The sequence below is a fragment of the Pseudorca crassidens genome, chromosome 3 (assembly GCF_039906515.1).
Source record: "Pseudorca crassidens isolate mPseCra1 chromosome 3, mPseCra1.hap1, whole genome shotgun sequence".
Lineage (NCBI taxonomy): Eukaryota > Metazoa > Chordata > Mammalia > Artiodactyla > Delphinidae > Pseudorca > Pseudorca crassidens.
In genome coordinates, this window is record NC_090298.1 from 100,825,295 (window position 1) to 101,113,652 (window position 288,358).

General features: G+C 40.5%; 1 protein-coding gene, 1 long non-coding RNA gene and 1 pseudogene across 8 annotated transcripts; 2 read left to right on the forward strand and 1 right to left on the reverse strand.

Annotated features, from left to right (window-relative positions):
- The first annotated feature begins 324 nt into the window (after window positions 1-324).
- On the forward strand, window positions 325-151,312 carry SNCAIP (synuclein alpha interacting protein). 7 transcript variants are annotated; one of them, XM_067731562.1, is made up of 12 exons: window positions 325-578; window positions 76,780-76,882; window positions 91,078-91,150; window positions 110,611-111,479; window positions 113,141-113,320; window positions 118,961-119,074; window positions 126,577-126,702; window positions 131,673-131,842; window positions 136,849-136,941; window positions 137,577-138,645; window positions 139,902-139,972; window positions 150,698-151,312. In XM_067731562.1, the coding sequence occupies exons 2-12, from the start codon at window positions 76,823-76,825 to the stop codon at window positions 150,780-150,782; spliced, it is 2,910 nt and encodes a 969-aa protein (XP_067587663.1). In that variant the 5' UTR covers window positions 325-578; window positions 76,780-76,822; the 3' UTR covers window positions 150,783-151,312. The 7 variants fall into 7 exon arrangements, with proteins under 7 accessions (XP_067587663.1, XP_067587659.1, XP_067587657.1 ...); XM_067731558.1 differs by lacking the exon at window positions 325-578 and adding an exon at window positions 1,059-1,113; XM_067731556.1 differs by lacking the exon at window positions 325-578 and adding an exon at window positions 1,132-1,282.
- LOC137220782 (uncharacterized) lies at window positions 64,938-66,625 on the forward strand (annotated as a pseudogene).
- LOC137221604 (uncharacterized) lies at window positions 131,737-136,310 on the reverse strand. Its single transcript, XR_010942076.1, has 3 exons — window positions 136,238-136,310; window positions 133,462-133,556; window positions 131,737-132,018 (listed from the first exon to the last, which is right to left on the reverse strand). It is a non-coding gene; the product is annotated as an uncharacterized lncRNA (long non-coding RNA).
- Window positions 151,313-288,358: the final 137,046 nt, after the last annotated feature.

Below are 288,358 nucleotides of genomic sequence, written 5' to 3' on the forward strand. Positions count from 1 at the left end.
GAATTAAAAGCATGTGAAATGTCTTCTGCGGGCCTTCAAGGTAGTCCTTATTTCAGTGACTATTGTACTCCTCCAAATAGGTCCAGGGCAGGGATTGCTGGGCCATGTCCTCCAAATAGTACAATGGCCTCTTTCCTGAAATGCCAACAAAGCAGCCCCTGGACTACATAGGCACTGTTTGCAATATTTCGCTAGTCATCCAGGGAACCACAGTTTTTAAACAACCAGGCCCTTCCTTTTTTATTGGTAATATGTTTTCAGTGACGGTCTTACACATGCTATACATCCCCATTGCCACTAACCCAGATAGGGCCGAATTTCCCAGGATCGTGGCGCCACCCTTGTCTTCTGGAACTGGCAGGGGAAGGAGGAGGCCCTTAAGCGGACAGACGAGAACTTGCTTCCTCGCAATTTTCTCTGGAGCAGCATCAGGCGAGCAGCCACACCCAGGAGCAAGAGTGTGGCCCTCAATGGCTTTGCTGAGTGAGCTTCTCTGAGACGTCTCTCCCGGGAAAGAGATTTCTTAAAAACCATTGAAAGCTTTCCAGAGGGCGAAAGCGAGATGATCGGGAGCCAAGGTTAGCATAAATGCTTCCACTCCTCCTGAGTTCATTTCGGAAACAAGGAAGGAAAGAGGCAGTCACCACTGCTGACTTGTGGATGCCTAATCCAGCAGCTCCCCACCCCGACCCCCCCCCCCCCACCAATTAAGAAAGAGACGCTAAGAGTAAAGTTAATATTACTGCAGGGCCGTTGGTGTATTAAATGTTGTTGAATTAAAAAGCCATTCGCTTAGACCAAAGTCTCCTCCATCCACCACCCACACTTGAGCACAGAACATTCCGGGCAAAGCCCCCTTGCCCTTCCCTCCTTGGCGAAGTCCTCTAGGGTGGGCAAGCCTGGCGTGGGGCGGGGGAGGATTGGGGGCTGAGAACTGTGCCAGCTCCTGAGGACTCTGCCAGGGGCTCCCGAAGCACAGCAATTTCCCAGGACAGTGCCCATGTTCCGTTGCCCCCCCTCCCGCCCTCCCCGAGTCTCTTTTCCCGGCTGAGGCTGGAACCCTGGAATGGTTTGGGGACCAATGAGGTGGCAGCAGTTGACGCAGGGATCACGGTGAGGGGCGATTTCATCTCCGGGGGGAGAGGCCGCCAAGCGGGGGAGGGAGGCGGAGGAGAAAGGGAGAAGCGGGGCAAAAAGTAGGAGGGGAGGAGCGGAGAAAGCCAGTTGAGGGGCGGCAAGGGCAGCAGAGGTACCAGAGCGAAAGGTACAGAAGAAAGAGCAGGTTCGCTGACCGCTTCGGGCAGGAGGGCGGGCGGGGGTACGGGGTGACGAGGCGGTGCGGTCGGGGCGCGGGCCGCCCGGGGGGCGCCGCGGGGAGGGTCGCCGTCAGTCAGGCTGAGGGGGCTCGCGGGCCGGGGGGGCGGGCACCCGGCGCACTGCAACGCGAGGGCACGGCGGCCCCTGAAGCCCGGGAAGCGGTGACCGCGCCCCCATCCCAGAGGTGCGCCCGCGCCGCGCCCCGCTTCCCTCCGCGCCGGCTCCGTGCCCGCCGCCCCGGGGCCGCCCCCGCCCGCTCGCGTCTGTTGCGGGGCCCGGGGAGCAGCGCCGGAGGCCCGGCCGCATTGTGACGTAGCGGGGCCGCGGCAGCGCCTCCGCCGCCCGCCCGCTCCGGCTGCGGCGGTTCCTGCTCCCGCCGCCGCTGTCCATCCGTCCGTCCGTCCGTAGTCCGCGCTCCCGAGCCGCCGCAGCGCCGGGCGCCCCCGGTGAGTCCAGGTCCTGGGCGGGCGCCGCGGGGAGGTGGGGGGCGGCGCCGCGGGCGGCTGAGCCTTTACAAGTTTGCACCGGGCGACCGGGGCGGGTGTCGCCCTGGCTCCCACCGAGCCCCGGGCCCCCTTTGTGCCGCGAGTCCCGGCTGCTCGAGTAGCGGCGGTGCCTCTGCAGAAAGGGTTTGGGGGGAGGTCTCTACAGCGACGGCGGCGGCAGCTGCCAAGCGGCTACTCTCCTTGGGGGAGGGGGGAACAGCCCCCGCCTCAATTTCCAAAGGATTGTTCTTTTCATTTGCCGGTTTCGTGTGGGTATTATTCTTGCTGCTACCTGGGATCGTATCGGAGGCAGGGATGGGCAGTGCCGCGGCTCCTAAGAGCTGAGATAATGAGGGGCGAAGTAATAGTAATAGCAACAGCACCACCAACAATAATAGTAATCGCAGAAGAGGGACGCCTGGGGTTGCCACGGCCCAAGGGGAGCCCCTCACTCAGCCGCACCGCGCCCACTGGCTGCTCCGTCTTGCCCGGGCTTCGACCGCCACCCTCGGGCGCCGTCCTGCGTCCCGGGCTCGTCCGCGTCAGTTTTAGCCAGGAGTGTTTGTCTCCTGGCCTTCTTCCGTGGTGATGACTTTCATCTGCAGGTGGTAAGTGAGGTGAACTGGTATTTTGGCTATTGTCAAATGCCACGTTTTGTTTATTTCATTTTTACGAAAAGAAAAGAGGAAAAATTATGAGCCATTACTGGCAGCCATACAGTTTCCACAGGAAATACTAGCATTCTTTGAGGAACACGCTACTGCTTGCGGGGAAGAAAGTCTTTGGGAAACAAAAAGGCAACAGCATTGTTGCTCATTTTCAATGGACGGCTAGGAGGGGGGGAAACGGTGTTTTTTCCTGTGGGAACAGGCTTTCCTTGGGAAAGTTAATTAAGCTTACTATCAGTGGCCGTTTTTCACTTGCTGGTGGCTGGGCCCCACTCCTCTTGGCTATTACTGACAAGTGTCCATCAAAGAGCCCAGAGGAAGGGAGAACCACTGCAGGGCAGTCTCACCACACACCACGTGCTGTGGAGCCCAGCCAGGATGCAGTTTGCAAAATGAAATAAGGGCTGTCTGGGGAGGTTTATGAGGATTACATGTGTGCAGAGTATGTCAGTCCTCCAAGGTGTCACTCTAAACACATCATTTTCAAGCAGGGCTTTCCTTGCTGAATCTGCAGGAAGGCAAAAACCTATTTCTCTTATTATGGAGCAGATGTCCCAGTTGGGAATGGGTTGAAATCTGTATTTCATTTGTACATACTGAAATTTTAAAAGGCAAAGAGGACAAGGTGTGGGAAAGCAGTATGTTAATGTGTTTACATCTGGGAGAGAATGTCTGTTGGATATTTCTGATGCATCTCAATATTAAATTACATTCAGCTTGGTTAGAGTCTAGGAAGACACCCTTAAGGTGTCCTTAAAACTATTTGAAAAGGTGTGACATTTTCATCAGCATAGCAGAAGTCTCTCTGGAAGGCAGTATTAACTGAAGATTACCCATAACCAAATATGTAGGAGTTCCAGGTCTAGAAACAGGAAGAAAACGATGGTCGTTCTCTTAAGGATCTTTGGACATCTCAGTTAGAAATTAAATATCAAAAATAAGCTATACAATTTTGAACATAAACTTCATTTTATTTATAGGAAGCATTTCATGAGGAAAGGTTACAATATGGTGGATTTGAAATGATGCTGCATTTATTGATTTGACATTTATTGTGTATTGATATCCAAAAGGAAGGGACTAAAGCAAATGAATTTCTCTGTCTACTATGTCACAGCTTTGCTACTTCCAAGTAGTTGTTCCTGTGCAGGTATATAGTAGAAATGCAGAACAGAGGCCAAGAAACTTTGTGTGCGCTGTTGTCTGGGAAGGAATTGTAACGGTACTTTACTGCTCTTAAGAGGAGGGAAACCCACATAACCATCTAATACAAACAAATGATCTTTGATATTATCAGAGAAAGCCTGGAGCTGTTTTTCTTGCCATACTGAAGGCATTTCTTGTCAAGAGAGGAAATCTCCCAAGGAGCAGGTACATCATTATAAGAAACACAAGGGAATTTCTCTTCTAAATGCAAAATCTAATTGAACAGCAGCAAGAGAATCAGTGACACTCTTAGAAGGCTTGTTTTTGGCAGTCTGTCAGATTAGGGTTGCAAACCACATAGGAGAAATAAGTGTCTTGGGAGAAAAATAATTTCCTGGTGAAAATCAGACATTTGCTTCTGTGAAGCTTTTACCTTTATATACTTGTTTCCTTGTGCCCCTTAGACTGGTGTGCAGATTCCACTTACAAGAATTAATTTTCTGAAAATGAATCAATGAAATGGTTACTAATATGATTTATACTATGCATGATATTTTTTAAATGTATGGTTATTATCAAGATTTATGCCGTAACTTGCAAACCTCAAGGCACTTTTTTTTTTTATTATTTCAAATTTATTATTTTTGGCTGTGTTGGGTCTTCGCTACTGCGCGCGGGCCCTCTCCAGTGCGGCGAGCGGGGCCACTCTTCACTGCGGTGCACAGGCTTCTCACTGCGGTGGCCTCTCCCACTGCGGAGCACAGGCTCCAGGCGCGCGGGCTTCAGTAGTTGTGGCTCGCGGGCTCTAGAGCGCAGGCTCAGTAGTTGTGGCGCACAGGCCCAGCCGCCCCGCGGCATGTGGGATTTTCCCGGACCAGGGCTTGAACCCGTGTCCCCTGCATTGGTGGACTCCCAACCACTGTGCCACCAGGAAAGCCCCCTATGCATGATTTTTTGCTTTACATAGGTTAGATAACTAGATTTTATATTTTATGGTTTGTACCTTATCAGCTCTTTTTTTAAGCTTTTAAAAGTAATGATCAAAATATGTGTTGAAATGATTAATATTAATTGATATGATTGATGGCTGGGCCCTGGAAAAGTACTGATCGATTCCTAAATAGTCATTGTGTATACACTTTGTACATACATGGGATATAAAAATATGCAGAGTCTCTTCACAAGGAACTTACAAGGGGGAAATAGGACACATGGAAAATAATGGTACAAAAGATGAAAGAAGATACTTTATGATTGAGTGCCCAAGACACTGAGTAGTAATTGAAAAGGAATTCCCAGGAGAAATTAACCAAATCAGCTTAGATGTTTTATCAGTTATCCATTGCTGTGTAGCAAATCACCCCCAAATGTAGTTGCTTAAAATGATGCTATAGCTTGCAATTCTGTGGTCGGCAGTTCAGGTTGAGTTCAGCTAGGTGGTTCTTCTGCTGGTCTTGGATGAGTTCCTCAGTTATCTTCAGTCAGCTGGTAGCTTGGATGATCTAGGATGACCCCATTTATGTCTGGCAGTTATTAGGTCACATTAACAGGTAACTGGGGCATGTGCCTCCCATTCTCCAGCTGACTAGCATGGGCTTCTTTATGTGGCAGACAAGCAGTGCTCCAAAAGCAGTGAAAGAGAAAATCCCAATTCGAGGTGATCTTTAAGCCTCTGCTTGTACTGTATTATAGTTGCTACCTTCGCATTGGCCAAATCAAATCACAAGGTCACCCCAGATTCAAGGGGTATTGAAAGACTCCACTTACGATCAGAGCGAGCTGCAAAAAATTGTAGCAATTTCTTTTCAATCTAGTACGTATATGAAAACACTTGTTCTAGCAAATGTTTTGTGCTGAGGGATAGTGTACTATAAGATAGTATACTTGGAGACAGCCCAGAATTGAGGCTAGGGAATTGCCCTATAAATCATTGTGCTATAATCTTTGTTCTGAAAACCACAGGTAGAGGAGGAGGAGTGACAACGATAAAATTTTAGCCATATCCTCTCCCAGCGGCGTTAGGATGGTCTGGAGGCAGTAGGTTGGTAGCAGAGTCAGCAGTCCTTGGTGGGAGGTGAGGAAAGCTCTGCAAAGGTGGAGGCAGAGAGAATGGAAAGGGAGGGATCGACCTGGAAGAGCCCAGATTTATCGTTAGGTGACTGATTACAGTCAGAATCATTATGAGAATTAAAAAAGCTTGAGTGATTGAAAGAATGATCGTGCTGTTGTGAGAAATAGAGAAATCAATAAGTGATTTATTTGGGGGGAGGAGAAAAATTCAGTTCCAGGAAGGTTGATTAAAAGAGATAAATGGAATGTGAAAGTACTTTACAAGCTGCAGAGTATGCTATGAATGTCACTATTGCTTAGTGTTTAAATGGCAGTGGATTATATATGGCTAAAGTTTCTCTAGTTGTAAAGCAACAGAAAACAAAATGCAACCTGGAGGATATCCTAAGGGTCGAAGGGAAGTCAGAACCACTCTCAGGATAGAAACAAAACCTCTCTGGGGGGCTGGGGAGTAGGAACTGAAGTTCTTTTTCCTGAGGCACACAGCTGGAGGTCTGCCCATGGAAGGCTCTGCCCTTGGACTTAGGGAAGCAGGAAAGAGAACTCCTTGGGCCTAGTTTGAGTGGCAGGCACACTGCTGAGCCAGAAGCCTTGACTGACAGCCCTGCTAAGACAGCACACAGTAGGGAATAGGTGGGTGCTTCCTCAAAGGACATGGGAGCAGTGCCATCAGAATTGGGAATGGACACAGGGTGGCAAAACCAGCCAGTATCCGCCAGAGATGAACACTTGAAGATTTATTTGGGCCTAGCCACTGGGAGGCAGGGTGGGTAGGAGGTGACAATTTAGGCACATTTACATAGAGATGTCGGCGCATTAATGACAGTTAAAGCCATGCTAGTGGCAGGGTTTTCTCATGGAGGGAGAGTAGAGAAAGGAGAGAGCCGGCACGATGCATCATCCAGGCTCCTCCATAAACGTCAGTGGATATTTTATTAGAGGGGAGAGGAACGCAGAACATGTTCTGTGCCGTCTTTCACCTGAGGGCTCAGTCGAGGTGCTGCTTCGCCGGCCTTGTTTTATTGGTGGCTAGACTGAAATTCGGGTGGTGTCCTCACTATCGGGTGCAGCTGTCAGGCCAGCCCAAAACACCTGGCCTTGCTCACATCACACGATCAGTCGCAACAGCACACAGAGCTGCTCTTTATGGAAGGGCCTCGTACGGACCGGCTCAAACCTGAGCATACGCTTTTCCAGTTTCTGTTGCACAAGTCTAAGAACCCTGAAGGTACTCAATAAATGTTAACTTAATGAGTGAAGGTGCCAGTATCTGCCGCAGTAACATTTTCTAAAGCAGTCCGGTCTGGCTTTTCATTATTCACAAAATAATTTGCCATAAAGTCCCTAAATGTCTTTTGCAGATTTAAATGTTCTAAGGTGCTAGTGTCACAGTAATATAGGTTTTTATAATCCACCACTTACAAAAATAGACTCTGAGTTTTGTTTTTTTTTTGAAACACAATTGTCTTTACTTTTTGGTATTTGTCAGCAAATCACAGAAACCCAGTGTTCAAGTAGGAAGGGACATATCCTGGCTCCTGTATTGGAAAAGTTCAGAAAGGATCCAGTTCTGCTTTTGTCTTCTTCATGGTGGTAAAATATTCATCAGCAGCTTTAGACTTACTCCCTGTGGGAAAAGAGAATAATTCAGGATTTACTCTAATTAGACTGCTTTGATCCTATGCTCATGCCTGAACCTGTTCTTATGGCCAGAGATTGGGAACATGCTTCTTGGCTCGGCCTTGATGGTGGATCCAGTCCTGGAGCCTTCAGGAATGGGAGGGAGTCTGTGTGAGGAGTGGGTGGGAGGTGGGAGAGGTACATGGTAGGGTGGTCAGCAAAGCCCTCCTAAACCGAGTGACCTGAGAGCAGGGAGCGGGTGGTTTTTAAAGAGAAAATATTGAAAAGAAGAGAAAGTGGAGGCTGTGCAAACAGCCACAGCAGATATCTACTGTTCCATCTGTTTTCCCCAGAGAACATAGCATATCTCACTAAGCCACCGAGCCATAAACCTGGGAATGGTCCTGGTCTGACTGTCTCCCTTTCTGCCTCCACCTAATCAATCACCAGGACCTCCTGTTCCATCCCTCAATCTTACTCTTTTTCTCTGTGTTAGTTTAGACCCTCCCTGTTTCAGTCCTCACAGCTCGCCTCGAAAATGCTGCCTCCCATCTCTCCCTACCAGGACATTCTCCTCACCACTGCCTGAGAGCTCTTTCTAAAGAACAAATAGTTAAAATCGACTCATGCATCCGTGGTCAAAAGGTACAAATTTCCAGCTGTAAAATAAATAAGTCATGGGGGTGTGATACACAGCATGGTGACTGTAGTTAAAAATAATATATTGCATATTTGAAAGTTGCTAAGAAAGTGGATCTTAAAAGTTCTCATCAGGGCTTCCCTGGTGGTGCAGTTGTTGAGAGTCCGCCTGCCGATGCAGGGGACACGGGTTCGTGCCCCGGTCCGGGAAGATCCCACATGCCGCGGAGTGGCTGGGCCTGTGAGCCATGGCCGCTGAGCCTGCGCCTCCGGGGCCTGTGCTCTGCAACGGGAGAGGCCACAACAGTAAGAGGCCCGTGTACCGCAAAAAAAAAAAAAAAAAAAAAAGTTCTCATCGTAAGGAAAAAAGTTGTAACTACGTGTAGTGATAGATGTTAACTAGACTTATCGTGGTGATCATTTCATAATAGATACAAATATCAAATCATTATGTTTTGCACCTGAAACTAATACAATGTTATATGCCAGCTTTATCTCCATAAAAGAAGAACCATTCAAAACTTCATGGCCCTGGGGAAGAAGTCCAAACTCTTAACCATGAATTCCAGGATTCCCCATGATGTGTGCCCTGTTGGACACAGCAGATGGATGGGAGTGAGGGTGTGCAGCACACTTCTTTTAGCTGTCCACATAATCCTCATGCTGTGCTGATCTCTCTAACATTAAGGTCACCAAATGTCCATTTCCTCTCTCATCTTCATACTTTCGCATGTGCTGTTGTCTCTGTGGAATATTGTTTCTCCTTTCTTGACCGAGTGAACATTTACTCCTCCTCCTAGACACAACCCAAGTATTATTCTTTCAAGAAGCCTTTGCTGAACACCCCCTCCCACCCAGCCCCTGCCTCGGACTTGACCCTGTGGTCGGCGTTGGGTATACTAGTCTGTCTCTGTTCCTGCTCTAAATGTCTTTAGCGAGGCACTGTGCTTCCTCGTCTTTGTATAGTCCTGTGCTTAGTACCTCTCACGTCAGGGATGCACAATAATTTTTAAATGAATGAATGTAATATGTGTACTGAAATGTTAATCTTCAGGTTTTTAAGGTGATTTTTTAGGTTTTTTTCTATTTGCTTTAAGTTGATTCTCATATTTGCATCGTGGAACATTGGACATGAAGACAGGTTCTCTTTGAACTTGCTGCTCAGACACTTTTGCAGCAGTTCTCCCAACTGCTCGTTTCCTACTTGGTCACTAAGAGCTGCCTTAAGAGGTGGGAAAATAGCAGTGGCCCAAAGTTACTTTCAAGGCTAGAATCTGTGGCTCAGGGATCAGATGAGGAGTACTTTTTCTTCCTACCATAGACGTAGAGAGGGCACCTAACAGTTAATATCCGAGGTGCTTACTCTGTGTTGCAGTTATTCTTAGGGAATCCTCACAGCAGCCCCAGGAAAGAGATGTTACATTCTCAGCCTTCCTCTCCGTGTGAGAAAACTAACATTCAGAGAGTTGAAGCTGCTAAGCTCCCTCTTCCTGGAGCCTGCAGAGCTGCCAGCCACTCATCTGGGTTGTTGAGGAGGAGACCCCATCCCTGACTGGGCTCCCAAGTCATCCATTATGATGTTTTTGTTGTTGTTCTAGAACGAAGTGACCGCTTCCTAAGAATAAAACATTCCAGCTGCCTTCCTTGGCCATCAATTATGTCAGAAACACTATGGAAGAAGTTGTTTAAAGACGTAAGGACACCAGTACTCTATGTAGCTGAAATTAAGATGAATGTCTACCTTAGAAATTCCAATTATGTTCTCGTGAATCTACCGTTGCCGGATAATAAAGGCCTCTTACAGAGGTTGTACTGTCATGTGTAAAACGTAGGCCTCTTGGACAGGCATGGAAGAGGCTTAGTTCTGAGAATCACGCATAAAGTTATACCAAAGATACACAAAATGAGCTAAACACTTTGGAAGCCGCAGAAGCTTAAGAATGTTTCTTAACCTGTTGTCAGTCTGAGAGCATTTTGAGGCTCTGATGAAAGCTATGGTTTCTTCCCTTAGAGAAAAAAGATGTGCACACTCACACACACACCACTTTGTATCTGATTTCAAGAGTTTCCATCTGTGGATTTCCTGGGGCTCCATGGCCTCCAGGTTAAAAACCTTGCTTAAAAGCTGTAATCTGGAAGAAGGGTAACAGCCATTGTTGAGTGTTTACCGTGTATCACATGTAACCATTTATCATGATCACCACGTGCCAGTCCTTTCTGAAAAGCACATCATGGCCAACCAGCCCCTAAGACGTGCAGGATGAGCCCTGTTTTAAGCTGTGGAGAGTGAAGTTCGGAGAAGGCACTTACTTGTCCCCCAGCTGCCAAGCGGTGAGCATGGAATTAAACAGAGCCCAGATCTGCATCACTGCTCCTTCACTCCATTCTTCTTACCAGGAGAGGCATGAGACCCGGCCAGGGAGACTCCCAGCCTCTGTTAGTCCTGACTGCCCTCAGCCTTGAGCTTCCCCGTTGAAAGTCAGTCAAGTGGCTGCTTCTGCCTCAGGAGCCTCCTGGAATGTTTCCAGTGCCAGAGTGGGCCAGGGCTGGGAAGGTCTCAGCTCACTGTCGCCCGCCACGCAGAGCAGATAACATCCCTAGAGAGATGCGGCCCGACTGCCGGACCATCCCTGGGTGAGCGCTGCACTTGGTCTGGAGTGCCGTTTACACACCTGGAAACTTTTTTTTTTTTTTACGGTACAAGGGCCTCTCACTGTTGTGGCCTCTCCCGTTGCGGAGCACAGGCTCCGGACGCGCAGGCTCAACGGCCATGGCTCATGGGCCCAGCTGCTCCGCGGCATGTGGGATCTTCCCGGACCGGGGCACGAACCCATGTCCCCTGCATCGGCAGGCGGACTCTCAACCACTGCGCCACCAGGGAAGCCCCACACCTGGAAACTTTAACTCAGCACATCCTCAACAACACAAACGACTGCACTTTCTCCATTTGAGCCCGTCCACAGATGTTTATTGTGGGCGCCTGTTTGCCTGGCTCCACACTCGGAGCTGTGGTCACGGCAGCACACAGATGTGGGTCCTGAGCTCTTGGCGCTTACACTCGGCTCACATCTAGCAGAGAAGGGGGCTGACAAAGAATTTAAATAAAGTGCGATAAGTTGGATGAAAAAGGAAGTGTAAAGGATTCATTCCATTCTTTGTAGTTTCAAAACTCTAGTCCCAAACATGTCTATTTCTCTAGCCCTTTCCGTCCTCCCTCTCAGGGTGTTGAGGGAGCTTCAGGTATCCAGAGACTTGGTTGACAGAGGAAAGGGGACCCACGAGCAGAGCAGTTCCTCTCAGGTCCCCCTTTGCAGGTGAGAAGGCAGAGTGACCAGACAACAGGCCACAGATGGAGTGAAGACAAGGCTGACTGGTCGGGCTGGTCCCGGCAGAGCATGGCTCCCTGTAAACCACAGGCTGCTTCTCAGTTATTGGTGATGTGACTCTTGTCCTTGTTTTGGTCTTCATGTTGTAGTCTCTCTGCTGCAAATGAATCCGGCGGGTAAGTACTCTTCAGGGAACAAACACACCGTCACTCTGCTCCCTCTTTGTAGCCCCTCTCTGGGCTCCCCGTGTCTCACCTCTTCTCTCATTCCACGGCTACTTCTCCCCTCTCGCCCACCTGCCCCTGAGACAGCCTCCTGGGTTTTCTCCCCAAATGTCTGCTTGTGACCAGAACAGCCTGCTAGAAATAAACAGTGTCCATGGATGCGAGCCCCATAGGTCGTTTCAGATCTTCCAGTAGGCACAGTAAGAAAAGCAGAAGGAAACAGGTGGAATTAATGTTAATAATGTTTTACTTAACCTGGTCTATCCAGAGTATTAGCATTGCCCTATGTGACCAATATTTTAAAAAATCATTAACCGATTCTTTGCATTCTTTTTTCCCCAAACTCTTTGAAATGTGAGTGTATTTAATTGTTTTAATTTAAAAAATTTTTTATTGAAATATAGTTGATTTACAATGCTGTGTTAGCTTCAGGTATATAGCGAAGTGATTCAGTTATACATATATATATAAATATATATATTCTTTTTTTACATTATCTTCCATTATACGTTATTACAAGATATTGAGTACAGTTGGGTGTATTTTATTCTTAACACAGACCAGCCATGCTTGCCATCCTTAGTCACCACATGTGGCTGGTGGCTTCTGTGGTGGCCTGCAGGCTCGGGATCTGAGGAGGCCCTGGGAGTCCCAAGGGCAGACTCAGCCACCACCACCTCTATGCCCCCCAGCACTTAGCTTGCACCTCTGCCGTCGCCCCACCAGGAGGTGTTGTACTCGGCTGTCTGCTCTCTTGAACATGGGCCTGTGGGGGCAGGCAACGTGTCAGTCGTCTCTCTGTCTCTCGTGTAGAGTGCAGTGTTTAGGAGGCCCACAGTTGGCATTTGGGACACTGAACGCGTTAAAGGATGGGGGAGGGTTATTTGTAACCTCAGGAGCGGAAGGGATTGGTATGGGGGAGGGGGCCCACCCCTGGCTCCTGCCTTGCGATCCCTGGTTCTATCCAGTGCCGCAGAACTGCGTTTGAGTCAGACTGAGTGGACAGGGGGCCTCGACAGTTCAAAGGGACATTCTAGCCTAGAATCGTGCCGAGCTTCTATGCATCTCATTCAGCGTGGAGCTTCACCTCCTCCCATACTGAATACTAGGGGAACTTATCTGCAGTTAAGCATGTTAAACTGTAACGTCTTATTTAACGGCGGTAGGGGAGGGGGCGTAAGCAGGACAGACCAAACACCAAAACAAAACGTGTCCACTGGACAAGCCTCCCAGCGAGATTACAAAGAAGGCCAGCTGACATCTAGAACATTAAATACACAAAGAAGGAATAGCCTGCATCAGGGAGCTGTTAGAGTCATAATGATGGGCTTTCTCTATGTTTCCAGTGGTTTTAGAGTCATCACTACGCCCCCTGAGAGAATGGGAGATTTATAGGCTGAGTCAATTTGCCTTTGCACGTACAGTGTTTAAATTTTGCAAGTTCTCCTGACCAACTAATGTGCACGTGCTTGCTGGTCTACTTTACCCCTAATGATAAATGCCACTTAAAATAATTGATTCAACCAAATCTCAAAGATTGGTACTGTGACAAAACCATACTAATCACATATTCAAATAAATTCAAAGTTTGTAAAGGGGAGAAAACATTAGCGTTTGATCTGTTAAGTCATATAAGCATTTTAAGAAGGACTTCTTGTATCAGAAAAGAGTATGGTTACCTCAGGCCCAGTCAAAGGGTACGTTGAAATAGAAAGTGGAATTAGGCCTAACCTCTGTTTTCTGCAGTTGATTCCCATTTTCAACCTGGAAAGCTCCTTGACCTCCTTGAGGTTTTTGTTTCTCAGAGTGCATACAGGGAAAAGTAAATCCTGCTGTCACACACTATGTAGGAGGAGGATGAATGAAGTCTAGAGAATGTTTTGAACAATTCCTCAAAAAAACTATTTGGAACAGTTGGAGGGCAAAGTAGCTGCCAGTATTTTTGCAGACTAACTTCTAAAAAGCCAGAAAAATCATAGCATACATCCAATTGTAAATAACCGAACACTAACCATGTTTAAGTAATTCGAAGATCTCTTTTTACTAAGTCAAGGATGGTTCAAGACAGACAGTGCTTTTTATCTGTTGGCTCCAGTTTGGAGAAGGCTGCTTTCATGTGAGTCTCTTAAAAAGAACTCGTGCCTGTCTGTATCTGCAGTGTCCTTTGTCCAACATGATGGCTCTGGTGTGCTGTGTTGGTGTAATTGAAAACCTCTAAAAAGGCTGAGAGTTACTTTTGAACTGGCTCGGTGAGCTTGGACTGGATTTGTCAAAGTGGTGAAAGGTTTAAAGGAATTTTCACAAATGAGGTCTCCAACCTGTGTTTTAGCCATACAGTTCCAGTGAACTCTGAGGCCCCGTGAACTCAGAGAAAAGCAGTCATATCAAGATGGAAAATAATGATTCATTTTCATTCCCCGAGTTCTGCAGACATAAGCATACTTAGCCGCTGATCATCATAATTTAGCAGTACTGTTGTGCACTAAAAATGCAATTTAAAAGTCTAATGTTTAATTAAGTTGAGTACTCCAGATTAACAAGTTTATATATCTTCGGCACAGGGTATAGCGCAGTGTTTACTCCTGTTGCTAGGAAATAACAGAGTTCTTCACAAGTTACAGGTTGATTTGGTAAGAAGAGGGATGTAAGTTTCTCCCGCTAACAGACTTGATGGATTCTGCTTTGTTTGTGTTTCATAATGTATGTAAATGCATTTCATGCCCCAGAAGTCCTGCACACTCAGAACTTTTGTTGGTAACAGAAAGCCCAGGTACGTGCACCTATGGAAACGTTCGGAGGATATTTGAAAGAGTGATTTTACCAACAGCTCGTGGATGAAATCAGCTTCGTCAAGTATTTGAGTTTTTAATGAAATGAATTTGTCCATTTGTTAGAATTGTCAAGAAAATAGATTGTTCTTTAATGTATAATTATCAAGAGGCTAATTAATGGTTTTGCATTCTTGCCATTAGTGGGAAACTGTCAAATTAGTATCAGAATTTAATCCAGGTTGATGGTTTTCCAAAATCATTAAAACTTGCATGTAGGAAATCAACTCTGCTATTCTTTTTTCCCTTTCCCTCCCTTTGGCAAGCCTCACTGCGTGACACATTGTACAATAGTTTTTAAAAATGCAAAGCTAATGCTTGCACAGCATGAAAGGGAGTAGCTATGCCAGCTCAGTTGCCTTGTCCCTGGAAAAGACGAAAGATTTCTATGTGCTGTTTCAGTCAGAACCAGGCGTGAAAGAGTGGCCTCCCCAAGCTCAAAAGCAGAACTAAGAAAAAACCCACGGGAACAAATTTCTGTTTGATCTATTTGAGGCAGGCCCTTGTTCACAGGGCTGAGATTTCAAAGCAGAGGCCCTTCCTAAAAGATGGAAAATAGCAGAATACTTGATTGTGTTGAGGAACAATATCAGCTTTTGGATGGCTTGTGCTTATTACAGGATTTTATCCTACATCCAAACTCGGAACAACTTGGGGAGAAGAAGGGGAGGGTGCTGCTGAGGGGCAGGATTCTGACTGCACTCCAGGATATGTGCCCATGACCTCTCTTGGTGATTAACACACTTTAAACTTCCTTCTGGGTAATTATTGACTCATTTCTGTAGAAGGCCACTTGTTGATTTTGGTAAGAATGTTTTGTCAGTCTGTGCAAGTAGCTAGCGCAGTTTCAGGTACATGCTATGTGATCAATACATGTTGGCTGAGTAAATGAATCCTTCAACATGTCTTGCAAGTAAATGTATCGATAATATAAGACCTAAGGCTTACTCCACTGCAGTAAATAGAGGTTAAAGGCTTGTCTTCTTAAAAGATATCATCGTGTAACCTGTGTTATTTATTTATTTATTTTTTTGCGGTACGCGGGCCTCTCACCGCTGTGGCCCCTCCCGTCGCGGAGCACAGGCTCCGGACGCGCAGGCTAAGTGGCCCTGGCCCACGGGCCCAGCTGCTCCGCGGCATGTGGGATCCTCCCGGACCGGGGCATGAACCCGTGTCTCCTGCATCGGCAGGCGGACCCTCAACCACTGCGCCACCAGGGAAGCCCTAACCTGTGTTATTTATACTCAGAGCATCCCTCTGAAGCAGCATACTGTCAAACAAGTGGGCAAAATGCCATGTGATGGAAGGTTGCACTGCTCAGCCGCTAGTTGGAATAGGTGAGGGAATTGTAAGAGGCCTAAGACCTGCTGTTATAGAACTTTTGATGCTAGAAGGGAATTTGGAGATTTGACAGTAATGAGATGGAAAGGTGAGATAACCAAACTGGCACGCAAATTACAAGCTTTTAGGGTGTGGTGATTATTTCCTGTCATTCTTACTGTCACCTGAGATACCCAACAGCGCTCTTATAAATGGTGTGGGATAAAGATGGTGGATGGAGGAGACTGCGACATTGGTTACGGGCATGGGTGTGAGTCTCAGTGCACAGCCTGGCTCAGCCTCTTACTGTGTGTGTGATTTGGGACAGCTTACTGAACCTCTTGATATTATTTGTTCTTTCTCTAACAAGTATCTATTGATTACTTCATTTATTCAAGGTAAGTTTTGAATGATTAGGATAAAATGGGAATCATGGATATCTGATCCACTCTCTTCCTTTTTCCACCTGCTCTGTGTGCTGAGATATTTGGACTGAATCAGTAGGCTTCTTTGTTCTCTGGCTTCTGGTTGGGTTTGGACAATGGGAGGCATCGGAAAGAGATGAGCAAGCAGGTGGGGAGAGAGAGTTTGCACTGTTTATTCCTGGCCTCCCTCCTTATCAGCTCGCCTCCCTAGACTATAGGCCACTGTTCTTGGCACACGAGCACCTCCCTAAGGCCACTTTCTGAATTCTGGTAACTGTGTCCTCCTCCAGACACTTCATACTGATAAATGCTCCCCTTTGGTCTTACTAGCTCAGGGTACTGCACCATCTCTTGTAGTTTTTCCAAACCCTGCCCACACCTTTGCAAATGATCTCTTTATTAAAATACCCTCAAATTGCATTTGATTGTGCCACCTGTTTCCTCGGGGAACCTAACACAAGTGGTTACTTGTTTCAGAGGTCATTGTAAGAATGACATGATTTAGCTAGAATTTAAAGCAATGATTGGCTCACAGTAAGTATTCAACGAGGTTAAACATGATTATCGTCATCAGTTGTTTTTTATTACAAAATATTGAGCTTGTCATATTCATTGTTATTACAGGGTTTTAAATTTTTAAAAAGATGAGAAGAAAACAACTATCATGTTGCAGATGTTAAAAGTGGAAAAAGTGAAACAGAGAAATCAAGGGCTAAAGTCACACAGTGCTTCAGTTCTAGAACTAAAAAATGAATTAAAGATTTTTGACCTTGTTTCTTTGCACAGGGTACACAGTCACAACATGTCTGGAAAAGAAAGCTACAACTTCAAAGTATTTAGTAAATTAAAACATAACCTACTTGGAGTAAATGGGTATGCCAAATGTAATACATCCTATTTGTGACCACTAAATAATAATTGAGTTGAATCATGGACACCTCAGCATCTTCACCTTAATTAATGTAAGAGCTGAGGCTGAGCATTTTCACATTTATACCATCTCGGTAGTATCAAGACAGATGATCCCTAGGACTGAATTTCTCACAGACTCTTGAGAGTAGATACGTTTATTTCTACTCAGAGCTGAATAGGAGACCAGCGTTATGATGCGTGTATAGTAGATTTTCTGCACACACACACAGTTTTCTAACTTTCATCTAAGAGTTCTCGTTCTTAAGTCACATAAAATAGGTCACTCTGTGATATTTGGAGGCATCTCATCTTTAACTTATAGTACACTCACTAAACTGTTTGTCAAGAATGAAAACTAATGAATTCCCTGAAGAAGTAGTGGTCAGTCTGAAAAATGAAACATCCTACAACGTCTTTCCATTCGATAATACATTTGTCATAATTGTTGAAAGTTCAGACCATATGGATGTATCTTTCAGTGTCTTGGAAAAATTTTATAAGTGTTCGCTAAGAAACTAGAAAGAAAGTGAATTTCAGAAATGTCTCTTTTTTACAATTAAGTAGAGTCAAGGGAGGTATAGCAATCTGAAAGGCCTTTTGATGTCAGTACAAATAAGGTTTTATAGATTGTCCCTTCTATTCAAGGAGCTAAGTGGCAAAAATAAATATCTTGTTTCTAGAAGAGCTAATGCTTCTAGAAGGAATGATTGTCATTTGAACATTTGGATCTCTTTTTATTTAGCATTTTCTTTAAAGTCAAATCCAGGTAAGGTTTCTGTTGTCTTTCTTCATAAAGAATATGCCTTTCATATCTTGGGCACTTAACAAATGTAAACTTTCTCAGCTGTTTGTTTGTTTATTGTCTTCGAATTGTCCTTGCTGGAGGAGATATTACATCAGAGTGCCATAGTGATCTCCCAGTTGATCCTAGTGAAGCTTCCCATTGCTTCCTTCCACCTGTCTACTTCTGTTTAGATTTTCTCTCTTCCCAGTTTTTGCCCTGAGTGAAATACAGTGGCATATTCACTGAGAGGAGCTAGTATATTCATAGTAATTATTATTCTAAATGATGGCACTGTTTTCAGCACATCAGTTGTGTCGACATGCATATGAGCAATGTGGGAATAAAATAAAGTTCTTAGTAGATCATACCCAAAATATCACACTATACCCAAGAACCTTCTGTGGCTGCTTGCCAAACAGGGGTAGTCATAGGTTTTTTTAGAGTAATGGATGGTGTTTGCAGATGGAGGACACATTGCTTTATGCAGTCAGTTTGTAAACATGCTTTGATACCTTTTCCTGTGTAGTTGCAGTCTTTTCCTTCTCTGAACTTTATATCTAGTGGAGGATAAAATTGTCTATCAATAGTAGAGGCATGGACCAAGTGCTGTAGTAGGAAGGAGGAGGGCACAACGAACTCCACCTGAAGTCGGGAGGAAGGTGGCCAGGTTATCAAGGGCTTCCCAGGAAAAGTGATATTTGCTTTAGAGTTTAAGGCCAAGTGGGGGTTCACCAGGCAGAAAACTTAGGGGAGGGTATTCGAGTCTGACAGACTTGGGAAATTATAAGTATCCTGATGTGACTTTACAGTAAGATACGTGGTATGGAGTGGCAGGAGATAATGTTAAACTGGAGCCAAACCTTAATCTGCTTCCCAGTGTGGAAAAGGGAGCCTATGTGTCTTTTTCAATGAGTGATATTAATAAATAACCCTACACAGATTCTTGTGTCATCCATGCTCAAGGTTTATACTATCACCTGTGTTGTGACTTCCAAATTTTCATCTCTAGCCCTGGGCTAGAGATTCTCTTTGTCTTCTGCTCATCTGCATTTTGCTGTTTCATCAGCTCTCACATAGCCTACACCCCCAAAGTAAACTCATCATCTTTCCCTCAAAATCTTGGCTCTGTCCCCATATCTTAGTTTAGTCAATGGCCCCAATTACCAAGGTAGTTATCCATGACACTCCCTTCTCTTGAACCCCACCCAGCATCTCCCGACATCTGAACGCTCAACAAGTTGCCTTATTTATTCAGTTACTTTCAACATTATTGTGTCCTTTCCATGTGCATTTCTAGTATCTTTATTCAGGTTGTCGTCATCTTTCTCTTTGATTACCACAGCAGCCTCTTAACCCGAGTCCATCCCTTTCTGCTCAGTTATCTCACAGTTACCAAGTTGATCTTTCAATTGATTGAATCAGTGACTGTGCTAGTAAATTTTTAGTAGGTTCTCATCGCCTATGGATAAAATCCAAAATCCTTAGCATGACATATTGATAGAAACCCTTAGGATTTTGGCCCTTCCCACTTGTCCCGCCTCCTGGGTCCCGTGACTGATCCCCTCCCTGCCCTTCTCCAGACTTACTAAATGTTGTGGAACTCCTGTAATTTCCAGTCTGTTAGTCTCCTGGGAATTTTCCTGTTCCTGTTCCCAGCCTTGTTACCCTGTCAGCTCATTCCTCCCCGCCTCTGCCTCCACCCACGTTGGGGTGAGGTGTTTCTACCACTGGGTGGTGATAGGTGGTTTACTTTTCTCCACTAGATTTCAGGCCCCTCAGTGTCGCGTAGCATGTCTCATTCATGTCTGCCATATTCCCAGTGCTTAGCTTCATGTCTGGCTCATAGTTGTAGCAAAAATAATAGTGTTGACAAAGCATGTACTATAGACCAGGCGAGGTGCTCATTTATTTACATCTATTATCTCTTTTAAAGGGGAAAACCAAAATCAAGCTATGATTTAGAAAGGGAATGTGGCAGAAAAGTGAAGATTGGGCGAGAGATTTGTAACAGGGAGTACAGTAAGGGCAATATTTTATCAAAACAAGTGAGAATTGAAAAGAGATCCATACTAGGGTAGAGGCGGTAGAAATCAAGTGGAGAGAATTGATTATGGTGATTCCTATAGATATTGAACAGATGGGTGGATGGATGGATGGATGGATGGAAGGATAGAGAACCCAGCACGTGTCCCTTAGAACTTGCTGTGCAACTTACTTTGTTTAACTTACAAGAGTCTTAATAACTTTGGTGCAGCACGTTTATTAGGACGAGAGGAGCAACTGTCTACGTGCAGAAGCAACCTGTGTGGCAACAACCTGAGAGGAGACTAACTTAAAAGCAGAGATATCGTAAGAGTAATATGTGACAGCTTTTAAAAATAGATATTTAGAATTACATGTACATATAATAGTATTAAGTCCAAAATTAATTGTTCGAAATTGGAAGTATGTTATATAATTCAGAATTCTTTCAATCAAACATGAAGCTTCCAGTGGTGTGACTGTAAGCCTAGGGATTGTCAGTAGGAAGTAATGGTTAAAAGCAAGGACCCTGGAATCAGAGTGCCTGGTTTGAATTCTTGCTCAGTCATTTACTAGCTATAGGACCTGGAGGGTATTACTTAACCTCTAAAATGGAGGTGCTTTCTTTGTTGGGGTGTTTTAATGATTAAATGAAAAAAGAAAAGCATGTGCTACTATAGCATAGTGGGATATAGCAAACACTCAGTGAAGTATGGGCTCACCTCTGTGTATAACCAAACGCATTCCTTAGCAAAAGTGGGAAAGGGAGCAGTTACTGCATTTGCACTTCAACTCTTGTTTTTGACTGGCTTTCATCATGTTTTGTAGATGTGTTATAGTGGGTAAAATATTGCCTTGTTTTATATTTAAAATGACAATTTTCTTTACTAAAATCCACTTCAAGGAACTCTGTGTTCGCTAGGGTACAGCCTAAATGCATTTCGTTTTCCCACACAATTACTTAAAAGAATTAGTGAGATGAAAAACATGTTAGTGGTGAACAATCATTTAATGCACACAGTGTATTAAAATATGATAAGGATAAATTATGTCCTTTTGGTGGGAATTCTCGAGTTCATTGGTGTTGAATGTTCATTAAGTAGTCCCTTTTACTATTCATGATTAAGATTATTAAGATTAATTAGTAAACATTAAGATGTTTACTAATTAAACATCTTCACAGGAAGAATCTTTAAAATCTGCTTTCCAAATGCTCATATTAGTCACTATATATTTCAAGGTAAAAATATCCTAAGGAGAATTGCCCAGAAATTAAAAATATATATATTTATTGATTTAATGACTACCTAACTGATAATGAATGAATGAACCTGTAGTATTAACTTAGTGAGTCTCTTCTGAGTGTCTGCTTTTTTAGCTTCTTTGCCTTCCTTGGTTTCTTTGATCCATACAGATTCAAAACGTTTGGTGCTTCCTCCCAATCTACTGTCATTCTCTGTACTTTTACCTTGTGTTATTTTTTTCTGCAGTAGCACTTACCCCAACTTAACACATCCTAGGTTTATTTGCTTATTTATCATCTGTCTCCCCTACCTGAATATAAGCCGCTATGTGCCAGACTTTCCTTTGTTTACTGCTATATCCCTCAGTCCTAGCATAGTGCCTGGCCCATAGCAGAAACTCAGTAGATATTTGTTGAATGAAGAAGTGTACACATATAAGCTTGTGCTTAGCCAAGAGTCCTAACCAAGACTGTGCTGCTACATGAATGTGTTTTTGTAAACATTGTTTGCTGAATATAATATAATACTTATTCACTGAAAACACAAAACAGAACTTGGAAAATACAAAGAAATATCAATAGAAAAATTTTAAATCATTCTCCAACTCTGAGACAATGATTAACATTTTGATGTGTTATCCCCTTCATGTATTTGATATCATGATTATGCACCATCCTGGATATATTATTTTGTACCCTGCACTTGTTTTCACTTAGCATTGTGTCATCAGCATCTTCCTATATTTTTTTTTACAAAACTTTTATAAAGACTTCTATTTTAAATGGTGGAGTAAAAGTCCATTTCTCCCCACCTCCAAACAACAACAGAAATAATGAAAAAACAGAGAAGAAAATCCATCTGTACTGAAACAAGTCATTAGCAGCAACCCCAGAGCACAAACGTTGAAGTACACTGGCCAAGTCTATAATGTGTGGATACAGGTGAAGGAAGGCATAAGAACCTACACTTATCATCTTGGACCTTGAGCAAGATGCAGATTTCCTTCAAATTAAGTGCACTGCTGTAAAAGACATCTCCAGTGTTCCCTGAATTATGGGACAAGACCTAGAGCCATAGATAGACTGTGGGAGAAGTTGGGAGTGACTCTGTAAACACCCAAGTGCCAGCACTGAAAGGCAGACAAGATGGAACTGGAGGAGAAGCCATTCTGAGGCGCCATTTTAATTTTCTTGTCCCCAGCCCACTGGCTGGAAGTGAAGTGTGGAAAGGAGGGAGGGAAGGCAGCCATTGCCTGCAGGGCTTTGCTGCAAGGTCCACTGGAGCAAGCAGTGGGAGGGGCAGGGGTAGCAGAAAAGAAAGGCTTTCTGGGAGAGCTAGCCAAGGCTTCCCGGGAAACGCATTACTTATTTCAGACTGAGAACAGACTGAGACACTGAATAATAGCTGGTGAACTAAAAAAGTGAATACTTTCACCTTATCTCTCTATTTGGTAGAGAGACTTGGCCACTAGGGAGAAACTAACCCATTAAGATTAGAAATAAGAATGAAATAGCTGAGCTTGTGCAAACTTCATGTAGTTTACAGAAAGAGGTTAGCACAAAGATAAGGGCCATAAATCAAAGATTAAGTAACATGGCACTAAAGGGCATGTTTCTGTAATTGTAAAATGAGCTTTGCAGCAAAAGGTGAAGCTGAGCTTTTCAAAACGCGGGAATGTCACTGTTTATTTATGAGCCGAGATAAAACTCATTTTTAGATAAATGACTAAATTGAAATGCCATAATGCATACCATTCAAGAGCTGTTGTGGTTAAAAAATGTGACTATAAAAATGTCACAGTATCACAGAACCAATTTGTTGGTTAGGTGTTTTCCGAGTCCCATCGACTCAGTTTATTGACTCCCACTAGGTTTTACTGCTGCCTGCCTTGTGTAGCCAATACACAGTAGCTATTGTAAAAGCGAGATAGAGTTCTTTCTACCTCACAGAGCCCTGAAGAGTTTCGGGAACTCAGTATGAACCAGAGCTCACATTGTTGGTGATGGTATTAGATGAAGTAAAAATAAAGGCACTTTGTTGACAGAGACCATACCTCATTTACAGAAAAGCAGTGGGCTCTTCAAAATTCCAGTTCATATTTAATTTGAAACTTGACATCTTACATTCTAGTTGTTTACCATTTCCCTTGAGCACCCAAACTATTATGGTATCTCTCTGCCTGATTTAGCCAAGGCTGTATAACTTGTTAAAAAAACAGTGCAAGACTGCATGAGAGCAGCAGTCCTGCATTTTGTGTGCCTTGCAGGTTAGTCATGTTCATAAATTACATTTTCATGTTATCATAGGCCGCAGATGAAATTTTTGGTGACAGATGGCAATAAGAAGTCAGAAGTAATGGGGAAATGGAATATGTGTTATGGTGGATAGAAAGAGCAAGCTGGTATGGAAAACTGAGCTTTGTGAAGAGCAGAGAAGTGGATGAAGTGGATGAGTCAGGTAACAGTATGAGAGATGGCATAGCAGGCTTGCATCCTCCCAAGAGGTTATAAGGAGAGGAACTCAAGGAAATGAAAATACAGAGGCCAACTAATAACAGCAAACACATTTATACCATGTGCAGCCACTGTCCTAAATGCTTTACAAATGTTAACTCATCTTCACAGTAGCCCAGTGAGCTAGGAATGATTAACATCTCCACTATACAGATGAAAAAAAAAAAAAAAATGAAGCATAGGAAGCTTTAAAGTGCTTTGCTCAAGTCACACAGCTAACAAGATGCCCAGCTGGGATTTGAACCTGGGAACCTCAGATCCAAGTCCACGCTCTTGGTCATTATAATGCATTGTCTCTCAGACATGGGTGACAAATTAAGATGATTTGTAAAAGTTTAACTGTTTATTGTACAAAAGAACGAGTTGGCAGTCAGGTCTTTGTTCAAGGTCAACACCTGACTAATTCATACTCGACGGAGTTCCAATAGGGAGGCGATGATTAAAAGAGGGCACACGGGTTCATGTCAGTGGACATAAGGTAGTAAAATTGAGAGGGGAAAACATAGGGTGGATTAGAGAAATTATTGTGATAGCAGAGCCTCCTCTGGGAATTGTGGGTTCATATTAGACAAACTTTCTTTTGAAAGTTCTATTCTGTAATTGAAAAATATCCTTATTAGAAAGCGTGCTGGGGCTTCTGGTGGCGCAATGGTTACGAATCCGCCTGCCAATGCAGGGGACACGGATTCGAGCCCTGGCCAGGGAGGATCCCACATGCTGTGGAGCAACTAAGCCCATGCACCACAACTACTGAGCCTGCGCTCTAGAGCCCGTGAGTCACAACTACTGAAGCCCGTGCGCCTAGAGCCTGTGCTCTCTGCAACAAGAGAAGCCACCGCAATGAGAAGCCCGTGCACTGCAATGAAGAGTAGCCCCCACTCGCTGCAGCTAGAGAAAACCCGCGCAAAGCAATGAAGACCCAATGCAGCAAAAAAAAAAAAAAAAAGAAAGAAAGAAAATTAAAAAAAAAAAAGAAAAAAAAAGAAAGCGTGCTAATATTGTTCAACTTTACAGTAGTCCTAGATTAAACAGCATGTGAACCATTTAATTGTCCCTACTATGCAAATGAATTAACCACAGAATTTGGGTAAGTGTCCAGTAATTAGTGTATTGTTCTTTCAATTTCAGACCCTTAGGCAAAAATGATATTGACCCTATAAATGTGGATTTTAGTGACTTCAGTTTTTAGGAAATATTGTTAAATTGCCAGAGGTATTATTAAATCAGTGTAGATTTGGCCAGAATATACTTTTAAATGCCTTTGGCAAAGTGCCTTCAGTTTTAACAACTCACACAGTTAAAAGGGTAGGAGGAAGACTTTTAGGCAACTGAAATACATATTTTCAAGCATTTTTCCCCTTGACAACCAAGGTACTATATAATCTTTTCTAAAATAAAAATAAAACGTAATGTTTTGGATTCGTCTTTAGTGGAATACATTTGTTGGGGGGAAGCAGTTTTACAGACAAGTTTCAGTTGAACAATTGCCAAGGACCCAAAAGATAGGCTTTTTTATATGCCACATGTAGGGCTTTGTCTTTACCATGCCAAAACAACTGCTCAGTTCAATTAACTGTTTGATTCTGGGATCAGATAAGCAAAACTAATTATTTGGCTAAATTAATCTGTTTTCATTTTTTTTCCTCTCATATTCCTCAATCAAAAGTCCCCATTTGTAGTTGTAGAGAAAGCAGATGCGCCAGTTCTTATGAAAAGTAAAAGGTGCTTCATTTATGATGTTGCAAGAAGCCTGACCTCAGTAACCTTTAATGCACACTAGTTTGGGCAGCCCAGTTACTCTGGACTGTAACTGTTGCACATTGGGACCTCTGGGAAATAGACTCTATGCAGGAAGTTTATTAGAGAGTGCTCTTGGGATCAACACCTGTGGAAGGAGGGGAAGGAAGCAGGAGTGAGCAGAAGAAGTTGGGCTCTGATGCAGTCTTACCAAAGGCCTCCGCCGATACGTGGAGAGTGGAGAGGCTTTCTAGCCAGGGGAAATTCCCAGGGAAGAGGACAGCGGAGAGCTGTTGGGCAGCATCATTCCCTGCAACTGGGAATGATGTCCTTCAGTCTTGAACTGGACACAACAGGGCCCTCTATAATAAATGACTAAAACATTTTGAAATTTTAAGAAGGAAATGGAAATAATAAAAAATAATATCTACATCTTATTGTTTACATTTAAGTTATATATAGTGTTATCACAGAAGCCTCATTTTACAAGGAAATGAAGCTAAGAGAAATTATATTTGAATGTCTTTTTTTGCACAGGAAAGGGAAGAGGTCGTGTACTTAGTTATATACTGGTTATCAAGAGAATGCACAGGTGTGTGCAAGCGTGTGTAATAGATAAATAGAATGAGCTACTTTTAGTCTTGTGCACTGTATTAGGAGCTGAACCTATCATTTATTTATTTATTTATTTTTAATTTTATTTTTTATTTTTTGCGGTACGCGGACCTCTCACTGTTGTGGCCTCTCCCGTTGCGGAGCACAGGCTCCAGACGCGCAGGCTCAGCGGCCATGGCTCACGGGCCCAGCCGCTCCGCGGCATGTGGGATCTTCCCAGACCAGGGCACGAACCCGCGTCCCCTGCATCTGCAGGCAGACTCTCAACCACTGCGCCACCAGGGAAGCCCCGAACCTGTCATTTCATCGGTGTATCTCCCCTGAGAGGGAGGTACTGTTCTGATTCTGCTGATAAATAAACAGACTCTGGATAGGTTAAGTGACTTGTCTGAGATCACATAGATAGTTAACGGTACAGTCATGACTCTAAGCTAAGTCCATCCAAATCAAAGCCCTTTTTAGGATCCCATGCTGTATTGTTGGTTCAAGTCCTCGAACCTTAGCCAAAGATTTTCTGCTTCAGTGGATAACTTTCTACCCTAGTTTTAACCATGTTTCCTTACCCAGGTTTTGTCCTCACAAACCTCAGAAATCTGGTATTTAAACTGAGTGTTTATTGCTTTTGACCCTTGAGACAATTTCTGTAAGTAAAAGGCAAATATTTTTATCCCCACTTATCAGGACTGTGGTGCCGATGACAGTGGACCAGCATCCTGTGAAAACGGTTCCCTTCTGGGATGATTTCTGCCCCGTACTTCTGCCCCCATTTACTAGATGTGTTAATGGGTAAAGGAAATTCATGATGCTAAGATATGGTCAGGAGTCAGAGGTAAAGCTGGGTGTACTGATTCCAAATCCCATGCTTGATTCTCCTTTCAGTGAGATCAATATGGGGAAAGAGATGTGTGTTTGTGTGTGTGTATAGTAAGTACAGAAACAAACCAAACTTTGAATGACCCTACATTATAATCATTTCATTTATGATGAGGAGGGTCTGGAACCAGTAGAAAGAAATCATTTAGGGGGCTACTAGGAGAACTATAAATATATACACTTGAAGTATGTGACTTTTGAAATGAGTTTAAACCTCATTTAAATTAGAATAACTTCCTGTGGACTTCTCATTTGATTAGAGTGCCTGCACTATGTTCTTTTACACTGTGTTCAGTATTTTGAGAAAGTATGGTTGACTGATCCCCACACTTGAATCAGGTTACAAATGACACATTTCCATTGCCCTATGACAGTTGGCTTCCTCTGATTTGTTTTCGACAGCACAATTGAAGTAGGCAAGGTTCTCTTGTTACTTTGCTTATTTTAATAGGGTACTGCTTGTGTCAGATAATCCAGAAGGACTTTAAGACATTTGTAAGATTTTCATATCACATTTCATCTTCTATAGTAAAAAAAGGAATAAGGCAAGTCATTGTAATATTTTCAGTCATATATATTCTTTAATAAAATGAAGTAAATGACAGTTTCCATCTGAAGTAGTTTATGTCTTTTCTCAAGCAACTATTACTTTATTCATATGTCTTTGGTTTCAGCTCAAATCTTAATTTAATGGAGGGTTTCAGGAACAGTTGGATGGAACAGATATTTCTGCATGATTGATGCAGTGTCCCATATATATTGTGTAACTCTGCATTACAAATTATTTGGAACTTTAATATTGAAAACAGATGACAGTATGTTTGCTTTTTGAAATGCAGAAAGTCAAGTCACTTATATACGTTGGTATATAAACGTGTGGAGATTTGAATACATCATGAATGCATGCGTGCTCATTAACAACCACAAGTCAGCTTAAAAATACACATCCACAATTTATCAGTATTAATCTAAATGTCTGTAAACTGAATTATCTAGTGCTGCAGTCAAGACCAACTAAGAATTTACTATTATTTTTTATTGCTCTGAGTATTAAAATGGTCACAGAACTACAGTAATACTGTTTCATATCTATACATACATATATTAAGTTATGCTGACACTTATAATTGATAAAGGTTTATGAATGAGAACCAAATTAAAGATGGCTTTGAGTTCCCCTTTTTTTCCCCCACAGTGAAGTCAGAAATCAAGTAGTAATATAATATCTTGAGAATTCATATATAATGTACAATGATTTAATGAAGACTTTCAGGTTTCACTGTTATTTTAGATCCCCATAGTATTTGGATGGGGTTTCGTATGTCATTTGAGTCTCTTGGCCTAAGTCTTCAAGGGAATGTTCATTTCCTAAAACCTCTTTATGGGCTAAACATAAGAGTTTATAGAAGGATTCACACGCACCTCTGCTTCTAGGGTAGGGATGATAAGTCATATGCGTACAGAGTCAGGGAGGTACTTGGACACCAGCAGGGGGACTGGGGTGTTATACAGAGGGGAGTGGTGGCAGCTCGCATATTGAGCGGTGTCCTGGCCTGAAGGAGGCAGCTGGGTTTGTGATCATTCAGGAGGTAGTGCCAGTTTCTCCATGTCTGACGTTCAAGACAAGACAAAAATATGGATGTTTTTGTAAAATTCCTTAATTTTAGAACACTGAGTAGGCCAAATCAGTCCCTGCTGTGGGCTACATGTGGCCCAAAGGCCTCCAATGTTCACATTCCCATCTAAGTCATGGGAAACTGGAGTCCTGGGTTGTCTTGCATTGTACATACATGGAATGCCAATACAGTTTGAGTAGGGAACTAATTATCTTAATAGAATCTTCAAAATGGAATCAGAACCAACTTTGGATAAAGTTTTCTTCTACAAGTGTGAAAAATCCTCCAGCTTTTTGGTTTAAGCCATGTATATGTACTTTTAAGCCCCAAAAGAGGGGGGTGGGTGGGAAGTTGGAATCCTGTTTCATTTGGGGTATTGTCTTTTATTGATTGGTCCGGATTTGATCACCCAATTACCTGTTTCCCATTTATATCTCAGCATGAGATTTCCTTTCCTGATTTAAGCCTTTGTGGCGCGTTTTTTATCTGATCATTTGTCTGTCTGATATCCTTGGTATGCTTTTGTAACATTTTTAACAGTTAATGTAAGTGCTATTTGTGGAAAGCAAGCTGGTCGCCTGTGAAGGGTCTCTTGTGATTTCTCAAGTTGTTTTCACATTCGACTGATACTGGCTTCTAGAACAGAAGTCTGGGAACTAACAATGAGTGTTAGACCACTGAACACAGGTTACGTTCCTCTCCAAGTCTGTCTGCAGGGGCAGAGAGAAAAGATGAATGAAAATGGAAAATAAACGCATGTAGCTGAGCAGGAGGTTAATTATATTAATTTCAGACTCAACCCAGCTTGACGACAATATAATCATCTTATAAAAAATGGAATGCCAACAAGGAGCCAAACTCCTATTACCTTTTTCCTTTTAAGAGCACAATATGTTATAGTAATCAGGAGCTCGTAAATTGCCCGTACAAGCAGTTCAGAAAAAGTTGCTGTACGAAGCCTACTTAAGAGTTGGAAACAGTGGGGAGATTCTTTTCCCTGTTGCACCTGAGGTGTTTTTTTTCCATGTGTTGAGTGTCATTTCGGTTGTTCAGTAGAGAACACAGGAATTCTGCCGTGCTTCTCGAACATGTGATGGGTGTCGAGGAGTCAAGCTGCAGTTGAGTTACTTTAAATACAGAGAAGCCATATGTAAATAGTACTCTGTAGTGTGGTTCCTTGACTGTGTATGTGAATACAGAGAAGCATCCAGTTTTCCCCTCATTTGGACTAGAATACCTGGTAAGAATTAAGTCGGGGGTGAGAATGGGAATTAGTGGAGGGAGTGATGAAATATTCCAGCGCCTCCCAACACAAACCTCTCCCTTCCCTCACCAGGGAATCTTCTGTTCCTCTCCTTCATCAATAAATTCTAAGAATCACCAAGTGAAAGACCAGTGATTCGAAGTGTTGACACCTTGAAGCAAGGGAATGTTTCTCAAAATATTTACAGCAGCTATGAAAGTAATTTAGAAAGTTGATCTGCCCTTAACGTATTCAACTTTGTCAATTGTGCATAATGTCCTCAATATTTACTATTACTGAGTGCTACAAACATAAACAATCATTTCAATGACCCTTTGTATTAAAATATGTGAGCCCTTATATTTCATTATTCGAGAGAACCACACGATCCCACAAGTCCATGGGAATTTTAGAGTAAATTTTACTGCCTCGTCACCTGTGTCTAGACAAATTTATTAGGCACTTGCTGATGGTGAGTAATACCTGTTTATTAAGCTGATTTTCAGGCTTCTGACGAGAGCTTTCATAAATTAGCTTTAGTACTTTAGGATTTAAGCTTAAATAGAGATTAGGCATTCATAAATTGAATCAAGCGATCATGGACTGAGAGGGAAGAAAACTATTTTTAATGCACTTTTGGTCTGAAACCCCTCCCTTCCTTTCAACCCCAAGAGCCTGCTCTGCCATAAGGAAGGACATAGTTAAAGTTAGATTCTCTGGTGCCAGAAATTTCTACTTTATGTCTTGGCTAACCAGTGAGGATAATCAGCACCTTGTCTCCCTTAAAACTGACAGGGGGGCTTCCCTGGTGGCTCAGTGGTTGAGAGTCCGCCTGCCGATGCAGGGGACACGGGTTCGTGCCCCGGTCTGTGAAGATCCCATGTGCCGCGGAGCAGCTGGGTCTGTGAGCCATGGCCGCTGAGCCTGCGCGTCCGGAGCCTGTGCTCCGCAATGGGAGAGGCCACAACAGTGAGAGGCCCGCGTACTGCAAAAAAAAAAAAAAAAAAACAAACCTGACAGGGTACCTTTTTTAAAGTGTTGAAAGAGAAGTGTACAGACCTTACAGGTTGAGCAGCCTCAATTCCCTGGCCTCGATGAAGATTTTGAAACTTATTTTCAGTCGTCAGGGTAACGCTCCATGGTCAGTAAATGAATTGGCTACCTGAGTCATTGGCATTTTCTACGTAATGCATAAAAGGTGGTAGTGCATACTCTGAAATGTAAAATCGACATTATTCATAGGAATGCTCATTTTGTATAGTTTTATGGTACCTTAAACATAGAAGCTATCTATTACCCAGTTTGGTAAGGTTGTCGACTGTTTAGTATTTTAAGAAGGCAAACCATTTAAAGATTCAGGTTTATTAATCTTTTGGAAATGAACCCAGTCCCAAGTTTTAAATGAAATCTGCCTAAATTCAGACAAGTGCAATGAGCCTGCAGGTTTTTTAACACTTTTGTTTGGAAAACTGTAGGATTGTCTATGCCTCTCGTCACTGTTTAAAACTTTGGTCTGTCTGATGCCTCCTCAGAAGAGCAGTAAGAGCCTTTGTCTCTTGGAGTTCTGTAGGAAACTGCATTATTTTGAGGCGGGCTCCGCCATGTGAAATCCACCCCAGTATCTTGGAAATACTGCATAGGAGGTACATGGGGTGTCGTGGGAGTAGCTAGCACATAAAATAAACAGTACCCCATGATGAATTTACCTGTTTCTAAAATCCTTCGTCTCTCGTAAATTTACTTCTTGATTATGTCGTAGAAACAAAAATTAAGGGAGTATAAAATAAACTTTAGGAAAGTTTCTCTAGCAAATTTAAGTAAAATATGCGTTTTGTCATCTAGCCACCTCTTTCTCTAGGAGAGTAGAACTTCCATGGATGGTGAGGCATGGGATGTTTTGCATTTTAGCTGTGTTCTCACAGCTCCTCCATTAGCTGCATGTTCTCACAGTAATCAGGATATTGATTGCTAGCCATCAAGATTAATACACTCCAAGTTATAATTTTTTGGTTTCTCCTTTTCTCCTACTCCTCTCCTCAGTGGCTGATCCACTGTTGTCTTATTTTCCAAGTACTCAGTCTGAGGGTAGAGAAGACTCAGCTGGGTGGTTTGGAGAATGGAAGAATGGAATCAACACGACTCTGTGTCCCCTGCAATGGGAGTCACTGCCCCCCAGTGCTCAGGTCCTCAGGTAATGTCTATGGGAATGGCAACTGCAAGCATCCAGTGACCTCTGGCAAGCAAAGAGCTGGCATTTCTCACATGATCCAGATCACTGGATATGGATTTGGGTGCTAAGGAAAGGCAGGATCATTTCAGTCCAGATGCAGCTAGTTGTATCAATAATGCTGTCAGTCATTATGGAATCCTTATGGAGTGCCCCAGTGAAGTGCAAGTACCCCAGTCATTGTCTCACTTAATTCTCATGGCAGTTCCAGGGGGCACTTTGATGACCATTATCCCCAATTTACAGATGAAGAAAATGGAGCTTATAGAGAGGCTAAGGAACTTGCCGTGGTTATTCTTCAGGTCATTGGTGGTGAAAGGACTCAACCCTGGCCCCAAACCCATGCCCTTAATACAGCCTGTGTCCTCCCAACTGTCTTCTTCACTCAGCAGTGTGTATAATGCATTCCACAATGTTAGCTTCTTTGTTTGTCACTTGTTTTCATGGTGACAGCGTGATAAGCAGGCAATGCTCTTTTTCCAGTGGCAGAATGTTTAAGATATATTGTTCCTATCTTAGAGATGTATAGGGGATTTTTGCAATTGTTATGTGAAACTCTATCTCTATATTTGCCTTAAGGACAAAATAGAATGTCGTTTTCTTCCTTTCCTCCTAAACTTGTGATTACACTTGCATTGGAAAAGATCCCGTGGCAGATGGCATCTTAGAGTGGTTTTAACGAATATGTTCACGTCCTTCATACCAACCAGTTTTCTGATGACACAATAAAAACTGAACATTTTAATGTTGAAACCTACTTAGGTACTTAGCTGTCAAACTAAATCAACCAAGTATTATTTTCTGCTCGCCTCTTAGATGTGGATAGCTAAATATTCACTTATGGAGTTTAACTCTTGCCAGTCAAGTCGTCTTCTCATGTTCCCTCTTCATCTCACTGTCCTCCTAACAATCAGTACTGTCTGAAACCTTTCACTCAAGCAGCGACATATCATTACATTTTTTTTCTAATTCAGTGATTTTCACTGGAGACTTGAAATTAGTGCAAGTTTTAATTACAGGATATTTGAAGGAACAGATGCCTTTTATATGTAAGCAGTTACTTAAACTGAAATAAAATATTAGTAATCATATCTTCCTTTAATGAGTCACTGAAAGTGTTTTGTAAGTAAGCTCTGCCTAGATATTCTTTAAAAATGATACGCCGTATTTTTGTTTTCTCTTTGGTAGGTATTGACTGTTTGGGAGAGGCCAAGCGTGCTTCATCCTCTACGGCAGGGCTTCTCATCCTTGGTTCTACTGACATCTGGGGCCAGATCATTTATTGCTATGTGGGCTGTGCCTGTGCATTGAAAGATACTTGGCAGTATCTCTGGCCTCTACCAACTGCATGTGGGTAGCAACCTCCTCCCGCATGTGACAGTTAGAAATGTCCAGACATTGCCCAGTGTCCTCTAGGGGTAAGATCACCCCAGACTGAGAGCCATTGCTCTGTGGTTCTTCAGATGAGACACCATAGTTAGAGAGGGATGAAAATATCAGCTCTGGTGATGACCAAGCTACAGTGGATAATGTGGCCAACGTCTAAGGCCAGGATGGGTTTCTTTCTCGTTTTTTCAGACACCTTTACCCAAGTGTCATCTTACCAGAAAAATAGGACAACCCTGTGACTGTCAGCCTCACCTGCTCTATTTATCTTCCTAAGACCAGTCTCAACTGAAGTTATGTATTGTTGGTTGTCCTTCTCCCGTATCAAAATGTAAGCTACATTACCCTTAAGGCAGGAAATTTTAAATTGCTTTTTAAAAATCAAAAAAAAAAAAAAAAAAGAAAAAATAAGCTACATGAGTGCAGAAAATTTGGGTTTTATTCAGTACCATAACTGCAGAGCATAGATCAGTGCCTGGCATATAGTTTGCAATCCATGAGTAATTGTCGACTACATGAGTCAATTATTTAGAGACACTTGCTGTATAAAGGTAGAGTGAGGATATCACAGATCACAAATATAGCTTAAAATAAATTGAGAGAATTTTTAATGAAGAAGTACAGCTTCAAGTATAATAATTCTACCTAATGATTTTATAATTAATTGTTTCATAATTGAGACTTAGGTTTTTCCCTCATTTGATGGAATTAGTTGTACTAGAGTCCATTTTTCATGTCCAGCAACAATGGCTTCAGATAAGAGAAAGCTTTGGGCTGTAGGGAAATGAGGAAAGAAAGTCCAGATGATGCATGAAGTCAGAAAACAATTGGAAAATACCAACGTTTCTTGTATAAGCAACCACTGAAAATGTGTTTCACTGGAAGGTGCGGAAGTACAAGTACAGCATTTCTTGGAATGCTTGTTTTGTAGTTTGAGAAGTAACAACTGAAGTTTGGAATTTAAAGCAAATAATTGATCTTTTGAGTTAAAAATTTTTATTCTATATTTTCAAAACTTTTCTTTATACTTTCTCAGCTCCCTAAATTTAACCAATTGCAAATGTTTTTAAGTACCATTACCCTCAATCTTTTGAATTGAAGTAGTTGCTATTAATAGGAAATTTGCATTTCATCATAAAGATGGGACACAAAATCCTTGGCTTAGTTATAAGGCCCAGACAGGAATGGGATAAAATGCTGTCAGCTTAGCAAATAGTAAAGATACACATTCCACCAAATGCGTCTTTGTCTTGAAGAATTATGGACATGTGTACCAGGCAAGGTGAAGAATGCAGCCCCTTCAGGCTGTATACTGAACACCACTTGAAATTTTATATGACAAGAATAACCAACCTGGCCATGGGCAGATACCAGAATTCACTAGTATTGTCACCAAAAGGACCGTGACAATTTATCTTTCAAAAAATGATAATATCAAATTTGTTGTAGGTTGATTAGAGTGCCCTCGTGTTTCTTAATTATAATGCCATTTAGTTCTTTCAAAGAACCTAATGTTTCTTACTTTTAAACATAAGTTTAACATATAAACATATAAACATAATAAAACTTATAAACATAATAAGATTACTGTTTTGTTTTTTTCTTTTTTTCATACCTGCTTCATGAGATATATGTAAAGTCCTGAAGAGTCCAAGGCAGCCCTAGGTCTGTGGATTGGGCACTGTTTATCATAGATTAGTTACAGAAGTAGAAGAACCAAAGTGAACTATCCTATTTCTTTTTTTTTTTTTTTTTTCTTCTGTGGCTTGGAGAGGAGTTGACTCACCCAGTCTTACACAGGATGTTGGTGATATAAGTGATACATCCTTGCCTGAGACCCTTCTCTGATGGTCTCTGTCCGGTGTTATTCCCATCCTCCATTTGTGGTATAACATGACCATATCTTATCCCTCGTGGATTATAATATTGCTCAATGTCTGGATCCAGGGGTTTTGGTATAGTTTTATAACGGTAATAGGATGAATGGAGGTGACAGGGAACAAAGGAAGAGGGAATAGAGTAGAGGGCTGCCATTCTCTGAAATTCTGTCTGATAGCAGAACATTTTAGGAATATATTCAATCAGTGGACATATTAAGTTTCCATTACATGCAAAACATCATGATAGGTGATATGGGGGATACAAAGATGAATATGATCTAGACCTGCCCTCCAGGAAAGCATGCCTTCTAATGATTTCCTTCCTTGAGATGGTCCACTGCAGCCCATAGCTACAGCTCTTTCTGGAAGTGTTAGAGATTTAAGAAAATCATGTTCCTGTGACTTTTGGACATCCAATAGAATGGCTTACACTGTATGGTTTGGTAGCATTTTTGTAGCTCTTTAGAATTCATCCTCTCAAAGACTTTTTTAAAACTTAAAAATATGTTTCATTTATCCCATGATTTGCTCTATGTGGCTTTATATTTTCTAAGCTCCTTAACATCACTAGAAGAGGCTAAAAGTAGGATTCCAGTGTTAAAGATGAGGGTATAGAGTTTGTCTCAAATAGCTGATGATTTTTCCAGAGTCAAAATAAAACTTCCTCTTTTCTCTTCATTCAAGTAGGAGGCAGTTTGACCAATGAACTCAACTTCTGTCTTCTGTAAAGCATAGATCCATGGACTAACAGAGTTTTAGAACTCTAAAATTATTAGAGATAATCTCAGAGACATCTGAATTAGTAGACACTTAAATACACATCTTCCTGCTAGCCACTGAATAATAGGACTTTCACATTCTTATCTGCTTATCTGATAGCTTCCTGGGATTTGGGTAAATGAGGTAGAGTTGAAATGATCTATTTGATCTGTTTTTGACATGTCCAAGTCCATAGTAGCATAAAGCTGAGAAGTCAATTCTAAAACCTTTTAGTAGCCACAAAGAAAGTAATAATATTGATTACTGAGATACATACGAACTGTGGGATTGTTGAGAGGCACTAATTATATGGATATAATTATGGATACAGTGAAAGCAGTTGTCAATGGATCGTGTAGGTTTTTTTTTTTTAAATCACATTAACAATATTACCAAATAATTAGAACACAGTTTGAGGTAAGCTTTGCAGGAATGATTCCCAGATGTGAGTGAGCTAATTTTTATCATTAGATTAGAGATAACTCAATGTTTTAATGCAGCTGGAGCAAAAGACATACACTTCAGTAGGACCTACAGGAAGCCAAAGTTGTTGAACTTTCTTCATTTTACTCACAGATTATTTGAAAAGATAGACTATGAATTCTTTGTCATCCGTAATATATTACAGCTTTCTGGAAGGTCTGTGTGAGAAATGCTTTTCAAAGCTTGCTGGGATAAAGTGGTCATCATAGCATCTTTACCGCAAAGAACATCTGCTTACCAGCTCTGCTTTCTTTGGTTGTAGGAGTGCTTTAGGGAATGATTTTTTTTTTTTTTTTTTTGGTCTCTTGACAGGCTTCTGTGCTTGAGGACAGACTGCAAAGATAACAATAGTGTGTGTTTGTGTGTGTGTGTGCACATGTGCGCACATGTGTAGAGCATGCTAAAATCATAAGCCTAGCCATGTAAGGATATGTTGTTTCTCCAGGTAGCTTGAAAGTCCTTGGTACTTTCACATATGTGTAGATATCCTCAATTTGAAAAAAAATAAATATTGATTTTCCTTTGTCTCCCTTCTGATTATCAATTTCTAGTTATCAATTAAGTTATCAATTTCTAGAAATGCTTTATATTTTTAAGTAAAATAACACATTCAGTGTGACACCATGGAATGATGAGCTCTATATTCAGACATTTCTGTTTGTATCATATTTGTAGAATATTGTGAAAAGAAATACCTAATGCTTTTTCATCTAAAATAGAACTGTGAGGTTCTTTGTGGGAGGAAGAGTTTGAATTTGGAAAACATTCATCCTGCTTTTTCCTCTGGTGCCATTTTGATTAAAAAACTAAAAATAAAAATGTTTCCCTTCCTATTTCCCCTTTTTCTCATCCTTTGAGTATTCAACATAACCAAGCATATTATGAGCAAAGCAAATTATATGTATTTTGTCTTTACTTCTTAAATTAAAAGTGATTTTTCAAATGTAAAAAAATACTACAAATATTGACTCTATTTATATTTTTCTCAAATTTCTGAGATTCCCCCATTATTTCAGATTCTGAGGGACATATATCTTTCATTCAAAATATATTAACAATTGGTATACAAATAGAAAAATTTTAATTTTCCAAGTATTTAATATGTTCCTTGAAGAAATGTGGGACATAGAAATAACTGTTTATAAAGTTTATGCCTTTTTATTTGTTAAGATATCTTTGTTCATTAAAGGGAAAAAAGATTTATAAACCTGGCTTTCACTTTCTGGAACATTATGGTCTAGAGAACTACTGTTGTTCATTACCTGATGTTCTTAAATAAGTGTTGTGATAACAAGAGTCTTCATTGTCTAAGTCCTCACAGTTTGGTTACAAGGTAAGCTGTCATAAGAGGAAAATAAGTTACTGATGAAATTACTGGTTTTAAAAGTAGCCTTCTAAACCCTCATCAAGCTAATGTTTTTATTAATCAGTTTTGGACTGATTGTAAGATGCTTACAACAATTTAATGCCAAAAAATGGAATGCGAAAAATATGGTGCACATCCAATCCATATAACAAAACAAATTGATTGCAAGAATTCATTAATTCAAAAAAGACTGATGTTGGAAAACTGCCTGAATCACATATAAATCCGTCGATAGAAGAGGATCCGGCAGAGTGAGACCAACGAACAATTTAAAATGAGAGAACAAAAATGGATGAGGACATAAGTAGATGTTTCATATAAGAATTACTTTAGAATCAAAGGGTAAGAGAAACACTTGGGAAAATTGATGACTTTTTTGAGTATTCTTTGAAATAATAGCTCTAGCTTAGGCTGAACTGCTGTATAATTTTGTCAGAAAAGAAAAATGATGTCCACTTGATTCAGTCTTTACTCCAGTTCATAGCCACAATTATAGCTAAAACTTTTCCCTTATGATATAAATTTAATGGATTTATTTAAGATAATAACCCAGCATGATGTTTTTCACTCTTTCAATGAAAAAGTGGCTTAGCTATTTCCTGTCACCAGTTTTTCTCTGATAATGAAAATGTCATATGAAGCCACCACTCTGAATTATCCATCACCAGTAATTATGAGTAGAGTGTACCTCAGTTGCTCCCTCCATTAAAAACCCAAATTATTTGTCTCATCTCAAAATATTTATTTAGCACAGTAATTCTCAGCTCTGGTCAGACTTTAACATTACTTGAGGAGTCTTTAAAAATACTGATGCTCCGGCTCCAGTCCCAGAATCAGAATCTCTGAGGGTTGGAGCTTGAGAGCAACTTTTTTAAGGCTTCCCGTGAGATTCTAGTGAGTACCACTGATAGTATATCAAAAAGGTATTAAAACCGCCAACAATTCGCTTTACAACCAAAAAATGAATATAGATATGATTTTCTTCCTACTAACACTGTTCTAATGTATTACAAAGTTCTAAGGTTTTTCCTTAAATAAGTCAAATTTGAAAAAGTAATGGTAGCATGTTAGGTCTTTCTTGACAAGAAAGAGAATTCTCTTAAGCAAAATAACTCATTTCTGTATTTTGAACTATGTATTTCTTTATTTTTTTTTTTCCTGCTGTAATTTCCTCTCTTTAGAGAAAACGTCCTAGTGCTACTTGTGTTTCTGAGGGGTCAAGGACCTGGCAGGCAGGGTCTCTTCAGACTTGTCATACCTCACTTTCTCTAATCTCCTCTGCTCTACCTTCCCATGAGGCATCCTACTGTAGCCACTAAGTGTACCATTTATTCCCTAAACCTATGGTGCTTCATTGAGCTGGAATGCTTCTGATGAAACTCTTCCTTGCCTGTGACTGTCCTGTTTGTCTACCTGTCACGGCCCTTCCTGGCCAGCCTGTAGATCACCTCCAAACTTCCACAGCCCTTTGCTCCCCCATCAGCTGAATGTTCTTTAGAAAGAGCCACTGTCTTATATTTCTCCCCATGTGGATATTACAATTTTCTCATACTGGGTAGACACTCAGTAAGCTCTTAAGTTAGGAAATTATGGAAAGGATCTAATGGCAGGGAAAATCTCAATGTTTCATTCAACTTTAATAAAAGTTTATTCTGTACAGATTTATTTCAAGAATTGCATTTTCTTGGTCATGGCACATTTCTACATTTGGAATAAGTTAAGCAGGCAATATCTGAATTCAGGGGTCCATCCCACCTGAAAAGACTTGCAAATACATAAATAGGTTTGCCGATTTTTATGTTTTAGAGGAAAGAAATATGAGAGGTAATTGTGTAAATCCCCTTCAAATATAGAGATAGTTTCTTCTTTTTTCTTAATTCAGTTTCCCAGAATTAGTTTCAGCTAATATATTTTTTTAATTGGGATGACAAAATTTTTAATATTATTATTTTATTTCAGTATACACTAAATAGATACGACAGTTTAGATTTGTGCATTTCTTTTGTGCACAAAGAATAATGCCTCACAAAGTGTTTACAACGATTAAAGAGTTTTGCCTGAATCATTGTGGATTACTAAGAAAGTCTTATAAGTCATCTTTCTGTGTTTTAGCTCAGACTCTGACTCACAACTCATCATTGACCAACCTTAATTGCAAGGGTTTGGGGGCAAAAACCATGTTATTTTAGTTTTTTTGTGCTTATGTGTGCAACTAAGCCAGAGATCACATAATGTGTATGATGGGGTCATGAGACAGGTCTCCAAACCAGTGTCACACTACTTCCTGGGAAAGCCTGACAAAAAGGTAGGTCCCAGATGAGAAGGTGGGTTGAAAAGAAGGGAGGAGATGAGAGCAGGGTGTTCACAATGAAGTAAGGAGAATAGAGTGGGGTGGTGCTGAGGGATTTCTTGAGGATTAACTAAAGCCAGAACACCAAAGACAATGTAATAACTAACAAATTCAGTATTCTTGCTTATAGTGTTGAGTGCTGTTTACTTTCTTTAATCCTAAAGAGCTTTTTTAGAAACACTAACTGTGTCTATTGCATCAGTTACTGTAACCCAGATCTTATTTTACCTCTGCTATACCCCCAACATTTTTCTATAGATTCAGCATATATACTGTTGTGTTCTCTTGGATATGAAAGTATTATCCTTTTTCATGCTTTTGTTGCCCTAAGGTTTGTTTTGTGGTGTCCTCTCTCCTCATTTTACATCTTTTCCCCCATTAATAGATGTGCTTTTTGATTCCAGAGGAAAATTAAGAATGTGGACTGATTAAAGACATTTTGTCTGTAGTGGTTGTGTACTTGGCATAGCCAGTAAGCAGCTTTTTTGTTTTGTGTTTAATGTCATTAGGACTTAGACAGGCCTGAACCAAGGGTACTAATCAGCAGCATGTAACACCTCTGTCTGTGTTTGGACCCAGCTCTCTAACTGGGATGGTTGTACTGACCTCATCGGGGAAGGCTGGCTGCTTAGCAAATGTGGCTAACCCTATCCCAAACCAAAGGAGTTTGGTTTATATATACATATACAGTATGTGGGCTTTATACCAGAGGGCCAGATGATGCCCTTGCTCAAAAGGAAGGATTTATAGCAGTGATGACCTCTTGTTTCCCAAAAAGCAAGGTACTGTGATCTCACCCACTCATATCCTCTAGGAGGCCAGCATGTCTGATTCATCTAATGGCTGTGTTGGAAGCAACAAGCCTTATGAACGATTGGCAAAGTGCAGTCTTCAAAACCTTGGATGCTCAGTGTTTGTTTATGATGTTTTCCCAAATGTATTAAGTTGGTACATGTGGTAATTTCTATGAAAGTCACGTACTACCTTTTTGTCTCTGCTCCTCTTATCGGATTTTATCTAATCCCTTCCAGAAAAATGAGTTCCTTGTATAACCAGTTCTACACTGTTGTCAAAGAAGATTACACCACTGCTTGCATAAAAATCTCAAAGGGCTTCACAAAGTTTCCAGTGATTTTTTAAAACTATGTTTTCTATTAAGATGTCTTTTTTAAAACATCCATAGATTGAATAGCTTCTTTTAAATTATTGGAATTTCTATTGGGCTCTTATTAATAGGATTAAAATCCAATTTTTTGCTAAGTTATCTTCTCTGATTACTGAGCTTTCTACTCTTACTGAAGGACAAATTGTAAATATGGAATTATAGTGATTTTTTAAAAATTTACAATATTTTGTGGGATCATAAACATTAGAAACCTTTGTTCATGGTTCTATATAAGGATGAGAAAATAGTTCCTCCCTACAGAAAAGGTTCTTGGAGGTTTTTAAAAGTTGTTTAACCTTTTAAAAATTTCAGATAGCTTTTATATTTATTGATTTGATATTAATGAATTGCATATTAGTATAAAGAACATATACCATTATTTTGAGTTAAGATTTGACCTCACAGACCTCCTAAGTCCTCTGTTCTAAAGAACCGAACTTGGAAAGTAAATATTATTTGCCCTGGTTTATAATACCTGTGTCTGAAAACAAGGTATGAGAATTGTTAAAATCTTAAAAAGTTTGCTCAATTTGATGGCCTTCTTTCTTTGGTTTACTAATTAACGCTCTTATATACAAAATCAAAGATTATTATTTACTTTTTCATTATTTTTCTAGATAGCAAAACTTTTTAAGCAAGGGCTTTATTTTGACCTTATTATATCTTTGATTATTAAGAAAAAAAGGCAAAAATTTCTCACTTATGAAAGAACTAAGTTTCTTTTTAGTTTTATTTATCATTTCTGATTATTTTTAAGTGTTTTCTTGTTACCTTGTTATCAAATATTGTCTGAAAGTCATCCATGATCCTAGCTCAGTGAAGTGCCTACATTTTCTCTGAAAACCTTTTGAATTTTGCCTTCCCAAATTCAGAACTTACATGCAGGAAAATAAAATAAAATCAGTTACCAGGATGTCTTTTACACCTAAAACAATTTTTGAGATTTCAGAGACACTGGAACTATCACAAAGATTTATATTTTCATCTTATGAAAAGAGAAGTGCTAGAAACAGTTTTGTTTGAAATGGTATTATTGTAAAAGTTCATGGGAAGAGCTGTCTAATAAACATAGACTCTCAACCTTCCTCATGCTACAACTGTATAAATTATTAATATAAATATTAATATTTCAGAAATTGTATGATTTATGGGAAGATCCTGGAAATTTGTCAATTCTCCCACTTTCCACAATATTTTTAATAGATGTTATTTTTAGAGCAACTTTTTTTTTTTTTTTTTTTTTTTTTTTGCGGTTCGCGGGCCTCCCACTGTTGTGGCCTCTCCCGTTGCGGAGCACAGGCTCCGGACGCGCAGGCTCAGCGGCCATGGCTCACGGGCCCAGCCGCTCCGCAGCATGTGGGATCTTCCCAGACCGGGGCACGAACCCGTGTCCCCTGCATCGGCAGGCAGACTCTCAACCACTGCGCCACCAGGGAAGCCCTAGAGCAATTTTTAATTCACAGCAAAATTGAGAGGAAGATACAGCGATTTCCTGTAGACTTCCTGCCCCCATAGCTGCACAGCCTCCCCCATTATCAGCATCCCTCACCAGAATTGTGCATTTGTTAAAATTGATGACCCTGTATTTGCATATCATTACCACCCAAAGTCCACAGTTTACCTTAGGGTTCGCTCTTGGTGTCCTACAGTTTATGGGTTTGTACAAATGTATAATGGCCTGTATCCACCATTCCAGCATCATACAGAGTAGTTTCACTGCCCTTTAAATCCTCTGTGTCTGCCTATTCCTCCCTCTCTCCAGATAGCTTTTTCTTGCCCACTACGAACCTTGTAAAAAGAATCAGGCTCTCGTCCAAGTACTTACCAGGCCTGACCCTGCTTAGCTTCCGAGATATATGTAATCATATAGCTGATTTACTTTGTTGCACAGCAGAAACAACACAACATTGTAAAGCAATTACACTCCAATAAAGAGGTATATAAAAAATAAATAAAAGTTTCATTTTGGGGGCAAAAAAGAAAAAATTGGGCTTTTTAATCCTCATAGTTATAAGCCAAGAAAAAAATCATTGTGGGCAAATGCCCACAAGGACCATTGAGTTCCTTGAAGAGAGGATATTAGTCCATTTTTCAACAAATATTTCCTTTTGTTATCTTCATGCAGTTGAGTTACAGGCTATTCACTTTATACTTTGCTTTACAGGTAAGTATATGGTTAACCATAGTTGATATGCTGTGGCTGTAACTGAACAATTAATAGAACTGTAGACTCTTGGGAACTTTATCTAGAACAGTTCTAGAATCATCACCAGCTTCCAGTTCCTCATGCCCTGTGGCTACAGAACCCCAACTACATGGGAAATCCTTTAACACACATATAGACAAAGATGATATTGCCTAGGCTCTATCTGCTTATGGTTCTGTTTATTACTGTGATCAGTTATATTGCCCTGGATGTTTGCCAAAGTAGTTTTTTCTTGTGTATTGGGTTAGTAGTTAGTATCAGTAGAATTTTAGAGCTGGAAGGAATTAACAGTTATACACAACAGTATGGATGAACATTCCAAACACCTTGTTGAGCAAAAGAAACCAGACACAAGAGTGCATACTTTGTGATTCCATTTATATAAAGTCAGCAAGGCCAACCAATCTGTTGTGTTAGAATGCAGGACAGTGGTTAGCTAGGGTTGGGGCAGGCAGTGATTGATAAGGGGTAAGAGGGAGATGCACTCAGTTTGTGAAAATCCATTAAGCTGTGCAATTATGATTTGTGTACTTTTCAACCAAAAGCTTAAAATAGTTATAACAGTTATAAGGTAACTGGGTGGGAAAGACAGCTGCTGGTGTTAAAGCAGGAAAAGTACGGAGGGCCCAAGATGGGGTTGAGGTGAGGCTGAACCAGTGGGAAAACCACTGGTATGAGCCAACTACAATATTTTGGAGCGAAGAAAAGAAGGGCTCCCCTAGAGACAGTGATTTGCCCAAATTACACAGCTACTTGGTGACAACGTTTATTAACTTATTTAATGCATATATATTGAGCATGTACTGTGTCTCAGCTATGGGGCAGGATGCTAGGATATAGTTGGAAACCAGATTGACCCAGCCAGACCCTACCCCTGTTGGAGTATAGAAGTCAGACTTTCTAGCTGACTCATATACGTGACCTGCCCTGCCTAATAGACATTTGAGTTTGCACTTCCTTGATTCACGTTAATCTTTCTATTTCAGAAAGCTGGCCATTTCATTTCGTTAAGGCACAGGCTAGAATTTCCTTCCCATTTCTACTTGTTGCATGTTTTGTTATGTTCAAGGAAGAACGTTCTGAGAATTGTGTGTAGTTTAATATTCTTTACAAGAGACACTGGTCTTCCAGAGAGGCTCTGATGAGAGCAGAGAGAATTCTTGCTGCATCCTCCTCTGGGCCTGTAGGCTGGAGTCCCCGTCATTTCTGTGCGGGTAAACTCATTCATAGCACTAGGCTCCCAGGCTTGTCATTTGATCAGGCTCTCATCTGCATGTCAATGAGGCTTAAAGCCCATGGAAAGAATTAACTGGTCTTGGATGTTTATGCAACTTTTCAGCAAGGGCAATTGAAAGGAAAGTTGCCCTGACGGAGCTGATTGTCTTGGAGCAGATATATAGTGAAATAATCATGTTAACATTATATGACTAAGGTTATATGATATTTTCAATGATCAGCCTAGTAGGAGTTTAAACATGAGCAAAAACACAAGCTAATCAAAAACAGTAAATGAAACATCCCTTTTAAAGCAGATCAACTGGGCTTTTATTTATTTTTATACTTGTTTTTCTTTTTTCAGAGTAAAGCATAGGACAAATTCAGATTTCCTTTGGAGTTTATGAACCATGTTTTCTATTGCATTTTAAAACCAACAATATTAATTTCCAGTTGTATTTCTTTTCCTTTAGGGCTAATTAAAGAAAACATGTTTGTTTTTCTAGGCATCACTCCAAAATTTGCAAGTGCCAGGATATAAATTCTGGTTTTATGTTCCAAAGGAATGTTTGGGTTTTGAGATCACGTAAATCTTTAGTAGAATAAAAGTTCGTGTGTGAGGCGGGTACATACATTCTTTGTTCAAGAGTTTAGCCTCATACCATAGACATTTCTAGAGAGGTAAGCAAATTCCATGCAAGGACTTTCCTGTTACTTCTCCACAGGTTATATAAATAAACACACAACAAACTCAACTCATTAAAACAGTGTTTCATAGGCCATAAATTTATTAGGTAAGACCCCTCAAAATTTCTATATTCTCTCTTGTTTGTGTCAATGCCCTTCATATATAGGATGGCCTCCCCTAAAAAAAAATCTTGAGAAAGCTTGATTTTCAAGTTCTTTCAAACCGAGAGAGAGTCATATTAAGATCCTTCATGATTTTCCTTCTGAGTAAAGTTGAAGCAACTCTCTGCCAATAATGGCATAGAGTGAAGCCCCATTCTAAAAGGTGATTTAGGTTATAAACTCACGGCATGAGGCAGAAATTATGTCTAGTCAGAATGACCCTTGAATGCCCATTAAATTGCCCTTAAAATCCACCTTCCCATAGGCCCAGTGCTGTCAGTTTTTCCTCCAACGTTGGAGACACTGCTTTGTCTCTGCACATCAGATGATGTAGGGCCACATTATAGGAAAAAGTAACACTAGAAGGGCACCCGACATGGTAAGATCCCCACAGCATGAAATAAATGGGAACCAAATCAATGGGTGGAACAGCTAATTTCCTGTCTTGAGTCTCATGTTCATTATCAGGGCTAGATTCCTAGAGGGGAATAGGGAGTGGAATTTCTCACGCTATGTCTATTGCTCTCCTTTCTTTTTCCCTCTCACTGTAGAGTTGAATTTTAGTTAAATGCATACATACAGTGACACCATTGTATCTATGAGGCCCCTCTAGGGCTTTTCTGTGCATAACACACCAATGGACATGTCAGGGAACATATGTTGTCAATTCCAGGGTTAAACACTTGAAAACAACACAGTAATGAGAGATTTAAGTGGTTTGTACCCCAACTCTCCTACTAGATAGCATATGATTATGGTTTAGAATAACTGGTTTTGAAGGTGGGTGGCATTTATGCATGTTTAAATATATGTAGATTGTGTTTAATATTATGCCAAAATGTATTTTGGCAACAATAGATGTTGCAAGAGTTGGCTTCCTTTTTAAAATGTGATTACCCAGTTTATATGCCTAAAGTTAAAGAAGTTCTTTATGACTGGACTGAAATAATTGGGCACATTTTACTTAAAATTTTACACACACACATACGCACACACACACACAGGCTTCCTGACATATTGATAAAGGCATTTATGGTTTGACTGCTCCTGGGAGTTTGAGCACCATTTTTTCTCACACTGTTCAAGGGTTCAAATGGCACTCCCTCCCCAGAGTCTGGTGATGCTGGGATTAGCTCTACAACTCTCTTTGGAATCGTCCTCCTTGATCTCTTCCTTTCCTTTCTCTCACACACATGTACTCTCACCACCCATCATCCATCACCAAGGCCTGTTGGCTCCACCCTCCTGCTACACTGGAGTCTGGCGCTGGCGTGGTCCTAGCCAAGCCACTGGAGCATCAGGCCTAACTACATGGTTCCCTCCTGACTGCTGTTTCCACTCTTCCACTTCTGCAGTCCAGTCTCCAACCAGCTGGTCGTCGGCTCTCATTAAATATAAATTAGCTCATGATACTCTCCAGTTGGAACCGTTTGCTGGCTTCCCTCCACATCAGAGTAAACTCCGAACTCCTTTCCATGGGCCACAAGGCCATGCACCCACACCCCTCCACCTGCATCTCAGACTTGGTCTCCTCAAACTCATGCCTGTCCTCCTCCACACCAACCTTTCTGCTCTCTCTGCTGTACTCCCTCTCACCACAGGCCTTTTGCACTTGCAATTTCTTCTACTTGGAATCCTCTTCCCCCACATTGTGTGTGCCTTGATGCCTTTTGTCTTACAGAAAATGGCCTTTCTTTATCCACCATGATTTAAAAAGTCCAACCTTCTCCCCCTAGTCATCCTCAACCTGCTGTTTTTCTTTATTGCACTTATCCAAACCTGAAAATACTTTATATACTTATTTACTTGTTTATTGTCTGATTAATCCATTGGAACTGTGCTGTCCAACATGGTAGCCATTAGCTACATGTGGCTATTTTAAAAAAATGTGTTTTTTTTTTTGGCTGCACCGGGTGTTAGTTGTGGCAGGCGGGCTCCTTAGTTGTGGAGCACTGACTCCTTAGTGGTAGCAGGAGGGCTCCTTAGTTGTGGCTCACCAGCTCCTTAGTTGCAGCACATGGGCTCCCTAGTTGTGGCATGCAAACTCTTAGTTGTGGCATGCATGTAGGATCTAGTTACCTGACCAGGGATCGAACCTGGGCCCCCTGCACTGGGAGTGTGGCGTCTTATCCGCTGTGTCACCAGGGAAGTCTCTAAATTTCAATGTAACAGATTAAAATGAAATAAAATCTAAAACTGAGTTCCTCAGTTGCACTGGCTACCTTACAAGGGCTCAATAGTCACTTGTTGCTCGTGGCTACCATATCAGACAATGCAGGTATAGAACATTCCCATTATCATGGAAAGTTCTATTGTATGATGCTGCATTAAAGATGAGTTTTCTCATTTCTTTTAAGAAGATGTGGTGTATGTATATATATATATATTTATATATATATATACACATAATATGCATGTATATATATACATAAACACAATGGAATATTACCCAGTCATAAAAAAGAATGAAATAATGCCATTTGCAGCAACATGGATGGACCTAGAGGTTATCATACTAAGTGAAGTCAAGTCAGAGAAAGACAAATACCATATGATATCACTTATATGTGGAATCTAAAATATGATACAAATGAACTTATTTACAAACAGAAACAAACTCATAGACATAGAAAACAAACTTATGGCTACCAGATGGGAAAGTGGGGGAGGGATAAATTAGGAGTTTGGGATTAACAGATACATACTGCTATATATAGCATAGATAAACAAGGTCCTACTGTATAGCACAAGGAACTATATTGTAAAAAATGAGTTTTCTTAGGGCAGTGAGCCTGTCTTGCTTGTTCACTGCTGAATGCTCGATGGCTGTGTCTGACACATGATGCTCAATAAATGGGTGGCAGGAAGGAAGAAGAAAGGGAGGAAGGGAGGAAAGAAGAAGGAGGGAAGGAACAGACTTATATCTTTCAGGAAGAGATATATTCATCACTTTAGTATTTGTCTCCAATCCTTCCATACCCCAAAATAGGATTAAATTTCAGGCTTAAAAAATATGTTTTTTAACATATAAGGGGAGACTTGGGGGGAATATTTAATCTTCATAATGGAATCCTTTTTAATTCCCCTCCATTTGCCATCTTTCACCTCATCTGCTTAGAGTCTCACTTTGGGGACTCCAACCTTCAAATAAAGACGTTATCAGACTTCCAGGAGAAAAGCACGTTTTTCCTGGCCTCTGTCTAACACGATAAACCATTTTCCTCCCTTTATCTCTAGGATGTATGCACAATGTTTTTTTTTTTCTCTAAGGCTACACTTTCCAAAAGTTAGAAATATGGAATATGTGTACCTGCAGGTTATTTGTGTAACCTTTCTGCATTTACCCTGTGGAAACCACACTTTTTAGAAGTGTCTTGGCAGTGTAAGAACTCACAGCACTCTACATCACACCGATTGGAGAGATGTTTTAGCATAAGGATTACAGCTGAGTGTTGATTAAAAGCAGCACTTTCCTCTGGCTTGCTTCAGAGCTAAGACCCTTATAAGTTGTCGCTGTGAACTTTTGAACTCAGAGAAACTTCTAGATATATGTAATAAGTAAGGTAATCCCGAGCTAAGAATTTGTGTCTTCCTTGTAACAAATCACATCTATTAAAAATAAGTCTGATTCTTGGCTTTTTAAGGTTTTCTTCTAACTTAATATTTTAAAAATTATCTGAAACCTTTAAATACACTCTCTAAAGCGTTTTTGAAAAACAGTTCTTAATATACAATTGTCTAGATAGGAAATCATTCCATGTACTTGATATGAAAATTATTTTCAAATAAGAATGGTTTTAAAAATAGTGATTTGTGACTTTTGTTTGGTTTTAAGCCAGAGAAATATATCATTTAAGCCCAGAATAATTTACTAAATTATGTTCTGAAGTCTAGATTCTAGGAACTCATTAGATTTGAACTATCAAAATAATGTCAGAACATTTAAATTTTGGAATAGCTTTCATGTTGAATGTTCTGTTGCTGTGAGTAACAACATAGGACGTTTAAATCTTGAACAAAACAAATACACTTTGCAGATTCACTGTGCCTTCCTCCAGAAAGCTTAATGAATTAGTGAATACCTTTATTTAATAAGATCTTAGGAGAGAACTATAATAGCTATTAGCGGAAAGTCATACTAATTTTTATTGGAAAAAAGTAGAGCATAATATGTCCTTAAAAGCCAAGTGCTCAGCGGCCCATGAATCTGTAGTTTTAGAGATAAAGATCTAGGTTTCTAGCATGCGTTGCTATTATTTGTTTTTGTCATTTGTAGCCACAAATAATAATGTCTTCAGCTTCTCAAGAGGAGGATCTATACTGCAAGAATTCCTGTGTATGGAACATGCTACATCTTGGAAAACCTACTGGATTTTAAAGACCTTTTTATGCAGTCAAGGTTGATTATTTGTACTTGTGGCCAGGCTGTTTCATGCAGAAGTGGGAAAACATTGTTCCCGGGAGCACCTGTAACCACTTTCCCACAGTTCTTTTTGGATTTTAACATTTTGATGTCAGAATTGCTTTTGGCTCCTTGAGACTAAATATTTAGTAACATAGCCAGCTTTTCCCCTCAAAAGAGTATCCCACAACAAGCAAATATGTAAGAATGCCTGGAAGCTCTTCAGCTGTCTATAGCAGCACCAGTTGAACAGAATTCCTGGAGCCACTTTGGAACTCTGGATCTTCTGTCTTCCTGACAGGCTGGATGTACACCCATCCCCAGCAACTACATCGCAGTTTCCTTCTTGTGAAGACTGGTAATGAATAGGGTTGCATTAGCGACTGAACTGGAAACTACTGGTTCCCACCAACTCCAGCATCCAGCCCCCTGTATACTGTCTCCTCAGGACATTAGGAATCTTATTCACTGTGGATTGCAATCCTTTCTCCACCAATGACCTGCTCTGGGAACTAATGACTGGTACTTACCCCGTGTCTCAGTTTTCCTGTCTCTAAAATGGGGATGGTTATAACAACTTTGCAGGGTGGTTGTAAGTTTTAGAAGTTAGGCATGTAAAGTGCCTGGCATGTGGTAGCTGCTTAAAGAGCAGTACTGTCTCTTTAGCTTCATGAAATTCATTAGCTGGAACTCTACTTGGAGAAGAGAAATGTTTTTTTGGATAGCTTTCACTTAGCACTTAAGTTTTATTTTGTAATGTCTCCAAGTATTCTCCATGAAAAAAAGTATGATTATGTGTACCAGAGGTCCTCATTATCTGAGAGTAATAAGGAGAGGAATAAAAGCCTGCTTAAAGGGCTTCCCTGTTGGCGCAGTGGTTGAGAGTCCGCCTGCCGATGCAGGGAATACGGGTTCGTGCCCCAGTCCAGGAAGATCCCACATGCCGCGGAGCGGCTGGGCCCGAGAGCCATGGCTGCTGAGCCTGCACGTCTGGAGCCTGTGCTCTGCAACGGGAGAGGCCACAGCAGTGAGAGGCCTGTGTACAGCAAAAAAGAAAAAGAAAAAAAAAAAAAAGCCTGCTTAAAAAGTCAAGTCACTAAACACTAGAACATGTTTTCATAGTAAACAGTAAAACACACAAACCAAAATTCATGTCATTGGAATTTGTCTTGAAAAGTTAAATTGAAATTATGAAAATAAGTGCATCTATGCCTATATATAATGAGATTTAGGTTAGATCTTTAGAATGAATTGGCCGTTAATTCTTTCAACAAAATTATACATTCATACGACATCCTTTATTTTGTGTTCGTCTTTGCAGTACATAATGATGGTCATTTTTGCAAAAAAAACAAATGTCCTTGTGCTTCATCAAGTTTTCTAAAGCCTTGTCTTTTTCTTTTAATAGTCAAGTCATTCTCTTATGAAACATCTGTTACACCATCATCCTTGTTGATATGTTTCTGAAATTACTAACAGCTCCAACTTTTTCCAGTGACCTGATCTGTATTTTAAGCAGTTAATCAGCATCACTATTTCTGACTTCATGGATCCTGCATCTTTTGCAAGCTTTGCAATTTTGCTTCCAATCCACTTGCATTGTATTTGTGTTGCATTGAAGGAAGGTTTGAAACATCCCACAGTCAGTGTGGGACTGATTTCCACAGATGTTGATTTAATGGATACAGAGAGATGCTACTTGTAAGCAGGGTGGGATGTTGGGGGCCGAGGGGCTAAAACAGCCAATTCATGAAAATTTTCATATTATGATGACTTTTCTATCCCTATGCAACCTTGAAACTGTGGGAAGTTGGATAACCGGGCCTCCCTGAGTAGAATTATTTTCATCCCTTGATGAAGAGCTGTATCACTGACCTTAAGGTCCTCAGCATGATGTTTTTCAGCATGTTTGCTCATGCTGTCCCCTGGGTTTTCCACATCAGCTTTTCCATCAGTACCATTTGATCTTCTGCTTCCACATAATCAGTTTCTAATGACAGACTGGACACAGAAAAGGGGGGGAAGATCTTTCATGCTTCCTCAGACCTGTGTCAGCACAATCCACTTTTAACCATCCATAAAACTGGCCAGTAATGATTTTGAAAGAGTGACCCTTGTAATTTTCTACTACTGGAATATGGATGCAGTTTGGGAACAACTAAAAATGGAAGAAAACGTGTGAATGTTTTAAATTCCAGATGCAGAGTCCTGATTTCCTAATCGTCACTGATCTTGGTACATTGAATAATTTTTGATTATCATTGGGGATATTGTAGTAGATATGTAGTGAAAATAATAATAAAAGCAGTAACAACTAACATCTATTGAGCGCTATTCTAAGGACTTTGCCTGCATGAACTCATTTAATCGCCGTAAAACCCTCAGGGTTACCATATGATCCAACAATCCCACTCCTGGGCATGTATCTGGAGAAAATTCTAATCTGAAAAGATACATGCACCCCAGTGTTCATAGCAGCACTGATTACAGTAGCCAAGACATGTAAGCAACCTAAATGTCCATGAATAGATGAATGGATAAAGAAGATGTGGTACATCTTCATGTGGTACATATTCATATATACAATGGAATATTACTGAGCCATGAAAGGAATGAAATAATGCCATTTGCAGCAACATGGATGGACCTAGAGATTACCATACTAAGTGAAGTAAGTCAGGCAGAGAAAGAGAAATATCATATGACATCACTTATATGTGGAATATTAAAAAAAAGATACAAACGAACTTATAAACCAGAAATAGACTCACAGATTTCGAGTTACTAAACAAATTTACGGTTACCAAAGCGGGAAGGGGGAAGGGATAAATTAGGAGTTTGGGATTAAGATGTACACACTACTATATATAAAATAAACAGCAAGGACCTACTATATAGTGCAGGGAACTATATTCAATATTTTGTAATAACCTATAATAGAAAAGAATCTGAAAAGGAATATCTCTATATATTCAGATATAGGTATATAGAACTGAATCACTTTGCTGTACACCTAAATCAACTATACTTCAATAAAAAAAATTTAAAACAACACTCAGAGGTCAAATGTTCCTGTTTTACAGATGAAGATTCTGAGTGTCTATCACTTAAATGCCTGTGATCACTGGATGATAGAGATCTGTCAGGACTGTGAGATGAATACAGATATCATTGCCCACTGAGGTACAAAGATCACCAGTATAAATCACCACCAGGGGTGTGTTGGAAATTCAGGAATCTGGGTGGTTTTTGACCCCAGGAATGGGGCAAATGAAAAGAATAATGGTGGAGAGCCAGGTTTGTCCTCTGTTAAGCTCAAAGATGTGCAGGAAAACTACAATATTGACTTGAAGAGAACTATAGTGGATTAGAACAGAGAAATTTTAAGGCTTATCAGTAGAAATGGAATGTTTGAAGTCAGAGCACTCATAGGAATGTGTACTGGTTAGCAAGCGCAGGATCAGATTAAATGGAGGAGGAGGAAACTGGAGAATGTCTACATTTCACTAGATAACAAGAGTGGAGCAAGCCAAGAACTCAATTGGAGTTTGACAAATGAAGCAGAGGGCCAACTGAGGCTGAACTGAGCATGAACCACACTCAGAGGCCTTGACAATGCCCATCCCGCCCAATAATGATATAATGATAACAAACACATGCAAGTGAATTGAATAATGTAGCAACATGTGCTCCAGCTAGCTTCCCCTTGGAGGATGGAGTTTGAAAAGTTTGATAAGGTTTGAGTCACAGACGAAACATATGGTCAAGAGGGAAAGAATCTATGTTTAAAACATTGAGTTTCCAGGTACCGTGGCTTCTGTTGTCTCACTGACTTTGTTGCACTTAATGCCAAGAGTTCAAGGAGTTGAACTCTTGTTCTACAAGTTGGCATTGCTTCCCAGGAGGGACTTGGTCTGAAGTGACAGAGTTCCTTCTCTGGGAAACCCTGTGTAAGGTGGCTGAGATTGACCAGGGCTCTGATGGTTGAGATTTTGCTCCCTTTGCCATACCTCATCTGAAACAGTAAGGTCCAGGAAAAGGGAAAATGAATGTAGAACTAGAAGTAAACCTGAGTGTTTAAGATGTGGACCCAACATGACTTAAATACAAAGGGAAAAAGGAAGAAAGAAAACATAATCCCCATTTGCCCTAGCACCTAGAACAGTGCTAGAAACTGGTGAGGACTTGTAAAGCATCTCTTGGTTGATTTTAAATGGTTCAAAGCTGAAAAATATCTTAAAACAAGCCACCACACATAATTCCTCTGAAAAAATAAGCATCTGTGTTCAGCTGCTTATGGTTCAGTTATTTGACATAGTTGTGAGACTCATTTTTTTCATTGAAGTGTTGTTGACTTACAATGTTGTGTTAGTTTCTGGTGTACAGACTTTTGGTGCATATTCTTAAAATGTTGTATTTAAGACAGATGTATCGTTTGTACCACCATGACCTTTGCCTGCTTACAGTAAAAGTGTGGCACCCTGTGTTTATGCATGTCTCACTAGTGAAGTCATTTGGACTGGGTGCTTCGGTATGAATGTGTGGGCAGTGGCCCACCCGAGGTCAAGTTGCCTTCATGTCAAAAAAAAAAAGTATTTTTTCACTAATTTCATTTATTTTTAGTACTATTATTTATTTATATTTTTTATTTTTTAACAAATTTGAAAAGTGTCGCAGACAGAACAACTCAGGAGACCTGTGTCCTCTTCCCAGCTCTGCAGTTGGAAAACCATGCAGCCTTAAGCAAGTCACTTGTCCCTCCTCGATTTAATTTCCTTAATTTGCACACAGATAGGATTTTGCTAGATAATCAGTATTTTTTAAGGACTTCATTTTATTAGGAAGTTTTAGGTTCACAGCAAAATTGAGAGGAAAGTACAGAGACTTCCTGTAGACCTCCTGTCCCCACATGTGCACAGCCTCCCCCATGATCAAGATCCCCCAGCAGAGTGGTACATTTGTTACAGCTGATGCGTCTGCATTTGCACATCATTATCACTCAAAGCCCACAGTTTACTTTAGGGTTCACTCTTGGTGTTGTATAGTTTATGGTTTCGGACAAATGTATAATGACACCTATCCAACATTATAGTATTGTACAGAGTATTCTCACTGCCCTATAAATCATCTGTGTTATGCGTCTTCATCCCTCTCCCTCCTCCTCCAAACCCCTGGCAACCACTGATCCCATTTTACTCTTCCTCTAGTTCTGCCTTTCCCAGAATGTCACGTAGTTGGAATCACTACAGTATGTAGCCTTTTCAGATTGACTTCTTTCATTTAGTAACATGACTTTAAGGTTCTCATATCTTTTGACGGTTTCATAGCTCATTTCTTTTTAGCGCTGAATTATACTCCATTATCTGGATGTACTCCAGCCTATTTATCCATTCACCTACTGAAGGTCATCTTCACTGCTTCCAAGGTTGGGCAGTTATGAATAAAGCTGCTGTAAACATGTGTGTGCCGATTTTCATGTGGGTGTAAGTTTTCAGCTCCTTTTGGTAAATACCAAGGAGGACAATTTCTGGATTCCATGCTAAGTGTATGTTTACTTCTGAAAGAAACTACCCAACTGTCTTCCAGTATGGCTGTCCCATTTTACATTCCCAGTGGCAGTGAGTGAAAGTTCCTTCTGCTCCACATTTTGGTCAGCATTTGGTGTTGTCAGTGTTCTGGATTTTGGTCCTTCTAGTAGATGTGTGGTGGTATCTTATTGTTTTAATATCAATTTCTATCAGTTTCTCTGATAACATGATATGGAGCATCTTTTCATATGTTTATTTGCCATTTGTATTTCTTATTTGGTGAGGTGTCTGTTAAGATCTTTGGTTCATTTTTTTAATCGGTTGCTCACTTTTTTATTGTTGAGTTTTAAGAGTTCTTTGTATATTTTGGATGACAGTCTTTGAGCATATGTGCCTTTCATAACTATTTTCTCACAGCCTATGGCTTGTCTTCTCATTCTTTTGACATTGTCTTTCACAGAGTAGAAGTTTTTGATTTTAATGAAGTCCAGTTTATCAATTATTTCTTTCACTATTGTGCCTTTGGTGTTAGCTAAAAAGTCATCACCATACCCAAGGTCATCTAGGTTTCCCCTATGCTATCATCTAGGGGTTTTATAGTTTTGCATTTTACATTTAGATCTATGATCAATTTTGCATTAATTTTTATGAAGGGTGTACGGTCTATATCAAGATTGGTTTTTTTTGCATGTGGATGTTCCGGCACCATCTGTTGAAAAGACTGTCTTTGCTCCATTGTATTGCCTTTGCTCCTTTGTCAAATATCAGGTGAGTATATTTAGATGAGCCTGTTTCTGGGCTCCCTATTCTGTTCCATTGATCTGTTTATTTTTTCACCAGTACTCCTCTGTCTTATTACTATAGCTTTATAGTACATATTAGGTAGTCCTCCAACTTTGCTTTTCTTTTCAATATTGTATTGGCTATTCTAGGTCTTTTGCCTTTCCATATAAATTTTAGAATCAGTTTGTTAGTATCCATGAAATAACTTGTTGGGACTTTGGGACTGCATTGAATCTATAGATCAAGTTGGGAAGAACTGCTATCTTGGCAATATTGAGTTTTCCTAGCCATGAAAATGAAATCGCTCTCCATTTATCTAGTTCTTCCTTAATTTAATTCATCAGAGTTTTGTAATTTTCCTCATATAGATATTGTACATATTTTGTTAGATTTATATCTGAGCATTTCATTTTTTGGAGTATTAATGTAAATCATGGGCTTTTAGTATCAAACTCCACTTGTTAATTGCTGGTATATACGAAAGCAATTGATTTTTGTATATTAACGTTGTATCCTGGCAACCTTGCTGTAATCACTTACTAGTTCCAGGAGATTTTTGTCAATTTTTCAGATTTTCTAAATAGACAATCATGTCCTCTACAAACAAAGAGAGTTTTATTTCTTCTTTCTCAATATGTGTACATTTTGTTTCCATTTGTCTAATTGCATTATCTAAGACTTCCAGTACAATGTTGAAAATGAGCAGTGAGAGGGGACATCCTTTCCTTGTTTTTGATCTTAGTGAGAAGGCTTTGAGTTTCTCACCCTTAATTATGGTACTAGCTATAAGATTTTGTAAATATTCTCTATTTAGTTGAGGAAGTTCCCTTCTATTCAATAATTTTTTAAATAGTAGCCTTCAATGGCTCTCCTTAGTGAAAGGAAACACAGAGGAGAATAGTAGTAAAAAGAGGTACATATAAGACATTTGGGTAAGGCTAGAGTTTGAACATGAAATCAGTTTGAATATAAAATCAATCTCAGAAGAACCTGTCATTTGTATTAGTGGTGGGGGTTTTTCCCCTTGGGTTCCTGCCTGCTTTGTTGCCCTCCCTGACCCTTGGTCAGTCTTGTTTGGAGTGTTCATGTTGTCAGATGTCCATCTTTTTCTAACTTTCCCCAATTCCCTGTCTGAACTTTTTGGAACTATGAACCCTAAATTGTATGGAGTTATGACTTTGATTTTATGATACATGTCATTCCCCCAAATGCAGTATGTCCTATATTTATTTTAAAATATAAAAGTATGATTTGTTTTGTGGTAAGACTTTTCTACAGTACCAGTGTGGAAAATTTTGGATACCTTTTGTGGCTAAGCTGAAGTTAACTTCTTATAAAAAATCTTTGTTTGGTTCTCTTGTTTCATTCAGTGAGCTTTTTCATTCATTCAACAAATTCTTGAGTGCCTTCCATACGCCAAACTCTGCTGAGCACTGTGGATTATGGTGAACAAGACAAAGGATCTTATCATGGGGGAGGCAGATGTGTGAGCAGATAATAATATTAAGTTATGCTGTGTACACTGAATATGATTTGCTCAGAAACTTTGCAGAGAAGGAAGGGGCAGGAAATAATCTAAACTCGAAGTCAGGTGTAGGTTTGAATGCTTCCTTAGGAGTTACTTCCTAAGTAACCCCTCAGTTGAGTCTTTAAAGAATAAGCTTAAAGAGTAAACAGAGTGAACTAGTCAAGGTCAAGTCAGAATAAACAGAAACCACTGTAGGTACTTCAAACAGCGGGAAATTAAAATAGGGCCCTAGTTACTCTGGTGCTGGAAGAGTTGAGACACCAGACTAAGCACGATAAGGCAATCCTGAGATTAGCAAAAGCAGGAGTGCCACTACCACCCCAAGGGCTGAGAGGATAAAGGAAAGAGGTCCATTACCACCCACAAATTAGGGCCTTCTAGCACAATAGAGAGTAATAAGAATGATGCTAGTGGTGCTGCCTCGTGGGAGCTGATGATATGCAGGAGACACCGCCTGTAGCAGGGCAAGGGTGTGTGTGTGAGAGAAAGAGAGAGAGAGAGAGAGAGAGAGAGAGAGAGAGAGTGCTGCCCTCTAATCTGCCCGAATCTTCCCTTAGCAGGACCTACCAGGAAGCCAGTCAGCTGGCAACGGTGCTTAGGAAGTCCAGTTACCTGAGAGAGTGGATCTATAGTAAATAGGCAAGTGATTGCACCACTGATTGGTAAATGAATAGCCAGAGGTAGGGGTTTGGATGGTTACCGGTGGTGGTCATGAGAGGAAAAGGGTGTACACAGAGACATCAGCCTAAGCTGAAACCCGGGACAAGGAACAGCATGGAGTGTGCTCAGGATGCCAGTGTCATGTCAGTTTCTGGTGTGAGTCAGACATCCGGAGGAGCTGAACAGTAGGCAGGCACCCCCCCATGAGGGCCTTCATGTGCCTGGTGGAGGAACTGGCTCTCCGCCCTGTGGACTTCGGAAAGCACCAAAGCATTTTCAGTAGGAAAGTGTCAAGGCCATTTTTGTGTTACAAGTTGTGTAGACTCAGAGAATGACTTTGAAGAAGCCAAAATGTACCAGTTGCCCTGCCTTTAGTTTTGTCCTTCTCAAATTCATTCAAGCAAGAAACAATGGGAAGCTGTAAGTTAAAAAATGGTAAGAAGGATGGAAAGGATAAAATTTTACTTGATGGGATGTTTGAATGTACAGGCGAGGGAGAGGGGATGAGGGAGAGGGAAGGCCCAGGAATAATACCCAAGTCTCTAACCTCAGCCGAGTGGAGGATGATGGTGTTGCCAAGTAAGGTCAAGTTTGAGGTGGGGAGCCTGCGGGCATCCAGGTAGTAATATCAAGGAACAGGTGGATACCTGTACAGGTGACCCCTGTGCAGGGGTCAGTGGTTGAATGGGAAGAGCAGTGGACCAAGACCTTTGACCTATAGGGAGGAAAAAATTAGACTCTTAAAGGAAAAAGAGAAAGAATGTCGGACAGGTTCAGGTGTTATTGGATTTAGTGGTAGGAGCTGATCTTGTTCTAAATAATTTTTAAAGGATACAGAAGTAGAAAATTGTGGTGGGTTAAGAAGTAAAAGGAGACATGAAAATGACAACAGTGAATGTATGTAGATGTCCCCCTTGAGATGTTTGGGTAGAAGGAGAGAAAAGATGGGATGGAATCCAAAGCTGGGATGGGTTTTATTTGTAGGGTTGGTGAGACTTGAGGATGTGTGTGGTCAGGTGCAAAAAGCCAGAGATGGGTTTAATCTTTAGAGGATAGAGTAGAGATGGAGACCAAGGGGCTCAGGGCTGGAGTCAGGCCTGCAGAAGGCTGGGGGAATTTTCCACAACTGCCTGCCAAGGAACTGAGCTTATGCTGCAAAGACAGTGCGTTTAGAATTCCAGCCTTTGGCAAAGAGCCACGTAGCACCTTCCAGTTACAAGCAGAAAACACCTCTATGACTGTCTTACGATTTTAGGAACCAGTCACAGAAAACTAGCAGTTATATAACACTTTGCAGCCTTCCGACTGGGCTCACGATTTCGTTTGACCTGTGATCACCTTGTTACACACACCTTACATACACCTCACTGTGAGTGGATAAACATAAACATATACATGCATACAAACATATATGTGTGTACATATGTGTGTGCTTGTTTATACACACACACACACACACACACACACGTACATACATGGCTATATATATTTCATTGTCTCTGGGAAACCCCTTATTAGGCGTCTGAGGCTCAGAGCAGATATGACCTGACAAACCTTTCACAATCCATACGTGATTTAACCCAGGTCTTCTGGCTTCGGGTTCCTAGGGACAGACTTTGTCATTCTCATAGATTGGCCTAGAGAGTGTCATGTATAGGTACTGCCCTCTACTTTACTTCCTGGTTCCCCGGCCTTTCAGCCTCAGACATCCAGGGGCCACTCCTCTTCTTCCAGTGGCAGGTCTTCCCCTTCTGCCCTCCTGTATTCTAATGGAGAGGCTTCCCCAAGTTCTGCCCACAAATCTACCCCATCCTGGGCCCTTCCTTTCCACATACAGCAAGGAAAGACACCACCAGGGCCCTCATACTTGCAGACTTTTTCTTCATGGCCTCGTTGTCAGATTCTCTCAGCTTTCTCTGCTACCACATTTTTTCCAGTTTTGAATCCAGTATTTCTCCCCATTCTCGCTCAAGGCCCTGCCAACCCACTGCTCTTTGGAGCCACATAACCCTGGTGGGCCTCCTGATTCAGTCACGTACGACTGGAACCAGTGGGCAAGTTACTCAGCTTTATTGAAGCTAATAATTCCTCCTAGCTTACTGTGAGGATTTCAGGAGAGAACGCGTATGTGAAGGGTCCAGCTCAGTGCCAGGCTTAATCAATCTTAGTTCCCTTTCCCCACCAGAGTGGCCTGGAGCCCTTATCCACATTTCCCAGCACTCAGCACACTAATATAATTAGCAACATTAGTATATCTAGAAGGCAATTACCGTTTAATTGCTCTGGCCGCAGCCAGCCTGAAGTTCCTCTCTATTCACTTCTAATTTGGAGCTAGGGGGTTTTCAGTCCTACCCAGGCCAGTCACAAAATCACTGCCTTAAGAGAGAATTGAAAAAAACCTTCAGGCAGCCATTGATTACAAGAGAAAAGATTTGGTAATTCCCTCCATTTTGTTATATATAAAAATGCAAATATCAGTTTGTTCCTGGCCAGTGAACAAATCAGACAATTTCAAGCAGCATCTTTCTGTGACTTAGTGAATTATCCTGCTTGGTTAGAGCAGCGCTGCTCTCCAGAAGGCGTGCCCTCCCCGATACGAGCTATACTGATCATTAAAATAAACTAGTGCCCTCTTGTAGATTCAGACTTAGAATCAAGTTTCAAGCATCTCTTCTTAAAAGATATTTATTTATATTACATACTCAATTTAAAGGAGTAAATGCCCTTCCCTCAGCCTGCAAGATTTGTTTATCTTAGCGCTACTGTGAGAACTTAATGCCCAAAGGAAGGCAGTGTGTTTTATTTCTTCTCCTCCGACCCAACGTTGCATAAAGTAACAGCAGCCTCTAATCAAGAGGAACCCGAAGTACTTTGAGATTTCGAATCCAAATCTTTACTATTAGCACTGCACACGTGCACTTGAGGAAACCTAGATTGCCTTAAGCCACACGGAAAGCATTTACATCTGTACCACTTTACTTGTGATTGCGAGTTAAAGTAAATTCTAAATAACTTTAGCTGTTTGCGACTTGGAAAACAGCCTGGGCCATATAAATTCTCCCTTAGTTCTTTTTCTGTTAAATCTTATGCCAAAGTAAATGGAAGCCATGGAGAACCTTTGAACGCCTCAGTTCTCAAATGACCCCAGTGAAGTTGGATTGGCAGAACCAAAGTTTAGTTTCCAAAGGAAGAATTTTTTTCTTTCCTTCTTGAAGTGTACACGTGACAGTTACCTTCCTTGGGGGAGGATGCAGTCCTTGGAGGAGGAGGACGCGGGAGGGCTTCCTGGGTCCCCCTGCCGTGGGCCGTGTTTGTGCCTCTCAGAAATGAGATTTCTGCCATCGGGAGCTCAGCACTGCCCTTCCTGGGGAGCCTTGGAGTCGACATCCAGGTTTCTTAGCACCTCTGCTTCACAAGTCAGTCAACTTCACTTTTCCCCTTCCCTTTCCCTTTCAAAAAGAGTTGTCGAAAGCAAGAGGTCTGGAGTTCAGTGCCACCTCTTCCTGCTGGTGAGGGCAAGTGGCTTAACTTCTCCAAGCTTCAGTTTCCTTTCCTGTGAACTGGAGATTAAAAATAGTTCTGCCCACATGGGTCCCTCTCTTCTCTGAGTGTTTTATTCTTGTACTCGTGACCACACAGTTTATTACATTACATTGTATTCTTCACAATTTATTGATTATTAGTAAATAATTTATTTAAATATATCTTATAAGAAATATATACATGTATGTATACATACATGTTACATCATATAATATATATAACATGTATTATGCAACACTGTGTTCTTACAACTAGACCACATGCCTCTTGAAAGCAGGGACAGTGGCTTCCACCCCTGTGCATCGTCCTTGGAGTCCAGTGCTGTGCTGAGCGCAAGATAGTTCTTGAGGCAGTCTTACGAAGGTTCCTCTTTAGCCGTACTGCGCCTTAGTTAACAAAAGTAGTGTCCATCAGTCAAGCCCACATTCAGAAAAATTAATTTTACTCCCCTTATATTTTAATGTGTGCTGTTTTTCTAGTACATAAATAACCCTGAAGGAAAAGAGTGACATTTATATTTTACACTTTTGCTCTAATGCAAAGGAACATATTACATGTTTGCTAATCCTCTGAAAAACAAACGTTTACGTAAGCCTTTAGAGAGGGAAGTTTAAAAAACGTTTTTTACCCTTAGCCGTCAGCTCTAAGTCAGTAGTATTTGCCACAAATTGTTCCTATTAGGGCATGTTTAAGAAATAGCATCACATAATTTCTTAATTCATTACCCCGAATTAAATCTCACGTTAAGGTGGGCTGTATGTTGTCTGCTGTTTAGGGTTGTGTTTCGCTCATCTACCCACTCACTCCAGGCAGTCACTGTGCCTCTGCTTAAACATAGTCAGGAATGGGGGTCTCACTACTGCTGGGAACAGCCCTTTCCTGTTTCAAGTAAGGCATCTTGAACTGGTATACAGAGTCCTTAAAGATCTTTCTGAGATGCAGAAGTGTAAATGCCCATAATGTGTATTATTATTATTGAAGGAGAATGGAGGAGGCTAATTGCTATCCAAAAATCTGCATGACTTGTGTATTATAAACCCGAGAAAACTTTTCTCAAGAGAAGTGTATTATAGGCTCTATAGCCTCTACAATTGGGTGTACCAATTGTAAATGATTAGGGAAAGATCGAGAACGGTCAACAGAAAATCCACCATCTCCACAGCGTGGAGAGGCAGTAGTTTCGGAATCACTCATACCTGGCTTTGATTCCTGTCTCCATTACTTAGCGGCTTTGAGCAATTTACTTTTGTCTCTGGTCTTGTTTTCTCAGCAGTGACATAAAAATGATATTAAGGATTAAATGAGGTGACATTTATTAAAGCAAAACACCAACACGATGTCTGGTTCAAACTGGTGTTAAACAGTAACCAGTATGAGCATTATTATTGTGTTATCACTATATTATTATCACTGTTATTAGTATAAACTCAGGGGTGCCTGTTTGACTGACTGCAGCTGACAGTGAGGTAATGGATGTTTCTTAGGGAAGAAAAATGTGGTGTGGGGACTCTGAGTTGGCTACCTGTCTTAAGAGGCAACTGGGGATAAGGGGGTTAATAGGAAGTGTCAGCCCCCAAACTCCACCTCCCCTCAGTGGAATTGCAAGGTCCAGCTATCCTACGTGTTAACACTGCTGTAAACCTCTTACCCATACCCTTATTAAAAGGGCTGGTGGGTACCTAATACTGATCTCATCCTTATGTAGGTAAAACACCAGCTAATTTCTTATCACTCTAATCTGTATTTTTTGGTCAGGCCAGTATTGTCCAATTAAAACAACTCTTCCCCCACCAAAAGCCCTGAGGTGCAGCGTTTGCTAATTTCCATGGTATAAGTACTCTCAGCATACCCAATTTCAAGCTTCCAATGTGCAGTCACTGAGCACAGAGTTGGGGAGAGATGTGCACAGTCGCTCAAGTCAGGGCAAGCTGGCTCCAGAGCACCACTGGGTCAGAGTGAAGCATGTGTTGTGACAGTATCCTACAGGATACGATGATTAACAGAGAAACTTACAAGCAAATAGAGTAGAGGGAAAATTGTTTGTCTTCAGAATGGGTAACAGAATTCATCCAGAAAGTGATTACTTGAGCAGCGTGTTTCAATGACGTTTTTCTGTCCTTACTCTGTACTCTGCAGTCATACTTAGGACAGAAATCTTTTCCTAGCCTCTTGTGCCCAGTTGGTGGTTGGGTGGGGTCTCCTTAATGACTTCCAAATTATCAGACTGTTTCTTTAACCAGTAGTTTAAAGATTTGGTCTTGGGGCTTCCCTGGTGGCGCAGTGGTTGAGAGTCCGCCTGCCGATGCAGGGAATACGGGTTTGTGCCCCGGTCCGGGAAGATCCCACATGCCGCGGAGTGGCTGGGACCATGAGCCATGGCCGCTGAGCCTGCGTGTCCGGAGCCTGTGCTCCGCAACGGGAGAGGCCACAACAGTGAGAGGCCCGTGTACCACAAACAAACAAACAGAAAAAGATTTGGTCTTGGACGTAATGCCCATGTTTATAAAAATGTCTTCCTTCCTCCCTTCCCTTTTCCTTCCCTTGCTTCCTTCCTTCCTTCTTTCCTTCCTCCCTCTCTCCCTCCCTGTCTTCTTTATTCCCTTCCCTGTGGCAGCACAGTATTTTCTATCATCTCTTTTGTAATCCTAACCCCAAGAGATCATCAGAACAGGTCATAGTATATCTGCTTTGCAAAAATGGTAGAGGAATTAGAAAACTGCTGTACTTCATAAATCTCTATCACGTTATTAATGTCAAAATATATAATTTTGACATTAAATAATGTCATATAATAACAAACTATATTATAATAACAAAATATGTAATTTTGTTATTTGGAAATCTTCATTGTTATTCAGACACCCTCACTTCTTTAATATTTTTTATGAGTGGAGAGGGTCATTTCAGCCTCTGTCACAAATTTAATTTTGTTCTCTCCCTCATTACAGTGAGTAAATACATTTCTGAGAACTTTTAGTGAAGTGATGATACCTAGCACTTTCTCGTTATAGTTACATCCCCAGAGATGATAAAACAGAATCCTCTCGAGGAGCTGTTTTGTTTCCAGCAGCTCAGCACTGGAGCAAGCAGAATTCTGTTACAGACCATCTCCGAACTCTTAGGGTGAGGGTTGTGTCAATGTAGTGAATTAGAAAAACCCAGGTCTTCTCACTAAAGACTTCTTAAAAGTGTTTCAAGTGCCTGATGACTCAAACTGAAGAAGAAGACGTCTGAGCTCACTGATTTGCCATTTACCATGAAGCCCTCTGCAGATGTGCTTGAGATCATTGCTTGCCCCCTTCTAATCCTTGTGAGCTTTGTTGGAAACATGTGTTTATTTTATTCTACAAGGAAATGTATGACTGGGCGTTTAGAGACATCCTTTCTTCTGATTTTCAGTCTTATATTTGTCCACCTCGTTAAAAACTTGGTGGCGAATGTCATAAAAATAGTTTATTCTTCTGGTTTCATGTCGGATTCAGCTGGCTGCCAAGTTCTACACTTCATGGCAGCCCTGACGACTTCCTGGCCATCTAGTTCATGTTACACTTTGCATCGCTCTGCCACCAGAAGCTTTACCAGACTGTCCAGCCCTTTAGTGAGCCTCCAAACCCAGACCATCAGAAGCATTCCTTGAAGGTGGTTCCTGCACTTTGGATGGCTGGCATGGCAGTGTACCTCCCAGTTTTACCTTATTCTAGAAAATCAGAATACCTGAATGCAGCAAATGATGCAGACCCCTTGTCTCCTAACAGGATTCACATGGATTGCCTAATTGACTTTGGAAACCAGCAAGCAGAGTTTTACTATGGGAAAGTATTTTGGGTTCTGATCAATAATCTTCCTTTAGCCGTCTTAGTCTTTGTCTGTTTCTGGATGTCTCTTCTGCTTTCGGAAAGAAAGAAGATGACATATGGTGACATCTGGATTGGAGATGGTGATTCAGAAATTGAAATCCTAAGAGGGGCCAAGTTTAGTATTTTATTAATGTGGCAGATCACTCCACTTTGCATTTCTCACTTTGTCTTAGTCTATTTCTTGAAAGACTTTGGCAGCCTGTGCCCTTTTTCCAGCTGTTCTCACAGCCCTCTCTTCAGGCTTCTCTGCTCTCAGTCCTTTCCTGCTTATGCTGGTGAATTACAAAATGAAGTTGATGTCCTTCTGTGATGCCAAAGCGGAAAAACCCACACCACAGCCTGCGAATGTTATTCTCTCTCTAAATGCTTACTGGGAAAAAACTCTGTTTTAGTCTTTGGGAAACAGACCCTATCAATGGAAGGTTCAGCTGACGTCCCCATAGGCCTCATCAATAGATATTATAGTTTCTGAAAGAGGGACTAGATGATTGACACCTCCTCAAAAAAACTTCTGAGGGAAACTGTGCAAGAAGAAGATATATGAACACAAGTTTATTGTAAGTGGAAGAAAAAACAGTCATCTCAACGTTTGTTATTCTAGACAATACCACAGTTTTTAGTGTAGAAATTCTTGATGACTCAACAGTGATCACAGTCTGGAAGTGAACTCAACAAACAATTGATTAAGTATTTACTCTGTGTAAGATACTGTGTTAAAAAATAGCATATTGTGGAAACTGAGGATCACACGTCCCAGCTGAATTCCTAAAGGTACTTAACAGTAATCCTGTGTTTTCATCTTATGTTTTTCTTGAAATGCTTTGACACATATTGGAAATGTATTAGTTAAGTATGCAATGTTCAGTTTTTGCACTGTCAATTGTGGTACCTCATCTAAGCCAGAAATAGATTTTGATCATTTTCCTTCCTCTAAGTATCTTTAGTAAATTCGGGCTAGATAAAAGAATTGGATGAAAGAATTAGTGCTTGCCAAATCATACCTGTGTGTATGTACAGATGTGCAAATATTTGCTTACTACAGACATTTAGCCTACGCTTCTTACTTAATCACCTAAATATCAAGCTATACTCCTCTTCAGAAAAAAAGGGATATTTATTTTACAAAGAGTTTGTTTCCTGTTTTGGTTATTAAATTTGTACATTTTAATTGGAAGAATTGATAAAATATCCATAATAATCTGTTTTCTGAATTTTGTTTTAATAAAAATAAGCACATTATAATTTAAAACACATGACCAGGATTTTATTTTTTAGTTAGCCAGTGTAGCCATTTGAACTGCTTCAAATTCAATGATTAATAATTTTAAATATCTTATGATGCATACATATTGTATAAGCATTGGATTTTTAAGCTAATTCTTATTCAATTCTTGTATTTTTTCATTTTCCTTTTATTAGTAGACATAGGATTTACTATGTTGTAGTTCTAGTGAATGGATATTCCTAAATAGAGATTCTTGCTCTGAAAAGGCTGCATCTAAAATTATAAACCTGGATCTCATTAACAGGAGAAACTTAGAACATCCATGTTGCCATGAAGTGCTACCGAGAAGGGAATTTTTAAAGTAACCAAGGCCCAAATTTTGTAGGGTTTGGTAGGCCAATGTCTGTCCCTTGTATAGCACTGGGAATCAAAATACACACGCACACAGACTTAAGACCTTCTGAGGTTTCTGGGTGGTCTTCATGGGAAATGCTTAGTTGAGTCCACTGAGGAAGTTTAATCAGAAGGGCACTAGGCATGGATCCTGTATAATGAAGTTAACATCTGTGGAGATGGAGGATGTGGGGAAGAGGTCACCATCTTTTAATTAAGTGCAGATGTAGCCAGGGCTGGGATCAGCCATTGATCTTAGGTAGTAGTTCTCAAATGGGGTTCTGGGACCAGCAGAATCAGCATCATCTGGGAACTTGTTAGACATGTAAATTCTCAGGCCCCGACCCAGACCTACTGAACCAGAAACTCTCGGGGTTGGACCCAGCAATTTGTTTTAATAAGCCTTCTGGTTGATTCTTTTGCAGGCTGAACTTTGAGAACCACTGGTCTAGGGTTACTCAGAAGTTTAATGCTCACAAACGATGAGAGGTATGAGAACGGAGCCAAGATAACTGACTCCTGATGTAGTCTTTAATGCTCCCATGCACAGTGCTGTTTTGTCTACTTCTCTCTGAAATGAGAATCAGGATTGTCATCTGTGCTGCATACATTCTCAATAATAATTGCCAAACAAATCCACTGTAGAAATCAAGCAATCTTTGCAAAATCAAGAGTAAAGCATGACCACTTCAGGTGCGCCAAAAATCTGGAAGTTGAATTTGGCGAGTTTCCGGTACATAACTGGGTAAGGGATCCAGTTCCATAGTTCCTTTCCAGAAGCCAGTGCAGGACACAGTTGGCATACGCCCAGGCTCAACTTCCCAGTGCTAAAAATGTTTCCTTTTCCTTCCCAGATATTTTCTTTTTGCTTGGGCCTCATTAGGTCATAGTTTTGTCCTTGTGGAATTGATAAGTTTTCATCTACAACAGAGAGTAAATGGTATTCTCACTGAATGAACAACATTCCAGTTCGCTTTTTAAAATGATTCTCCCTTTGACTCTCTGGCTCTCTCTCTCTCTTTTCCTCTCCCTTAAACTCCATATTTCATTCGCATTCCTGGTGGGATCAGGATGGCAGCTGAAATAGGATAAAGGAAGTTCTACAAAGGTTGTCATGGTAGCACCTTGGAGAGGGGTCAGAGTTGGTCAGGACGGTCCTGAGGTCCTGGATCAGGACCGCACAGAATCTCTGACTTAAAAGGTCATCTGTTCCTCCTTTCCAATGCAGGATTCTCATCTTTCTCCCTCAGAATATCTCTCCAAACCTCTAAAGGAACAGTTTCTTGCTGGGGTGGTTGTGATCTTACCAAGGAGCCCATTCCATTTGTGCCATTATTAAGAAGTATTTGCTGAGACTGGCATCCCTGAAACTTCCTCCAAAAAGTTTCCTACCCTTGAAGGCAAATCCTCCTTTTACCCGATGGCTTTTTAGATTCTTAGAGAGAGAGGAGTGCTTTTCTCCAAGTTAGATATTTCCTTAGCTATGTCACATGAGGCAGAGTTTGCCAGCCACTGGCTGTCTTGACTTCCTTGCTCTGTCTTGGCATGTTCTGGTTTGCCTGTGGCCTTCTTAAGTCGAGGCATCCAGAACTGAACACAATACATATTTCCTTGTATTTACATGTGTTTATATTTTTCTTCCATTCTACATTCTTTTATCTTCTTTTGTTCAGGTACTGTGAGCATGGATTCTTCGCTTCCTCTTCCAAAAAGAATTTTAAATATTAAACTCAGTTTAAATCACTCACACACACACACACACATACAAATTTAAAAGTATCTTTGCCTCAGAGCTTAAAAACTAAGGTCCTTTCAGTCTCTAACGTTCTGGTATAAGTTAGTTCATTCTCAGTGACAGATTTTAGAAATAATGAAATAACCCCAAATCATTTGCAAGAATTTTAAACTACAAGCTAGGGCTCACAACGAAAAAGACCATATTTTAAACCAAATATACTTCAATTTTTTGAAAAAGTACAAAAAGACCAACCTTTATAGGGTTTTGTCAGAACAATCCTCTAGAATGAGGCTCCCTAGTGCAGTGGTATTTTACTTGCCTTTTCAATAAGACATAAGGAAAGATGGTCATAATCAAATTTTCTTTGAAGATGAAGTTGAGGTATTAAATCAATTGACTGTGGAATACAGTGCTTTACTGGCCAGTTGAGGGACACCTGTGGATAAGGTATGTCAGGTTCACAAAGGTCTATACACCTTTCTTTAATGATCCTCATGCCTATACCATTCTCTTTAGACTCTGCTGGAGAGAGGAAAGAGCAATTTGGAGTTATGGTCTGTGAACACCCAAAACAGTACAGTTCAGGACTGAGGATGCCTGTGGAATTCTGGCCTAGATGGTTCGGAGCCACGGCCATGTTTCAGAACAGTCTAGGGGGTAAATCAGAAGAGCTCTGGACTTGCTATCGGGAAGTGGTCTGTCTGAGCTGGCTTTGCCCCTATTTAGGAGTACATAACCTTGGCCGACACATTCCTGAGTTTTGATGTCTTCAGAATAGGAAAGATATGATTGCAAACCGCGATAGACACCCTCTGCCTCCCTCTCACAGAGTTGTACTCAAGAAAGGTAAAAAAAATATTTAAGGTGATTTGAAAACAATAAAATGTTTGATACGGGCGAAGTGTTACCTTACCCCTGCAGTTTTGGCAAGCTGAAATAAGGGAGCAAGATAGACGTATCACCAGGAGCCCCGTGTGTGAGGCGATCACAGAACCTCACTGAGCCTTGGTTTCCTTACCTCCACAAAGGAGATTGTAAAGATATTTGTCTCCCAGTCTTCGTGAGACACACAGGAGAGAGTATACGTAAAGGCGCCCAGACCTAGCCCCTGCTAAGAAGTTTTGCTTCACAAATGTTTGTGAGCATTCAAACAGGAAATGCAGCTCCCCTTGCCCCCAAGCTGGAGCAAGCTCAATATATTACTGTACATTGAAGTCTCCTGTATTTTCTCCAAACATGCCAGAAAATTTGGTATTCCAACACATGCTCTGTTTACACTCTGGCTTTGGAAATACCTTCCTGACTGCTGTGCTTACCCATCCACCCTGGCCATCACCCTTTAAAACCCCTTTTTTGAAGCAAAACCAGCAATAGGTGTTAAATCAATGTTACCCATTCTTCTGGAAATCCTACTTCAGAATTCTCCCCTCCAGGCCTTTGCCTGTGCTGTAGCTCTACCTAGAACACTTCGTCCTGCCCCTTTGACTCCCTCACCATTTGTATCCTCACCCTTCAGCTTTCAGCTTAGACCTCACCTGTACCAGTCACACTTCCCTCCTCTTCAAGGTCTAGGTTAAGTGACTCAGGTTCCTGTGTATTTATTTGTCTCAGCAGGGACCACAGTATACATTTTTTTTTGAATTCCTAGAAAACATACATTGTATCTTTTATTATTTAAATATTGATTTCATTTTTCTCTTCACAGAGGCATTTTTTTTAACATCTTTATTGGTGTATAATTGCTTTACACTGTTGTGTTACTTGCTGCTGTATAGCAAAGTGAGTCAGCTGTCCGTATACATATATCCCCATATCCCCTCCCTCTTGCATCTCCCTCCCACCCTCCCTATCTCACCCCTCTAGGTAGGACCACAGTTTATTGTAACGGCTTGTTTTCTTGTCTATTTCCCCCTTGTACTGAATGCCGCATACTGGCGTGGAGAGTAGTGTTGGTCTTACCCAGCATGTACATGCGGGAATATTCCATAAATGAAGAAGGGGATGAAATCTACACAGCTTGTGCTTTTCCCTTTTCTCCTCGTATGTACTTCTTGGCGCTCCTTCAGTTACCTCTTTCCAGTAGAAATTTCTTGCCTCTATCATTTTTCTGCTTCAAGACTAGGCATTTAGTGACTGCCATGCTTCTGGCCACTGTTGAATCAAAGAGTGAAAGAAACTGAGTCCAACATTTGGAATGAGTTGCTTTCTTGCCAGCCAAGCTACCGAGCCAACTGGGGACAACATTTCATATATTCCACTTTTTTCCACCTAAGCCTTCCAGTACGTAGTTTGTGATTTTTTTTTTTTTTTTGAACTCTTGTTATATGAAAGGAAGTTCAGTATCTATGTGTAGGCTTCCAAACTGAAAATGTATCCCAGTACAAATCTGGCCAAGTGTGTGTGTGTGAGGGTGTAGGCAGCTGCTGTGTTTTCCCAAGTATTGGTGAATTAAAGAGTAAAGAAAGAAGTTGTAATGCAAATCAACCGAGGTTACCTCATCACCGAATGTACCCTGCTCATTTATTTTGACAAGCCCAACTTACTTTTAATTACCAGGCCTCCTAGTACACTGGTAAATGTAGCAATAGTGACTTTGGCAGAAGAGGAGAAATCTGTGTAACGTGAGCCTTCAGAATGAGTCCATGCTGACTCTTTATAAATTGGAGTGAGGCAATTCATTTTAAGAAGAATTTCAGTAGAGCAATTTATGTGATCTGTGACTGTAGTTACAAATCAGTGAGCCTTTTATGAGCCAAGCACACCAGACTGTGTACATTAAACGAGGGCAGTTTCTCAAAGAAATTCTGTCGGCCACTCCAAGCCATTACCCAACAGATTTTTGTAAGTCTTCATTTGGAATTATTTTCAGAGTCAGTTTTCAAGTCACTATAAAAAAAAATTTTAAATGTCGCCTGAAAATCCTAACACTAGAGGGGGGAGGCTATTTTTTAAATCGATGCCTACTTTTTTCTTATTCAGTTGGACTCCTAGTTACTTGGAGCTTTTCCCTAAATTGAATCTTCTCTTGAAGGAAGCAGTTGGGCCATCACTGAGGTCACCCATGAGAAGGTGACATGGTGTTGATAGACCTATTAGGGCCAGGGCCTCTACTGTACATTTTAATAGGCACTAGAGGGACTTCTGTTCTTGGCAATTTATCAAAACTCTGTGAGAGTAGGAAAAATCCTACAGGCGTTATGCACAGTTGACGCTCGTTACTTCTTTGGTCTTTTCCTGCTCTAGCTGACCTCAATTTGGAGTTTGGGTAAAGTTTCTCCCAGTGCCTTGGGCACATCAAGAGAAGGGGTGTGATGTGTCACCAATAGCTTCTACATGGCATTTGGGTCCTAGCCGCCTAGGCCTGTGTCCTCACATTCTAATTTTTGTATTCTTTCCCTCCCTATAAGTTTTCCGACCCAAAGTAGTAGAGCTAAGCCATTGGAAAATGTTGCCTTTCCCTTTCTCTGCTTTCCCACCTCCTGCCCAATCTCTACCGTCACCTCTCCCCGCACTTAAAAACAGCTTAAACGCATGACATACCTACTCCAGTTCATAACACATTAAAACTTGCCAATGTCAATGAAGAGAAATTAAAAGCCCAACTGAGCTTGAAATGGAATGATTTCAACCAGTCAGCAGTTCCTGAGGTGGACAGCTCTGTAAGAGGTGTGCTGAGGGGTGAGGTGTGGCAATACGGGAGAAAGTCCTCGGAGAACCTGGGACCAGTGACTGCAGCTTGCAGGCACAGGGCTGGTGGGATGAGGCTGCAGTACAAATTTATAAATGACTGCGCTCTGAGGTCCCAGAGGGGTCCAGGGCAACTATGATGTGTAGCAGTAAAAATCTCACGTAAAGGCTTTTAAGCTGGACTGCCCTTTCTGGGGAGGCTGAAAACTATTTTCCACTGAGGTGTCAACCCACTCTCACCGGCCTTGAGCAGGGTTGGCCTTCTTACATCCAAGCTTTCGGGCTGGCCACATGGAGGATGGTCTCGGTCTTTTTCTGGGCTTGTCATTGGCACAGCTTCCGCCCTCCCCCCAGTCACAGTAGTGAAGTGGCACCGTGTAACTGCACAACGCCAATGACAACAAGGCAAGGACCTCTTCTTCCTCAGGCTGTAAAGCGAAGGAAATGTAATCCCCGCCTCGTAGCATTTTATTATGTTTGTGAAGGTTTTCTTTTTCTCATACTAAGAGATAAAATGGAGGTTGTAGAAAAGCACAAATTGTAACATGCTGGTGGTTTACTGGTAAGAAATTTCGTTTTACTGCTGTTGTGGTATGAGAATTTAAAACAATCGTAGAATACAAATCCAACGTTAGAATACAAATGAAGGAAATAGCGTTTGGCAGAAGGCACCAATAAGGAAAGGGAGGAGGATGGCATTCATGTTTCATACTGGATTCCTTTGAAGGGTCAAAGACTCAGATGCCCCCAGAGCCAGGCAGGATGTGTGGATGAGGAGAGCCGATGGGGGGTGGGCGTGCGGGGGGAGCTGGGGAGCACACGCCACGTAGACAGGGCAGCTGCAGCTCAGCTATAGCCAATTGTTATCATGGAGAATGCAGACCTGTGCCCCCAGACCTCCAGATATTTTTTAAGTGAAGCCAGAAATCGAGAATCTTATGTGAAAGCACCAAAGGGCTACAAGTTGGCAACAGAGTCAATTTTTTGGAAATACTGCTAGGGCCAAACACGTCACGTCTGTGGACCAGACTTGGCCCCTGGGCCTCTGGTCTGTGCCCTCTGTAGCTGTGCATTCCATCGGTGCCTGTGTGACAGTCAGAAACGGGGGCTCGCTGGGTCCCACTCGCTGGGTCCCACTGGGTGTGTGGGGTGAGGCAGTGCCTGACGAGCACAATGAGAAAAGCACCCACAGCCCAGCTCAGTTTCCTTATCATGTTGGATTGTTTGCAACAGCTGCTCTAAACCTGACCTCATCCCCTCCAGTCACATCCCAATTCCTCAGAAGGGAGTGCTCGAGGGTGCTATGTGCTCAGTGGAAGGGCAGATGGGGAAGGAAGAGGCAATATAATGATCCCTGGGACAACCATGGACTCACCCTCCAGTGAAAAGAAGCAATTGATGTTGGGAATGTGGCCAGGATTGGTGAACCACAGGGATTTCTGTACCTTATAAATGAGGATGTAATACTTTCCAAGTGGCACCTTGAAAGAAAGAAGCATTGAAACTAGACAAACGGAATTGTGTTGTAGATAGAATAAGGCATGTTAAAGGAGATGGCCACATATGGGAGTCCATCGGGAAGTAAAGGAGAATCCTGTATGCCTTGGACCACTTAGTCTGAGGCAGGACCATCCAACCCACTGAGATAAATATGACCTTCCTATAATGGGCTGGCACTGCTGTAACTCTTATATGCTGTTCTGTAGAATAAACAATCTCATTACCAACCTCCAAATCCAAATATAAAGATTGGTGCCTTGGTGTCATGATTTATATTATCCACTGGATATGTTCCATTAGAATGTCTGTGCTCAAAGGGAAATTGCTCTTCATGTTGTTAAACACACCTCAAACAGGGACTCAACAATTACTTGTTAATATGCTTAGTTAAGGTGTGTCCATTTGCATTTTGTATTTAGTTTTGTATTTCCATATATTTAGAGATCCGCTTGGTCCCCAGCTTTGACTCACGTTTTTCTACTTCATCTCGCGTTTCCATGTTTGTGGTGATACTGCGCTTGTCTGTACCCCATCCCGACACCCAGAATCATCTTTGTGTTCACCAAAGCCTTGGGAGCAGTCTGTAAATCAACAGTTCAATGTGGAGTACAGACTTAGTGCAAAGAAATTGGATTGGGAGAAAGTCTGTTAGTTGACAAGTTGGAATCCAGAGTCTGGATTGTCTCAGAATCTACCAGAATGGAAGAGAAAGTTATTCTGAGTAATTTGCAAGTATGAGTGTGCACGTTTTTCTCTGAAAAGCTTTGTGAGGCTTAGAGGAAAAGTGATATATTTTTGCACCAAGAAATTTGTCTAAGAACTAATTTTTATATTTCTATAAATAATAAAATTTAATTTAGGTATCAAAGACAAATTGGTTTTCTTTTTATTTTAAACTTTACTGTGATTTCAGAAGAACATTTAATATTTATTCTAAATGGATAATCACATTTGTACATGGTAGTAGCATCCTAATTGGTTTTCTTTTTATTTTAAACTTTACTGTGATTTCAGAAGAACGTTTAATATTTATTCTAAATGGATAATCACATTTGTACATGGTAGTAGCATCCTAATTCTTTTTTGGATCAACTCCGTATCCACTATAATTAAAAATATGTAAAAATGGTATATGCGTGTGGGAAGGGAAGGAAGGGGGAAGCGCTGAAAATTGAGTCAAGTCATGGGTTTGAGGTATGGAACGGAGAGTGGTTTTCCCCCTTTGCCGCAATTATGCTATTTCTGTAAATTTTTTAAAAACCTCAAAATGAGAAATCAGTGCCTTCAGAGTTAGTTTCCTTTTAAAAACTAGGTATTTTTACATTCTTGATCTTATATCGATAAGCTCATTTTCATCAGCCTAGATTTATTTTCCCTTTCCAATAATGTACTCCTTACTCTTTGGCAAGGTACGCCTTCCCCTTTGGCAAGGTACCCCTTCATTAGAGATCCGAAAGAGAAAAAAATAAATTATTTCGGATACTCAAGTCTGAGTACATAAGACAGTTTTTATAATAAGAAAGACAAGTTACGGGAAATGGAATCTTTTTCGATATCTGAGAGTTTGCTCTGCGGAAGATAACTGCACCCCAAGGCACTGCCAGGAGGTCTATATTTCTGTTCCTGACATCTGTAGGTACCACTGCCACTGCCAATGGTGATGAGGATAAGTGATGGGAAAATGAACTGGGAGGTGATATATCTTCCTTGACAGATTTAAAGAACTGCCACAGGCAGCCCCAAGGCAAGTGCTGACTGAGGACATTCTGGCGCCTGTGTCGGGTCACTCTGGCATCGGCAGGCAAAGCTGTTAGAAGCAGGGGGCGATGCAATAACTCTGTGGTTTAAATCTCTGCTTAGATCCTTTTTCTGAGGGGGTGAACTGGAGCTTGTACTACAAATTCTGAAATATCCATTATTGTTGGTAAGTTAGTATCTGCCTTGTCCTTGTGTTATTACCGTGCAGATCCAGTATTCATTACTTCGTGCCCAGGATCCAAAGATATGCCCACATAAACATTTGAATATGGTTGTCCTAAGATTTCAAGGTTTGCTCCCCATCCTCGAAGCCCCTGCATTCACCCGAGGTGTAGTGGTGGATGTGGGCTGGGTCAATCTTAATATTGATCACAAGGGGAGAATCTGACCTGAGTTACTGCTCTGGCAAAGACAAACCGGGCACAAATGCAATACGGCGAAGGACCATGGCTGCTCCCTAGGGAGCCTCCTGGGGAGCCTGGAGAAGCTGTGCTTACTGCTTCTGGAGAGCCAAGCTGGTGACATTCAAAGGGAGGAAGTGTGCTCAAAGGCAGCCCTTGCACCCAGTGACTTCTCTCACTTTGTTTGTCTAAATATAAATGTGCTTTTTGGTTATAAAACAGCTAACCGTTTTGCTTTTCTTTTGTGCTTCTGTCGGGTCCAGGACTTTATAAGGATTTGACCTTACTCAAAATGTGCAAAGAAGAATGATGGAAGCCCCTGAATACCTTGATTTGGATGAAATTGACTTCAGTGATGACATCTCTGTAAGTATTGCTACTTGCAAGCAATGCTTTCAGGAGATTCTGCCTTCATCTATATGGGCTCCTTTCTCTGTTGTAGTCTGTATATCCTAAACTCTTCCAACCACGTTTAGAAATTGACAGCAAAAATCCTGCCGTGGCAGACAAAGTGTGGCTTGGGGGCCTCCTGGACCAGGAGTGATTCCCACTTAATTTTGTGTGAGCTTGGGTGAGAAAGACATTTAACCTCACTGGGGCTCCCCTTCCTAATCTGTTTCATTGTTGTCAAAATTATTCATTGAGTAAATTTATAAAGTGCCTGCATATGGTAGGCACCTTCGTAAATTTACTTATGTACATAATTAACCTTATCGACGTTAATCTCTTTTATATGACTGGCGGTGCCACAGCCAGCATGCTGTAGCGTTCACAAGGACACAGACTGAAGGATGGCCAAGTTATTAATTTATGAACAATAAGAGCTTCCAGTCACTGGAGCTTTCAAAACACAGGTTGGACACTTGTGGGTGGGAATACTGAGGAAGAGTCATGTGTTGATAAAGGACAGGACGGGCCGACCACTGAGGCCCTGCTTAATACTGTAATGCTGTGGGCTGATGAGCTTCTTAGTTCCCACAACGCTCACAGACTTCCTGCTGCCTCCAGCCTAACTCCTGGCAGCTATGAGTGGATGGTCTGCCTGCCCTTTGCTCAGAGCTGCTTGTGACTTACCCTGGGCCACGTGATCTCTTCCGCCAAAGGCCAACCAGCAAACCTGCTGGCCTCTCAAACCCTAGTCCAATTGCGCTGACTCACAAGACTATGTGATGAGAAGGTTGCTGTTTCTGAACTAGCTTTGTAACTTTTCTTCCCAGGACCTCCAAGGGTACACTTTCTGACCTTAGTTTCCATTGATTTCTCAGTTTTTGGTCACCACTGGCAATTGTCTCAAAAATATAAGCTTTAAGGCGCCTCTGGCAGCAGTGTTATTCTTCTAATTTACTCCTTACCTTGAAGTAAAATATGCATACTCTATGCAAGAATTGGATTCCTGGGATGCGTTTGAAGAATCACCTATTTAATGGATGAATCTTCCTACCTTTCCCTATTTGTGAATTCAGCCTTTCCCTCCTTCAGCTTCCAGACAACCTTTATTAGTCCTCATTAAGGCTAATGTGAAGTGAGTGTCATTAAGACTAATGTGAAATGAGTGGTATCTCTCTCTCTCTCTCTCTCTCTCTCTCTCTCTCTCTCTCTCTCTCTCCCTTTTTAAATCACTGTGCTTGACTTAAATGCGGATCAGAGCATGGTTCTTTTATAACCACTCCCCTCCAGGTATTTTGAGCTGGCTGGGGAAAAGCAAGAAAAGTGAATGATGATGTGAGAGGTGGGGGTAGGGTGGAATGTGTTTCAGAAAGGGGCATATGTTATGATTATCAATTCAGGCTAGCTCTGTGAGCCTTGATAATGAAGTTGCATTTTAAGAGCATAGGCTGTGAAGGCACCAGTCCGGGCTCCAGCCTCGTTCTGACCTTTGCTGGCTGGAACACAGTAACTTCGTCTCTCTAAGATACCCACCTCATTTTTAAGATTGTTTTGAGGATTGAGTGAAATAATAATATATGGAAAGCACTTATCTTGGCACACAGTAAGTTGCTCTTAAAAATGGTAGCTTTTGTTATTATTTCAATGAATACTACAATAATATTTATATGACCAATGGTGAAGGAAGAACTCCAGGGAAAAGACCAGGCATCATGTCAAGACTTTCAAAACACACAATAGAGCAGTTATATTTACAGAAGAGTCATCTGGCAGCAGCCCTTAATTTAGATGAATTAGGAATCTCCACTTGCAAGATAATAAAATATGTTAAGCAATAACCGAAGCTGTTTAGCAAATTGGGATTCAAAATTATGCAATACTTGAGCTTCTATAACCTGACCACTCAAACATAAGTAAAGATCTCCATCTGTAATTGTGTAACTGCACTCAAACGTCCCCCCTTTAAATAGATTCCTATTGTTTGTATCTTTAACCTGCATTTAAACTGAAATCAGAAAGGAAAAAAAAATGAAATTGCATAGAATTGTTAAAATAATGATAATGGTTAACATTGAGCTCTTCCCAGGGGATAGGCGTTATCTTATTTAATCCTCACAACAATCCTGTGAAGTAGGGAATATTATTATCTTCCTTTTACAGATGAGGAAACTGAGGTGTGGAGATGTTACATAACTTGTCCGGGCTCACCCACCTACTTAGAAGCACTGTCTTTGGAATATCAACTTTTAGCCCCAGTACTTGGGTCGGCTTTACCCATGGCTGGGGAACATTTGGCAATACCTGGAGACATTTTTGATCGTCATACCTGGGGAGGTATTCCTGGCATCTGGTGGGTAGAGAGCAGGGATGCGTCTAAACATCCTGCAATGCCCAAGAAAATCCCCTACAGCGAAGAATTATCGGGCCTACAATGTGGGCAGTACTGAGGATGAGCAATCCTGGTCTATTTTAATCCACTTAAAACTAAAGAAACTCTACTTTACCTGGCAACCTCTGTAACATGGTAGATTATTTTATAATAGTTCCACTTCATCCAGATCCAACACCTTAAATGTGCCAGAATCGTATTGCTCTATATAATGTCTTCATGGGAAAAGCAGTAGGGATAACCTCTGAAATATTGAAATGATTGGTCTCAGCCTGTTTAGGTAACCTAGGAACAATAAATTTACAACTGCTTTTGGGGCTAAACGGAGACAATTCAGATGCTAAGACGGGGGAAAAAAAAAAAAACACGCCATTATGTGTTCAGTTTTGCTAATTCACTGGCATAACAAGAAATGTAGTCTCCCATAAACATGCCTGTATTGTTAGGATTCTGTAAACCTCCTTTTCTGACAGCGCTTAAGCTTCTTTCCTGGCTTAGTGGCAGGAAGGGGGAAGGAAGATGCACAATACATTTGAACAAGATGTTTACAAAAAAGATGCCCGAGTTTAAAACTCCTCTTCTTACTCTCCAGCGATAGCCTTTTTACATATTACAGGGTTTCCGTTTCATGATCTTCCCCTCTGGTCGTGAGCCTGGCTCTTGTTTTAATTTAAATACAAGCTGTATATTGGTACAGAAAACAGCTAGAACTGTTTTTTTGCCTTTACCTAATGAAACAAAACACAGAAGGCAATCAAATTATTTTGAAGTTTCCCAGACTCAAAAATAATGCTCATCTTTTGCAAAATGCAGAGTTTAAACTATACATTCTTGTAACCCTGCCATCTAAAAGGGCAGAACATTGTGCAATAACTGAGGATCAGTGAAGGAGAGATGACAACACACATAAACATACGAGTTCAAAGTTGGGCTTTTCTGTCACTGCAAATGTGTTTACAGATTTCCTTCTTTATTCCTATGGAAGCCATCTCTTTCTGTCTTAAAAAAGAGAAATGCTCTGGAATATTATTCTAACATAGGGTTCTTAGTAGACATGATGTATTTTTTTCTAATTTATTTACTTATTTATATTTATTTTTGGCTGCGTTGGGTCTTCATTGCTGCACTAACTAGAGAAAGCCTGCAAGCTTTCTCGCAGCAAGCAGGGGCTACTCTTCGTTGTGGAGCGTGGGCTCTAGGCACGCGGGCTTCAGTAGTTGTGGCTCGCGGGGTCTAGAGCACAGGCTCAGTAGTAGTGGCACATGGGCTTAATTGCTCTGCGGCATGTGATATCTTCCCGGACCAAGGCTCGAACCCGTGTCCCCTGCATTGGCAGGCAGATTCTTAACCACTGTGCCACCAGGGAAGTGTCCCCCGTGATGTATTTATTTTATGAAGAGAGGCCAATTTGCTGTCCTCAAAAATAGGATTATACACAGGACTGCATAAAGCAGAGGCCAAACCACAGATCCACTGCAGAGCTCCACTCGTGAGCCATCAAATGTTGGCCATGCCATGCACCGACTGAACTCTTTAAACACTGGTCCTGTTTAAGCCTCACATCAAGTCTGCGAGGCAAGCCCTATTTTCATCCCCTGTTTGGCCGATGAAAAAATGAGGCTTAGAGAGAGAGTCTGACTTTCATAAGGTTACAGGTAGGTAAGTGGCCGGGCCAGGATTTTGATACAGAACTGTTTGACTGTGTTACTCTTTCTCTTCTGAGCAACCTGGTTGAGTAGAATCATCTCTGGACCAGTCATCTCACCCATCACTATCCCCAGCTGTCATTGAAGCAATTGCAAAGTGCTTTTTGGAAGTAAGGGAGTTGGTATATAGTGTAAATAAATAAAATGAAAACAAACTAGGAGAACTTAAGCAAGTCTCTTAATTTTATTGTTCCTCAACTTTTCCATCTGTAAAACTATAATAATCCATCTCTACCTAGCATCCTGGATTTTATGGAGAAGGTATGAAAATTTGTATATATGTACATATGTAAACACACACACCCATAGTAATATATAGACACAAATACATGTATATGCGCATCTATATACAAATACCTACATGTACATATAAACATGTACAGGTAAATAGACACACACACATATGTGCACACACACATAAATAGAATTAAGTGCAATGCTGTATTCCTCAGCACAGGAAATTTTTTGCCTTTCTGTGTCACCATGACTGCGGCTTTGGTGAAAGTTGACATTTTTGGAAATTGCATAGCCTATGTTTTGTGCAAATCAAATGAGATCAAGATAAATAAGTGTCCTTCCACTTTATTATCCCCTTTGACCCAAGCCCTTGCAACCCAGAGTAATAGCACAGACTTATGTGGATTCATTTTCCTAAGGGGCTTAAATCACTGGTAGAAAAATAACTTCTTACAGCAAATAAATCTCACTCTCAGTGAGTTACATTTTCCCATCCCACAGACTGGGCATCTCTTGCACTAAAATACCTGACCCCCTCTGTTTTGTGTGCACTACCTTTTGCTCAAGTCATTCCACTAACACTTCCCAGATTTCATTACATTCTGAACGAGAGCTGCTTCACAGCAGTGGGAGACCTTGAGAAAGCGTGTGTAGGGCTTATCACAGTGGACTTAGATGCTGAGTTAGGGAGGGTAAAGAATACAGCTTTTGTTCCAGTCTTAGGTGTGAAAAAGACTAGAAGGATATTCAAGGTGCAGAGAACCTGGCTTGCCCCTCCTCTCTAGCAAGGGATCGGTATAAGATCCTATTATCCTTTCCTCTTTGCTTCCTAGAATGTGACCAAGACGTTTAGGTGGCCTCTGACTGCCTCCATCCCTTCTTCGCTTCGTCCCCGTCAATCAGCCCTGCCCTTCCAAGCCATCACCGTGCTTACTTTAAACTTACTTATATTTAAACTTTTCTTAGTGCTTCTCAGTAGGATCTGGTTTCATCAGCTTTTCAAAATGACCCAACATTTTTCAGTATTCTTTTTGCAATATCTTGTATTCAAGTCTCAGTTACCTCTCATTGGTCCCCTCTCCAGCCTCCCCACTATCCAAAACCTCACACTTGTTCTAATATTATATATGTGTTACCATTTTCTTAATAGCTGCCAGGAAAGGAATTAGGAATAATCTAATCCAGGCAAAATGAATTGTAAATTCATGTCCCATAACTACTCTTAGAGTCCAGGTCTAGAACCCAGGTCCTCAGACTCCGAATCTTGGACCTGACTGATATCTCTACCTGAGGTGGTAGAGAGCAACCTTATGGATAGAGTGATTTCCAAGAAGAATGAGCAGCTGCCAGATTTTTTAATTTGCTCTTCTCTCACTTTGCAGATAGCCCTGAACGTTCTCATCTTGCCCGACAGTCATGGCATTTATTAGATTGACTATGCAGGTTATTTATACAAACTATTTACCATTTATGAACAACTAGATTTTATGTCAGTCTACTCAACAGGCATGTATCCAACATTTACAGTGCACCAGGCATGGTTCTAGGCTTGGCGTGAATGACACAGACTTGTTCTGTGCTCTCACAGAGTTTACAATACCCTATGATAACAATTGAGCATATTATGAAATGCCAGATTAGCTTAATGGTAGGTTACATTTAATCACAATATCAAACTCCATTCTTGACAGTCTTTATATTTTGGTAGTGATTAATTATTGGCTCACATTTAAAACCAGGCAATCATTGAGGTCAAACAAGATGTAAAGCCAGCCATCTATCTGCCTTACTGTGAGATAACTTTCTTTTCTAAGTCTTTTGTAATTTTTGCCTCAATAGTTACCATTATTTTGGCTTCATTTCTAAATGCTCATTTTTGATACTTTTTAATTAAATGATAATAGTAACTAACATTTATTGAACACATACTATGCATCAGACACTATTCCTGATGTTTTACATTATTAGCTGAAAAATCTTCACAGCCACATTCTGATGTAGATACCATGAGTACCTGTTTACAGATGAAGAAACTGATGATAGACAGAGATGGAGTAACTAAGTTTAATTAGCTAGAAAATGGTGAAGCCAGGCTATAACGTGCAGTCTAGCTCTGGAATCCATGTATGTAACCACGGTGTTGAAAATGACTTCTGCCCAGTCCCTTGGTCACCTGTGGCCACCCTCATTCACCCCCGTCTTTTCCCATCCATGACCACTTCTCACAGCAGGTGAGGATCATTCAGTACTATGCTCTCGTCACCTTCACCAATGTGGATCTTAATCTTTTGGCTGACTACACATATTACAATATGTGTAGCATTACAGTAGAGTCATTCCTGGCATACTCTTAATATGGTCAGAACGAATTACTGAATTTTCCCAAATACCAACCACAAGAAATGTTTTAGCATAAAAGAATTTGATGATTATTAATTTTTTAAGTACCTCTTGGAACATAGGATAAAAACAAGGAACAAGAGCAAAAATCAAATGCATTTGAAAAGAGGATTATTCACAATAATTTTCTTTAATAGAGCCTGAATGGTGGAAAGAAATATATTTAAATCAGACTGGGATACTTATATGAACATGTAGATCACCAGTATCTGTACTATGTAGAGGTGGCAGTTGAAACTGTGGGAGTCTGTAAGGTCACCTGTGAAACATGGAATGTGGAAAGGGAAGAATGTTCCAAGGAAGGAACTGTGCAGATGTATGTCCTATGAGATGAGAGGAAAAAGAGGCTTCTACAAGAGACTGGAAAGGAGTTTTCACAGATACAGGAAGAAAACTAAGGGAGATTAAAAAGAGGGGGAGGGATGATTTAAAGAATTTAAAAAAGGAAGTGGTCCAGAGTGGGAAATAGGTCATTAGAAAGAGAAGGGTTTGAAAAGTGCCACTGGATTTTCCAGTTAAAACTCTTTAGTGGCCATAAGAAGAGCAGTGCCTGTGGGTGATAGCACAGATGGCGGGTCGTCGTGGCTGGAGGAGTGAATGCAGAGGTGAGGAAGTGGAGACAAGAACCAAGGCAGGGGCTTCCCTGGTGGCGCAGTGGTTGAGAGTCCACCTGCCGATGCAGGAGACGCGGGTTCATGCCCCGGTCCGGGAAGATCCCACATGCCGCTGAGCCTGTGCGTCCGGAGCCTGTGCTCCACAACGGGAGAGGCCACAGCAGTGAGAGGCCCGCGTACCGCAAAAAAAAAAAAAAAAAAGAACCAAGGCAGTTCTTTCAAAACAGATGGCTGTGAACCCAGGAGCAGGAAACTCCACCCACGGCCAACTGAGGAGGCAGCATGTCTTGAGGTGGCAGGGGTGCTTCTTTAATTTTATGGGATCAGAGGAGAGAGCTGAAGTTGAGAGAGTAGCTGAAGGGAAGAAAAGGGCAGAGCCTGAGTCTGAGATGGGAGAGGAGGGGATCTGAGCACAAGCTGCGAGCTAGCGTGATGAAGGCGTGCCCTGTGAGTAACCACATCCTCAGAGAAGGGAAAACAGAGCCTGATCTGTTAGGGAGGGCATGAAGTCAGGACCCCCCTTTCCTGAATTGGGAGGTCAGGCCATTGGAGAGGAGGTCACAATTTTAGGAAAGTATTGTGCTTCTGAAAAACTCACTTAAGCTGCGTGTCTTTGCTTTCACTACCAGCTTTGCGTGGACACATTTCTGTCATTTTATTGTGTGACTGTGGAGAGGCCTGCTTGAATTTTGGAAAGCTACGTGAGAAACAATGAATTTTAGTATAGTTGTTCGGATGACTGGCCTAATTGTTTCTTTTGGAAACTTAATGCGACCTAAGTTGTTTCAAAGTCTCTAGCTTGAAAAGGTGTTGGGATTCTAGTTCTTTCATTTTCTGTGGCTCATGACCATTTGAGTAATGCCTGCTTGTTCACCCGACTGGCTGCACTTCTCAGGAGCAAGGGCCAAAGCTTTTCAGTCCCGAATAGTATGTAGGGTGGTCAGAGATCCCCAAAGCCCAATGTAGAAATCACAGTCTGTTATTATGAATCCCACGCGTGTTCAAACTGTTTTGCATGGCAGAGTGACAACATTGATGTAAGCTGGGACGTGTCGGACTGTCTTACGTCATAGCAGCTCTGTGTAGTTTGTGAAGCTAAGTTTCAATGTCTGCTCTTGGCCGTGGGTTCTCTTGGATGAGGAAAGACCAAAGAAGCCAAATAAGGTGCTGAGACAGGCTGGCTGTCCTTCCTTTCTTCCTTTCCAGTCCGAACCTGGCTCACCTCTTCCTGCCTCATCAGTTCTCACATCTTGATATACTGAGCTGCAAATCATGAGAGGCACGAAGATGAGGAACACACATGAAAAATGAGTTGAGAGAAGAGACCAGAACATTTAACATCGTTTTACAGCTTGCAAATTGACTTCACTTACATTATCTCTTATGATTATCTGTGTTTTCTAGATAAAGAAACTGAGCCCCAAAGATAGGAAATGATTTATGTGTCCAGAACTACAGAGTTAATAAATGTCAGAAGTAGGACTCGAATCCAGAGCTTCTGGCTCCAAATCCATTGTCTTTATACACAAAGCTAAGGCATCAGCCAGCATTCATGCTGTTAATATATGAGAAGTGTTTATTCTTTTAAATATAGCATGATTACATTGCTAGACTGGTAGTTATGGAATTTTCTAAGATTAGTGCTTTATAAATATTAAGTACTACCATTATTAGTATTATTATTGCCACCCAAATTATGGGCTACATAGGAGAATTCATTCAGTTCAACAAGTACCTAGTTTCTCTGGTAAATAAAATATTGTCCACACCCTCAGGAAGCAGAGAAAGAAATTATGTAAATATATAGATGAAATGTCACATGATGGATTCTTTAATGGACATATGCCCAAAATAAGGAAATAAAGAGCAGTGGTTCTTGAACTTAGCTATGCATCAGAATCACCTGAACGGTTTGTGAAAACACAGATTCCTGGGCCCTGCCCTTAAAGTTTCTGGGATGAGACCCAAGAATGTGAATTCCTAACAAAGTTCTTAGATGGTGTTAATGCCACTGGTCTGGACACCACACTTTGGAAGCTGAGATAAGTTCCATCTGGGAGGCTCAGAGAAGATATAGTGGGGGAGCCACAAGAAATTTACTGTTACTAAAGTACCCTGAGGATGGAAAAATGTCATGGAGAAGTAGAGAAGAGGAATTACAAGGAAGCACAAGGAAATTGTTGGAATTGATAGATAGGTTCATTATATTGATTGTGATAATTTTATAGGTGTATACATATGCTGACACATTAAACTGTACACTTTAAATATGTGAAGTTTCTTTAAAGTTTATCAATTATACTTGGATAAAGGTTTTTAAATAGATGAAGAACAGCAGATTCAAAAAAAAGAAGAAGAAAACCGTGGGGAGAGATGTCTGAGCTCATGGAGGGCTGCACGTGCCATGCTAAGGCATATGGCCTTTCTCCTACAGGCAGTGCAGAGCCACTGAAAGATCTGAAATAGAGAAGCCCCCTAGTCAAATTTGCATTTTAGAAAGCTAATTAATTTTAGAGCAAGTATGGAAGCGTGGAAGAAATTGCCACTTACGACCTAAATATGAAAGAACTCCTTTGACTGTCTATAATATTATGCCCAGGGATTAATCAAATGTATGTACAGCTTAGTATTTCAGGCAAATAGTTAATAAGTCATTGTGTGCCATGCATATGTACAAGTCAAGGATATCATCCTTTCCGTTAGGCACTTGTGGGAGCCAGCACAGCCCAAGGGAACAACAGCCCAGCCCAAGGGAACAATACCTTGCCTTGTCTTTCACAAGGCAAGGTGCTTTTTTATCAAGGTCAGAAAAGAGTCTTTCTCTTTCTGACTTACTTCACTTAGCATGATAATCTCTAGTTGCATCCACCTAAAATGTGCCACAAATGAACCTATCTATGAAACAGAAACAGAATCATGGACCTAGGGAACAGACTGGTGGTTGCCAAGGGTATAGGGGGTGGGAGAGGGAGGAGTGGGAGTTTGGGGTTAGCAGATGCAAACTGGTATATAGAGAATGGATAAACAACAAGGTCCTACTGTACAGCACAGGGAACTGTATTTAATATCCTGTGATAAACCATCATGGAAAAGAATATGATAGCACAGGGAACTCTTCTCAATGCTCTGTGGTGACCTAAATGGGAAGGAAATCCGAGGAAGAGGGGATATATGTATGTGTATGGCGATTCACTTTGCTGCACAGCAAAAACTAACACAACATTGTAAGCAACTATACTCCAATTAAAAAAAAAAAAAAGAGGAAAATTTAGACACAGATACCCAGGGAGAATGCCATGTGATGATAGAGGCAGAGATTGGACTGGTGTGTCTACAAGTCAAGGAAAACCAAGGATTGCTGACAACCACCCAAAGCTAGAAGAGGCAAGGAAACCTTCTTCCCTAGTGCCCTCAGAGGGAGAATGGCCCTATAGACACTTTGACTTTGGCGTTCTAGCCTCCAGAATTGTGAGGGAATAAATTTCTTTTCTCTTAAAAAAAAAAAAGGAATATGAAAAAGAATATGTGTGTGTGTGTGTGTGTGTGTGTGTGTAACTGAGTCACTTTGCTGTAAGCAGTAATTAACACAACATTGTAAATCAACTGTACTTCAATTAAAAATTTAATTAATTAATTAAAGAAAAAGGTCCGTAAGGGCTGAAGCAATCAGCCAGGGTTTCACAGAAAATGCAGAACTCAAGCTGGCCTTGCAGAGCAGTGGCATTTGCCCGGCCGGAGGAAGGCATTGCAGGCAAGGAGGCCCCGGGAGTAAAGGAACTGAAGGGGAACTGAACTTTGAATGCACAGGGACATTGAAGAAGCAGAGACAACTGTTCAACCTTTGGCAGGGGTTTTTCTTGAGGCATGATGGAGGAGTGGAAAAGAAGTTTGGATCAAAAAGGGTGTTTCCACTGAAAGATGTTTAGAAAAAGAATAAATTAGAGAGCACCATAGAGGTAGGAAATATAATACTTCTCAGCCATCTGCAAGCCCCTCTCCTCTCTTATCACCCAAGGATAACAGGAATCAAGGGAACAGAATATAAAGGCTTGGGTTGGGATCAAGAGACAGGGAAGGTACATGGGTCTTTGGTTCTGTTAAGGCTAAAATAACAGTAGTTGCTACCCTGGGAGCTGGCCATTGTCCTGAGAATGCAGTGGGCTGGCGACCTAACAGCTCCTTATAAAAGGCCATCTGTCCTGTGAACTGGAATGAAGGCCTGGGAAGTCTTCCCTTTCAGCTCCCAGATGGTATCACAATGCACTTGTGAAAGAGACTTCCTGGGTCATTTGCTTAATATGAAAACTTTTTGCGTGTTTGTTTTGTGAATTGTGTGTTTCCACTGTATCGCTTCATATCACAACTTAACCATCTATACAGCACTCTCTTAAGCTTTATCTTCTATGCAAAGAGCCGTGTACTTGCTGAAAGAAATCTACAAATTGATTTTTTTTTCTTGTGTGTCCTTGTAAAGAATGGTAGATTTGTTCACAGTGTAGACTGGAGTCATTGTTGAATTTGACATTCCATATACCCTTACAGTTATTCAAAACTGATTTTCTGGCCTACACATCATCTTTTTCTTAGATTATTATACTTTTTATTTCCCTGACCAGGAGCAGCACCTGACTTTTTCTTCAATGGCATTATTCCCAAATTACTAACATGAATGCCCGCACAAAAGTGACTTCCTGTGTGACCATGGATCAAGAGGCAGAGCTGCCAGGTGTGATGCAGGTTGAGGCAGCGGATGGGGCTCAGCCAGGCTAGTCTCTGCCTGGAGCTCAGTCCCTACACCAACCAGGCAGCCTGGGTTGTTCAAATTTAAACCTCATCAAATTAAAAGTGATTGCATACTGTGGACCTTTGAGGTCACATTGGAGGAGCTGAAGGTGAAGCTAATAAATTGTAGATTGTGACATGTCTGACTTTGGGGTGGGAGGTGACAGGATGCATGTGGCTGGAAATGCAGATAGCAGCATACCCGGTTTAGTCAAGTACATATCATTAAGCCCACTGAGCAACTTATTGAACTTATCATTAACTATATTTAAGCACAATCAATCTGAAATTTCCTCTTTCTAAAATTTTGCCTTGGAAGAAAAGGAAAAAAAAAAAAAAAAGGAACGAGGGTAAGACTTTGCCAAAGGGTGCTTTCATGGGGCACATGGCAACCAAAACAAAAGACCCAATTTTAATTGAATTACAAACTGTGTAATTATTTAACCTGTACCAGCTGGCTCAAGAAGCTACCAGATTTCCTTAGAGAGTTTGTACTTGGCCAGAAACATAAGGTAACTTATTAGGAACAAGAAAAATGCCTTCTATACCTATGTTACCCGCCCCCCACTCCCAAAGAGCATAATATAAAAGGGGAATAAAATCCTTGGAGTTCCTTTTTGGCTTAAGAGGCAGTTCTCCCGCCCTCGAGTATGTGAATGCGTTTTGCTAAAGCACCTGTAGTCTCTGAGGAATGGCTGACATAAACAGGATGTTATTGCATCAGACAGGTAAGAGTAATTTCTCTAATTAGTCATCTGAGATTTCATTTTTCACTTGGAAGTACTGGAAATTTAATTTGTTTGTGATGTGCAATTGGTGAACTGACAGTAGGTCCAACTGCGCCTCTCTCTGTCTTGCTGTCCTGATGCTGGGTGGAAAGCACGGGGGTGGGGCACGTGGGATGGTCTCAATGTAGACACTTCGCTTCATCTGTCAACATCAAGCTAACTAAAGCACCTTCGTATTGACAAATGTGTCCTAATTACACATTCCTCACTTGTAATGCTAGAATAATCCTAATGAGTTTCCCATGATCATTTTTCTTTTAGAGTAAATGTTTTTTCTCAATCCCCTTTCCACTTTTGTAACAGTGAAGTCATTCGGAATCCATGCTCATTTACATAAGAGCATTGTTCCGTAAAGGTACAGAGCAAACTATTTTTAGAAAGCTGTATTTTATGAATTAAAGTATGATCGAAGACAGGACCTGGCGTGGCCTTTGATTAAAGACAGAGTTCATCCTATTTATTTTGTTTTAAAACACGCTTCTCCAAAGAAAGCTTGATTGGGATCAAACTTCGTCCCTATACATCATAGTTATTGATTTTAAATTTGTTGTTGCTCTGCTGATTTTATGCCCCTTTATGTCATAATTTGTTATCCTGATAGCCGGCCCCTGAGTTGGTGCTGGGACTGAGCCTGCAAGGTGGTTTCTTTCAATTCAGACTAATCTATCCATGAAACAGATGAGCTTTCAAACACAGAACCATGCTCTTCTCACTTTTCGTAGCATTATCCTGGTATTTCCCATGGACATTACAGTAAAATTTGTGGCAAGTAGCAACATTAGGGACATTTCTGTAGTCCAGGAGATACAGCTTCTGGCTGCCCTGGATGCTGCAGGAAGCTGGGGGCTCCTCCTCTTGGCTTTTTTTTTTTTTTTTCCACACATAGATTCACTCTTAGGATTCAGAGTGCAAATATTGTGGCCATCTTCTGGAAAATGTCAAGGACAGAAAATCCTTCCATCTTGTACAAGTAGCAGAAGAGATAGAATGTCTGCTGGATACACCCCACCTTATTTGTTAAAGGACTGTCCAGCTCTCTTTTTAATCTGCATCTCCTTACATGCTTATGGGTAGAGTCTGGGATGCTGCCAGATCACCAAGCAGCCCATTTAGGGTAAAATTAGATAGACTTTCTAGAGATATGTGTTGTACTCAAGTATTCCTTCTTGTGTTTTGATTTTCTGGCCAATTGAGTGAATGTAATGCTTTATTTTAAATTGCTACTTTACACTTTTTCCTCCTCTGGCTTCCCATTCAGTATTCAGTCACGTCACTCAAGACCATCCCGGAACTGTGCCGAAGATGTGATTCGCAAAACGAAGACAGATCAGGTAAGTTTTGCTCCCCGCCTCTTCTCCTTATTCTGCCTTTTAGAGTGTGGGGGGGACTCCTCCTGGCATCCCTTCCCCCTCACATTGGTTGCTCCTGCTTTCTGTTTTCTTTTTCTTTTATGGCTTCTCCACTTACCCCCGACCCTCAACAAACAGATGTTAGGTCATCCTCCAAGGACTAACCGGACAGGGAGGTCCTAATGAGGACTCAGCTGTTTACAAATAAATGTAGGCGATCATCGCGGCAGCTCCAAACCACAGTATACGCAGCAATTTACTGCAAACCCGAGAAACCATTGGTGACAAAACATAATGATGCAGGCGCCAATGAAAAAATGTTGGATGCATTTACTACCCATATGGCAAGGACCAGCTTGGGGCATGGTGCTTTGCCAAAGTCTGAAACCCTATCAGGGATGCGACATGATAGAATCTGCAGTAAGGCATACTGTAACAGTTAAGATTAAAGCAAAGCTTTGGAGTTAAATAGTGTAAACTAAACAGAGAATTATGGTGTATAGATGAAAACCAGCTGGCTGACCTTTTCTCCCTGCACACCCCCGACCCTTGACAAAAAAAGTACATTCAGGGTTGTTTTTCCCTCTGTAAATCAAATCAAGCCTCTCTGCTTTTCTCTCTGTGATGGGCAAAAATGAAAATAAAAAAGGATATTGATGGGAATGATACCATAGCATTAAACTGTGAAATGATGTTTATTATTTTTCCAAGTAATTACTCTAAGGCATCACCATTAACCTTGCCAAAGCTGGACCTCTGATAGTAACTAGAATCCTGAGAACCACGGATGATGGAAGACTTCAGATAACCCTAGAATTGTGTGTATTGTGTTTGAAAATAAATAGATCGTCCTTACCTATGCAGCTGCTAGAACTCTAGGCCTTTCGAACTGCAAGGACTGTGCAAAGCTAATTTACTTTTCTCTTGGGACGTTTGTTTTCTTTCAACATTTTGTTTAGATGAGATGGGGAAAATAATTAGTCTATCTAGGTTTGTTTATCTCTGTTTTTTTGGTTTTTTTTTTTTTTGTATGAGTGAAAGTAATGCTTCAATGTTTGGGTCAGAAACATCACAGAAGATAGTTTGAAGTTCAAATAAAAGTTTTCATTTACCTCCATTTAAACAAAATTTTTCTTATTTCAAATGCACTCAAGTATCTATGGGGTTAACAGAGGCTTTGGCCATAAGGCTTATCAGGATGTGCCTCCTTAAAAGGCATCACCAGGTTCAAAGTTAAACCTCTGTGATCAGTGACAAGGGCAGCAGACGCAGTGGACGGGCCCCCGGCCTCAGAGTCGGAAGACCTCCGTCTGAGTCAGCATTCAGACATCTATCGGTTATACGACCCTGAGCCTGTGACTCATTATCTATAAAATAAAAAAGAAACTTGTTCTGCCAATGTTGCCAGGCTACTGTTAGGATCAAAATTAGGTGATGTATCCGAAGGTACTTTGTAGATACAAGATTTTCTTTCTTCTTTTTTTTTTTTTTTTTAATTGGAGATGGGGCAAGAGAGAAGACATAATAGCAAACACTTCAGTAGTGCTTAACGTGCTAGGTATTGCTGTAAGCCCTTTACTCGTATTAACTCAATTAATCCTAAAATCCTTGTGAGCTAAGTATTGTACTCTTAAGATGTTTATATTATATAGATGGGCAAACTGAGGCACAGAGCAGAGAGGTAAATTATCTCACCCAGTGTCACACAGCAGTTACATTACAGAGCTGGGATCCAAACCCCAGGAAGTTTGCCTCTAGAGTCTGTTGTCTTATCCATTACATATACTGTCATATAGCTAGACTTAGGGATAGTAATTTAATTTTAAGATATTTTCCTTTTAAAACTTTAAAAGCTAGCATTTTCCCTCACCGATGAAGTGGAACATTTCTTTTCTCTCTTAAATAGCTTCTCTTGCTTACCAAGTTAAGTGAATTAACCGAAGCTTTTAAAAAGAATTTTCCTGGGGCCGGTTTATTCCATTTTCTCCAGGTCTTGTGACTTGTAGTCAATTCCACAGTAGGAGATGTTAAACATTTCTTCTGTGGTTGAGAAGGAGGCCAATTTCAAGTTCAGAAGCCTTTAAACTCACCCAGAGCAAATATCCAGTGCTCAAGGTAATCACCAATAATTAGACCTGACAGGAAATGGATATATGAGGGAAAGACTCAGGCCTCTTTAATGGAATCACATGTACACCTCCAATTTGATGGACCATTTGGAGGTTGGTAAACCACTTTCTAATAGAGCAAGAGGGATCCTAGAAAAAGGAACGCATGAAAAATCAATCTCTCCAAAGCACCGCTGTAGAATTATCTGTGAGCCGCTTTGAAAGAAATCTCAACATAGTAAAGTTTTCACCCTCCATTTCTGAAAGAATTGAGGCAATCTCAGTTAGTTTCATGGGCATGCAGATGTGGAAATAACCCTCCACCCCCAACGCATCCCCTTAGTCTTTCCTGTTTCAACAACCTAGGAGGAGTTTGCTCCAGGATCACTTGCACAGTTTCCATCTTTATGGTAGTCTTTTCGAACAGGTGGTGGCACAAGACACATTGGCTTCTGAGAAGGGTCCACGTCTTCTTCTGGATGGGGCACCCTCTGGGGGAACTTTTCCCTAAACCTCCTGTGACTTAGAACATACTCCACCGGGTAAAGATGTGTCTCTTGACCTTTCTAAAGTTTGTTAGGCACTTTCTGTCTTGTGTAGGTTGTCAGATGTTAACACCCATCCTGTACTAACATGTCTTTGACTAGATAGATGTTCTTGGACCCAGTTGTTCTTTTATTTATTCATTCCTCAAATAACTTTTGTGTTTTCTGTCCTATGCACGCACTGAAGACAGGGTAACAAGGAAGGTGTAGACAAGGCCCTGTTCTCAACAGCACTTACATTCTGCGGGGTGACAGACAAAAGGCAGGCAAATGAAGATGCAAACCAGGATTTTCCAGGTAGTGATAAGAGGTGACATGAGGCATGTGATAGAGTAACTTACAGTGGATGGGGAGGGAGGGGGGTTTGGGGGATCAGGGAGCATTCTTAGGGCCCAGCCATGGGAAAGCCAGTGAGGAACAGTGAAGGCAAGCGCAGCGCCCCTGAGTCAGAAATGAGCTTAGCATGGATGAGGAAGAAAAGGAAAACCAATGTGGCTGCATGGGGCAATGAAAATGAGGATGAGGCCAGGGGGCCGGTCAGGGTCAGACGCTACAGGGCCCTGAGGGTCATGGTACGCAGAGTTCTGTGAAGAGCGCTGACGGCAGGATCCCAATTTTTCTAAAATCCCATTACCTGGAAAGAAGCCGAAAATCATAACTCTCAGTAGAAGAAGGGACCCTAAAAATCATCTAGTTTAAGAGGGAGAGAAAGTGAGAAAGTGCAAATAATAAAAGCAGAAGGGTACGGTGTTGACAGGGGATGAATGTGGGTAAAGGGTATACAGGTGTTCTCTGTACTGTTTTCATTCTTTCAACTATTCTATACATTTAAATGAAAATGTTTTAATTATAAGTGAATTTTTAAAGGCCAATAATAATAATAATGTAGTCCAAAGTCCATCAGATCTTGGAGTGACTCTTATTATCCTGATGGGGTCATCAGCCTGTACTTTGTCACGTGAGTGACAGGGAGCTCACAGTCTCACAAAGCTGCCTGTTCATAAAGGTTCATTTTTGTTCAGCCCAAATCAGCATCCCTCAAATGTCCGTCCCTTACACCTGGCTTTTTCCTAGGGAACCTTAGAGAAGGACAGTTCCTCCTGGGCGAGGGTGCCACTGAGTGTTTGGAGGTGGCAGTCACCCTTGGTTTTGTCTTCTCCAAACTAAAGTTTCCCTCCACAGTTTTGAGTGTATCCCGCTCATGCTTCTTGCTTTCTTGCGGCTGTCTCATTTACCAGCATCCCTCTTAAAAGTGGCGCACCCAGAACTCCACCCGAGGTTGCTCCCCGTATGGTCTGATCAGAACCTGTCAACCACACAGATCCACCTCAGGACTCAGCACACACCTTTCCTGCCTTCGCTCTTGGGCTACAAAGACAAGACTGGTGCCTCCCCTTCCTGCCTGTTATTTTTAAAGTGTTCTGAGAGGAACAGGAGTGCAAATGAGCCCAGTTGTTGGCCCTTGGGAGCCTCTCTATGAGACATAGAGCCTAGGGCTCACCCACTTCATCCCTGGGCCCTGGGTCAGCTCCACAGTGGGCTCTGAGAAAGGCAGATGATGGCAGGGTGTTTTGTCAGAGGCCTGGGGCAGCATTCCTGCACCTTCCACTCGCTCACTGACGCCCACGAGTCTGCCCCAGGAGTGCCCTTCCTTTAGCCAAAAGCACGGATTCCTATTAAAATCTGTATTTCCCCTGACAAGGATAATATTTTAAACTCTTTGCCGTCAATTACACTACACTATGCCTAAACTGAATTTTTGTGAGAAAAAGAAGTTTTGAAAACAAGTGTGAAGGACTTGCAGATACCATAGGAAGGCAGGAGAGAGGGGAAGAACTAGGAATTAGAAGCTTGAGAACAAACTTTGCTGGTGCTTAGAGCTGCACAGGTGCTACTGAGATCTCCCAGTTACTTCTTACGTGCTCAGCATACCAGGCATTAGGCCAGGTCTTCTGTGCACAGCTTATTTGTCCTCAAAATAATTCTCTGAGGGAGGACCATTATTATACCCATTTTATGGATGAGGAAACTGAGGCCCACAGAAGACAAATAATTTGTCCAGAGTTCTGCATTTGAAACCAGTTCTGCTGACCACAGAGTCCCTATGAAGTTGAGCAACTGAAGTGCAGTTGTAGTCCGAGGAACCACGCATGGCTAGTGGAGTGGGGCAAGGATTAGCATTAGGGAAGTTACAGGTGAAAAATTTGCACCTCTAAAAGGGTGTTATTTATGAAATGTTGGCATGTTTTCTCTGCTTAATCCCTGCTCCTCATGTAGGAAAGGAGGACAGCATGAGGCAGGACGTGTTAACTCTGCTCTATATTTTCTCCATATGAGGACTAAATACGTATGAGGACTAATACTAAATCGACATATGGTATTCAAATCAAACATATTCAATTTCATTGACTTCGAGCTTCTTTTAATTAATTGGACATTCAGATACACATTTGTTTCAATTCATGGTGCTTTACATGTCTTGTGATTCTTTCAGAATATGTATCTGCTCAGCTCATTGTATAATTTTCTTATGAAAGAAAGCATATAAATGTTAATGCAGCTTTGCATCTAAGAACTTAGATGCGTTGAGGTTGGGAAACTCGGTTATGTAACGGTTATAAATGGCCCTGGAGTGTGTTTGAGAAGAGATCCTGAAGGGTTTTCAGTACCTAAATAGTAGAGAAGATCACTTGTCTGACAGTGAGTAAAGGAAAATCATACTTTTTTTTTTTGAAAATCATACTTTTTAAACTCAGTATCTGGTAAAAGCTGTTTTGGATGTATATTTAGAAACATTGCAGATTTGCTATACTTTTAGCCCTGTGCCTGCAAATTTTGTGATAAACTCTGAAAATGTATGGTTTTCTAAGATTTTCAAGGATTTTGGCCAACACCGAAAATAATACATTGACATGAAATTTATCCTATTGACGCTGCTGTGACATAGCTGATGATGCTAAATATACAAACCTCCTGTTTCCAATTTTATTAAGGTTTCATGCTAAAAGCATGGAAGTTGGTATAGCAGTTTAAATTGAAAAGCCTGCTGATTAATCCATTTCACATGATCTAATATAAGATGGACTCAAAGATTCGGGAAACACATTTGCTAAGATCTCAATCAAGAAAATGAACACTTCACCCTGATGCAGCAAAGAATCTAACATTTATGACAAAAATCTACTTAACTGAAGTAAAAATTTACATACAGTAAAGCATGTAGATGAGAATGTTAGTCAAATAAGTATTTTTGCTTTTTCTTTAACAAAATTATAATTGTAAAGGTGACATAATTCATTTTGTTAAAATAGTAAAAACTACAATTAACCATGCTACCAAAACAAAATTGCTGTATTTCTTTCTAGTATTTTTTTCATGAGGCATAATTTTTGTACTGTTGTCATCATAACATAAGGGCAAATTTTTTTTTAATTTATTTTTTTAACATCTTTATTAGGGTATAATTGCTTTACAATGGTGTGTTAGTTTCTGCTTTATAACAAAGTGAATCAGTTATACATATACATATGTTCCCATATCTCTTCCCTCTTGCCTCTCCCTCCCTCCCACTCTCCCTATCCCACCCCTCCAGGCGGTCACAAAGCACTGGGCTGATATCCCTGTGCTATGTGGCTGCTTCCCACTAGCTATCTACCTTACGTTTGGTAGTGTATATATGTCGTATATATGTCCATGCCTCTCTCTCGCTTTGTCACAGCTCACCCTTCCCCCTCCCCATATCCTCAAGTCCGTTCTCCAGTAGGTCTGTGTCTTTATTCCTGTCTTAGGGCAAATTTTTTTTTTAAACATCTTTATTGGAGTATAATGGTTTTACAATGGTGTGTTAGTTTCTGCTTTATAACAAAGTGAATCAGCTATACATATACATATATCCCCGTATCTCCTCCCTCTTGCATCTCCCTCTCACCCTCCCTGTCCCACCCCTCTAGGTGGTCACAAAGCACAGAGCTGATCTCCCTGTGCTATGCAGTTACTTCCCACTAGCTAGCTATTTTACATTTGGTAGTGTATATATGTCCATGCCACTCTCTCACTTCGTCTGCTTACCCTTCCCCCTCCCCATGTCCTCAAGTCCATTCTCTATATCTGCGTCTTTATTCCTATCCTGCCCCTAGGTTCTTCATAACCACTTTTTTTTCTTCTTCTTAGATTCCATATATATGTGTTAGCATATGGTATTTGTTTTTCTCTTTCTGACTTACTTCACTCTGTATGACAGACTCTAGGTCCAGCCGCCTCACTACAAATAACTCAATTTCGTTTCTTTTTATGGCTGAGTAATATTCCATTGTATATATGTGCCACATCTTCTTTATCCATTCATCTGTCGATGGACACTTAGGTTGCTTCCGTGTCCTGGCTATTGTAAATAGAGCTGCAATGAACATTGTGGTACGTGACTCTTTTTGAATTATGGTTTTCTCAGGGTGTATGCCCAGTAGTGGGATTGCAGGGTCATAGGGTAGTTCTATTTTTCGTTTTCATAAGGGCAGTTTTATCCACTGCTTTTTTCTGCCGTTGCAGAATGTGTATGGCCAACGCTTTGAATGAACCACAGAACTTAGGAAAGCGGATCTGCCCCCTCTGTCTGCTTTTAATCCATTAACATTTTGCTTATGTCTCTGAAAGAAAGGATATGAAGTCAATGCAGGGAAAGATAGGAGCAGGGGGTGATAGAAAAATTAAAAATAAAACTCTAGTAGTGTCAAAAATAATGTAAAGGGCTGGCAGTGGCAGGGCTTAAATACAGTGCATCTTTGTCCCCTCTTCTCTCCTTGAACATTTCTTCTTTTCTTTTTTTAACATCTTTATTGGAGTATAATTGCTTTACAATGGTGTGTTAGTTTCTGCTTTATAACAAAGTGAATCAGTTATAAATATACACATGTCCCCATATCTCTTCCCTCTTGCGTCTCCCTCCCTCCTACCCTCCCTTATCCCACCCCTCTAGGTGGTCACAAAGCACTGAGCTGATCTAAGTCCCCTAGCTCCCTGACTTTCTGGAAGGTTGTAGAGTTAACAAAGTCAGGAATGAGGCAGTACTAGAGGGAGAGAAAACTCTGGGGAAGAGACCCAGTCTCCTTTCCCATGTTTTGGTTTTATTGGACTCTAAGAAAACTGGTGGGGAAATCTCTTGGTAGAAGTGAGTTCAAGGGAATCGGCAGTAAGGAAGGATGAGAACTCAGAAGTAGAGAGAAAAGCATCATGGAGGCAGGAAGGGGAAGAAATGAAGCACAGGGACAAGGAAAAACCGGTACGGAAGCAAAGTGCCTTTCACCTTGTGCGGCCCCGCAGTGACTTCCTTCTCAGAAGTCAATCCTGTCATTAGGGAGAAGTGGTTTTCCCTGCCCCATGTTCCCAATCAAGGCAACAGTAGGATTGGAGAGAGGGAGGGTTGTTACTGGTTTTGGATCTTCATAGAGTCTCTGAGAGCACCCCACTTCCTGCTGAAAGTGTATCCTTTTTCTTTTGTCTCCCAGTGGGCAGTTTCTTCCCATTTAAAATGAGCATGCTTTGTCCACATACCTTCTTTGCCCTGACTCTTCCCCTAAAAAAAAAATCACTAAAAAACTCAAGTAATACAAACAGAATCCTAGAATCTCATAGTTGAAGGATCCTCGGAGAGAGTAAAGAATCATCTCCAAAAGTCCAGACCCTTCTGTGGCATCGATTGCTCAGGCCCTTGCATCTCACAGTGCACTCTGAGACCGCAACCAGCACCACCAGTATCACTGGGAAGCCTGTTAGAAATGCAGACCCTAAGGCCTTACTCCAGACTCCAGAATCAGAATCTGTATCTTGACAAGCTCTCCAGGTGACTCATTTGTGTATATTCGAGTTTGAGAAGTGCTGACTTAGGCCACCTTTGGTGCTAATCCGTCGTCCCTGATGAGGTATCATGTCACTCTGTGCTCAGAATCAAGCAATAGTTCCCCGAGATGGTTCTCAAGATACACAGTGGGAAACTCTCTTAGTGGGAAACTCTCACGTGGTCTTCAAGCACTCTTCTCCTGGGTCAGCAAGCATCCTCGCATGCCGCTCTCCTCCTGCTTTCTGCCTGCCAGTCTCATCAAGGGACCTCCTTCGGTTCCTCAGATGTGCTGTGTTCTTTCACGTGACACGTCCTTCTCTCCTTTCGCCTCCAAGGTCACCTCCTCACAGCCCTTCACCCTACTCCCGCTGTTCAGTAGAAATGTAGTGTAGGCCGTTTCCGTAATTTAAACTTCTTCTAGTAGTCATATGAAAAAATATAAGTAGATGAGATTAATTTAATAATACCTTATATTTATCCCAATAAATCAAAACTATTTGCACTTTGATATGTACCACCAGCCACATTTTAAGTGCCTAATAGCCACAGGTGTCTAGTGGTTCCTATTTGGACAGTGCAAGCCTAGATTATATTAGAACCCCTCTCCCAACTTACTATATTATCTCCCAGCTCCCTGTACTTTTCCACCTCTTTAAATATCTGTGTTTTAAAAATTATTGGTGATGTAGTTTAATATCAGTTTTCTCTAGTAGACTAAATAAAATCTCTTTTGGGTAATTTGGTTCATTATGGTATCTCCAGTGCCTACTGCTGGTGCTACATACACATCTGAGGTAGGATGGATGATTGAATGTGTAAAGAGGTGAAAAGGAAGCCGACTTCTTTGGGTTTTGTATCATAATTGAGCTTTGGGACAGCTGCTTTGCTTCTCTTCATTTGGTTTGACACTTTGATATTCTCTGGATATTTGATTTCTCTTTTATCAGCACCATACAAACACTCTCTAATTATTTCCTGTCTTAAAAAACGAGCAAACAGTACTGCTCTGGTGGCTCCACCCTAACTCTCTGCTCCTTTTTCTTCCCACCCCAGGCCCCACTTATAGCCAACATGCTTTAGAGAGTTAACGGAACCTCAATCTGTAGTCCTCCACCTCCTGTTCACCTTAAATATCTCCAGTATGGCTTCCACCTCTTTTGGGAAGGTCAGAACTTCAGTTGGTCAAATCCGTTGACACTGATGTTCTCATCTTGCTTGGCATTGCTGTGTTATTTGAGGCTATTGGCCGTGCCTTTCTGGAAACGTTCTCCTCCCATGGCTTTGTGATACCACCTCACTCCTTGTTTTTCTTCTAACACTCTGACATCTCCTTAGTCTCTTTTGCAACTCCTCTCCTTTCTCTACTTGACCTTTACGTATCCAAGTGGTATGGAAGTATTCAGTAGGATCCTTTCTCCTCTCAATATCTAAGTCTCTCTGGGTTGATAGCTCATTCGTTCTCACGGCTTCAGATGCCCCTTACTTGCTGCTGCTACTCACCTCATCACTCTAGCCTCCTAATTAATGACCCACTCGATATCTCCATTGGATGCCTTGTGGAATTATGAAGAGGAATTCTTGAATCCCCATCCCCAACCTGTTCCTCCTCACACCCCCCTCAGCTATCAGCACTCAGTTTACTGAAATATCCACTCCGTGGCTGAAGCCAGGATTCTGCCTCTCCCTCATTTCCACCTCCATCTATCAGCAGGTCCTGAGTCGTCTGTGCTCAAAGCCTATCCCCATCTGTCCACTTATCTCCATCTCAACAGCCCCCAGCCAGGTCGGGCCACCTTTACGTTTCATTGGGTTAACAACCATGAACTAATACTTTGACTTCTTTCTTCACCATCAATCCTTGCCACCCCGTATTTCCCCCAGAGGAGGCACAAGGATATATTTTTAAATGTAAAGCAGAGCATTTCATTCTCTGTGAAGCCCCCCTAAGAATACCCCATTTCACTTAAAATATAACCCAAACTCCTTTCTGTGGTCCATAAAACCCTCAAGTGAGTTGGCCCCTGACAGCCTCCCCCAACTTCATCTTTGATCTCCCTCACCCTAGCTCACTCTGCTCTAGATAGAAGAACTATGGAACCTGCCAGATTCTCTCCTGCGTTAGGCATTTGAGAATGGGCTTCCTTCTACCCATATCTTCACAGAATTGTCTTTTCTCTTGTATTTTCCCCCGGATCCTCATAACTGTCTTCTTCTCATCCTCAGGTCTTGGCTTACATGTCATCTCCATGGTAAGGCTTCTCAGCTGTTCTCTATTCCAGGACCCTACTTGTTTCCATCAAAGAACTCTGCATTTTATAATTTCTCATTCATCTGTATACTTGCTTGACTATCTGCTTGCCCCATAAGGACGGTGATTATGTCTATTTCATTCCCCTCTGTACCCCTACAGCCATGTGCACAGAGAACATTCAGCAGATGTTTGTGGAATGAGTGGACCCTGTAAGAGTCTTTTAGCATTCTGCCAATTACTTTAGCACTTCTGAACAAGCTCTGTTGTATTCCTATATGTCTTGCTTATATTGGAAAGGAATTGCCACCTTTAACCAGTTGAAAGAATTGGCACCTGAAATCAGAACAAATTTTCTGTGATAAGATGACTCTAAATTTAGGCTGATGCCGCTAAAGATAAACAAAGTAGGGAAATTCTTCCACTCAACTGTTTCTAAGAAAAGTTGTTATTAAAAACCATTTTCCTAATGTTACTTCATAGTCAGTGGTTACCAAAATCTCGGCAGAGAGTACAGTTTGGGATTTAGCTTAAAATGAATCTGAAATGAGTACAACCAGGTTTTACTACTGGTTTCTGGAATTCCATTGCCTACATGTGACCCAAATAGAGAAAATGTGAATTGCATGTTTAGGGAATAATTTTAATTTTGATAAGGCAGTTCTGCGGTGTTATGGAGAGAAAGTTGGAGTCAGGGAACCTCAGTCCTGGTTGAGCAGTCAGCATAGTATGTAATTTTCCACATAACACTTGAAACTCCCTCAGTTCGCATTTATTTTCAAGTGAGAATACGGAAGCACTGCTCATCCATCCTCCGGAGTTGTAAAAACGTCTAGTGACATCATACACTTGACTTGTGGTCAGAAACATAGAAAGTTTTATGCAAATATATTGTATTCATAATTTTAATGATGGAGGACATTTTAGGAAAATTCTAATTAATAAATAGCATTTGGAGGAACTTTTAAAACACACATAAGTGTTTTGGTTTTTTTCATTGTTTGTAACAGTGCCTGAGAAGCGTGTACCGAACGGCAGTAGGAAAGGAGGCAGCGCGGCTCTGCCAGGCTCTGTCCTGCAGGGGCCTCTATCTGCACTTTGCTGCGTCCCTGCACCTGCCCTGTCCTCTCTGCAGCCTGTAACGGAGAACTCCACCCGGCCACCAGCTTGCTTGGGTGGACCCCACGGGGCTGCCCAGAGGAAGAGGAGGCTGCAGGCTGGGCTAGTTCTTCCTCCCATTTCTCCTCCCCTCCAGACCTTGAGGCGCGTCCCTCTCAAAGTGGGACTAGGTTTCATACACTTACCACTTTGTTTCTGGAAAATAGAATTCATTTAATGTTTCGTAAAAAAAAAAAAACACTCATGCACCCTAAAGATATATACCCCCTTTACTCTTCTTGTGTCTAAAGTTGTATTCCTAACGTGGATACCTGACTTCACATCGAGGAGGAAAAGAAACATTTTACTGACGGCATTCTGGGAGCCATCTGTTGGAGCTGGCTAGTAGAGGGTAGAGGATAGGGATTTTTCAAACCTCCCCCATCTGCCTCTTGTTCCCTTAGCAAGGAGCAGTATCTTGGTGTTTCCTGCCCTTGACAGATCAGCGCTGTAGAACATTGCCACCTTCAGTTAAAACTGGTAAGCGTGATTCTGCACTTTCCAGAAAGCACACTGAGCAAGTTCTCCCCTGGTTCCACACTTCTCTGCTTGATGAGCCTCTGCACCATCCTTGGATGCGTATCTCTCTCTATAATTCAGCACTGAGAGAGGAAAAAACAGAAAGGAAATCTGGTAATGGGCCTGGAGTGGATGTGAGACTTAATCCACTCAAGAGGTTTTGCTGATGTCAGAGTGAAGGTCAGCATGCTTTTTAGGTGATAGAATAACTCTGAAACCATGTGCTCTCTTCAGAATCACTCATTTGTCTTCTATGGGAACCATACTTTCAAGGCCCAAAGGTTTAAAGTTGTCAAAATATTGAGTCTGATTTCATGATAGAACATGCGTCTTTGGTGAAGAAGTATCTTTTCTACCCAAGGTAGTAAGGGCTTTTGAGTATTTCTGTGAGTTTTTACACAATAAAGAAATGGGTGCAGATGGGGTACAAAGTGATGTGAGCAGGTCTTGACAGTTCTGGGTTGGGCTGGGAATTAGGAAACTTGGGAAATTATGAAATTGGGAAACTGGGAAATCTGACTTTCTACAGCTGCTTTATATCAGTAGCCACTTAGGAAGTTTAGAACCACATCAATGAATCTTTTCCAGTAATATTTTAACATCTCAATGTGAATAAATCATTGGTTGATATTTTTATAAGAAAGTCCTCTGTACTTGCCCTTCAGCCTCACAACACCGTCAATAAAGGGTCTGTGACACCAATGAAAGGGATGAGCAAACAACTCCATGGGAACATTTCTCACACCCACTGGCTCTTCCCAACATCATGGCCTGACACAGTACCCCAGATTCAGAGTTAACCCAACCCTTTCTTGGATCAGGTTCCAATCTAGTCTCCAAGGGTGGTACAGAAGAGCACCCAGCAAGTAGTCTTCACTCAGGCTCCATACCCATCTTCTTGTTGTCATGAGATAAGTATACCTGTCACCACGCCTTAGAACCTGAAGTGTTTGTGATGAGTAAGCCCACGATGGATTTCATTTACATCGGATTAAGGAAACTCTTGACTCTAGCATTGACCCTCCTAATCTTTCACAACGTCCCTCTCTTAGGTATAAAAATGGAAGGAAATGGAATCCTGGAGAACTTAGAAGTCATGTCCTTGAAGGTGCCTGGGTTTCTAGCAGCTGTAGATGTGAAGTTCATTGTTGTGTACATTTTAAGGCAATTACAGCTAAAGCTGACCATTTTGTTTCTCAAGGAAAATAGTATTCCTTTCACTTCTAACAATAAATAGTAGGAAAACAGTATTTTATCCTAAAGACACATCCTTTTCTTCCTCTTCTTGATGTCTAAAGCTAATTTTCTAATATGGACACAAAACTCCATATTTAGAAGTAAAATAGGCATTTTGGGAGCCAGCACTGACGTTCGGTCTTGAAAATTGGATCCACCGTTGCAATAGCAAACTGTACATTATCTTCCTAAGAAAATACTAATGTATCAGTCCCAAGAGCCAAAGAGTTGTTCTGTGTCAGCAATCAGCTTAGCCTCATAATTATAAATTTGTGAGGATCTGTTGAAATACATGGATCCAGAAGAATTATAGTGTTTCATAGTGAGTCATTCAGAATAAAGAGCCCTGTTATTTGTAGACATTCCATACAGTCATAGAAATTTAGAGGTGGGTCAGGTCTTAGCAATCATGTGTCTAACCCCTTTATTTTACAGATGAAGAAGTTTTGGCTTAGAACTTAGGAAATACATGAAAATACTTTAATATGCAGCACATCTTCAATAGCTTTACCAAGACTGTCTTTGAAATATTCAACACACTCAGTGTGTCCAAAATGTGGCGAGAGTGACTCATTGTGACAAGACTCATATGTATTTAGTATACATTGCATCTTTGGTCTAGCATATTCCTTTGTTCCTTCTTCCCCCCTCTTGCTCCCTCCCTCCCCCTTCATTCATTTATTCTTTAAAAGGTTTAGCCCTTGAGCCCCAATATCTGTGAGATGCTGTGCTAGACAGAGGGCTGGTTATAAACACAAGGAGGTTCACGAGCCATCTTTGCTCTTGAGGGACTCTCAAGAGAGAAGGTGAGACAGATGCATGAGTGAATTGTTGAAACAGAACTTTATAAATGCGTGACTCTAGGTATGGGCAGATGTATCTCAGGACACTGAGAAGCAAAGGACAACGATTCCCTGGGAAAGTCAGAGGATATGCACCAAGGAGGAACACCTGAGGGGAATCCTGGCAGATGAGCTTCCATCTCAGGCAGAGAAGGCAGCAAAGGTGTCGTAGGAGAGGGCGAACTTGCCCAAAGGCAGGAGAAGAGAAGGAAGGACCTGGGGTACCCAGAAGCGGGTGAGTTTAGCGATGGAAATGCAGAGAAAAATTAGTGACGTGGGAATGGTGGTGCTGAGATGAGAAGATAAATTAGAAAATAAATAAAAGAGCTGATAGCTACCATGATAAAGAGTTTAGCTACTATCCTGAAAGTCAGGGTTTCCCAAAGCTTAGTTGTTTAAGTATTATTTCCACAACCTCTCTTATTTTTGTTTGACCTGTAAACCACTTGTACTATTATTTTTAACTTATTTTTCTAAAACCATTTACTTTTAAGCATATTTGTTTTTGGAAGAAACTTTATGTCAGTGTTGTAAGTAAAAAATCAATGTCACTTGCAGTAAATTCAAGGACATCGTTAAAATGAATGTGATGAAAATAAAGCATTTCTGCTAACTCTTTGCTTATGAAAGTCTCTGAGCTAAAGGCCCACAGTTTCATTATTCTGAAGGGAGTTTGTAAGTTTGGGAGAGTAGTTAAAGTCACTGTAGCACCAAACTGAGAGTCCTTAAATTAATTAAGAGGAAGAAAGAGTTGAAAGGTATATAGCTTGCTTACTCTCTGAGTCAGGGGGATTTATGGTTCCTGTGCACCACCTTAGATACTGCAGGGGTATGTGTCCCACATAGGGGGAAATATTGTTTTAGGCAGTACAAGGCCTCTTCAAGGTTTTTGAACTAAGAAGTGACAAAATCAGACTTATCTGAAGAGGGGATGACTCAGGATCAAAAGGGAAACCAAAGAAGAAAAGAAACCCTGCAGGGACTGTGGAAGGGTCTAGTCAGTATAATAAGATGAATAGAGGGACCAGATTAAAGAAGGATTTAGGATCAGGCTACGTAGGAGTTGGTACCTAAGGGATGAGGGGCAGGGATGCCTTGGAGATGGATTGCTTGGGAGGCTGCATACATGGTCATGTGATTCAGGCCAGGTATATGAGGAATACATTTAAGGAAGACAGAGTAGAGCGTGTGTGTGCATATGCGTGTGTGTGTGTGCGCATATGTGTGTGTGTGTGTGTTTTGGATGAGGAGGGGGAAGGCAAGAAGCAGGTGAGGGTAGGGGTGATAAGACCCCTGGATCAGAGCATGCTACCTGTTACACATAACGTGCACATCCCAGGCTCACATTAAATGCTTGTTGAATAAATGGTGACCTGTGGATGGTCAGCAGGCAACTGGAAATACCCTGCTGGAGATCAGAGACATTCCAAATGCCAGTTAGATTGGAAGAGGGAACTGTGGTCTACAAATCAGCCTCGAATGCATTGCCATTTACCTACTGACCATTTTAGAAACTTTGTGCCATAATCAGGTAGACAGGTTTAAGGTATATTGGGCATGTTTATGTTCATAAGATGTTAAAAATGAATCCACTCACCCAAAAAAGTCACTGAGAACCTACTCATGTAAAGCAATTTGCTGGGTGCTTTGACGGATAGAGAGGTAAATTAGACACAGACCCTTCTCACAGAGCTTGTCAAGATCTCATAAAATAATCGATAAAATTTTCTGGGATTTAAAGTTTAACATGTGAAGTATTTATTCATGATTTCCAGGAAACAACTTGAGCCTCAAAATCTTCCTATAAGCCCTAGTTAGTCTGATCTTTGTTTCCGTGCATTATAAGAAGTGTTTCATGGGGTCGGGGTAGAACAACAGTATAAGTGGAATTTTTGGTAGACTTACAGAATCGGAAGTGAAAATCTTGCCTGTCATTAAGGACCCTTTTACTTGTGTTGTACTTAAAATACCCATTTTCCCAGCTTAGGAGAAATAAACTAATTGCGTTTTATCATATATATATATATATATATATATATATATATATATATATATATATAAAATTGTCCTTCTCCTCAGACAGGTATATTATATAGTAATAAATTAGAGCATTCTCACAAAAAACTGTTATCTAATCCACTTTTCATAACTGGGATTTTTTTCCAGGTAGTCAAGACACAGACTGGAAAGCACAGATTTCCCTCTCAGCCTAAAAAAGAGTGATAAGTTTGAATAAGGAGGACAACCAGCCTAATGTTGATGCCCCTTCTTCAGTTTCTAGGCTCTTCTGTGGAAAGAAGTGTTTTCATAAGACTCAGACAGAATTCATTTCCATAGAGCATTCTTAATGGCTCCTGTCAGAACAAAACAGCTGGGAAACATATGGTATCCATTTCCCTGTATCACTTGGAAAAAATTTCACATGTAAATAAAGCCAACATAAAAGAGTAGCCCTTTGAACCCACGACCTTATACGATACATAAATATATTGATACAATGCTCTCGTTGTATTGGCCCACTAAGTTATGTGGCTTTAAAATTTTTTATTGCATTCTGAGATGCACATTATCAAGAAGTTTCCAAAAAATGAAGGTAATTGGAAAATACCAGCAAATACTATCCCTAATAATATATATGTATCTCAGAAATGTTAAGAAATATATATATTTTTTTCCTACTCTATTTTAAGGTTTTCAGAAAATTGATGGATAAAATTTAAGGCATATTTACATTTATAAACTCTGTGTCCACTATTTTTCTGTTGGTTTAAATAAGTAAGTAACCATATATTCTTGAAAGGAAGAGAGAAAGACTTGGCAGAAATTTCTGGCAGGCCTTAATGTTTTTTAGCTTTACATTTTGAGGGAGAAAGGGACATATAAAGGATAGAAAGACTTTTAAATTTATAATGGAACAACAGGAATTAGTCTTTGCCTTTGCCTATTTACATTTCATAAATAACTAGAAAATCTAGCTCTCATTGGTGATTACCACTCCTCTGAGTTTATTAACAGGACTTTTGTCCCCTGTGAAATTAAGCCGTAAATCCCTGAGAAGGATACTCTTTGGGCATTTAAAAAGAAATGTAATGCGTTGGACAAAGTGAGATTCAAATTCAAATACTAGCACTTGTTAATTGTCTGCTCTGTGCCAAGTACTGTATACAACTGAGAACCAGAGCCAGCAGAAGGCAAGAGAAGCAGCAGCTTAAGAGCATCTAGACACCTTCCTTCCCTTCTGGAACATTCTCTGTTAATACCTGTTTCTTACTGGACAGAATCCAGGCCTCCCTCCACAGCTCAGAGTATTCTCTTAGATTCCCAAAAGTCCTCAGAGAAGGACCGCTTCGTGCAGACCCTCTGAAACCACAAGCAAAATTGTGGGCCATTTGGAGTAAAGAGCTCACCCACCAATAAATAGGTACATAGCATTTAGGCTTAGAACACTCACTCTCACCTCCTTATTTTGGTTCCAGAACTTATATGAATCCTTTTGGAACACATAGCAGTAGGATGAAGAATGACCAAGGGTCTAAATTTGGGGAACTTTTCATAATTTATATCCTGCTTTCACCCCAAGAATCAATGGTAGCCAGGGACTGTTGCAGAAGTTACAGACCTGAGTACACCCTCGTCTTAGCTCCTTTACTTTTTGGTTGTGCTCCATAGCAAAGAACAGACACAAACACATGCTTTGGGGTTAAATACTTCCCACCTGCTGTTGTTGCAGAAGAGGAGAGAGCGATGGGAGATGCCTAGTTAGAGGGCATGTCCTGAAACCTCACCCCTTTGATGGGGGATGGTGTAACCTCAGTGGGAAGGGAGTAGGAATCTGTAAACTGGTGGGCTGCAAGCTACCAAGAGTGCGGGGTCATCTTCGCAGTCAAGGGAGTGTCCCAGAGAGGAGGTGGTGTCATCGAGGCTGAGGGAGGAAGGGGCAGCCGGTCACATGAGGCCGCCGCACTGCAGGAGGAGGTGGTGCTTACCTTTCACCTCCCGTTACACTCCGTCTCAGCCAGGCACTCGGACGCAGACTATACAGTCTTCATCTAAACTTTGCAAGAAATGAGAAGAAAAACAAATAGTCTGCCTACTTCACCCTCCCTTTGCACCTTCCTTCTCCTCTTTCCAAATGACCAAGGGCAGCAGTGACTCTTAAAGAGCACGTTCCCGTGTGAAGCTGGTGCGTTATGTTGCTGTGTCATATGCCAGAAGGTACTGTCAAATGCCCGTGAGTGATGGTTGACTGGAATACTCAGCCTGTGGTGGGATGAACTCAACCATGGCTTATGTCCCATGGTCCAGTCAGTCCTGACCACTTCATTCCTTCCTGTTCTTTCCCTAATCCACCTAACAAATCACCTAGGGAATCACCCAATAGGTGTGAGTTTAAGTTTGCCCAGTATTAAGCCATTCATCCCTTCTTTCTCTGAGACATCGTCATAAGCTTTCAGAGTATACCCGTGCACGTGTGCACATATGCGCGTACATCCCTTCTCTCCCTGGATTAGTTTGGAAGTTCGTTTAACACAAAGGATCCTGTCCTCCAATTCTCTTTTTCAGGGTGATGGCAAGTATCAAAATACTATCAAGGAGGTGCCACCGCCCAGGGAATAAACCTGAGTGTCTGTCTGGGTTTGTTTTCTTTAGCTGTCTGCCTTCACTATTATTACTACTTGAATAATTTTGAGCCAATATGTCATAACTTTCTTTTATCACTGACTGCTTTTCAATGGTAAGTATGAACCGTTTGTTTTATGATATGCGTTCTCTCTTAATTCGTCCCCTTTGAGCTTCGTCCTTAATTTGTCCCGGGCTTCCTTTGAGCATTACTTGAGTGGACCATGTCTGCCTGCATGGCCACGCTATTTTCAGTGTTTCAGATAGTCCCCTATTTTAATTTATTTTAAAAGAGTTTTTAATAGTTCCCTCTTTTCATTTATCTTAAAACAGTTTCTAGCTCTAGCTGGAATTGCAGTGTCTCAACTCTTATTACAAACACACAGAAGCCCACGGGAATCGCCGACGTATACAGTAAGTTCCGCCCAGTGAAGCGAGTGTCCCCACTGAAACATCAGCCAGAGACTCTGGAGAACAATGAAAGTGATGACCAAAAGAACCAGAAGGCAGAGTACCAGAAAGGGGGTGATTCTGACCCAGGCCCCCAACCTGAGGAGCTCAGCCCCAGAGATGGAGAGAGCAGCCCTCCAAGTAAGAGCACGGAGCCCAGCCCCTTGCTGGGCGAACTGGAGCATTATGACCTCGACATGGATGAGATTCTGGATGTGCCTTACATTAAGTCCAGTCAACAGCTTGCCTCTTTTGCCAAGGTGACTTCAGAAAAAAGAATTTTGGGTTTATGCACAAGCATCAATGGCCTTTCTAGCAAAGCCTGTTCTACAGGAAATGCTGAGAACTCACTGTCCAACATGACACCATTTTGTGTTCTCTCTCCTGTGAAAAGCCCTCACTTGAGAAAAACATCCTCTGTCGTCCGTGACCAGCAGAAGCTCTCCACTGAAGAATCCGAGAGTTCTCCTCCTCTGGTTAAATGTGGCTCTGCATATGAGCCTGAAAACCAGAGTAAGGACTTCCCAAATAAGACCTTTAGTGAGCCTCATGGTCGGAAAGTTGACAAGGCCATGCCAGACTGCCAGCTCAGGGCCTTCCATCTGCAGTCCTCAGCACCAGACCCCAAACTAGAGGAGCAGGTCGGTGGCATGAACTGGACCAGCTCCCAAGGCCCAGAAGAAAGGAGTGAGTACCTGAAAAAAGTAAAAAGCATCCTGAACATCGTTAAAGAAGGGCAAATATCTCTCCTGGTAAGTATGGATTAATTCCGTATACACAATAACAATCTAGAGACTCCAGTTTTATCAGCTCCATTCATTAGTTACAGAACGATGATGGTTTTGTTCTAAGTTTTGTTCCATCTCTACTTGTGGCTTTGGTTGGGAGCTGTGACTTTTGAGTTTTAAAATTATAAGTTAGGTGGTTAGCACAAGGAAAAACAATTGGCTATAGAGGGGAGTGTTATTTCACTTGAACTTTGCCTGAATTCAACTGGAATAAGGACACAGAGTCTAAAACAAAAACAAAACGAAAAAAGCCCAGCACTTTCTTTCATATGAATCTTAATGTCTTTCTTTTTTGCTTTTCAAATGGTTCCCAATGCTCTCACTCAGTTATTTGTGGGGATGTCAGTTCCTTGCTGATGGGGGACCTGCCAGATACATGAACAGAGGGTCTTCTGTTTTATCCTGATCATTATTCAGAAGACTTGGACCAGGATGTTTGAAAGCATTTGCAGATAGAAACTTACCCTAGAGCTTGACTGCCCTCTGACCCACATGGAGTTTTTTTTTTAGTTCCAGGTCTGCATGTCTAGGGAGAATGAAGAAGCTTTTCCAAAGACTCTAGACACAGAGTTATATGATGTAAGAAAAGTCTGTTCTGCTTAGGCTCAGAGAAAACTAAACTGCAGTCACATTCCATCTGCCTACGTTGTTCTTTCCTGGCTTCCAGACTTGGATCAAACAGTAGTAAGCCTGAGCTGACACTGTGGTGTTAATTAAAGTCTCATTCAAGAAAATCATCACATCCTGGCAGTGTGATTCTACTTAGGGTAGAGCCGTGAGTAGATAAGTACAATGCGCTTGGTCTGTTATCACACATCTTAGTGTTATAATAGGATGATATGATTGAACAGTTTTACAAAGTAAGGTAATATGTTTTTCATCTCCTGAAGATGTCTTTTCCACTTCTCCTGGCTCTTCCTCTCTATTTCTCCTTGGTTCATTCCTTTCTTTTGTCTTTCCCATGTTTTCATGTTTTCCAAGTGATAAGACCTCTCTGTTTTACCCAGTCTTTATCAACGAGTTTATACTCAGGGGACTGAACTTCACTAGAGGTGAAGGAATCAAAGGCCAGGTAGCCTCCAGATGCCCCAGGAGTTTGTTTAGGGATGAAAGTGTCTAGAGGTACCCGTGGGAGCATTGTCTGCGGCACTCGTCACGTAGCTTGCCGTCAAAGCCAGCTCTCCACAGTTCAAGGCAATGCAGATGGTTAAGACAGGTAGTTCATTCATTTAACGAACCTACAACAGGGAATAAAACACAGCCTGGCCCTCAGAACTTAGCAGGAGTAGAGGAGACAGACAGGGAAGCTGCCAGTTACCGTTCAGTGTCATCGCAGTTGTTAGAAAGCCAGCTTGGAACCGCTACAGACTTGCTGACTCCTGTCTGTCAGATGTCTCCCATGAAGATAAGTCACTTGAGCATTCATGTTCTAAAGTGCAGTATAACAAAAATGTCATTGAAAATCATTAGAATTAATCGCAAGGAGTTCTGACTTATTAGAGCCCCATGGCTGCCACCAGAGCTTCTGGAAGCTCATCTCTTCTTCCCAGTGCCCAGAGCAAAACCTCCATAGCATCTCCTTGTGATTTATTGACTTAAGTTTTCTCCTCTCACTCTGTGTTCAGCCACACCTAGCTGCCGACAATTTAGACAAAATTCACGATGAAAGCGGAAACAATCTCTTACACATTGCCGCAGCGCAGGGACATGCAGAATGTCTGCAGCATCTCACGTCTTTGATGGGAGAAGATTGCCTCAACGAGCGAAATGTGGAGAAGTTGACTCCAGCGGGCCTGGCCATCAAGGTGACTGGTTGGGGGCCGGGCCCTCCACAGCTAAAAGTTGGGTTTCTGTCTTTGAAGATTCCTAGTAAGTTTCAGTGTTAGAATGGTGGGAGAGAAGAGTGATATACCAAGCAAACAGCAAAGGAACCTATTGTACTTAAAAGGTTAATCATTTCAGTCACTAGCTGCTTTGAGATTTCGAGACTATATTCCAATTTAGGGTAAGCTTCAAATCAGCTAATAAAGAGAAAGGAAAATGATCTGTTGCCGTTCTGAGAATTTCTGTTATCCTTAACCACCCCTGGATCTGTGTGAGACTGTTTCATTTTTTCCTAATGTGAGTATAATGAGCAAGACGAATGAGGAAAAGGTGTATTATAAAGGATGCTAGCACTCAGAAGTATTTCAGACAATAAAGTGGACTTCTAATGGATTACTTACGTCTCAAGTTTAAACGTCTGCAGTATCAGGAGTTGTTTAGAATATCAGTGCCAAGTTTGCGTTTGGCTCTTGCAGAGTACAGTATGTTATCTGTCAAAAACTCCACATATTAATGCTGACTGGGATAGAGTTAAAACCTAGAAACTGTGGTACAGGAAAACATGGTCTTTTATAGCACTGCAGCGAGTGCCTCTGTAAAATAAAACACATCACTAGAAGGTTAACTATTAAACTAAAATTACTTTTAAGATCTTTGGTAAATAAATGTGGAATTCAGTCACATTTATTAATAAGCCAGAAGTGAAGTTTGGGGAAATATATATATCTTGTGCTTCTGCATATGTACTTTACTTTACTTAATAGTTACGTCTTCTAAAAGCTGAATAGTCGTAATTTTTATAAATGGAATTATACTGAAATTTACTAGGGGAACTTGCTAGTTAAAGAAGTCTGCTTGTGAATTCCCTGAAGAACGTCTTATATTTGAAAAACAAGCAGTTTCCTTCCCCAGTATACCTCTTATGCAAATCTGAATTTTTGTGTCTTCCATTTATTTATCATTCAGCAAAGATGAAACAGTTGTTTTCTGTTTTATTTAATGTTACTCAGTGATTAGCTTTTTTGATCAAATAAGAAATCCATGACCCCAGCGAATATCATTTTCCTTTAGTTGTAAATGATGCTATGTCAGATTAAGAGGTGAACTGCAGGCAGCTATCAAGAAGAAAGAGAAATGAAATGTGAAGTCAAAGTCAAGCATGGTGGAGTTCAGCAATGTGTACAAGTCCACCAGGTACTGTGTTAAGCTGCTGGCAAAACAAATTTAAATGAGACATAGTCCCTTTTCTTAAGGAACTGATAGCCTGGTGGATAAGGCAGGTAAATTATCAGTAATACAAGTGCAGGATGGCGAATTCAGGATCTAGTCCCATGTCGGAATCCTGTAGGAAGGCAGGAGTTGGGTTTGGTAATCAGTGGGCATGTGTCAGTTATGACTAAAATATTCTTGCAATGCCAGTGATTGTTGACATTCGCCTTGCCGTTTTAGTATTTATAAAATACAGTTCTCATTAGTTTTCCTGATTAATGGTGCATTTTGAATGTATTCTAACTACATAGTTGGATGAAGTGTTTTTGTTAATTTATATGCCCGAGTGCTTGTTCTGATAGGGTAAGGATCTTCAGAGTAGGAAAGTACATAAGAAATTTAGTGGTCATTAAGCCAACCCTGGGTAAACTCCTTCTATGGTATCCATATTAAGTGTTAATTCATTCTTAAACTGCTCCAGTCAACATAGGATCCCCATCATACAATCAGCATGCAAACTTAAACAATAAAATTTTTTTTGCTTCGATGAAGAACATACATCAAGCCCACAGAACTCAAAAGCTCTTAGAGTTTTGCGGTCTCAGGCTTTTCATACTTTACTTCTGGACAATGATCTGAGAACTGGAAGTATTCTTTTACTCCTTTGTTTAGTCTAGAATTTACAAAAGCAGTAAATACAAATATTTTATAATATATGCCACCCTCTTTGGCCGTCTGTCCTGACACATGTCCTGCCTCAGTCCATTAGTGTATTGTGATGGACATTGATGAAATTGAGGGAGTGCTAAGAAGTCATCATTCTTCCATTTTAGGACCCTGTTTTGAACACTAGTAACTAACTGGTGGTATTTCACCTCCTTAAGCACAGTTCTGAGAACCCTGCTGTCATTAAAGAAAACAAACTTGGTACAAATGGGCAGAAGTTGCTCAGATAATATGTGTTGGCTGACAGGAAGCAGAGTCAGAGACAAGGTATCAAATAAAAAGATTACATTAGAAAAGGGGCTCTGAAGTCATACCAAGGCTTAAGAACATCTCCCCACACTGTTAAACTCCTTAAATATGGAACATCATAAGTTCTTGCCAGCTACATGCAGACTTTATTGAGTGCTTTCTGGGGACCCAACACTAGATACTGTGGGAGTTCAACAGGCATTATTAAGTGCCCTTTGGCAACAGTTAAGCAAAATAATTGTAAAGAAAGATTTCTAAAAGGTGAGAACAGTCTGTTTTCTAAAATGGAGCCAGCACAAGAAATTACTTTAGAATCTAAACGGATTTGGAATGAAATAACCTTGATTCTCTTTTTATTTCTGAGTAAGCCCAAAGACAAAATGCTGGTCTGGTGAGAAAACATATAACCTACTGATATTCCTTTTTAACATACAGTGAGTGACCCAAGGCTCAGGGACTTCAGCAGGCAAAAATCTCCCAGTAGAATCTACTAACATTTTTTGTTTTCTTGGTATTTCTAATAATGGCAAGTGATACTGCTTTCAAACTCATAGTAGTGATATAGTATTTCCTTTTCCCTCTCTAGCAACTTTTTATTTGGTTAAACATTTCCTTGAGTAACTAAACCTAACACACATCTAACAGAACATTCTCCCCAACAGCAGCAGAATATGCATTTTTCTCAAGTGCACATGAAATAGTCTCCATGATAGACCATATGTTAGGTCATAAGACAGATCTCAATAAATTTAAAAGGATTAAAATCATACAAAGTATGTCCTTCCACCATAAAGAAATACAGTTAGGTATTAATAACAGAAGGGAATTTAAGATATTCACAAGTATATAGAATTACACCTCAAAATAATAATTGTATCAAAAGAGAAATTACAACAGAAATTGTAAGATATTTAGAGATGAATGAACATGCAACATACCAACATTTAAGCATGCAGCTAAAGCAATGCTTAGAGGGAAATTTATAGTTGTAAATGCATATGTTTAAAAAAGAAGGAGGAGAGGCTTCCCTGGTGGCACAGTGGTTGAGAGTCCGCCTGACGATGCAGGGGACACAGGTTCGTGCCCCAGTCCGGGAGGATCCCGCATGCCGCGGAGCGGCTGGGCCCGTGAGCCATGGCCGCTGAGCCTGCGCATCCGGAGCCTGTGCTCCACAACGGGAGAGGCCACAGCAGTGAGAGGCCCGCGTACTGCAAAAAAAATAAAAATTAAATTAAAAAATAAATTAAAAAAAGAAGGAAGAGGACGAGGAGGAGGAGGAAGATCTCAAATTATTGGCCTAATCTACCTCAAGAAACTAGAAAAATAAAGCAAACTAAATTCAAAGCAAGCAGAAGGAAGAAAATTAAAATTTTTTCAAGCAAAAATAAATGAAGTAGAGAATAGAAAAATAATAGAGAAAATCAGCAAAACTAAATTTGGTCTCATAAAAAGATTTTTAAAAATTAGCAAGCCTTTAGTTAGACTGACCAAAAAAGAGAGAGAGAGAAAGAAAGAGAGAGAAGACTCAAATTACTAAAATCAGAACTATTGCCTCATATTTTTGTGTTCTGTGTAAATATCCATTGATGTAAATTGTCTTGCCTCATAGACGCTCAGTATGGTTCCTACACCTTTCTTTATTCAGAGGGAATGAAGCACGTTGTGTCAGTGGGGTTTTTTAAATTCTCCTAAGAAACACTGCATGCTCAAATTGTGTAATTTAAGGAAAGTCTGTAATGAATTTTTATATACAAAAGGAGGGTGGGTGGATAGGGTGTAGGGAGCCCGTGAAGGAAAGTGCAGTATATTGGGGTCAGTAACAACCAGAGCACAGTTACCAACCCAGAGCCTGAAAGGGCAGGGGAAGGACCTTGAGATAGAGAGGGTTGAGTAGAACTGCTGACTTTTGACCTTTGACTGGTGGCAGGACTCAGCCGACCAGTGGCACCTCCATAAAGGGGGAGTTGAGAACAAGGGGGACCTCAAACTCACTCTCTTTTCCTGGTCTCCTGTTACTGCTTTCCATTAGCCAAACCCAGTCAGAAGCCAGGGGGCAAGGGAGCCAACACATACAGATCAGCCTCCCTGGGCAGAAAGGAGGGCAGAAACAGGAGGAGATAGATCTGAATGGGGCACCTGGAAGCTATTCAGCACACACCTGATCATGCTAGATGCCCCAATCAGAGAGAACTATTCTGCGGGTGAATAGACGGAAGTTGACTACTTGAAATTCCATTATCCAAATAGGAGTAAATGAAGAATGAGCAGATTACCCGCCCTGTCTTGTTTTTAGAATAGGCTTCCCTGACTTCATGCCCACAGTAGTTCTTTTCTCCTGTTCTAAGGTCCCACACCATGCAAACCAGGAATGCAGTTGAATGTCTCATTTGTCTTATGGAGTTATTGTGAGGATCTAAGAGAGCATTCTAATACAGTGTAAGGTGACGTATTATGTGCTTAGTAAGCTGACATGCATCGCCTCATTTGACCTTTACAGTAACTCCATGAGGTAGCTGCTACTAACCCCTGCTATTTCATAGATGAGAAAATTGAGTATCAGAGAGATGAGGTAAGTTGTTCAAAGTCTCGTAACTAAGTGGTGGATTAAGGGTTTAAATCCATTCCAAAGTCTGGGTCTTAATCACTAGGTTACATATGTCACGACTGCCTTCCTGGTTTGCACAGTGTGGGATCCGAGCACAGGAGAACAGGGCTACCGTGGGCAGGAAATCAGAGAAGGCTTCAGTGAAAGTAGCATTTGAGCCAGTGTAACGGGATTATTTTCCTTTTCTTTATTTTGGACTCCTAACATGCTAACCTATCAAGAGAAAAAGCAGAGTTAATGGATAAACAAATTGTGGTATATTTATACAATGGAATACTTCTCAGCAATAAAAAGGAATAAACTATCTCCAAGCACTAGCTTGGGTGAATCTCAGAAGGATTATGTTGGGTGAAAGAAGCCAGATGCAAAAGAGTACATACTCTATTCTGCTGTGATAGGAATCATAGTGGTCGCCTGGGCAAAGGGGAGGGGTATGAGAGCAAAGGAGTACTAGAAACGTGGGCGTGCGGTGGAAATGTTCTACATCTTGACTGGAGTTGTAGTTAACAAGAGAATATATTTGTCAAAATTCATGAAACTGTACTTTAAAAAGAGTATATTTCATAGTTCGCAAATTATACCTCAATAAGTTGATTTTAAAATAACTGATGAAATTATGAAAATGTATTAAGTAAAAATTATGCAGTTGATTTAGAGTCAAAATTACTGTTCAGAAATAGAATAGGTGATATACATTTATTGTAAATGAATTAAGCCAGATATAAAAGCCAAAATTCATGTGATTTTTTTCCCTTGGTAAAATTACCACCTGTGAGGTATTTTTTCAAACCTGAATTACCTTAAATTTCTTTTTTTTTTCTTTTTAATCTAGAATGGTCAATTGGAGTGCGTACGCTGGATGGTGAGTGAAACAGAAGCCATTGCTGAATTGAGTTGTTCTAAGGATTTTCCAAGCCTTATTCATTACGCAGGTTGCTTCGGCCAGGTATGAAGAAATTTTTAATTATCTTCTATTTGCATGCTATGTAATCTGTCTCTCTTTAAATTTTTAGTCCATCAAAATCCAAACATAAAAAATCATCAAAAATGTATTCAAAGATTTATAAGCAGTGATATTCATTGCAGTATTTTTTATATGAAAGAAATGTTTTAAACAACCTAAATATTCCAGATAGGATATTGGATAAATGATGAAGCAACATCCATATGATGGAATTTTACAGAAAAATATTCATTATATAATATTGAATTAAAATGTATGATACAAAACTGTTCCTGTAATTTGGTACCAACTTTGAATTTTGGAGAGAGAGAAAGAGAAATAGATAATAAAACTAGAAAAAACTATGTCACAACTTGTTTTTATAGTTATTATCACTCAGGGTAGAATTATAAGTGGCTTTTATTTTCTTTCTTATATTTGTCACTTTTTTCCAAATTTCCTACAATAAACAAACTTAACTTTTGTCAAAAGGAAAAATGATAGATTTTCTTGAAACCAAAATTAAGAAGAAAATCTTTGGTATGGCATTAATCGAGGAAGTCTCCGTCCATTAAAGATAAGCAATCACACTAACTAAATGAGTCTCAGTTACAACCAGTTTCTGCATTAGGAAATCCCAGTGTGAGTAACTGATGTACACAGATCACAGTCCAGTGTATGCAGTAAAAAATCATCACTAACTCCCTTTGAGAAGGGTGAGTATAAATTATCTTTTTAAAAAAAATTGGAACCACAAAATGCCAATCTCCGTCTTAAAAAAATATAAATAAAGTCAGCACTGTATTAAAATAGATTTAATCACATTTGTTTGTGGCAAAGAAAATTGCTTCTCATGCATATAACCTTATCCCTTTGGCTTCATACACTTTCCCAGTGGCAGTAAATTGTGGTATTGTCAACAAGAGATTATGCTTTTTCAAGCATGACAATCTCAAATTTTAAAAATAGACTCCTAGAATATTACCACAGCCTTTCTTCAGGGGGAGTCATGTTAGGTGATAGTTTATTTTGTGCCATGGTAACTTCAATTAATATATATGTAATGTTTCCTATATGTACCAAGCACCATGCCGTTGGATTTTGTGTACATTATCTGCCTTATGCCTTAAAACAACCTTATTGGATTCTGTTGTTTTTATCCCCATTCTATAGATGAGGAGAATGAAAAAAGAAATCTTAAGTGGCTTGCATGTGGTCTAATGGCTAGTAAGAGCAAAGGCTGGATCTCAACTCAGGTCCTTTGGCTTTGGGACCAGATTCTGGTTTTCCTCCATTTGTGTAGATAATTTGTATAGCTTGTTTACAGTGGCACGGATACAGCTGCAGGAGTCCTTTTTTACAATTTTATCTCACAATACGTTGTGATATTTGGAGTGTCTTAACACAGCTCGTATGAAATTCATGGAATGAAGAAAGGAGCAGGAAGAACATTTAAAATTTGTAAAAGCCAATGTCTTTGAAATAATGACTCCGTTTTCTTCGTGTATTGCATTTATGAGCCCCAGTCATGGTGCTCTACAAACAAACATAAGAATTAATAAGATTTGTTAAGATGCCCTTTTTTTGCTTAGACTGGCAAAGGGGAGAATAGCATTTTCAAATGACCAAAAGAATCATTAAGACAATAGTCTTCATAAATCATTCTCAGTATAAAACAAAATTTTATGTCTTCTCAAATTGTCTGAGTAATTGTTTCATACCCCTGATTTCACTTGCTTATGTAAAGCCTAAAGAGGAATTTCAGATATCAGTGAAAAGGCTGACTGCACTTTTGGAAGAGCTTGCCAAAGAAAAGGAGGAAAGGATTGCACTGCTGTTCTGAGACTTTAAGTCAATAATTGGGCATCCGGCCTTCTTTGTCCTGAGCAGTGTTGCTTATATGTGCCAGTTTCTCTCTTCAGCTCTCACAGCAGGCTTCTCATAATTTTGAAGCTATTGGGACAGAACAAAAGAAAGTGCCATTCCTGGGACTGGCTGGGTGATAGTGTAGTTTGCTTGGCTGGACTAGAGGAAAATATGGAAATTAGTGACCTATGTGAAGAGCCATGTCAAACATTTGCTTCATGTTAGTATCAGTCTTCAGATTGTTATTTCAAGCTGATAAGCATTTTTAATGACCTCAAGTACAGCAAGGCATTCCAGCAGTGCCTTCAGGAGAGCATTCCTAACTACGTAGAAAACGTAGAAGCCCATTAGGACTGCAAATTCTGCCCAGCCATCCTACATCCACCGCGACCACTTATGTAACAGATAACCTGTGGAGATGCTGAACTTGGAACCATTACAAGGCTAATATTTTCACAAGGAAGACTGTTATTGAACAGTTTTCTAATGGATTCAGCACATGCAGGTTTTTCTACATCAAGCAGGCACTTGAGTGTGTTCTGGTTTTGTTTCTTCAGTAAATACCCTTGGAAAGGACAGTACAGAGGAAAATTCCTCTCTGGGTTTATTTTAGTTGCCCTCTGCCCCTCCTATAGATTCTTAAAGAATGAGCTCCATTTGACTCGCAATTTGTGTCCTTTTACTGGTTAAAATTACCTTTAAGTGCTCCAGAACCACAGGGTAGCCAGCAGTTTTTACTGGTCTTCTGGAGTGGTAGATCTTTGGGTGATAGGAATTGATTTTCTTCCTCTTGACACACCAGGTCTCGGAGGGGGCAGCTATTTCATTCCCTGATTGTACCTAGCAGAACCGGCCACGGGGAGCATGAAGGTGAAGGCATGAGGGATGCTCAGGGAATGAGCAGGGGCGTCCTCGGATGGGCCTGCTTTGCTGTCCCTTGAGAGAGATGCTTGCTGGCGAAACAATTGAGACAGAATTGTCTCAAGTCAAAGTCACCGCCTGTGTAACTTGGGCGGTTTTATTCGAACATGAAGGTTCAGATGGTCTCGTCCAGGATCCCAGCAAAGCTCTTGCCCTCAGGTGCTTGGGGGCTCCGGCCTGTTTCGCATTGGTCACTGGTTCAGTGGGCTCTCTGATACTTTCAACATCAGACTTATCATTTTGTTTCTGAATCTTTCATGTGACTTTTGGTCAAGGAGTTTTGCTACGGAAACAACAGGAATCATAGCATTAAGGCATTTACCAAGAAAGAGCACATTTGCCTACGCTATGTTCATTCTCCATTTTAAATGTTTGCCCTGATACAGATCAAAAAAAAAACAAAAAGCACTTTTTCAAAAAAGAAAAAGCTCAGCGGTTCCTACGAATGGTCATGAATAGGCATGCTGGTGAGGGGGCTCCTTCCACAGGCTGTGTTATCGTTTTTCCACGGTTTACTTTAAAAAGGGGAAATATTCTGTTGACTTTATTGTTTCATTGTCATGGGGTAGAAAAAAGTAAACAACACTGAAAGGGTTATGATTGCAGATGAAAGCAAACTGAAAAATCTTTGAATGGCACAAGCATTCATCTGTTCTCCAAGGACCTTTGAAAAAGCTTAACCAACACAGAGCTCCACAACCCACAGACTGACAGTTAATGTGATTTCTGTGACCCAAGGGTTGGAAAGGGAGTGTGTCCTTTATGGAGTCAGGGGTCATGGGGCAATGAGCCATGGTGGATATTCATATTCAGAAGACAGAGAACATTAGCTCCTGAGTCTGAGTTTAAATCCTAGCCCTTGCATATACGTTTACATTTTTTAAAAAAAGAAAAGGTCTCCCTGGACCTCAGTTTCCTCATCTTTAAAATGGAGATAATAGAACCTTCTGTACAGGGTTACTCTGAGGTCCAAATGAGAAAAGCCACATGAAGCACTGCCCACTGCCAGCACATATTAGACACTAGGTAAATGTTGGCTATTATGGTTATTGGATACCTTCCACTTTATTATTTTTATAAATATTATTTAATATATTTATTTCACTATGAGTGAAGTATCAGAGAAATTGGACAAAGAATTATTTAGGCCTTAACCTATTTAATCAATTCTTAGATGTATTTTTTTTCACATTTTACTATCTCTAGATTCTACATTTATCTTACAGTAAATGACAATATGAGATTATTGCTGGCCATCCTTTTACATTTGAACATGTCAAAAACTGGAGTGAATCTTATAATTGATGGCACATTAGAGTTGATAACCTATGATCACAGACAAAGCTGCTTCCTTTTGAACTTATGGCTGTAACAAAACTGTAGACATTTTATTGATACCAGTAATAAACCGGTGGCATAGTTTTCAATTACATTTTTAATTGGACTGTCCAGCAAATCTCATAAATTACATGCATTAATTGCCGCTTTAAATAAATTGCATTGCCTTTAAGAACTTGCAAAATACAACATTAAAACAGGTCACCAAAAGAGCAGAAAATCTCAAGAGGAGGAAACAAGTACATGAAGTAGGTTTCAAGTCGTTAGATGTAAGTTGAATGGGTAGGTGGGTGCGTGGGTGATTGGGTGGAACGTCAGTTGCAGAGGCATTCTGTAAAACAGAAATAATACAGAAGAGCCAGCCCATCCGTGGGACTGCATTGGATGTTCTCTGAAAGCAATGCCTATGGGAAAATGAAGATCTGAAGTTACATTCTTCCTTTAACATCTTCCTGATACACACACACACACACACATACACACACATACACACCACGCACACACTGGTGGGGGGCAGAGGAGAGAACCCGCGGAATGTCTAAAAGATAAAAGAAGAGGTGGGCATCGTTGCATATATATCTATAACATGTATGCATTTACAAGGGCCTTCTTAGTTGGAGAAAATAGCTGTATTTGTTCTGTTCTCCTTACTAGATATTTGTCAAATAAGTCACTGTTTAAATTGTAGGACTGTGGATCTCTGCTGGAATGTTCTCCAGAATCAGAGCAGAAAGCATTTCTCAGAGACTGGATGCTAAACATGCTTTTACCCAAACCAAGGGATTCTAGCCATCTCCATGTCCCTCTCAGAAATCCTAAGTGGACAGCCAGCCCATCCCTTTGAGCAGTGCTTCTGTGCACCGTATCGTAGGGGAGATTGTCATTTCCATCGATTTCTCAGTGAACAGGCCAGTTGCATAGCTTCTTATTAAAGTAAATTGTCCACTGCAGAACACAAAACTGAATTGGAGGGGCTGGGCAAAGACGTGCCTTGTTCTGAACAATAGGATAAACATTCTTCCTTTATGTAAGTCTTGCATGTTGAATTGGGTAAGAGCCTTAATTATAGGAAAGAATTATCCATGACATCGTAAGAAAAGCAGGCAGGTTGTCATAACAGTATGGACTGCACCTGACTGGGAGAGTCAGGGGCCAAGGCAACTCCTGCCTCACACAGACCTTGCCCTGTTCTCCCAGGTCATCAAGCCCCTGCAAAGTCCAGGTCTCTAGATTCTTCCCAGATTTCTACAAAGGGAAAATTCCTAGTCTTAGGAATAGTATACTATTTCCTATAACTCCATTACTGTAAGTTATTCAGTTATATTCAGTTATTCGAAACACTGAATTATAATAAAGGGCATTTTCTATGCATGTGGAATAGACATATCCACTATAATATTTAATTGAGTCTGAAAAACATGAAAGTATGCCTGACAAGAAGGTACATATAAAACGTTTCTGAGTATCTTGAACTCCTCTGAACTTTACTTGCTAAAGAGAGAAGCTGCTAGAGTATCAGAGAATATCCAGTTGTCTTCTTCAGTTTTCTGATTTGTAAAATAATTGAATTGGATCATTCCCTAAAATCTCTGCCACTTCGCATTTTTAACATTTAATATCATGGGGGTCACCACAAACTTGACAATGACATTGAAGATGGCAGCACTGTCCTTTTCACCAGTAGGGGCCCAGCAACCTGCCCGCTTGATGTTTCTGTGTCTTAGGCATTGACTTCTAACCAGTTGGTCATGTCATTGATCTTGAGGTACACCCACTCATCCAGATCTTTTCAGGAGTTAAGATCACATGGTTCGATCATCTGTCTCCAGATAAAAATATTTCGGTTTTTTCCCTACCTAATTAGGAAAAATAAAGGAAGTTGTTGTACCTTATGCATTCGAAACATCACCTGCTCTGGTCCAAATGTCACTCCCAGCTTCCTCCAAGTTTGCCTCTGAAGAAGAGGATTAAGCACATCAGCCTATCTTATCGTACTCCTACCTCCCAACCCTAGCCTCCAGGCTTTGCTCCACCTCATTCTCTAGGGACGTGGAGGGTTTCACTTCCTACAAGGTCTGTCTGCTTTTGCAGCTAACACTCACCATGCTTTCCCGGGGTGCATTCTTGGTCGGTTGTAGGTATTGATTACATTTTCTCTCCTTGCTCTTTAGAGGGGTTACTCCCTGCTTGCTCGTGTAAAAAAAGGTGTGGTACAAATATTCAGTCTCTCCCTGATGTCACTGATGCCTTTATAAACAGTGCCCTGTTCCCCACATGAGGGGAGAAACATGAAAGGAGCTGGCTATTTTTATCCAGCATTCCTTTAGCAGATTAGTTGGCATGTTCAGAAGGTGAAGGCAAATTTAATCCAGGAAAATATAAAAGTTCATGACCAGTCCAAGCAAATAACTGGAAAAGAAAATCCTTTAAAAGGCTAAGGAGAGGTTCAAGGCTATTTCAAACGCATGATCATCTTTTTAAATGTCAAATTCCACCCACTAAACTTCATGCTGTTGTTTTTACCACTCTCATATTTTTTTAACATTATGTTTAATTTTTCTATTTTAAAACAGTGAATTCCCATCCCCGTGCTTTCTCCTGAGGCCAAACGTAACATGTAAATACCACAAAAGACTCAGTGGGTAAAATGCAAACAGATTATGACAACACACACTGACTGTTCTGTGTCTTTGCTTTTGAAAGGCTGTGTTCAAAGCTTTGGGTCCCCTTCCTTTAACATAGAAGAAGAGAAAGATTTATCTGTTAAAACAAACAAACAAAAAAAACACCAACATTTGGTCAGAAAAATCAAGAGGGTCCCAGTTTTATTTCAGTGTGGTTATCTTATACTTAGCAACTTAAGATGTTGCCTCTTTTTTGTAAGCTGATTGATTGTACGGTATGGGATTAGGAAGGCATGGTTGAAGCATGATAAACTTAAAGTAGAAGCTGGGTATCTCAACAGTCCAAGGTTTTACAATAATATTCTTGAAGCCTCCAGATAATATAACAAAGTAACAAAAACATTGCCTTGGACTCAAAAGACTGGGCTGGTTCCAACGTTGACTGTCTCACTGTGTGACTGAGGAGGTACTCAAACTTTCTGTGAATCAGTTTTCCCACCTGTAGAATAAGTAAGCAAAACAAGAGCGTTTCTGAGATAACTTTCTGCTCTTCAAATTCTCAGAGCATTCTTCTTTCATTAACTTTAGTCAGAGATGCAAGAATTTTCAGTTCATACTGAATGGAAATGTCCTCCTCGTAAGGTAAGCTTGGCTATATCTAAGCTTCACATGTTGGAGTTCTGTTTTCCTCTGTCCTTATATTAGACTTCACTACGTGACAGTCTATTAATTCCAGCCTGTCCTTGTGTTTAATAGGAAAAGATTCTGCTGTGGCTTCTTCAGTTCATGCAAGAGCAGGGCATCTCACTGGATGAAGTAGACCAGGAAGGCAACAGCGCCGTTCATGTGGCTTCCCAGCATGGCTACCTCGGGTGCATACAGGTACACAGGCCCTGCTGCTCTGGAGAGAGAAATGAGTGCATCAAGTAATAAAACAAAACATGGGAATTTTGTTCACTGGGAGAATGTCTGGATTAAATCAGCTTTTCCTCTTATAGTGGATCGTGAGGAGTCAAACTGATACGTTTGTATTTCCAGAAATGCACACAAACACTGGCATCAGTAGCTGTCTGGGTTTCTCCTGGAGTGTCACAGGATGTTGAAGGGGACACTTCTTGCCCTTGCAGCATTACCTTAAAACCCCAATGCTGAGGACAATGAAGTACCCCATGTTCTCAAGACAGCAGGAAACCACTACCAGACTGATCGCTGAGTCCGTCACATGGAGGGTGCGCCCTTCCTGCTGTCATTAGCACACTTCGCCTTCCCAAATGTCTGAAACACAGGACCGAATTTTTAAGAAAGAATGAGAAGAATTCCTCAGAGTAGCAAGCAGGAGGCTTAGGAGAGACAGTGGTGTCGTTTTCTTCTCCCATTCTTTGTAGTAGGACTGAGCTTCCCCAAAGCATTCAAAAAGTCCCAGAACTGATTACAGGAGGCCCTTGATATTGGTCCCCTCTGCCCGTGGGCAGGCTCAGCAGGGCCTCAGTTGGCCAGCCGCTCCACCCAAGAGCCTCCGGTGGCCTCATCCTTTTAGCCCAACATACCCTGGGAATATTACCATGTCCTTTGTGTGCAGTGATGTAGAGAGGTTGGGGAGCAGAGCCACAGGAGGTGGGGAGGCCCTTCCCCCTGCCCCAGGCCACTTGGAGGTACATCCAGGAGAGCTGCTTAGAGAGCACAGGGTTCCTACAGGAAGAGGGGTTGGCCTCTCGTCCCACAGCTGAATGCAGAGCTGCACAAAGCTGAGCCACACCCAGTGCCGCCATCCTAACAGCACATAGTGGGAGGCCCTGCGAGAGTCCTCAGAAGCTTGGGGCACACGTGAATGTGAAAACTGGGTATCTATTATATACAATAGTTTACATCTGCTAATCCCAAACTCCCAGTCCTTCCTTCTCCCACCCCCCTGTATAGCATAGGGAAATAGTCAATGTCCTGTGATAAACCATAATGGGAAAGAATATTAAATTAAAAATGTCTCTGTGTATAACTGAGTCACTTTGCCGTACAGCAGAGATTAGTACAGCATTGTAAATCAGCTATACTTCAATTAAAAAAATTTTTTTTTAAACTGGATAGGCTTTTTTTACCTAGAAAATGTAAGGCCCTGACTGACAAAACGAAGAGAGAAGAGAGCTGAAGAGAAGGAGGGAGAGTGACAGTGTGAGGAGAGGAAAAGCTTTGAATTGGAAACAGAGTTTAGAATTGACCTGGAATTTAATTTATGAACATAAATCATAATTACCAGAGTCCAACCAGTTACACCATTCTCATCATTGAAAATGACCCAACATCTATGGATTTGTTCCCACATCTGCCTGAGATGTAGGAAAGGGTGATTGACAACGTACGGCTGAAGGCCATGATTAAAGAAAATACTTTTACCTCACCAGATTTATACAGTTCAAAGTATGCATATGTAAGAACTCTAAGAAAACAACACTCTTTTTCAGCCTTATTAGGTATTGTTTCTTTTATTCCAAACTCAACGGGTACTTACTGAGGTCCTACTGTGAGCAAGGTAGACTGTATCTCAGAGAGAAAACTGGGAAGTGAGAACTTGCTCGGGAAGGTAGAGAGGACTCAGGGAATTCAAACAATGTGGAAAAGCATTAAACGTAAGAGGCAAGAGATTCATAAAACCGGAAAGCAGAGGTCACAGCGAAAAGCCCTCTGCAGAGTCTCCTCACATGCAACCACTCTGTGGAAAGCCACGCTGATAGGAAATATTTCAAGTGTCTGGGAAGTTTCCCCACTGTTGTTGGCGAAGCGTGCATCTTCTAATTTAAGACACCAAGTTGTAAAAGGAGTGATGAGAAAAGAGAGAAATTTAAATTTTTACCAGGATCTGCAGAAAGATGAAAGGAGTAGCATTACTTTTTGTGGAGGAAAAATAATTAAATGAAGACTGAAAACTTCATTTTTCCATGTGACAAAACACTCTATATTTAATAGTATTGAAGTAGACTGTTTTTATCAGCCAGTAAATGACTGCAACCCAAAGAAAACCAGCTGATATCACGAATTCTGTTTGAGATCTTACTTATTTTCCTTCTTAATATGTGAGGAGAGGCAGTCTGTCTTTTCAGAGTGTTCGTCTCTCCACTTAACACAAATGATATTTTTGGCGCTAGACACCATGGATGTGGAAACTTGAATAATCTTGGAAGCGGGTCTATCCACTGGGTGTGAGAATAAAAAAAAAAATAGGTACAAAGAGATTGAAAGTAGAAAAGGGGGTGAGCGAGGACCTTTATGAAGTGAAGAGGGGAACTGAGTATGGAAAACATTGGAAAGATAACTGCAGAGGCCAGAGTCAAGGGGAGCGATAATAGTGCGTTTATGCTGAGTCTCTGAGAGCTCAGGGTGAGATGATCTCTGCGACACCCTGTGACGTGGGTGGCAGTGGCCTTATAGCACCTTTTGTGGTGAGTGATCATAAACCGAGAGGAAAATGAAGCTCCTTAATGACTTCTGAGTCTAAGTAGTCTAGGAATTTAAAAATCCCAAGTATTTCTTGTGGAAAAAACATTTTCTATTACTAAAATAAATCCAGAGGTCTACAGACTGATCTTGATAGCGTCAAAAAATACGGCAGACTCTGACAGTTGATTAATGTGGGTGTAACAGCTTTCTGTGGGGTCTGTTGTCATCACAGCATAAAAACAAGAGAGTTTTGATTTTTTTTTTAAATTAACCATGTCCGGGAATTCCCCGGCGGTCTAATGGTTAGGACTCCGGGCTTCCATTGCCAAGGGCAAGGATTCAGCCCCCGGTCAGGGAACTAAGATCCCACAAGCCGAGGTGCAGACAAAAAAAAAAAAAAAAATTAACGATGTCAACCGTGCTCCATAAAATCTCTCTCCCCTCTACTAATGGTACCCTGGCCAGATTCCTTAACTTTTTGCTTTTGTTTGACTATTAACAAATTTACTTCAAACCAGTTTAAAAATCTCAGTCTTATTTCTGGTTCAAAGCATTCTCCTCCCCAACCCAGATCAGACTCAGGGTGAGAGGGACTTGGTACGGGACGGAGGCATGACTGGTTTTTTACACACCACCTTAGCTCCTATTCCCCTCTCTCTTCTGGGCTCCGGTGTTGGGGACAAAGGGGAGGTATGGAGAGAAAAAGTCAACTGTCTCTTTGCTTTACTGCCAGAGGTCATGGCATCTCCCTGAAAGTTGTCTTGCTTCTTTAGCTCACTATGGTTGGCCACTGATGCCCTCTGGGGAAGCCTTCAGAGGCTGAATCTCTGGTGGGCACGGTGGGTGGGGACTTCAGAGGGTCCTCTAGAGCCTTCCCACTGATACCTGAGACAGGAGATCTGGCCCCGACCTCACACCCTTCTCCGCCATACAGTCCCCTCCACCTGTGTTGCACCCCACCGCCTCCTGTTGCTAAAGAGCCCTCTCCTTTTTTTTCTTTTTAATTTTTTAATTTATTTTATTTATTTATTCTTTTGGTTGCATTGGGTCTTCGTTCCTGTGCACGGGCTTTCTCTAGTTGCATCGAGCGGGGGCTACTCTTCGTTGTGGTGCGCAGGCTTCTCATTGTGGTGGCTTCTTTTGTTGCGGAGCATGGGCTCCAGGTGTGCGGGCTTCAGTAGTTGGGGCACGTGGACTCAGTAGTTGTGGCTTGCGAGTTCTAGAGCACAGACTCCGTAGTTGTGGTGCACGGCCTTAGTTGCTCTGCAGCATGTGGGATCTTCCCGGACCAGGCAATCGAACCCATGCCCCCTGCATTGGCAGGCAGATTCTTAACCACTGCGCCACCAGGGAAGTCACCCGAGAACCCTCTCCTTTTTAATTGGGTGATAACAAGCTCACAGCAAGCTCCCTTCTACAACGTCTGCTCAATATATGGGACATACCCTTGCCATGGCACGTGGTGGGAATGTGGGCCCTGACATGACAATTCTCTCCTGTTCTTTTTATTCCTGATTGGGTAGGTTCAGCAACAGATCATGTGCACTGCCCAAGTAAATAGGAAAAAGTAAACAAAATTCCTTCTTTTTCTTATGGGCATCCCCAACTTCAAGGGCCCACCCACTGAAAGGGACAAAGCCTCTCACCACAGACACTGCCCTGCACACCTCCTAGAGGAAAGGACTCTAAGGAAGAAGGAGCCTCCACCCCTTCCCAGTCTCCTTCCGAGGCTGTTGTGAGATTGATAGTAGTGGGATTGGTTGGCTGCATCGTTGTAGGCTCCAAAACGAGGCATCTGACACTGACCACTGAAAGCTCACCAGAGGCTGTCCTTTGTGTGTGATGGTACTCCTCAACCCAACCGTGTCCCGCTCTGGGCTCTGGTGACTGGTTTTGGAACAACAGGAAAAGTTCCATTCAACCTTCTGTTACAGTCATTAAAAAATACGGATGTTTACGGATGGACCTAGAGAATATCATACTAAGTAAGTCGGACAGAGAAAGACAACTACTATATGGTATCACTCGTATGTGGAATGTGAAAAATAATACAAATGAATCTATATACAAAACAGAAACAGACTCACAGACATAGCAAACAAATTTATGGTTACCAAAGGGGAGAGGGAGGCAGGGGGAGGAATAAATTAGGAGCATGGGGTTAACAGATACTAACTACATCAAATAGATAAACAACGAAGACCTGCTGTATATAGCATGGGGAACTATATTCAGTATCTTGTAATAACCTATGATGAAAAAGATCTGAAAAAAATGTATATAAATATAACTGAATCACTTTGCTGCACACCTGAAACTAGCAATATTGTAAATTAGCTGTACTTCAATTCAAAAAAATAACAAATACATAACGTTTAGAGGGAGGTTCTGATATAATCACATGTCTCCGCATTCTCTGACAGACCCTGGTTGAATATGGAGCAAATGTCACCATGCAGAACCACGCGGGGGAAAAGCCTTCCCAGAGCGCTGAGCGCCACGGACACACCCTGTGCTCCCGGTACCTGGTGGTGGTGGAGACCTGCATGTCGCTGGCCTCCCAGGTGGTGAAGCTAACCAAGCAGCTGAAGGAGTGAGTGACCTGTTCGTTCCACGAGAACCAAGTCTGGCTGCTCGTCGTTGTGCTTAGGTTTCAGCCAGGTCTTTGGAAGGCTCCCTCCTGCTGGTCTTACAGGAGTTCCCTAGTATCCTCCTCGTCTTCTTTTCTTCCTCCGTCCCAAGTCCTCATGGCCAGCATTCATGCCATTTCTGCAGAGGCAAAATGATATTTAAACAAAAAAAATGCAGAGCTAGCTTCCTAAGCGGAGAACTTAAGCCACAGTGGACAAGGGAAAGGAGCCTCTCTCTGTGCTCACATCTCAGGGTCAGATGACGTGGCAGGTGCGGAAAGCACACGTGGGCATCATCCCAAACTTCTGTCCTTAACAGTCTAGCAAATCATCAAAAGCAAGAGAGAGAGAGAAGGGCTAGAGATGGGCCAGTTTCTCAGTTTTCTCAAAAAGAAAAAATGTATATTTGGGAAATTACAGACAGGTCACCTGGTAAATATCACTGGCAAATTTATTATAAAAATTAAGCAGACGATTCATGAATCCTCAGAATTTAAAATCCTCAGAATGTAAACTTAGCGTGATGTTACTTAAAACACTCTTTGTCTAGCTAAAATCAGTTCTTTTTTGATGAGATGATTCAGCTGGTACACACTGCATACCTAGATGCCAGGGAAGCATTTCTGGAAGGCTGCCATGATATGCTTGAAGAAAGGAGGACCAGAGGAGAGGCCATCTGAGGGGTCTCCAGCAGGTTGGAGGATTAAGGAGCTGATGCTCGTCTGAGGGGACCAAGGTCAGCCCTTGGAAAACACATCAGCCAAGAGACAGCTGCCATACTAGGAAGGGAATCATTGAACATCAAAAATAGTCCTCAAAGTAATGGTGACAGATTAGGAGGACAAACCTTAAAAATTAAATTTTAAGGAAAAAAATGAAGTTTTATTTTAAAATTATAAAAAGTTTTTTTTTTTTTCTTTCCTTGTGAAAAAAGACCTGTGGTTGGTAGGAGGCCTTAACTGATTAGAAGTGTAATTCATGCAACAATATGACAAGTCCTGAGATCCTCTGGTTCCTCGCTAAGCTCGGGGAATTGTTTTCTCTCTCTGCTTCTATCCTCTTGCCTTAGAGGTAAGAGTCTCTGTACTCCTCTGCTTCTCCCCCTGCCAGTACCTAGAATACTCTCTTTAATGAATTTAGGCTTTTACTAGGAAAAAAAAATAAAATTTAAACTTAAAAATTAGAACGGTTCCTTTCCCTCCAAGAATCCTCTGCCCAATTACACAAGACTCCCCCGGGGCAGGTGAGCTAAGCGAGCCTGAACGTCTGGGGAAAATGCACACAGATTCGTAACTCAGTAAGTTATCTTGCTACAGCGAACGTACTTGTACACGTCTTTATGTACATGTACTGGTGTTTCTGAAAAGTTCCTAGAAGGGGAATTGTCAGAACAAAGTGCATATGTATTTAAAATGTGGATAGATCTCGCCACTGTCCTCCAGAACTGTTGTACCGGTGGACACTCCCCCCAGTAGTATATGGACATATCCACCAAGAGGAACTTTAAAATGGTCCAATGGAATGTTTTTTCTTAACGTTTGTACTCAGAGAAAAGATCACAAAACCTTCCACTGTCTCTTACCACAGAGTCGGAGAAGCTTTCATGAGTTATAGTATCTGTTTTATTGGTAGAACTCTTCAAGGTCAGGGTCTTGGCTGCTCTCTGTGTTGATGATCCTGGGATAAAACACACATGTATGCTAACAGACAGCAGTTCTTCCGCTGTCTCCAAACTGAATGCTGTAGACAGTTGTAGTTAGGCCAATGACAAGATGAAATATGACAAGTTATGTTGTAGACCCTAGTCGTGTACTTACTCTGCGTCTCAGTGAGGTTGGCAAAACTAGAAATGAACAGAGAAATTCACTTAGTCTATCCTCAGTACACTGTACCCTTCAGGTTCTAGGGCATCAATAACATCAAAAGGTGCAGGACGAAGGACGGAAAACACTAGTTTTTCAGCCCAAAATTGTTGAGTGGGAGACAGTCTTGAGTGCCTTTTCCTACTAGAATATTTTTACCAACCGTTTGGAGTTAATAAACATAGCTATTATTTAGAAATGGCAACCTTCAGCTCTCTTGGAGATCCTGATCTACAGGCGTAGGTATTATGGGTTGAATTGTGGCCGCATAAAATGATGTGTTGGGGTCCTAACCCCTAGTACCTCGGAATGTGAGCTTATTTGGAGATAGGGTCTTTATAAAAGTAATCAAGTTAAAATGAAGTCACACACACACACACACACACACACACACACACACACACAGTGTATTTTACTTTCCTTAAGTAAAAAAAGAAAATTACAAAATACAGTGTGCAGTATAATCTCATTTCTAAGAAATCCCTCTCTCTCCCCCCAACCCCGCTCTCCCTGCCGCCACAAGCTGGTATGATACACTCCAAAATGTTACTCACTCTTTCTAAATCGTTTGAATTTTTAAAGTAATTGTATTAATTTAGCCATCAGAAAAAAACTAAGTTAAACAAAGCTAGCAAACTCTTTCCATGTTGGGTAAAAACAATGAAATAACTTGGTATTTTTTCAATAAAGAGAAAACAATGTATGGTAACACTCGATTTACTCTGGACATAGAAGCGTATTATCAGAATGTGCATTAAAGTTAAGAAAACACGTCAAAAGCCATAGGTTACAGAAAGTGAAATCTGTTTAGAAAACACATTAATTATTACAGAACTTGGAAAAAGGAAAACTGATTCTGATTTTAGAGGAGTAAGCAGTATTTACCGAACTCTGCAGTATTAGTGTGGTACCCGCCCCCCACCCCCCGCCGCAAACTGTCCCCCAAAGATGTCTATCACATCCTAATCCCTGGAAGGTATGAATATGTTACCTTACATGACAAAAAGGGAATTAAGGTTGCAGATGGAGTTAAGGTCACCCTGGATTATTGGGGTTGGTCCAATCTCATCACATGAGTAACAGTAAAGAGAAGGCAGAAAAGGAGATCAGAGAGACTCAAAGTGTGAGAAGGACTCAATCTGCTCTTGCAGACTTTGATGAGGGAGGAAGGGGCTGTGAGCCAAGAAGTGCAGTAACCTCTAGGAGCTGGCAATGACCCTCAACTGACAGCAAGAAAACAGAGACCTCAGTCCTACAACTGCAAGGAACCGAGTCTGCGCCTGATTTGAATAAGCAGGACATAGACTTTCATCCTAGAGCCTCCAGAAAGGAATGCAGACTGTGGATACCTCGATTTTAATCTGGAGAGACCCATTCTGGTCTTCCGACCTACAGAACTGTAAGATACACATGTGTTGTTTTAAATCACTAAGCATGTAATAATTTGTTAACAGAAGTAGAAAATTAATACGGTTAGCATCAAAACTGGTAACAGCTCTCGTGAGCAGGGATGAGGAACTAAACAAATGAGTTACAAGTGTTCTTAAACGGACTGCCGAATCTTAGATACTGGCTTGAGGAAGCCCAGTCTTCTCCTTGCCAAATGTCACTGCACATACTCAACAGCTGTCAGCTGCCTAAATTTAATTCTGTGAGAACAGATTTGGATAATAACCTTCCATCAGCCCCCAATACTCTCCTTTTCTCAGAAGTGGTCAGTCTTAGTCCTAACATTTCATCCCTAAGACCTAAGAAGTCTGTGATCTCATTTTTCTCACTCATTCTGTGACTCACATAATGAAAACTTAATTGTCTAAAGGAGGAGCCAGCAATCTTTTCCCTAAAGAGTCAGATAGTAAATATTTTAGGCTTGTGCACCACATGTTCTGTGTCATAATTACTCAACTCTGCTTTTGTAGCGTGAAATCAGCACTCGATAATATGTAAATGAATGTGTATGGCTCTGTTTCAATAAAACTTTATTTACAAAAACAGGTGATGGGCTGGATTTGGCCCATAGTCTATAGTCTATAGTTTGCTGACCCTAGTCTCAAGAATGCATACAAAATAAAAATACGTAAGAGCACTCTACTTTTCCCACTTTGAAATTTGGAACTGCATGTCAAGTTTTTTAGAAAAACATTTAGTGAGGGGTTAAAACAGATGAAGAAAGATTAAAAGGAGGTTAAACTCCTTTTATAGGGTTCTTAGGTGTCAGAGTGAATTATGACACAGTCAAGAAAACTATTTGGAGGCAGTTAGATGGACTGATGACAGAAATCACAAGTATGAATGGAGAAAGAAAGGACTCTATTCTCTAGATTCTAAAAAAGCCCTCAGAAAGGACTCATCAACTTTTAAGTATAATAGATGAGCATGTGAAATATGAATATATAAAAATGTGTGAGCATATGTCTAGTATACTAGCCTGCTAGGGCTGCTGTAAGAAAATACCACAAACTGCCTGGCTTAAACAACAGAAATTTGTTTTCTCACAGTTCTGGAGGCTAGAAGTCTGGAATCAAGGTGTTGACAGGGTTGGTTCCTTCTGAGGGCTGTGAGGGGGAATCTGTTCTGTGCCTCCCCCCTAGTTTTTGGTGGTGTGCTGCCAATCTTTGGCATTCTTTGGCTTGTAAATGAATGAATCACCCTAATCTTTGCCTTCATGTTCACGTGATGCTCTCGCTGTGTGTGTCTGTCTCTGTGTCCAAATTTTCCCTTTTCTAAAGGACACTTCATACTGTATACTTTCTACCTATATACACATATATTAGGGAAACTTTTTCTATGTCATAGATATTCAAATATATTATCATTCTTAATAGCTGCCTTCACAGAAATAACTATAAATTATTTACTCAGTCTTATTGATGATCATTTAGGTTGTAGTTTTTTTACTCATGTGAATAATGACTATCTTTTGGGATACTTTTGAGTGCATCCTCAGGAAAATTTCTAAATTATAAGGATGAAGATTATGCACATTTGTAAGATTTTTAGATTTATTGCAACTTATCGAAAATCATCATGAAAAAAATGTATACCTGTTCATTTATGATAGTAGCAACGTGTCAGAGAGCTTATATATTTTGGTTTGTTTTTCCCAGACAGACAATGCAACGTGTCACACTGCAGAACCAGCTCCAACAACTTCTGGAAGCCCAGAAATCAGAGGGCAAATCTCTCCTTTCTTCGCCCAGGTAATACCAGGAACGTTGGTGGTTAGAATTCTTAACTGTCTTTAATGTGAGAGCCTTCTTTTGGACTCTCTTTTAATATCTTTTAAGAAGATAACAGAAAACATTTTATTCTTATAAAGAGGAATAAAAATGAGCTACCACATGGAGAAAGGCACTGGACCTAGTGTCAGAAGACTTGAATTTATCTCTGGCTGTGCCATTTCTTCTTTCCAGGACTAGAAACAAGTCACTTACTCTTTCAGAGTCTTTTATTTCTTCATCTATGGAATGGAAATAAAGATATGTAGGTTCATAAGGTTGTTGAAGATGGGATTAATTGAGAAAATTTGTGCAAAATTAATGTATAAACAATAAAACAGTAGTTTATTGTAGTTTTGTAAAACTATTTATTGTAGTTTTGTAAAACTACAAAAGAATAAATTTTGTAGTCAAAGCAAAAGGTATGAGGCATACTATACTGGTTCTGGTTGCCACCATGGAATGCTTGTAGATTGCTTGAAACACATATTCATTATTCTTATTTCAGTCTTAGTGATTTGTAAGTTATTAGTGGCATTTAAGCCATGCGGTGATTTGTGGCTGAGTTATTTTAACCCAGTAGGAAGTCATCTCATATGTCCTTCATCCTCTTTCAGTTCACCCTCCTCCCCAGCTTCCAGAAAGTCCCAGTGGAAATCCCCAGATGCAGATGATGAGCCTATAGGCAAAAGCAAACCAGGAATCCAAGAGGGGATTCAAGTTCTTGGAAGCCTGTCCGTGTCCAGCCGGGCTAGGGCCAAAGCTAAAGACGAAGATTCGGATAAAATCCTACGCCAGTTATTAGGAAAAGATATTTCAGAGAATGTCTGCACCCAGGAAAAGCTGTCCTTGGAATTCCAGGATGCTCAGGCTTCTTCTAGAAATTCAAAAAAGACCCCACTGGAGAAGAGGGAACTGAAGTTAGCCAGGCTGAAGCAGCTGATGCAGCGGCCACTGAGTGAGTCTGACACGGACTCCAACAACTCTGAGGACCCCAAGGGCACGCCTGTGAGAAAGGTTGACAGGCCCAGACCACAGCCTGTCGTGGAAAGCGTGGAGAGTATGGACAGCGCAGAAAGCTTACACCTGATGATAAAGAAACACAGCTTGGCATCAGGACGCAGGTTTCCTTTTAGTATCAAGGCCTCCAAATCTCTGGAGGGCCATAGCCCGTCCCCCACCTCAGAGAGCAGCGAGCCAGACTTGGAATCCCAGAGTCCAGGCTCAGGAACCGTGCCCCCAAACCAGCCCTCTGGAGAACTCCCTCAGCCCAGCCCTGACAGCACAGCTGCCCAGAAAGTGGCCACGAGTCCCAAGAGCGCCCTCAAGTCCCCATCTTCCAAGCGCCGAACGTCGCAGAACTTGAAACTCAGAGTTACCTTTGAGGAGCCTGTGGTGCAGATGGAGCAAACTAGCCTTGAACTAAACGGAGAGAAGGACCGAGATAAGGGCAGAGCCCTCCAGCGGACCTCCGCAAGCAGTGAACCGGGGGATCAACTGAAAAGGCCTTTTGGAACCTTCCGATCCATCATGGAGACGCTAAGTGGCAACCAGAACAATAATAATAACTATCAGGCGTCCAACCAGCTGAAGACCTCCACTCTTCCCTTAACCTCACTTGGGAGGAAGACCGCAGACGGTAAGGGAAATCCAGGGAGCTCTGCTAGCAAAGGAAAGAATAAGGCGGTGAGTGCTATTTGGAGAATATCCTTTTTATTCCTTTAAATTAATTATATTGTTCCGAACACTACAGATTGTTGCCCTTGGCCACCTTGAGGGCATCCCAGGAGAATTCCAAAGGATTCATGAAAAGCCAAATTCATGTGTTTCTAATGAGATATGTCGTCTTAGAGTACATTTTGAAAATACTCTAAGAGAGAAAGGTTAAACAAATCACAGGAGATTGTATTCTGGTCCCTAAATTTCCCTAAGTAGTTTTGATCCTTGAGAATTAGGAGTCATAGACAGGGAGCCATTTCTACAAGATTAGACTACTAATTGATGTGAAATCAGGCCCTTCTTTGGCACTGACTCTGCCGCAGGAAGCCTTCGTTCTCCTCACGGGACTGGATAGTTTATTCTCGAGCCCAATTAAACAGCACATAAATAGAAACTCTGTTTCTAAACTACTCAACTTTGGAAGGACCTTTAGAATGAATACACCACAGGGACCCCCTCGTTGGCGTTTTACGACACAAGCCCCTAAGGAAGCTCTAGTGGTCTGAAGTGCTTGCCAGCGCGCAGGGGACAGCAGAGTATGCCATGAACTACATTGTGTAATTGCATTTGTTGTAAAACGATGCACTATAATCTGGATTTAAAGCCAGTGAATAGGAGATACAATCATCTTTTTAGGCAACATTTCCTGCATGTTCTGTGCATGCCATGCCCTTAAAAAAACATGGTATAGCAGCCAAAATGTGAAACTCTCTGAGGGATAGAAGGGTCCAGAATATCCATCCTGCTAACCAGAGTCACACCTGCATAATTTATTATTTGCCATAAGGTGAAATCCCATTCCAGTGAGGTCTAAGAACTGTGCAAATTCTTCTTTGCAATACCAAAATCAAGTTTTAGTGAATATCACTCGAATTAACTGAACACACATTTTAATTACACTGATTTCCACCGAGTTGTCTTTGTTATTAAAAGACTTTAGCATGTATTTGCTTCAGCTAGAAAAGTCACACTGGTGCCCCAAACACCAGGCCTTTTGGATTAAATATGTCCAAACTTACATTGCTGGAATAAAACTTTTCCAGGTGACTTAAGGGTTCCTCTCGCGCAAGTCAGAGATCTCAGCAGTTCCCCCAGGCTCCTCAAAGTATGTCTGAAGCTTCTACCCTTTAATCTGTCTCCTGCCTGCCTCCTGTTTATTGAGACTTGTGCATGTGCTGAGCTTGTCGCATGTGTTCAGATGACTTTTAATTGCACCTCTCTAGGAGATGTACGACAGCTGCATCAATCTTTCCTCTAACACGCTGATTGAAGAGCATCTGTGTGACTATGCACGGTACGTGGTGCTAGGGTTGTAGTGCTCAGCAGTGCCATGCCTTCACTTTGAATTGCATGATCTTTTAGACGCCAGTCCTGGAGCACCTTTCCCAGGGGCTGACACCAAGGAAGTAGAAAATTACAACTCTTTCCCCAAATAGAAGAAGGCAGACTTGTAACTGGGCCTTAGAAAGGGAGCAAGTACCCTGTTGGAGGGGCTCCAGTCCAGCAGCAGAGGGCAGAGGAATCTACTCAGATCACAAACATGCTGTGCTTCCCAACTGACCTTGGCTTTCAGTCTTTGTTTTAATGGAGTCAAGTACCAAGTAAGTATAGAAATGAAATTTCCTGCCGTGGGTAGAATGAGTCAACCTCCGATCAGAATCAGAACTTTGAAACAGAGCTGAGGTTTTCCTTCATTGCTGCTTATAGACTGAAAGCTCCTTTAGTCAGCAGTCTGCTGCCCTCAGGAGAAGTGAGGTCCTGCCATGCTCTACCTCAGTGTTTGGAACCGCAATTCTGGTCCATGAGCCGGTCTCTGAGCTCCCACCAACAAAACAATGGCCTTTCTCAAACAGAATGTTTGTGATTCAAAATGTATGCATGGCGTATATAAAAGGATCATCTCCAGGGTCCCCAGCGTCTCAGTCTCCTCTTTGAGCAAAGTCCTTCTTCAGCATAGCTTTCCTTCGTCCCCCAGGGATACATACAACTAACTCCCTAACAGAGCAGGAAAGAGGAGAGGGCTAAGAAGAGAGCAGTTGACAGGGAGTTAAGTCAGTGAGTGCCTCTTGACAGATTTATTTCAGAAGAGTTAAACCCCCAACACCCTTTTAAAAGAGACTAATCATTTAAATTAAAAGAAAGCTGTGGCACGCCTTTCAGCACCCTTCCAAAGTCCTCCAAAACATTTGTGTGGATGTGTGTGTGTATGTATATAATAGTTACAGGTACACAAATACAAGTGAATGTGTTGTGAGTGTAAATGTTAGTTCAGAATTCTAAGGTGTAAGAAACGTCGCTTTCCTTTTTTTTCGCCTCTAAATCACGTTTACTCTGCTCCAGGTCTCCATTCAGGCTAGAGGAAAAGTAAATCTCAGTCATTTTAGGGGGTTCCCCTAGGGGTCTCATTCATTCCATGAGTTGAAGGAAGCACCTTGGAGCTTCAGTATTTACTGGTCACCAGCATTCCGCTTGGGTCAGGCTCAACATGCTGCCTAAGTCTGGGCTGTTTCTGGCCACACTGGGGCAGGGCAGCTTGGCCAGTGCTAAAAGCCCAGTGCCTGGGGTGGGAAGGAGATAGAAAAAAATACCCTTTGCCTTCCCAGACACTGGTATTGGTCCACTTCTGTTTCTTCCAACCTATCTTCCCCACCCCTCTGCGTCCCCATCTTAGGTTCTGTCTTCTGGTGCCTGGAAAATTCTGCTTTTGTCCTTAAGCAGAAGTCACCAAAAATACCCTGAGGCAAGGAAGCACAAAGGCTTGGCAAACTCCTTGGGAGCGGGAAGGAGAAAACCTCTCATTTCTTCCAGGTTCCTACAGCACCTGGAAACAAGACAATTAGTATCCCAGTAGATTCTCCTGCCAGATATATTTCATCCTGTCTTCTTACAAGTAAGAGAACAAAGCTGACAGTCTACTATAATAGGATTGCAAAAATCAGAACACAAAAGGAGGTTATGAGGTTACTCAGACATCCCACAACTGGGTTAACACTTTCCTACTCAGTTTAAGGAACAGTCCTTCTGAAGGCTCAGTTTTGAACCTGTCAGATTCACTGGCTTTATGTATTAACAGAGTTTTCCTTCAGTGATAAACAGAAACCCCAAAATTATAATATTCAATGTAGTTAAATAAACATCCAGACCCCTTCCCCTCCCTACCTTATAAATTAACTTATCCCTTATCATGGCTGTCGTTTGGCATGTGTTCTGTGGAAAGTGAAAACCCACTAGTTTGTCCATGGCATATGGGGGAAGGTTTCTCTGATTCATCATCACACAGAGGCAGGGAGAACCAGCCCAGTCTGTTCCTTAGATAAAGCAAGGGTAGATGTATCTAGCTGAGATAAAGATTCCTCAGAGAGATGAACTAGCATGGGAGCGTAGACATGAAAAATACCTAAGTGATTCTGGTGCCTGCTTCATTTTGCCTGTGGGACCCATAGAAAGGGCATCCCCCAGAAAGATGCAAGAAAGAAAGGAACCCAAGTGTCCATCTGTCAGTGGTGCCTTTAAATCTTGGCCCAAGAATTTGCTTGAAGGCCACATGGTTCCTCTTGGGAGCAGGGACTGCCTGGGATCATATAACTTTGGAAAGCAATGGCAGTCATTGGGTTGGAGTTGGCTCTAAGCATTATGCTGCTGGTGGCGCTCTCAGTATAGCCCTGGGAGAAAGAGTCGGGCAGTGGACCCTTGTTCCAGGCCTATACTGGAATCACATTTTAGTTCCTAAGATTTTTTTTTTCCCCTAGTAAAGGAAAAATAGGGACAATAAATACAACACTTTAAAGAATGTCAGCTCTGTGAGGGGGTTCTGTTTGCTATTTATTTTTCAAAATTGGTCACAGCTTGATAGCAAAGAATCTAAATTTCTTTTCATTGCCCTTTAAAATTAGATTCAACTCTATTACTCCGAATAGCTGTTCCAGTGTGTTTCAACTGTGGAGGATGACTTTGTTTATAACAAGCAGATTTATCTTTACTTTTCCTTATAAAGGACAAGTTGGTCTTGAATTTTTACAACTCCAAGGGAATGTTTGCAGTTACTTATTTTAAAATGCCAGTAAGACATTCATTTCCCAGAGCTTAAGTCTATCCAAGATCTGTAACACTTGAAGTGAGCGTCGATTCCAGTTACTGATAGGCAGAGGGCATTAACCCCTGGCCACCACTGGTCACATCCCCTTTGACCACAGAGGCACTGTAGCCTGAGGGGTTAGCATCAGGAAACCCCTAATCCTAGCACCAACATGAGAGTAGACTCCTTAAAAAGACATTAAGCAATAAACACCATTAGTGTGGGTTCTACTGCCAAGGAATTAGCCACACTGGGAATTATACATCCGGACCCAAGAGCTAGTAGCCCATATTTTACATAGATGTCAAGATTGTTCAACAGCCACTTCAAAGAGAGTGGTAGGTTTGGCCTGAGTTGATGTGAGGGTATGTCAGTGGTCATCTGCTGTGCCCAATAGGAGGTCAGAGTTCAGGGTACCCCTACCACCAGCGCGCACACACGCGTGTACGCGTGCGCACGCGCGCGCACACACACACACACATTTCTGTCCTTATTGTCAGTACATATTACTAAACAGAAAAATGAGCAAAGACATGGAAGACATTGGGAAGGTAGAGGTGAGGCCCTGGCTGAAACCTGTCCCAAGTCAAGCATACCCTCAGCCCCACCGAACAGCATTTCCAGAATCATGATGGAAAATGCAGTCAGCACAAAAAGGAATCCCTGGTAAACAAAGGCATCTTTGCCATAATTTCTCTGGATATAATCAAATAACCACATTTCAATCTTAAATTTTTGATCTTAAAGTATTTTCATAGGCTTTTTAAGGATCTTGAAGGGATAATTATATAATTACCTAGTCATAGGTATGTTACCAAGCTAGCTGAGAGTATGTTGATTGCATAGTTCTAGAGTGAATCCCCTGGAGCAGACTGAATCTTACCAATGTAACAGTTCAGAGAAGTTTGTTAGAATGCTAGTACTAAAAGGGCACTGAGTAACGCTATAGACGTTAGAGTTTCTGCCCCAAAACTGTACTTTCAAGTTCTAATCTCTGATCTAAAGTATGTTTTTCTGTGTTTTCGTGTCTAATATACTAGCTCTGGGGTCCAGAGCCAATGAGTCAGGAGGAGTACCATGGTCTACCTGGGGTGACCACCTCTGCTCCAAAAACCCCTAGAGCCTGTCTGGTCTCCTTCCCCCGCACCCCTCCCCATGTTTCCCCGGTGTTCTCTGTTTCTCCTGCCCACTCTTGTCCCGCCCACCCCACTTCTGCCTCCCTAGGGTTCACATTCATTTTAGAGAGAAAACCCTTATTTCAGATGGAAGCGTTGTCCCTATGACGTGGGGGAAGGAGATCCGAATCTTGAACCATTTCTCCAGATTACGTTCATTAAGTGACAGCTTCTCCTTTGAAATGATCCCAATTTTGCATTGTCCTCGGCTGTTGCATAGGAGGATCTTGTGTGTGGAGGAAAATGCCCATGTTATGGGGGATTGTTAAAATACTCAGATATCTCCAGTGTCTGGGCACAGCTTAGCAAACTTTATAAAAGCTGCCAGAGTTTGCAGGATTCATGAGAGCATGACTCACAAATGGAGTTTCTATTCATAAGGTCCTTATACCCTCTGGGAAAAGGAGAAAGGGTGTTCCATCACAGGAAGACAGTAGAACAAGGTTTAGGATCAAAATTTAATGAGTTGAGACATACAAAAAGCTATTGCAACTAAGACCCCATGTTCTATCTTAAAGCACTGCCCTTGGAAGGCAAGAAATAAACATGTAGAACACCCATGAGCTATAGGTAGGAGGGTACGGGGGGAGATCTGCCTTGGAAACCAAAATTATCCCACTAGAAATACATTCTTTCAGCATGCTAATCCTGGTTTAAGTGTAGTCCCAAAAGTTATGAACAAACAACTCCCTTCTTCCACCTCCAGCTTCCTTTCCTCGCCCTCCCCAGTCTGGTTTTGAATTGTGCAATTCCAAAGGGGATGAATATAGAACCCATGTCATATTTGCACCACATGTCTGCCACCACTAGAGTGTCTGCACATTAAAAGAGCTGGGCCTGTCTATAAACTTTCTTAAGGCTGGACTTTTAAAGAAGCAGCAAGTCATTGAGGTTTAAAAGTATCATGTAGAGACTTTACTCAAACGCCTTCCAGTACCTTCACTGAGAATCTCTGCTTCAACCACAGCCAGTTGGGGTTTTCCTTCCCATGCCGAGAACAGTGCAGCTATATGACCCTCCTGGATGTCAGATCCCTGGATTGCCAGTGCCCTTGTCTCAGTGATGTCCTTAGCAATAAGCCATGCATTTTGCTGGGCCAAAATAAGGCATGTCCCTTCATTCAGCAAGATCATGATCAAGAGAAAACTAAGAGAGGATACAGTTAAAACATGGTCAACTCGATGAAAGGTATAACTTCCTGACACCGGTGACCCTGGGTGGTACCATCATATCCAAGTCTGTACCCCAATGTCTTAGCTTGGTGCCTGGCACATGGTAAGGATTTCAGAATATTTGGAGAGAGAGGGAGAGCTAGAGAGAGGAAAAGGAGGAAAAACAAGGAAAAGAAAACTAAAAAGGACCAAGCCTGTCATCCCACAGAAAGGATGGTATGCTCTGTAGAAATCTAGGCCTTTTGATTACAAGTCTACCCTCCTACAGTGAGTTTCATATTGGGTATTTCAAGTATATGTTTTTATTCTTTGAACCAGAATCTCATTTTTTTTAGTAGATGGGATTTATAGATATGCTCTCAGTGAAGCTCTGAAGGAGATCACAAAAGTAGCTAAGTAAGTCTACCTGTTTTGTCTATCATTGGAAAATGTAATGCCTACCCGTGGGCCGTTTTAGGCAGAGTCTCTAAAATAACTTGCCATCTGGTCACCCTGGGCTGTAGAAATATGGCATCCATGCCTAGATGAGTCAGCAAGTTAGATTACTTGAAAAACTGTTATTTAAATTTAAGCCTTCTTTCCAATTTTGGTCACAGAGAATGTGATTCCATATCCAAAAATGAAATCAAGGAGCAGCAAATTATCTGAATAATTCATGCCAGAATTACCCAAACACTTTTGCCTTTTTTCTTTCTTTTTTTTTAAATACTGGTAATTCAGGACTAAGTAATTGAAGGGTTCAGGGAGACTTGAATCATCCTGATATTATTCAGATAAATGCCTCAAATTAACATTTTACTTGGTATTGACTCAACTCTAATCATGCTGGGTTTTGTCCTGCAGAAAGTGTTTTTAGTGTTTTTGAGCACAGCACCCCTTATATTAAAGTAGAAATACTCCATCCATGTCTAAATGATGATGATATTCTTAGACTACAACCTAAGATTTTTTAAGTTTTATTTATTTTTAGTTTAATTTTGGCCGTCCCTGTGCCCAACCTACTCCGTTCTCTATTCCTACTCACCTGAGTCAACCGCTTGCTTGTCTTTAGGTGTTTTCTCTAGTATTCTGTTATTTCTTTTCTTTCTTTTTTTTTTTTTTTTAATTTTTGGCTGTGATGGGTGTTTGTTGCTGCATGTGGGCTTTCTCTAGTTGCAACGAGCGGGGGCTACTCTTCATCACAGTGCACGCGCTTCTCATTGAGGTGGCTTCTCTCGTTGTGGAGCGTGGGCTCTAGGCACGCGGGCTTCAGTAGTTGTGGCACAAGGGCTCAGTAGTTGTGGCTCACAGGCTCTAGAGCACAGGCTCAGTAGTTGTGGCGCGTGAGCTTAGTTGCTCCGCGGCACGTGGGATCTTCCCGGAGCAGGGCTCAAACCCGTGTCCCCTGCGTTGGCAGGCAGATTCTTAACCACTGTGCCACCAGGCAGTTCCCTGTATTTCTAAATAACATGCTCATACAGACTTTAAATTTTAGATATTATCTCTACTGTCTATTGGCATCCTACTATAGAAGATTAAAATTATAGCTACCACTTATAAAGCACTTACCATGTACCAAAGAATATTCCAGGTTCTTCATGCATATTGACTGTTTTAATCTTTACAATGAATGACACAATATGGTAGATACTATTATTATCCAAATTTTGCAGATTGGAAACCAAGGCACAGAGAGATTATATATCTTGCCCAAAGTTACACAGTAACAGTGGTAATAAATTATGTAGCCGGGGTTTCAACTCAGTCAGTCTGGTTCCAAAATCCATGTTCTCAACAATGAACCAAATTTATCCAGCTCGGTTTTGGCAACCAACTCTGCCCCCCACTCCAACACACACACACACACACACACACCTGCTTCGTCTTCCCACCATCAATATAGTTGTATCACTTTTGGGGGTTATAAATTAGTATTTGGTGTTTATTATTATTATGACTATCTAAATATTAATCACAGTGGATCCATGCAGCATACTATTGTTACATTTCCTTATTCATGTAACTTTATGGTTTCCTTGGAAATAATTTGATTTTTAAGTTTACAGTTTATTTCCAAACACTCTGCTGGAGACAGAACCCTTCTTTTGGTGCATTCAGACAAATCAGGTACCTCTCGTGTTTCAGTCTGTTCACAGAGACACCATCTTTCCTCTTACCCAAGTCTGTACTGCGACTGTCTGGCAGCGCCACACAGCTGTCATCTGCAGTTTCCCACATACATCATTCTGGGAATTCCTTTTGCTTCTCTCTTGTGTAGAGCCCTATTTCCTGAATCTATTGTTTCCTCTTTTTTTGGTTTATTCTCTTACTTTGGTAAATATATCTTCCCATCCTATGGAGGTGAAGGGGGTCCTAAAATTTTTGAGGCCTTGCCTGGCTGAAATATCTTTGGTTTGCCCTCCTATGGATTACGAATATTTGGCTGGGTATAGAATTCTGGGTAGGAAACTATTTTCCCTTAGAATCTTGAACACATTATTTCATTTTCCTCAATGTGTCTGTCAGGAAGCTCAATTCCTCTGTAATTGCAAATCCCTTGAAAGCTTTTACGATTTTCTCTTTATCCCCACTGTTTTGATTTCATGATATTTTGCCATGATTCCATTCTCATTCCTGGCGTGTGGGCACTCAGCCCACTTTTTAAATCTGGAAATGTACACACTTCAATTCTGGGAAGTGTTTGGTACAATATCTTTGAAAATTTTATCCCCTCCAATTTCTCTGTTCACTTTTCTGGAAATACTATTGTTCTAATGTTCAACACATTGGACTAATCCTTTTCTAACTATTTTTTTCTACTTTTCTAACTATTTTCTAACCATTCTTCTGTACTTATCCATACTTTGGCTTTCTCTAAAAGTTCTTTCCAGAATATTTACTGAACTTTACCTTCCAACCTTTCTAATTTTTTATTTCGGCTATTATAGTGTTAATTTCTAATAGGACTTTGTTGGTTTTCTCTTTGTTCCTTTTTCATGGCATTATATATGCAGAATTTATTTAAATTTTACAATCAAATCCAAGTGTATATTTTTATCTTTTCTTCCTTTTTACAATAAAGGTGGCATACTGTACACACAGTCTGTCTTCTTGCTTTTTTCCACCTAACACATTGGAGGTCTTTATGTATTAGTATAGAGAGAGCTTCTTTATTCTTTTACATAGCTACATATTATTTCATTGTATGAATGTACTAATTTTTTTTTAATTAATGAATTAATTTATTTATTTTTGGCTGTGTTGGGTCTTCATTTCTGTGCGAGGGCTTTCTCTAGTTGTGGCGAGCAGGGGCCACTCTTCATTGCGGTGCGCGGGCCTCTCACTATCGCAGCCTCTCTTGTTGCAGAGCACAGGCTCTAGACGCGCAGGCTCAGTAGTTGTGGCACATGGGCTCTAGTTGCTCCGCAGCATGTGGGATCTTCCCAGACCAGGGCTCGAACCCGTGTCTCCTGCATTGGCAGGCAGATTCTCAACCACTGCGCCACCAGGGAAGCCCTGAACATACTATTTTTAATCCTTTCTACATTTTTATTGAGAGTCTGGTCTCTTGTTGATATGTAGCAGCTCTTTATATATTGCACATTATAAAAACTGACCTTTGTGTTATGAATTGCAAACATTTTCCCTGGTTTTTCTTTTCTTCTTGTTACAATTTTTTGAAGTTCTCATCACCTCCCTATATTACCTCTATTCTCTTTGAATTCTGTTTCTGTTTATTTTGGTTTTTGTCTGTCATAGTAGCACTTCCCTCAAAAGTCTGGTGATCCCTGACTCATTCATATTTAGAAACAAGACATTAAAGCTCAATTAGAAGCTCTGGCTTTATGGGTGAGGCTTGTTGACTGGTAGATGTTTCTTCACACAGACTGGTTAAGTACTAGGCTCTTTTGTTGGGAAACTGACTAATTGTCAGTATTTGTAGGACTTTTCTTTTGGCAGTTGATTTCTCAAGATAAGGAAACTCCAGTCTCCTTCTAGGGCCTATTAACCTGATTGCCAGGAATCTGTAGGTCAAACTAGCAGGAGATGTGTTAATAATTGTGTTCTATAGGGACTCTCACTTAATCCCATGGTTTCCAGCCCCTTTAGCTGAAATCAGAGTCTCTCTCTGGTCCATGCGTTGCAAACTGTAACCTCCAGTCTTTCTTCTCATTGGGAAAGGGACAGTCACCTGGCTGCACTGGGTCAGGAAGGTAATCTGGGGTATGAACTGCTACTTCCAAAAAGTTTCAAATAATCTTCCCATTTTCAGCACTCACACAGCACCCACTGTCACTTTCAGAAATTCATGGTACTTCTAGTTCCCGAGTCATGCAGTGCACATCAGTTTCCTGGCTTCCCTGACTATAGGCTTAGATTTCTGCTTTTCCTGCCTGCTCTGCTAAGTCAGTTCCACATATCGATCCATCCTTCTGTTTCTGAAATATTATTGGCATTTTGTGTGTTATCATCTCCTCTCTCATTTCCCTCTATTCATTTAGGTTGATGCTTTTTTATTTCTTTACTTTCATTTCAGTGTTGTTTTGTAAGAAAGAGATGATAAATCTATGTTTTTAATCCATCGTGCTTAATTGGAAGTTCCTAAAACATTTTTTAACCAACCAGGTTTTTCTTCCACCCTCTTCCCTTCCTTGCTCATGAACAACTCTCTGAAGTTCTATTCAGATGAATAAATAAAAATAAGAATTAATAGACTACATGGTCTTTGTAAGCAAGTACGATTTTGAGGCCATAAACACCCCAAGCCACTTGGGGTTCTCCATCCAAATGTGTCTTCACGTGAGCGAGTACCATTCCCAGAAATAGTTTGTTTTTGTCTGGTATAGCAACAAGAAGGAATTTAGTAATATGTAGTCTAGCTCAAACTCAGAAGATAACTCCTCCCTGGAAGATTTTATACTCAGAATGGGACTAATATCTCATGAAAATGAATGCTTCTACCCAGAGGGAAATTCACTTAAAAAGCAAAACTAAAACTGTTCCCAAGCTTGAGCTGGTACTTCTTTCCATAGGCTTATGAGGTATCAAGTATTGAGGGGAAAACAGCATTATTTTTCCCTAGATTCTTCTTTTTCCCATAGATTTACCTACTGTGGTCATCCAACATGCTACTACTCAGTAATCACACACCCAGAGAAAAAGCATTTCCTTTAAATGACTAACACTCAAGCTTACTGGAGAATAAAAGGTGTCACCAGTGAATCCAGTGAATAAAATATAAAAATCTCTTGTTTCCACTCAACCAGCAGTACTGTGCTTCCTATTTTGTTTGACTCTGATAAAATTCACTTGACTGTAGAATTTTGCCTGGTTTCCAATCAGCATAATTGAGAAATTACTTCCAGGGCCAAATTTAAAAGTGTCCACAAAGTATGTTATTAAGTAAAAACATACTTATTAATAAGTATGTTATTACTATTTATTGTTTAAAGAGTGGTTTATATGAAAAGAGAGTAACTTGATTACTGGAATGAAGTATTCTTGAGTGTGGTTTGTGTGAGGATAATTTCCATTTTTGGTGAGCTGTTTAGTGGCGTTGTATTGTAACTTGACCATAGTTTTATCTAATTTTGGCCTATGGTTTTTCTTCCGCTTAGGCATAATGACATCAATAGAAAAATGAAGAAATCCTACAGCATAAAGCACGTCGCTGAGCTAGAGTCAAAAGAATTCTTCTTATAAATCACTTTTTTACTATCTCTCATTGCTGCCCTTTGGATACCATTGGAAATGTCTGGACTGTCCTCTGTGGAAATAGAATCACGAGAACAGTGCCTCACCAGCAGAAGAATAGACTATCGGGATGCCTTAAATTTATAGCACTAGAGTATATAAGACACATTTTTGAGTGATATTTGTATATATAACTTGTTTTTAAAGAGATGCTGTTTAAAAGCATGGTTGGGCAAATGTATGTTTTTTAAGATTGATTCAACCTCCCCACAGGACATTCACCAAGCCACTGTCACCGTTTTGTATTTCATCAACTGCATGGGTGTTTGCTGATGTTGGTTGAACTTCCCTTTCCCCATAACATGGGCAGTTTGGGCTCAGCTTCTCAATGAGACCAGGTCAGTGCTATTGTTTTCTGTTAAGAGTGTTTTTTTCTGTCATTTCTACTTTTTGTATAAAGGAAATAAAACAATGTTAACAGCCACCTATAAGCTTGGGGCACTTACCTTCTAATAAATCTGTGATGTTCTAATTTCTAAGGGGCTTTAAGAGTATTTTGACGGCTGATATTTTATTTCAGGAACAAACTGCCCAGTTGAGCTGCTTTCCCATAGGGGTCAAATAAAACATTCTCGTTTCCACTAAGTGCTAGAGGATCAGACAAGTATATAAAGTCAGTCAGTTCCTTCTGTCTTCTCAGATCACAGTGTTGACATGAGAAAATACTAATGACAGCTAAGGATTTAGCCCCTTTCCTGGGTCACTTTTTTCTGCCTCTAACACATGACGAGGCCTGTCTAATTCCTTTAGGAGACAGTGTGGAGCCTGAGTTCATAACAGCTCTGTTGTTGATGCAGCTCTTTGAATCCATGTAAGAGTAAGTTCCAGATGGTTTTGTCCTATCACGTAAACATATATTTCTGTTGCAACTTCAAGAGTTTTATTTTCAAAGGGTTGCCATGGCCTGTAAGAGGCCTGTCAAATTTTAGTTTGAAAGTAGAATGTATTCTTATCAGTAGGAGGGAGCAGTGTATGCTATTAACAGTTACTAGCAATGTTACTGCAGTCAAACGTGGGCCATTCTGTATCCTGGTGGACCAAATAGGCCAAGGTGCTGAATTAGGAGGCGATCTTGCATAGGTGGATCATTTGACAAACTTAGGCTTGATGAGATGCAGTGACGTATAGACGAAGGAGCTAATATTAAAGTGCCTTTTATGTACCAGCCATGCTTATTTGTAGGTATCATTACTTCCATTGTATAGATTAGAAAATTAAACTTCAGAAAGTGTAAATCCTGTGTCCAAGGTACTACCACTAGCAATAGCAGAATTGGCTTCGGTACAAGTTTTCTCGTTATCCTCACGACACTGTCCATCTGTCCTGCACTACACTATCTCCTTAGGGTATTGACGAGCACTCAGGAAGGGAGGGTTGTGGTGTTGGCTCTACTCCTGGGCAACTCTTTGGTCTTAGGCAAGGGACACTGCCTCTTTGATAAATCTGGGAAAGGGGGAGGCTGGCTTACCTACACATCTAGGAGGTAGGTTCCTTCCAACTTATAGAGCAACATGTCTATGAATTTCGGCCACGTTGTTCTGTCCTTGTTCAGGTCCTGTGAGTTCCTGTCGTCAGAGCCTGGTGCCGTGTGTGGTTCTGCGTTTCTCACATTGTCTTTTCCTCAAATGAGATGCCCTATTCTGATTGTGGCCCCTTGGCTTCCTATGCCCTCTTTGATTGCCTCCTCACATTTCACTGCTCTGTCCTAGTGTTTGAGATTCTACTAGGGAGTATATGGCAAGCATATGTGAAATGTGGATTCCTGTGTTTCCTGCTTGGTGCAGAGCAAGTTACATGGGAGTCACATGTGAGCCAGCCTTTGGGACTTAGCCCTACAATGGGGTCTGCAAAGGACGGAGGCCCAGAGAGTGCTCTCTCTGTCCCCCAGAGGCCCCAGTTTTGTTCTTCAACAGGCTGTGTTTTTAAACTTGAAAGTTGAAGGGGACTGGGCATTCTGCAGGGATTTAATGAGCCAGACACAGAGTTCCCAGTTAAACACAGCAAAGAAAATGTGAAGAGTTTGAAAGAAAGAGATGCTGCCTTGACCCAGAAAACTCTGGCAATTTGTTTATTGACACTATCATTTTAGATACCGCAGTCCTAAGCACAGAAGAACAAAGAATTTTTTCAAAAGGTAAAATAGGGAAGTTGAGCGGATTCAGATGAGCCAGACCACATGACAATGCATTCTATGTTTAATGATGTTGCTAGGACACTAAAAATGCTGGTTCTGGGCTTCCCTTGTGGCGCAGTGGTTGAGAGTCCGCCTGCCGATGCAGGGGACACAGGTTCGAGCCCCAGTCCAGGAAGATCCCACATGCTGCGGAGCGGCTGCACCCGTGAGCCATGGCCGCTGAGCCTGCGCGTCCGGAGCCTGTGCTCCGCAACGGGAGAGGCCACAACAGTGAGAGGCCCGCGTACCACAAAAAAAAAAAAAAAAAAAAAATGCTTGTTCTTAAATCACACATGTACAACTTTACCATCCAAGTTCCTTATGACATGGATGAATTATATGTGCTTGAAATTAATAGAAATGATGTTTTCCTTCCCACAAACTTAGTTTGGGGCAGAATTTTAAAAATGAAAACACAAACTCTTACTTCTTTATAGAAATCAAGACTCATTTACATGTTACAGAAAGAGTATGTTTCCTTTTAGTAAGCCCAGCTTTGGGGTCCCGGCCCTCACTCCCTCCCATCGGGCTAGTAAAACGAGTGAAGCTCTATCTGCATGCCTAATTACATGCAGCAGAGCAGGGAACTCAGCTCCACTACAAAATCTATCACAACATCTGTCAGCATCTTTTAAAGTCTGGCTGTTTTTATGTCACTAAAGGGACTTGTATTGCCAAAGTTCAACACATCAAATTAAGAATGTTTCTTAAAAAAGATAACAAGATACCAAACCTTCACCGCTTTGAATGGTTTTAATTCCCATTATTAGTATCAAGACCTCAACCCTGATAAGAAAGTTCTAGATGTACATCGTGGGGTCGGGACTGTGGATGAGAGTCTGAAAGGTATCTTCAAGAAGCAAATTTTTACAAGGTTTTTTTTTTTTTCCCTCAAAGTGTATATTCATAAGCCACATACTGAAAGGTACAGGCTGGAGGAAATGACCATAAAAGAAATATTTCAATAATTCCCTGAAAGACTCCTTGATACAAAATGGGTTAAATGTTATTTCTTCAATAGCCTCCTATGTGCTTAATGTTAAGTTGATAAAGCAAAGTAAGAATTCATTACAAGGAATTCATTACAACAGGGTTGATACCATTTCCCCAGATAAAAATGGACTTCGTGCTATCTATTGCCCATAACTCTGATTTGTTGCTCTATCTATGTGTCCTGTGTTATCTCTGGTAACACATTATTCTTTAACTATTGCATAGTTTTATATAACTTCTCAAGCACTTGATTTGTGTCTCCTAATGAGATCATAAGTTTGTTGATCTCAACAGTCATTGTTGTTGATCTCAGTAGAACCACCTCTCGTAGATGGTGGTTAGTGAATATCTACCAGCAATTTTTTCAATATTCTTATATCCATCTCATTTTCTTCTCATTTCTTCCCCATTCATCTTCTTCCACCCCTTCCTCTTCCTCTTTTTCTCTCCATTTCCTCCCTTGCTCTCTCTCCTTCCTGTTTGCTGTCATCTTCTCTCCCTTTTCTTCTCTCTTCTCTACTCTCAATTCTCAAGATCGCTAAGTCCTTTATATGGATCTGCCTTAGAAGAAACCTGGCAAAGGAACTGCAGTAAGTAGAAATGTGTTGGATCCATGTTTTCAATGAAAAGTAAATCACCTCTCCCTTCTTGCCAAAGCATGTCCATAGAACACTGATTGTTCTATAAGCTGATGTGGTCAATAACCCATGATTGATCCACGCCAAGAATCAAGCCCTGTGCTAGGCACTCTCCTTGAAAACAAGGGACCCAGAAGTCAGTATCAACGGTAGAGGGGCATACAAAGAGAGAGAAGTCTACCAAATTGTGTATTTGGAGGGACTTATGGGAAAAAAAAGTCTTCTAATTGGTTTATAACAGTGGTTCTCAAATTTTGCTGCACATTAGAATCGCCTGGGGGAGCTTTTCCAAATCTGATGCCCAAGCCAAACATCATAACAAATAAATCCAACTTTCTGGATAAAACCAACATAAGCATTTATAAAAACTGCCCCTGGACTCCAATGCGCAGTCAGATTTTAAAACCAGTGCCTCAAAGTGTGTTCGGGCACTGTCAGCCTTGGCCTCAGCTGGGAGTGTATTAGAAATGCAAAATCTTCCTTCTGGCATTTACCGTAGCCTCTATTTTTAGTTTTGTGATGCTGTGATCTATTGAGACAATATTTGAGAAGATAGCATGACAGAAAAACCCCCTTCCTCAAGGATAGGGGAAGAATGATGTACCCCCTAAACCTGGGATAGGGTATGGAGAAAAGACTACTAGGTGTTCTTGGGAAGTGTCGCATAATACTCTTATGTATAATGCGCCTATAAACTGAAAATCAATACTGTAGTTTCATATGTAGGAAATTTATAAATCATATAATTATAGAAAGTGAGGCTTCTTTTCTGGATGGGATAGAAGACAGAACAATAATTTTTCCATAAAGGATGGGGTCACTGCACTTTTATGTTTAATCATAATGGGGCTAGCTTTTCAATTGTTATTGCCCCAAGTTTCCTAAAATCTACAGAAGTCAAGTCATCAGAAATCTACCCATCAGTCGATGGCAATAACCAAGATAAAGCACGCTGAAACAAAGACTAAAACTCACTCCCCAACCACTGCTGCAGGGGCTCCCCATAATATGCCAGCAAGATGCGCGATGTATTTTATGACCTCATTACACAGTACAGTGCTATACTGTATGCCAGATATGTTCCTTTGTTTACACGACATACACACACACACACACACACACACACAGTGAATGCCTGTCATGTGCACAGCTGTCCCTAGTGGTGGAAATACAACTGTAAATCTATGCTAATGAAAGCATAGTGCTTTTGATGGAATGTGGAAAGTGTGAGTTAAAATAAATTTGGAAAGTGTAGCAATCTGTTGTGATGTTGTGGTCTTACTTATATTTGTATTTTATAAATATATTTTATCTCTTCTTTCTGTGGAATGCATTCTTGGAGTTGTTCAGCCGGTTAGGAACAAGGAAGGCAGGAGTTAAATTCTATTATTTGTGATAGGCAGTGCTATTCCCTTCTCAATACCCTTTCTTCCTAATTGAGAGAAGTCAGTTAAGTGTTCTCAGGTAAAACTACTTTCCCAGATGCTCTTGAAATCAGGAATGCCCATGTGACTCAGTTCTGGCCAATGAAAAGTCAGTTGAAATCATGACGTGGTGCTTTAGAGAATTTTGTGGAGGAAGAAGGTTACCTAGCACTTGTCTTTGCCCCTGTACTTTTCCCTCTGGGGTAGAGCAGCGCCTCTTGCAGCCATGAGAACAAAGTCCCATGCTGAAAAAGGAAGAAAAGGAAAGAGAAGGCACCTGGTTCCATGAGCAGCTGCTGTGTAAGCCCTGGACTGTCCTGCATATTATCTAAGTGAGTAAAATAAGTTCTTTTCATTGACCAAGTCACTGATACCCGGCTTCTGGTAGGAGTAGCCAAATATAAAACCTAATTGATGTACTCAGCATACAGAATAAGTAGTATACATCCGATAGTTCATTGGGATAAAGGTACATTTCACAAATTATGTTCCATCCACCAGTAGCTCTAGATGTTTGGCTGTGCTTTACGATTAAAGTAGGTTTTGCTAGTTTGGTAAACAGTGCATACAGAATCCCATAACACATTGTGATGTACCACCTTCAGAAACGAAGGACTCACTCTCCCAGCTGCTGGCAGTGCTACTAGCCCCGGAGGCTTCTCCAAGAATTAGCCTTCCCCAAGAATTGCCCTTGGGTGGAGAGAGGCGCCTTGCCTAAGAGCATGCCCCTTCCCAGGGCAGCCTGTATCCAACGACTGGTCAGTGTAGGGGGTTGACCCGCTCAGTCCCTTACCCAACTGGAGACAACTCCAGAGAGCCATCCTAGCTCCAGAGCTCCCCGTGGGCTTGGCCCAACTTCTCCCTCTGCCTTATCCTGTTTCCCTCCCCTCCCCTCCCCTGTTGATCCCAGGAACCATTTATAATAAACTTCCTGTACACTAATCTCCAGGTCAGAGTCCACTTACCAGGGAACTCAAACTAGGACAGCATATTAGCATGCTCGAGCCTTGAACAATCCCAGAGTATGAAAGAAACCTTTAATTGTGTTAGGTGTTTAAACTGATTTGTAAACCAGAGGACTTTTAGAACACTTTTCACATTCCCCCAGAGTGGTTTCCCTTAATATGAGTTTGGGAGCTACTGGAATCAATTTTAGATCATTGTACAAATATGGAATTTAGACTATTATGACAAAGGTTCAGTGTCAAATCAAAATGCATGTGGCCACGGCAGAACTATTTAGCCAAACTTCAAAGAAATGCAACCAAAGTAATACTCTATTGGAATACAACTTTGTTTGCTAATAATGTCAAATTGATACTTAATGTAGCAGCCTGTGGTCATTATTATTGTAACATACCTTTCTCAGGGTCCTTCCATAGGCTATGGACCCAGATGTAATCCATCAACCTCATTTCACTGCTGATGGCTGAACTACATCCTAAGTCCCCAAAGAAATGTCATCTCTGAACTGTGGAATTTCTCAAAAATCAATATAAGAAATAGCCATAAAGAAAAAAGTTTCTATATATTTTTTTTTATCAAACTCTTATTGAAACCATCATATGTTTAAAAAGCCAATGGCTCTATTAGGAGCCATAAAATAAATTCTTCTTAGAGTTAGTGCTAGGAAAAAATCTGCTTCTATAGAAAAACTGGCATGCTTCTTTTTATTAGCTAATAAGAACCTCATATAACTTGTGTTTTCCTTTTTGTCTTGCCTGCTAGGAAAAGGTCAAAAGTAAAGTTTGCATTCCATCTCAGTAGCAATCCTTAGCTTAGTTCTTTCTAGTACGTTCTTTCGTGGGTATCCATGTAGGATTGGTTACTGGACCCGCCATGGATACCAAAGTCCAAAGATGCTAAAGTCCCATAGTTGGCCCTCTATGTGTCCTTGGGCTTCACATTCGCAGATGCATTCAACCACGATGGTAACAGAATACATGAGCTGCAGTTGATAGGATCCGCGGATACGGAGGGCTGGCTGTATATCAGTCTTTCTCACCTTCACCCCCTTTCTTTATTCTTACTTCTTTATGCTTCTTCAATAGTTGTGGCCCATCTGTATTATAAGCCACCCCTAGACCTTCTGGAAATAAGTAGGCTGAAATAAATATAAAGGATCCTGTTATCTTTTCCCCACTTTACCCCCTGCCTCTCCAATCCTGTCCATTCATTTTATCTAACTGATGTTGAAACCCACAACAACCGTGTGTGCAAGGCAATGCTGATTCAAAGTGTAAGAGAACTGTTACCTTGAGTTGCTCACTGTCTATCCAGGATGGGAGAGATCACATACACACTTATGTGAAGTGCGAGACGAGGAGCAGTGTGTGTGGTACGGGCTCCAGGGCCAATGTTGTTGACAGGAGGGGGAACTCACTCTTGGTCTGGCTGAGGCCAGGCAAGTGCCCTGTGAGTTTCCCATTTAATAGAGGCAAACAAATACCCTCAGACACAGTGATTGGCTACCCAGTCCCCACGGAGTGTAATCCAGTGTCAAAGTGAGGGTCACATCTGAACATGGCACTGCGTGTCCACAGCCAAATGGCCTTACTGGTAGTTTGTCCAACTCACAGACTCTTGGCAAATGTTCAGTCAGCCTTAACTCGGCCAAGCAATGCGTATTTTCTAACACAGAGACAGGTAGGAAGAGATTCAGAAATGGGTTCTCTATTTTATTCACCTGCCAGGGCCTTAGTCCTAGCCTCTCAGAGCCTTCATTGCAAGCCCTCCTGGGCCAGCCCCATGGACTCCCGCTGGTGGTGACCGTGCAGTTAACCCTGCCTGGCTCCACTCAAGATGCCCTGCAGAGGGGAGCGCCTTCAGCTCTGCTGTGGCCCACTTCTCTGAGCTTTCTTAGCTGGTGACTGAGCACAGCAGAGGCATCAGAGTCGGCATATCCTCCTGCCAGGGAACTCCTCTAAGGGCAGGTGGTGGCCCAGGACTCCCCTCACCCGGCCGAATCTTTCTCCAAAAGGTGCTGCAGTCTGAGACTCTTTCCCCCACCTCCCTACATAGGTGTCTGCCCTGTGTGCCAGTCTGAAGCCTCTTCGTGCTACTCCTGTTCCCTCCCCCTTCATCCTTCCCAAGGCCTGTCCCTCAATCACTCTCTTGCACCTCTAGTCCCATTTTGATGGCTGCTTGTCAGATGACCTTAACCGACACACCACTCCTTGACCTTCATCTTTGGACACACCTCCTTTTAGTCTTTCACCCTCTTCAAGGTTCAGCCTCCTCTTGGAGTAAGCATTCAGCATGCGTTATCCTTTTCTCTCTACTTACCTTAGAAAGTAGAGGCTGGGTGGGAGGCTCTACTTCCCACCCAGCCTTCCCCCCAGCTTAGGACCCTGTGGGTGGACGTGGGAAGGGGTATGGGTCTTCTCCTGGCAAAGAGGAACTTGGTGCTAGTATGTATGTCTCCTGTAACTTGTGCCAAAAGAATGTATTTCCTTCCGCGCCTTGAGCTGTATCACAGAAAGCCATATTCTGTTCTCTTAAGCTGGTGGGGGCAGGGAGAGGCAGTATGTGATTGAGGAAAACTCACCCTGTAACACAGGCAAAACATGCCACCTGAGTTCAAAGAAAAACATGCCCAATAAGAGATGGAAAGGAGCTTTCATTCTGCATTAAGCTCCACCCACCCCCTCCCCTTTTTTGCATTTCTTGTCCCTTATGCAAAAATTTTGCTGCTCACAGGTGAATAATTCACACTTCCCTTCTCTCACCCCAGGTCTCTCCTTCACATTTTCCATATTTGACTTAATAAATTAAGAACATGCTAATAAATTACTCAAGTTATCTCTTGTTATTTGTAGCATTTATTTCCCTTATATTCATCTTTTTTAAAAGAGATGTACTTTTAAATATATTTTACATTTTCATAAATTTGTTACAGGCAATGAGTAGCAGGTACAGGGAATAAATAACAAGTTAGATTGAAAGTTACTTGTCATTATGTTATTAATGGTGGTTGCCTTTGTGGAGGCCCACCTTTTTTGTGCAGGATTTATTGTCACAGCCAATTTCTAAAACCTGTAAAGACTTCAAGGAGAAAGGAACCATTCCACTGTAGTCTGTCTGAATGGATTCCTGACATCATGGCTGCAAACCTCCCTGTTTATCTGGATCTGCAGACACATCTGCAAGAAGAATCCCATGATTTCATACTCCGAACAACTGCTGGGTTGTAATGATGTCCCCAGGAGGAAGCAATTCATCCTTAAGCTTCAGAGTGATCAGAAGGGAATGGAAAGTGCTGCTTTCTGCCTGTATGTCCAAAAGCAGCATTCCAAGTGAATCCCTGGCCATTGTTTCTTCCCGGACTTAAACTCTGACAGCGAAGCAAAATCACACCTCTGATTTTAGGATCATTTTACCAGACTATATCTTGGCACTTAAAATTCTTACTTTATTTGCATATCCTTCAGCCTCCTCCTAGACATTTTAAATGGCTGAGCATCCCCTTGTGTGCCCCTTTTGTTTTCCAGACACACCACAAACCATAAGGACCACATGGACTGCAGGATACTAAGTGCTCAGTCACAGGGTTTCTTGATTGGCTACCTAATTAAGTAAATCTCCTTGCCTGGAGGAAACTAAGTTAAAATAACATTGAGGTCCGTCCCTAAGCCCGCAAGAGAGAAGAAAATTTAAAACCAGGGCTGAAAATTTCCTCTGTTGTGCAATGAATATTGCAGAATGGCTGTCAGATGGAGTTTCAAATACGTATTAACAGTTTCCTAAACATGAGTTCAGACCCCACAGTCTCCTAAATGTTGCAGGTTTGGCTGACATTAGTTCCTGGAGGATTACCCTGTTGGAAACCGTCAGCCATGAAGTGACTCTACCCACTCCGCCTGCTGTTAGATCTTCTTATTGTAAGGTAAGAGACCACTTTCTCCTGCTTTTCCGTAATAAACACATCAAAAAGAAAAGCATGGTATGCTGGGCAGAGACCTGAGAGATCTATTGCCTCTCATTGCTTGCAAGAAGTAGCACATGGGTACCATTCCAGATAGAGGAAAGCATGTACTTTCTTTAATAAACCTCCAGAGAATGAGATTCCAAATTTTTTAGGTTGGGACGACCATTAATGCCAGGACTTTCTTCCTCCAGGCCTACTCGTTTCTGTTGGCCCACCTTCTCAGAAATGCTAGTTTTAGGACTAACCCTGTTGACCATGACAAGAATCCAATCCAGTACAAACATAGAAAGAGGGCGGAAAAGTCAGCTCCCGAAGCAGATAATAGTAAGAGAGGGATTAGATAGCACTTCAAGTGCTAAGAGTAAGAATTGGCACTTTATTTTTTAACCATAAAAGTGTAGATCCCCTCATAAAGCCATGTTTTATTGGTATGAATGTGGTTTAATAAGACGAGAACCACTTTAAAGGTAATAAATTGCTCATATTTCCCTTGACCTACGGAATAAAGACTCATGAAGGACAGACTTCCTAGGGTTATATCATCTTGTTGGTGTATTTGTAATAATTCGATGTTTAAGGTATCACACCAACATAGCCAATTCTTAATGACAAATTCATACCTGACAGCCAGCACTGTCAGACCACTGGTGACAGAAAGCCCAGAATGAATTTACTACGGTACATCTAAAATCTAGTTTAGGTACACCTCTCTTCCCCCCACAGCCTCTGCAAAAATCTGTCATTACCTTGGAACTACCTGGTTTATTTCCATGTTAGTGTGTGATACCTAATACGGCTTGTTAACATGGCTTACCGTAGTTTCTGGGCATTAGTGTTTATGAGAAAAACTTCAGATGTATACAAGGTTTTGGACATGTGACTTATATAAACTGGAATAAGAGCATTGTTGCTAAAACCTGGGGCTTGCTTTGAAGCCTCATCGTACTGTTCTTGTGAAACCATTCAGCAGAATGCCCTGAAGGGTAGAAAAATTGCACTGAGCAATAAAATGTCAACAAACTGCAGAAAGCGAACATCAAGCACTTTCATCTAAACATGCCCTTCTCTCCTTTCACTTGGCAGGGGTTTTGTTTTTAAAAAGTAATAAACTCTAGCACTCTAGTTGACCTGGGATGTGTTTTAGAAATTAAACCCTAGAGCCAGAAGCATTATGACCTTTAATGTGGACTCCCTATCTCAGAAAAACCATAGAATGAGAAATATAAACAGAAAAGGAGAACAGAAATTTATCTCTCAATTGTCTTGGTCTTGGATTATTTTTAAAGAGAGTACACAACAAAACTATTGGCCAGAAGGAACAATCTTAAATCTGTTTAAACAGGTGTCCAGTACTTACCATCTCATGAACAGCAAATGAATACAATCATACCACAATTTTAGAAGGATATGAACAAGGAAAACCTATTCATAAGCCTGTATAACCTTTATAAACCTGGAGCAGACCCAGTTTGGTCTCAGAGCAGGGATGCAGTCAAGAAATATATTCCCACAGCCAAAAGTAATTTCAAAAGAACTCAAACCCTTATGTTTCTTAAAAACCGTAAAGAGTATCCAAATTCAAAGACCATGACAATAGTTATTAAAACTCCCTTTTGTCTTCTACCCCTCCCCCTCATCCTTGCTGCCAATCCAGAGAATTTCAATCCACAATTCCCCATAAAGTCTCTCAACACTTCATTCTCCTTTCTCTGGCTTTCCTCACCCTCTCTTTTCTGCATCACTTTATGATGTAGATTGACCTTACCTCTCTCCTAGCAGAAAAGAATCCCTATTTGTAGGAATAAAAGAATAGGGAAATTGATCTGGTAATTAGAGAATTCTCTTTGTCTGGGTAGGGTATGGAAATAGAGAACATCCCACATTAATCATTTGATCCTAATATAATTGTATCATGAGTGAAAAAGTACTGAGAAGTGAGAGCTGTATCTTCAATATACCCTTAAAACTGAGACCTAAAAAATCTGAGCGACATTATATAGATACATTATGTTTGTATAGTTCTAGAGAAACTAGAAGAACCTAGAAAAACTTGTTTATTAAAGCACAGAGAAAATCTCTGTTCTGTATCTCAGAAGAGTGGAGTTTCCTTTTGGAAAAATAAATCTGATAGGTTACCAGATGGAGGTCTAGAATTTCTTGGAGAAGGAAGCAGGAGACAAAATATTAGTCATAGACACTGGGAAATTTCAATGTCTGCATGCAGACACCATGTGACAATGGTTTGGGGTAGTAAAGCAGGGTATGCCTATACATGGCTAGCATTAGTTTTCTAATAGGTTCTATCCTACCAAATCAGGGGTTGTGAATCCAAATACCTATAAGAGTCAAGCTGTGTCCTAATCAAGTGACACTGGCTGAGTGAGAACTATGACAAAATGGAAAGGGGATGTTCTATCTAAAGTAATTACCCCCTTCCCACTAATTCCTATCATGTAGGAATGCTGGCCCAAATTCCCAGTTTTCCAAGAGAGCCTGAAAATCCATATGCTATCTGGGATACCCCCCAGATTTTAGATGTTGGCAGTTTAATATTTTTCATCACTATGAATGCCAAATAGCCATGCATATGGGCTGATGCAGCCCACAGACCACATCAACTCTGAAAAACAAATAAACCAAGAAGCAACAAATATACCAACAAATATAATATTTGGTGTCTTTGCCTGATTCAATATGAATATTTAATAGAATTTTCTGCAAAATATATCCACCAACAGATTAAAAAAACTTAGAGGAAATCGAACAAGTGGCAATTTTGCCAAATAAATTGGTTCAACCATGTAAAAACCTGTAGGCTTAGGCCCAAGAAGAAGTCATTATGAAAACAGGAAGCTGTCTTGAAAGAGGACACCCTTGCCCAACAGTTCCACTTGTAGAAAATTATACAAAGAAAAAAATTCTTAGTTGCACAAAGATTAATATATGAGAATATCACAGCAATTTTTAATGAAAAATGTGAAACAACCAAGTTATCCAATAATAGGAGCTTGGTTTAAATAAATTTTGTATGATATATCCATAATGTGCAAAACTATGCACATTAAAAGTAATTTAAGGGACTTCCCTGGTAGCACAGTGGTTAAGAATCTGCCTGCCAATGCAGGGGACATGGGTTCAAGACCTTGTCCGGGAAGATCCCACATGCCGTGGAGCAACTAAGCCTGTGCACCACAACTACTGAGCCTGCGCTCTAGAGCCCATGAGCCACAACTACTGAAGCCCACGCGCCTAGAGCCCATGCTTCACAACAAGAGAAGCCACCTCAATGAGAAGCCCGTGCACCTCAACAAAGAGTAACCCCCGCTCACCACAACTAGAGAAAGCCCATTCACAGCAGCAAAGATGCAACACAGCCAAAAATAAATAAATTTAATTTAAAAAATAATGCTGCAGAAATTATTTAATAGAAAGATGTTCTTGATATTTTTGTTAAAAAGCAGGTAATGTATGCAAATAAAGTATAATTCCATTCTCTTATGTTATTACTCAGAGAAATAGAAGACCTAAAAAACAGAGAAGTAAACCATTTTTATGGATTGAAAAATTCAATATTGTTAAGATGTCACTTGTCCCAAATTCACCTGTAGCTTCAATACAATCCCAGTCAAATTCCTGACAGGATTTTATTTTTTAAGACAGTAGCATGCTGATTTGAAAATGTATATAGAAGTGCAAAGGATCTAAAAAAGCCAAAATAATTTTTAAAAAGAGGAAAATAATTGGAAGATTTACATCTCTTGAGTTCATGATTTGCTGCAAAACTACAGAAATCAAGACAGTTGTATTGGTTTAAGGATAGATTTATGGATCAATGGAGCAGAATAGAGTCCAAAAATAGACCCCCACACATATATGGCCAATTGATTTTTGACAAATTTCCCAAAGTAATTCAGTGGGAAAAGAATAGTATTTTCAACAAGTGGCCCTAAAACAACTGGATATCTGTGTGGATGTAATGGTTATTTTTATGTGTTAACTTGGCTGGGCCATGGTACCCAGGTATGTGGTCAAACATTATTCTAGATGTTTCTGTGAGGGTGTTTTTTGCATGAGAATAGGATTTAAATCCATGGAATTTTAGTGAAGCACATTGCCCTCCATAATGTAGGTGGGCCTCATCCAATCAGTTGAAGGCCTTAATAGGATGAAGACTGACCTCCCCTGAGCAAGAAGAATTCAGCCAGCAGTCTTTGGACTTGAACTGCAACTCTTCTCTGAGTCTCCAGCCTGCCAGCCTCCCCCATCAGATTTTTAACTCACCAAGCCTCCACGTGAGCCATTTCTTAAAATAAATCTAGATCTAGATATATAGATATAGATTTAGATAGAGATATAGATAAAGGTATAGATATCCTGTTTGTTCGATTTCTCTGGAGAATCCGGACTAAAACTGTGGATAAAAGAAATTTGCTAGATCATAATAAAAGTTAATTCAAGATGGATCATAGACCTATATGTAAAAGTCTAATATATGAAACTTCTAGAATAAAGCTTATGATAAAAATATTTGTGACCTTGGATTGTAAGCAAAAATTTTTGTAGTTAGAACACAAAATTCCCAAACACTAAAAGGAAAAAAAGATAACTTAGATTTAAGCAAAAATCTTTTTCTCTTAAAAAAGATAACATTAAGAAAATAAAAGGCAAGCCACAGACAGCATAAAATATTCACAGCAGGTATTTCTGACAAGGAATTTATATCCTGAATATATAAAGGACTCTACTCAATTATAAGAAGGCAAACAACCCCAAAAATAAATAGGCAAAATGTTTGAACCAGTATTTCACAAGAGAAGATATACACATGGCAGACACTTGAAAATAAATCCTCAACACCATTAGTCATTAGAGAAGTACAAATTACAACAAAATGAGATACTGTATAGTCACTAGAAAGGCTAAAATTAAAAAGGATGACAATACCAAGTGTTGTCAAGAACGTCAAGCATCTGAAACTCTCTTACACTGCTGGTGGGAATGCAAAAAGGTACAGAAAATTTCTTACAATTTCTTACAAAATTTCTTACAATTTCTTACAATGTTAAACATGTACCAATTGCATGATCCAGCAGTTCTACTGTTAGGTATTTACTCAAGAGAAATGAAAACATGTGTCCACAAAAAGCTTGAAAAAGCATATAAAATATTTATAGAAACTTTATTCATAATAGCACAAAACTGGAAAATTCCCACATGTCCATCCACACTCATACAATGGAATACTACTCAGATATAAAAAGGAACAAATTACTCATGGATGCAACATAGTTTAATTTCAAAAACATTATGCTGAGGAAAAAGAGCCTGACACAAAAGAATATATACTGTGAATATATACAGATTTCAAGAGCAGGCAAAACTAATCTAAACTGATGCAAGCAAGAATAGTGGTTGCCTGGAGTGCGGATCCACTTGGTAAGGGGATTGACTGCATAGTAGCATGTAGGAAATTTTACGTGTGTTGGAACTGTTCCAGAGCATCATTAGGGTAGTTGTTATACAGATGAATATAAATATTTTTTTCAAAACTCACCAAACTGTATAGTAAAATTTATGTATTTTATTGCATGTAAATTACACCTCAATAAATTCAATAAGCTGATTTTTAAAAAACATCTTCTAAAGACGGTCCCACTTCTGCCCCACAGCTATGCAAGACCTCTTGTGTACTATAATCCCCTGCTGCAAACTCATGCAGAGCCTTTCCCTATTTTCTAGGGATCATATTCCCTATGATTCTAGGAATCAGTACACATATTCCCCAGCCTTTGTCTGCTCCACTAGAAGAGGTGCTTACAGGAAGTAATCTTAGATCTGACTGTGCATCACAGTCACCTGGGGTGTTCATTAAAAATGTAGATTTCTGGGCCTTTTCCCTAGAAATTCTGATCCTAGGTCTACTTTAAATCCAAGGGAAATGCCATAGTGCTTTGTCCTGTGTTCACTGCTCACACCCCAACTGCACTAGATTTTGAGTCACTGCTACAGGGCTCTGTACTGAAACTCAATTCCCACTCATGTCCAGGGCTGCCACTGGACACTGGCCTCACTTTTTAAATAACTGCCTTTTTCAAATGTAAGCATCTTGAGAGAAAAAGTGATGTCACTTTCATCATTTATACACCAAATTATGAGGACCCTGAGACAAATTAAAAGCCCAGTCTTATTGTAGGCCCTCTCCCCTCGGTCATCTCAAAACTCTCCAGAAAAGGTTACATAGATGCTGAAATATGTCCTACTCATCATCACCACTTGTCCATGGGATCCAGGATTAGGGATAAAATCCTTTAATGGCAAAGAGAGAATGAGGGTCTCTGCTCTGGCTTCATGTCAAAATGACTTCTAAGGGATTGTTACTAAATTATTTTGTTAAATCACAGAGTACATTTTTCTGTAGTCTGTTCAATAAGACCATAAAAATTGCAATGCTTAAGAAATCCCCTTTTCTGAAAACAATTATTTGCTAGTTTGGTCTGATTAGAAAAATGTCAAAGATTATACCTTCAAACCCAGGAATATCAGGATACACATGAGCATGCATATTCTACTCTTAGCATGTAGACAGCCATGACTGCTCACTTAGGCTTTCTACCAAGGCGAGCCTTTGTTTGTTGTCGCCCAGCCTGCAGGGTAACTTTAACAGCGGAATAGGATGTGTGTGTGTGTGTGTGTGTGTGTGTGTGTGTGTGTGTGTGTGTGTGTGTGTGTGTGTGTTTACGCATGTATATCAGATTGCAATCCTAATTCCATGAATTTCAGGTCCTAGAAGACCAGTAAGACATTGGACCATTTTTTCAAACTGCAAATTTTCTTTAGGTCCAATTGACCCTTTAATATAAATGTTTTTAATCAATTGGGCTATCGTGACAATCAGGGGATTGGAACTATAGCTGGGTGAGAAAGAAACAAAATAAATCTCTGTGCAGAGCAGTAGAGCAGTCAGGGAGGGGAAAGATTTAGAAGGCAAATGCAGCACAAGGAAATTCAATAGCTAGAGTACAATAAATGGGGAGAAAAGTGGACTCAGAAAGAAAAAGGTGGGTTGGAATGCAGAACACAAGCCTGACCTTCTCTGCAACTCTGCCTGGGGCCCTGGTGACAGCTGTTAACTCTCAAACTTCTCTACGTGTTTGCCAACACGGGCACTTTGAAGAGTATAGAGCACACCTTCTATGTTTTAGCCCAGTTTCCACTATTAAAACACTCTCTTTTTTATGTCTTCCTGACTCTTTTTTTATGTCTTCCCGGAAAAGAAAATAAGAGACACAAGCTTATTACTTCCCTAAGCATTCTCTCTTGTCAATATGAAATGGATGGAATTCCTCTAGTCTAGGATCTCATAGGAATTCCAAAGACATCCTATTTCACTAAATTGATGACACTTCTAAGATTTTAAAGACACATAAAATTTTAGAATTAGAGAAGACATTAGAAATTATCTAGTTCCAACTCTTAATTTGAAGTATTTAATCATTTATGTGAAAATATTGTTAAGCACCTACTGTAAGCCAGGAATCAGAAAGAGCCAGAAACCCCCCCTGAAATACCACAGTCTCCTTTGTTTACCTACTCGAAGCTGGTGGCCATAAACTTTTCTCATTGTGAGGTTGTAAGTTCTTTAGGTAACTACCTACTATATTCTTTATATTAATTCCTTAAATTGTTCCTAACTTTACCTCTTTTGGCTTCTAGAGATATAATACTAGAGACACAGTAGTAGGTAAAACAGATGAAAAATCCTGCCCCAGGTGAGATTATATTCTAGAAGAGAAAACAGTCAACAAAAATAAATATATACTATAACATCAAATAGTGATAATGAAAGAAGAAAAAGTCAAGATGATATTTCAGGTCCTAGAAGACCAGTAAGACATTGGAATGAGTAAGACATTGGAATGAGTGAATGAGTGTGAGGCTGGTGACTTGCTTAGACAGAGTGGTTAGGAAAGGCTTCTCTGAGGTGATGATAGCTAAATAGACATCTAAATGAAGTAAGAGAATGAACAAGGTAGAAATCTGGGAACAGTGTTCCAGACCAAAAAAGAAAAAAGAAAACTCTGAGTTGAAAATGAGCTTGCCATTTTGAAGGAATGGAAAGAAAACCCCTTTGGTTAACATAGAGTGAATGAGGCAGAGTGATGGGACAAGAGGTCAAAGATAAACAGGGGACAAATCATGTAGAGTTATAAGGCCTTGAATGGAATGTAGGAGCAATTTAAGTGATTTTTCCAAGGGCAGAGATATAATTTGTCCTGCCCCCACCAGACTCCACAGAAGGTTTTAAAGGTCACTTAGAATCACCCTAAGTTTCTGAAGTCAAAGACTGTCTTTATTACATCCTATTGTCCCAGTATCAAATATTATAAAGTAGACCACCAGAGTAAAAGCAGATTGTGGGCAGGATGAGCAATCTCCAAAATGAATAGGATGACTAACACAATTTGAAGGGAAAAGTACACGATGAGAGAAGTAACTTGAATTTTTAAAACCATGGAAGATGTGGTAGGGTCACAATGGAATTATCTATCATTGGGAGGGGCCAGTCACTTGTGAGCAATTCCCAAATAGTGAGCCCTCAAGGAATGGCCAGAGAGGAGCCCAGAGTAACTGACACTGGGACCTCCAGAGTCCGGCCCAGTTGGTCATCCAGAGCTGGGTCCAGTGCCAGGCCAACTGGGCAGAAGACGTTGAAAACGTGGCACTTATTAATTTGGATTGCTGTCTAGATCCCAGATCACGTTGGTAAAATATAAATAGGTCCTGCTTCCCACAAAGTACACAACTTCTCAAGCAGAACTATAAATACCACTCCTCCCAAAGGGCTATATGCCCATCACAACTGCACCAGAGAGCTGTTTACTGAGAATACGTGATTATTTTATTATTTAAAGTTTAGATAACATGCTTCCCAAGAAATTAGTCCAGAAAAGGGAAATTCCAAGGCAATTACAAACAATTAAAAAGAAAATAAGTAATTTTACATACTTCGCATATAATCAGGTCTTAATTTTGAGCACTAAAGAAAGGTATACAACTTTTATTAATTAAAAAAAAATCAATATTTCCTCACCCTTCTAAGTAAAGGTCAAATAAATACACGAAGAATATATCAGTTGAAGGAATTCCAAATTACTGACCTCACACAGGGCCTCATATTGCTGGGTCCAGGCTTACTGTCATCTCATTTTCTCAAATGTGCCAAGGTCTAGGAACATCCTCCTTCCTCTTGCCTTAAATAGAAATGAAGACTTGATCCCAGTTGATTCTAAAAACATATTTGGGCAAGAAGCAACCATTCCAGCCCATAGGGAAATGAAAGACTTGGAGATATTTTTCTTTATATGGGAACTGGAATGTTTAGGGATTCAGATATGAATCTGAGAGTCCAAACGAGGTAAACTTAGGAACAATATAAGGAGCTACTACTTACGCAGCAGGTAGTGACTTAAAGAACTTACAACCCTACACGAGAGAAATTCATGGCCACCAGCTTAGGGTGGGTAAATAAGGGCATGTCTCAGCTCTTTTTGGTTGCCTTTAGGGAAGATGGCTGTGCCCCTTTCCTGCACATGCCTTGGTCTTTCCATCAGACATGGAATACTCACTACGTAGGCAAATCTTATGCCTGTGTTCTAAAAATACACAGTTTAAGACACTAAGAGGCAGTGGTTTTTATTGTCCTTCATTAGCTTGATAGTTCAAGGAGCTCAGAAGAGAATTGTAGCAATTCAAAAGAATTCATGTTTAGTAGAATATTTCCTGATGAGGGTTTATCTCTTAGAAATATTTAAGTTGTTGGCTAAACTGAGACCTCTGTTTCAACTCACTACTTGACATTTCGTATGTCTCTCCATTTTTGCCTCAAGGAGCTTTCTTTGAATAACCCATGACCTGGAGTTTTCTCTAAATTCCTAAAGAATTACCTATGCCCCTCATTTGTCATTTAATGTATACTAATGTATAGGATCCTTGCTTCCTTCCTCCCTCCCTTCCTTCCTTCCCCCTCTGCTTCCTCTTCTCCTTCTCCTAAAATCTATTAACCACTTACTCTGTGTGATCACTGTTCTAATCTCTTTTCAGTCAATTTTCTAATTTAATCTTATCAGTAACTCTATTATTTATTCTCTCCCAATTAGTTTCTCTACTTCTTGGGTACCCAGATTGTCTTATTCCTGTTTGGGTCCTAGGTACCTCACACTCATATTCTTCCAAAGAAATAAAACTTTAACCAAAATCTGTGTGCAACTAAAGTGTACACTTATGGTTGACATGTGGCTCACTCCAATGTAATTGAGTAATTGATTTCGCTATTCTTATTTAGTTCAGTTATTATGTCCTAGGTCTGTACATATCATTATGCATGGCCTGTCATAGAGCAAATAAAAAGGTGTTTATAGAAAGGACAAGGGTGGGTGGGAAGAGAGAGAAGAGGGAGGAGAATTTCTCACATGTTACCTCATACTTTCGATGAACCACAAAATAGGTCTCCTCTTTCTATGCCTCTTCCCCTTTTCCTTTTCTTATAAATCAGCCAAGAGAAGAACATTAATTTCTTGAAGAATGCTTTTCAATGTAATTGTATAAAAATGTTCATAATCTCAGAATGAGAGAGAAGAGAATATGGGACGGAGTGGTGGAGGGAAAGGGGGAACATTCCTTAAACCCTGATCAGCAATGCTAAATGGTCATTTTCCCAAAATTATAACTTATTCCAAGAAATAGTTCCCTCTTCACAAACCCTTTACAAATGCTACTACTAAATCAGTTTGCATCTGTCCTAAGCCCTGAATCCCAAAGGCTGGGGATTCAGACCTTGGCTTCAGGAACCATCAGTGACCTATATGCTCATAATGGGAAGTGAAGGAGGCAGTTCAAATCCTAGAGCCAGCAGTAACAAGGCCAAAGTCTCTTTATACTCACAGGGCTGCTGATAACATTCTACAGGAATGTTGAAAACAGCAGCTTTCCCAGAGAGAGACCCCAAACTATACTTTTAGGTGATGCAATCCAAGCCAGGCTTCTTTACATGGCCAGGGACAGAGCCAAGGAAATTTCTGTCAGTTCCACAGTTCTTCTTGAACACTTTGGTCACCAGAAATCTGGAATTACAACAAAATAAAATTAGGAAAATTCATAGAGTACTGAAATGGTAATAATAGCTGCCTTTGGAAGATATTCCGCATGCCAGGAATTAATCAACCTTAGAGTTTTCCAGTTATTATAGCAACCATAGAAAATATTTTATGGACAAGGATACTGGGATTCAGAGAGGCGAAGAAACTTAACAAGTGGCAGAGCTGGGATTATAACCCGGGTCTGAGTGTTTCTCAACAAGGGGCAATTTTGCCCCCTAGGGACACATTTGATAATAATTTGAAAATCTGGAGTCATTTTTGGTTGCTATAACTAGAGGGAGTGCTACTGTCATCCGGTGGGTAGAGGTCAGGGACGCTGCTAAACCTCCTGTAATGCACAGGACAGCCCTCACGCAGAATTACCCAGCCCCAAATGTCAAGAGTGCCGAGGCTGACTCTAAGGCTGGCTTCATGCTTTGCAAAGCATCCAGCATCTAGATATACAGGGCAACACAGATGAAATTGCAAAGCTGTGGCCGGGGGCAAAAGAGGATGAAGGCAAGTCATAGGCTTGGGATGGAGATTTCCACTCATGCGTAATGGAGAGATGGGGAGTGAGCAGGCAACAGAATCCGAGCCAATAAACTTCCCGTCATTTAAAGTAACTGTCCCCTTTGTCAGCTGATGAACGCTACCCAGCATGGTGGAAGATACCAAAGACCCTGCCAATGGCTCTGGACAAAAACAAGCACTCCAGTCCAGGGAACCTTTAACCCTGGCTGCCTTCTGACCTTTGTCTGCCTGCCTTGAGATTGTTAGAGTAACCAAGGCAGCCCATTAGGCCCTCTTATCTCAGCACCCCATGGCTGGCTGGGAGTGAACCCTGCCAGTGTCTGCTTCATCACGGGCCCAGAGTCTCAGGCTATCAGCACCTGGAGCTGGGCCAGCAGGCGGCTGGGCAGGGTGGCTGGTACCAGACACCCAGGTCTGTTCTCTGTCCTCCCCCTACTAATAAATGGCTTTCCGGACTCTGCCAGGGCATGGATCGTGGGCTCCCTGTCGGCAAGACAGCCATTTTTCTATGCCAAATTGGAGCATGAAAAACAGAAGCTTTCTTGGATTGTAGTTTAGTGGAAATGCTCTCTCACACATTTTCTCACACATATTAACCAGTCATAAATCAATCTACTAAGCAATGTCTATACCTCTCAGTGAAGATTTCCTCAACCCCACCAGAACTGGGCTGTGCTGGACGAATTGCACAAGGAATTCAGTAAGAGACTTTATGCCTTCCCCAGCACACCCTACCCTCTGCTCCCGGCATGAGATGTAGCTCTGTCCAGACCCCAGGCTCTTCCCACAGATCTCCGCCCTTCCCCAGCACGGCACTTGCCTCTCGGTATCTAGTCACTCCCTGGCTGGCGTCTGAGCTTGCTCCGGACTCTCCTGCCCACAGTTACATTCTGGTGGATCAGATTCTATTAGTTAAGTGAATAAATGAGATGCTCTCTGCATAGATATCCTTTACAGCAGTTTATTTTATTTACTGCATTGTCCCTTTTAGATATCTGGCTCATCTAAAAACAGAAAGCCGTGGCCATGTCTGTGCTTCTTTATATTCCCAATGCCTGGTCCATTTGAGGAGCTAACTGATTGTATGAGAGAAAAGAATTAATTGAATCAATTAATGAATCAAGGTTTGAGACTGTCTTTTTTTTTGAAGTATAGTTGTTTTACAATGTTGTGTTAATTTCTGCTGTATAGCAAAGTGATTCGGTCATACAGATGTATACATTCTTTTTTATATTCTTTTTCCTTATGGTTTATCACAGGGTATTGAATATAGTTCCCTCTGCTATACAGTAGGACCTTGTTGTTTATCCATTCTATATGTAATAGTTTGCATCTGCTAACCCCAAACTCCCACTCCAGCCCTCCCCTACCACCCCCAACCTTGGCAGCCACAAGTCTGTTCTCTTTGTCTGTGAATCTGTTTCTGTTTCATAGATAGGTTCATTTGTGTCATATTTTAGATTCCACATATAGGTGATACTATATGGTATTTGTCTTTCTTTTTTTGACTTACTCCACTCAGTATGACAATCTCTAGGCCCATCCATGTTGCTGCAAATGGCAAAATTTCATTCTTTTTTATGGCTGATTTGTATTCCATTGTATATACGTACCACATCATCTTTATTCGTTCATCTGTCGATGGACATTTAGGTGGCTTCCATGTCTTGGCTATCATGAATAGTGCTGATGTGAACATAGGGGTGCATGTATCTTTTTGAATTATAGTTTTGTCTGGGTATATGCCCAAGAGTGGGATTGCTGGATCATATGGCAACTCTATTTTTAGTTTTCTTGAGGAACCTCCATACTATTTTCCATAGGGGCTACACCAGCTTACATTCCCACCAGCAGTGTAGGAGGGTTCCCTTTTCTCCACATCCTCTCCAGCATTTGTTATTTGTAGACATTTTAGTGATGGCCGTTCTGTCTGGTGTGAGGTGGTATCTCGTAGTTTCGATTTGCATTTCTCTAATAATTAATGATGTTGAGCATCTTTTCATGTGCCTGTTGGCCATCTGTATGTGAGACTGTCTTTATATTTGACTTATGACATCAAAATGGCACCAGAGGTTACATAGCTATGTGTGTTTATCAAAACTCATAGAGCTATACAAAAAACAGGGTGAATTTTACTCTGTATAAATTGTTTTTAGTGAAAAATAAAATTTAAAATATACCACAGAAAATGAATCCCTTTGTCTAGTATGTAATTATGACCGTTATAAAAATTTTAAAGCAGATTTGTCCCTTAAAAATATTATACAAAAAGAAAGATGGAGGTTATTATAGAAGCATGACTTCATCGTTGTATAAAAGAACATTTCATAACTACCTTTGGAAAGTCAATGTAATCTTATTTCATATACAAAATCTTGGTAAAAATGAGGCATTTCCAGTTCCTTAAGGCAACAGTCAGCTACAGATACGTCTTCCGAGAGTAAATGTTCTTTTAGCAGTTGTCACTCTAGCAGAGTTTTTAAATGATATGTGCTAAAATTCCTGAGTTTTAAAAATTATGCTTTGCCTCATGGATTTGCTTACCTCTGTCCCAACATATTACAGCATAAAGTAACATGCATGAACTGCCAGGAACAGCTTTCTAGGAACAGAGACTTAATAAGGCACTATATTAATGGAATATTTTCAAAATTAAAAATATTTCATAATTTTCAAAAAATCCCCAACTTAAGAATGGGCAAAGTGAATAATAAACAGAACACCAGGGACTTCCCTGGTGGCACAGTGGTTAAGAATCCACTTGCCAATGCAGGGGCCACGGGTTCGAGCCCTGTTCCAGGAAGATCCCACGTGCCACAGAACAACTAAGCCTATGCACCACAACTACTGAGCCTATGCTCTAGGGCCCGCGAGCCACAACTACTGAGCGCACGTGCCACAACTACTGAAGCCCGTGCACCTAGGGCCCGTGCTTCACAACAAGAGAAGCCAGTGCAATGAGAAGCCCGCTCACCGCAACGAAGAGTAGCCCCCGCTCGCCACAATTAGAGAAAGCCCGAGCACAGCAACAAAGACCCAATGCAGCCAAAAATAAATAAATATATAAAGTAAAAAAACCCAAAAAAACCTATGTTTTCTTTAAAAAAACAAAACAGAACACCAGGGATCATGTACAAAGCAACAAGATTATCATGGTCCTTCTTCTTCCATGATTCTCCCAGCTTACGTCTAAATCACCCATGTCTAAATTCTGTTGGTACTTTCTGTTTGTGTCTGTTGAGACTGGGATCATCAGCCCAAGGCAGATTCCATCTGGGCCACACGGAGAATGAATACAGTACGAGTTTTGTGTGTGTGTTCTTTTGTTTGACTTGCGGTTTTTGAAAGTTTTGAATTTGTTGTGAACATTTCCAAAATTGGCAAATTTCCTGTATAACTCCAGTGTTCCAATTTCTCTTGAGAAATCAGAAAGGTCTGGCAATGCTCAATCCACATTTCCATGTGGTTGGAGCTGAGTGGTGGCTTCTTTCTATAGAAGGAGCCTGTGCCCTGTGGTTTGCCAGTGTCTCCACAATCACTTGTCTCTAGTCCTGGTGGACTTTGAATACGCCTGGCCTAAAGAATGGCCAGGTGTATGTGACACTGTACAAACCCACTCAATGTGAGTAAGCAGGCAGAGGTCATTGGAGCAAAGAATCTGCTTGTGAATGTGGTCAAAGCCATGAAGCTGGAGGAAAGGTCCACAGGCTTAGAGGATCAGGGTGTTGCTACGGAGATTGCAGATGGCTATAGGTTGCTTTGGTTGACAGTGGACGGGGATTCCCCAAGAGGGGGCAATGGCAATTACTGTATTTAACAACATGCTGGTATCATCTGGGACCCACACGTCATGACTGTGACATGTCTATGCCATGGCGATTTCCTTCTATAAAGGGACCAGAACCACATGGAAACAGGGATCCCACAGGTGTTCCACCTTTCTTCAAGGTCTACAAGTTCTCATCAGTGTCACTGCTGTCTTCCAAGGCAGAGGCAGGGGCTCTGGCTTCAGAAACCTCACAGTGGCCTCATTTTGACCAACTACTCCTATCCTATCTTGTATTGGCTTTCAGTATCTGCTTTATTTCTTCAGTAAGATAGTTACTTTCTGTGGACAAGGGAAATACTTTACATCTCCCTTGTTACCTTCTAGGACGAACTACTATGTGTTAGCCAAACAGCTCATACTCTTTATTTGTTCTAAATTGAATCAGCAGACTGTCTTCAGTGCCTAAGTAAGACCATAAAGACAAAATGGCTGAGCAATCATGGCAGGAACTACACTGGGGTCATATGACAGTCAGCTTGGCCCCTGCCTTGGTCTCCACGATAGCCTGGACCTGTTTGGCCCCTGCCAGGCTGGAGGGTCCACAGAGAGAAGAGACCCCTTAAGATGCATATCTAGAAGCATTCCAAAGTACTATTAGATAGTAATGGTTACACCTGAGAACAGGTATTGCATGGCTGCAATATTCTCCATGGGATTTTCAGGCTAAAAGACTTCAGAGGGCAAGTCTCCTCTCTGAAGACTGTATGGTTTCAAACAACGACCAGCCAACTGTCCAAAGGGATTTGTACCTACACTCACATAGGACTCTAGTAGAAATGAGCTCAAGCATCTAGGAGAAGGAAGATTCTTCTGTTCCTGTAAGCACTGTCTTATCAGCCTTGCCGCACTTTAGTATATACCCTGCCTTCTAATTATGCCCTAATTTGGACAGTGCAAACATATAACAGTTCCTCCACCAACAGCTTTTCCAATTAGTAAGAAAATCAGTGGCAGATGTGAAATCCGTGGGATGCTGAATGTAAAATGTTGATTAATTTAAAAAACCTATAAAGCCTCTGGGAAAACCTTTTCTGAGAAAACTTCGTGTGATGTCCTCATTAACACAGACCCTGAAATAGCTTTTTCTTTTATCATGCTACCTTTTGAATCTGATTCTTACCATTGCTGGGCTTTTCTCTGGACTGAAGTTGTTTGAGGAATTTATTAACTCTTAAATCTTGGCCAAGTGGACCAGGAATCGGTTACTCTGGCATCTTTGACCAAATGTCTACTGTCCTGGCTCTGGTGAGCAACAGGGACCTCCCCACCACCACTCCCATCCCCACCCCACCCCCAGAACAATGTAAGGAAAAGCCATAGAGTCTGTGGGTTTGTCACAGTAAATGATGAGGGCCTGGGTCTCTCCTTAGGGGTTTTATCTTATCTATGATCCAAAAGTTCTCAAGATCTCTGGAGTTGCCCTTGAGAATCTGTGCAGCAGAATTGCCCCCAAAGATGGTATAATGGGAGCAATCTCTCTGCCTCCAGGTTTAATGGGTCTCATACTTCAGGGACCATCTGGAGACAAGCTGGTCAGTAAGTCAGGTCCATCTAAGTGGAAAAAGGAGTTACAAGACCTAACAACGGAGACAGTCATTTTTAGTCACCCCTACAACAAAATTGCTAGAAGTTAATTCCTATCCCTGGAACCCAGGGTGGCTGAGGCGTTCACCTTATGGCACAAAAAGTTCTCCTCTGAGGCAGAAAGCTTGCAACTCTGCAGGCATTTTTCCCCCTGCTGTCACTTAGGAGGACACCAGCTGGCTTTGGCCTGACTTGGCATTCTTTTCCTATCTTGATCTCAGCCACTGCATCCTTCCAACATTTCTACTGCTGAAATTAAAGGAAGAGTCCCCACTGCAGGAGTATAAGAACTCTCCCAAACCAAAGATCACTCTCTTCATTTTTTTGTACAACCCCTTTTGATTCTAGCCACTTTTGTTTTAATTAAATTTTACTTTTTTGAGACCTAAAAATGTCTCTTCAGAACTGGATCAGAAATAATGAAAATATTAACACTGAATATGTTCCTCAGTGAGTCTCAAACACTAATTCAAAGCCCTTGACATTGATTACTGTTTTTAAGCCTCTCAACAACTCTGTGAAGTGAGTGCTATCTGTTATTGCCATTTTACAGATGGGAAAACTGAGGCATTGACCATTTGAGTCACAAAGTCACATAGTAAGTGGCAAAGCTGGGATTCAAACTCGGGTCATCTGGCTCCAGAGTCCATGCTCTGGACTAAAACATGAGACAAGTGACACTGCAGGTTATAGTCAAAAGCTTCCCTCCATCTAATTGCTAATTGCTGTCCCTAGACTCGCTAGATACGTTCTCCCTCTCTCCTGTTAGGATGACGTCTCTGTGTGCCTGCACCTCCACAGTTGGCAAGGGAGCCCTTGCTTGCTGTACTCCCCTCACCATCCCCAAACCCCCGCTCCCCGGAGACGCTCATCCCCAAGGTCTAGCCAATGGCCACTGCCTGACCCTTTTATCCCCAGATGGGCTCTGGGCCTTGAACAAACAGAACACAAGTGGCTTCCCACTAAAGTCCTTTGCCACAAATAAAGAGGCAGATTCTTCCCAGTGACCCCCACCCCACCTCTTCCCTATGAGTTGCTTCATATATTTCACAAAGACTCTTCCCTTTTAAAGCTTCCCTTGATGTTGGCTGTTGACTTGGGTTCAAGTGTGTACATGTGTGTACAACTGACCCCAGGTTTTGGATCTCTGAGGGATGGCAGGGAAATTCTGCCCTCTTTGTAAGCGAAGGGGATATCATTGAGAATGGAGGCAGGTTTATGGTCCTGACGAGCATCACCATTGACAAAAACACTTGGTGGGACTTAAAAGTCCTTTCCCATTGTTTTCCTGATCCTTGAAATTCAGTCAAGCTGCTCTGATTTCAGACCTTATTGGTTCTTAAATTGCTTTTTAGCTTGTACACCTTAGAGGTGCAAAAAAAAAGAAAAGAAAAAGAAAAATCCAACATCATGCAGGTGTGTAGAGATGCTCTTAAGGCAGTGGCTCCCAGCCTTGGCTGCACACTGCCATCATCTGGAGAGCTTCTATAAACCTCAGTATCAAGCCACACCCCAGGTCCATTACATCAGGACCTCAAAGGGTGGAGCCCAGGTTTTGACATTTTTTAAAGCTCCCAAGCAATTCCAATATGCAGCTAATTCTGAAAACCACGTTTTTGTAAGGAAAGCGGGCTTCCTTTCTGCTAATCCCCATTGCTTCTGAGATTACTCTACAGTTAGCAAGCTTTCTCCCTCGATGCTGGGCTCAATCTTCCTCTGAGGGTGAAAAGTTCAGCTTGGACTGGAATTGATAATATGTAACATAGACTGAGGGCTTCCTCTGCATAAGCATTTACTAGGGGCTTCCTGCTGATGGTCTCATTTAATAGTCCCAAGAACACAGTTGCGGGGGAGAGTGATCTAACTCCTTTTTTACAGAGGAGGAGACTGAGGCCCAGAAAAGTCAAATAACTTGCCCAAAGTCAAACAAACTGAAAAGTGATGGAATCAGGATTTGACCCAAAGAGTCAGAGTCCAAAATTTCTAAATTCTTCTAGTGACTAAGATCTGGGGAATTTTTTTATATGTTTTTTGTATGCTTTGTGCCACCCAGGATCTGACTTTAAAATACGTGCTGTGAACTCTTACAAGGAAACTGACTCCTAATATACACACCCTCATCCTTTCATAGCTAATGTCTCCTTTGCAGATGCCTTTGGCTTGTCGGGAAAGCCATCTCCCTCATTAGTCCCAGTCCAGTGTCCTCTGACCAGAACTTCAGCAGCATATATGGTCTCTGTGCCAGGCACAGTGCAAGTGCTGATGGGGAGTGTCTCATCCACTCCTCATAAGGACCTCTGGTTCATGCAGCTCTCACCCTCATGGTACAGACAAGGAAACAGGCACAGTTTCAGTGATGCACGGGATGCTTCACGGTAGAGCGTGGAGCTGACATTCAACCCGAGGTGTGTGCCATTCATTAAGGGTGTTCCACGGCTGCCGCAGCTGAAGCTCCCGTCTGAGTCTTCGAAGGGAAAGTGTGAGCATTTTAATCAATGGAGGTTCAGCTTCTCAGAAAAATAGGGATGGCCACAGCCTTTGCAGGAATCTGGAGATTGTTAAAAGTGGTCACCAGGGGGAGACAGAGCTTGAGACATAACGGGCTTTTCTAGTTCAGCACTGAACTCAGCAAAGTGCGGTACGGGGAGGAAAACAGCTTCTGATGGAACTCTTTGTTTGGGCTTTAATTTCTTCTTCTGCAGCCGCTTCCTTTTTTTCCCCTCCTCCCCCCTCTCCATTTCCTCTCCTGTTTCTAAGTGGTAAGAAACAGCTTTACCAGAGTGTACTATCCAAGTAGGTCAATCTCTTCCCTCTGCCCAAAGCCTCAGCACCTGATGTCTGAGAAAACACCCTGCTTTCTGAGTTAAAAGGCACCAGTATACAGAGTTTCCACAGCTCCTGTGCCAGATCCCGGGGGCTCTTGACAGAAAAACAAAAGCAACACTAGATAATTCTTTTTGAGGAAAGAAATTGCATACTTCCAAGGCAAGGGAAAGTTTGATGTGTAATTAATCTGTAGGAATTTTTTTTTTGCCATTAAACTTTAAGTTGGATTTTCAAATATCCGAACATTCTATATAAATAACAGATATGTGAAACTATACCCATAACATCAGAAATCTTCTTTTTTAAAGATATGATTATCTAATTTCTAAATTTTAAACTTTCTTAAGGCTTCTCTCTATTTGCCATACAATAGAAAGGAAAAATTTTTTTCGTTGATAGAATGAAAATAAAATTTACTCTTAATTCACAGATCTGATTAAAGAAGATATTTAGCATTTGACCCCAAACTCCTAGAAAGGAGAGACATGGTTTTATTCCCTAGACATCTGCAGAGCATTTCCAAGTGTGTTAGCATGAGTAAGGTGCTCTCTAAATATTTATGCAATTGATGAATGAAGGAAAGAGTCATGATTACCTGGTTTCTTCAGCACAGACCCCACACCTAAAAAGAAAGGCTGATCCCTGCCTCGCCACCAGGTGGCCCATCTGAGAAGACAGGTTTGCCAGAGCAGGACTCAGTCAGAGGCTGCAATAAAGAACCCAGACAGTAGCCGGCGCAGTAGTTCTTCCTCTCACTATGTTTACCTACCCACTTGTCCTAGTCAAGTGTTACTTGGTTAAATATAGCAAAAAACCCACTCAACCTAGGCTAAGGGGGAGGAAGGAGATTACCCTGGAAGGACTCAAGGATCTTTCACAGACTAAAGGGCAGGAAGTAGGAACAACAAAGCAGTTAGGAACCAAAGCAACCTCAAACTGCCCCCTGCTTCTCACCCTCCTGCCAAATGATCTGTCTTCTCATGATACATCTGCTTCTCTCTTTTCTTCTCTCTTTCCTTTCCCTTTTCTAAAGTGAAGCTTTATGTGCTTCACTGTATTTGTAGAAAAACAACTGCCCTAAACAATCCTACATGTCCCCTGAAATCAAGGTCCTGACTGTCACTGTGTCCCCAAACAGAGAATCTGGCCCAGCTTGGATCATGTGCTCACCTTTGATCTAAACAGCCATGGCCCTATGAGTGAGATTATTTCCCCTTCTACTCATTCAGGGGCACCACCCCCCCTCTTAAGGACAGCTGACCATGTCCATGGGCCTCCCATGAGGAGACACTGCTGGTCCATGGGCCTAAAGGCTACACTTCACTCTGGCCTAGTGAACCTTGATGGAATAGTGTTAAAACACTAAGGAAAGGGGTTCAATGATTCTAAGTGTCTCCGATGGAAGCTCCTGTATTTAAATTACAAGGGTGGCTCAAAACTTCATTCCTGTAAACAGATGGTTTGGTTGATGCTAATTTTGCAGTGTGAAATTCAATTGCATATGAACATATTTGGCAACATCTGGAGGCATGTTTCAAGTTGCCTGTGACTCTATATCTCTTGTGCATATTTCATTTCTGCAGCATCCGGAATGCGTGATCACAAAATTACCATTTCGGAAGGTGTGCATTTCTTCTGGGGGTGGGAAGTCTTGAGTGAGAAAGCAACAGTTGTAAAATACGTGAAGTGCAGCAAAGCCAAACAACACAGATCTTTGATGGCGGTTTGATGAGATCCAGGTTCAAGGTGAAGGCATACGTTTGGTTAACACTGAAAGGGTTCTACACTGTAAACCTCCTCTACGTGGTTATGCACAAATGTCACGATGAACCCCAGAGAACTAGAGCACACAGGAGTCCTAAAGCACTCTCACCCAATTTGGTGAACATACAAGTCCAATGACAATGACCTAGATCACTGAAAATTTGACCCAGGTGAACATTCAGGAATAAAATAAAGGCCAAATTTCTGTAGCCCGTCTTATAGCCTAGACCTTATGCCAGTGGTATGTTGTCTTATGGCCACTTTTCTGTGTGAATGGTGTTTCAAGACAGGATTTTACAAGTCCTTCATCCCCAAACCCAAGGATAGGGTACCGTCACAAGATTCAAATGCCTGTGGCAAAGTAGTTCATAATCACCAAAAATCATGAGCTATAATTTGCATAAAATCTTGTTTCATTGTTGTTTTATTTATCACCCAGTAAGGCATAATATGCGAAACAAGTTTTGAGACATCTCAATAATTTTTATTTTATTTAATAAATATTTACATTTCTCGGCGTTTAAAAAACAATAACAATCTTCACAACAGCCTTATTAGATGGGTAATATTATTAATCCTATTTAGCAGATGAGAAAAACTGAGGTCCAGAAAGTTTAAGTAACATGCCCAAGGTTACAAGCTAGTGGATGGTTTAATAAATAATGGAAGTAGACAATATTTTTGAAGGTTCCCCTCCCCAAACAGTCCTCTTTAATATCATATTACAAATTCTAAAGTCCTTTCCCGTTGTCCTCTTTGATTCTCAACATTCCATCAGGCTGGCCTTAGGTAACCTCATCCTTTTACAGATAAAGAGATGGGATCCCAGATGTTAAATGGCTTCCCAAGGCTCTGAGAGTTAGTAAGAGACATAGTTAGGGCCCCACTTGGCTTTCTGACTCCTCCTGGTTCAGTGTTCTTCCTCCTAATCCAAAATCTAATATGACCTTCTGGTTGTCAGCTTGCTAAAAATGACAAGGCCCTCCTAAGCTGAAGATGTCCTAGTGTCAATAAATGCATGTGTTGCTACATAGAAAACACTTACTTGGTCTCCTGAGCTAATTCCTGTTGGGAAGAAGAGGCTCTGTCTATCAGCAGTTGAATTATTTTTCTGGCAGAGACAACACTCCACATTAAAACAACTCATTTTCTTTGATGATCAGAGATGCTGGCTGAGCTCTGATCCCCTTCCCTTTCATCACCACAGCCCACCAAGTGAACCACCAAATCCCAAAGCAGGCTCATCCCACGAATGAGATGTGTGACTGCCCTAAGCTCTGAAGTACTAAACCATGTTGTGCTCAGGAAGGGAGCAAGATGAAAGTGGTAGGAGCTTCTTGGTTTGCTTTTGTTTTGTGGTGGTTTTTGCTTATTTGTTTGCTTGTTTCTTTTGCTCTTTCTCCAGTTTGGCGTCAGGAATCTTGTCTAGCCTTGCAGAATGAAGTGAGAAGCTTTCCATTTTGTTCTTTTTCTCTAGCATCGTTGTAAAAATCCATGTTTGGTTATAAGATTTCTCCTATAAAACTACTAGGACTTTCACTATGTTTTCATCTGTTTCCCAAATTATTTGTTGATTCACATGTTTACTTCTTAATTTTAGTCTTTTATATTTTTCAGATGTATTCTCTAAGTCAAAAACCTAGAGCTTATTATAAAAGGCTTTGTGATGGAAATACTTTTGCAGATTCATAGTTCAGAAAGTAGAGACAACCACATGCCAACAGTGGGGAATGATATATGTATATAAGACTATGAACTTCAGGCTCTAGATAGCAAGGAGTTTGAACAAAAAGTGATGGCCATCTAACCATAGTTTGGCAGACAGTTGGAGAAGGGGGATTTATAATCAGGAAAGGTATTGAGGTTTTAGCTTTACTTGTCCCCCTCAGATGTGCTCTGTTAGAAAGGTGGAACCCAATATTGAGGTAAAAAGAAAAGCCACCCAATACTGCTGAAGGGTTTCAGGCTAGACATTCCATCTTCAAACTGGGCCCTGCCTTCCCCTTGCTGCATGATCTTCGTCAACTGACAATCTCACTGAGTTTCAGGATGCTCATCTGAACGTTTTTTATGCCCCAGTTACTAAGATATCTACAGAACAATCTCTCCGTGGCCACAACTAGCTTTTGCCCCTGTGTCTGGAGGGATGGCAAGTATGTACCTTCTCATGCCACCAAATGGTGTAGCTATACTTTGCTGTATTGAAGAGTATTCTGGGTCATGCCCAGGCCCAACAGAAGTGAGTTCTGTGATTGACTAACAACTATCTGCCATGAAAGAGTCATTTATTTGCCATCTCTGTCCCAGACTAAGAAAACACTTGTAGCAGTTCAGTTTCCCATTTTGTAAAGTGGTAGCTTTCTCCTTCAGCAGTCACATGAGAATCAGTAGATAATGCTTTAAGACTTTGAAATAGAAATAGACTCACAGACATAGAAAAAAAACTTATGGTTACCAAAGAGGAGAGAGGTGGGGGAGGGATAAATTAGGAGTTCAAGATTAACAGATACACATTACTATATATAAAATAGTTAAACAACAAGAACCTACTGTATAGCCCTGGGAACTATATTTAATATCTTGTCATAACCTATAATGGCAAAGAATCTTAAAAAGAATATATATATATATATATGAGGAATATATATAAAAAGATTATATATGTGTATATATATATATATATATATATATATATACACACACACACATATATATTTGTATATAAAATGGAATGGTAGTAAGATAACTCTAGCCATGGCCGTGACATTGTGCTTTGGGAAAGTGCTCACGTGTCAATAACACCATAGATACTTATAGGCTATCCTTTTAAAATGATCTCACACTCAATCTTTTCCTCCTCAGCCAGGACATCCTGCTCATGACAATATTACAAATGTTCTTCAACAATGAAGACTTCCGAACATACTAGGTTAAACAGGATAAGCTAGATAAATGTTTATATCTTGTTGAGTTTATTGGGCTCTGATTATTTTTCTCAAGTCATGACAAAAGATAAAAATAACGCTGGGTAACAGCTGGATGGATGGGTGGGCAGCCTCTGTCTCTTTGCTCTGTCTGCTCACCCTGTCATGAAAATGCTAGGTTGGAAACCCCACACCAGCAGAGAAGGGTAGATAGAAAAAGTGAATTAAGGAGATGGGGTAGAAACAGAAGTACTAGATTCAAGATGATGGTAGCAGCTTTAGAGTAGAGTTCCTATCCAAGGGGGACTCACTTCAGTTCACATTGTAGATGGTGGTTCTCTGGGATGAAGTGAAGGTCCAGTGAGACCATTTCCTGATGAGGGATTATGGCATTGTCTTCACACAGGTCCTCCTTCAGCTCCTTCACTTTATTATTTATTTGTTCAGCTAAAGATTTTGATCATCTACTATGTGCCAGGAATTGGGCTCTTTGGGGATTAAAAAAAGTGATCTAGACTGCTCTCAGAGGGTTCATAGTTTGGAAAGGAAAAGGATACATTATAAAGCAGTAAATGCTCTAGGGAAGTTATGGAGGTCTGTCTGTTAAGGAACAAATCCTCAATGCTGAGATACGCACAAGGTATGTGTACGTATATCACAGACTAAGAGCTGAAACTAGAGATAAACAAATAGTTACTATGAGCTTTGGTTTTCCATAGTTATTAGATCCTTTTTCCAAAGAATTTTTATGACTCTGAAAACAAGTTTTAAAGACATTCTACCCAACATATCTGATTTAATTCTGGTCTCATTTGCTTTCTGACTCTTCAGATAAGCCTTAGCAATATTGCATTTGCATTTAGCTAACTAAATATCATTTACAGATATCCAGGTCTCTTTATGCCAGCAGTGCTCACGATAATGTCAGAGCTTCTTATTTTGGGTTATTTATATGTTTATCTGAGGCCCTTTTCCCTCCATAAACAGAGCTATTTGCTTTGCTGCCATTTCAGTGTTTCTGGGGATATTTTTTGTTTTATCTCCAGCTCTGTATCGATAGGTAGGCAAGGGCCTGCCCTGGAGTAAACCTTTCTCTATAGTCTCATATAGCTACTTAGCTCTGGAATATTAAAGAACATTTATAACTCCTTTGCACCTGGTGGAATTTTTCAGGTAAATGAAAGGAATGATTTCTGCATCCTTATCTTGCTTCAGAGCCATACTCTAGACCCAATTCATGGTTTATCATTCTGCTTATCTGACTTTTTGTAAGAGCAAAGGCCAATACTGGAACTGATGAAGTTTTAATCCAAACTGGAAAACCTTTCCTAGAGGGAATCAGGAACTTTCTCCAGGCCTGTGAGATGGTGGTGTTAGCTCTATGGAAATAACAGGTAGTGATGACTGTGAACCTGATTGCAAGCTACTGGTGGTAGGGATATATGCTACTGTCTTGCGCCCTCTGCACCTGGGCCCCAAGACTGGCATGTGGTATACATGCCACTGTGTGCTGAACTGGCTATATTCTTCAATTATGTCTTAATTATATTTCAGAGGGGTGAATAATAGTGGAGAGAATTTTAAAGCATTTGTTTTATTATTTCAGTTCAAAAGGCTTTGACTGTTTCCTTGCTTTACAGTTTCTATAGTAAAAAATAACCTAGTCCTTTAGTCTTTGAGCTTACATGTCTAGGGTCATTAAGTAAACCTAGTGCTTTTAGTAAGAATTTTATGCCTAAAGTATTTCTTTGAACCAGTATATAGAGGAAAAGAAAAAAAAGTTTCTTCTATGAGCGACGGATTAGTTCTCTATCACTGAATAACTTAATGACTTAAAACAGCGAATCTTATCTCACAGATTCTGTGGGTCAGGAATCCAGGCACAGCCCACCTGGTTGCTTCTGGCTCATCGTCCCTCACTAGACTGAAATCAAGCTGTGGGCTGAGACATTAGCCACCTCAAGGCTTGAGTAGGGGAGGGTCACCTTCCAAGCTCACTCAAGGCACCTCAGATCCTGGCTGACTGTTGGCTGAAGACATTGGTTCCTTACCACGTGGGCCTCTCCGTAGGGCAGCTCACAACATGGCAGCTGGCTTGCCTCAGAGGAACCCTCAGAGAGAACGAGAAAGAGAATGAGACAGAAGGAGAGAATGACACAGGACAGAAGCCACAGTCTTTTTGGAAACCAATCTCAGAAGCGACATCTCCTTACTTTTCTGCCTGTTAGAATCAAGTCACTAGGTCTAGCTCACCCTGAAGAGGAGAGAATTTACACAAGGGCAAGAATTCTGGGGAAGGGGTTCATTGGGAACCCATCATAAAGGCTGCCTACCACAGGTTAGATGTAGGTGTGTATATATACATATATATACACACATCTATACATATATACACATACACACATATGTGTGTATATATATATGTATACACACATACCTATATATGCCTACACACACACACACACGCAGACACAGGGGTTAGATTTAAATATCCTCCAAAACAAGACTCCACCTCTGATACAAGAAGATGATCCCTGTAGCTTCATCAGTCTGTTAGATGTCATCAAACACATTCTTGATAGACAGGTTTATGTTTTTTTGTTTGTTTTTTGTTTTGTTTTGTTTTGTTTTTTGCAGTACGCGGGCCTCTCACTGTGTGGCCTCTCCCGTTGCGGAGCACAGGCTCCGGACGCGCAGGCTCAGCGGCCATGGCTCTCGCGCCTAGCCGCTCCACGGCATGTGGGATCTTCCCGGACCGGGGCACGAACCCGTGTCCCCTGCATTGGCAGGCGGACTCTCAACCACTGCGTCACCAGGGAAGCCCAGGTTTATGTTTTTAAGAGGACTTTCTGATTTGAGATTTTTCTCAAGTTTGAAAATAAAATATCTACTTCTGTGTACTGAAGGAAACAGGCAATCAATAACTTTAGTTTCTGTTCCTGGGAAAGATGAAATGCGACCTTCATATTTGTTAGATAAGCAAACAATCTGGGTTCATTTTCTCCAAGTCTAAACAGTGAGTTTTTCAAGTGAATAATTATAAAACCTTGCTGGGCAATAAAGAAAACAAGCTGCTCTTAGGAAGTACTTAATATTAATAAAATATTAATAGTACTGAATGGAGAAGGCAGAATGAGTGCTGGGTTGGAATTTATTCAAATGCCTTCTCTCAACCAGATATCCCAAGTTTCAGTTCCTCTGAGTCTTAAGTTTTCCAGAATCAAGGAGAGGGCAATCGATGGTCATGAAATGGAATGATTTTCAAGGTTGCTACTGGATACAGGTGCCAAGCAGGGCTAAGGAGAAGAGCTGAGGAGGAGAAAACTGGTTCTTCCCGCTGCACAGCTTCCCCACTCATTGACTGGTCCTTCCGATGCCTTGCGGTCCCAGCACACACGCGCTGGCTCCCAGACACTTCGGACTCCTGGCCGCACCCACACTCCAGTCTCGCCTGCCACTGCTCCAAAGTCCAAGTGCGCTCAAAGCCTGGTGCTCACTGATCCTCCTGTTTAGAACACTCTTCCTGTGGTATCCCAAGGCTCATCTCCTGTACTTCACTCAGGTCTCCTCCCGAATGCCATTTTCCCGGAGAAGACTTCCCTGTCAAAAAGAAAAAGAGAGGGTGGGAGGGAGGGAGACGCAAGAGGGAAGAGATATGGGAACATGTGTATATGTATAACTGATTCACTTTGTTATAAAGCAGAAACTAACACACCATTGTAAAGCAATTATACCCCAATAAAGATGTTAAAAAAAAAAAAGAAAAAAGAGAAGCTTGCCCTCTGGTAAAAACAGTGCCCCTATCACTGTCTCAAAGTGCTTACTCCGCTTTGTCTTCACAGCACATCCCTCCAGATACATTATACCTTACAAGTGTAGCATCTGTCTTTCCCAACTAGACTGTGGGCTCTCTGAGAGCTGGGAGCTCTTTCATTCGATACTGAATCCCCAGAACGTGGATAAGTGCCTGGCACATAGTAGGTGTGTGATTGCTTTTTGTTAAATAAGTGAGCGCTTTAATTGCTTATTCTGTGCCAGACACAGTGACCAGCAGTTTCCATACAATATCTTCTATAACCCTCACAAGAGTTGGCAGGAGAGATCTGGTTATCATTATCCCTATTTTAGGGTTGAAGAACTCAAAGAAGTTAACAAATTATCTAACGCTGCCTAGCAAGTAAGTGACTCCTGGGGATGTTTCTGTCTCAGTCTGTGCCCTTAACCAATTGACCTCTTTGAATGAAATGATTATACAAATTCAGTCAGCCTTGAGGTAGTTCCAGAAACTCCTGTCCAAATGTATATATCAGTAGGACTTTGCCTGGTCCCCATGGGTGAGAATGCCACCTAAATAAGATAGAAAACCACATCCAGGCCAGTACTGGCAGATCCTGTCAGGCCTGTAATTGAGTTCCTCTCCTCTCTGGAGCCCTATCTTCTCTCCTTTTCAGGAAGAGAGCTCTCAAGGAAAAGTTTTGGTGAATTTTCTCTAATTTGAAAATAAAGGGCAGAAAAGCAAACTCTCTTGGTAATTGCAAGAGGATTGATGGGAAAAATATTTAAAATGACAGGCTTGTTTCTGATGCCAGGAGAAGGCTGATGATTCCAGCATTACCAAGGGCAGGTGATTGGCACAGGGGATGAAATGCTGGGCAATCAGATTCTCACGCCAAAAAGCCTGCCAATGCCTAATCTGTGGAAGCAAGTTAGGAGATTAGAGAGTTTGTAATGGTCCTGAGAACATAATGGCTTAGTTTTGTTTTTTGTTCTAGCAACTCTTTATTACTTGCTGTCTGAGTGGCAGGTACCATGCAGTGCACATTACGTGTGATGTCTCCTTAAACCCTCAGTGAGGGCAGGGATTTGACTATCAATGTGTTCATCATTTAGAAACACCAACATTTGCTCATAATATTAGACACTGAATATGTAGTGGTCACTGAACCCTGTCTATTTGACTTCTGGAGTTAGATGCCAAGAGCTGCTGGGTTTCTCCCCTAGAGAATACATCTGGTTACCATGGTATATGTAGAAACACGAAGCTTAGGTGGGGTCAGATGTGGTGTCAAGAGCTCCAATTGACTCCAGCAGAGCTGAGATGAGGGGAACTCACACTGGAAAGATCTCTGTGTATGTGCTCATACCCCTTTCACCCTCCCATTCACTAGCACCCGCCAAAGTGTATGGCCTGGGCTACAGTACTCACAGAGGCAGTGATTCTCAGTAAGGGGGGGCCTGGGGAAGAACATGCTAGAACCCCCTAAGTCTGGTTCTACCCCTGTCTTACCCTGGGTAGGGTCACAAGGTTTTCAAAGACCAAGGATGACTTTCTAATAAGATGTAAATGAGAGACATAAGGACACAAGGGTGCCCTTTTCTTTCTTTCTTTTAAACAAGGGAGGAGGAGGTGGGTAATCAGACTCTGCTGATACAGAAAGTCTAACGGTAAAGAAACCTTTAGCAACTGCCAGGCGGCCGCTTTCAGTTCTTTTTGAGGCCAGCAGAGAGAGCTGTTGTCATGCACATGTGATGATTCATGTCCAATTTATCTAAGCTTCAAGTTCAGTCTTCCTAGAAAAAATTTAATACAGTGAGGACAGTTTAGGTTAACGGAAAAAGCACTAGACTCAGAATCAGGAGATTTAAGTTTCAACCCCACCCTGCCCCTTGGCAAGTCACTCTCTGTGAATCCATTTGGGGTCTATCAAATGAGGGATGGGCTAGACTAGTACATTTCCATTTCTGAGTACTGCCAGCATGCCAGACCCCTGCTAGACCTTTTCCATCAGCAGGGGTTCAAATCCTGCCTCTACAGCACATTTAGTATCTGGATGATTTGGGACAAGTTACTTAATCTCTTTAAACCTCAGTTTCCTTACCTACAAATTAGGGATAACAAATCGTCATAGGATTATTCTGAGGATTAAGTTAAGTAAATGTGTGTAAAGCACTTAGCATAGCATCTGACACATACCTGTCAATAAATGGCAGCTAGGGGCTTCCCCGGTGGCGCAGTGGTTGAGAGTCCGCCTGCCGATGCAGGGGACCGGGTTCGTGACCCGGTCCGGGAAGATACCACATGCCACGGACCGGCTGGGCCCGTGAGCCATGGCCGCTGAGCCTGCGCGTCCGGAGCCTGTGCTCCGCAACGGGAGAGGCCACAACGGTGAGAGGCCCGCGTATCGTAAATAAATAAATACATAAATGGCAGCTATCATGATTTACTAATTTCATTTCATCTTCACAGCAGTCCTGCCAGGTACTTAGTACATTTTCTTTTAATCTATCAGTAAGGAAACTGAGGCTCAGAGAGGTTCAGAATGTAACTATGTTGACCCAGCTGAAAAGTAGCGTCACCTGGATCTAAATCCAGCTGTGCTCTTTCTACTACCCTATGCCAAGCATTCTCAGATATTACACGCTGTATTTCTGCTGCTCCATCTTTTGGAGTATAAGTCAGTGGTGGAAATAGCCTAGATGGAAGCAGAGACTGACTGGCATTCACAAGATGTCCAAAGCTGAGCAGGCCTTGCCACCCGCCAGGATCAGACAGGCTTATGATGGGAGGATTGGGGTTGGTGCTGAAACTTGCGATTTGCTATCAGCTGCTGTAAACTGAGCTCTTAGCAGCTTTTTCTTGTTTTGGCCCACTTTCTTTCACCCTTACAAGTCTGTGTTGAAACTAACTCTCAAAGAGGATATAAGCCACCTTCTTCCTAAAGATCTCTGAAGGAGCTGTGTTAACTCGAGGACTATTGGATAAAGTCTGACAAAATGCCGTTCAGAAAGTTTCTGCTCCACCGGTGGACTTGCCATTTGCTCTTCACCCACCGAGGTAGATGGAACCTCCCACAAGGGCAGGACCTCCCCACTGTTGGATGGAGTCGTGCCTGACTCCCCACCTCAGGAACAATGAAGGCCACCATTTATGTCTGCTGCCATGTTCCAACCTCTGTGTTCAGCACCCAACACATATTGTTTTGAATTCTCCCAACAACCAACCCTGCAATGTTTATATTTTCACCCCTGTTTGATAGTTGAGGAAACAGAAGTTGGGAAAAGTAGTGAGTCCCGTAAGTAAGCAACTGAATTGCAGATTTGAACTCTAGATGCTGCACTCTATAATTTACTGCCCTTCCAACCCTCAATTTCACTTCCTGACTTGACTTTGGAGGTGAAGTCTATTCTGCACCTCCAGCTGCCCTATTCCTTTGGACAGTCATTGGGTTGTATTTGGTTCAGTTTGATTTGGTTTTTGTAATCAGCGTACATTCTCAACCCCCATCTTTATGCTTTATGCTTAGAAGAAGCCTGGGACACATTTGTTTAGATTCCCTTGCTCCAGAGTCCTGGATAACAATTGCACTCTGGATGCAGTGAGATGCACTCATGGGATTTAGAAAGTGGACGTTATTCTTCTGCCCCCTGTGGTGGCAAAAGAGGCATGGGCTGCACAGAGAAGAATTTTTGCAGCAGCATCCATGCCCCCTTACCAATCACCTTCTCTATGTTGAGGTGGATCAGCGAGGTTGCTAACTGTTTTCTGCAGATCCTTGTTCTCTGGGTTGTGGCAACAGCTCTCTGACTCTGGACCACATCTATGGCAGTAAACCTGGAAGCTAGCAGCAGATGCCTAAACTTTCCAATAATTTCATAAAAACCTAAATCTCTGCTTGAAATATCAATACTTTATATCTCATTTCCAGTCTTTACCCTGACCAGTATTATTCTTAGCTGCTTCTGCATACGTCTTTTCTTCTCCCTAAATATAAGTATACTCTTAGATCACAGATCCACCCTTCTTGTCTTCTTATTTAAGACACTTCCTTATTAAGACACTTAATATCTATGGTTTCAGTTATAATCTATATGCTGCTGATGCCCAGTTCAGCATTTCCAGCCAGACCTGAACTGTGAGCTCCAGCACACACAGCCAGATCTGTACTAGACATGTTCACGAGAATATCTCCCATGCATCTTGTTCCAGGTATTATTGTTTTATAGCAAACCAGCCTAAAACGTAGTGGTTTAAAACAACCGTTTTACTATGCTTATAGATTTTTGTGGGTCAGGATTTCAAAGGGGACACCATAGGGATAGCTGATCTGTAATGAACGATGTCAGGGACCTCAACTGAGAAGATTCAAGGTTGGGACAACTTGACAATTTGGACCTGGAATCATCTGGATACACTTTCACTCACATGTCTAGTGGTTGATGTTCCAGTTGTCTAGGACCTCAGCTGGGCTGCTGTCTAGATGACCTGCACAGCGGCTCTCCATGTAGTGTCTCTAGCTGGTGCCAGTGTGGACTTCCTTACAATATGGCAGCTGGGTTCTGAGAATAAGCATCCCAAGAGAGCAAGGTAAAAATGCATGAAATTTTTATGATTTTTAGCCATAGAAGTCACATGGCATCAATTCCATCATATTCTGTGGGTCATGGCAGTCACAAAGGCCCACCCTATTTAGGGGGAAGGAACAGAGACCCCCATATCTCAGTGATGAATGTATCAAAGTCACATTGTTCTAAGAACATGTGGTAGGTGAGATAAGGTTGGGACCATCTCTGGAAATATGATCTACCACACAACAGAAACACAGTATGTTCAAAATCACCGTCTTTCCTGCTCTCCAAACCCACCTTGTCTTAATTCTTTACCTTACCAGATAACACTACTATCCCTCAGTTGCTGAAGCCAGAAACTTGGGAGTCAATCCAGAATCCTACCTTACCCATCACACAAATCCCTCATCTAAGCCCACTGAATTTCTTACCCAGTTCTCCCAATTTTGCTTTCTCATTATGTCTGGAACCCACTTCCTCCTTTTATCCCCATAGCCTCAGTTCGGGACATCAGATTAGGCCCCGTCTGTCTCCTTGTTCGACTTTCCGCTCTTCACCAACCCCCAACCTCAAACCCATGCCCTGAGCTGCTCTCAGGGTCTTTTTCTAAAATTCCGATCTGAGCAAGATACTCTTCTACTGAAAACCCTTCACTGGCTCCTCAAGTTCCCGCATTTGCTGTGCCAAGCCCTCTACATGGGCTGCTTCTCCACCTCCACTCTTAACATTGATCACCCCGGCAGACACACCTTTACTTTCAAACTACATCAACCCGTTTCCAGTTCCCCAAGCTCCCTGCAGACTCTTCCACACCGCAGGGCCCTTCTGCGCGCTGCTCCTTTCTCTCTCCCTTGTCTGTCCACCTCCTCTCTGTCCTACGTGACTCAGCTAAGCAATTCCCTCCCTCAGGAAGCCTTCCCAGTGTCTCTTCCCCCAGCCTGAGTAGGGGGCCTTCATTTGAGTTTTTGCTCACTTTTTCTTATATTTGGCCAAACCATTAGTTTGCTTTGATTTTAGCTACCTTCCAATTCTGATCGCTCGGAGGAAATTATGTTATACAGAACTTTAAAGCTGGAAGGAACCTCAACAATCATGTAATCTGCTCCTCTTCAAAACGACCATCTCATAGTCTGTATCCTTAGCACCTCAGTGCCTGGTATCTAGTAGGTGTACAGAATGCTGTTTAATTAAATAAATGTCCAGACTTTTCCCGCCAAATCTGGATGTCATGGTTTTAGGAACCATAACAGTTTTCAACCTGGTTGGAATCCAGAAGTAGGCAGGTTGAGAACTTTCTCTTTGGACCCCTGAGAAGACATACCCCTCTCCACCAGTGTTAAAGGAGAGAAGCAGATTTTTCGGCTTTTGAAAGGCCTTCAGTTTTCCCTTACTGATTTCTCCAATGAAATCATAATTCGTGAAAGCCTCAGCCATTTTCTTTCTTCCTTCTTTCCAGTTTTGTCTTATTTTATGTCTTCTGCCTAAAATGAGAAGAAAAAAAAACAAATCCCAGGCTTCACAGTATCAACTGCAAGCATCCAAACTAAATAAGATTTTATTTTCTCTCTTCTCCTCTTGTGCATATTTAATTTCTTCTTATAATGTTGCTGAAAGCAGTATTTTATATGGTCCGAGAAAACCATAGCATTTCTTCAAGGTAAATGTAGATGTTTTCATATTTTATGAACTAGCCATCTATATCTCTGATAAATAAAACTTTCATAAGCTTTAAAATTCCATAAGTAGCTCTTTAATCTAAAAGTGTTCCTGGCAAAATCAAGGTGTTTTAATAGTAAAGTGATGTTTTTGCTCTCCAGAATGAAGAAGAGACTAAATGTAAAAAATAGAAGGGAAAAGGTGGTAGCACGGAAGCTGCCATTTCCTTTCCTCTGCTACAGGGAAAAGAAAAAGAAAGTAAAAATCATCTCTGTTGTGACCACCAGCATTTATCAGATTTGCCTGCTGTCACTACAATGATGTATAGGGTTTTAAAGAGGAGGATCCCCGGAAACTGCTTAGACCACTTTCTCTAGTAGGATGAAGTAAGGGCTGACATCTTTGCCTATGCTGAGTTCCAACTATACTTTAAATACAATATGTAGAAAAATATTTAATTCTTGTGAGAAGGGAAGGAAAAGGCAAGAAGTGTAATAGTGGCTTTTTAAGAATTATAATAACTTAACCTTTTTAATAAAAAATAACACTAACTCATTGTAGAAATTTTAGAAAATATTAATGACAACAAACAAGAAAAATCTCCCATAATCCCACCACTCCGAGATAATTATTGTGAACATTTTAGTGCATATTCTATCAGTTCCTCTCTCTCTTCCCCCTTATCTCTCCTTCTCTCTCTATCCCCCTAATGTGTGTGTGTATGTGCAGATGTGTGTATAAACATGGATACAAATACATGTGTTAACAAAATAAGATCGTACCCTATATACTGTTTTATAACCTGAGTTTTAACCAATTTTTGGTCAGCATTTTTCTATAATTATATTTAATGAAAGCAGAGTATTGTGAAAGGTAGAGAATCTAGCCAATTCTCTCTGTTGTACACCAATGGCATTATAATGATAGAATTTTCAGCATCAGTGACTGGCCTAGAAGGAAGCTACTTTGGGTGGAGTTGGGAGGAAACGAGCAGCTCAGTGGTATAGAAATCTAGTCATTTCTACCCAGCATGGACTCCCCTAGGGGGTAATCCTTTGTCAGAGCTCCCTGTTGTGCTGGCAGAGACTTGGTCAGGTGGCATCACTGTCGGATGGTTACCCATCAAACCCTGCTTTCTCCCTTTTCCTTTCACAGATCTTACTGTGTGATAAGCCTTTGCCCTCCTAACTCTGCCTCAGCATCTGCTTGCTTGAGAACCACTGAGGCATTCCCTCTTTTGAGTTCCAAGAGAGTTCATGTTCTCATTTGGCGTAAGAGTAGGATTGCCAAATGAAATACAGGACACCCAGTTAAATGTGAATTTCAGATAAACAACAAATAATTGTTTAAGTATAAGTATGTCATGCAACATTTGGAACATACTTATACTAACATAAATCATTCCTTGTTTATCTGAAATTCACGTTTAACTGAAAACCCGATCTTTTTAAAAATTTGCTATATCTAGAAAATTCCTTCTGAGGTCATCTTTGTGCCTAACTTGCTTCATCAAGTAGATCATAAGATTCTTGTGAATATGGACCCCAGGTCTTAGAATTCTTTGTTTCCCCAGAGGCTCCTCAGGGAGCAGCGCTTTCTAACTGAGGGGTCCTTAAACATTTCCAGCAGGCCCACAAATCTCCAAGAAAATGAAAGCAACGTTTTGTGTCACATAGACAAAAATTCACACGTACCATCGTTTATGACCATCTCGTTACTCCTTGGTTGCCACAAAACGCTGTGAAGGCTCCTCAGACAAAAGTATTGCTCTTCTCATTTTACAGGTTAAAATTAAGTGGAAGTTATCCATAAGGTCATATAAAAGATCATAAATGGAAGTTATGCATAAGATCATTTAAGCCACATTCTTAGGCATTGTAATCCTGCAGTCCTTTCTACAGGAAGCATGTAACATAATTTTCTCAATTGAAAGATGCCTGTAAGTTAGCTTAGGTGTAGACACAAGCCTGTTGTGAAAAGGAAATGACAGAAAATGACAGTGTTCCTTTGTGTGGTAAACCCCCATGGGCACTTCTAAACTGAGTGAAGAAAAATGGTGAGTGTTATGGACTAATTGTGTCCCTTCCAAATTCATATGTTGAAGCCCTAAGCCCTCACTGTGATGGTATTAGGAGGTGGGCCCTTGGGAGGTAGTCAGTTTTGGACGAGGACATGAGGGTAGGGGCCCCCTGATGGGATTAGTGCTCTCATTAGAAGAGGAAGAGACCCCAAAGTGCACATGCTCTCTCTCCCTCTCTCTCTACCATATGAGGATAGAGTGAGAAGGTGGCAGTCTGCAAGCCAGGAAAAAGGTCCTCACCAAGAACTGAGTCTGCCCGCACCTTGATCTTGGATGACCCAGGTTCTAGGACTATGAAAAAAAAAAGTTTGTTATTCAAGTCACGCAGTCTATTTTGTTGTAGCAGCCGAAGCTGCTAAGACAGTGAGTTTCTGATGATCTCTGGCTCTTGACCATCACAGCATTGTAACATGAGACCTCTGTGGGGAATAAAATAAAAATTAAATAAGCTTAGGGTAAGGTTCTTTTAAGTCTAGCCATGTGCTGATTGCGCTGTTTGCCGGAAGTCCACTTGCAATCCAGCTCTGTCTCAGCATCACTGGGGTTTCTTCCAGTTACACTACATTTTCTAGATGATGATAAGAAGTCGGGGAGAGAAGGCCTGCTGGCCTGTCCCTGCCAGAGTTTCTGTCCTGCACTCTAGGACTTGCCCTGGTCTGGTCCATGCAGACTGTCTCTGTTGTCAGCATTACTGCAGAAAAAGAGAATTTCCTCCTTGCTTATAAACACAAATTGCCCTATTAAAAAAATAACTCCAATAGACAAAAGCATGAACTCATAAAACAGAAAGCGGGAGATGACTATTCACATTACAAAATGATTCATTGTTTACATCACTCCCTTCCGAAAAGTCTTCCAAACTCTCCTTGCTCTTGATACAAAATTCCTTTATCTGGCATTAGGGCCTTTGCAATCAGAGTTTTCTCCAGGACTCCCATCTCCCAGTGCCCAGTATCCTGTATTCAAATTGCCATCCATTACTAGTTTTTTTCTTTAGAAATACCACAAACATTTTTGTCTTTGTTCATGCTGCTTTCTATGTCTTCTCCCCCTTTCTTTACTCCAGTGGCAACAATCCCACTCACCCTTTAAATACAGCTTGGTGTATATGTGTAGTAAAGAATTTAGCCTTGTCCAAAGAGAAAGTCTGAAAGCCTCAGCTTCTCAGAGATAATCTCTGGGCCCTAGTAAGTGTCATGCTTGATAGGAGCATCTTTGTTTGCCTGGGGCTTTTAGATCAGGCCACATAGTCTAAGGTTATGATTTAGGGTGGAGGTTGGCCACACCAGATAGTATTAAGAGTGGGGACTGATCAGAAAGACCAACAATAGAAGGTAGAGTGGAGCTTTTGAGTAAAGTGGTATCAGTTGCCTTGGAAACTGAGATCAACCATGTGAGCAACTGACTAATCAGTCAATCAAGCCTACCTGATGGAGCCTTAATAAAAACTCTGCCAAGGCAGTAGTCCACACCACACATCAATATTGTCGCACACCAACGCCGAGAGAGTGAGGCTGTCTACAACTCAGCAGGGAAGGAAAAATGGAATGTCATGTTTGGTACTTCTCCAAACTCTTCCCTAGTGCTTCTTCCCTTGGCTGATTTTAATCTGTGCCTTTTCTCTGTAATAAACTATAACCATGAGTACAACAGCACTCAGGAGTTCTGTGAGTCCTTCTGGAGAATTATCAAAACTCAGGGTGGTGTGGGGAGCTCCCTGAACTTACAGTTGTGTCAGAAGTGAGGTCTTGTGTGGATGGTGCTTCCTCTAACTTCACTATTGACTAGTTCAGACAGAGTGGGCTCCGCCCGGCCCTGCCTCACAGGTTCCATATATTTTCATACCATATAATAACACTTAATACATTAAATCAGGATTCATGCCTGATTCATGCCTGATCCATGCCTGATCCCATGGCTGCTGTAACAAATTGCCATACATTTAGTTACCTAAAGAAACACATGTAGGACTTCCCTGGTGGCGCAGTGGTTGAGAGTCTGCCTGCCAATGCAAGGGACACAGGTTCGTGCCCCGGTCCGGGAAGATCCCACACGCTGCGGAGTGGCTGGGCCCATGAGCCATGGCTGCTGAGCCTGCGCGTCCGGAGCCTGTGCTCCGCAATGGGAGAGGCCACAACAGTGAGAGGCCCGCGTACTGCAAAAAAAAAAAAAAAAGAAAGAAAGAAAAAAGAAACACATTTATTATCTTATAGTTCTGGAGGTCAGAATTCCAATATAAGTTTCATCAGGCTAAAATCAAGATGTCAGCTAGGCTGTGTTTCTTCCAGAGGCTATTGAAGACAATCTGTTACTTGGCCTTTTCCTGCTTCTCAAGGCTACCTACATTCCTTAGCTTGTGGCTCCTTCCTTCATCTTCAAAGCCAGCAGCATAGCATCTTCCTGTTTCTCTTCTCTTCTCACAGTCCTGCCACCCTCCTATAAGGACTCTTGTGATTTGGGGGGACCTACACAGATAATCCAGGATAGACTTCCTATCTCAAGATTCTTAATTTAATCACATCTGCAATGTCCTTTTGCCATGTAAGGTAACATATTCACAAGTTTGGGGAATTAGAACATGAATGTCTTGGAGGGGGGTATTATTTTGCCTACAATGATGCTTGATTTATTTTATCAAAAATTCCTCTCAAGATTTATTTAACTATCATAAGCCTCCTATTTGTATTGATTTTTGTTATTAATGCAAGAAACGTAATGATTTACTGCAGAATTATAGCTGAGATCCCTTACTGTATTGATAATGGCAGATATATTTATTGGTGATAATAATAATAACTGTAGGGTCACTGTGAAGATCAGCTGAAATTCATGTAAACCACTGAAAACAGTGCCTGGTGCATAGAAGCTATACAAATAATGTTATGTCATTGCTACTATTAGTGCTATTATTGTTATTATTACTATTATGTATATATCTGATATGTGAGGATGAGGCAACTATAGTAAAGGTCAAAATGTCTTTCTGAAAGAGGAGAAATGTCAGCTGTTTATTATCGATTTTCAGAGGATATAAGAAGTAATAAGGGACTATGAGAAGGGAAGAATGACAGTAAGTTGGAAGCATTTTATTCAGTTAAGAATCTCACCTTTGAATATTTATCCATATCTAATGTATATGGATTATTCAGAGCAGTTTGGAACCAACACTGAAGGAAAACAGAAGGTGGAGGGACAGAGAATAAGTTACTCGGGTCCTTAGTGAAAGGAGGAGCATGTCCTGCTGGGTGGTCGGGAACACAAGCAATTCTCGCAGAGCTTCTCAGAAGCTCACCCAGGACCGCCAGTTACTGTGGACCTCACTGCCTGTTCCCAGTCCAGGAACAGAGTAAGTAAGGATAATGATGTGAAAGTAAACACAACACGCTGGTAATTACTTCTAGGTGCTGCCCTTTGATAATATCTAATAAAATCGGACTTTAAATGTCTATCTTCATAATGCAGCTGTGATATGTTTGTTCTGGTATTACTTTTTTGTCTGTCTCAAATTTTTTTAAAGAAAAGGGTATTTCATTGGAAAACAGTACATTTTTTATTTTAAGTGGAATAGAAAAAAATTGATTTTTTTTCTAAGCCCTAATTGCAAACATGTCAAATAACATGTCACATTTAAAGGCTGTCATGGGAGCACAACAGTGTAATTGTATATGGACAGTGGTATCTAATTTAGCTGGGTTAGTATGATTTACTAGGATGTTTTGCTACTGGTTGCATTATTTAGATCTTTGATAATCTCTTTCTCTTCCCTAGTAATCTAATTCTGAAAATGGTTTGCTTTTTTTTTTTTTTCATCAGGAGGTCTTTTTTGTCAATCAAATTATCAGGATGCAACAGGAACTAAGCCTAAAAAAAGGAGGTGAAGAAAGGGAAGCCCAAAAATGTTAAGAGTTTACAAAGCAGGAACTGGTGTTCTGGGTGCAGAATAAATGGGCTAGTCAGAGCTTTAAAGGGTTTGTTTGCATGTGTTTTATAGAATTCTGTGATTGTAGGAAAAAGTCATGGCCAATTATTTTCCCTCACAAAACCCTTTTCTCTCCCAATATTTCTTAATATAATGTAAATTCAGGTCAAACACTAATTTTCCAAACTTAGATTGGGTTGTGACCTTTTCAACACAACTTGTTTTCAATAAGAATTTAGAGTAAACTATTTCCAAGCCACTTCTCTATAGTACACTAGATAAGTTTAAAAATCTTTGAACTTGATTAGCGTGAATGTGCCACTGTGTTTATGGGCCTGCTGCCCTGTTAGGAGTCCTCTGAGCTCATGAAATACAAGTACCTTTGCCATAGTTGAGGTGCTCATAAAATTCAATCATACTTACATCTGTGGCTTGGGACTCTTCACATGAGGCCATCCACATCCCCTTTTCTCAATTCCAGGCTTCAAGCCACATGCAGGATAGGTGTGAACTTCAATATCAACTGTCTGAGGAAAAAACAACAGCTTAGTCAAAGGCAGCTGGTACTTCATGGAAAACTCTGGAAAAACATCTCATAAATCATTGGATTATGATACATGCTATAGCCACTACAACTCCTTCTTCCTTCTTAATTTGTGGTGACCTTTTTATCTAGAAATTGTCATGTTGTCCACAAACGTTTTCTCGTGAGTGTTTCGTAAACTGGAAGCTAGCTCTTACGGTAGCTAGGTTGTTATACCTGCAAAACCTGAAAAGGTGTTGATTTTTTTTTCTGAGAGAGGAAAAGTGATTTCTGAAAGGAAATCCCTGAGAAAATTGGGTAATATGATTCTGGATATCACGTAGCTCTCATCCTCTTTGATGAGACACTCTCTTTGGAAAATAGAGGGGGATTCCAGTTCTATACCACTAGGGAGGCTATCGATAGGTACCACATGATGATAAACAGCTTTTGAAAAGGAGAAAAAGTACAATAGTTTGGAACTACAGTTAATTGAAAAAGTGGATTAAAATACTGACCAAGTTGGAAACACTTATGCATATCTTCCTTAAATAAATTTTTAACTTAAGACATAGAAATATGCATTCATTTGCCAATCTCTTCATTTAATGCCATTCCTTTGAGTGTGCAAGTACTAACTGTAATTCTTTGTTGACTTTATTTCACAAACCAGAATGCATGGTCTGTGATTTCTATTTCCAGTTTCTTTAAAATGCAGTGAGAGCGTTAAGAACTTGTGATATAATCTTAGTGCTAGACCTATCTAGATTTTTAGGAAACATTTGCCAATATTTCATAATTATCTTGTCTGTACTATATTTGAGGGCAGTTTTTCAGAACAACTTTGTGTGCCAGTACTGCAAGATTTTGACTACTCTTTCATTCAGATCCTTACTCAGTGTTGCTATGCAACAACTTTGGGAGATGAGGTAATATCTCCCCCTGGACAAAGAGTAGGCTTGCTTAGTGCTTACTATAATAGAGATAGATTCCCCAACTCCAACGTTCCTCCACTGCAGTGCAAACCTACTGCATGTATAGTATTCACTGGGCCTATCACATTGCCCTCATGAGACTTGGAAACAAGGGGAACTAATGCAAATATGCTGATGCTCCTGTTGCTTGCTATGCCATGAGTAATAGAGTCCTTTGTCTCTGACCCAAGAGTCTTGTGTCCTCTGCCAGCAACCATGAAACAATAACAGGCTAATTTACAGCTTCTAAGTAGAGCAGAAATCAAATCTCAAACCCAGCAACCCTCAGTTAGATTACAGCTCAACTGGCAGTTCTGGAAATGCACAAAGATATTGAAACATAATATGTTAACTCCATGCACTGGAAGTGCAACGGACTTCAATTAGAATGTTTTTGGTGGACAGAAGACATGCTTATTCTGGTTAAGTTGGTTATGTACAAGTCAATTAAGACAGCAACTACCATGTGAATAAAGGACAATATTCATCTAGTTTTAATAAAAGTAAATGAGTTATAGCTGGTTACACAATACAAATAATAAACATCATGAAAAGGAGCAATAACTGAAAAATTGATACATAAAGTAAAAGTTAATGAATATAAAAGAAAATTGGATATGCTCTTCTATCCTTAGTCACCTAATAATAGATGATTCTTTATATTTTCTAGGACAACTAGGCAGCCATACAGTATGATTTTTAGGAGTGTTAAGAATCCAGCCATGCCACTGTCATTTGCTTGGTCAAGTCTCAATTTGATTCCTACTAGATATCTCACACACACACACACACACACACACACACACACACACACACACATTTTGACAAGGTAAATGCAGGAGTTAACCACCAGTAACATTCCCTCCATTTTAAATCCCCAGTTTTCCATTGAATAAAATCAAATTAAACTATGAAGAAAATTAAAGGGATTTTTTTTCTTCTTCCCAACTACTTACAATATTGTGGGTAGATCTTCTCACATTCATGATTATTTCTTTAAGAGAAATTTCCAGAAATAGAGAATAATTTTATTTTTTTCTAAGTATTTTGAACACATGTCTTCTAGATGTCTAGACAAAAGACTTCTAACTTTTCATCACAGCTCTAAGAGATACAAAGTTTGAATATGTTAGTATTCCTATCAGGAACCTTGGTTTACTTGAACTTGTTGGAAAAAATCATGAATTCGTAGACTGTCTGCCCTGTGATCGTTTCCCTAATGATATGACATTCATAAAAAGCTAGACTTATTTAGATAAATGTGTGTGCATACTTATATATGTATATGCCAGAGCATAACTAAATATAATATGCAAATAAATATGATTTAGTTATTTTTAGAGACCTATTTGTGTTTCTACACAACAAAAAAAATTTACAAAATTTTTGATGTTAGAAAATCATTTTCTTAAGCATAAATTTCTTCTGAAAATCATCCAAATTTTAACCTGTCTAGGATAACTTAAAAATTCAAATAATATACTTTTGAATTTTGAAATTTCTTATTCATACAGACCAAAAGTTAGTTCCCATTTTTTTTATTTACTACTTATTTCTCTACCATTCATAATCAACAAAAATAACCAATAAGTAAGGAAAATTCTAATGAGAGTGAATGTAATTCCCTGTAATCTAAAATATAATGATGTTAGCAGTACTTAATACATATTTGCTTGCTTGTTTCCTCTACCATACCATGGAATTAATTCACTCTATATGGAATTTAACACGTCCTAAGGGTGATCTGCATTGATTCCCCTATATTTTCCCAATTGTTCACAAATTTGATTATTGTATTTTCCTTCTTTTTGACAATTTTTCTTCTTGCTTCTCTTTGAATGATTGTGTGTTTACTAAAATTGTTTATAAAATGGGTATTTTTCACACATTTTACCACATGCTTTTCTTATTTATACTCAGTGCTAACTATGGCATTAACTTCCCTTCTGTATTTCCTCTTTAAAGGGATGGTTAACAACATCCCTGTCTCGAAATAGAAAATATGGTTCAGAGACTTGAACCAAATGAAATATCGATTCAGGCTGGAGAATATTTTGATGTTTTAGTTTTGTTACAGTTCAGTTGTTTTAGAAAATATGTAGGTTTGGATTTAGTTCAGACTGGTTCACTGGGTTTTTTTATTTTTAATGGATTTGATTTATAGTTCTGTAAAAAGTTTAATATTGGGTTTAGGTCAGAGAGGGCACATTCAGCAAAATAGTTGTTTGTTTCCAATTTTGGTTCATGGGTCATTACAAGGCCTTGGTGTTGTAACTGTTTCCAGAGCCACAGCATGAAGTTTGCACCTCACTGTGGCGTCTTCCTCCATGAGGACAATAGATGCCATTCACTCCCAGCAGAACTGTGACCATTCATAGGAGACCTGATGATATACACCCTGTGTGAGACATGGGGATAACAAAGAGTTGCATGTTGGGGAGATTATTTGAGTTTTAAACTATGACAGAATTTTCTTTTTATTTTTCTACGTATGAATAAGAGGGTTTCTATAATCTCATATTTTAAATCTTTACAAGCTAAGTTTTAAGTTGATTTCTTCTCTTTGGTTTATTTAGTTATGCTATTTAGTGAGCCTTGCTGTCAGAATTATCGTACATTTTTAGGAGACTCAACTGAAAGGCTGGAGCTCTAAACGATTCCATATTTTCTTTCTTATTTTAGGGGCTAAATGTGGTGAAGGATGATCAAGTTATTGAGTATAGTTGTAATACTTTTCCAGCCTGGGAATGTTTTTTACCAAACTACACTTAAAAATATTGGTGGGGTTGTCATTGGCTATAACAGTACTTAAGGTGAGGAAAGAGGGCAAAATCCTCTCACTAGAAAAACTCTTTAAAGGCTGGATAAATAGTAAGGAGAGTGTTTAATACAACTAATTTATAGATAAATGTGGTGCCAAGCTAAAGTACATTAACAAGGTAAGGCTTCAGGGTCTCTAGGTAAGATAATATATTGCTTTCATTAAAAAGCAATCTGCATGGATGATATCCACCACCACTGGAAAGTCTGCAGCTGTCACCTTTATCAGGGGAACAAGAGCAAGCCACTACATTTTAATCACTGGAGTTTGTCAGGAACAAAAAACAGCCAGCTTCCCACAAATCAACAGACATGTATCCTGATAAGGGAAGTGCCCTGGAAAAGGACAGCTACATACCACACGATACCACCTATTCTAGGGTGATCAAAGCTCAGTATTTGTTGAAGATAAATCTACTGAATTGGGCTTTAGGATGAAACAGTTGTCTTTGAACAAAGCAGATACATACTCATACAAATAACCCACGACTTAGACGTGTTTAGATCCGTGTACATTTTGCAACGTGGGAAAGGATGGACAATAGAATGGCAAAGCAAGAGGCATAGGGATCCTCACAGTATGCTTGTTCAGAGAACTCGTTTCTGGCTATGTTATAAGTTGAGAAGCCATGAGGAAAAAATTGGAATAAGAGTCAGTCGGGAAAAGCTTATCTGAATAGGAACAAAAAGCCTGGGCAAATGAGACAGGAATGGGGAATATCTCCTACATGCTTACACCTCTCATATTTGTATTTAGGGAAGCAGATGGAGACTAGCCCAGGCCCAGCTGCTGCCATTCCCATCCTGTTCTGGTAGAACTGAATGTAGGGTCCTCATAATAGACCTCCTTGCTCAAGATGTCTTTAGAGAGTCTCTGTGGTTTCAATAGAAGAACTTTAAAAAAAAAAGGTTACAAACAAGCAAAAACAAACCAAAAAGTGAATATGTATAACTATTATTACAACTTTTTACAGATTAAGACATCATAATGAAAAACAGATTGTATACAGTAATTTAGAGCTAACCAAACAGGGATTAGAATTTGCAAATAAGAGTGCCTCAAAATCAATGACATCTTAAAGATTACTGAAGTGTAGGAAGATAAGAGGATAAAACACGGTGGCCAAAAGGGGACCATTTACACACAGGGAGAGAAAACTGAGGGGAAATTGAACTCCAGCTTTCTGAGTCATTGAGGGTAAAAACCAAGGGGAGTGTGATCTAATTTCAAAACCCACACAGGATCACAGACATGTCTCTGATTTAAATCACAGCTATTGAATGATGGCTCCCCAAATATCATTCAAACACACTGTTAATCATACAAAAGAGTTTATTTCGTATCAAGGTAGGGGAAAACATCAGCTCCGCAGACTTAAAAATATTTTTTTAATTGAGGTGAAATTCACACAACATAAAATATACCCTTTTAAAGTGTACAGTTCAGTAACATTTAGTAAATTCAAAACGTTGTGCGTTCATCACTTCTACCTAATTCGAAAGCATTTGTATCGCCCCCAAAGGAAATCTCATACCTAGAAAGCAGTCACTCTCCATTCTCCTTCCACCACTCCAAATCCCTGGCGGCTGCTAATGTGCTTTCTGTATCTATGGGTTCACCTGTTCTGGGTATTTCATATAAATGGAACAGTACAATATGTGTGTGACCTTTTGTGTCTGACTTCTTTCACTTAGCATAATGTTTTTAAAATTTATCCACATGGTAGCATGTATCAGTACTTTGATCTTTTTTTAATGACTGAATAGTATTTCAGTGAATGGATATACCACACTTTGTTTATCCACCCTTCTGTTGATGGACATTTTGGTTTTTTGTTGTTATTTTTTTCATCTTTTTGGCTATTGTGAATACCATAGACTTGAGAGAAGGGCAAGTTCTGACTTATTAGAATTTTGAAGTCTGGATTCAAAGATGGTCTCTTAAAGCCTGGACTTCAGTAGGACTGGTTAAGGATCATTATATACTAGATTAGGATTGATAGAAATGGCAAACGTCTTTAGGCAAAGGCTCAAAGAGTCTTGGGATGTGAACTGCCTGTTGATGCTTTCGATTGAAGAGTTGATGGGTCTTTCGCGAAAGTTCTGTAATAAACAATTCAGTTATTTACTTGGGCAAGAGACTCTTGAAATAGTAGAGTTATGCTACTGACAACAATGGAATAGTAAACTCATTTTAATGTAGACAGTAAGCTATGTGATATGGTACTCATACCGCGAAAGATGGAGATCCATAAAAAGGATGCATTTTCTGGCAATATTGGGAACAGAACTGCTCCTGAACAATTTCAATGACAAAATTGTATAAAGCAAGTTAACCAAGATCTACCCATATGGTGCCTCTAATAAGTAGTAAGATCCTTTGGGGCCAGAACCGTATCTGTCAACCCTTCGTGTCACAGAGGCATAGTAAATGATCTAGCACACAGCAGCAGCTTCCTTAAAGTCTCTGAGAGTAATAATAATATGATATTCTTGCAGTGATGATTAAGCAAACCTTCATCTCAAGATATTACATATTTTGCCAATAAAAATGAGGACCACTTTACATATCTTAAATGAGTTGCTTCATATCATCTATGCTCACGGGAAGCTATTCTATTGTTTAATAAATGACAATCCTTTGCAGTTTGGCCATTACCCAATCTCTAAAAGGATATGGGAGAAGCTGAAATGTCCTTGCAAGGTAGGAGCTGTAAAGACTAAAATAAACTTGGCAACCAGGCTAAGTATCCAATAGCTGATGTTGCTTGATAACAAAGAGCATATTTATAATGAGAATTTCCTGTAATTAAAGAAAAACTAACTGTAAAGGAGTAGAAAGAACAAATATTTCATTTCTGCTGCCTTTGGATTGATCAGAAAGAGTATTGTAAAAATAAAGACTTGGCTATTTATTTTCAAATAGGAATAATCAAAGCAAATATTGTATTGCACAAGGGAAAAAACATACTGACTCTATAGAGGGTACACTTCTGAAAGCTGTGATACCTTTTCTAAGGTAGAAAGAGTGCACTAGCTCACGTGCCTTTAAACACTGTCTGTGGGGAAAGAAAGTGGAATTGCCCCCAGGCCCCTTGTCTTTGAAAAACAATTTCTTGTTTTGGAACAAAAAGAATTATCTTTGCTAAAAATAATGAATATTACTTCAGGGAGATTATTTTTTTAGTACATACCGAAGTATAAGGCTCATTTATATTTTTGCCTTTCATAAATTTCTCCCAGTACTGTCTTTTTTTCAATTGTGGTAAAATATACTTAACATAAACTTGACCCTTTTAACCATTTGTAAATGTACAGTTCCATGGCATTAAGTACATTCACATTGTCGTGCAACCATCATCAGAACTTTTTCATTTTTTCCAGCTTGAACTGTATACCCATTAAACAACTACCTGTTCTCTACTCCCCCCCAAGCCCTGGCAACCACTGTTCTACTTTCTGCCTCTATGAATTCAACTACTTTAAGCACCACATATAAATGAAATCACACAGTATTTATCTTTTTGTGACTGGCTTATTTACATAATGTCTTCAAGTTTCATTCATATTATAGCATGTGTCAGAAATTCCTTCCTTTATAAGGCTGAATAACATTCCATTGTATGTATATACTACATTTGTTTTATCCATTCATCCATCAATGCACACTTGAGTTGCCTCCACGTTTTGGCTCTTGTGAACAGCGCTGCTATGAATATAAGTGTACAAATATCTATTGGAGTCCCTGATTTCACTTCTTTGGCTATATACCCAGAAATGGAATTGCTGGATCGTATTGTAATTCTGTTTACTTTTTTGAAAAATTACCATATAGTTGTTCACAGATGCTACACCATTTTATATCCCCACCAACAATGCACAAGGCTTCCAATTTCTCCACATCCTGGCCAACGCTTGTCATTTCCTGTTTGTTTTTGTAATAACCATCCCAATGCGTGTGAAGTGATCCCCTAGTATTGTTCAGTTAAACTTCTCACTCTCTTTTGTCCTCTTTCCCCATTTTACCTCTTTTCGCTTTCCTTAATTTTCCCAACACTTCTTTCCCATTTCTCCTCCTTTCTTTAGTTGAATAAGAAAATAAGCTTTTCATATACAAGGAGTACATTTTGTTTTACAGGGAAAAAAAGGTACATGGCAATTAATAAGACTCTCAGCCTCTGCTAAGAGGAATAACAATGACCAGTATTGACTGTTCAGAATACTAACACATATACTTGGGGGGAGTAATTTTAAGTTTATCTTGATCTTTCTGGGCAAGGTTTAGTTTATGTCTCCTGAAGAGGGGGAGGCCAAAGAATATGCCAGTCTCTAACAGGGCTCACAGAAAGTTTTTAGGGAACACAGTACAATACCCTATTTCTTGTTACTCTGATTTTGATGTTACAAAAAAAAAAATAATCAGGGAGCATCACTGTATTTTATTAGGCATCTGGTCACTAGGGTTCTAACCCTGGCTTTGCTGCAAACTTTCTCAGTGGTCTTGGGCAAGTACTTTCAAAGCTTCTATTTCTAGATTTGTAAAATGAGGATGTTAGAGTTTATTACCTCTGAGGTCACTTCTAGTTCTGGGGTCCCCTTTAATATGCAATAATCCTCAGTAGTTATCTACAGGGATAACATTTTAGAAGTAAAGACTTAGGCAGCAATTGTGTAAGTAAAAGCAATGTAGAAAATAAAACTGGATGAGTCCATTCATTAGAAAAAGAATTATTCCATTTTATTTAACTTTCTGTGAATTCCATTTTATGTAACTTTCTGTGGATCGAAAGAAAGATTACATAAAGCACACATCAGAACATAGCCCATAGATTGCTTTGGTATAAAACCACAGAACTCTTTCATGACAATATTGGTGGTCATGGAAAAATCTGAATTTTATCATCTTTCGTCTAGATCTCTGTCATCCAAAGCTCTATTTGTCAGCAGAGGTTGTGGGATTTGAGTAACTGCTGGGTTATCTGGAATTCTTGGTTAATGAACATACCAGGAACCTTGGATAATTATAGAAAAGTTATAGAAATTTAAAGGTCTGGGTGTGTTTATTCCACAAGTACCTAGGAATTGATTCTTCCTTAACCATGAGCCCAAGACTGCTGGCAGTTAAATAGAGTCCCTTGAACAAGAATTATGATTTTCTTAGATGATTAAAATCTATGGTTGAAATAGTTCAGAAATATCTAAACCACCAATTAATAGGAAAATTTTACTCTATTTTCATTTTAATTTACTAAATCATGAAATCCACTGTCCTTTTGCTTGTATTATTTTCATGACATACTAAAACATATTGTTTACAAATTACAATTTTGAATGACCCCATCTCTATGCTATCTTCTTTGTGCCCTTGGCCAAGCCATTTAGTCTCTCTAAACTTGTCTCAGTATTTAGACTAAACTAGACAATGAACGTTTATGGAATAAATGCATGTTTTGTACCTCCTAGACACTCTAATATTCCCCTCATGGTCATCACCGGTAAATGGTTCTGGGCAGTATTTGGTCTTCATCGGGCCATTTTTACTTCACAGGTTGTCACTGGCACACATGCTACGTAGGCTCTTTCTAGGCTTCTCTGTTTCTCATTCAGAAGAGCCTTCTGAAGAATGCATATCTCGTGAATAGGATCCCTGCGCTTACCAGCACACCACTAGACATACTCACTATCTTAGATTATTTTTTAAACTACTCAACCAAAGTTTGACTGGAGCTTTTATGGTTAAAGGAAAGAGAAGTTCTATCCAAACCCCATGCTAATCAAGGATTCATTTCCCATGATCATGCCCACTAAAAACATATGTGAGTTCTTGTGTGGTCCTATTTGTTCAGTTTAAATCCTTTCACTGATATTACAAGCTTGGAATATTTTCTAGGATATTAAGAAATACTTTTTGCTAAAGTCTAGGGAAGTCAATAAAGGGAAATTGTGTATTACAAACCCATGTTTAAGAGTAGAGTTATACTCTGATATCCTGCATAGAACAAGAATTAAATGGTTTTCTTTGACTATCATTTTCTCTTGGAGTAAAAATCTCTGTAATCCATCATCCAGAAAACTACTTAAATAACATCACTAGTGGTCTGTTGGCCCAGGAAAGAAGGCACATTGTCTTTTCTTTTTTCTTGTACTTTTCAAGAGAGAATCTGAGTATTTCATGTTGATTGCTTGATTGGCTGCAGAGGGACTCTTTAAAAATACTAAAAAAAATCAGGAATCCAGTACAAATCAAACATAAGCTGCTATCAATCATGTGCACAGGGCATTATGTGAGGTTTTTACTCAGAAAGATGTCATTAAAAGTTGCAGAAATTAATTGGTGCCATTGAATGTAATGGCCTTTCCTGCCATAGTTTCTCAAATGTAAAGAAAAATTATGGATAACGTAAATTCCTAGTGGGATTCTTATAGATGTCTGCTTTGTTCTGTTATTGTTTATTGCAAATGTTATTACTGTGATCTATGGCCCTATCATGCTTTGTCTACACTGCGCTGCTCTTCTGAAACCCACAACAACCGAGGGCTTTACTCATAAGCTAAGACTGTGTCTATTTGGAAATTCTTTGCTTTCATATATTCCGAAAGTGTCTCAAGGTGTTCATTTTGTGTGTTTAAATTTTTATACAAAAACAGATTTGTTCTGATTGATTAAATATTGACTTACACCATTTTTAGGATAACTCTGAATCTTATTTAAGTTCAGGGTTTGTGTTCTGCTTTCCCAGAAGGTTTGAATTCAGTGTAATAATGGCTATTACTTTGTGTGAATCAATGGATTGAGATATGCAATCTTTCTCAATAACAACATTGGTTTAATTAGTAGTGGTTTAAAAATTTGACTCTTAATTAAGGAACAATTTTATGTCTCTGAAAAAAAAAGTTTAAAGAAAAGGAACTTCTTTTTGCATATTAAATGCTGTATTATACTATATAATCTGTAACTCCATATCTAAGTCATGTTAAAATTTTGTCTAACACCACTAAAGTTTAACCTTTTGCTTCCAGATATTTTGAAGGCATTTGTGGATGCCTCATTATTCTTTTCTATTCGTTTTTGATTCTATGGTGCAAGATTCTAGAAATTCATGAAAAGGGACAGAATGCCCCTTGGAAAATGTAATGAATTAAGCTTGCAATTCTAGTTTACTCATCTTTTGGTTGTGTTTTGTGAAATTGTAGAGCATTTCTGGGTTACATTGTTTAGGACATATCTTGAGAATTTTAATAGTTGAGATCATGTCAAATATTGAAAAGTCTATAATAGAAAGTTAAATTCAAGGCCTAGATGGCCTTCATTCACATATGGGGAAAAGAATTAATAGTTTACTCTGAAAATTAATCAAAACAAGTATCAGCATATATAAAAGTATTGATAATAAAACTAAAGCTCTAGAAAAAAATAACAATAATTGGTTTGGGATTGTTTGATGGTATTTAAAACCGAATAAGTTCCATGGCATGTTTGGGAAAAGTCTATAAATAATGAATAACTTAATGTTTTGTTACTAAAAATATAAATAAATATAGATATAAAATAATAGTGACCACTGAAAGAAGGTAGATGCATTGCATAGATTTCAAACCAGCAAAACAGTAGGAGACATTTTGAAATTTTTTAACAATCCAGTAAAATGCACTAAAAAGAGGGGAAGGGGAAGTAAATAAAAAATAAATGTGTCAACAGAAAACACAAAATTTGATGGTGTAAATAAGTACAAATAGATCACTAGTCACAAAAATTCAAAAATGTTATTGACTCTATTAAATGACAATTTATTAAAGTTTTTTCTAATTCAGCTCTATCTTGATTAAAAGAAACAACTTGAAACTAGTTTGTTTTTTAAAGGTTTTGTGGGCTAAGACATGTTTATGAAAAATGAGGCCAAATCTACACAGTCCAAGAGGAAGTTAGTCAATAGGTGACTCTGTCAGTCAAAGTTCAACTAGAAGGACTTCCCTGGTGGCGCAGTGGTTAAGAATCCGCCTGCCAATGCAGGGGACACGGGTTCGATCCCTGGTCCAGGAAGATCCCACATGCCGCGGAGCAACTAAGCCCGTGTGCCACAACTACTGAGCCTGCGCTCTAGAGCTCATGAGCCACAACAACTGAAGCCCACGTGCCACAACTACTGAAGCCTGTGTGCCCAGAGCCAGTGCTCCGCAACAAGAGAAGCCACCGTGATGAGAAGCCCCACACTGCAACGAAGAGTAGCCCCCGTTCACTACAGCTAGAGAAAGCCCAGCAATGAAGACCAAACGCAGCCAAAAATAAATATATTAATTAATTTTTTTTAAAAAAAGCTCAACTAGGAAAGCAGAACCAGTGGAAGGTATATATTAAGAGATTTATTGCAAGGAGTTGGTTTATGCAACTGCCAGAGATGGCTAGGCAAGTCCAAAATCCATATGGCAGGCCATCAGGAAGGGCAACTCCTGGGCGTACACTGTCCACAGGGGGAATTTCTTCTACTTCAGGAAATCCTCAGCTCTGCTTTTGAGACCTTTCAATTTATTGAATCAGGCCACTCAGATTAACTAGGATAATCTCTTTTAGAGTCAACTGATTATGGACTTTAATCACATCTTCAAAATACCTTCTGAGCAACACCTAGATTAGTGTTTGATTGAATAACTGGGGTCTGTAGCTTAGCCAACTTAATACATCGAAAAGACCATCAGAGTAACTAAGATCTGACACTATTAGAGGACAAAGCAGGTGTCTCTTTGTCTATAATGCTGGAAGCCACTCCTCTCAACCTAGCCACTGAACTGGATATTATCCTTGTGCTCAGATACCAGCACCATAATCAGATTCTACTAAAGCCTCCTTGGGTGACAAGTCAATTGCAAATTCTAAAAGAACAAAGATTTCATTTACCAGTATCTCCCTATCTTGTACATCATTGTTTTTAGTGGCTGGCTACTGGGCAACCCTATGCCACTCTTTGTGAACATTTTATGTTTGCCATCTCTCTTGATACCACCCTGCCAGTGCAGGGTAACCATATTCTGCAGGCCAGGGTGAGGAAAGGACATTTAATACCCCTGTTGTAATAAAAAAAAAATGGACAAATATTTGAACAGTCAGTTCACCAAAGATGATATAGTGTCCTTCTCTTAGGCATGGCCCTCACAATGGACACCTGTGAGTGTCCTTTAGAGTAGAGTCCCAGTGCATATAAAATAATGCCATATTTCCTTACATAAAGAGAAGCCTTTTAGAACACACTAAACACACTATGACTCTTCAGGCTGGAACTAAAGCAAAGGGATTACAGGTTAGTCAACTGTGAAATCAGCCTTTTTTAAGCATTGAATTTCTGCAAGAACTGAATGCAAACCTCATATGATCTCTAAGGGTCTCCTCTAACATTGCCCATTAGATACTGGGCTTGGGAGAATAAATGTCTCCTGGGTGTGTCTGAGTCAGGTGTGATATGCTGAGTCTCTAGGCTTGGTAAGTAACCAAGGGCAAACTAGAAACTCAACCCTCATGTTTAGTAGAGGCACCTCTACTGCCAAAATGAGCACCCCATGCTTTCCTATTCACTAGGTATCAAGCCCTCTATCCCTCGCTGCTGCTGCTCAGGCTTGTGATTCCCAGCTCTTCCCCTCTCAGGAGGGAAGGAAAAGGCCTGCAGCATGGGCTCTATACAGTTTGTTTCCTTTTTGTCCCTTCTTTACTGCCTCATTGCTGTGTCATTTCTCTAGCCATATACAGTAAAACTTCCCTCTAAAATAATATCAGCTACTCTTCAGAATTAGTAACATCACAGGTTATATCTGTCCACTGCAGACAACATGGATCAAGTTCACATCTACCCCAAGCACCTGAAGGCTTGCTCTTCCTGGGCTTCTTCCTAGTGACATTCTCTATCATGCGGACAATATCATCGACTACATCTTTAGAGAGAAATGGCTTCCACCCGCCTACCTGTTCTCACATATTTTCATTTTAAGTTAAAGTATTTTTAGAGTTTTATAAATTTTAAAGATAAATTTGAGAAGTCTTTTAAAAGCATTTAATCCACATTACCCCAAACTAAGATTTATAGCTCAGTCATGCATCAAGTAAAGATTCATACATCTTTATAACGCTTTTTCTGGGTAGCTTTAATATAACAGAAATTTTGTTAAAAATCCACGTCTCTAGATCTCCTTGGAAATCTGGAAGATCAGGCAACACTGGACAAGCATCCCATCATAGTAACCTCTGGAGCTGAGTCTTGGCTGCCCCTGACATGTGCTGCCCAGTTCCTCATGGTCTCCCAAGACGAAAGGTGAGTTTTCACTGCTTTTTATTACCTTATGGCTTGACCTTCTGCAGGCTGCACCTGAGTTTGCAAGCTTTGGCTATAATTATTGCATATACAGATGGAATCAAACTTCATTAGGTCACTTCAGTAAGGCGGCTGCTTCTCTGGCTTTGTCCACACCGAGAATCAAACTGTTGTTGCCCGTAACAAGGCAGTTCCCCTATTTCATATAACAATGCGGAAAAACTTAGAAGAGTCTTTGAATTCAAGACTATGGAAACTAAGACAGGAAAAGATGTGTTGAGAATGATTACTACGTTATGGCTAACCTACCCTGCGTAAGAACAATGTACTTACCTATATATACAATAAGTATTAAAGCAGCAGTCAACCTATTTTGGGTTCTAGTCACATTTGAAAACTGTTTCCTCAGAAGGAAAGGCACATTTATACAACAACATCACAGGTTCTTCAAAGAACTTTAAAGGTTCCTGGTCCCCCTGACGCCATCTGAGGAACCTCAGGTTCACATGTCTCAGGTGTAGACCCCATGCTCTAAAAAAAGATACAGAGGCGCTGAGGTCAGATTCCTTCTTCTCTCCACTAAAGAACCTGCAAATGAACCTTTACCTAGTGTGACTAAGTGGATAGTTCTGGGTTAGTCTGATTAAACCAGGATCTTCCTTTGTGTTCTCTGAGGTTTAGTCTCCCTGCTTTCTGTTTCACACTATTCACCTTTTTTGTGCACTTAGTCAAGACATACTCTCAGCTCCTCTGGGTGTTATCCACAGAAGGCTACGCTTCTTTCCAGTGGGTACTGCAAATGTAGCTGTGCTGTGCTGCTGCCTAACTCCAGCCCTCGCACCTGCAAGGCTGTGCCCACCATTTTCTCACTATAGGAAGAGCGTTCCTCCACAGGCCAGCACAGAGAGAAGATTTCATCCTCTCTGCTAGGGATAGATCTGTGGACACCAGTGGACTTCCTGGCTAGTGTTGTAGAACATTCCTCTGGTAGCAAGAGCTCAAATATGGTTGCTCAGTTGCTCTCTACTCAGCATCCATCAGGATAATACACAGATGGTGGTTACACTTCAGATAGGTGCTCCCTGCAGTAAAAACTGGGCATCCCAGCTACTTAGCCCATCAGTTTCTGTAAAATGCATGGACATTAGGACTGGTTTTAGGCTTTGAAATCTTTTTTTTTTTTTTTTTTTTTTTTTTTTTTTGCGGTACGCGGGCCTCTCACTGCTGTGGCCTCTCCCATTGCGGAGCACAGGCTCTGGACGCGCAGGCTCAGCGACCATGGCCCACGGGCCCAGCCGCTCCGCGGCACGCAGGATCCTCGTGGACCGGGGCACGAACCCGCGTCTTCTGCATCGGCAGGCGGACTCTCAACCACTGCGCCACCAGGGAAGCCCGCTTTGAAATCTTATAATGATGTATCCAATGATGCCACGTGGAATCCTATTCCACACATTTTCTACCAAGTCTTCAGTTCTTTCTCGTTCTGGTGTCTTTGAATTTTAGCGTTGCAGGGAGGAAGATAGGCTTTGAGATCCTGGATAAAATAACATAAATAAATAGTTCTTTAGATGTTTGACAACATATTTTTTCCTTAAGCTTTTTCCTTCAGAAAACTGCTGCCAAGAAATTCTGTGTGAAGTAAGTTGCAGAGAACAATCATGAAAAGAGCTCAGAAAAAAGAGGAATTTATCTTTTTTTCAAATGTAGCTTCTCCTGTTTTCCCTGTAGCATCAAGTCTTTAATCTTTAGCATTATAACCTCTGGCCATGTGAGGGAGTTGACATAGCTTCTGTTTGATGATAATGCCTTTTGAAGGGTCATGCCCAATACCAGGGTTTTTCAAGGGATCAAGATTGCTCATGCTTTTTGATGTTTTCCTCTCACAGGCCTGATAAGTAGATAGATGACCATGATAAATGGGTATCCTGGAAAAGTGATAAGAATTCAGAGGTTTGGCATGAGTTATGTCCTCACTCATACAGAAGTGAAGATTCTTTTATCTTTCCTCTTTAATTTCTTAATTACAAGAAAAGATTTCCTATCTAAACACAGAAAGTTCTCAAAACATTTTGTGACTGTTGTCTGATACTAACATACTTTGCTTTAAGATCCTTTCCTTGTTCAAGTTTTTGTTGTGGTTGTTTGTTTCGTTGTTGTTGATAGGGTCTTTAATAAAAGATAACATCCCCTATTAAATATTGAAGTTGTTTTCCTTTAATAGAAACACTTTGTTGCTGAAATAGCGAACAAGCAAAATTTACCATCCAACCTGAGCATAAGGATATAATGTTGCATATGTAAAGATTCCAAGCTGGTCCCTTCCTTTCTTCCTCTAACCTAGCCTGGTTGCATAGTATGTTCATTGCCTCTGGCCTCACTGCCAAAGTCCTCAGCTTGTACACAAATGTGGGTTCTAACTCAAACCTACCCCCTCAGGCTTCCCCTCTTCTGCTTGAGCATGCAGAAGGAAAAGGTACAAATCCACATGTACTCATCATTATTCTCAGGTAGTAAATGCTGCTCTGGCCCAGGGATCTTAGCAGAATAAGACAGAAGACAGGTGCGTGGTCATTCATAGTGTCCGTGGCTCAGAGTGCCACACACTCTTTCCTCATTCCTGCTTCCTGCTGACTGCTGACTGTCAAAATCATACTCCCTCCTGTTCTCTCTTCTGTGAAAGATCTTTCCTTCTTTGTTGGTTTAGAAGATTGATTTCCTTCTCTATTCTCCAAAGCATCATGCTTTAACAATGGGATGAGGGAGAAGAACATGGATACGGGGGTCTTCAGATCTGTTTAAAATTCCTCCTCTGGTATTTATTAGCTATGTGATCTTGGGCACATTACTTACCCTCTCTAAAATCCAATTTTCTCATCTGTAAAATGGAGATAGTAACAATTATTTATAGGACTGCTGTGATGAGTACATGAGATAAAATACATCAAAGTGCCCATGACAATGCCTGGCACATAGCAGTATTTGATCAATGGTAGCTCCCCCATAAACATTGCATTGGCAGGGCCATGCATCTCTCTGCAACAAAGGCCTGCAAAGGAGAAATATGATAACACTATTACATGTATATTAAATTGACCATTTAAATTGTAAAATATAAGAAAGCAATGGGTCTGTTCGTTTCTTTTCTGTACAAATTGCACATTCTTTTATCTTTTGAGCTAGAAAAATAGGGACAGGCAAGCACTAGTGTAACTTCACTGATAGTCATGTGAATTACATCACCTCACCCTGGGTGTGTTATTCACCAATATATAAGCCATTAACTTTTCTTCCTGCACAGTGAAGATCCACTAATAAAGAGAAAGTTTATGTCGAATAATCCATTCTCTCACAATAGTTCTACAAATAACTTGCAGTTATCCCCTTGATTTCTTTGACTTAGCACCGTGGCTGGTTAATTACATGTCCAGTTCACCTTGTCCGCTAGACTGTGAGCTTCCTGAGGTCATGCCATGGCCTTCTCTGTTTTCCCCAAAGCTCCTACCAGAGTAATTTGTACCCAGTGGTTAATTAATCACTCTATCAGTCCTCTGAAAGAGAAAACTCAAAGCAAACGTGTTAGTCATCCAAGTCCAAGTATGTTGGCATGAAAGTGACTCTGGTAGTCAGGAAAGAGTAAAGTTTGCTTTAATATTTCAAGCCTTCTCTTTCTTTAAATGTGCTTCTCTGGTTTGCTTCGTTCTTGTTCCATCCTAAGGGTGGGTCTAGAGAGTCTGGGGTCAGTCCTCCTGGTTTGGTAGGATCCCAGTTTCTGTCCTAGCTCTCTACCTTATTTCCCATATGACCTTAAGAAATTCCCTAATCTTTTCTCGACTAGCGTCTCCTTTATATCCAATGTTCTCATTTTAAAGATGACATCGAAGATCCCTTAGTTCTAACAGTTTATGACAAGCATGAAAACCCCTCTTGCTGATTTGGGGTATGCTGCCGAGCTTGGCCTGATCAGCGACCCTCATCTGAAGACCCTAGGGAGCCACACCCGGAACTTCTGTGGGGGGCAGCAAACAAATGCTGTGACTTCCACACACCACCCTGGGCTTTAGAGACTTTCTCCTTCTTATGTGAGTGGAGGCTGCTGCATTCTAGTAATTTCTACCCCAGTGTTGTTGACAAGGCCACCCACCTTTTTTCAGCAGCACTTGACAGCTCAGATTCAGTCTTCTCTCTGATAGATCCAGAGAAAACTCAGAGAAGTCAGCTTGTTCTGTGTGAAGAGAAAAAAAAATAATTAAAATACTTTAATCATAATCACCCTCATTTGATATGTTTTCTAACATGGAGATGATATTCTGTGACTCTTCAATAAAAAACAGAAAGAGACAAAGCCAATTTCCCTGGATTCCGTAGTCCCCCCAAATGAAAAGTGATGTAGCCCACTTTTTGGCACCTAATAAGCCCATTATAAAGATTTGCTGTTGCAACAAAGAACACACACTCATAACCCCGTTCTCATCACCTAAGAGCTTCCATGCTTCAAAGTTATCTTCCTGTAGCTAGAGGCTTTATCTCCACTTTAAACTGGAATCTCCTTATTATCCCTATAAAAGTCACTTCTCAACCTAGACTTTTTCAGTGTAGAACACAGTTGGATTTTTTTAAAGTGTATATCTTTTACTTTTATATTGAGCAGGTCCTGAGCTGTGTGAGTAAAGATACTGCATGCAATTCTTGGTTCTAATTTGGAAATAGGACATGCTTTCAAAAACAACAGGAGAGAAGTATAGAGGGAGGAGTGGAGAGACAGCAACATGTATATAAATGGTGTCTTTCGAAATTCAAAAAGAGAGCATTTTGCACCATAATTATTCAGATTTCTCCAGTCTCCTTTCAAACCAAGATTTGTTTGCTAGAGGCATTACAATTCAGTGAGACAAATTAGACTAAACTTTTTTTTATCTCTGGTGGTTTGCACATGCACTGATTGAACTAGTATTTCTTCCCAAGATTGCCTGGGAAGATAAATGAACAGGTGAAGCAATTAGGGTGAGGAAAAACTAAAGATTGGCTGACATGATTTAAGTTTACCACTAAGGCAGTTTGTCATTTTGTCTCTGTAATCTCTATCAGAATTGACTAAAACAGTAAACATAAATCATTATACTAATTTATTTCACTACACTGTGATCTGGGAAAAGAAGATTTCATTTTTTTTCTAAGAGACTTTGGGGATTCAGGCAGCCACTTTGAACTTGTTTTCATGTATATATTGGGGGTGGGGGAATGAGAGAATCAAAAATGAGCACCTCAGTATCCTTAAAACAGTATTTTTTGGTGGCAGGCTAAGTTATTTTTACTACCTTTTGCTAAAATAACTATGGGTTGCGCATTAAAAGCAGCTCAACATTGATTGTATTTTTTAAAAAGCAAAACAATTCTTAAGCTAAACGTGTAATCAAATATACTGCTAAAAGTGATTTTTCAAATATGTAGTTGTTAATAAGCCTTTAAGCCTTTTCTCTGAAGAAGGCTCTGTCACCCCAGAGTCAGAATACCATCGACTGGGAGTTCTTATGAAACATCAACACTCTTGATAATTAGGGCTGCAACTAAGCCCTCTGAATATAGGATCAAGTATTGCTGACTCACCAAAACAAAAGTACCATCAAGAGGCCCTTGGACATATGATCCAATTGGCTACTTGAACAAAAATGGGGCCATTCACTGATTAACCTGTGAAGGTAAGGTATCATTTGTGGGTTTTTCCCTTTATTTAGATTAAAATTTTTCTTTTAAAGATAATTCTAATGGTGAACCTATTATAGATAAATAATTACTTCTGAAATTTTTATAGTTTCTGATATTTTTCAGATATTTTCATGTATCTGTGTATATATACTTATGTAGTTGACCCTTGAGCAATGCAGGAGCTAGGGGCACCCATACTCTATGTGGTTGAAAATCTGCATATAGCTTTACAGTCAGCACTCTGTATCCATGGATTCAACCATCCGAGGATTATGTAGTTCTGTGGTATTTGACCTTGGGAAAAAAAAAATCTCTGTATAAGTGGACCCATGCAGTTCAAAACTGTGTTGTTCAAGGGTCATTTTTCATTTCAAGCCCTGTTGCCAGATTCATCTTTCTAAAGCATAGTTTGAATCTACTTGCATTAGCCTTCAGAAGTGGCTATAAAGTTCTAAGCTAAGATAGTGATTTCAGACAGTAAAATAGTGGATGGATGCAAGATACACTCTGCGTATAGAATCAAGACCAAATTACACAATGGGGCCAAGACAGATCACACAACAGAAGTTTGCCATGGTTACTAGAAACGTAACTTCAGGTAAAGACAAAGAGTGGGGAAGATATTAAATTCACTTTGGGACACTGAAATTGAGGCTTCCCTGTTTTGGTGCCTAGTTAGAGATGTCTCAACAGAGAGTAAGAAGTACTAGATAGATAGATAGAGATAAGGGTATATGATATATGGGACTGGACATTTTTGTGCTTATTGAATTTATTTAAGATCTGCCTCTTTCTATAAGGAAGAAGAGAAAAAGGAACTGATATTGTGAGCTCCAATTCAGTGCCTTTACTCTTTACATGTTATCTCACTTAATTGTGACAAAAATCCACCAAGATGTATTAAATATTAACCACATTTTCAGTGAGAACATTGCTCAGTGGCAGAGTTAGACTCTGTCTGGCTCCAAAACTCTTTCTAAGACTACTGCTAGTCACTACTCACTACTTCTGAAAAGATGCAAAACATTGCTTACAAAGAAAGTTTTTAGGTCATGTGTTAAAAAGGTAAAAATGCCAGCAACTGGAGATGCCAAGGGGAAAAGTATAGATAGAGAATGACTAAGGGCGAGCAAAGAGCCTCAGGGGAAGACATATAGAAGTAGGGATGACTTATAAGCAGAAAGGGGTGAACAGCTCCTTTGTGTCCTACAGAGGGGTTAAGAAAGATGAAAACCAAGAAATGGCCATTGTGTTTGGTCTATAAGGATTTAGTAATGACTTTTGAGAGGGAAGTTTGCTTATAATAGAAGCCAGATTGCAAACAGCATAATGAGATGGGAGTAAAAGAATTAGACTTAGCTACTATGCAATATTCCTCTAAAATGTTTAACACTAAAGAGAAAGAAAGAGCCATATCTTTCAAGGGAGTAGCAGGGTTAAGGAAAGAAATATTTGTTGTTTGTTCTTGGTTTTTGTTTGTTTTCTCTTATCAAAAGGAGGCTTTAGCACATTTTCATTCAGAAAGGGAAGCAGCAGAGAAAGAGAGCTCAAAGACCAGAGGGTAATTCAAAGAGCAAGATCTGGGAACACCTTAAAGAACTAGGTTTAGATATAATGATAGTGAGTCAGCCTTTCTGCCTCTCTGAGTAGGAGCTGCTCTTCTTCTGAAAACCAGAAACAACCAACCCTGAAGGTACAGAGTGATGGTGACACAGTGAGCAGTGAAGCCAACAGGGCACACAGGAGGAGCAGTCTCTGACCAAGAGAAACAGAGGGGAAGGCCATAATTTAATGGAATCTCTCTGCTCCAGTGACAGATAAAACATAAACAGAAAACATAAGCAAAACCAGCTAAATTCAAAAATAATATTAACAACTTCACAAACCAGAAACACAGTATCGAGCAGGGCTGATGGTGCATGTTTGCTGGTGTTAAAATCCAAAATCAGATATAGGTGGTAGAAGTTCAGCTCCTATGAGGTACTTGGAACTGAAAGTTTTCCATGTAATCAAAATAAGGCTTATTCCTTAAAATCAGTGGCTATGATGGGGCTCATCTAAAGAGGCAAAGGAAGCTAAAAATGCTACAGATGTACCCTATTTAGAGTTGCAGCTAAGGAAGCGGGAGGACAACGACCTAGGCCAAGACACAGGAATTGCTGGTTGGGTGACAGCATCTTTGATAGTTTCAATGTCGCCACAGAAAAGGAGTCCTAAAACACCACCTGTTTCTAGAATAAGAACCCCAGGGGGCCTGGAAGGAGTAATTATAAATCTAAGGGAAATAGGGAGGAATATTTAACAGGGAGAGGGAGAGATCCCATTCAAAATAGAATGCAACAAAAGCAAATATAGACAAGTGGGACTATAGCAAACTAAAAACCTTCTGCTCTGCAGAGGAAACAATCAACAGAGTGAAAATACAACCAATAGAGTGGGAGATAATATTTGCAAACCATGTATTTGATAAGGGGTTAATATTCAAAATATATAAGGAATTCCTACATCACAAAGGCAAGATAAATAAATTAATTAAAATTGATTAATTTTTTTAAAAGACAAACAAATCAAATAACCTAATTTAAAAATGGGCAAAGCGGGCTTCCCTGGTGGCACAGTGATTGAGAGCCCGCCTGCCAATTCAGGGGACGTGGGTTCGAGCCCTGGTCCAGGAAGATCCCACATGCCGCGGAGCAGCTAAGCCCGTGTGCCACAGCTGCTGAGCCTGTGCTCTGGAGCCTGCGAGCCACAACTACTGAGCCCCTGTACCACAACTACGGAAGCCTGTGTGCCTAGAACCCGTACTCCACAACAAGAGAAGCCACCGCAATGAGAGGCCTGTGCACCACAATGAACAGTAGCCCCCTCTTGCTGCAACTAGAGAAAGCCCGCGAGCAGCAATGAAGACCCAGTGCAGCCAAAAATAAATAAATTAAATAAATAAATTTTTTAAAAATGGGCAAAGAATTTTAACAGACATTTCTTGAAAGAAGATGTGTAGATAGCCAACACGTATATGAAAAAATGCTCAACATCAGTAATCATTAGTGAAATGCAAATCAAAACCACAATGAGATATCATCTCATGTCTGTTAGGATGTCCATTACCAAAAAAAAAAAAGGAGGTGTTGACAAGAATGTGGAGAAATTGGAATCCTTGTACTCTGTTAATTGGAATGTAAAATGGTGCAGCTGCTATGGAAAACAATGTGGAGGCTCTTCAAAAAATTAAAAATAGAAGTACCATATGATCCAGTAATCCCACTTTGGGGTATTTATCCAAAAAATTGAAACCAGAGTCTCAAAAATATGTATGCACTCTCATGTTCATTGCATTATTATTCACAATAGTCAAGATGTGGAAACAACCTCAATGTCCATTGACCAATTAATGGATAAAGAAAATGTGAAATATACATACAATGGAATATCATTCAACCATAAAAAAGGAAGAAACCCTGCCTTATATGACAACATGGATGAACCTTGAGAATATTATGCTAAGGGAAATAAACTAGTTACAGAAGGAAAAATACTGCATGATTCTATTTATATGAGGTAGATAAACTAGTCAAATTCACAGAAGCAGAAAGTGGAATGGTGGTTTCCAGGGGCTGAGGGAAGGGGAAATTGGGGAGTCACTGTTCAATGGATATAAAGTTTTGGTTATACAAGATGAAAAAGTTCTAGAGATTTGCCATACAACATTGTGCTTACAGTTAACATTACTGCACTGTACACTTTTTAAATTGTTGAGGGTAGATCTCATGGTATCTGCTCTTATCACAATAAAAACAAAGTGGACTGCAATATTGAGAACTGAACAACAATCAAATACTACATATCAAAACTTGTTAGATGCAGCTAATATGGAACCGAGGAGTGAATTTACAGTCTTAAATGCACTGATGAAAGAATATAGTTCTGGTAAAGGGTGGTTCATGGTAAAATTCTCATCATTTTCAGATAAATTAATTGCCTCTATAAAACAACTCAGAAAATAAATTTTATTTTATTTTTTTAACATATTTATTGGAGTATAATTGATTTACAATGGTGTGTTAGTTTCTGCTAACAAAGTAAATATATGTATAACAAAGTAAATCTGCTGTATAACAAAGTATAACAAAGTAAATCAGCTATATTTGCTGTATAACAAAGTAAATCAGCTATACGTAAATATATATCCCCATATCTCCTCCCTCTTGCATCTCCCTCCCACCCTCCCAATCCCACCCCTCTATGTGGACACAAAGCATCGAGCTGATCTCCCTGTGCTATGCGGCTGCTTCCCACTAGCTATCTATTTTACATTTGGTAGTGTATATGTCCATGCCACTCTCTCACTTCGTCCCAGCTTAACATTCCCCCTTCCTGTGTCCTCAAGTCCACTCTCTACATCTGCATCTTTATTCCTCTCCTGCTCCTAGGTTCTTCAGAACCATTTTCTATTTTTTTAGATTCCATATATGTGTGTTAGCATGCGGTATTTGTTTTTCTCTTTCTGACTTATTTCACTCTGTATGACAGTCTCTAGGTCCATCCACCTCACTACAAATAACTCAATTTTGTTTCTTTTTATCGCTGAGTAATATTCCATTGTATGTATGTGCCACATCTTCTTTATCTATTCATCTATCAATGGACACTTAGGTTTCTTCCATGTCCTGGCAATTGTAAATAGAGATGCAGTGAATATTATGGTACATGACTCTTTTTGAATTATGGTTTTCTCAGGGTATATGCCCAATAATGGGATTGCTGGGTCATATAGTAGTTTTATTTTTAGTTTTTTAAGGAACCTCCATACTGTTCTCCATAGTGGCTGTATCAATTTACATTCCCACCAACAGTGCAAGAGGGTTCCCTTTTCTCCACACCCTCTCCAGCATTTATTGTTTGCAGATTTTTTGATAATGGCCATTCTAATCAGTGTGAGGTCATACCTCATTGTAGTTTTGAGTTGCATTTCTCTAATGATTAGTGATGTTGAGCATCCTTTCATATGTTTGTTGGCAATCTGTATACCTTCTTTGAAGAAATGTCTATTTAGGTCTTCTGCCCATTTTTGGATTGGGTTGTTTGATTTTTTGATATTGAACTGCATGAGCAGCCTGTATATTTTGGAGATTAACCCTTTGTCAGTTGCTTCATTAGCAAATATTTTCTCCCATTCTGAGGGTTGTCTTTTCATCTGGTTTATGGTTTCCTTTGCTGTGCAAAAGCTTTCACGTTTCATTAGGCCCCATTTGTTTATTTTTGCTTTTATTTCCATTGCTCTAGGAGGTGGGTCGAAAAGGATCTTGCTGTGATTTATGTCATAGAGTGTTATGCCTATGTTTTACTCTAAGAGTTTGATAGTTTCTGGCCTTACATTTAGGTCTTTAATCCATTTTGAGTTTATTTTTGTGTACGGTGTTAGGGAGTGTTCCAATTTCATTCTTTTACATGTAGCTGTCCAGTCTTCCCAGCACCACTTATTGAAGTGGCTGTCTTTTCTCCATTGTATATTCTTGCCTCCTTTATAAAATATAAGGTGACCATATGTGTGTGGGTTTATCTCCAGGCTCTCTATCCTGTTGCATTGATCTATATTTCTGTCCTTGTGCCAGTACCATACTGTCTTGATTACTGTAGCTTTCTAGTATGGTCTGAAGTCTGGGAGCCCGATTCCTCCAGCTCTGTTTTTCTTTCCCAAGATTGCTTTTGCTATTCAGGGTCTTTTGTGTTTCCATACAAATTGTGAAATTTTTTGTTCTGTGAAAAATTCCATTGGTAGTTTGATAGAGATTGCATTGAATCTGTAGATTGCTTTGGGTAGGATAGTCATTTTCACAATGTTGATTCTTCCAATCCAAGAACATGGCATATCTCCCCATCTGTTTGTATCATTGTTAATTTCTTTCATCGGTGTCTTCTAGTTTTCTGCATACAGGTCTTTTGTCTCCTTAGGTAGGTTTATTCCTAGGTATTTTTATTCTTTTTGTTGCAGTGGTAAATGGGAGTGTTTCCTTATTTTCTCTTTCAGCTTTATCATCATTAGTGTATAGGAATGAAAGAGATTTCTGTGCATTAAATTTATATCCTGCTACTTTACCAGATTCATTGATTAGCTCTAGTAGTTTTCTGGTAACATCTTTGGGATTCTCTATGTATAGTATCATGTCATCTGCAAACAGTGACAGTTTTACTTCTTCTTTTCCAATTTGGGTTCCTTTTATTTCTTTTTCTTCTCTGATTGCTGTGGCTAAAACTTCCAAACCTATGTTGAATAACAGCGGTAAGAGTGGGCAACCTTATATTGTTCCTGATCTTAGAGGAAAAAGTTTTAGTTTTCTACCATTGAAAATGATGTTGGCTGTGGGTTTGTTATATATGGGCTTTACTATGTTGAGGTAAGTTCCCTCTATGCCTACTTTCTGGAGAGTTTTTATCATATATTGGTGTTGAATTTTGTCAAAAGCTTTTTCTGCATCTATTGAGATGATCATATGGTTTTTCTCCTTTAAGTTGTTAATATGGTTTATCACATTGATTGATTTGAGTATATTGAAGAATCCTTTTATTCCTCGGAGATACCCCACTTGATCATGGTGTATGATCCTTTTAATGTGTTGTTGGATTCTGTTTCCTAGTATTTTGTTGAGGAGTTTTGCATCTATGTTCATCAGTGATATTGGCCTGTAGATTTCTTTCTTTCTGACAACTTTGGTTTTGGTATCAGGGTGATGGTGGACTTGTAGAATGAGTTTGGGAGTGTTCCACACTCTGCTATGTTTTGGAAGAGTTGAGAAGGATAGGTGTTAGCTCTTCTCTAAATGTTTGATAGAATTCAACTGTGAAGCCATCTGGTCCTGCCCTTTTGTTTGTTGGAAGATTTTTAATCACAGTCTCAATTTCAGTGCTTGTGACTGGTCTGTTTATATTTTCTCTTTCTTCCTGGTTCAGCCCCGGAAGGTTATACTTTTCTAAGAATTTGTCCATTTCTTCCACATTGTCCATTTTAATGGCACAGAATTGCTTCTACTAATCTCGCATGATCCTTTGTATTTCTGCAGTGTCAGTTATTACTTCTCCTTTTTCATATCAAATTCTATTGATTTGAGTCTTCTCCCTTTTTTTCTTGACGAGTCTGACTAGTAGTTTGTCAATTTTGTTTATCTTTTCAAAGAACCAGCTTTTAGTTTTATTGATCTTAGCTATTGTTTCCTTCAATTTTTTTCATTTATTTCTGATCTGATCTTTATGGTTTCTTTCCTTCTGCTAACTTTGGGAGTTTCTTTGTTCTTCTTTCTCTAATTGCTTTAGGTATCAAGTTAGGTTGTTTACTTGAGTTTTTTTGTTTGTTTCTTGAGGTAGCATTTTATTGCTATAAACTTCCCTCTTTTTTTGTTTTTTTTTTTTTTTTTTTTTTTTTGTGGTACGCGGACCTCTCACTGTTGTGGCCTCTACTGTTGCGGAGCACAGGCTTCAGACACGCAGGTTCAGTGGCCATGTCTCACGGGCCCAGCCGCTCCATGGTGTGTGGGATCTTCCCGGAACGGGGCACGAATCTGTGTCCCCTGCATCAGCAGGTGGACTCTCAACCACTGTGCCACCAGGGAAGCCCTAAACTTCCCTCTTAGAACTGCTCTCTCTATGTTCTAAAGACTTCTGACAAAGGCAAAAAATCAATCCAATTGGGAAAAGGAAAGTCTTTTCAACAAATAGCAGAGAAATAATTGGCTATTTATATGGAGAATATTGACTTTTACTTCTTATCCATGTTGCAAAGTTAAATTCTGTTCCTCCAGGGAAAATTTCAGGGCACTTCCCTGCCACCCCCAGTGATAGAGACGGCTTGGGAAACATTAGAACCACCTGAACACATCAGTTCCCTGCTGTAAAAGGCATCTGAATGTCTCCACCTCCTCTGAGAGCTCTAAGCTTGGGTTTTTATGAATCTGAAGTGGCTCCTCCACTGTCTCTTTCACTTTCTGCCAACTGAAGCAGAAGACTCTGAGCCTTTAGAACAGGGCATTAGTCTTCAGCATTGTCGAGGCCATCAAAAATGAGGAAAGTATGAGAAAGTATGAGAAATTGTCACAGCCAAGAGGAGCCTATGGAGACATGAAGATTAAATGTAATGCTGTATCCTTGGCTTCCCATGGCTGCCCAGGTGTGCGTCCCCAGCAAGAATTGGCTCCCGGGCCCAAGGTTTCCAGGTACCCAAGAAAATAAATTTTAACATTTAGAACCTACAGAATTCATCAAGATGGCTAGATACTGGAACAATGCACACATAAAAATCAATAGCTTTCCTGAAATTCAGTAATAATTCATTAGAAAATGCAATAGAAAAAAATAATTACATTCACCATGTCAACAACAAAAAAACCCCATAAAATATAGCTAAGCAAAAAGTTTTCAAAGAAAAGAAAACATGTAAAACTTTACTGATGTCCTTAAAATAAGAGCTAAAATAAATGGAACAATAAACCATGTTGCAGGATAGGAAGACTAAATATTGTAAAGGCATTAATGTCACTGAGGGAACTCATTTCTAACCCCAAAGTGATTATTAAAATCCCAAAGGATTTGGAAAAAAAAGAAAAAAAAGAAAGGAAAACCACAAACCAAACTATACTTCTTTAACTACATATAAATGTATGTGAGCACATTAAAAACAAAAAATAGTAAAAGTCAAGGGAAAGAGGAAAAGAGAGGAAGGGTAAGCAGCTCCTGCCTTCTCTGCAGCTCAGTAGCCAAGGGTGGAAGGAAGCCACAGATGAAACCCCAAGTCAGCCTTCCCTCTGCACTGTCCCACCTTCTCAACTCTCTCCCCTCTCCGTGTGGATGACACGGTCTTGTGTTACGACTGGGTGTCAGGCCAGTGCCTCTGAGGTGGGAGAGCCGAGTTCAGGACATTGGTCCAGCAGAGACCTCCCAGCGCCACGTAATATCAAACAGTGAAAGATCTCCCAGAGGTCACCATCTCAACGCTAAGACCCAGCTCCATTCAGCAAGCAGCAAGCGCCAGTGCTGGACACCCTGAGCCAAACAACTAGCAAGACAGGAGCACAACCCCACCCATTAGCAGAGAGGCTGCCTAAAATCATAATGTCACAGAAACCCCAAAACACACCACCAGATATGGTCCAGCCCACAAGAAAGACAAGATCCAGCCTCATCCACCAGAACACAGGCACTACTCCCCTCCACCAGGAAGACTACACAGCCCACTGAACCAACCTTAGCCACTGGGGGTAGACACCAAAAACAATGAGAACTATGAACCTGCAGCCTGGGACAATGAGACCCCAAACACAGTAAGTTAAGCAAAATGAGAAGACAGAGAAACACACAGCAGATGAAGGAAAGAGGTAAAAACCCACCAGACCAAACAAATGAAGAGGAAATAGGCAGTCTACCTGAAAAAGAATTCAGAATAATGATAGTAAAGATGATCCAAAGTCATGGCAGTAGAATGGAGAAAATACAAGAAATGTTTAACAAGGACGCAGAAGAACTAAAATGCAAACAAACAATGATGAACAACATAATAAATGAAATTAAAAGTTCTCTAGAAGGAATCAATAGCAGCATAACTGAGGCAGAAGAACAGATAAGAGACCTGGAAGATAAAATAGTGGAAATAACTACCACAGAGCAGAATAAAGAAAAAAGAATGAAAAGAACTGAGGACAGTCCCAGAGACTTCTGGGACAACATTAAACACACCAACATTCAAATAACAGGGGTCGCAGAAGAAGAAGAGAGAAAGAATGGGACTGAGAAAATATTTGAAGAGATTAGAGTTGACAGCTTCCCGAATATAGGAAAGGAAATAGTCAATCAATTCCAGGAAGTGCAGAGAGTCCTATGCAGGATAAATCCAAGGAGAAACATGCCAAGACACGTATTAATCAAACTATCAAAAGTTAAATACAAAGAAAAAATATTAAAAGCAGCAAGGGAAAAGCAACGAATAACATACAAGGGAAGCCCCAAACGGTTAACAGCTGATCTTTCAGAAGAAACTCTGCAAGCAAGAAGGGAGTGGCAGGACATATTTAAACTGAAGAAAGAGAAAAACCTACAACCAAGATTACTCTATCCAGCAAGGATCTCAGTCAAATTCAGCAGAAAAATTAAAACCTTTACAGACAAGCAAAAGCTAAGAGAATTCAGCACCACCAAACCAGCTTTACAACAAATCCTAAAGGAACTTCTCTAGGCAGGAAACATAAGAGAAGGAAAAGACCTACATACAAACCTAAAGCAATTAAGAAAATGGTAATAGGAGTATACATATCGATAACTACCTTAAATGTAAATGGATTAAATCCTCCAACCAAAAGACATAGACTGGCTGAATGGATACAAAAATAAGACCCATATAGATGCTGCCTACAAAAGACCCACTTCAGAACTAGGGACAGATACAGACTGAAAGTGAGGGGATGGAAAAAGATATTCCTTGCAAATGGAAATCAAAAGAAAGCTGGAGTAGCAATTCTCATATCAGGCAAAATAGACTTTAAAATAAAGACTATTACAAGAGACAAAGAAGGACACTACATAATGATCAAGGGATTAATCCAAGAAGAAGATAAAACAATTGTAAATATTTATGCACCCAACATAGGATCACCTCAATACATAAGGCAAATGCTAACAGCCAAAAGAGGGAAAATCGACAGTAACACAATCACAGTAGGGGACTTTATCACCCCACTTTCATCAATGGACACATCATCCTAAATGAAAATAAATAAGGAAACACAAGCTTTAAATGATACATTACACAAGATGGACTTCATTGATATTTATAGGACATTCCATCCAAAAACAACAGAATACACTTTCTTCTCAAGTGCACACGGAACATTCTCCAGTATAGATCATATCTTGGGTCACAAATCAAGCCTTGGTAAATTTAAGACAATTGAAAGTATATCAAGTATCTTTCCAGCCGAAACACTATGAGACTAGATATCAATTACAGGAAAAAAATCTGTAAAAAATACAAACACATGCAGGCTAAACAATACACTGCTAAATAACCACGAGATCTCTGAGGAAATCAAAAAATACCTAGAAACAAATGACAATGAAAACACGATGACCAGAAACCAATGGGATGCAACCAAAGCAGTTCTAAGAGAGAAGTTTATAGCAATACAATGCTACCTCAAGAAACAAGAAACAACCCAAATAAACAACCTAACCTTACACCTAAAGCAGTTAGAGAAAGAAGAACAAAAAAAAAAAAAACCCAAAGTTAGCAGAAGGAAAGATATCATAAAGACACAATCAGAAATAAATGAAAAAGAAATGAAGGAAACGATAGCACAGATCAGTAAAACTAAAAGTTGGTTCTTTGAGAAGATAAACAAAATTGATAAACCACTAGCCAGACTCATCAAGAAAAAAAGGGAGAAGACTCAAATCAATAGAATTAGAAATGAAAAAGGGGAAGTAACAACTGACACTGCAGAAATACAAAGGATCATGAGAGATTACTACAAGCAACTATATGCCATTAAAATGGACAACGTGGAAGAATGGACAAATTCTTAGAAAAGAACAACCTTCCGAAACTGAACCAGAAAGAAATTGAAAATATAAATCTAAGGCCAGACACTATCAAACTCTTAGAGAAAAACATAGGCATAACACTCTATGACATACATCACAGCAAGATCCTTTTTGACCCACCTCCTAGAGAAATGGAAATAAAAACAAAAATAAACAAATGGAACTTAATGAAACGTAAAAGCTTTTGCACAGCAAAGGAAACCATAAACAAGACGAGAAGACAATCCTCAGAATGGGAGAAAATATTTGCAAGTGAAGCAACTGACAAAGGATTAATCTCCAAAATATAGAAGCAGCTCATGCAGCTCAATATCAAAAAAACAAACAACCCAATCCAAAAATGGGCAGAAGACCTAAACAGACATTTCTCCAAAGAAGATATACAGCTTGCCAACAAACACATGAAAGAATGCTCAACATCATTCATCATTGGAGAAATACAAATCAAAACTACAATGAGGTATCATGTCACACCAGTCAGAATGGCCATCATCAGAACATCTACAAACAATAAATGCTGGGGAGAGTGTGGAGAAAAGGGTACCCTCTTTCACTGTTGGTGGGAATGTAAATTGATACAGCCACTATGGAGAACAGTATGGAGGTTCTTTAAAAAACTAAAAATAGAACTACCATACAACCTAGCAATCCCACTAGTGGGCATATACCCTGAGAAAACCATAATTCAAAAATTATTATGTACCAACTTGTTCATTGCAGCTCTATTTACAATAGCCAGGACATGGAAGCAACCTAAGTGTCCATCAACAGATGAATGGATAAAGACGTGGCACATATATACAATGGAATATCATTCAGCCATAAAAAGAAATGAAATTGAGTTATTTGTAGTGAAGTGGATGGACCTAGAGACTGTCATACAGAGTCAAGTAAGTCAGAAAGAGAAAAATAAATACCGCATGCTAACACATATGTGTGGAATCTAAAAAAGAAACAAATGGTTTCAAAGAACTTAGGGGCAGGATAGGAATAAAGACACAGATTTAAAGAATGCACTTGAGGACACGGGGAGGGGGAAGGGTAAGCTGGGACAATGTGAGAGAGTGGCATGGACTTATATATACTACCAAATGTAAAATAGATAGCTAATGGGAAGCAGCCACATAGCTCAGGGAGATCAGCTCAGTACTTTGTGACCACATAGAGGGGTGGGATAGGGAGGGTGGGAGGGAGATGCAAGAGGGACAGATATAGGGATATATGTATATGTATAGCTGATTCAATTTGTTATAAAGCAGAAACTAACACACCATTGTAAAGCAATTATACTCCAATAAAGATGTTAAAAAAAAAAAAGAAAGGAAAAAAAGTAAAAGTCATAAACTAAATGAGCAACAGTGGTTAGTTCTCAGATGACTGGATGAGAGGAGAAAGTGAAGAAATTTGGATTTATCTAGTCTTTTAAATACGTAAATGTATTTCCATATTATAGTACAAAGTTATATTTATTTTACTTTAAAAAATAATAAAACATTGTCAACACTCCATGCTAAAGTGAAAGACAGAGACAGGGCAGTTGGAGTCAGAGATGCGAAGATGCTACACAGCAGGCTTTGAAGATGGAGGAGGGGGCCATGAGCCAAGAAATCAGGAAGCCTCTAGAAGATTGAATAATCAAGGGAACAGATTCTCCCCCTAGAGTCTTCAGAAAGAATGGCATCCCGAGCTACAGGCTTGATCTTAGGCAAGTGAAACCATTTCAGAATTCTGCCTTCTTGAATTGTAAAATAACAAATTTGTGTCATTTTAAGCCATCAGATTTGTGTAATTTGTTAAAGCAGCAATAGGAAACTAGTATAAGTCCTTTGTAACTGCTGAGTTGCTTCTGAAACCTGCTCAGGCAGGTTTATGATGGCAGATTTTGTATTACATATGCCAGTATCACCTGAGGGTTAATTCCCGCTCTTTGGGGTTACTATAAGATAGTGTAAAAAAAAAAAAGTAAGCCCCAAGTATTTTATTCTGTTTGGGTTAAAATTGTATGTAAAACCATATTCCCCAAGCCACCACATATTTAATGAACAACTTTGGAAGACTTAACATATTTTAACAATGCAAAGCATGGTCTAGTCATTAACCTATTTTGTAAATGTGAGACCAAAGGTTGGTAATTATTTATAAATCAACTACCATAAAAGCGTAAAGATCAAAGATTGTTAGCCAGGTGGGAAGAAAGTCCTGTTTAAGTTATTTCTAAACATTTTCTATATTTTGTCACCACAAATTTGGTCTTTAGTCTGCTGAAAAGGATGACAAGCTTTCCTGTGTTTTCTGCTTTTTTGAAATAGGAAGAGTTAATTTTATCTACTATGGATAGTAACCTTAAACTCAGACCTTATGTTATCCTTTGAAGCATAAAATTATGTTAATGCACTACATGTTTTTAGGAAATTATATTTGTTTTAACGAGCTTCTAGTGGGAAATTGAGTTTAGTGACCTGAGCTTTAATAGGCTCTCCAGCACCATGATGATTATTTCACTCCACCTTCACTAATTTTATTGTACAAATCTACCAGTGTATAACTGACACAAACTCATTGTGTCTTTATTTTACACATCATTAAAAAAAATCACACAAAATTTTGTGACTCATGACTCAAGTCAATTTGTTTTGAAAAAAAATACAAAGCCTTTTCTTTAAAAATAGCACCTGTTTCTTTATTCACATGTAAATCATACCTATAGCCTGCTCTATGGCTCTGAGTGAGGACAAGCAGGATGACTCTCACCGGGACAGGAGTGACCCCAGCCAGAAGCAAAGAAAAAGGGGGTATGTGTTCAAAATCTTGGAGATAAAACATTCAGTTTGTTTATTGCTCTGTATATCTGTAGCTCTTGAATATGCTTATTAAAAATATCAGCTATTTTTAAGTTTGATAAAGCACACATTTGGCTAATTACCATTTTCAACCTTACCTTTATGGTAAATAATGATGAAAGTAATCCTTCAGAAATGCTGAAATCACAACTACAAAATGAAAAAGACTTCCAAAAAATTAGAATTAAAAGTTGACTTCAGGGGCTTCCCTGGTGGCGCAGTGGTTGAGAGTCCGCCTGCCGATGCAGAGGACACGGGTTCGTGCCCCGGTCCGGGAAGATCACATGCTGCGGAGCGGCTGGGCCCGTGAGCCATGGCCGCTGGGCCTGCACGTCCGGAGCCTGTGCTCCGTAACGGGAGAGGCCACGACAGTGAGAGGCCCACGTACAGCAGAAGAAAAAAAAAAAAAAAGTTGACTTCAATTTTAATGAAAAATAACTATTTTAAAATTTATGTATTCATATATTGTACTTTTATAGGCAAACAGTCACACACAGGCTATATGTATGCATACAGATCCCCCTTCTTCTTTGCTTTAAGTCACACTTTCCATGGCAGTTCTCAGCCTTTTTATTTTTTATTGTTTTTATTTTTTAACATCTTTTTTTTTTTACATCTTCATTGGAGTATAATTGCTTTACAATGGTGTGTTAGTTTCCGCTTTATAACAAAGTGAATCAGTTATACATATACATATGTTCCCGTATCTCTTCCCTCTTGCATCTCCCTCCCTCCTACCCTCCCTATCCCACCCCTCTAGCCTTTTTAAAAAATTTTCCTAGGAGGTCTGCTTTCCCCTCCCTAAAGAGGGAAGCCCTGCAGGGGAAGAGAGTATAACATGTCAGATTCTTATGAGCTAGAAAGAGAAGTCTCAGCTGAGGAAATTGATTTGCTGATGAATTAATATAGTATCAGATTTCCCCACAAATTGCTGTGGGGCAGTTTGGCCTCATACCATCAGCCATCAGATGACCACTTCATGCTGCTCTTCTTTGCTGTGAACTGTTAACACATCAACCTCTTTGGACCGCCCTGTATCTATGAGAAGGAAATGTGGCTACCATGAGGTGAATAACCAGTACAAGATCTCAGGTTTGGAATTCTAGTTTCAACCCTATCCCTGTCTCATTATGTGAGTAGCTCACCAGTACTTATTCCCCAAATCACATTTAGCTCCTGTCTCCTTAGTGCTACTTATACTTAAAATTAACAGAGGTGGGAGATACGAGTCTATAGATCAAAGACATAGTTAGTTAATGCATATTCTAGGCCTAATTCCTCTGGCCCCAAATTCCTGTTGCTTATTTCATCAGCAAGGTCAAATGCTGCAGGTGCGTAAAAGTATAAGCCCAGTACTCTTCAGTTGGGGAAATGATTCTGAAAATGTTAGTCCTTGTATGTGGTACCTAAATTAGAGACCAATAAGTATTTTCAGATTTTTGAGTTTCAAATAATTTCAAAGGAGGCTGAAACATAAATAATTTGACAAGTTTCTGAGGTCCTGATTTTCCTAATATCTACCCAGATGCCAATAAGTGTGCATGCAAATCCCAATCTAAACAAGAATAATGCTAAATGTTGTCATGAACTGAAACTTTCCAAACTACGACATACTGTGTCATCTGACCAATATGCTGTCACCAACTAATCTCTACAATTCTTTACTTTGAATCTTGGAAATTCTGCAACTAATTCTCACTCATTAATTTCTTGTTTTGGCTTAATAAAACTGTTACCAAGGACTTCTTGTTAAGTTTTATTTTCTAAGTCAGTGCTGTTCTTTCTTTTTTACACAATAAACATCTTCCTCTATTACTAGTAAGCTAAGCCTCTGAATTTTAATTATATTTGTCCTAATCTTACCCTATTAACCCTGTGACTATATATAAATTTCCAAATTGGCCAGTAAAACAATAAATCTTACCCCTTTGAAAGTTACAAACCCTGTGAGAATCCGATAAAAGCCAAAGACCCTAGTCCTAGGAAAATACACACACACACAGACACACAAAGCTGCATTTATTATAGCCATATAACAGAATAGTTTAGAGTTTAGGCTTTGGAGAAGTTCATGCTTCATCCCTTACAAGCTGTAATGTTCTCATTTGCTAAATCAGGATATTAAACTTATAAAAATCTGTATGGGCCTATGCACTGGTTAAATTTTTTATAAATAAGATCTTTTGCATTACATTTTGCCCCCCATACGAATATGTTTTAGAGTCAAAAATCCTCATAACTAAGACCTAATCCTGGAATGACATAGGAGGAAAGAGATATTTTTATGTGTAAGCTGCTTGTGAATGTTTTACTAAATAATTTGTTCATGATTTTTCTATAATTCTTGTCTAATTTCTTTTATATAATTCTAGGCAAAATTTTAGAAACATCTATCAATCTAGTCTCTAGACACTGATTATCTCTAATGAGAGATGGAATTATCAAATGCCTAATTGAATGCACTCCCCAAACATTATGAAGATTGTTACCCATCCTTAGCTTGGGAAGTTAGCAATATGTCACCTTCTACATGACATATTATTAGGTTTTTCAAATACATTTATGCCATAGAGTTTCTTTATTTTGCTGCTGGACTTTTCCTGGTTCTTTGTCTGTATCTGTACATACACAGCTTTAAAATTCAGTATCAAAGCTTGGACAAATGTGAATTTTTGGTAATTTCCTTTTCAAACATAGTTTAGATCACAGTAACACATACGTTTCTAAGAACAAACTCATTAAAACTAAAACATTACCAAGTCTCAGCTAATGGCTGAGTTAAGGTGACTTCATTATTAAAAATGTCAGTCTTTACCCAAATAGTGTTGTCTATGGCAGTGATTTTCAACCTAGTAGGACCCCAACACACCTGAGGAACATGGCACATACCCAAATCACAGCAGTGTAGCTCATCTGGCTGGAAGATGGGGGAGAACAGAGGAGGAGGGCCAGAGTTGAGAACCACTACTCTAGTAAAATGATATTTTCTCATGGTCCATACCATGTTTTAAGAATGAGCTGAAGGTATTGGCTAATCATGAAAGGAATTGCACTCTATCACCATGTAAAAAAAGAAATGAATCAGGGTATTGCCTCAGTTATTGTAGGCCATGATATACATGTGGTAGGGGGATAAAAGTGTTTCTTCCTTAAAAAAAGGTCTTTGGTTTACATATCAGAAAGCTTAGTTGATCATACTTCACCTAGGAATACATCATGTCTTTGTAATTATTAAGTGATTTATTAGTCAGTACATAGGGCTCTGTTTCCAAGTAGGACACATTTTACAGAGTTTAGAACTAATCTTAAGAAACAAACACCCGGGCTTCCCTGGTGGTGCAGTGGTTGAGAGTCCGCCCGCCGATGTAGGGGACACGGGTTCATGCCCCAGTCCGGGAAGATCTCACATGCCGCAGAGCCTGCGCGTCCTGAGCCTGTGCTCCGCAACGGGAGAGGCCACAACGGTGAGAGGCCCACGTACCAAAAGAAACAAACACCTTCTGAACTGAAGTTGGGATTAAGTCATCCATGTGTAGAAGAACATTCCCAAGGAGATGATATGTAAACGTGTACCTAGAAAAACTAGCTAGTCTTCCAATCCAATGCACTCTCCCAAACCAGGATATACCTTAATTAGTCAGTTATTTGGTAACATGTCAGGCATGAGGAGATGATAAATGGGAACTGGAGAGGAAGAATCGATCAGTGTTTTTTCTCCATCCTGGCTACTGGAAAGCTCAGGCTAAAATTTAAAACCCACCTCTGTCAAGCATACAGGATTTAACAGACCTGAATTTTCCATGCAAACATCAAGTCCTCCCCACCTTTTTATCTTTATTGGATCCCACTTTCTTATTTTTTTTAATTGAAGTATGGTTGATTTACAATATTTCAGGTTTACAGCAAAATGATTCAGTAATACATATATATGTATGATATATTCTTTTTCAGATTCTTTTCCATTATAGGTTATTACAAGATATTGAATATAGTTCCTTGTGCTATACAGTAAGTCCTTGTTGTTTATTTTATATACAGTAGTGTGTATTTATTAATCCCAAACTCCTAATTTATCCCTCCCCCTGCCTTTCCCCTTTGATAAGCATACCACTTTCTTATTTAAAATGTTAAAAATCTTACAATAGTTTATTGTGTGTATTATTACAAACAATTTTAAATCACATATTAAAATTATAAACATTCCCACTATCTGGCTCTGAACAGGAGAGAGAGTTCTCCAAAGAGCAGACAAGAGTACGTCTACAAACTGGCTCTCCAAGTACCTGACATTATTTACATTCTTGGAGACCTAACAATCCACACTCTCAAAGCTTGATTCCAACAGCATTAAGATCATGCAACTACCTACCTGGAGTCTATATTCCTAAGCAGCCTTTGGGCACTAATTCACATTTCTCCATGGGAGAGACTGTACTGACCAATACACATGAATATTCTGGTTTTCTTGGCCTAATTTTCTTTGTAAATTTTCAAGTTGGCATTCCAGTTTATTAATTGAGCTCTTCTGAGTTCAGTTCACATGAGTCAGTCCTCCAAAACCTTACCAATTTTTGTTGATCTGGTAGAATTTTGTTGCTGATCATTGGCAGGTGATGAATGGCCCCTGAAGCCTTTGTTCTGCACCCAAAGCCCTGCCCCCCTCCCCGGGTTGGGGGGAGATCCCAGAGTAGCCAGAAAACCACTCTTTGGCTCCATTCCCCTTGAAGAGGACAACAACCTCATTACACTTTTACATTTGCTATTAATTCATTTTGAGATGCCACTGAACTTGAACGTTTCTCAGCATAAAACCTTCTACTATGCTGTTGGTGGGGTAGCTGGTGGGACTTACTTCAGACAACAAAAATACAAAGCAGCTGTGTTTAGGTCTGAACTCTGCTAAAGTTGCCCAATCTCTGGCATTTTCTTTCCTTTGCAAAAACCTTCTTTATTTTGAGATCTTCTGAATAATCCATCAGATGCCTTTGAGTAGGAGACTTGTCTGTTTATTTATTCCTTCATCTAACAAACATTTATTGATTCTATGTGTTAAATGCTGTCCTAGGTGTTAGTTCCTGCGTTATGGAACAAAAACTCTAGTGAGGAATACAGATATTTTTAAGTACATAAATAAACGTTTCCTTATACATTGTGATAAAAGACATGAGAAAAAATAATTCGTTGCTAAAGTAGATAATAACAAGGGAGAGAACTCGTGTTAGATTTTAGAGCCAGAGCACACCCTCCTGCTCCCCAAGAGATGCCTTTTAACTGGGTGAACATATGTGCCCATTTGACTGGGACAGTCCTAGTCAATGCCAGCTGTCCCAGCATAATTATTAATAGAGCCTCCTTTCCTGCTGAAAGTATCCTGGTTAAGATAATAAATTATATGGTCACACTAATTTTAAACAAAGTAGAAACTAGGTAAACTGCTAGACCTATAAGGGATAATGATTTCTAAGTACTTTGGAAAACATCCTGAGGTGAAGCTAAGCATTAGTAGTGTAATGGGCTGAGATTAACTTCGTTCCTGGCTTAATTCCAGGGGAAAATCACAGCTTCAAACATAATGTATTTAAGGGCATGAAATCAATGTTGAGTAAAGAGAAATGGAGAATGGGCTCTTCAGTAAATAAAACTTGAACCCTTTTCAACATTGTGAAGACAGAATTAGCAGAAGAGAAAACCCTAGGCCTTCGGCATAATGGAAACCTAGAAACATTTTTATATGAAAGCAGATAGCAGAATGTAGTCATAAAACACATAAACTGAAGGAACCTTGGAAATCAGCTCATACAGATCCCCCATCTTAGAGAAAATGATGCCACGGGACATAAACGTGAACGGTGCACTTTGAGGCTGAGAATCACTGTATCATATAACGCAAAAAACAAAGGATGTGGACACAGGCCACCTATGTTATAGTCACAGTTCCTCAGGTTCATCACTTATTTTCTCTTTCCTCGGTTCCTTCAAAAGGAAACCCCAAATCAAAATACCCTCCCTACTATGTCCCAGGATTATTGTGAAGATTAAAGAAAATCATATAAGCTGTAAAGGGCTTTGCAGATGTAGTTGTTGGTAATACATTCATTAGCTTAGCCCATGTTCTAAGCAAAAAGGTCTAATGTTACCACGAAGTTATAGCAAGAAGTTTCCATGCCCTTTTGAGTTGAATAAAGGGGATACTGATGAGGGTTTTATAGCTCTCATATTCCTCCCTTCTCTCATCCCTCAAAATTCACCAAATTTAATACAAATAAAACATAGTAATTAGGCAATTGACAAAAAATAGAGCTTTACACACACTGGTTTGGGTTGAGGAGGCCATATCTATAAAAAAAATAATATGTACAATGGTTACACAAATGTCTTCCCTTTTCGGATTGGATTACTACAAACCTAAACAGGTTCGGCAACAATTGTTCTGAAACAACTAAACACATTTGAAACGAGGAATATAAAGCTGAGAGTGAAATCTGAGCTTTTAAAATGCGCGTGGTTATACAGGATAAATAGTCTAGCGTGAGTGCTGTGAAAGGCAGCACTAAAATGGGAAGAACTGGAGTCGTAAAAAGTTCTCCTACGCAAATGGGCCAGTGATTTTGTTTTCAAGCTGGACAACATATTCTTTTTTCTTTAGGAGTTCAAGATGCATTTTTTTTCTCTTTGAATAAGCTATCTTTTAAAAAAAATTTATTGGAGTATAGTTGATTTACAATGTTGTGTTAGATTCAGGTGTACAGCAAAGTGATTCAGTTATACATATAGATATATTCATTCTCTTTCAGATTCTTTTCTCATATAGGTTACCACAGAATATTGAGTAGAGTTCCCTGTGTTATACAGTAGGTCCTTGTTGGTTATCTATTTTGCATATAGTAGTGTGTGTATGTTAATCCCAAGCTCCTGATTTATCCCTCCCCCACCCATGTTTCTCCTTTGGTAACCATAAGTTTGTTTTCAATATCTGTAAGTATGTTTCTGTTCTGTAACTAAGTTCATTTGTATCATTTTTTTAATCAGATTCCACATATAAGTGGTATCATATGATATTTGTCTTTCTCTGCCTGACTTACTTCACATAGTATGATAATCTCTAGGTCCATCCATGTTGCATCAAATGGCATTATTTCTTTTTTTATGGCTGAGTAATGTACCATTGTGTATATATTCTTGAATATATACAAGAGATCTGTTAAAACTTTATAAGGAGTTAAGTGAATCTGGTGAACATATTGAATGAGTTCAGGTAAGCTAGGCCTCAGAGACAAAAATGCGTAAGGACAAATATGATAGAAGTTTACCTGTTGTTCATGGAAGAATCCAGCCAAGTGCTCCTGGTTGGTGGGGGTTCTTCTGCACACAGTGGATGGTGGACCCTGTGGCTCTGCCCTCCCCTACATCCTCACCATCAGTTGCATCCAGCCAGCGAAAAGGCAAAACAGTCTGGAGGAAGCAGAGCTTCTTACAAAGCCATGGCCCAGACAGCACAGCTTGTCCTCTGATCTGACGGTCTAGAGCTCAATCTCATGGCCACACCCAACTCCAAAAGAGTCTAGGAGGTGGGTTCCAATTGGGAAGAAAAGAAGAGCATGGATTTTGATAAACAGCTAGTGTTCTCTGCTATAGATAAGATTTCTAGTTACATCAGTTCTGTGCCAGGACCCACAGTGGAGTGGAAGTAAGACCAAGAAAAGAAATAGGACATGAAATGACCCACCTTCCATTTGCAGCTTTCCCCATCCTACATTGTGCCCCAAAGGATGCCCAGGTCCTTATAAAGCTGACAAAGTGTGAACAAGGGGCAGAGAGTTACTGCCCTGTGTCAAATTCTTTATGTCTAATATTTTACTAATAGTTAAAAGAGATTGGTTTAAGCCATGCTGGCCTTGTGGTAGCATTAGACAAAAGTCTTTGGCCAGAATATGGGCAGATCCCTTCCCTGTAACCTATATGGTACCCTGAAATCCTTAGGCTTCCTAGAATTTTTCATTTGACACCTTGGCAATGATTTGCAATTGCATAATTTTCAACCACAGAGAGTTTTAGGAACTCTAGACATTGAAACCTCTGGGACCCAAACCAATTTAAGTTATGCCCCTACTTTTCTCATCATTCTGGAAGGTGATCCCTGACTTAGCCACAAACTACTTTGAAAGTGGAGAAACCACTGGGAAAGAAGAAAGTAAGGCTTGGCTGTGGGGCTTGGTGTTTAAGTGAAAGGCAATACCTCAGGAAATTGTGAAACCACCCGTCGTTAAGTAGATGGTGTGAAGATGGAGAATATTATCTAAAAATACAAGACTCTGGCAGAAAAAGTTACTTTTCAGCTACCATTTGTGTCTCTGATTGTCTGCCTATTTTTCTCTTTCTCAAATGAGGCAGAAATTGGATTCCTAGATTTAATCTTTCCTAGCTAGATAATAACAGGTTTATTATTTCGATCAAATTATATTTTTAATGCAAGGGACAAAGATATTTTTGAGAGAATATAATGATGTACCACGGGCTTTAAGCATAACAAGAAGGGAAATGAAGTCTGAGGGGTTTTAGGATAGAACATGGCAGGAGGTGAGGGGATATTAATGGGCTATAGCTGTTTTTGCTGGAGTCACTGACATGCCGTCTTAACCCTTCCCCTGCAGGGGGAATCAGACCCATAAATAGACCTTGCTCTAGTGTTGAAATTGAAATTCTAGAACATGCTAAAATTCTAAAAACTCTACAACAATTTCTGATAAAGCTGGGTTGGGAAGCACGGCTTGGAATTACAGCCACAGAGAGGTTGCTTAAAACTACATCCGTCCTGATTCAGACTGACTTGGCCATCCACTTGAAAGGGGGCTGATCTGAGAGGGAGTTCCCAAGAGCCCCCTGGAAGGGTTTGGGAGGGAGCAGGGGAGAGAGATGTGGCTGTACGGGGAGGGAGGGCAGACATGTGAGAGGTCAAGAGTTTGGGGAATGACAGATGACCTGAGAGGCTTGCGGGCAACTGAGGAAACAGAAATCAGAGGCAGAATGGATTCGGCCTTGATTCTGACAAAAATTAGAGCTTTACACACAGGCCTGAGAGAGTCCAGCTGAGGGCAGGCAGGAGCCCTGGTTTTGAGCTCACAGATGATTGAGGAGGGTCAGTAATAGTCAACAGCAGGGAGCAATTAACCAGTGGTATGCAAGTCCATATGCCTGATGCACAGTGAGACCAAACAATTCCAAAACTTCGGAGTTTGAAGCAGAGAAAGGTTTATTGCATGGCCATGCAAGGAGACGGGTGGCTCATGCCTTAGAATCCCCGAACTCCCCAAAAGCTTTCAGCAAAGCCCTTTTATAGGAAAGGTAAGGGAGGGGCGTGGTTAGTTGTTGCAAACTTCTGGGTGTCAGATCCATTTTGTTTTTCTTGAGTTCAGGTCACAATGTTCCTGTAAATCTCCACCAAACAAATGTTATTCTCTGTTCTGACACGAAAGGGCAAGGTCCCAAGGTTCTAGGTCCAGACTCTGGTTAAGAGGAGGGGGTCCCTGGGCTGGACCGTTACCCTGCCCGAGAGTGTTCGTCCAGCACCCAGCCTGGGTCCTCCCACCCCCAGGACCAGGTCCCCAGACCCCACCCAGCCGTCATCACTGAGGGAGCCAGGTGCCCGGGACCCAGCCGGCCCTCAGGCTCCTCAGGCCGCTCAAACGGGGCCGGGTCCCGAGGACTGCGACCCATGGAGACTGCCGCGGCCATTAGGTCTCGGAGGCGGCGACGGAGGAGAGACTCACTGCCGCTTCAAGGCCTGCGCCGGGTCAGTGGGCAGCCGCGGCAAGGGCTCTGGAGCCCTGCGGGACACAGCCCTCGGCCTGCGCCCGGCCCCCAAGCTCATGCACCAGACCAAGGCGGAAGGGCCTGGAGGACCCCAGGCAGAAGGCAGAGATCCACCTGATCCTCCTCTCTCTGCTCTCTCTGCTGGGAGGACCACTGTGAGCCTGACCACAGAGCGGAACCTCTAAGCATTGCGCTAAGGGTCTAGCAATTACGGCTGCGTGCTAAGGGAGGGCGCGCTCGCCCCGCCCCATTACACCAGGAGCGCGTAATTTTCCGTGAGGGTCGCCGCAGCTTCTGACTGGGCTAGGTTGCCCTTCCTCACGGTACGCAGGTTAAAGAAAAATTATTCGTGACACTTCTTAAAGAACGGTAAGGCTGACTTTAGTCGGGGGATTGTTGCCGTAGGTGTAGGGACCACTGCAATGGGGTGTTGCAGCAGGACAGAGATTAGGCTCCACTCTGAATACCACAAGGAAAAGTGGGGATTTATAGTCAAGGATCAGAGTGGGGGCCAGTGGATGGAAAATTACTCAGAAAACATCAGGGGTGAGGAGGGATTCTGGGCAAATTGACCTAGCAGAATTCTTGCTGAAGGTAGGCCAGGGTGATCAGACGTCACCTGGCGGGGGTGGGGTGGGGTGGGATCAGGTTCAGAGATGCGGGGTGATCAGATATCGAAATGATGAGGCTGCCTCAACTAATTTAGCAGGGCTCTTGCTAAAAGTGGACAATGCAGAGAGGAACGTGGAAGTCCAAAATCGAGGCCTAGTTGAAAGAGCTCAGAAGAGCCTGATTAGAGTTTGGTCGAGGTGACAATCTTTGTCAGTAGAAACATCTTCAACAGCCTCAGAATGAGAGGGGACACTGCAAACTCAGAAACCCGCACGTTTTCTGGCTGGGAAGATTGTCTGTAACTCTCTCTTTCTGTGAATTTGCCTCTAAATTCATTTTTCAAAATATTTGAAACTCTCTCAATATATGTAAAACGTTATTAGTTTGAACCATATAAACCTGTCAGTTTTGAAGTAAAAAGTCTGTCAAAATCAGCAGTTTCATATGATTTAACTTAATTCTGAAGGGAAGAATAGGTTCCTTGGGCACTTTGCATTTTCAATGTCAGGCAGTAAAGACTTCAGGGTTGGGAAACGCCCAGGGTGCACCTAAAAGCCTTAGGGTTCAGGTTGTCCTCAGAGAACCGAAGAATAACCCTGATGCCCGGGTCACTGAAATCCTCAGTAATTCTGTTACCACGGATAATAGCACAATTTCCTGGTGTGATTAATTCAGTGACCTCGGCAGATTTTTAAACCCTGAGACAAGAACCCAAACTCTACCTGCTTCACTCAATAAATGACCTTGATGCCTCGTTCTCAGAGAATAGAGGCTATTGGGTAAGAATTTCCTCAAAGTCCACCCAGACATCAGGTATTTGTCTGCAGATGAATTCAGTTAGATTATCTGCATGCCCTTGGGTATAGTGCTGAAGAATCAACTTGGAAACCTTCATTCTGATTCTTTTGTATTGAGCCACAATACAGATGCAGAGCAATTCACACATATATAAGTGTTAGGTGCTTGTACCAGGGACTGACACCACCAACCCATCCTGCATACTGCCACCAGGGTGATCTTATTAAAATACAAATCTGAGGGTGTCATGTTTATGATTGAAAGGGATCAAATGCCTTGACTTTGTTGAGGAATCCCAGTGCTCCCTACTTCTCCCGTGTTACCCCACATGCAGCCTCGCCTTCGCCATGCTCAGATACTTTGCTTCCTGGAGTGCATGGTGCATTTCATGCATTTGCATTTTCCACGTGCTGATTCTTCAGCCTGTAAGTTTTCTTCCTGTCAAGACTTTACTTCTCTAAGTTTTCTCTACTGTAAGAAATATTTGAGTAAGTTGCCCTTTCTCAATGATCCTCTTAGCATACTTCTTTCCTTGTCTTTATCTCACTGTATTTTTAGTCTAAGTTTATTAATCTCATTCACTCACCAGGCATTACATTAGATAGACACAATGAATTTTGAGTAGAAACTTCATGAAATAACGTGCTCAAAATAAGAGTTAAGAATGAATAATTGCCTGCAGATTTACAACTTAGCTCCCTAGGTCCTAAAAATGTAAGAATATATCTAATTTTGCATAGTTATACTTTATAATACTGAAAAGGTTCACAATTTAACCTTCTGTTAATTATTTTTGTGCACTGAGGCAATCCTTTTAAATAGTTTTGATAATAGCTAACAGTTACTGAGCCCATATTCTGAACCAGGCACCATGCTAAGTGCTATTTATACCCGGCTTAATTCTTGAAACTACACTTACAGTTCTCATTTTAAAGATGAGAAAACTGAGTAGAGATTCTCTTCAATTTATTTGATTGATAAATATGGATTTTACATATCCTGTTTTTAATTCTTTTCACCTGAATTCCAACTGAAGCACTAAAATGTAATATCTGAAATATATCACGTTTTTGATTTAAAATATAAATATCTTGAGCTAGTAATTCAATTTCTACTTTTTTAAAATTTAGTTATTTTTGGCTGCATGGGGTCTTCGGGCTTTCTCTAGTTGCGGAGAGCGGGGGCTATTCTTTGTTGCAGTGTGTGGGCATCTCTTTGCGGTGGCTTCTCTTGTGGAGCATGGGCTCTAGGCGCACGGGCTTTAGTAGTTGTGGTGCCTGGGCTCAGTAGTTGTGACGCATGGGCTTAGTTGCTCCGCAGCATGTGGGATCTTCTCGGACCAGGGCTCGAACCCATGTCCCCTGCATTGGTAGGCGGATTCTTAACCACTGTACCACCAGGGAAGTCCCTCAACTTCTACTTCTTTTTCTACTATTTCTATTTGCTTCAATAAGCATCTGGTAAAACTTCTCCTAATTCCCTTTTGGAAGTTCCTTTTCCTTCAGTTTTATTTAGAGTTTCCAAGTTTAGAATCACTGAACAGCAATTGGATCTACAGTGCTATCCAGATCATTCAAAAGGTATATCCCTGCCTGTGGATTTTCGATTGAAATAAAATAAGATGACATGAAGCACAGAGAAGATGAATGGCTTGAGCTGATGGGCAGCATTTGGAATTGGTTTTGTTTTCTTAGAGAACTACAGTGTCATTTTTCTTCGTCCTATCCTGTCTCTGCTGATTCTGTCTAGGGGATGTCTTTTAATGTGAAAAATTGAGTAATAGCTTCATAAGAAGTCCAGAGAAAATGCCTCCTGGATCCCAACTTATCCTCAATTCACATAACCTGCTTCCTCAGAGTAATGGGCTTTTTTTCTTTATTCAATTAGACCTCAATTATGACCCAGGAAATCAGCCTCTGGACTAAATGGAAGTAAATAGCAGGTAAGAAACAAACAAGACACATCACGCTTTTGCCTGGGACTTCTTTGGGTCAGTGGTTTCGTCTTTAAGAGTTCTGGTGAGGTAAGTTCTAAGTTTTCAGACTGCTCACTTAAGCTATAAATCAGAAGCTTCTGGTATCTTGTTGCTAGGACTCGAAATCGAGCACAGGTGAGGTTATAGCACGCACGTAGGGGCACATACACACACACCAACCAGGGCTAAAGGAAACTAAAACAGGAAGTACTAATTCTTAAAACACAATTAAATCCAAGTGTTAATGATCCTTTTGCAGGCATGGAATGGCAGTGTGCATAAAGTAGAAGTACAAGATCAAAACAACAGCACCAAGCTCCCCTTCACTCTCTTGCCCACACCGTTTCCCCCCAGCACAGAGACCAAACAATCAGCTCCAGCTGTCTCCACTCAGAGGGGGCTTCTGGCACAATCCGGCTGATGATCAGAGTTATGGGTGGAATTCTATATCAATAAACATGTATATTCTCCCCTGTGTATTCTGATTCCTGGTCTAGGAGAATCTATGTTTTGAAAAAGCTCCACCTATAGTGCAACGTACTAGCAAAAACAACCCAAAAAGAACCTGCAGCAAATTCTCTCTTCCACTGACACCTACTCTTTCCATCAGAAAAAGATTACAGGACCCGGAGCAAGCCTAGAACTGGCACAAGTCTGTTTTACTGAGGATTCTCAGCAGAGTCTTCCTCTGACTTTCTGATTAGCCTTAGGAATTAAGGCAAGTGAGTAAATCAGGTTTCCCCAACCTGAAGCATCTATTTTCTTGCTCCTCAAAGGAGCATTGGCGTCGCCCGCATGATTGGTAGCACTCACCCATTACTGAATCAGAATCTGCATTTTTTTTTTTTTTTTTTTTTTTTTTGCGGTAGGTGGGCCTCTCTCTGCTGTGGCCTCTCCCTCCGCGACGCACAGGCCCAGTGGCCATGGCTCACGGGCCCAGCCGCTCCGCGGCACGTGGGATCCCCCCAGACCAGGGCACGAACCCGCGTCCCCTGCATCGGCAGGCAGACTCCCAACCACTGCACCACCAGGGAAGCCCAGAATCTGCATTTTAACAACAGCCCCACAGTATTTGTAGGCGCATTAAAGGTTGAGAAGCTCTGCTCTCTCTCTCCATCTTTGATAGCTTCCAAGTCGATTCTTAGAAGTTAGTCCTAGTCATGTCCTTCTGGGCTAGTGTCTTTTCCTGAAAATCTGTACAGTTCTGAGTCCCTCCAGGACCCTGCCCAATTCTTCAATCAAAAAAGGATGGAGCCTCAACCTTAAAGCTGAGCTGTTGCTTGGGGCCCTGCTGCCTGCCTGCAAAAATTCCTCATGCCAACATGGACCCCCTCCAAACTGTCTCCAAGAGGATTATTTATAGCTGGGCCTCACTAGCCTTGCAGCAGGAACACGCTGTTAAATGTGCAGAACATTCAGAGGACAGCTATTTGTTTAAAATGCCATCTGTTAGATGCTCTCCCTTTTATGAAATAGAAGACATAATCTCAAGTCATTCAAAAAAGGCATGAAAATCGTGCTTTGCAACTCATAGTCCAATGCTAAGTAGTAGTCAGTTTATACATATATACAGTTCAGGATATAGAGAAATATAGCACCAAACATTATTAATGTTGATACTAAGTTAAAATTCTAAATGAAAAACATATTTGGTTAACAATTTCCTGTAAGAATTTACTCAAATAGTACTACTTAATCTATGGAGGAGTGAAGTACATATCCTTGAAATACTGATAATGGGTAAATATTAAGAAATTGAGGGAATTCCCTGGTGGTCCAGTGGTTAGAACTCCACGCTTCCACTGCAGGGCGCCCAGGTTCGATCCCTGGTGGAAGAACTAAGATCCCACAAGCCATGCGGTGCAACCAGAAAAAAAAAAAAAAAAAAATTGAAATTTGAGGTGTTAAAATTTGTCTGATTATATCTCTTGATTACATAATCAGCTCGGTTTCAAGTTTAATGAAAACGGGTTATCCGCCTGTCAATCAAATATTAACTGAGAACTTACTATATTCTGTTTCTGTTTGCTCTATGCGGAATGACAAGTTTTCGCTTAACATTTACTAAAAACCTACTATGTGTAGGATATTGTGTACTCATGATATAAAGATGAGGTTAAAACAGTGTCCCTGCCCTCGAAGAGTTTACGACCTGCAAGAGCAAGGCATGTAAACAAAAGGAATGTGATCAAGTTCTGTGGAGCATTTGTGGGCTACAGGAACGCTCTCAAGGAGGAGGGTCAGTTCTGTCTTGGGGAGGCCACAGGTTTATAAAGGCAATACTCAAAGGATCTTTCAGGCAGAAGGGTTAGAACAGCAAAAGAATGGAAGCATGACACTGCCTGTTACATTCAGAGACCGGTGGGAAGTTCAATATGCTTGCAGTTCAGTTTTTTTTTCAAAATGACAACATAAAATGTTTCAGAAATTCATCATAAAATAAAAAGTAATTTTATGTACCACTGTTATTGTACAAAACTAATGTTGTACACTGGATCAAACATACAAATATAATAGATTTCATATTTTGCTAACCCTTCCTTAGATCACTCTTCCTTTTTAATAAAGAATACACTTGGACATATATACACTACTAAATGTAAAATCGATAGCTAGTGGGAAGCAGCCGCATAGCACAGGGAGATCAGCTCGGTGCTTTGTGACCACCTAGAGGGGTGGGATAGGGAGGGTGGGAGGGAGATGCAAGAGGGAAGAGATATGGGGATATATATATATATGTATAGGTGGTTCACTTTGTTATAAAGCAGAAACTAACGCACCATTGTAAAGCAGTTATAATCCAATAAAGATGTTAAAAAAAAGACTATATAAAGATCTTCAACAAATCAGTATAAAAAAGTAGACAACTCAATAGAAAAATGAATAAAAGACTTTAACAGTCACTTCACAGAAGATAATACACAAATATAAAAAAGTTATTGGTCAATAAAAAGAAAGAATACACTTAACATCCTTTTTTTTTCAAAACAAGTTTTTATTGAAGTATAGTTGATTTACAGTGTTGTGTTAGTTTCAGGTGCACAGCAAAGTGATTTAGTTATATATGTATTCGTTTTCAGATTCTTTTCTGTTATAGGTTATTACAAGATATTGAGTATAGTTTCCTGTACTCTACAGTAGGTCCTTGTTGTTTCTGTTTTATATGTAGTAGTGTGTATCTGTTAATCCCAGACTCCTAATTTATCCCTCCCCCTCCTTGCTCATTCTTAATTAACTGTGAGATGTTTGAAAGCTAGACCTTGGTATAGACAGGCATGCAGACACACAACGTAAGGCTTTACTGGGCAGGATAACAATAGTGACTACTTTCATAGATAGAATGCCAGATTTCAGTCAGACTAAGCTCTCAACAATTCTTTTTACTTTGCTTTTACTTATGTTTTATGGAAATGTCAATTACAAAATTGTAAGGTCTAGCTTGGAATTTCGTTTTGTGAGGTGAGGCAGGCAGATGGCACTGGAGCCATGGACAGGGGCTAGACCACCCATGTTAATGCTTTGGGACTTCTTCCTTTGGGTGAAGGAGAAGCCATCAAATATTTTTCAGCAGGGAAAAGTATCAGTTCCTGGGTTAAGCCCATTACGTAAGTTGATTCTACTCTCAAAACAACTCTATGGGATAGTATTATACCCATTTCCAGTTGAACAAACAGGTTCAGTGTTTCACAGCTAACACTTGGCAGAGTATGGACGCAAACACAGATCTGTTTGACTCTACAGTCTGTGTTTCTCTATCAAATAAAATATCCCTGATATGGATAAATTAACAAGCTAAGGGTCTACCATACATAAAGCAAATGGAAAGTAAAAGCCTCACACTCCCTGATCTTGACAGTAAGAGCAAGAGAAATTGGAGGTGGTAGGTGGTGATGGGAGTCTTTACATGTTGGAACAATCAATTCCACATAGTGTGGTACTGAAGTTGGAAAGTGAGGGCAGTTGGAGAGAGACAGGAACTTTTCCTTGTCTTCTATGTATACTATAACAATATTATGGGATGTCTATACCCCCAGAGAACTCTGTGAGCTGGTTACTTCTGACTTTTGATATGCTAAAGGGGAAACAAAGGAATCCGTAAAATACCATCCCAAGCCTAGTTTATATGGTTATTATTCCTACTATAAAATTCTATAGTACATGTCTGGATCTAAAGAATGTGTTATTTCTACAAGCTTTCTTTCTGTAACCAAATCTTAATTTTCCTCTAGGCAAATGGATTCCTCGGGTGGATTAGGGCAAAGTTAATGTGCTCACAGAGGCACCAGAGAAAGCCTATTAATAATAAAATATCGCCCCCAGTTACATATCATGTGCAGTGTGTCTTTAAGAAGGATTGTGGAAAATGTTGAGTCTCCAGAATGACATAAATTTGCTTACAAATGTGATTTTTATCCAAATTCCAGTTACCCCTTGCCTGGGATAGAGCTGCAAATTTAGGAGTATTTGCAAATACCATGTCTTCCCATTAAAATGAAAATACCTCCACAGTCATCATATACTCAGGCACACTTTCTTTATATAATACATGGTACTGCCCATTCACCTCAGCCCAACTTTTATATGTATCCTTACTCTGCAGATAATCTCATATTTCACAAGGCTATATGTACATATATACCCATTCAGTCTCCATCTAAGTCCATGTCCAAACCCATCAAGAAATATTTTTAATCTATCTTGCTCATTGTCTTTATTTGATATTCAGATAAAGTAAATATGAACAATTCTAATGTGATTGGTATGTTTGAGCTTGAAATCACCGCTTTCTTCGTCTCATCAATGGATCTGAATGATTTTCACTCATGAGCTGTTAATGAAAATTTCTGGCCCGTTTATTCATAAGACTTTCTACTTAAACAGTCCTGTACCAAATCTGTACCTGTTTGATTTACTTAGGAACAAGAGCCCATACATTCATTTCCTGTTCTGCTGCCAAAGTTAACCTCCTGGAGTTTTTAAAACTGTGAGTCTCTACAGAGTGACAACACAAGGGCAGAACATAAAAAAGAAAGAAGGGTTCTGCTTCTCCTCCCCCATTATTAACTGTCGGCACCAAAGATAGTCCAGACTCGGGATTGATGTTGGCCCATGGGGATTTCTCATGTGCGTGTGTGTGCAAGGTGATAAGTGCAAAAAAAGTCCAGAGTTGGAAAGTGCACAATGAAATTAGGAAAAGGGGAGAAGAATATGCACCCAACAAAATGTGCAGTCATTAGGAGACGTGCCGTAACTTTCGCCCGTGCTGCCGGCTCTGGCTGAGCCTCCGTCTAGGTAAATAGCGCCCAGCACTGTGAAGCATTAGGTTTTTAGAAGTGAAGTTAAACTGATAAATTAGACCTCATTTATTGAACAGCAGTTAGAGCCGATTGCCTAGGGAGTCGTTTGACACCTTTGAAGACCGTGCTAACTTAATTGGTGATAGTTTGGGGGCTGAAGGAAACATTTAAGCCAGGAGCAGCAGGACACCGTGCCGCATGAAAATGGAGAAGACAAGCATTCTCTCTGACAAGGGGAGTCATCTATAGATTTTTGTGTCCATTGTTTTCGCTTATTTGTGTGTGTGCTTTACTCAGTCAATCAAATATAATTGACACCACTGGGTTCTGTTGTTTTGTAGATGACAGGAGCTAATGCAAGGGAAAAAAGCTGCAAGTAAACTTCCCCCTGAAAGGCTGTGAAAAGGTTTTTCCACAGGACCCGTGACATTTTTTGCTCAATTGTATTAATTGATGTAGTGACAAGGCACTTGAAAAGATGATGGATACTGATCACTACACCCTTTTTTAAGGTTGGGCTATATCTCGCTATTAGCATAAGCACTTGTTTGTACGAGGAGTGGAGAGCAGCCAGATAGAACAAAAGAAGAAGTAAGGCAGCAGCTTACCCGCCATATGCACCTGAGAGGGGAGGGCATTGGTCGGTTACATAAGGGTACCAAGGCCACACTGGAGATGGGCATTTAGTTCAAAGACGTTGAACTTCACATCTACTCCCCTAGACCTGTGGTCTTTAAAGAGGTTCTGCCCCAGTTTTTTAATCATTTGCTCAGAGCTACAAATGATTTCTCAGAGTTTTCTTAATGTCCTAACTGCTTAAGCGCCAGGACAAAAGACTGAGGGAAGGCTACTGGTGCTGGGGCTAGGGTGATTCAGACTAGGGGAGCTAGAGGTTTGGGGATGCTCATTTCTCAGTCAGAGTCAGTGGCAGTGATGTGTTAGAGGAAGCCACACGGCTTAGCAAGACAGTGCCAGGGCTGAAATGACTTTGACTACTCATGGATAGAGCTATTCAAAGAAGACCTTGAATACTTAAAAAGGGAGGATAGAGGAAGGAGTCCATTTTTTGTCTGCCCAAGTCTCCCGACGCTTGCAAGAATAAAATCTGTGGTCGCTTGAGGTATCCACAGTTGTGCCATAGCATCTTGAGTCTTCTTTGGATCATCTCTAATGTTTAAATCACCTTGAGTTGTTTGCATTTATCCTAAATTCACAGTGCAAATGTGTTTTCAATCACACTAAGAAAACTCCTTTAATTAAAAGCATTTAATTTCATTAGTTTATGAAGTTCACTCATCAAGCGCTGTCCATAATTTCTATTGTTTGGCATTTAAATTCTGAATTGCATCATTCAATATTAGGAAATGTTGAGGGAGGGCTGGAGTAAAGATTAAAGAAAAATGTCCATTATACAAATCCTCCAGGGAAAAATCAGTAGCTAAATGCACAGTTCAAGGAAGGTGAAAGCCCAGACTTGATTTTGTTCCATAAATAGCTCAAGAAAGCACTTTATAAACCTCATCACAGAAGAATTTCCACAATACATCCTGAGCAAATAGTGAAACTCCATTTTCCAGAACAAATTCATCTACCCATACTATATTTTTCGGCATCAGTAGATAGTCATGGCAAGTATACAGGAGAAATCTTTAGAAGGTCTAGTCACTGGGTATCTCATGCTCTTAGAGAAAATCCTCAATTCATTCACTCAATACATATTTATTGAGCACCTGCTATGTTGCAGACAATGGAGATGTAACAATGAGAAAAAAAATGGCATCTCTGCCCTCCTGGGTTATTTAGTCTAATATGAGAGACAGGCATTAATCAGATGATAAACCCAAATAAATGTGGAATATAGCACATGCTCTGAATGAGAGATAAATGGGACTGTTAGGTTTATAACTAAAAGTTCAGGGAAGTCTTCACTAAGGAAGTAATGACTGAGCTGAGATCTGAAAAACTGAGTTACTGACACACGAAGGGCAGGGAGGGCAGAGAGGAAAGGGAGAACAAGTCAGTCATCTATCTGCACATGGCAAGAGGGACTAATGCAGTTCTAGGAACTCCAATAAGCCAGAGTGGCTGATACACAGAGAGCAGCCCGGAGCATGGGAGGAGGTGAGCTCCAGGTGGGTTAGATGGGGCTACGATGACCTGCGACAAACAGCTTTAAAATCCAGATACCACGCAGGTATACTGTCCTCCTCCACCAAACTCACCTCCTTATTAACCTTTTGCCATTTTTATTTTTGAGATCTCAGACTAGTGGTAATAGGTTATCAAAATAGTGGCAAAAGTCTGGTGACTGCCTCTTGCACAGATTCCTAAAATCTCTTGCTGCAGTAAGAGGCAGAGCAAGTAAATAGGGTGAGAGGAGCTGGGTAGGCTCTCTGTGGCTATGAGAAGCCTGGATAGTCATGTATCAGCTCTTCCTATTTATGTCTGGAGTTAAATGAATGTTTGTTATTGGACAGCATTGACTCTCTGCACCAACTTCAACTTGGAGAAAGATTCAGATGATTTGACAATGAAGGAATTTGCTGGAGCGGTGGGATTATACTGCAGTAACACGGAGCCATCTTGGATTGTGTGCATAATACCATTAGAGAGCAAAATACTTTTTTTAAGTGATGTACAAATTAGATTTTTTAAAAGTTCTTGCTACCACAATCTTTCTAGAGAGGGTCCATTGGCAAAGGAACAAGCCTTGACCATCACACATTGCTGGCACCTTGGCTGTGGCAACAGCAGTGACAGAAAAGCAGATTCAGTGGACGGTCCAAGGACCTTGTAGAGAAGATGCTCGTTAGCACGAGCAGCCCCTTGCCCACTTTCACCTCTGAATTCCTACAGAAGAGCAAAACGTAAAGACATCAAAGTGTCTCTGACTTACAATTAGATACTGGAGCAAAACTGAATATGAATTTAATCCTCATGGTAGAGATGCTTCTGGCACAAGGAACCATGTCTGCCCTTGAGAGAGAGCATGCTGAGCTGGGCCTGAGCTCCTACACACCCTCCAACTGGTGAGCACAGAACTGACACTTCACAAGTCCCCTTGATAAGACATTTTAAAAGACTCAATTATCAGAATCCAGCATCAACAGAGATTAAATCTACACTACACTTTTGGCAAAAAACCCCACATGGTTTTATATATGATTGGTCAAGTGTCCTTTGTTCCCCTATACACACACACACACACACACCCCACCTTACACTCCACTAGGGTGTTCTCCTGAAGCCACCAATTACAGGGAAGGCCTGTCTTGTCCACTACCCACATTATGCTCTCATTCTCTTCTTCACACATTGACATGTGTTTTTCCTCTGCCTGGAATGGCTTCACCCATATCTTCCTGCTCAGTTAGAGCCTGCATGGATGCTAAGGTCCACCCCAAATCCCTTTCTCTTTGGTATGTCCTTTTACTACCACAGCTGACTCTTTTCTCCTTTCTAGTCAGAATTGTGGTTTAGTGTGTTCATTTGACCTCCCCAACGAGATTGTAAGTATACACATGAATAGCAAATTGTTATCTATTGCTGTGTAACAAATCACCCCCAAATTTAGTGACTTAAACAACAACCATTTACCATTGTTCACAAGTCTGCAGGTCAGGGGAATGGTTCTGCTGATCTGAGCCAGGCTAGGCTGATCTCAGCTGGACTCAGAACAGTCTATTGTGGGATAGGCAGATGGATCTGATGATATTAGCCGGGCTCTCTCACATCTCTGTGGCCCTGGTTGGAACAACTGGCTGCTTGGTCTCTGGCATGAGGGCTGTCAAGCTCTAGCAAGGCTGGAGGGCTTATTCACCTGGTGAAGGCGGGAGTCCTAAGAGAACAAGGCCTGGGCGTGGCTTGGACCCTGTCACTTCTCCTTCATGCTGTTGGCCACATATGTGTACATACATGTATATAAAATGGACACAGATAATAAATAGGTATAACATCAAGGCAGTTATGTCAATTTCAACTTCCCTCAGGTATGGCTGTTGGGAAATGCTGTGAGTCCCCTTCTGTCTCTAGTTTTTACCCAGATCATCTGCCATCCTCTTCTCTGTTTCAGGCCAGCCCATGATGTGCTGATTCTTGTTAAGTCACATCAAAATAGTCACTTCCTTATAACAACTAAAATTTCTATACCTTTCTATTTGTTATTAATCAACGTTCAGACTCTATTATGAAGTCTTCATCTAATTAGCCATGACTCCTCACTACTGCTATAAAAATCACGCTAATCCATAAAGGGGGAGAAAAATCAGAATCGTGGCTCCTCTGAGGTTCTGCAGATATGCCTGTCCCAGGTCCCTGCACATGCCAAAAGCCATCCATTTATCAGTTTCCGCATAGCTTGTCACAAAATAATAAATATTTATGGTCTGGATGCTGTGCGAAGGTGCTCTACCCATCAGGGGTTGGTTCTTTACTTGATGGGTACCCTGTCCCTCAAATACCCCTCTCCGCTTCCCCTCCTTCCAGCATCATGGCTGAAATTGCCCACTTGTTGTTTCATTGGCTTTTGCTGCACACTCCTTAATTCCTGTGTACGTGCTGGCAGGAATTGTGTTTTATGCATCCCTTTTGTCCAGTGCTGTGAGATAATTTGGATTCTCAATAAGTTTATGATTCATCTACCACCAAATCTAAATCTTTGGCAAAGAAACAAGCTGGGAATCTCCTCTAAGCCAGGGAGAACCAACCAGTTTGAAATCATTATTTCAAAACAAATTTTGTAGGTGGAGGGGGCTGAGAGCCTGAGCTTTGGAGTCTAGTTTCTTCCCATTTTTCAGTTGTTGTAGACATCAGAAGTGCAATGTTGAGCAGCACGCATGCTCCCTGTCCATAAAGAGCTTATTCTAAAGGAGGGAAACAGATACATACAAAAAAGTCAACTAAAAATTCTATGGAGAACATCAAAGTGGGTGATGTGATGGACACTGCGTGGAGGCCGTTCTAGGCTGTGTGTCAGAAAAGGCTTCACTAAGGAGGTAACATTTAATCTGAGACCTGAATCGTGGAACCAGCTATGCAAAGAGCTGTGAAAAGCACATTTCATAAAGAAACAACCACTTTTGTGAAGGCGCTACTGTAGATACAGTTTCAGAGTGTTTGAGGAACAGCAGTAAAGCCAGGATTGCATGTACATGATGGCTGGTGCATGATGGCTGGTGCATCAGGTAATCCAGGAAGTAGATCCAAGACCAAAGTAGAAATGCAAGAAATTTATTGGTAAAATGCCTGTGAAATATAGAGGGGAGAAGAAGCAGGTAAAGGCTGTGAGATCTCTAGGTCATGACAGCTGGGAACGGAGAGGCAGATGGAAGGAGGATTCGGTACCAAGAGCCTCAGCTTACAGTGCAGCTTGAGGAAGTTCCAGCCAGGCCACAGGGAGCCGGAATAAATATTGCTCATCGGAAGGGTTCCACTTTGGACAGAAATGTCCCAGCTCTAGTGCTCTGGCTGTGTTGAGTCATTAGCTGAGAGCAGCATGAGGAAAGCATGGCCTCAGCCTGACTGCTGTGGCAGCTGGAGACTCCTCCCAGAAGGTTCCCTCTGGGAGGGAGACCTGAGTGGCCCACCTCTATGGCTTATGCAGTAGCTTCAGAACTTCTTGTAAATGAGACTCAGGATGCCAATCTACTGGGAAGAGGGGACCTTAAATACACGTCATATATTACTTTACCTCAGTGTTTCCCAACTGAGGGCAGTTTTGCCCCCTGGGGGACATTTGGCAATGTCTGGAGACATTTTTGACAGTCATATCTTGGGGGGTGTAGGGGCATCCAGCAAGTAGAGGCCAAATATGCTGCTAAATGTCCTCCAATGCACAGGACGGCCCTCTCCAATGAAGAATTACCTAGTTTAAAATACCAGTAATGCTCAGGGTGCGGGAAACCTGCTTTATAACTAATTGAAAAAAATATCCACCCCATTTGTAAAAGAATGCAAGGTGGTGAGCGCGGGGAAGCCGATACACGTGGGACACATCGTGGCACGTCGGAGAGCACTGTGAACTCCAAATTCCACCTTCAGATCCTGCTCATTTCCTACTTCAGTGTGTATAGTCTATGAAACAAATCACACACACGTATTGCAAAGACGGTATGAAGACAGGATGCCACATGCACCCAGGAGTCCTGCTTCATCTACCAGCTGTTGGTAACTAAGTAACAAATATCGTTCTCATGGCAGGGTTGAGGAATGATGATCTTTTTGGTCAGAAGAGAAGAAAGTGGCCCCTAACTGTACATTTTTAAGTAACACATGCAGTGTTCCTCATTGAGTTACCATTCTAATTGAAAACATAATTGCTTAACAAGTTTTAGTTATGGGTGGGGATAACAAAACCCCCCATTTCCTTTCCTATAAAGGAGCCCAAACAGTGTCTCCTTTATTCCGTTTCTCCAGGGTGAAACTGTAGCTATGAAAATGTACTCTGTTCAGTCCACTGACAGAACACACTCACGGCCAAGAGTGGAGTTTCTCAGAGAAGATATGAGAATGAGAGTCTTGGAAATAATTTCTTTGAAAATATGAAAGTAGCCCAGAACATGAGATCACTCTTGGCAGCCTAAAAAAAGGAATAAAATTGACTATTGTGCTCATAATGTGCAAAACCAGGATCAGCCTTCCAAGAGCTCAGCTGAAGGTTGCAGGAAGAAATCAGGTACAGAGAAATTTTCAAAAGAAAAAAGAAAGAAAAGGAAAGAAAAACCTGTTCAATCCCCTGCCTCTGGCCTGCACTGATGCCCACACTCTCCAGAAGGAACAGTGGATTAGACTGAGGCAAAGCAATTTCCCGGCCAGTAAATAGTTCTGGGGAAAGACGAGTTGGAAAGGATCAACTGAACTGAAGGTGAAGGTTGTCTGTGCATTTTCAAGTGTCTGTTTCACCCTTGTTCCACTTTATTGTAAATAATTATCAAGTGACAGGAAAGTTGTGTACAAGTATCTAAGAGAATGAATCAGGAGAGTCGGCAGAGTTACAAGATGACCCTTCTTGGTTTGTGAAATTGTTTGAGAAGCAGGTATGGCCTTATACTTAACATAGAAAGTAAAGGTTCAACTCAGCTATTATAATCGATAATAAAATTATAGAATGTCTCTCTCCTCTCTAGCTAATGTAGGCTTTACTTAACAAGAAAAAAAACAGAATCAGTTTCCAATAGGAACCTGGCTTCCATACGTGGCAGAGATCCAGGGTACAGAGCCTCTTGGTTTGAGCTTCTTATATTATGTAAAGAAATTCACAGACAGGAGGGTATACATGGCGTCTGTAGGGGAGGTGGGGTAATCAGACCAAACTAAGGGTTTTTCAACCTATTTGTGTCACTTAAATCTTTAGAAGATTCAAGAAGAGGATTTGCCTTCTCTTTTTTAAGTTCATGGGAGAAACAGACCAATTTTGGAAGCCGGAAAATGTGGACACCATTGTGCTACTGACACCATAGCCTTGACAAGTTAAGCCCAACATCGCTGAGCCTCAGATTTCTGTGTACCTGCCTGTCTTACCTCACTTAACAGGAAATAAATTCAATAAAAGAGATAAAATCCCTTTGGCTCTTTGAAAAGCAAGATGCCATGGAAGGAAGACTTTTTAGATAATTTCCTCTACTGCGATGGGCTTAGGTCTGGGAGATAGAAGCAAACGCTGCCAGTCCCCCCATTGTGCATTCACTGGAGTTCACTTCCCAAGGCTTCCCATTTTGACTGTTCCCGTTGATCAGAAAACGTAGAGTGCAAATGTGTGTTCTTAGATGCAGCAGAAATAAACATCCACAAGCTTCAGAAACACGCATGAGGAGGCTTCAGCTTGCATGATTCACTACAGCTTTTGACACTTTTCACAAATCAAGTTTGATTGGGTTTCTCATTGAAGCGATCTGACAGCCTAACCAGGAGGCCTCCTGGGGCTGTTCTTGTTTTTTTTTTTTTTTCCTTCCTCAGTAATAGATAAAAAACAAGCCCAGTCAGTTGGAAGTGGTCGTATCCAAACTTTGTTTTCTTTTTTATTTATTGTCATGCGTTTGCTTCTTTAACCCACTCTATTGATCTTGAGTGGGAGGAAGAGGGGGTTGGATGGAAGACAAGCATTGCTCAGAGTCAGGCATCTGTGCTTTGGTCCTGAGGGAAAGAAATAAATAGTCCCAGCCTAGAAGAAAGGTTGGGGCGGGGAGGGGGAAGGAGAAAAAAAACAGAAGATTGACTGGCTTGCAAGGGATCCCAGTGGATTCCTGCTTACACCAGAGCATCATTTAAGCCTATGTTCTTCCATCTACCTTGTTTGCAGTAAATAGCTGCCCATTATATCAGGTCAGGCAAGTGCCGGGGCGTCACAGCTCAGTGGCCGTGATCTGCCCACAGAGCAGCAAGAAAGGTCCCCCAGAGAGCGCTTGTGTGTGTCAAGTTCTGGAGCTGTCAAGGTTCTAAGCGACAGCTTATCTTGAGGGTTTAAAACATGCAAGATGTCCCTGCTTGCTTCTCTCCTCCCCCACCCACCACTCTCGCTCTTCTTCCGTCCCCTACTCCATTACCCCCTCCTCCCCAGTACTTTTCCCTCTTGACAATCTGCTTGAAAGAAGACAGATGCTGGAACAGTTTTCCTTAAGTCGGCTCTAATTCCATAAGGTGCAATCCACCAAATGCAACTCTGTCCATCTTTTGAAAAGGCTAAGATCCTGAGGCAGCCCCATTTATTATTTGTCTTGACACTAACACAAATATTTTCAGATGGGTTAGAGTCTGTCACTTTACTATCCTTATGTTCTTTGCCCTCAATAAATAAGACACATTAAAGTTCTTAAAGGCAAACAAAGAACTGTATCCTGGGTACCATTTGTCCTGCAGTTGCCATGTTTAATTGAACATTTTATAGCACTCTAATGCCATGTCAGGTTCTTAATGTGACATGTGTTCCTCTCTTACATTATCAGCGGCTAAGAACATCACAGAATCTTCCTTGAATTCATGTGTATGAGAAGTAAGATTTATTCTGTGCACTTCACTGAATCATTTATGAGTTGCCTTATCTCACCCAGGCAATTTTATAACTCGTAAATGGCCCCTCTGGTCTGCTGTCTGAATTTTGTTTACTGTAAAATCCCAAAATAGTATGACTATTTTCAAGATAGCAAGCTAAATTTTGCTGCAATATAGAATTACCCTATATCTGTCCTTTACTTTGCCATTTATTTGTCCCAGATATAGGGCATGGAACCAAATGGGGGGCGGTACTAATGTCTCGAATTTTGGGGTATGTGGTCCTATGGTATAAAGGTAAGAGCCGATGTCTGTTAAATCTCAGAAAGTGTTTATAGTGTTAAGCAATTATCTCTAGAGAATCTGCCCCAGTCAGAGCTGAACCGCGCAGAACCTCCAGCTGCTTACATTCTGACAAAAATCAACCTTGCCTCAGGAAGAATCAATATCAAAAAAGTTAGTTAAACCAGTAAGGGATTAACTACGTTTTAAAAAGAGAAAAGAATACATGAATGGTAAAGGTGGGTAATAAAAGGAGAACTGTAGGACGTTGTGCTTGGTTGTGTCGTTTTCAATGAGGGAAAACCTCATGAAGTAGTTGGATGAGCACTGAGTCCTTAAGCCAATGGTTTACTGAATCCTTGCAATGGACAAAATTCCCTGCTCCACACAGAGAGCTGTGAGTGGTCAGACAGACAGCATAACTCTATTCCAGCGCAGACAATGGACAAAATAATTTAAACATATTTCAGAGATGGCTTATACAGACAGTGCAGTTTTTAGCAGCCCGTGGCCGTAGTGTAAGGAGACTAAGTACCCTAAATTCCCTAAGTAGTCTGGGTTTTTCCATGTATTCTGGCAATAAATGCAACTTAATGTTTATTTCTGATGTCTATTCATTTCAGAATGACCTCCTTCGCTTTTAGAAGCTCCATGTAATCTATAAAATGTATGAAATAGTCTTTGCTTTGAAGCAAAAGCATGTCTTTAACTTTTCAAAAATTACCTTTAAAATTCAATTATAAACACAGCATTGGAAATGATTTTTTAATGTTTTTCATGGGAGGCAGTGCAGCACAGTGAATTGGACCTGGATTTCATAGCTGTCTCTTGTCATTTTCCTCTTGAGACTCAGTTTACTCATCTATAAAATGGAAATAATCAGATTGCTATTGTAAGCCAGTTATAAAGATTGCATATGAGGTGTCTAACCCAGTACCTAGAACATTCATAGGCACTAAATAGATGCCTACTGTTATTTTTGTTGTTTTCACTATTATTAGATTCATGTAAGTTTGATTTGTGAAACCCCAGAATAGACTGTGTATAAAATGTTGACAGACAATTTCTCACTGTCTTTTTCTTTAACATTCCATCATAGATCATGGTAGTAGCAGAATAAGGGTGGAGCAGTTGACTACATTCATTTATTATTTCCACCAATGTATATTGAGTGTCTACCATGTACAAGCATTTTGAGAAATGACAAGAGAGATGGCAAATACTCCAGCTAAATAGTCATGAGAGTTAGAGTTACAACTGAAAACTTCAGTCCTCAAGTTCATATGAAATCTCCTGATAGGTGTTCAAAGGGGTGGGGTAGTTCTGGATTCTATCCATCTTGGGAAATCCACTAAATCAGATAATTCAGACTTTTTGGTCCAAAAACTCACACCATTCCTGTAGATTTATCTAAATTTCTTTAAATTTCCACCAATACCATCTTTTTTAAAAATTGAAATATAGTTGATTTACAATGTGTGTTAGTTTCAGATATACAGCAAAGTGATTCAGTTGTGTGTGTGTATATATATACTTTTCCTTTATAGGTTATTAGGTTATTACAAGATATTGAGTATAGTTCCCTGTGCTCTACAGTAGGTCCTTGTTTTTCATCTGTTTTATATATAGTGTGTGTATCTGTTAATCCCAAACTCTTAATTTAGCCCTCTCCCCCTTTCCCTTTGGTAAGCATAAGTTTGTTTTCAATGTCTGTGAGTCTGTTTCTGTTTTATAAATAAGTTCATGTGTATCATATTTTAGATTCCACATATAAGTGATATTGTATGATATTTGTCTATCTTTCTTACTTACTTAGTATGATAATCTCTAGGTCCATCCATGTTGCTACAAACGGCATTGTTTCATTCTTTTTTATGGCTGAGTAATATTCCATTATACGTACCATATATATATATATATATATAATACACACATCCCATCTTCTTTATCCAGTCATCTGTCAATGGACACTTAAGTTGTTTCCATGTCTTGGCTATTGTAAATAGTTCTGCTATGAACATTGGGGTACCTATATCTTTTCAAATTAGACTTTTCATCTTTTCTGGGTATATGCCCAAGAGTGAGATTGTTGGATCATATGATAACTCTATTTTTAGTTTTTTAAGGAACCTCCATATTGTTCTCCATAATGGCTGCATCAATTCACATTCCTACTAAAGGGGTGAGAGGGTTCCCTTTTCTCCACACCTTCTGCAGCATTTATTATTTGTAGACTTTTTGGTGATGGCCATTCTGACCAGTGTGAGGTGATGCCTCTTTGTAATTTTGATTTGCATTTCTCTAATAATTAGCAATGTTGAGTGTCTTTTCATGTGCCTGTTGGCCATCTGTATGTCTTCTTTGGAAAACTGTCTATTTAGGTCTTCTCATTTTTTGATTAGATTGTTTGTTTTCTTGATATTGAGTTGTATGAGCTGTTTGTATATTTTGGAAATTAAGCCCTTGTCAGTTGCATCATTTGCAAACATTTTTTCCCATTCTGTAGATTGTCTTTTCATTTTGTTGTTGGTTTTCTTTGCTAGGCAAAAGCTTATAAGTTTGATTAGATCCCCTTTGTTTATTTTTGCTTTTATTTTTTTTTCACCTTCACTAATACCATCTATATTTATTTATTTATTTATTTAGCTGCATCGGGTCTTAGTTGCAGCATGCGGGATCTTTGTTGTGACATGCAGGCTCTTTGTTGCAGCATGCAGGCTTCTCTCTAGTTGTGGCGTGCGTGCTCCAGAACGCACGGGCTCAGTAGTTGCTGCACCTGGGCTTAGTTGCCCCATGGCATGTGGGAACTTAGTTCCCTGACCAGGGATCAAACTCGCGTCCCCTACATCGGAAGGAGGATTCTTAACCACTGGACCACCAGGGAGGTGCTAATACCATTAATATAAAAATAATTTTATATTATTTTTAATTGAATTCATCATAAAGGAAGGCTGACAGACCCCTTCTTATCTCTCGATCCTTTCCAGTCATTGTAGCAACCCCTGTTATTAAAATATTTTTTATGGATTGGCAATTAATATCACGCCCATAATAAATCTTTCCATTTCCTCAAGATGTAAATGTGAGAAACATCAAAGAAATTCACTTATAAAAACCTATTTTCGGGCTTCCCTCGTGGCGCAGTGGTTGAGAGTCTGCCGGCCGATTCAGGGGACACGGGTTCATGCCCCGGTCTGGGAAGATCCCACATGCCGCGGAGCGGCTGGGCCCATAAGCCATGGCCGCTGAGCCTGCGCGTCCGGAGCCTGTGCTCCGCAATGGGAGAGGCCACAACAGTGAGAGGCCCACGTACCTCAAAAAAAAAAAACAACAAAAAACCCTATTTTCATTCAGTTAAGGTAAGGAAAATTTATCATGGGTTGCTATTTGCCATGTTTCACATGGGCATAAATGAATTTGGTTTCAATCAAGGTATCAACTCTGTCCTAATAGTTTTGACTGGACTGAACATAAGCCTCTTGGCTTGAGAAGATGCAGTTCTACAAGTATGCTTAGGGAAAGAAGAATTTACAAAAATAAGTTAGATACCTAGACACATTTCATGTTTGGTTTTGAACATATTTAAGCAGGGTACATAGGAGGTAGGACGTTTATGATTTTAATGGGTGACTTTTGTCCCACTTTAACAGTCTGTTCTTACCTGAGAAAGAAGAAGAGGAGATAGATACCCACCACCACTCTCCTGGGCACCTATTTGTTTCTCAAAGACTTCAGCTTGGTCACGCCACCCCAAGCTGCTGCGTAAGGGATCTTGAGGTGTGCTCAAGCATCTGGCTATCTAGGGGCCTTGCCTTCTTTGTAATACGCTGGATTATTCACAGGCTAGCTGTATATTCTTTCTCTAAAAGGCCTCCTCTCTCGGCTCACTTATTACAGGACGTAGCACCATGGAGAAGTTTAATTTTTCTTTTAGCCATAGGATCTGGGTAAAGTGTAAAAGTGAAGTTGTTCCAAAGGAAGTACAAAGCAGGTTACCTCAGTACCCCCGTATCCCAGGTGGCAAAGTGGGTTGCCAGCGGGAGAGAGCATATTGGTACAATCCCTTGTAAAATAATTTGGTGTTACTTTCTTATCATTCAATGTCTGCATGACTCAGGTATATACCCAATTCCACTCCCAGGTATACACCATGGAGACTTTGTTGCCTTTGTGCACCGAAAGAACTGTATAAGAAACACCTTCGCAGCACTATTTGTAATAACAAAAACTGAGAACTCTCCATGTGTCTGACAGGAGAATGAATAAATAAACTGCAGTATTTTCACACAATGGATTGTTGCAAAGCAGTGAAACTAAATAAATCCTATCTTCATGCAACAGCAATATTAACAACATAATGGTGTATGAAAAAAACAAGTCAGAAAAGTATATAATATATACATATACAGGTAAGATACTATTTTTTTATAAAGCTCAAAACCATGGAAAAACAAAATCTAAGATAGTATTTACCTCCAGGATGGTAGAGGTGTAGAGGGGGGTACCTTAGTAGTAACAACAGTATAAGTAATTTTTGTGGTCTTCAGCTGAGTAGTAGGTATGCTAATAATAATTTTATTACTATGCCACATGATTTACATATATTCTTTTGTGTGTATGAAATATTCACATGATAAAAAATTCCATTTAAAAAAATCTTACCTAGGGAATTCCCTTGAGGTCCAGTGCTTAGGACTCCACACTTCCACTGCAGGGGGCATGGATTTGATCCCTGGTCAGGAAAGTAAGATCCTGCATGCCATGTGGCATGGCCAAAATATTATAATAATAATAAAGAAAAAGAGAAAAAGCCATTAAAAAAACTTTTAAAATAAAAATTTTAAAATCTTACCTAAAACAAAATCTTAGTGGAGTTCAGACCAAACCATATATACATAGACCTCATCCTAAGAGATAATTTCTGAGCACCCAACAATGGAGGCATACATGAGTAGACGGGATGAGCATACAACACACAGTACTATTTCAGAGTTTATCTGCAATTCTTGCTTTAAATTTGCCCATGTTATTTATAGGCCTTTTTTCACATCTATTGTAGCTCATGAATGAACTTCTAAGGGTCACATGTACTAAGGAGGTTTTCATAATAATAACCCTACAGTTTAAATGCTGATAAATTCCCACAGTAGCTCTCTTTTGAAAACTCTTTGCTATTTTATTCTACTTCAAAATAGGATTCTATAACCTATTTTTATTTATCAGTGAGATAGAAAGCTTGTAGAAATTATATGTGTTCAAGGTTTTGAACCCCAGAGAAAGGCACTATTCAATGTCATGAGGAATTATAATAATAAATTCATCTGCATTCCTCATATATGTAGTTGAAATGCATAAACATTAAAAAGTAAAAAATATAGAAAAAGAAATATGGGTTAACAATGGTTAATTATTTTGCAGCTGATATCATAATGGAAAATGTTTTATCCCTTTAGTCTGAAACATCGGAAATCGTTTTTATAACATTATGAAAAAAATGTCAAAATGAAAAGAAAATGTAAAAGTCAAAGTTCTGGAAAAGATCCTAAAGATTCTGATGGAGCCCTATTACTGCAACTATAGCTATTTTCACCCAGTGATTAGAAAATGCCATTATGAGAGAAATTATTGGTTGTAAAACCACCACAAAATATGTGGGCCTAATGGCAATTTCTCAAAGGTAAGCCAAAATGTTCCATGAGCTTCTCTTATTGATTGTTGTTCCCATGTGCACCTCTGGGAACAGAACAGCAAAGAAATGTTTTGATCAGAGAAAGAGTGACCTTTTCTATGGAAGTGTTTTAATGCTGTGATATGCTGAAATAACTAACTGAAAGGATAACAAAGGGGGAAAAAACCTTATTATTCTGTAACCCATGGGGAAATGGGCATTTTTATACTTTTCTACAAAATCAGGGCTCTGGTAAAATTCTTGAGGCTAGCTCTGCAATACCGTATTCTTGATTGGAGTAAAGCTTAATGTCATTACACAAGCAATGGCTTCGTAACTCAAATAGCTGATTAGACCTATAGAAATGAATTAGAAAGAAGATGCCATCTACCTGAATGGTAGCAAATAAATGTTTCTCAGAGTTCTTCAAATAGAGGTCTAATCAAAGTACTAAAGATTAGTACATCACAGAAGTGAAGAGCATGGATTCTGGGTTGAAATCTCAGCTCTGCTGTTTCTAATCTTTATGACCTTGGGTAATAGTTGAAACTTCTTATACTTCAGTTTTCTCATCTGTAAAATAGGGGAAATGATGCTTCTTACCACATAGGCCTATTGTGAAGGTACATTATTTAATACACATAGAGCCCTTATGTCAGTGTTGGGCACACACAGTAAGTTCTGCTATTATTAATAATGCATACAAACATGTTGTATTTAGAAAAAGAGAGCCATGAAACTGTGTTTTTCATCAAAGTGCCAACTGCAAAGATACCTGTACACAAAGCTCCTATTCTATCATGGTCTGGCAAACGTATACGGGGTCAATAATTAAGAAAAACATAAAAGGAAGTTTGACTTTAGCATTTTAATTTTATGGCCTTCTACTCCTCTGCTTTTACAATGCCGCTACCTTATTGTAAGAGGCTAGTATTTTCTGAAATCTCATAATAACATGTTCACTTTTCTATTCAACCAACATTCATTGAATATCTACTATGTGTAACACATGTTCTAGTTACAGAAGACAATAGTGACTAAGATAATAAAATCCTTGCTCTTCTGGAACTTAATTCTAATGTGATGGGGTGGGGAGAGGTGAAAATATGTAAATAAACAAAGAAGATGGTCATAGTTCGTGACAAGTTTTAGGATGGAAATGACAGAACGAGGAGTAAGGGAGGGCAGGGTAGACACCAGTTCAGTTGGGATACATGGGTCTGTCTAAGTAAGTGCTATTCAAACTGAAATCTGAAGGAGGACACAGCCATTCAAAGGCCTTGGGAAGCATCAAGTGCCAAGGCTCTGGGGCAAGAAATAGATGGTGCTCTGAGGAAACAGAAACATACAGTGGCAAGAATTGGCGCAAGATGAGGCTGGATAGAGAGGCAAGGACACTTCTCCCAGGCCCATGTAGTGCAGGGTCAAGAGTTTGTTGACTGAATTTTACTCTAAATGCAGTGAGAAGCCATTGGAGGGCTTTATGTAGGGAGGTGATGCAATATGAGTTACATTTTTTGTAAATATTATTTTGCTACTCTGTGAAGAATGAGTAAATAAGTATTGTTTTATGTCTGAATGTGTTTCAGTATAAACATTACCTCTTCTAGGCATTTACATTTGTCTGAGCTCAAACACTTTCGAATGAAATTTCTGGCCTCAGACAGCAACTGCAGCCAGAGGTTTTGCCCCTGAAATCACTCCCTGGGAACAAAGGAAACTGAGTTCTTTTGGGTTCCTGGGTGGATGAAGTTTTCCTTCCTGTTATATGTCTGCTTGTCTGCTTCCCAGAGAGAAATATAGGGCAGTCTCCCAGCTCTGGTTCCTTAGGCTTATTCCTAGAAACGACAGGGGGCACTGGAATATGGACTGGAATGTTTTCTTCAGCTGCAGGCACCAAATGATGGGTCACAATGGCACTTGTGCCTAAAAATTAGTTCTTTTCTGAATGAGGAGATGGTCCATTTAAATTGAACTTTAGAAAAATCACAAAGAGCAGTGAGAAGAGAGAGGGACACAGTGGCCTGCATAGCCAAGAGTGAAAATGATAATTATAGTAATAACCAAAGGTATTTGAGCACCTAATCAGTGGCAAGCGAAATTATGTATATTATTGCATCAAATACTCACAACAAACCTATGAAGTAAGTACTGTCACTACTATTTTATAAAGAAAGAAACCAAGGCTAAGTGATGTTAAGTAAGTTGGCCAAGGTCACACAGCTTTTAAGAGCCAAGGGCCACACGCAGGCAGTCTGTCCACAAAGGCTATATTCTTTCTTTTTAAATTTATTTTATTGAAATATAGTTGATTTACAATGTTGTGTTAGTTTTTGCTGTACAGCAGAGTGATTGAGTTAGCCATATATATGCATTCCTTTACATATTCTTTTCCATTATGGTTTATCACAGGATATTGAATATAGTTCTCTGTGCTACAGAGTAGGACTTTGTTGTTTATCCATTCTATATATAATAGTTTGCATCTGCTAATCCCAAACTCCCAGTCCATCCCTCCCCCAACCCCCTCCCCCTTGGCAACCACAAGTCTCTTCTCTATGTCTGTGAGTTTGTTTCTGTTTTGTAGGTAAGTTCATTTGTGTCGTATTCTAGGTTCCACATATAAGTGATATGTATAAATCATATGGTATTTGTCTTTCTCTTTCTGACTTACTTTGCTTAGTATGATAATCTCTAGTTGCATCCATGTTGCTGCAAATTGCAAAATTTCATTCTTTTTTATGGCTAAATAATATTCCATGGTATATACATACCACATCTTTTTTTTTTTTTAAACGTCTTTATTGGAGTGTAATTGCTTTACAGGGTTGTGTTAGTTGCTGCTGTATAACAAAGTGAATCAACTATACGTCTACATATATCCTCATATCCCTTCCCTCTTGCGTCTCCCTCCCACCCTCCCTATCCCACCCCTCTAAGTGGTCACAAAGCACCAAGCTGATCTCCCTGTGCTACGCACGCGGCTGCTTCCCACTAGCTAGCTATTTTACATTTGGTAGTGTATATGTGTCAGTGCTACTCTCTCACTTCGTCCCAGTTTACCCTTCCCCCTCCCCGTGTCCTCAAGTGCATTCTCTATGTCTGCATCTTTATTCCTGTCCTGCCCCTAAGTTCTTCAAGACCATTATTTTCTTTTAGATTCCATATATGTGTTAGCATACGGTATTTGTTTTTCTCTTTCTGACTTACTTCACTGTATGGCAGACTCTAGGTCCATCCACCTCACTACAAATAACTCAGTTTTGTTTCTTTTTATGGCTGAGTAATATTCCATTGTAATTATGTGCCACATCTTCTTTATCCATTCATCTGCTAATGGACATTTAGGTTGTTTCCATGTCTTGGCTATTATGAATAGTGCTGCTATGAACATAGGGGTGCATGTATCTTTTTGAATTGTAGTTTTTTCTGGATATATGCCCATGAGAGGGATTGCTGAATCATATGGAAATTCTATTTTTAGTTTTTTGAGGAACCTCCATACTGTTCTCCATCGTGGCTGCACCAACTTACATTCCCACAGTGTAGGAGGGTTCCCTCAAAGGCTGTATTCTCACTCACTCCAATTATTTTTAAAAATTATAAAGATTTATATGTAATTATATGGCACTGTTATTAAGAAATAATGTTGAATGCTTTGTAGAAGTAGGAAACCAGAGGAAATATCAAAGATTAATAGTTTTAACTGTGAACTACATCTTATTCAACTTTGTGTCATCCTTTCCTACTGTCATACTTTTTGAATTTATTATCATTGAATTTATTGCCATTTATTTATGATACACCAAAAATGCTTGTCCCAAAGACAAAGATGATTTTCCAGAGGAAGGATGCCTAAACTGACTTTTAAGAAAGATTTAGGATTTAGCCAGGCAAAGTTGTTACAAATTTAAACTGTAGTGTCAGGACTAGTGCAAAATAGCATTCCTTTACAAAATGAAAACTTAAAAGTGGAAGGAATGGGCCTGTGGTCCATCACAATAACAAGGATCTGAACACAGTGGTCTCCGAGTCTAAGGAAGCACTCTTTATTGTATAGAAATAAATATGACTGTGTACTGGGGACTTTCCATTCTTTGGGAAAGTTGACTTCAATTCACTCTTACAAAATATACAAATAAACAAGTGATAGAAAATGTCCGTCAGTCTCATAGTCTGGGTAAGGTCTACTCTGTGTTGGTTCCTGAGACCCACATTTTTGAGAGCCACATTCTATTTGGCCCTACGGTGGAACCATGATAAAAATCAAGTCTCTCCAGATTACAGAAGATCACTGTTTTTTAAAGTCTCAGCACATATTAATATAATAAATCTAGCCCGCCTAACAGATAAGATTACACACTGGCAAGATTCTTTTTTGTTGTCTTTATAATTGTTATTATTTACCAAAATGGCAGAATTGTTTTTAAAAGTTTCTCTTTCTGTAGATCTTTGGAGACATAAGAGATATGTCCCTTATGCTAAAAGAAATGCAGTTTTGCTCTGTCCTTAAAGAAAAAGTATATACTATATTGATGCTAGATGTTTTCTAAAGCACGTATACACAGAATCAGTCTTTTGCACAGAGTTAAAAATCTCATTGCATCTGGATTTCTTAGGCAGCTACGAAGGGCTAGTACATGAGAGGGCAACTTTTGAAAAATTGTAAAAGTCTATGAGTTGTATTTTGAAATGCCAATACCAAGTGCCAAAAATACTTACTAAAACAATTACTGTGCCAAAAATACACACAAATTAAAGTTACAGAGTAACTCAGCAAGACACTTAAAGTAGAGTTTCCAGTGGCTCTTGGGTCTCAGATAACAGGCAGGCAGTTATGTGAGATTAGACATGTTTTCTTTTCTACGTTTCTTCTCCACATTGCTCTTTTATGAGTCAAGTAATACATATGTGAGGCTATAAAAAATTTGGTGATAATAAAAGGAGAAAATAAAGTGTGTGGGAATTATATTGGCTTGTCTTATACAAAAATGGTTCACAAGGCCAGCATTGGTAGAAGACATAAAATACCCCTCGGTATATCCCTCAGCTCCACATCAGTAAGCTGTCATGACTACTATTGCCACTTTAGCCACAGAAGATCAGTCTTCACTTGAGAGTTCACAGCCTTTCCTTGGAAGCACTCAACCTGCCTACATCTACCCCTACAAGTACCCCTTCCTGAAGTAGCAGGAAGACAGTCAAGCCATCAATATTGACACTTAAAGTTGATGGCAGTTGATGAAAATCTCCCATACATAAAGCCCTGCCTCTGTTTTCAGCTTTGGGCTACAGGGAGACATCTAGGGAACTGTAAACATTCCTAGAAGAATTATGACATTTAACCATTTTGAGCTTGATTACCAGCTCAAGATTTTAACCTCCAGTTTATTGAATGGTTTCAGAGCAGGCATCCTGTACCTGGGATCCATAGTCCATAGGAAATCAACAGATGATCTTAAGTGGGTCTATGAACCCTGAGAACATAAAAATTTTGTGTGTGCATGCATACACACGCATATGCAATTTTCAGGAGATTCTCAAATGAATTTATGCTCAAAAATATTAAAGACCCATGGAGCTCTAGTTTCTGGCATGATTCATCTTGTTTGAGAATCCAGGAAGAACTTCAAGCAACCATCTAGCACGCCAAGCGTGATGAGTTAATTGCATTCAAATAATTCTCAGAAGTTAATGTAAAAAGCTGAATCAACCCCAAGAGTAGCATAGAGATCCATACCTGAAATACAACAGCATATCAGGAATTGATGGGTTAATTTCTATGGCACTTCTGCCACTGTTAGAAATGAGGCAGGGAAAAAATGAACATCTGAATTTCACATCTGTCTTCCACCTACTCACGATGGGTAGAACATGGTGTGAAATGGTTACTCCCCAAATACCCCCCATTCTTCAGAGACCCACCAGAGCCACCTTCTTAAAACAAATATCTGATAAAATAATATACTCTTCCTGAAACCTTGTAATCATGGCTCCCTAACATCTATCGTGAGAAGTTCAAAACATGGTTCAAGGAGCCCCATGGTCTGTTCCTGCCATATCTTAAGCTTCAGCTCCCACCACTTCCACTCTTGCACCCAGTGCTCAGACCAGATCCAAATATTTGGTGCCTTGATGGTTCCATGCCCTGTGATCCTATACATAGCACAGCCCTCCTCAAAAATCCCTACATTTCACAAATGCCCTCTCATCCTTTAAGACATCCTTTATCTTTCCTCATAGAGTGACCCATTTTCTCCCTTGCCCCTCAACTTTTATCTGCCCCTATTTAGCTCGTATCACACTGCACTCTATGTACATCTGCCTCCCCCTGTTAGACTGTAAGCTCCTTGAGTTCAGAAACTGTCTTATTCATCTGGTGGTCCCCATTGTCTGATAACTGGTAAACAACAATAAATATTTGGTGAATTGAATATTCTGTGGATCTAGGCAAACAAGGGATCCAAGCCAAGGGGTCAAGTACCATAAGAATGAACTAGTGCTTCAAGGGAGTGCCATAGATCAGAATTTCAGTCTCTGATTCTGGAAGAAACTGTTTGCCTTCCATCCTCCTAACTGTACGATCCCCTAGCATGGGATGATAGCATGGGATAGAAAGGAGGCAGGACACTAGAGTGGGTATTTGCACTGTGAAGAAATGGCATCTTCCCAGTGATCTGCAGCTACAAAGCCTAGACTTCTATGAACTTCCTTTAGTGGATTGTAAGGACATGGGCCTTTTCTTACTGTCTGACTTACCCCTTACCTTCCATTTCCCACCTCAGCAAGCATTGGTTTTGACTCCAACATAGGTTGAGGAAAGGAGAGATAGAAAAGGGAGGACAAAAGTTCTTTCTTGACTGTACCATTATGAAGTGGCTTCATATCCTCTGAATGTCTGCCTAGCACATATTTAAAGATGACCGTTACTCTCTCAAGCACTTTCATGTCTTCTTCTGAGGTCTCCATGGAGCGTCTGCTACTGCACTGCTGCTGCTCTGCCTTAGTCTCTGGTTTGTCCACATTCCACTCACTACAAACTACTGGGATCCCATTGCATTTCCAGGCAGTCTTCTTAAACAAGATGTAAAGGAGCTTTAGTCCAGCTTTCTCTCCACCTGGCCCGTATCTGGTCTGTAAGAGAGCTCAGGCATTATTGCTGCCTGCTATTGGCAGGAGTGTGCCTGGGTCCCGCTCTCTGCCACCTCAGATGCTAAGGCACAGATTTTGCCCTTAGATTTCTCAAGCCTGTGTCTTTGCCTCACTCCAATGTGCCTTCTAACCCCTAGGAACACACTGAGCTCTCCAGGGGCTTCCTTAAGCCCCTTTCACCAAAATGAAGGTAAGAGGCAATCTCCACCCCTCCTCTTGGAGTGAAACTAGGAGTCATAGCTTGGCTTTCCCAAATTCTCAATCTCTCTTTCCTCTTTATACCCTCCTAGGGAAGACAGCACCTATTGTATATTGGTATTTCAGTTATATGTTCCCACTTGACATCTTAAATCCTAAGAACCTTAGGGTTCCTGTGAGAAATGAATACGATAATCCAGGTAAAGCCCTTAACGCAGTATTGATTAAGCCCTTTCGGAGTCACTATGCTATTATCACAACTGATGTTCAGACTATTACTTTGAAATATAGATCTGTTTAAGCACCTGTCCTTTTCAGCTTTCTCTGTTACATATTTTCATTTCCCTCAGGGAAGTATACCTTTCCGGTATACGTGAAAGAAGAACCTTTGCCAGCTTAAAAGGGACACAGTTCCATTTCAGACTTTCAACTGTCAATTCAGAAATGTGTTGACATTAAGGATCCTTTTCCCTCACGTTCGTTGAGGTGAAATGAATCAAATTCCCATTTCCCATCCAAGATCCCATTGGCAGTGATGGTTCTACATTTCATATTTACCTGCCTCCTGAAAGGTCCAAAACTCTTTTTTTGACAGGAAAGTTCCATTTTTAAATGCTGATGTTAACATATGCTAGCACCCAAGCATTTTAGAGGAGGTGGCAATCATTTATATGTACAGTGAGACCTCATTCCGTCTGAACCCACCCCCCCCCGAATTCAGAATTCAGCCTAAATCAATATTTGCATACAAGACGATATGTTTTAGTGGAAGGAAGAGGTAAGAGTTTGTGGCAATGTAGCAGAGAAGCCTCTCCACCAAAAGAACATAGAAATTACACATAGAGTAGAATAGAAAACACTTTTTCATATATATCTGAGGTTGAATAAAAAGGGAAATCTAATGTGCTTGAAATGAAAAGCAAACACAGTGATTTTAACTGATACTGTGGAGGCCTAGTGAGGGTATAATCCTAGATGAGGACCTAGTGGGGCGTATGGCCTGTGGGCTCAGGGAGGATGATAGACTTTTAACCACCACTAAAGGCCCACAGGAATGGTATACAGTCCATGTAAAGCAGATAGCTGGTCATGAGATCCCCATCTGGGCAAATGTACATGGAACATTGACTAGTTTTGACAATATGCTAGCCCATTAAACAGCTCTTAGTAAATTTCAAAGTATTTAAATCTTACAGAATATGTTGTCCGAATACAGCAGAATTAAGGTAGAAATCTATAACCAAAACAAAACCATGAAATTCCCATATTTTTCAATAATAAAAATAACTTCTAAATTACCAGTGGGTCAAAAAGGAAAATTAGATGATTTTTTTTAATGAATGGTAATAAAATACTACATATCCAAGTGTGTAGATGCCACTAACCCATCACTTAGAGAGAAATTTGTAGCCTTTAATGTAGAATATTAAAAATATCAGAAATGAAGAAAAGGTAAAAATCAGATAGCTAAGAATTCATCTCAAGAAGTTAGGAAAAGAGGAGGGAATTAAACCCCCAAACAGGAAAAGGAAATAGACAGACAGACAGACAGATAGATAAAACAAATATACAATAGACGGAATCCTCAAAGTCAGTTCTTTGAAAAGACAAAAAAATTGAAAAAAAAATTCTATAAAAGCTGTCAAGAAAAAAATTAAAGAAATAACAACCAATATCAAGGATGAAAAGAGAGACATTCAGATACTGCAGATATTTTAAAAATTATAAAATGTAATATGATGTGATGAGAATGACACTTCACTTCTCTAGTCTTCCTCCCCAAAACACAAAAACCCAGCTTAACCACAGGAGAACATTAGAAAATTCAAATTGAGGGATACTCTACAAAATACTGACCAGTACTCCTCAAAATAGTCAAGGTCGTCAAAAACAAAGTCTAAGAAAGTGGAATATGACAACTACAGGTAATGAGATACTCTGGATGAGATCCTAAAACAGATAAAAAGGTATTAGGGAAAAACTAATGAAATCCAAATAAGGTATGAAGTTTAGTTAATAATAATATATCAATATTGGTTTACTAGTTGTGACAAATGTACGATAATGATGTAAGATGTTAGGAATAGTGAGTCTGAGATATTATGGGAATTCTTTGTACTATCTTGCAACTTTTTTGTAAATTTAAAGCTATTCTAAAATTATTATTTAAGAAAAATTATAAGAGGATATTATGAACAATATAATACAAATAAATTATAAATTTTGATAAAATGGACAGATTCCTAGAAAAGCACAACTTATACAAACTGACATGAGGAAAAAGAGAATATAGGAATAGATGAATAGTCCTATAATTATTTAGTAGTTTAATTATAATTATTTGTAATTTAAAACCTTCTTACCAAAATCTTGAGCTGGAAAACTTCATTTGCTGAATTGTACCAAATATTTAAGAAAGAAATAATGCTATTCTTGCTCAAAACTCTTCCAGAGAACTAAAATAGAATGAATACTTTCTCATTTTCATTCTGTAAAACTTGACAAGAACATTACAAGAAAGGATAATTGTGGACCCATGTTACGAAAACCATAACCACAAAAATCTTAAAAAAGATTTAGCAAACTGAATCCAGTGATATATTAAAAAATTAATACAATAGAACACAACCAAGTTGAGTTTATTTCAGGAATGCAAAGTTGGTTTAAAATTTGAAAATCAATCTGTGCAATTTGTCACATTCATAGAATAAAGGAGACAAATAATTTAAGCATCTCAATAGATGCCCCTGTTTATGCTAAAAGTTATTAGCAAACTAGAAATAGGAGGGAGCTTACTTAATTTAACATACTTGTGAATATAAAAAATAAAAAGAAATCTGTAGATAAAATTTCAGCATTAGTAAGTTTGCAAGGTTACTGGATAAAAGATCAATATGTGAAATGCAATTTTATTCCTATAGACCTGGAACAAGCAGTTAGAAAATTTTTTCAAATTTTAAGATACCATATATAATAGCATCAAAAATTCCTATATACCTAGAAATAGATGTATTGAAAGATATAAAATCTTGCACACAGAAATCTATAAAATATTATTGATGGAAATTAAAGAAAACTTCTTAAGTCTAGTTGCAATTAATTTAATGTAGGATGTAAGGTAAAGATTTAATTGAGCTTTTTTCGAATGAGTGAAACAATTGTTTCAGCACATTAACTAAATATTTTTTGCTGATTTGAAATGTCACATTTCTCCCACCCTAAAATTTTATTTATTCTTGGGGCTTTTCCTGGACTTGTTTAGTCTAAACTTGTATTGATACTAAATGATTTAAATATGATAGATTTATAATATATTTCATTATCCAGTAAGACAGTTCTCTCATTGCTGCATTTTTTAATTCCTTGGCCATTTCTTTGTGCTTACTCTTTGCGATGAGCTTTAGAATTTCTTTGCTGCCTCTCTCTCAAAATAGAAAATTTACTGAAACTGCAAAAAAGAAAAAAATCAACAACAAAACCTATTGGTTAACCATAAAAGGGGAGAAATTGAGGCTTGTTTATGATATTGAATCTCCCCACCTAGTATAACTCCCCACATAGTATAACTCAGTATTTGTGGCAGCTCTGTGTGAGCCATGATAAAACATGAACTTGAAATTGCTAAATCTTTCTTTGTGGTAAGAATGTCTACTAATTCATGCAGGATTTTGTTTTAGAATGTCCTGTGTTCAAATCCCAGGTCCATCTCCTTGTAGTGATATAATCATGGAACATAGAATTAATCTCTCTGAGCTTCAATTTCCTCCTAGAAAAATCCTTTGTGTAGGGTTTCTCAGAGATGAAAGAGACTATATATAAAGTACTTAGCATGTGGCATAGCACAGGGTTAACATTCAAATTATACTGGTTGTTGTTGCTATCATTGTCTATAACACCTGGTTCAACTTCTTTTACATGAAGGCACTCAATAAATATTTGTCTAGTGAATGTATAATCATGTTTTGATCAGTGACATTTGAAATAAGGAATTTAAATTCTCTTTAATCCATTTGTGATCATACTGGAATTAACGCAGGAAGTGAACTGTGTACCTTTCTCAATAGCCTAAAGGAAATTGCAGGACCACTCAGCCTAATCTCCTTTCCCAGTTGATAGTTCCAGATACCTAAATAGGGTTCAGGGCAGATGATAATCAATTACCAGCTTGAAAAGGAGTGAACAAAGTCCCCTTACATTTTCGAAGAACAACCTTCCATAAAGAAAGCTAGAGGGAGAATATTTCTTATGGAGGCTATTTTGGAGAAAAATAATTTACTCGTTTCAAAGAATGACTAACAGGAGAAATTCATTTATTTTTGTCTAGATGCTAATAGTTAAGACTTACCTGGTACCACACATATAGAAATCTCAGACACTTAAAAAATACATGAAGAAGATCTGAGGAGGTTCAAGTAACAGAAACGTGATCAGGAAAATGGGGCTTTGCTAGTGGAAATGCCCTCGTTCCTCAAAGCAGAGCACGCTTCTCGCATGGTGAGGGAAGAGAGAGAATGCTATCTTCAGATCAGATGTGAGACGGTAACAACAACAATAACAAAAAAACCCTCAGGTTCATTCTGTATTCAGGGTGGGCTCCTGTAGAACATTTGTTTCACAACCAAAAGTTGACAGAACAAATCCAAAACATTTCTGTGTACATGTTTACATGTGCAGCGATTGGCATCCGCAGTGGGTCTGAAGGTGTGCCTGAAGTCCCTTATGCTTTTTGTAACATTTTCAAATTCATTGCTGTCTTCCAGATGACAGGAAATGCAGGTCTGCCTTCCTCCTGGGAGATCTTTATTCACAGACAAGTCAAAAACCCTTGACAAAAGGCAACCAAGGGAACTTGTTGACCTTTTAGCTGTCTGGCTAACATCAGTGCAAGTATTGTTCCCTGATAAAACAAGAAATTCAATTTAAGGGGAAATTTAGAAGGCATTTGAGGCACTCTCATTTTATTTTACCTCTTGGGCTGTCTTTCAAACTGAGAACAAATGTAAATAAACAAGAGCTGCGCTCTTATTCCACGGATTCAATAACAGATATCTGGCCTCACAGCTTGATGTAAATGAGACATTGTCTCCTTATTTATCTTTCCTTTCAGCCATTTGTAGAATTTTTTTCACCCTTTCTCACACACACACACACACACACACACACACACAATTATTAAGAAGTTAAGGCTTCACTTCTTTGGCTAGATCATTTGTTTTCTTTTTCCCATACATATCATTTGTTACATCTTGAAAAACTATGTTCTTTTATAAATGGGAAAAAAAGAACAAATTACACCCCAGTAATGTACTCTCAAATATTTATTACTTGTGTGATGAATCCAAAGTGAAGAAACTCAAGTCAAAAGCTTGCCAATCTCTATTACGTAGTGGCTTATTTAGCTTGCAGTCATTTTTTTTTAACAGACATTGTGTAATCAAAATATTTTTCTCCATTGGAGTTGATGAAACATTCATTCATCAAACAATTATTAGGTGTCAGGCACTGTGCTAGGAGTATAAAATCAAATAAGCCAGAGGTGCTGCCTTCGGGAAGGAAGAACCCCAAAGAGGGCTATGCGGGCCGGATCTAGAAGCTCACCAAAGTGCATGAATTGCTTTCATAGCTATAAAAGGACACCCCCACACACAAAGCACTCACAACGTATTCTATTTCTGCTTAATAGCATCTCATATTCCCATAATTTCTACAGAGACCTCACATTTGAACTACTCCAGCTAAACTCAGCACTTTTGAGTAATGTAATAGTTCAATATGCTGTGGGGATGCCTTGGAAGAGGGTGGAAGAAAGAGAAGAAGAAAGGAGGCTTTTTTAGATCTATCCAGTCTTCCTTCATTAAAACAGGTTTGAAGTGCTTGGGCAACATGGTACAGGAAAGCATAATAATGGGAAAGATTCTGTGAGCCTCTCAAAGTCTCTAGAATTATCAGTTACTTAGAGGTATGTGCTAAGGGCGCTGTACTAAAAGATTTCTATGTCCTTCAGAGCAAAAATTGTCAGGGAGAAGGAGGTGGGAGACATACATGATCTTCTTTCCTTTACCATTGTGCTCTCCATTCCAACATGTTTTGTCTACGAGGATATAATCATTTATCATGGTTTCTAACAGCAACAAAGCAGTCTTAGAAGCACAGAGTGGTAACAGCTAAGCTAGAAAACAAAGACGTTTTTTGGTTTGGTCCTCCCAATGAACCCAATTCTTTGAACTAGAAGATTCAAGCAAGGAGTGGGTACATCACCACCCAGTTTGGCTTCACTCCAACTCACCCACTAAGAGCATAACTCCAGTCCAATGCATTAACCCAAAGACACGTAAGCTGGGAGTGACTCGGATGGAGAGCGTAGACCACATAGGAAAGCAGGCTCTTGTGAGCTTTGCCGCTGAATGAATCCTGAGGCCCTCCTGGGCAGCTGGAAGCCAGGCTCTCAGAGCCACCCTGCCCCACCACAAGATGCCAAAGGAGAAACAAGAGAAATTACCCATGCATTACTATTCGCACAGTTCAATCCTTGATTAAAATATCATTCCAAGAGACCATGGCCACCCTACTCTTCTTGCAAAATTCTACAATTTCTAATCATAATTCTCAAGAGTTCACAATACTGTGATTAGGATATTTGCACAGTGCTCCAGTCACATGGCTTCCAGCTCAGGTTTCCTACCATCCTGTTGTTCAGCCTACAGCCTGCAGCAGCACTTGTGGCATGACTTTGGCGTGGGCCAAACCATGATGCCAGATGGCAGGCAGAGAGAAGCCCCAGAACTGCTCTGGGGGCTTCACCAGGAGGGTCAACACGGGGGCCTTTCAATTTGTTTTTACCTTGACTCAGTAATTCAGTAAGAAATACTTTACATCACCGTTCACTATACACATACACACAAACACACACAGAGTCATAAAACTGAAAAAAAATTTCACACACTAAAGAATTGTATTTACAACATGCACTGTACACCACTTTTAATTTTTATTTTATTCTATTTGATTTTTCAGTTACTGGTTTTGACCCACTAAGTTGATTTTAAGACTCCATGGTTTACCACCTGTGGTTTAAAAATAGTCCTAATCTAACCACCCACCCATCTCCCAATACACATACCTTGCTTGCTTAGTAGTATTGAGGCTGCTGATGGATGCTAAGTCCATGGAATAAGTAAAACTGTGTGGCATGAACAATAAAATTCCTACCATGTGAGAGACTGTATATGCCTGTTTAGCAGTAGACCAGGATACTCAGTAGGATTTAAGATCCTTCTAATTGGAGATCCCTACAGAAGTGTGAAGGGAATAGGCCATTACTCTCTAGCCCTACTGTCTACCCATAGATTGAAAGGAAGAGAATGAGCCTAAAACGCTTACTCTCTTTGCCTGTCTCTGGTTTTGCCCCCACCCTTTTTCACATAGTGTGTGCGTGCGTGTATGCATGTGTGACTTAACCATATTTCCTCTTTGCAATAAAGCTCACATCCAAAGTCAAACCTTCCATCATGTGTGACACCAGTAATTAACGACCCTGTTGGGTGTGTCCACTGCATTAGACTTCAGCTACCAGCACTTACAGGGTCTGGCACTGTGTGAGGCCTGCTTACTCTGTGCTCCCACAGTACCTTGCGTGTTCTCTTTCCACTGCCTTCATCATAGTGGTGGTGATGGTTGCAGCAAAACTAGGTACTCTGTGAGGGAACAAAGGGCAGGAATCATGTCTCATTCATCTCCTGAATATAACTGAGAGCCTGAGATTTAGCAATTACTCAATAATTATTTTTTGAGTAAATGGATAGAAGACTGGATAGATGGATGGATGGATGGACAGATGGAGAGGTGATATGAAAAAGCTCTTTTAATGTTCTTTACCTCAACCAAGCTAAGGATCTTTTGATAGCCTCTCATTGGGGAGAAATCTGCCTTTTAGAGAAACTGTTTTGTTTAATTTTAATTTTTTTTGGACTTTTTTGTGACTACTCCCTACTTGGAGAGTAGGGCAGGCCAGACTGCAGGTGTATATTCATTTGTTTAGCAAATATAACTGTACCCCCACCATATGCTTAGCCCTGTGACGGTAAAAATCTGTCCTGAGTCCTTAATATCTATTTGAAATGGATCAAAGAATGTCATGTGTGATCCATATGTGAGATCCACACCCAAGCACATTGTACAACTCACTGCTTAATCCACCCTGCATCTTATTCATCATCCAATCTCACCCGCCAGCCACAGCAGAAGTTTTTTCATGGATCCTGTCTGTAGGCAAGGCAACGTTTGTTTGAAGAAATCACTATCACAATGGGATTCAAGTTTAAGGACAGGTCTTCCCCTCATCTCCTCCCATGACCCTTTCAACATGTCCCAGCCTCAGACAATTATAATTTCTAAACTTTAAGTAAGGAATTATAGTTTATAGAAGACAGTCATGTAGATAATCTCAATTAATCCTCATAACAATTCTGTGAGGTAAGAGGGATCCTATAGATTTAGAGTGACCCTGTCCTGCTTTTCTTTTCCTGGTCTTTCATTTTGGCAAAGTACAGCTTTGTTCCTTGTACTGTTCCAGGGCTGGTTAGTATTAGCAGATCGCTGGATAACCTCAACATTGACCTGTGTCTGACATCAGCCAGAACTTATTCCTGACAGTGTTCTATAAAGTATGAGTGTTAATTTATATTCCCTTACCATCCACATGCCCCTGATCCCATTTTTGAATCTAGCCAATTGGTACTGATCATCTCTACTATAAAGTGCTAAAATGTGGTATTTAGCGAATAATGTTCAGAGCAATGATACAATCCTTGTGGGGTTTTTATTCTTCTAGGAAAACATTAAAGAAAAGGAATATTCACACACATATTTTATTACGTATTTATTTCATAAGAGAGAGCAAGAGATTGAGAGAGACTGGTATAAAAGAGCCCCCTAAGAAAACGCAAAGGGGCAGGAAGTGTGGGTAAAAGAACTAAAAACACAGAACTGTCAAATTCCACTGAGCCATCAAGGGAACCGGTTAAATGCTGGTGAATAGAACTCTTTCTTCCTATACATAATGTCCTGGTACTGACCCCATCCTGGCTGAAGTTTAATATACTCTGTATCTGCCAACTCTGGAGGCTATTTCTACCACTTCTGAACTATGAGTCAACTTTAGGTATAAACTTTAGACATAGTGATTTTGAATTGATTAAGACAGTGTCTGAGTATGTCAGGCCCTAAACGGACTTGTCATCACCCCCTGGGAGATGGACCCCCTTGCGTGATGCTAGGCTTTTGAGAGTCCTTGTGTGGAGATGGCACTACTATGCAGTGACCATCAGAGTAATTTATAGATAGGCTGTCAACCGGTAATGATAGAGTTTAACCAACTGCTTCACACTCAGTTCACAGCCTTGTAGCTAAAAGTTTAAATTGCCCTTTCAGGTTAGAGTGGCTGATTAGCACACTAGAAAAGGATAAAACAAGTAGCCACATGACTGGTTAAAAAAGGGTCAAATGTGCTCTCAGAACTCTTTATTTCTTTGGCTTCATAGACTTTTCAAAACTGCATTTTGCAGAGACAGTATGGAAAGGAGTAAAAATCGAGTCATCTATTCTTACTTGACGAGCTACTCTCCATTTCCCTAAATGTTGACGTCATAGGCTTTAGATCTTACTCCTGTGACGAAGAAGCTTTACTGTCTTCCTGACACTCTTAGGAATCACATGCAGACAAAACCCCGTCTGCTCTCTCTATAATGTAAAAAACAATCCAGCCCACTGCATTGCCATCAGAAGGGGGCCTTGACATTTTTGTAAGACCCTGAGGTGGCTTGACCATGAAGTTGATGAAGCTTAAACTTTAGAACCTTAAGACCCTGGACTTAATTTTTTATTTATAATTCCTTAGTATTTTGTTAAAAGAAGGCCCCCCAGGACTTCTCTGATGGTGCAGTGGTTAAGAATCCGCCTGCCAATGCAGGGGACACGGGTTCGAGCCCTGGTCCGGGAAGATCGCACATGCCGCAGAGCAAATAACCCATGTGCCACAACTACTGAGCCTGTGTGCTGCAACTACTGAAGCCCGTGCACCTAGAGCCCGTGCTCCACAACAAGAGAAGCCACCACAGGGAGACGCCCGCGCACCACAACGAAGGGTAGCCCCGGCTCACCGCCACTAGAGAAAGCCAGCGCACAGCAACAAAGACCCAACACAGCCAAAAATAAATAAACTTCAGGTTCCACAAAATCCAGACCCACCTGTGGCAAGAACAAAGTCACTGAGGCAAAGAAGTAGATATTCTTACCCCTGATAAGCTACAGAGGCCATAATTCATGTGAATCGTAAATATGAATTTACATGGAGGCTGAAATTGAGAGTGGATGCTTCTCAGAATTCTTGCTACATCTGTGATTCTATGGCCTGAAGCGCCATCCCTATTGATCCTTCTCTGTTGCAGATCAAGCCTGATGCAGAAACAATCTCTGGAAGAGGATAGCTAATGAAGGTAGCAGGGAAGATGGGTATTTCTCAAATTTTCATGAGGGATTCCAAAAGATATACTTCTTCCATTAGCACTGCCCTTTCCTTTGCTAACATCATGGTAAGCACAAGACAAATACTCAAACTGGCTGCTAAGATTCTAAGTGGTTTAAGAAAGCTGACCTTAGGGGGAATATCTTCAATGTCATTTAACTTACATTCTTTTTTATTCAGTTGTGAAGTGCCCAGATGCCCAGGATTTGTTTGTTTGTTTTAGCTTTGTTTTTGTTTCTTAAGAGAAAGTCAATTATCAATAGTAGCCTATTTGAAAACAGCATAATCAACGGCAGATTTTAAAAAAACAATGTGACTGTAAGTTCTTATCTGCCTTCAAGTACATAAAATAGGCAAGTCGTGCTTTGCTTTCCAAAGAGGTGTTCACTCTTAAAACACCTATGTTTTAAGGTGTTAAACATTTCACTCTATGAAATCCAAGGAGACTTTCAAATTATTTTAAAGACCCCTTGTGTGAAATTAACAATACATTTTTGAAACATGCCACTGTCACAGCTGCCCTCTGATGAGGTTTGTGTTCCAATCTGTGCCTCTCCAGCAGTCTGTGCGACCATTGCTGCCAGGTGGCATCGGCTTCCTCACAGCGTCCTCCTCCTGTCTGCCATGAGGGAATAAAACTGCATCTCCGGGCTTCCCTGGTGGCGCAGTGGTTGAAAGTCCGCCTGCCGATGCAGGGAACATGGGTTCGTGCCCCGGTCTGGGAAGATCCCACATGCCG

Bases quoted from the DNA above. Each gene is read 5' to 3' on its own strand.
- SNCAIP (XM_067731562.1), top strand. From the start codon at position 76,823: ATGATGGAAGCCCCTGAATACCTTGATTTGGATGAAATTGACTTCAGT. The intron at 119,075-126,576 runs GTATGAAGAAAT...TGTGTTTAATAG, and splicing joins ACGCAGGTTGCTTCGGCCAG to GAAAAGATTCTGCTGTGGCT. The intron at 126,703-131,672 runs GTACACAGGCCC...ATTCTCTGACAG, and splicing joins GCTACCTCGGGTGCATACAG to ACCCTGGTTGAATATGGAGC.